This window comes from Cynocephalus volans, chromosome 14 (assembly GCF_027409185.1).
Source record: "Cynocephalus volans isolate mCynVol1 chromosome 14, mCynVol1.pri, whole genome shotgun sequence".
Taxonomy (NCBI): Eukaryota; Metazoa; Chordata; class Mammalia; order Dermoptera; family Cynocephalidae; genus Cynocephalus; species Cynocephalus volans.
The window spans coordinates 45,860,052-46,148,409 of NC_084473.1; the positions used below are offsets into that span (position 1 = coordinate 45,860,052).

The window sequence follows — 288,358 nt, forward strand, 5'->3', positions numbered from 1 at the left end:
AGCTCGTTTTTCTTTTCTGTTTGCATGGTAAATCTTTTTCCATCCTTTCACTCTTAGTCTGTGTGAATCTTTATGGGTGAGGTGGGTCTCTTGTAGGCAGCATATAGTTGGGTCCTGCTTTTTGATCCAGTCAGCCAGTCTGTGTCTTTTAATTGGGGAATTTAAGCCTTTAACATTAAGAGTTGTTATTGAAAGGTGTTGATTTATTCTTAGCATTTTATTGGTTGTTTGGTTGTCTTAGGTGTCTTTTGTTCCTTGCTTTCTGATTTACTGTTTGGTTTCTTTGTTTGTTGGTTCCTTAGGTTGTAGATAGTGTTTTTGTTAGCTTGTTTTCTCTTCATGAATGCCATTTTTATTGTACTAGCGGGTTTAGATTTTTCTTAGGTTTTTATGGCAGTGGTAGTTATTTTTCAGGAACCAAACCCAGTACTCCCTTGAGGATTTCTTGTAAGGGTGGTCTTGTGGTAGTGAACTCCCGCAGTTTTTGTTTGTCTGAGAAATATACTATTTGCCCCTCATTTCGGAAGGATAGCCTTGCAGGGTAGAGTATTCTTGGCTGGCAATCTTTGTCTTTTAGTATTTTGAAAATATCATCCCATTCCTTTCTAGCTTTTAGGGTTTGTGATGAAAAGTCTGATGTTAACCTGATTGGGGCTCCCTTATAGGTGATTTGACGCTTCTCTCTTGCAGCTTTTAAGATTCTCTCTTTGTCTCTGAGTTTTGCCAATTTGACTATGACATGTCTTGGAGAAGGCCTTTTTGGGTTGAATACGTTTGGAGATCGTTGAGCTTCCTGGATCTGAAGATCTGTGATTTTTCCTATACCTGGGAAGTTTTCTGCCACTATTTTGTTGAATATGTTTTCAATGGAATCTCCATTTTCCTCCCCTTCTGGAATACCCATGACTCGGATATTTGAGCGCTTGAGGTTGTCTGATATCTCTCTCAGATTTTCTTCCATGTCCTTGATTCTTTTTTCTTTCTTTTTGTCTGCTTGTGTTATTTCAAACAGCCCATCTTCAAGTTCAGAGGTTCTCTCTTCAACTTCGACAAGCCTGCTGGTTAAACTCTCCGTTGTGTTTTTTATTTCGCTGACTAACTTCTTCAGTTCAGCAAGTTCTGCTACATTTTTTTTCAGGACATTGATTTCCTTGTATATTTCCTCTTTCAGATCCTGTATACTTTTCCTCATTTCATCATGATGTCTAGCTGAGTTTTCTTGTATCTCATTCAGTTTCCTTAGAATTATCACTCGAAATTCCTTGTCAGTTATTTCAAGGGCTTCTTGTTCTATAGGATCTAGAGTATGAGATTTATTAAGTTTTGGTGGTGTACTTTCTTGATTTTTTGTATTTCTGGTGTCTTTTTTTTGGTGTTTATTCATTGTGGCAGGGGGTTTCACAGTCCACCGGTTTAAGACTAATGACTAACTAGGATGTTGCTGTGGTTGCCAATTTGGTATGGCTCCCACCGTGACTGCTCAGTTGGCCTCTAGTGTCGTGTGTGTGTGGTTGCCTCGGGTCTTGGGCTTCTCCGGGGATCCACCTTTCTGGTCAGCTTGTACTTTGCTGGGCTGGTGGATCACGTACCACAGGGTGTGTGATCTCTGTTGAGCTTTCACTTTCTGTACAGGACTTCTCCCCGTTCCGTGTGCTCTGGCCCAGGCTGTTAGATCGTGCAGTGGCGACCCCACCGGGTGTGTGGTTTCTGTCGAGTCTCCGCCTCCCTGGCCGCACGTCTCCCCCCTCTGTGCACACTGTGCTGGGTTGGGGCGTGTCTTCTGCACCCCTCGCCTATCAGCTGGGCCTTCAAGACCCTGCTCAGCACCGCCTCACCCAGGAAGTCTACCAGGTTTCTGCTAGGCACAGACGACCGGTCTCTCTGGGTGCCTTTGTAGCACTGTGTAGATCTTTCTCGGGTCTTGTTCACCTTTGTATCCCCCCGGTATAAACCGAGTCTAGTGCCCGCCTGCAGCCTGCTCTCCGGCAGGTTCAAGCGGACCTGGGAACTCTCCTACCACACTATTCCCAACCAGAAATTCGTTAGGCTTTTTTCCAAACTGGTGGTTGCAGAGATGGTATCTGCCTCCCAGTAACAGGAAGTTTACCGGGGCGGAGTCCAGGGTGTGGTGGAGTGACAGTCGGCCCGCCCGTACTTCCTAGCCCTCCCAAAACTGGTCGGGACGCCCCACACCCCCAGCCCTGCCAGAGAACCGTGGAGGGAGTGGGAGAGGAGGTCGGCCCGCAGGGTCCGGAAAGCCCCGCGCCAGGCCAAGCAAATGGGCTCAGTGATGGCCGAGCAGGGCGGAGCTGCCCGCACCTGGGAAAATGGAGGCAGCACCGGGGTAGTGAGTGGCCTGGTGGTGCAGGCGGGGAGCCGCGTGTGCATCCACCCCCCGAACAGAGCTGTGCCAGGGATCACTCACAGTGCTGTGCCAGGTCGGGCGCTCGCTCTGTCTCTGGTTTGTTGCCTTCCGTGTTCTCGGCGCTGCCGCCTCGGGCTGTTCAGTCGCGGCGCCGCTCGGGCGCTCCCAGGAGTCTTCTTTAATGCCGGCCTGAAACCTCGAATCCTGGATAGGGCAGCTGGCCGCCTTCAGTGCGGCCCCAGCCTCCGGGATCCTGGCTGCATCCACAGCAGCCCTGGCGCCGTGTTCCCTGTTTCAAGACTCACTTTTGCAGCTAAGAATCAGTTCTTTTCCTGCTCCACACTTCAAAGCTGTTGCCTGCAAATGAGGCAGCCTCTCCTGCCGGGGACAAAGTGGCGTTGAGCCCCCACGACCGGCCAGCAGCAGCAGTCCTCCCTTAAGAGATGGCCAGAGGAAGGTCCACAAGTTTCCCGGCTGCCTGAGGCCCAGTGGCCACCTTTTCCACCTCAGCTACTCCGCGCCAGCCGCCGCAGCCGCCGCCATCTTGAAAACCGCCCATTCTCTTTTCTGTCTCCTCCTCCTTTCCTCTTGTCCTTCTCCTGGAGTTAAACCACTGGCCCACTCCACTTCAGGCTTCTTAGAGGTTCAGGGTCAGCTGTGTTGTCTTTTTGTGGGGATGAAGGTTGTGTCAGCTCATCCCATCTCACCTGGCCCTGCTTTGCTGCACCAGATGAGGAACATTAGAGTGGTCTGTAGTTATAGCATGATAGAAAGCTCACCTTTTCAAGCCAATTTAAGGAACCACCTGTGAGGGACAATTCTGTGAGGGTCACATTTGCACTGAGTCTGCCCATAGCACCAACTTCTCACCATGTCCACCTCTTTTTCCTTCTGCTCCAGATGTTACAAACATGTGATATCCCACACCCTGCAGTACCCTCATGGTGATTTTCCCTTCTGTAGCCACTTCTCCCTTGGAGGCCTCCTACTAGCACCCACTGTAGCTCTGCCTAAGCCCGATCTTCCCAGATTATAGCTCAATCTCCAGTCCAACCCCTCAAGTAAAACAAAAGTTAGAGTAAAATCAAAAGCCCCAGAATTCCATTCTCTGGTGATCTTTTTGTAGCTGGTTATCTGATTAGTGAGGGGGACTTCTTGCTTCATAAAAGGAGCTTGGAGTGAGATGCTTTATCTTGAGGGGCTAATACACATTGTGGTTGGCTAATGGGGAGATATTTTGGATAGAAGCTCTTCCCAGAGACCCTGTAGTCTCTCTGTGTTGCTTACTGCAGCCAGGCTAGTCTCTGCACAGGTCACAGTGGTTAAAAGCATGGACGTTGGAATGGAATAGGCTTGGTTTGAATCTGTCTTTGTCAGTTCCTGCCTACGTAACCCTAGATAACTTCTTTTACTTCTCCAAGCCTCTGTTTATGTATTACCAAAATGCTGATGAACCTGTCTCATAAGGCTGATGTGAAGGCTCAAAGGGATAGTACGAATAGCTATTTACCTTTGTATGCTTAGTGCACACCAGGAGCCAGTCTGAGCAGTCTCTACAGGAATTACATCATTTAGTCTTTATGACAACTGTAGTATGCCCATTTGGTAGCTGAGGCTAAAAGGGGTAAATAACTTGCCCAAGCTCACAGTTAGCAAGTGGCAGAGTTGGGTGTGACTCTGACAAGATGAGTCTGCAGCCATGCTCTGAACCAGGTCACCATATTGCCTCCTAGATCATGAGTGTACAGAATCAGCATGTGGTTAGCAATCTGTAATTGTTGACTATTATCTATAAACACCCCACATTAAAGTTTAAATTTACTCAGCACTTTTACTCATTTATTTACTCATTAATTTCTAAAACATAAGCTCCATGAGGGCAGGGATAGGATTTCTGCCTGTTTTGTATACTGTTGCATCCCCAGTGCCTAGTATCATGCTTGGTATAGAATAGGCACTCAATAAATTTGTAAGTGAATGCATCTGCTCACTCATCCATCCATCAACAAAGGCATTGAGCATCTACTATGTGCCAGACTCTGTGCGTGATAAGAGTATCCCTGACCTGGGGAACTCATGATCCCGTGAAGGAAACAGATTTATGAACCAGTAACTCAATTTCAACATGATGTACCTAATGGTGTTGCCAAGTGGTAGGGCAAATGGAGGGGACAGCTCTCTTTTCTTTTGAACTGCTGCCTAATTTTCATATAGTGCTGCCACCTGATGTCCTTTCAGTCAGCAAATTCCTATCTGTAAGGGTTTGCATTCAGCTGAATGAGGGATAATTTCCTGCAAAGAGGAGGAGGAGGGAGGGTGTGACTGAAAGTGTTTGGTTGTGCTGGCTGTGCACTGAACAACTCCAGGGGGTGTGGTTATTGTAACTATGATGGGAATGGTGCCATCATAGTTGTGTAATGTGGTGGTGGTCTTTTGACAGCTGCCTTTAAGGCATCTCTGAAGCATTTAATTCAGGGCTTGGGAGGCCAACCAATGATTTAGATATTGCTTTTGAGGGTAACTCCCAATGCATTTTCTGGGTCTTAGTGACCTGTGTGGAGAACCAGGCATTGTGAACAGGGTGCATTGCTAAAGGGAATGAGCTCTATTGGGGTCTCATTGCTGTTTAAGCCTAGTTGGGTATGGGCCACACTGACATCACCAGTGACATTATTATCACCTCCAGGTTTTTCCTTATGCAAACTTGGGCCTATTTTATTTGCAACATATCCTCCACTCAGCACCATATTGGGTTCTGACAGGGTGGGCTGCAAGTCTTGCCCTTGGCAACCTGTGGAATTGAAATTAGCAGGGTTTCCTTTCTTTTTTAAAACAATTCTTCTCATGCTTTTCCAGGACTTTCCTACTGGATGGGGAGGTAGAGGGTGTGGGAAGCTTCTGAAACTCATAATCCTGAGATGTCAGGGATTCAGTGCCAGGGGGACCCTGTGGTTTTAGCAGAAAACTTTGGAAAACAGTAATGCTTGCCCCCAAAGGTAGGGAGGATGCTTCAATAATAGGATTTAAGTCTTGTTGATTAGGCTATGTCCCTTACATTAGAGCTTATAGACTTGCTCTGTTTCTTGGAATGGGACCTCCTCAGAGGATTCATATATGACCCCTCTTCTCCAGGACCTAATGCTACTGTGAGGAAAATGGAGTCAGTATAGTCAAGCCCCTGCACCTCATATCTTGCTGGGCATGATTCAGCACATCCATTTAAGCAAGTTATATAAGAGTAGTGTAACTGCACATGTATGCCTATACACTCCTTGGCTTGTTGCCACTATTGTGTACTTTTGGTATAAAAGACAACAGCTCTGAACCACCGGCCAGCAGAGCTCATGCTGGAATAAAGCATGTCTACCCTGCCAGCGGCTGCCAGAATCTTTTTTCAACTACCTGATTCGTGACCTGCACAGGATGGGGCAGAGGGGTCTGTGATCCAGCCTGACAGCTACCACACTGGGTTTTGAGGCACATGCAAAGCCCAGCCAATAGTTCTCACTCAGATCACTCTCCTTTCCTCATGTCTGGGTCCTCTCCCATGGCAAATGGGTCTCCAACAAATGGCTCAGAATTTTAGGGTATGATAGAAAGAACACTGCCCTGGAAAATTAGAAAAATTAGAACACTGCCCTAGAAAATTAGTTCTAGACTTTGGCTCTGCCACTTATTGCTCATGCAAGTTTTGGGCAAGTCAGTTTCCTTTGCTGGGCCACAATTTCTCCATCTGTAAATAATATTATCACACCGCACAGGAGGAGGTCCTGCTGCTAGAACTCTTTCTTATGAGGATGCTGTGGTCCTGCGCATCCCCCTCCCCCAAATTTATATGTTGAAACTTAATTCTCCAAAGGGGGGCCTTTAGGAGGTGATTAGGTCATGAGGACTACATCCTCATGAATGGGATTGGTGCCCTTATAAAAGAGTCCCATGTGAGCTTGCTTGCCCCTTTGGTCATGTGAAGATACTGCAAGAAGATGGCTATCTGTGAACCAGAAAGGAAGCCCTTACCAGACACTGATGTTGTTGATGCCTTGCTCTTGGACTTCTCAGCCTCTTGAATTGCAAGAAATAAATTTCCATTGTTTATAAGCCACCCAGTTTATGTTATTTTGTTATAGCAGCCTGAATGGACTAAGAATAAACTAAGATAATGAATGAGAAGGTGTTTGAAGCAGTATTTGTGCTACAGGAATGTGAAGTATGGTTGCTTGTTTGCTGTTTCAGCAAAGTTTGGCTTGATCACATGGACCTCTGGACACAGATGGGTGCCTGTTAGTCTCCAGACATCAAAGGTTGAGTCCCATCTCATGGCAAAGTAGATAGTACCAGCAAAGAGCATCTTGAGTCTTTTTTGGAGTAACAATGAAAACATTTTATTAAGTCTGGATTACTAATGGGAGTTAGAGTTTACTGGCTGATGTAAGAAATAAATTCCCAAAGTATCAGTAGCTTAAAATATTAGAAGTTTATTTCTCATTCATTAACAGTCAAATGCATATGTCCATTGTCAGCAGGTGGATTTTCTCCTTGCATCATTTGGAGGCCCAGTTTTCTTCCATCTTGTGGCTCCGCCATCTGCCTAAGGTAGTGGTTCTCAGTTTTGGACGAAACACCTGTAAAGCTTTAAAAACTGATACCTGGATCCCACCTCAGAGATTCTGATTTAATTGATTTCTGGTGTAGCACTTGTACTGGAATTTTAAAAAGCCTCAGGTGAGTGTAATGTGCAGCCAATGCTGAGAACCATTAGCAGGTCTTGGAGTCCTCTACTTTTGGCTATCAGAAGAGAAAGGCAACAGCGAAGATGGTGCATCTGCTTACAGACACATCAGCCCATGGTTGATGGACATACTATGGCTATGCTAATAGTTGGAATACAATTGCCAATGTAGCCAATTGTATTGCTAGGGCCAGGGCCCACAGATGCTTCAAACCCATTTTACAGACTGGGTCACAGACCCCTCATGTGGCCAGCTGGGTCACCAGCCCCCTCACATACAGGTCCACACTAGGTAATTGGGAAAGATCTCAGGAACCATTGGCAGGTGACAGCTCAGTCCTCAGCAGCAGCAGTAGCTTATAGCAATAGTCTCCAGCAGCAGTAGCAGCAGCAGTGGTGGCTGTGGCCTCTCAGGGCATCCTGGGGGCCCTGGCAGCAACAGCCTCCAGCAGCAGTTGCGGCCTCCGTGGGGCATACTGGGGGGGAGGAGGGGACACCGTGGATCAGAGCCACTGGTCCTTTATACTTAAGTCTGATATCCTAGGACACCTGGTTGCAGATGTGCAATTACATTAGACACTAACCAAGGAACACCTTGGTGCACATGTATATTTACATAAATTGCTCGGCAAGATTCTGAACATCTGAGGGGCCCTGACCATTTTCCTGTATTTTCTGTACAGACATCATTTCTGCTCATATTTGATTGGCAAGGGTCACCAAATAGCTATTCTGGGTGCAAGGTCCCAGGTTGGGTGGTTTCCCAGCAATGGTTCTATACTATGGAAGGGAAACATGCATTTCGGTTAGTTATTCATCTGTGTCTCAGGAGCCAAAAGGTTGACTTCTCAAGCCCTATGAGACCTGACCTCTGTGATAGAATCTTGGAACTCTTGTTAATTCAAGTAGCCTTTCCTGGGGGTTGGGAACTTTTGTTAATTCAAATAGCCTTTCCTGGGGGTTGGTATCACCTGATTGCCTTGGATTTGGGAGCCATGGCCACCCCACATTCTTGCCTGCATACTGGCATTCAAGGGCAGTTTGTCGTTTGTTGTAAAAAGAGTGCTGACTTTGATGACAGGTGAACTTGGTTAAAATCCTCACTTACTGCTTACTAAACTTGTGATACTGGGCATGTTAATTAACATCCTTAACCTTCACTTTTCCCAAATGTGAAATATGTATAATTATACTATGTTGAAAGGCTTTAGAATAATAATACAACAATGCTTACCTTGCCTTAAATAAGATAATGTCTGTTATGGTGCTGGAATGACAGGCACAGGGCAGGGGGGATCACTGCAGGATCTTCTCTCCTCACTGAAGGAGGGAGGGGGGAGGGGAGAGCTCTCCGTAGAGGCTGAAAACAGCCTTAGGGGCGCACTTACTCTATCAGATTGGAATGATGGGACCTCCCTGGTAGATGAGGATCAGGCTCCTCTTAGTCTAGGGCTATCAGGTGGTGGGCTGCCACCTCTTTTCTCTGCATCGTCCCAGTCTCAACTCCCCCTAGTAAGGAGGAGTCCCCACTCTTAGGGCCCTCTGCAGCTTGGGTGAGAGACCCCTCTTCAGGAATAGGAATGTTTGAACAGAACAGGGGCTCATTTCGGCCTGGCTAGGGTTGCTGAGGCTGCTGCCTGAGGATGTTGATAAGGGGAGATGGCAGAGATCAGAAGAAGCCTTCCTGTTGGTGCCAGCAAAAGAATAGCTAGGCACAGATAATGCACCCAGTCAGTTCCTAGCCAGGGATGTGACAAGACTGGCTTAAATTAATTCTGTATGTGTCTGGTATGGGGGGGGGGCAGTGGTAACAGGAGGAGGGAGAGGCTGGGACAGGACTGGGAAACTGAGAAAGATGATCTTTGGGGGCTTTCCCAGTTCCTCTCTCCATCACTCTTTCCTCTTGAGCCACCGAGCACCTTTGGATTCCTCACGACCCCTCCCCTTGGTTGACCTGCATGGAGGTGGGGCTGGGGTTACTCCAGGCTCTTCTGAGCAATTATCTCCTAGGATCCCAAGACAGCACAGGTGAAGCAGCATCTGCTCAGGGGCCGCTGCCTGGGACTGATGCTAAGGGTCTCTCCAACACTCTGGGAAGTGGCATCAGGACTACAACGTCATTAATACCCTTTGAGAAAAAGCCTGCTCACATTAGGGTTTATCTTTTGGGGTCCTTAAGCCCTCATCTTTTTGTTTCTCCTGGTATGCAAGAGTTTGCAAAGGAAGCTTCTGTCATACAAATTGCTGACAATGATATCCAGCACCAGGTATATGCAATGCACTGGGCTTGACACATTTCCTAATGATGGTTCAAGCTTCACAGCAGGTGTTCAGGGCAACTATTTTGATTCCATTTAATGGTTGAGGAAAATGGGCTGAGAGAAGATAAGGAACGTGCACAAGGTCATGCAGCTTGTTCAGAAGTGCGAAACTGTCTGGTTTCAGAGTTGCCTCCTGACTGATCTGATTCCCAGCTCGTTTTCTAAAACATCTTTGTAGATGAACAATGAATTGTTGTAGATAGGAAATGGAATGCTACTTTATGAGGCAGAATTTTGAAGTCCTGAATCTAAAGACATCATCCTCTATCCTTTTGGAAAAAAAATTATGGTTCTGTATTAGTAGTTAGAAAATTAAACCCTAAGATCCCAACATGCCTGCTGTGTCTCCTTGGCCTAAGATGACAGTCTGTTATTTTGGTACAGTCTTCAGTAAGCCCGTTCCTTTCCCCTTCTTCTGCCTCTGATCATTCAATACTAGGCAGTTTTACTTTTTTGGTTTTCTAAACTACGCTCTTTGCCAGGTCTAAGATGGTATTTAACCAGGAGGATGGGGTGGTGGGTGTGGGCTCTTGGAGTTGAAAGTGTCAGAATTTCTGGAGACCATGTGTACTTTTAAAAAAGCATATTCAATATTATATTTAAAAAATTTCTTTTTTGTTGTGATAATGTTAAATAACCCTAAAGGAATACACAAAAATCTGTTTATCAGAAAGGAGCATGGGTTAACACTTTTAGAAATATATTTACAATAAGGTGTGAAAGATGACCATAAAATGTCTCATCTTTCTTGCAATGTTTTAGTTTTATCATGTGGCTATGACAAAAGAATGATGGGATTTCTACAGTGGGGCAGGCCGGTGAGCGAGATGCAGGAGAGAAATTTTAGGAGCAGGAGAGTTACTTGTCAGCACCCCCAAATCATACTTCATGGAGCCTGATGAAAGGTTTGAAATCATACTGGGGAGACTTAAGTCCTTTGTGTCCTTTCTAACCCTCCAAGTGGTAACTTTGAACCCATGGATGTTCTTTGCTCCTCAGAAGGCTGCTCTCAGGCTGGTGTTTGTTGTAGGTGTGAAGGACAGAAGACTTTGTTTGGAGTAGAGAGAGAACCACTGGACTACTTTGTTCTAATGTCCAGGAGGGCTGGATCGCAGGTGCAGTCTTTCTAATTATAACCAGTATGTGGAAGAAGCAGGACTTGTGTAGGAAGGACAGCATCACTACATTTAGATGAACTCAGTGGGGGAGGTCTCTCTCTGCCCAGGAGGAAATTGCAGGCAAGCGCCATGGCCTTTATGTTCATTCTTAGGGTCCACCTGACTGTCTGTTTCCTATCATTTACACAGACCCAATTCAGGAATTAGAATAGCCAGTCCAAAATAGATATCACTATTCTGAACATGACCAATGTGAAATAGTCCCCGGTCCCGCCCCCAAGACTGGAGCCGTCTCACTCTGGGAGTCTGAGAGTAAGAATGGCGACCTTGCCTTGCCCTATGCTTCTCCTTCTCTCTGCCCCACAACCTTTGTATGCTGCCATTTGGATCCCCCACTGTTGGTGTGAGAAGAGGGGAGAGGATAGGACAGTTTTGATTGGTTGGGTGTCTGTGCACTTTCTGGGCATGGAGAGTGATTAAAGAAAGGTCTTTCCCTGTTCAGTGCTTGTGTGAGCTCTTTAAAGTTTCCCTGTTGGGTTCCTCTCCCTGTCCTGCTATTTCAGGTGTTCACATAGGATCCCTTCCTCAGCCCATGGACATTAGGTATACCATCAGCTCCTTATAGGTGCCCCTTTCACAGTCCGCAATGACCTCTCATCTGTTTTCTTTCCTGGGTGGCTCACATGAGGTTCATGGAGAGAGCTCCCATGTTCCCTAGGAGCTCAGGCTCACCACTATTCAGCAGCCTCTCTCAGCTGCCACCAACAAGTTGCTCTTTTCTGGCCTTTCGCTCTTCCTGGGTAGTAGTTAGACCTCAGTGTGCAGACCTCGTGATCTTCTGCAGGCATGAGCCAGGCACCAGTCCTCGGCATGTCCCTGTTGAAAAAGTCACGCTGAAGAGTGTCCTGAGTGGCCACCTTGGAGCCCTTCTCTAGGTGAGTTGGTAGAGGGAGCTCATCCCTATCCTCAAAGAGAGAGTTGGGTGGGAAATCACAGCCTGCAACCATTCTCTCCAAGGAAACCTCTCAACTAACTTCTCTTAAAATCCTTCTCTGACCCAGTTTTGTACTCTTAATCTGGTCGGGGGTCCACACATCATGCAACAGGTTTTCCTTCCTTCCCTTTGTGAATTCTTATATGAGCTCGTCTGCTTGGGAAGTCTGCCTCCCACTTCCTCTGATACCCAGATATCTATCATTTTGGTGCCTGTATCAAAACTGAGGCAGAAAGCATTCTGTTCCAGTACGCTGTGCATGCTTCGGCTGGGGCTGGCTGTCATTCTTCAAGTAGCCTATCTCATGGAGTGAAGACGTGGGAGACTTGACAGCAATGTGAGAATACCCACCACACCAACCACAAAGCAGTGGGATTTGGGAGTGGCACAGCTGAAAAGGTCAAAGGGCAGCAGGGGGTGGAGATAAATGGATGGAGGAAAGGGCACCTGACATCTTCCGTGATGGTAGAATCCTTTGGATGAGGTTGTAACCCCATGTGAACTGTTAGCAGTCTCCTAGGGATAGAGTGTGATCCTTGGATCTGTGTCAGCTCAAATTTCCAACCCATGGGCACTTGGCAAGGACAAACTGTCCACCTAGAAGAAGCAGGAGGGGGTTTTCTGTGATGGTAACAGTTTGGCACACACTGAGAAACCTCCACAGCCTGTCCTCCTCCCTGACTCTAATTTGGCTTTTTTTCAGCTCCTTGCTGAGTTATAGCACTGTGTCCTGTTGAAGCTGAATATAAAGATGGACTGAGCTGCCCAGGCTTATGCAGGGCCGAGGGAAGAGTACAGGTGGCTTGACTCCTGATCCTGGAAATCCCAGGGGATGGTCCCATTGCCAAGAAATGCCTCTTGCATCACAGGAATTCTGCCTAGCAGAGAGCTCCACTCTCTGGTTGGAGGGAGGACCTCAGTTAGTGCAGAGCTCCGAGGAGGCTCACAACTCCTTCAGAACCTCAGAGCTTTGGTCTGTTGGCTCCTCGTGGTGGGAAGCAGCACCGTGCAGGGGATAGGAGTGAGGGGACTTGGGTTTGAATCTACTGTTTAGATTGCAAGTTGTATAGCCTTCAGCAGGTGACTTTTTTCCTGGGCTTTAGTTCTCCCGTCTGTAATGTGAGAGAAACAGCAACATGATTTAAGTGAGATAATCCATGTAAACTGTGAGGCACATAATTATCTCTATAAGCATTACTCTTGTTAAATAACTTTGTGGCAGTTCACAGAAGGAAAGTACGTGGCACTCAGTAAACACTCAACTCCTGCTTCTGAACTTGTGTGTAATTGGCCTCCTGTCCTACCTTCTTTCGCCTCCCTTCATCTCTTTTCCCTTGGCATGCAAACCTATTGCCAAAGGAGTTAGTTGAAATGGAACATTGTTATTTAGATACTTAAATTAAAGAAAAAGAATATCTGGTGTTTCTTCCCCCAAACAAACCAAAAAGCACACAAAAACCCCACAAACAGCAACAACAACACACACGCACGTGCGTGCACACGCACACGATACTCCACAAGCAACTCAGGTATTGTAGGAGAATCTGTCTTGGGAATAGACCCTTAATTTGACAACCACAGAATTAAAAATATCACTGCTCAAATGGTTTTAGCACAATGAAATGCTGTCCTGTTCTATCAAAGTACAGATTGTTCTGTCTTTCTTGGAATTGCATTTCCCTAAAAGTAGCCTAGATTTAGCAAGCAAGGGTCAGTGATAAGCAACCCCACTGAACTGGGCAATCCTGTTTGGGAATTCATGTCTGATTCCCAGTTTCACTACCCTCCTGCCCCCTAACCCCATCCACTATCTTGTTAACATTTACAGTCACAGTTTGCTGTTCCAGTAGAAAAAGCCAGAAGCGCTCACGAATTGCCTCATAAAAGAAACTCAATTTAGAAAGTCTTATTCACTAAGGATTTATTAGCTCTTCACACCCTGGAAGCTGGGAATTTTGTTTTGAGTCAGTTAGTTGTGCACCCAAATGGGCTGAATAATTCTACCCTTGAGATGCAGGCCAGTTGGAAGCAAGAGCTTTTCACCTGCCAGCTACTTCCCCTTTGACTTAACACTGGCAGGTGTGTGTGTGCGTGTGCGTGTGCGTGTGCGTGTGTGTATGTGTGTGTGTGTGTGTGTGTGTGTGTGTGTGTGTGTAGGCAAGGTGTAGCCCATCCATACAGGCTGAGCTATAAAGACCTAAGTTTCAACCACTTGAAATAGATGTTGGGGATGGGGTAGGAAGACATTACTACAAATTCATTGCCCAAGATTTACAGTAGATTTGCAGGTAGTGTAAGGTCTGTATGTGGTCAGATGGAAGGTGGAGTAATGAGGAAAGGTCACACTTGAATAATTAAATACCACTAGGAGGCAACCTTGTCAGGGGTGTCTCAAGAGGCTGGATGAGTATCTGTGAGCTGAGTGTGAGAAGGACAGGTCAGGGAAGGGACAGGATTTTAATTGGACCTGCAAGCATGGGTTTTATTTGAGCAAGCAAAGAGGAGGGGGAAACACTTCAGGTGAGGACTGATGGAAAGGCCTCCCTTTACTTTGGATTTCATCCATGACTTGTCTGCCATTGAAAAGGGGAATTGTTAGATGCCAGAGCTGTGCTCAGTTGTGGCTGCATGTGCCCACACCAAGTATTTGGGAACATAAAGGAAAAGGTGAATTATCAGAAAGCTGTCTCTGTCTCCTCCTACTTTTTACCCTCCCATCTAAGTTTTGAGAACTAAGTAGCTAATGCAGGCTCAAGGGAAAATAGAAGTTGCAAGTTATCTATGTATTTAGTAACAACCACTTCAGGTGTCCCCTGAATTTTTTGCAGGGGAGAGGGCATTTCAGCAATCTGGAAAACATCCACGAATATGGCAGCCAGATCCAAAGACCTCTGAGGACAAAGGGCAGGAGCTGCCACAAAGCTGCGAATACCACTCTGTGGGAAACAGCAGCAGAAACAGCTTCTGGCCAGAATCTATTTTGAGTTACAGTTTGGTGAAAATTGAGGTTGCTGATGTGGCAAAGCTCAGGGAGGGAGGGATGGGGATGCAGGGAGGAAGTGCTGCTTGAAGCTGACACTCTGACAAGTTCTGAAAAGAGAGAAGAGATAGCAGAATCATCTGGAGCCACTCAGTGTAGAAGCAAACAGCCTTGCATCTCAACTATGACCATGGGACATCAAGAGAAGGCTAGAAGATGCACATTTTCTTTTGTTCAATAAGTTAGGGAAGAATTTTAAAAAGATTTCTCTAGAAGTTGGTCAACAATGATGGCATGTCAAAGGGTGAGTTTCAGAAGTCCACCTGGGGAAGGTAGCGGTTCTCTCCCGAGGGCACACTCTTAGGTGCTCTCAGTTATTGTATCACATGATCATCGCAGCTCTGGTGAGGTGTTCTTATTCCATTTTTCCTTTGGGGAAACTGAGGCTCAGAGCAATTAGGTAACTTGCTTGTAGTCACCCAGTAGCTGAGGAAGACTTCAAATCCACTTCCACTACTACAGATCACGTCACTATTTATGTAGAAACCTTGTTTTTTTAATAATGTGCACAAGGGAAGTTTTGTTATTCCCTTTAGTGGGTCTTCTGCCGAACTGCCCGAAATAAAACTATCTGAGGATAGGCACTGGTTTAGTTTAATGTGAAGAATCAGTGCCTTGTGCCATCTGGTATTTAATTTCATAAGTGTTTTCTAAGACTAGGAGGATGAGACGTGGTAGTTCATATACAGTGCCTTCACATAGTAAGAATTCAATAAATGTTATCTGTCAGGATGATAATGATGATGATAATGAAGGTGATTAAACAGTCTCTGCCCAGAAGGATTTCCTCTGGTGGATTATTGATTTCTGCAAAAGAATCAGCCTAATAGGATAGAGATTGTCATGTCTGCATCATTGATTATGAAGCACTTATAATGTGAAGATGAGGAAACAGGCTCTGGGGTCCAGAGCTTATCTCCCACTGCCTCCTAACGAAGGGCTCTAGTCCTATGTCATAGAGGACAAGGAGTATTTGGTTTTTGTTTTTTCAGTGCATGAGAAACATCAGAGGTTCCTCTCCTTCTAAAGCTAAGATAACTTGTTGAATGATTTTGCAGAGGTTTTCTCTTTAGGAATAAGCCCAGCCTTCTCTTCTGCTAAATGACAGGTGTTCTCTTAGCCAGTTACTAGCTCTCCTTTTTCATATCCCAGGCCTATCTTCCCTTGACCAACCCCTCCATTCTGTTTGTGAAGACAAGATACTATGCACAGTGAAGACCCCATTTGGGGCTGAGGGAAGATAAGGGGTCGGCATCTTTTAGCCCTGACTTCCATACAAGAGCATGTTAATTACTAAATGAATTGTGCTAAACATAATTGCTAGAGGACCTCAGAGGAGGGACAGAATTTATACTTGGGCTGGGGTGGTCAGGAAGACCTTTTGGAGGACATGACCCTGAACTGGTGGGACCAGAACTGGTCCTCAAGGCAGATAAAAGCCAGACTGTTCAGCTTTGACTCTCAGTCCACTGCGTATTAGCTTTATGACCTCGGTAGGTTTCTTCATCCTTCTGTGTCTCAGTTTTCTCATCTATACTAATAGTATCTACCTCATAGGACTGTTGTGAGGATGAAAGGAGTTGGTACATCTCAAGTGCTGTAAACAGTGCTTGGCATCAAGTAAGAGCTCACTAAGTATCAGCTTTTTTTAGTTGAAGACTGAGAAGATTTGGGTAGTCAGAGAGGAGAAATCAGAGCTCAGAGGCGGTGAAAAGAATTCAGGTCAAATTTATGCTCCCTCCCATCCAAGGCAGGAGGCCTGACTCATCCCATTTCAGGAGTGACACAACCACGGACAAAATGTTTTCCCATTGGCATCCCTGAAGACATAGGTGCATGACCCCTAGGTGGCCACAATCTGGAAAACAGTTTTCTGAAGAGCTTAATTTGCTCTTTGAGGATATATTTGGGCCTGGGTAAATTCTGGTCCTGAAGGGGACATTTTTGGTTTTTTTTAGAATACATGGCTTGTTGCAAATTCAGACTTCCCTGCTTGGCTTCACTAGAAGCCATGCCCAAGACCAGCCATTGGTTTAGGTGTGAGACTTACAGGGAAGACCTGGATCTCACCTGAGCTTGCAGCTGATCTTAAGGCAACATCTGGGTTCTCTTCAACACTCAGACGTTTATTGATCACCTTCAGTGGCCATGTTCCTGCCTTTGCAGAGCTCACAATTTATTTTTTATTTATTTATTTTTTCTCTGACCAGTAAGGGGATCGCAACCCTCGGCACAGTGTCGTCCGCACCACGCTCAGCCAGTGAGCGCACCGGCCATCCCTATATAGGATCCGAACCCGCGGCCTCGGCACTACCAGCGCAGCACTCTCCCGAGTGAGCCACAGGGCCGGCCCAGAGCTCACAATTTATAAGTGACTTTGACAAAGAGGCAATTACATTGTTGTGTGTAAAATGCTATCATGTGGGACGTGTAGGGCATCTTGGAGCAAGTAGGATGGCAACTAATTCAGTCCAGAACAGTGGAAGAAGGGGCATGTTAACTAAGTCCCAGAGGAGGAGGAAGAATTAGCTTAGGGCTGTGGGGTTCAGGTGGGAAATTGAAGGGATGGCTGAGAGGCTGTGTCACTGACCTGCTGACATGGGCCAGGTTAATGCTATGTGTGCACATATGCATGTGTAAGGGAGGGGAAAGATGGGGTAGTCAAGAAAGACCTTATCTGGATTAAGGAGAGGAATCCAGTTCTTGTAATATCTTACTGGTCACTGTTGGACAAATCACTTCACCTGTGAGGAACTTGATTTCTTCATCTGTAAAATGGAGATTATAATAATATAAATTTGGCCTACTTCCCAAGATTATTTTGTGATAGTCGATCTGAAAGGGATTAAAACACACAGTATTACACATATAAGGAACTATCATTGTCATGTTGTAATTTCATTTAGGAAGGCAAACAGTAACTTCTCTCATAAATCCATTGTACGAGGAGTATGTGAAAGTGAGTGATTAGGAATCATCATCATGAACAATATCTTTGATATTTCCAAGGCTACTGTTAGAGACAGAGAAGTGGAGCCTTGGTTTATGGTGGTGGGTAGTGTCAGACTATTAGCAGATGGAACAAATGGTTACCTATGCCGTTCATTCCCCCTTCCTCACAGCTACCCCCTACCTACTTACACACAAAAGGTGGTCATGACAGAACATAGAAAAAGATGGAGTCTGTCCCTCTAAATCCCAGTTACAGAACACCAATTCTTGCAATTTTCCATTACTGGTTTTCAGTAATTACTTGGTCAGATGAGTCAGACAAGGGTGGGAGTGTTGCGGACAATGTGACAATATGATACAGCAGGAGGACTTCTAACTCTAACCAGTGAGATGACTTAACTGGCTTAGAGGAGAATTCAAAGAACCACATGTAATATAGGCAATAGGGAATGCCTAACTGAATTTACAAACAGGTACAAACTGGATCTATTCAAAAGGCAATAATCAGCTGCATTCCACTGAGCACATTTTATTTTCGTTTCAGTGGATAAAAGTTATTTGCATTGTTATCAATTTTCTACATCTTATAGCATTATAAAATAGCTGAAAGAATCATAACCTATATCATGCCTTGTTTTCCATTCAAAACGTCCAGTCATTTTTTGGGTCCATTTCAAAGTCTTTCTTTCAGCTTTCTCTCACTAATTAAATAGAGATAATGCATACAGAGTGTTTGGCAAAGAGTAAGTGTTCAATAAATGCTAGTGTAAGACTTATGCACTGTGCACAAATCCCACATGTCGGGATGGCTCACTTCACAAAGACCACGAGACAGAGACCGATGCAATCAAGCAAGAGGAATTTATTCCAGCATGCTGGGGTCATTCAGTCTCCTAGACAGGAGCGACCCCGAGCTCTTCACACAGGTGCTTTTTATACAGTTTTTTAGACAGACTTTGGCAACAGGATGAGTTGTATATTGCTTACAGGTTATCAGAGGTGACCTTTAGATTTATTGGTGGGCTTTAGCGGGCTGGCACACCGATAAGGAACAGTGTATTTCCCAATTGTTTATCTTCCTTATGGTCTGGCCAGGTGGCCTCTAGATAAGGAACTGGTCAGTTCTGGAACTGGGTGGTGGTCACTCCCTTCCTGGAATTTAGTGTGCCTGGGCCCGCCTGGCCCCTTAGAAGCTGCCTTACTTAAAATGGCATTAGTTATGTTTTCTCGTTTTTAGCAAGCATTAGTACAGAAGCAAACTGCACATGTTAAAGTTATATTTTTCTCTACACTAGCTATTATAAAAACCATTGAAATAATAGTAATAACAAAAATCTTAGCTAAAGTAAAGCTTTGGTCATGATACCTCCTCAAAAACTTTCCGTAGATGTGTCACTGTCTCTTAAATTAATTCCACTACTTAGCTAGATATTTGAGGTTCCCTGATCTGTCCCTGTAGAGGATTCATAAAGAAAATATACCTCACAGGGCCTGGTTTTCCAAAGCCTTTCAGTTTCAAATATTGACCTTGCAAAGGACAGGAAATTTCCCCCAGGGCATTGAGTCTCTGTTGCAAGATAAGAATTGTAACACAGCAAGGCTGCTGGTTCTAAGACAGACAAGTTACTAATTGGTATGTAAAGTTACTAAAAAGCTGCTAGAGGGAAAAGGAATATCGGCTAAATCAAGCCTTTGTTAGTGGATCACTTAATTGCCTAACAGAATGTCATCTGACTTGTTTTTACTGAATGTTACCAGCTTCTATTGTAAAACTTGTTAAACTGTACTTAGCAAAAACCCACCTATGTCTCTTCCTGTAACTTCTTGTTCTGGAGAATAAATGCAGGAAGAGAACCCCAATTCGTGGTTAATTTCCCAAATGGAAGAAATGACTCCTCGTGCTTGAGGGAGTTCTGGGAGATTAACCCCTTTCTGGGGCTTCTCACTGCTCAAAACAGATGGGCTTTGAGTACTCTTTGGCGGCTTCGTCACCCAGGGGAAAAGGGGTGAGAAATCCGTGGGAGGCAAAGCAACATGTCCCCCCTAAACTTGCCAGTCTATTTCCAATATATAACTTCCTGCAAGGTCTGTCATGATGACTGGAAGTTCACCATTAGGGATCAATCATTTTTGGTAGTGAAGAGTTTTGGGTCCCTAAGGGCTCCCTCTGAGAATGCAAATTCCACCAAAGGAGGATTTTGTCCAGAAATGATCTGGCAGCAATATAGTTGTACAGGTTAGCAACTGTATTAGTCTGCTTGGGCTGCCATAACAAAATACCACAGGCTGGGTGGCTTTAGCAACAGACATATATTTTCTCACAGTTCTGGAGGCTGGGAAGTTCATGATCAAGGTGCTGGCTGATTCAGTTTCTGCTACTGGCTTTCTTCCTAGCTTGAAGACATCCATCTTCTTACTATGTCCCTACATGGCCTTTTCTCAGCATTTGGAAGGAGAGAGAGAGATGTCTGATGTTTCTTCTGATTCTTATTGGGACATCAGTCCTATCAGATTTAGGGCCCCACCAACATGACCTCGTTTAACACTCATTACCTCGCTAAAGGCCCTGTCTCCAACTAGAGTTACACTGGGGGTTAGGGTTTCAACATGTAAATTTGGGGGATACAATTCAGTTCATACAGCAAGGTACAAGAAGATACAGGGTAATCAAAAATGGAGACTGGAAGACCGGCTTCACCATGACATTACAAACCTATTCTTCTGAGTTTTCTTTGCAGTGAGATCAGGGCAACTCTCACCTGGAGGACTCTGCACCTGACTCCCGTATCCCAGAACATCAGTCCTTCTGGGGGAAGATAAAGGGTGGGACTGGGTTCTCATCTGTCACTCTCTCAGCCTCCAGTGGGTGTCTCAGTTAAGCTAAAAACCCAGGACGACTACCAGGACTGGCAGTGATTTTCATTGGAAAAGAAACACCCAGAAATGCAACAAGGTTCTCTTAAAAGAGTCTTAGGATCCTTTGGTTTGCTCTTCTGAGTGGCTAAAACATGAAATTTTATTTGTTAATACATTTGATTTTTGTCTAGAAATGTTTATTTTAAAGAATCTTTCCATTCATACCACTTTTTAGGGATATTTCAGAGCATGATTTAGCTTAATCACGATAATCCAGTTCATCTCAGTGCTACTAAGATAAAAGAATTGCAAAATATGTATGTGAGTTTAGGGTAGTCAAGCACGTGGAATTAACTAATAATGTTTTCACCTTGGGAAAAGTATTATTTCTTTTTCAAAGTGTGTTGTGTGCCAAACTCTGTTACCAAGGTTTGCAGAAAGACATTTGGGTAATTTCAGGAGCAATTTTGGGGTAGGTATTATCATGAAATTGTCTGCTGAGTGGGTAGATATCACTTCCTATTATTATGGTTTGTTTATTGGGAGGTAAGTGGGATGAGAGTGTTAAGTAGTGCATATATAAGTTGAGGCAGTGAGACAGGGAGAAAAAGGAAAAAAAGTGACCTGTTGGATTTGGAGCCTAACAGACCAGAGATTGTCACTTACTAGCTCTGTGACATTAGATGAGTACCTTAATTTTCTAGGCCACAGTTCCCCTATCTGTAAAATGAATGTTGATGACCTCTAAAGTTCTGTAATAATATAGTTTCAGCTGTTGTATTAATCACCACAATTTCAGTGGCTTAACACAATAGAAATAAACTTAAAATAAAAATAGCTTGGGCTGGTGAAGTTTTTTCTTTTTCAAATGAACTTTTGAAATTGAATTATAGTATGTATGATGAAAAACGCACAAATCAAAAGCTTGTAATTCAATTAAGTTATAAGTGAATACCCATGTAACCAGCACCCTAGGAAAAACTTTCATAGCTCTCCAATCACTCACTCCCCACCTTCAAAAAAGCAACCACCATTTTGACATCTAAAAACATAACTTAGTTTTGCATGTTTTCATACTTCTGTATTAGAACCACATAGTGTGTATACTTTTGTGTTTGGCTTCCCTAGGAGAGATACAATTGTGAGATTCATACATATTGTTTGTTGCACATAGATAGCAACAATTCACTAGTTTTGATTGCTTTATAGTATTTTATCAGGTTGAGGCAGGAAGCTAGATAGAGACAAGAGTAGGAGAAATAAAAACTGGTTATCTGCAAATGGGACAAACCGGTTCCCTGAGCAGGTATGCGCATACTCAGAAGCGACCACAGGAGACAAAGACGATTCCAGACAGGGAGGCCCCCCCACCACCTTAGGTGCCATTTGGTTAGACCAATAAGTCCCCACCAGCTAGGGTGCCAGTCTCTTTAACCAATACAACAGAAATTACATTCAGGGCTCAGCCACTGACCAAATGGCATGAATCCAGCTAAGAGGACTTAAAACCCCAGGAGTGTAACTACCCGCACTCTTGTGCAGTCTCCTCTCTCGCTTGAGCCTGCTCCATTTTCTCCGGAGTGTACTCTTCCCTCTTCCTTTGCTAAATCAAACTGCCTTTACTTTTCACTTCTGGTGTGTCTTGTCCAATTCTTTGTTCGAGACACTAAGAACCTGGATCTAGCCAGTAGGACGTGGAATTTTCCTATAACAATATGAATATACTGAAATTTGTCAGTCCTTTGTTGATGGATATCTAGGTCATTATGAATAATGCTGCTATGAATATCCTTTTTTCCCCACCATGTGTGTGTGTGTGTATATATATATATATATAAAACATATTTATATATAATGTATGTATATATGTATCTGTTTTAGCCTGTTTTGTGTTGCTATAACAGAATACCTGAAACTGGGCAATTTATAAATGAGAGAGGTTTATTTGGCTTATGATTCTGGGACAGCTGCATCTGGCATGGGCCTCAGGCTGCTTCTACTCATGGCGGAAAAGTGGCAGAAGCCACTGGGCACAAGCAGATCACATGGTGAGAGGAAGCAAAAGAGAGAGAGAGAGAGAAGGTGCCAGGGTCTTTTTAAGCAACGAGCTCTCACAGGAACTAATAGAGCGAGAACTCACTCATTAATCCCCCCTCCCCCAGGGAGAGCATTAATCCATTCATGAGGGATCCTCCCCCATGACTCAATCAGTTTCCAACACTGCCACATTGGGGATCAAATTTCCACATGAGTTTTGGAGGGGACAGCACATCCAAACTCCATCAGTGTCTATCCATTTATATTGATATATATTTAGGAATTGCATTGTTGATGTGGGAAAGCAAAACGTTTTACCCCTCCAAATAACACTTTTTTTTGACGTATTTCAAGATGGCTAATTCAGAGCGACTGGAAAAACATGATTGACAAGAAGGTTTTTTTCTTTGTGGAAAAAGTTTACATTTGTGAATGCAAACAGCCAGGCATTCTCTGTGGTACCCCTCCTTTGGCTACAATCTATTCTTTAAGGGCAGCTGTGAGATTATGTGAAGTATTTTTATTTGCATACTAGATATCTCTACTTAATTTTAAATCTGACTTCCTTCTTTCACCTGTGACAACACCTCTTCCCAGAACTTCAGAGAAACCTGGTTTCAGGCCACCGTTCTGGGGCTTGTGCCTTTCCCAACCTTCTCTATCATCAAACATTGGTATATAAGCTTTGTACTCCCACTGGAAATTGGGACATTTGGGACATTACTCTTTTAAGATTTCCCTATCTTTGGCCTTCTCCCAGCATGTTAAATGATAAAATTTGTTCTGCCTTTTCTTCATATTGATCTAAATTTGTCAGTGATTTTTATTAATGAAACTTCAGGGGTGAAGTTTTCCTTTGGCCCCTACATTGAAAAATATTAACACTTTTTCAAAGTAGTTGTACGATTGTATGCTTCCACCAGCAGGATGTGAATGTTCCTATTCCTCTTCACTCTTACTTTTACTTGTGCTGTGGATTGGATGTCCTCCCACCCCCCAAACTCACTGAAACATGACCCCCCCCCGTAACAGTTCTAAGAAGGTGGAAAATATATGGCACTTGAAAGGTGGGGTCTTTCAGAGGTGATTAGATTCTGAGGACTGTTCTCTCATGAATGGTTGATCCATTCATGGAATAATGGGCGTGGTTCTGATGGCTTTATAAGGAGGTCAAATGAGAAGGTTAGCTCTCTCTTGCTCATGCCATTTCTCATCATGTGATAACTTCTGTCACTGTAGACAGTCATCACCCAGAATAAGGCCCTCACCAGATGTGTTTCCTGGAACTTGAATTTTCCAGCCTCCAAACTGTAAGAAATAAATTTCATTTCTTTATAAATTACCCAGTTTCAGGTATTCTTTTATAAGCAACTGAAATTGATTACTACAGGAAATTGGTACCAGAAGTGGGGTGTTGCTTATAATGAATACCTGAAAATGGGGAAGTGGCTTTGTGTAACTCAGGAGCCCCAAATCTGAGAGGGCACTCATGTAGTGTTTGCCAATTCTGAAGAAATTACCTGGAGGTCCAGCAGATAGAGACACTGGTTTATTAGACTTAAAAGAGGCATTGATGGTGGCTGGTCAGTAAGAAATCCACACTGCCATGGAGTACATACAGCAGTTATATAATTAACAGATCAAAATAGGGATGTAAACCACTTTCAGGCTCATGTACAGACCCTCACCAAGCTCACATAGTGCACCAAGCTCACCAAGTGCACCTGAGACATGGCTTGATAGATAAGATAATCTACTGGCTAATCTCCTGGCATCAGAGTGCTTGCTCACTTATGTAATATTCTGTTTCTTCCAGCATTATGTTTGTCTAAAGGGGATGTACTTTGGCCAGGGGCAGCCTCCCAGGGACAAGGGAGAAGGGAGGGGGAACTCTGGTATGCAAGGGAGGAGGAAATAGGGTTAGTCCAGCATCTACCCTACACTTTAGAACTGGGTGATGGGCAGAGGCTGGAATAATTTGGAGGAGCAGACCTAGATTCTGGTGAGGGCTTAGAAGACAAGAAGTCTAGGGAGAGTTGGGCTCTTCTTAGAGACTAAGTGATGGTGACCAGAATGTTGATAGAAATATGGACAGTAAAGGCCATTCTGAGGCAGTCGCAGATAGAAGTGAGGAAGAGTTTATTGGAAACTGGAGCAGAAGTCACCCTTGTTATACAATTGCAAAGAACTAGAGGGCATTCTGTTCATGCCCAAGAGCTTTATGGAACTTAAAAGTGATGAACCCCAGAGTATTTGCTTTTTTTTTTTTTTTTGCTTAAGGAATATTATTTATTTATTTATTCATATTATTATTATTATTTACATTCTATGATGTTGTTGCAGAGCAGTTGGGGGTGAAGGGGAGAGGAAAAAGTGGAAAGAAATAGGGTAGGAGAAGGAAGAAGGAAGAGGGACAAGGTTGAAGGCTGTGGCAGCACCCCCCATTCCTGTAGGGAAGACCAGGGGACTTTCAGCAGTGGCTTGATTATTGCTGGGCTGGGTACAGATGTCACGGGGGTGTGGCTGAAGCCCTCGACCCCCATGACTCTGGCTTAGGAGAGCCCAGGGAGCTCCTGCAATGGCTGGTGATCATTGCTGGGCTGGTTGCAGGTGTCAGGGTGGGGGTGAAGCTCTCAGGCTCCCACCCTCAGGACTGATTAAGGTGTCAGGGGTCAGACTGAGAGCCCCAGACCTCCCCACTCCCTGGCTTGGTAGCCCAGGGGACTTCCAGTTCTTCTAGGTTTTATAGGTTTTCTTTGGTGTTATGAGACCTTTACTAGTTAATATCGAATTTTGTCTCTGGTCTTTGGGTATTTTTTTTTCTTCTTTCAGCTCTGTGTTGGATTATTTGCTCTTCCCACCACTTAAACTCTGCACTGGAACTAATTTTTTGTCCTTTTCTTACATATAAAATGGGGGAACTTCCTGTGAGGACCAGTACTTGAACTCTGTGGTTGAGCTAAATTGTTGTTTTGCTGCTGATTCCCTGGTGAAGGCTTTTTGTGCAGCTCAGGATTTGATGGTTGACTTTGTAAGTACTTCTGGGTCTCATGAGATCTGGTACACATGAGTTGTGAAGAAACTCTGGTCTGGACCTGAGTCTTTTCAGCAAATTGCACCTCCTGCAGTTCTGTACTCATGACCAGTCTCCACTGAGTGGTCCTGGGCTGATTGGGGGGCAGATCAGCTGTCCATTCTGTGCCCCAGTATTCTCCTGGTGGGCCTGTCTCCCCAACTGCTTGTGCTCCAAATACTTCCCATGGGACAGGCCATGCACTGGTCCATTGCAATGACTCACTGGCCTCTGAGTGGCTCCTTTTATTCAGTTGTTGTGGCTCCTTGCTCCTTTGTGGAACCCTGAGAACCCTATTAGTAGTCTTTCTGGCCTGGGGGCGACCAAGGCCCTCATCTCCCCTGAAGACTCCAAGCAACTTCATCTGAATGGCACAGCTGCGACTTTTGCCAACTCTTAGTCCATATGCCCACCAGGGCCAGCCTGGATGCAGCCAGGGCTCAAAATGGTCCAAGCAGTTCTTTCTCTCATCGTGGCATCTCCTCCCTTCGTGTACTCCATAGGTCTCTCCTCCTCTTCACCTGAGCTCTAGTGGCCCCAGCTTGGCTGTTGTTGCTTTTTAATAGTTGTAAATTGGTTGATTTGTGGGGGAAAATGATGCTAGGGACCATCTATTCCACCATCTTGACTGGAAGCCCAACCCGGAGTATTTGGTGGAAGAAATTTCTAAGCAGCAAAGCATTCAGGCAGCTGCATGGCTACTTTTAATGGCCCATGCTGAGTTATGGCAGCAAAGGCATGATGTAAAGCTAAAATCTATAATTTAAAAAGGAAGCAGAGGGTAAAAAATTTGAATACTCTCAGCTTGGCCATGTAAAGAGTGAAAAGGTATCTTTGGGAGAGGAAACCAAGGGCATAGCCTGAAGACCATTTGCTAAGGAGATCAGGACAGAAAGAAGGGATCATCAAGAGAATGGAAAAAAGACCTTGAAGGCATTTCAGAGATCTTTGAAGTTGTCTCTCCCATCACAGACCTAGAGGCCTAGGAAGACAAGAATGGTTTCAGGGAGCAGGCTTGGTGTGCTCTTTATGGGCTTGCTGCCCAAGGCCAACTTGGGATTCAGTTCCCTGTATCCTAACCACTCCAGCTGCTCCAGCCATGGCTAAATAGGCCCCAGGTGCTACTGGACCTGTAGCTTTGGAAGATACAAGCCAGAAGCCTTGGCAGGGTCCATGTGGTGTCAAATCTGTAGGCTCACAGAATGTCAGAGCTACAGTGCCTCCACCCCTATTTCAAAGGATATATGGAAAAGCCTGGGGACCCAGGAAGAGATCTGTTGCAGGTCTGGAGTCACCATGGAGAGCCTTCACTAGAGCAATGCTGAACAGATATGTAGGGTTGAAGTTGCAGCAGAGAAGTCCCACCAGGGCCAGGCCTAGTGGAGCCATGGGAGTGGGACCATCACTGAGACCCCAGAATTGTAGAGCTATCAGCATGCAGTGCCAGCCTGGGAGAGCTGAAGCATGGCCTGAGACCAGGAAAGCCATAGAAGTGCCCAAGGACTTGGAGGCCCAATCCCCATACAAGTGTGCAGATTATGCCAGGCATGTAGTCATGGGAGATTATTCTCCAGCTTTAAGATTTAACGCCTTCCCTGCTGAGTTTTGGACATGTGTAGGACTTGTTATCCTTTTTGTTTGGCCTATTTCTCCCTTTTTGAACAGGAATATGTACCCTATGCTTGTCCTACCATTGTATATTGGAAGTAGATAACTTGTTTTAATTTTACAGGTGAGATTTTGGACTTTTTGAGTTGGTACTGAGACAAGTTAAGACTTTGGGGACCATGGGGATAGAATGTATGTATATAAAAAGGGCATGAGTTTTGGGAGACTAGGGGCAGAATGCTGTGGATTAAATGCCCCTCCCCCAAAACTCACTGAAGCTTGGAACTCCCCAATACTAGAAGAGTGAGAAATATGATTATGCTGTTATAGGTGAATAGATTGTGAGGTCTGTGTTCTTGTAGATGGATTGGTCCATTCATGGAGTAATAGGCATGGTTCTGATGGCTTTACATGGAGGGCAGCTAAGAAGATTAGCTTTCTCCTGCTCATGCATACACATACATATGTACATATATATGTCAAATTTACTTTATTATGTTATTTAAGTCTTTTATAACCTTATTTTTCATTGCCTTTTTTGAGATTAAGAGTCTCCTAAGACTGATGTGCTTTTCTCTACTTCACTTTGTATCTCGTAAACATTTTGTTTTGTAAGAATTACTCTAGAGCTCATAGATGTTACCACTGTTTTATCTTCATTGAAATTTGCTTTCTTTCGTATTAAAAAAATATCCTTCCTTGACTTGTTAAATACTTTTTAGCCTGAATTCAACTTTGCATAGTATTCAGATTGTGATTTTTTTCTTTTTGTACGTATTTGCCTAATATGTTTTTTACCATTCTATTGTTTTCAACTTTTTTGCAATCAGTATTCAGCATAGACTTGAATTTTATGTTGTGACCCAATCTGAATATGTTTTTCTTTAAAGAGGTGGGATGAGCCCTTTCACATTTATTGATATGTGAATTGTATCTTATAATATGGTAGGAACAAACTAGGACTGCCCAAATGAGAATAAGCAAAGCCTATTTATTCAGAGCTTGCTGTAAAAGGGAGTCAGTAACCATTATTTGTGTTTGTCAGAGACCTAACAGCAGGCAGAGGAGTGGGAAAGCTTCATAGTGGGCAAAAAAAGGGAAGGCTTCAGGTATGCCTTGAATAGAGGAAGCTTTTGGCATGGGGAAGCTGTAGGTGAGTGCTCTGGCCTGAATGTTTATGTCCCCCCCAAAATCCATATGTTGAAACCTGGTCCTCAGTGTGATAGTATTAAGAGATGAGGCTTTTGGGACACAATTACATCATGAGGGCAGAGCCTTACAAGAAAGATGAAGAGATGAACAGAAAGATAAAAGTAATCTCTGGGATGTGATTTTTGGGAGGCTCTGGAAAGTCCCCCTGTCCAAAAATGTGTCCTCCATGGGCTTTTCTTCCTACTTGACTTTAAACTCCTTTGAGCCTGCCTCTGAAGTTCTCTTCCAAAATGCAGATTTCCACAGCTGAGGCAATGCACCAAGTTTTAACCAATACTGAGCTGATTATGAGCCATTCTTCTCATCAGATTCTCACAGCAGTCCTTTGAGCAAGACCTCCCTGAGAATTATCCGGCTCTTCCCCCAAGGGTAACAGACAGATTCATGATGGATATTAGACTAGGCCATCAATCCAATGGGTTAAGCTATAACTCAAAGTATGGCAATGAAGGTGGAGCTGGATATTTCTGCCTCTCTCTCCTTCTCAGGCCTGGGATTCTAAGCACAGCCCCTTCTGCTAAAAGTGATTGGTCAGAGCCTAAGTCTTTGATTAGGCCTCAAAGGAGGCATGGGGTTAATTATGCTTAAAAAGATCAAAACCCAGTTTTTACTTTCTCTTTTGTGTGCTCAGCTATTTCTCTCATTCCCAGTTGACATTTGTAGTGGATTGAATTATGTCCCCCCAAACTTCACTGAAGCTTGAATTATGTCCCCCAAGTTTTATGTATTAGAAGTTTGGCCCCTAGTGTGACTGTTAAGAGGGTGGGAAATCCTATTACGGTAATTGAAAGGTGGAGCCTTGAAGCGGTGATCAGATTGTAGGACCATGCCATAGTGAATGTATTAAAAATGGTGTTTGGGGCGTGGTTTTGAGGGCTTTAAAAGAAGAGAGAAGAGAGTTCATCTCTTTCTCTCTGCTTTGCCATTTCACCGTGTGATATCTGGCATCACTGTCGCCACCACCAAGAACCTCACCAGATGTATTCCCTGGACTTTGGACTTCCTAGCCTCTGAAACTGTAAGGAATAAATTTCATTTTCTTTATAAGTCACTCAGTTTTAGGCATTTTGTTATAAGCAACAGAAATGGAGTAACACAGTAGTCATGAGTATCTTTGCTGCAACTTTTGGAATTGGGAGGGAGGGAGTAAATAGGGAACCCCACTCTGACCTTGAAACTTGATCCAACTCAGCCTTTTATCAGCGCTACGCACAGGAGTAAAGCATGCTTGTGCAGCTGGGAATAGAATAGTACTCTGATGTGTTCTCTGTGAATATCTCCCTAGCATTTTGCTGGGAAGGGAGAAGGTAATTAACTGGGCAAGATTAGGTCGTTCTGATTCCTGACCATAATGCCATTGTAATGCTACATGGCACTCTCATCTTCACTTTTAAAAGAACCTCATTGGGATGTTGTGAAGACCAGGGTCAGAGAGGAAAAGCCTCCCAGCTAAGAGAAAGGAAGAAGTCCTGGAACATGGGATATTGGACTAGAGCCTCTGAAGGAGATGAATATGTGTGAGGATGTAGGTTGGGGGGTTGGTGGCAGCAGAGAATAAACTTTTTAAAATCAGTGAATGACCCTGTGAAAGCATAAATCTGATGGTAAAATTAGCTTTTTATTTATTTATTTATTTATTTAATTTATTTTTTTTAAAATAATTTCCTAAGTGGTTTATTTGTTTGACTCTAAAGTTCCATTACTTTTTACATCCATTTTTTTTTTTTTTTTTAAATTTTATTTTGTCCATATACTTTGTGGCTGATTATTGCTCCCCATCACCAAAACCTCCCTCCCTTCTCCCTCCCCCCCTCCCCCCAACAATGTCCTTTCTGTTTGCTTGTCGTATCAACTTCAAATAATTGTGGTTGGTTCCTCAAACAATTGCAGATAGATCTACCATACGACCCAGCTATCCCACTGTTGGGAATATACCCAGAGGAATGGAAATCATCAAGTCGAAGGTATACCTGTTTCCCAATGTTTATCGCAGCACTCTTTACAATAGCCAAGAGTTGGAACCAGCCCAAATGCCCATCATCGGATGAGTGGATACGGAAAATGTGGTACATCTACACAATGGAATACTACTCAGCTATAAAAACGAATGAAATACTGCCATTTGCAACAACATGGATGGACCTTGAGAGAATTATATTAAGTGAAACAAGTCAGGCACAGAAAGAGAAATACCACATGTTCTCACTTATTGGTGGGAGCTAAAAATTAATATATAAATTCACACACACACACACACACACAAACCGGGGGGGGGGGAGAAGATATAAAATTAGCTTTTTAAAAAACCCTTTAGTGCCTCCCCACTGCTTGCTCTAAGGATAAAGTTCAAACTCTTTAGCTAGAGCCTCTGCTTGACATGGACCTTGTCTCATGTCATGTCACACCTTACTCTGTTCCAGGCACACTGACCTTTAATTCCTTAAGCTAAGAAATGCTGTATTGATGCAAGGCCTCTGTATCATATGTGCTGTTCCCTCTCAGAACGTTTGACTCATCTGGCAAATCACCTTGGTATCCAATAAGTCCCCACTTAAAACTGTCACTTCAAGCCTATGTGCAACAGAATATGGAATATATTCTATATTTCAACTGTCTTACTATGAAGCCCTGTATTGTCTAATGGCAGGAAAAAACCTGCAATCTTGTTAATCCATTAAACCCAGTTACTTCCAAGATTTTCTCTGGAATTCCAGAATTAAACTTAGTCAGTTCAGGTATTTACCCCACGTTTGTGTTACCATGGGAATTTATCTAATTTATAGTGTTGCTTAAAAGTTGTCAAGGCATTTGGGAGGGTGTCAAGTTCTTGGTCTCTAGCCACACAATGCAATGTCTGTTTCTGTTACTGCTTTTTGTCTCATTTCTGGTCATGGGGTCTGTCCTTATGGCTTTTATCAAGGTGTGCATCTTGTCTGGCCATGGTGGGTGGTCATTATCAATAGAGAACTAAGTACGTCCTGGTCAATCCTGGAAGAGCAATTTACCACCCAATCTTTGCTAATGTGGGATTTTCCCACTCATAAGTATTCTGACTTTCTCCCTTATAGCTAACACCTGTGGGCTATGTAAATACATAAATTGACTTTTCAATTATCCTTATTTTGAAGAATTGTCATGGCATAATCTGATATTCTTATTCCTTCAATATTTTGTGATTGATACTCAAGTCTAGGCTTTTAGAACTCAAAAAGCTCTTATTTCTTAAGAAGCCCAGCACTTGCCAATGAAGGCTTTGGCTTTCACCACTTTGCTCTGATAACAGATTTAAAACCCTATTTTGAAACTCAAGAGGTGTGAATGCACTGTTTCTTTGTCTTTGTATTCTTGCCATAAAAATTCTGTTCCTTTTTTTAGAGCATCAAATGCCTCTGACTGTATAGGGGAGAGTGACAACAAGAAATTGTGGGAGATCGAGGGATGAACTTGGATTATCCAAGAAATTAATCCACCACAGAAGCCTTCTTTAATGTCAGGACCAGACCAGGTCCCACTGTTTCAGTCTGAAATTATGTGCTGAAGTGACTTGCATCTCTATTGACGTAAAGTCTGTGTGTCCCACCAAACTCAGAACTTCATGAGAGATCTGGGACTGTGTCTGTCTTGCTTACCACCAAAGCCTGAACTCTAAGCACAGGACAGAGAGTAGGCATTCCACAAATTCTCACCAAATGGTTGCATAATCTGGGGAGAGGGAGGGGATCAATCTGGCAGCAGGAAGCTTCTGGTACCCAGGGGCAGAGGTGGGGAGCTGAAGAGACAAAGGTGGAAATTGCTGCAAACTAGTTCCTCTTAATTCGTGCGGTGATGCTTGTAGGTACAGTAAGGGATTGCAAATTGCTATGGAACTCATCTGTCCAGAATCTTTGTGTCCTACATAGATTTCAAGTAGACATTGAGTTTGGTTAGGAATGAATTCTAGAATAGTAGCAATGAGCATGTAATAAAGGACAGTGGGGGAAAAACACCTCATCTGCATGTAGGTAGCACTATTTGCATCTAAACATGGAAGGCTCCTTTCAGGATTCTCTCCCTGGTTCACCCCTCCTCCTAAACATGGACCGAGTGTAGTTCTGACTCACTAAAGACAGGCTCTATGTTGCCATGGTGAGGACAGGGCTTTGTAAAGTTTTGTGCTCTTCTGCACGGTGCTGGGGTCAGAGCCTGCAGAACAAAGAGGCTCGCTCAAAGAAAACGAGTAAGTTAAAAATAGCAAGCTGGTCATTCGCTTTCTCATTTATCAGGTCATCAGGAAATTTGTGTGCATTGTGTGTTTTTATAATTTGAAAAGCATGTCTGAATCTTTCTTGTCAGAATTGATTATTTGGGGACTTTAAAGGCAATAAACTCAATCAGGGAGCAAAACTGTGGAAATTCCTGACTTGTAAGCAGATGGTGAGATTTCTTACTCATTTGGTACTCAGGGAATCATGGCACATTGTTGGTGCTCCAGAAAGAGGGATAATGTCATTAGGGTCACTTTATCAATTTATTTTCCCAAGAGAAGGACACAGGAGGAAAACGTAAAGAAAGCTTAGCTAAATCTCTGCATGACCCATGCTCCAGAAGTTGGCAACATGACACTGTCTTTGGACATCAGAGAGAGAATCCTTGAAAAATGGATTCAGAAACCAGAAGGGGATCTCCAAGACCAGTGACCAGCTTCTTCTTTTACAAATGAGGAAACTGGGGCTCAGAGAGATGAATTGACTTGCTCAGGGTGATATGGTTAGTTGGCTAGTGGCAGTGCTGTGATATGATTATTTAAACCAGTGCTTCTCAGATATTTATTTTCATGCAAATCATGTGGGGATCATGTTAAAAACAAAGATTCTAATTCAGGAGGTCAGGGATATGGCCTGAGAGTCTGCATTTCTAACGTGCTCCCATGTTGTACTGATGTTGCTGCTCCCTAGGCAACACTGTGATTTTTTTTTTTTAATTAGTTAGCAGGTACTTAGTCCTAAACCATTTCTGAGTATCTGCTTCAGAGAGGATTCCGTGTTAAGGCATGGGAAAGATGCTCAGGAGTACTTGCCCAGTGTGATTCTCGTTGGGGTGTGCCGAGGTAAGCTTGCTAAACAGAGGATGCCCAGGTCAGGGACACTAGGTCAGGGACACTAGGTCTGGCTTATGGGGCCTTGACTTTTCCCTCTTTCATCATCGACTCTGTCAATTTTTTCTTGCTTTTCCCGTGGGATACTATCTTAGAAAGATGGAGTACCTGTTAATCATGTAAGGAAAAATTGTGAAAGACTTTGCAATGGCCAAAACAAACGAACAAACCAACCAAAAAAACACATTACTGATTATCCTATGGAATTCTATGTGTTGTCTAACATGTTTATCTGGATTACTGATGCCATAGTGGTCTACTCCTCTCATTGTCTTTGAGCTGTTTTTTGTTTTTATTTTTATTTTTTGAGCATTTAAAAAAAAATCTCTGTAAGTTGTAGAACTCTTGTGTTACAAGTGTAACACAAATGATACTTGTCTATAGAAATGCAAATAAAATAATTCCCTCAAAATGCAATTGATTATTACCTTGTGGATATTGGCCACATCTATTTGTAAATTCATTTGAGCATTTCTGCTTGTCCATATGTGTATGTGTTCTTTGAGTTCTCCTTTGAACTCATTTTAACGTCTTACTGGTTTCCTCATTAATGGGTTATATAGAATACAGCATCCCTCAGTATCCACAGGGGATTGTTTCCAGGACTGCCTTCATGTACCAAAATCCATGAATACTTAAGTCCCATAGTTGGCCCCAGGAACCTGTATAAATGAAAAGTCAGGCCTCCATATATATGGGTTCCACAACCCTCAAATATTGTATTTTTGATTAGTGGTGGGTTGAAAAAAATCCATGTGTAAGTGGACCCATGCGGTTCCAACCCATAGTGTGAAAATGTCATCTGTATTTGACAAAGGTTCATTTTAGATTTGTGCAAGAGTTAGGATTTTCTTCTTTTTTTAAAAAATTGTTCTTTAAAACTTAATTTGGCTGAGTAGCTTCTCTGAAAGAGGTAAAATTAAATTTATTTGTTAATGTGAAAATTAGGATCTTAATTTTCAATGGTTATATAACATTTAGCGTCACACTGTTTTGTGGAACGTTAAAGGAGGATGAGGCAACTAAAGCTCAGGGAAGTGAAGAGACTTACCCAGGGACATATGGCTAGGATAGGATGGAGAAAGGACTCTTCCATTTCCTCATACAACCTTTTGGTTATTGTGTATTTGAATGACCCAGGTCTTTCTTCACCATTGCCCCAGTCAGTGAGTTGGTGAAAGGTAGGAGAAGAGTTCACATGTAGGAGGGAGCCTGGTGAAACCGGTGCTCTTGCCTGATTGATGGACTCTTCTGAAGAGGGATCAAGGAAAATATGAAGGCTTCTGCCTTGCCATGGACAGATTTGTGTCTCCTGTTGTCTACCTCAGGCCTGTAACAGCATGAAAAGATAAAGAGAGTGACCATGAAAAGGCTCCCAGCAGCTAAATGGCTTAAAGCTACTGCAGGTGAGCATGGTATGGTGCCAGTGATGATGAAAATTCTCAGAGTGAGCACATGCTTTGCAGTCAGATTGACCTGAGTTTGAATTTTGCTCTGTCATTAACTAATTGTGTGCCCTTGGTAGAGTTGCTTAACATCCTTTGAACTTTGTTTTTTAGTCAGTAAAATGGGATAGAACAATCTCATAGATTTATTGCAAAGAATTCATAACATGAAAAGCCCAGTGTGGTTTCTAGTCAGTATTCATCAAACATTAGAGCTTTTCCCATTTTCCTTGACTTTTGCGAGGAAATATATTCATTTGCATTCAACTCTGTTTACCCAGAAGAGAATTAACTGCTCAATGATATTTATTGAACGCTTATTATGAATCTAGTCTTGTGGTAGGAACTATGGTGTATACAGGAATATAAATGTTCCCATCCCTTCTTTCAATGAATGCACAGTCTAATTAAGGAGAGGGTGTTAATAGCCATGGAACAAGTAATGACATCAGTGCAATAATAGTTTGGAGCAGTGAGGTATCAGTGAGGTTTGAAAAGGTGGTTGTGGGCACAGCATGGACAAAGGAGAGGCAGTGGGAAGGAGCATGTTGTGGGGAAGGAATTGGCTTAGCCCTCAGGGAGCGTGGTGCTGGGAGCAGTGGAGCACAGATGTAGACAGCAGGCTGGTGCTGTCCTGGAGAGAACCTTAGATACCGAGGTGAGTACTTAGGTCTTGATACCATAGGTGGCAGCAACCCCTGGTGGGTTTTGAGCAGAGGTAAGTGACATGTTGTGCAAGCCTGGATGTTGTCCTCTGGAGTTTCTTTCACAGGGCTCTATTTGTTGCTCTATTCATCTCTCCTGGAGCTCAGAGATGACACATGCTGCTCAGAGGTTGACTCTGAGGAGTGGTGAGGAGGAGGCTGAAGCTGTGGGAAGAGATGACAATTTAAATGCTCCAAGGAAGCAGCCCCTCCAGATTCCTGCATGCCATGCTTTCTTCTCTGAGTGTCTGCACTTCTGGTTACTTTGAACAGGAAGATAGTACCTGTAATTTTTCATCACAAGTCTGTTTCATTATCTTTCCCCCCCCCATTCTCTGGGGTCTCAATTTAATGAAAAGGTATAATTTTGACTTCAAAAATATTGAGCTTTGATACTCTAGTCAATATTTTTCATTACCATTGTAATTTCTAGACAAGCCTCTTGACAATGGGATTGCATATGAGCCCTTTATGAGGATTTTGATAAACCTCCATTCAAAACCAAGGCAATTTCAGTGGTTTAGGAACCAGATGCTGTGAGTTTTGGGCAAAAGGGATGGGGGCAACCTCTTTTTAGCATCAGTGCAGGTATAGGGAATAGATCATCATGACCATGTACACATATTCATCAGTGATTGAAGCAGGATGAGCCCCGGAGCAAGGGGAGATAAGAAACATATACATGAGCCACGTGGGAGAGGAGATGAGAGGCAGTTGATGGAGATGAGATGCAGCACACATATGATAAATGATATTGATTGGAGCAAAGCCAGGATGGCTACCCAGCCCCAAGAGTGACCAAGATTATAATGAAAAATAAAAATAACAGATACCCCTGCTGAGTATTTTACATAGTCTATTTCATTTTTATCCTCACAACAACCCTGAAAGGTCGATATTATTGATCTGATTTTATAGATAATGACAGATCTTGGATTAAAATCCTGGTCTTTCTGAGGCTGAAGGCTGAGCTCTGCATAGCACTGCACTGCCTCTGGGGGACGTCTTATAAGTAGAAGGGATCTTGGCTGTTCTTACCCTAGGATTCAGATGAGTCCCATGGAATGGTGGGACTTACCAATAATCTATATGCCCCGGGGGAAAGAACTTCTTCTCAGTGAGTGAGGGAGAGAGAACGAACATTTAGTCCTGTTAGCCAGGGTCAGAGTCTTCCAGCTGAAATGAAGGGCTGAGCTAGTGGCAGTCACTCAGGCCATCCCATGGTCCAGTCTCTGTGGAATGATACCTGGATGTTAGGAATACTGGGTGAAAATTAAGCCTGGGTGAGATGTGGTGTTAGAGGTAAAAGGCGTCCTTTCTTGGGGACTTATTGAGCAAAATATACATACATTTCAGGGAGTGGGATTCTTTCTGCTTTTTTTTTTTTTTTTTTTTTTTGATAGCGCGGTAGGACTGCACAGTATTCAGGGTGTCACTGAATTCTGCCAAGATGAGAGACAGCTTTTTCCAGATTGTGACTGGCCATTTTGGCACAGAAATCAGGCAAAGACCAGCAGGGACAGCAGGGCCCTTGTCAATGCAGAAATGCTAGATCTTGTCAGTAAAATATGAGAACAACTTTGAAATAGGCAAAAACAGATGGCAGGGCCCCTTCAATGGATTACTAGGTGTTGGAGAATGCCCCCTTCTGGGTTATCTGATCTTATAGGGGTGTGAGTCTTTCATTGTCTTTAAATTTGCATCATTTCAGCATTTCTGATTGCCTATATATGAGTCTGTTCTTTGGATTCTCCTTTGAACTTGTAACTTCCTACTGGTTTCGTTAATTAATAAATTTGATAAAAATTTTTACATATGTTCACTTTATATTTGTACAAAGCCATGATTCCCCATTAAAAAATTGTCCCATAACAGCTTATTTTAAATGTTTAGCAAACGTAGCCATATCTCACCCATGCTGGGTCAAACTTATTCATAAATGAGATTCCCAGGCTTTTCTTCATCTGTCTAAAGGCAGGGTGGGGTCTGGATTTGCTTATTCAATTTCTTCTCCTCTGCCTTTTTCCAAACTGGGTTCTGCCACTGCTGGGTAAGTTCTGTAGTCTTTTGTGATGTGGTTGGGTGGAGGGTAAAGTGCTGACAGAAATAAGAGACTTGGATGAAGCTGGGGAGAGTGTTGTGAACGGATGGGATTAGAGAGGCACTCCATGAACTGCTGGTGTGGGAAAAGTGGATGGACAAGGACAGGGGACTTCATGAGCTGTGTCCCCATTCATAGTGTTAAAAAACACAAGCAAAGTCATATTGGAAATACATTTTGGTTTACTAGACTATGGCTCTTTAACTGTGGCCTCTGGAGTTGGCTGGGAGAGTCCTGGTCTTACAGTTTTTACACCAATAGTCTTGCTACAGGCCATGGTCACTCTTTGGATGATATGTCCACAGGGCATATTAGTATAAAGAAGCATTTTTAATCAGAAAAATGGGCCTGGTTCTTGGTTCAAAGAGTTATAGGTGTGAAGTCTCAGCAAAATCCAGAAATAGAACCCTGTTGTTTTCCCTCTTAGTTTTCTATTACTAGTTTCCCATTTTCCTTTCATTTCTGGTGGTGATGCTGATGATGTTGCAATGCAGCAGCACATTGCAAATATTCCCTGTTGGTTGAAGTCAATCTAATTGCTGATTTTACTGGCTAGATCTTACCTGCTATGCATAAGAGGAATAATTTTTCCCTTTTCTTGGACTAACCAAGAATAAGTGACCATGGCCAATTTTTTTCCCCTGGAAGTCTTCCAGCAGAAAGTGTAACCTTGACACAAATAGAAAAATTTCTGAGAGATACTGGAATGAGTGACCAGTACCCATAGGTCATGTCTCCATCTGAGTACCAGTGTGTGGACTTCCCTTCTTGACTGCATACTGGGGACCTTTGACAAATAACTGTGCATCGAAGGCAAGAAGGGACCCTAACAGTTGTCAGAAGCAGTTCAGGCTGGGACCCATCTCTTCCAGTGTGGCATTCCGATTGTAACAAATATCTTTTCGTTGTAAGAAATTATGTGATTTGGGTAACAATTTCCCTAGACCTCAGTTTCTTTCCCTGTAAAATGAATGGGCCAGGGTAGTTGACTTGCAAACTATTTTTGAGCTTGACTGTTCTAACAGGCCATGGATTCCAGGCACACACAATAGGCAATGAAAGTCTCCCTCACATATTCCCTTTATGCTATAGCTCACTGCGATTCTGGCCCTGGTCTTGAATCTTCTGTTGAATGGAGAATCACATTAACTGGACTGAACAGTTCTCCCTTCTTGAGTATTGTGGTTAATTAAAATTCCTCTGTAAGGACACCCAACTGCCCAAATCTCTCCTGGGCCCTTAATGGAAATGTGGGTGACCATGAAGGCAGACAGGTCAAGGTCAGTAGAATTTAGCAGAGTGATGGCAATGGGTGGGACCAGCTGTCAGTCAGCACTGGTCACTTTCCTGGTGATTCTGGAGGTAGCTCCACAGAACCAAAATAGTAGAATACACTAGGAACCGGGGAAGGGAGAGGACGGGCCACACAGGGTTCAGCAAGAAAGCAAACGGAAGAGCTAAAGGCGAGCGTTCTGGCCCCTTGTCTTGCTGAGGGACAGAGTTGGCAGGAACTGATTATCCAGGGCAATCCTGGGCACCTCCAGGGTCCTATCTCAGTCTCTTCAGGTCAGCTCTGCCCACATGTACCTGGGGATAAGACCAGCTCTCGGTCACCTTGAACAAGCTGGCACATTTATCCTAGGCCGTATGATGGCCAATGAAAAATATCACCCAGGCACTGAGACACATAAATGTTGTTTGAAAACTAACACTTATTTTCTGGTGATAAAAGAATTGTCTTTCTTTCATTACTGTTCCATCAACTCCAACTCACAAAAGGGCTTAGGTTTTGAAGAACACTCACATAATTTCCTGCCCCAGTAATAAGGAGGTTATATTCTCTCCTGTTGTGATGGCAACAGAACACTTTAGGAATTTCAGCTCCCTTCTGGCCTCTCCACCAGCAATGTGTTTGTTGGGAGATGGATTCTGGATTTGACTCTCTGCCCATTTTTTAAAGAAATTAAATTCCCCTGTAAGTTTGCTCCAACTTACCAGTACTAACTGGTTGATAGTTGTAAAGTTTCTCTCTGGTTTTGTCTGGAGACACATTTAAACTACCTTCTGGGAGAATCAGAGGTTTAACTGTTCCACTCAGTTCAGGCTTTCAGAAACACTTACCTCTCCCCTCAGTCCTACTTTTCCTGTTTGTTTTCCTGTACTGGCAAGAACCACCCTTAATTTGGCTTGCGACTCTCTATTTTGGCTGTTCTATCCTTCCAGAACACACTGCACCATTGCCAAGTCCTGGGGATTCAGCATAGTTTCCTTTTGTTGCAGAAAGCAGGTGGTTAGCAGGATGTAGTCACTGTCTTGATCTCTTTAGGTTCCTTTTTCTTCCACATTCTGCTGGAGAATAGAGAGACTACATAGCTTATCCAAAATGGGAACATTTTTTGAGGGTGTCTATTAATAGTTAGGTGTTGGTAATTACACCTGGACAACAAGAACAACCAGGACCATCCCAGGTGAACAGGGATGTGTGGCTCCCACACCAATGGATGGATATTGTTTGGCCCTAGGCCTTTGTATATTTCCTTCTGGCTGTCTGGAATGTTCTTCCCCTGTTACCCTGGTTAGCTCCTGTTCACTTACTCTTCAGGTTTTGGTCTAGATATTTCCTCTAAGAAGACTTCCCTGACCCACCAGGGCTGGGTTAGATGCCCTTTTTCAAAACCTCCCCTTCCCCATCAGGGCTGTAACACCAGATGGTAATTTCCTGTTTATAGCGTGCTCTCTCTCTCATGAGTATATACATGGGTATATGGGGCTCAGGTGCTGAGTACTAAACCCCATCTGCAGCACAGCACCAAGCTTGGTGATTGCAGCTCCGATTTGCCTCTGTCCTTGCTCTGGTCTTTAATTTCTCTCCCTCCCTGCTCTTGGGTCTTTAATGTCTTCTGTAATATTTTCCTGTGTTTAGTTTAGTTTTGGCTTCTCACTTCTGGTACTCCCTGCCCCTTGGTTTTCCTCTTCGCTCTTTTCTCCTCCATCAAGCTCACCCTTCTCTTTCCCCCTCCCTGCTTCCCAGCTGTCACTGTGTTCTGTGCTGGACAACTCAAATTCTATTCTCACTCTTACCCCATCTGAAAATAGTGCCTACAGTGAGTGGGCACTCCCCCTATGAAAATGTACCCCAAGAATAAAAGTCTCTGTGCTACATAAGTTTGGAATATGAGAAATGGGAGTCCAGGCCTTGCCAGCCTGCGAGATCTCTGCTTCTACTCTGAGCTGGTGACAGATTACTTCTAGCAGGTAGACATGCTTGTAAGTCTTTACCTCTTCTAGTCTTTCTTTGCAGTTTGGCACTTTTAATGGCAGTAGGCTCGAAGCAGGATGACTACTGGAATAACTTCTCTTACTAATCCTAAATTTCTTTTGAATCTTTAAGCCTTCCATATTTGAGGACTGGGTGACATTGTTGGTGCCCAAGAAGACCAAGAATAAACAATCCTGGACTAGGAAAGATACCTTGCTGGACACAGATATTCCTCAGAAAAGATGAAGCTAAGTTTGAAGGAGATTATTCCGTAAAAATGGAGCATTCTTCCTTGTGCTGCCCTTCGAGGTTTCACTTTCTTCCTTAATTCTCACCATGTTTGGGGAAATTTTGTTCTTGGTACTTGTTCTCACAAATGAATCCTGTATCTCTGTTCACCTCTGGCTTGTCTGAGCTTCTTTGCCACTTCATATATTTTACCATTTTATTTCTGGAACTTCTCGTCCAGAAACGGAAGGCTTATCATTGGTTTGCTGGAACCAGACGGCATTAGCTAGCCCGTGAGAGCCAACCCTGCGCATCTCTTCTTGGCTCTGCATTTAGTAGTTTGAAATCTACCATAGTGGGAATATGTACACCATGGAAATTGACAAGGGCAGCAAATGCTACACATCAAGGGTTTGGGTGTGTGTGTGTGTGCGTGTGCATATGCCCACCTTGTAATTAAACATTTACCAGCACTCCACTGGCTAAGGCATCAAACTTCTAGCTCTATGCTGTCTGATATGGTAGTCACTAGCCATATGTGCTACTTACATTTACATCAATTAAACTTAAATGAAATTAAAAACTTAGTTCTTCAGCCACCCTAGCCATATTTTAAATGCTCAGTAGTCACATGTGGTTAGTGGATACAATATAGGCCAGAGCAGACATAGAACATTTCTGTCATCATAGAAAGTTCTATTGAATAGCCCTAACCAGCTGTTTTGTTCCTGTTGGAATTTGATCATGGTCTGGTTTAAGACATTAGGGATAGAATGGGGTATTTCTAGTCTCCACGATACACACATGCCAAAGGTATATTAAACTATAATCTGTAGATCAGGGATCAGCACACATTTTCTGTAACGGCTTTGTAGTACATTTTTGGCTGTTACAACTACTCTGCTATCATAGCACAAAACCACCCATAGGCAATACATATACATATAAAAAAAATGAGCATATCTGTGTTTCAATAAAATTTTGTTTACAAAAACAGGTAGTATGCCAACTTTGACCCATGGGCCATATTTTGCCAATCGCTGACTTGTGCAGTCAACTAGTTTTTTTGTGGAACTTAGAAATATATTTGAAAAATCCAATTTGGGTATATTTCAGAATGACCAAATTAATCTATTTTTGAAACTTCAATATGCAAAATTTCAAACAGGATGAAAGTAAAGAGAATAGTATAGTGAATCCCCATGTACCCCTCACCCAGTTTCAACAGTTATCAATACAAAGCAAATCTCATTTTGACCACCCCCCTCTTTATACTTTTTTAAATGTATGAGAACATTATGTGTCAAAATGCAATTCCATTTCAAAAATCATTTAATAAAATAGATCCTTTAATCTATATAAGTCAGACGTTGGATATTTTCAAAAGCAAGCTTATATTATCCTACTGGAGTATCATTCTAAACTCACCCTCTAAAAGCATCTCTGCCTCCCAAGGCATGTGGCTCTCCCCACCTTGGTAGCATGAGGTGGAATTGCATGTTATGGATTTGCTTGGAGGATTAAAAATGAAACAGACTGTGCGGAGCATGCGGCAGAATGCTTCTGCTTCTTGGTGTTCTCACAGCCCCTGGGCTGTTCTTATCAAGCCCAGCCCTTGTCTCCAGGGAGTGACACAGGCAGGTTGCAAGGCTGGTGTGAACTCAGTGTTCAAATGTAGAACCCCTCACTTTCACTCTCCCTTGCCCCCCACCCCCACTTCTGCTGTGAGAGGTCTCAAGACGGGCTTTCTTTTAGTAAAGAGAATCGTAGAATCAAAGAAAGTTAGGATGGAAAAGGGACTTCATGAGCATAGAGTTCAGCTGGTACAGTTTACATGTGATGAAGAAAAGGGCTCAGAGAAGTGATTGATCCAAGGCCGCACAGCTAGATTGCGACAGAGCCGGGTCAAGGACTGAATCTTCTTATTCCTAGCTCAGCAATGGCAAGAGAAAGATGTGGAGGGGAGGGTCCCAAATTACCAGCTGTGACTTTCTTCTGTCCAAGTTCCACTCACTTAGGTCTTGCTGGCCTCTCATGCTTTCAGCTATTAACTAACCCCTGTCTAAAGCATGTCACCAACTTGAACAGCCGCGTATGGTCTTACTTCTCTCAGAGGAAACTGTTAAGGTCGTGGAGTCTTGGGCATGGAAACTACACACTGATGCTGAGGAGGGAGTGGGGCCTTTGTCCTTCCTTTTCACAGCATCTTTCTTTCCTGCTGGCTCAAAGCAAGCTCTGTGAGTGGAAAATCTACACCCTTTCCCCCTACCACATGCACTCACAGATGCTGCCCCACTCATAGAAGGTTAGGAAGCTTCTCGTAACTGTAGGATAGGCTCTGTCCCCTAATGAATGCCTATTTCCCTTTCTCTCCCCCTCATAGCTGGAGCTTTTGGCTGATGTCACATTTAAACTTCAACCCAAGCGGCTTCCTCCTTCTGAGGACCTCCATTTCACTAGAGAGCGGATCAGCGACTGAATCACCAAATGTGGTAACCGAGCGATTCCCAGCTTCCTGTACAGTTAAAGCATGAAGCAGATTATGGCACTTCTCTGCTTAAAACCCTTCAGAGGCTTCCCATTTCCACTGGAATAAAAGGCCACCTCCTTCACCTGTCCTCCAGGCCCTGCATGCTGGCCCTGCCCACCTCTCTACTCTCCTCTCAGCACCCTCCTCCTTGCTATGTGGCTTTTCAGGAACCGGAAGCTGTTTCCCACCTCAGGGACTTTGCACATACTGTTCCTTTGCCTAGAACACTGTTCCCCTGATTTTCAATGCATTAACGTCACTTCCTCAGAAAAGCCTTCTGTACCAGATCCAAAATTAAGCTACTTTAGTTAGGGACATAACACATGTTCCCTTTTGTGGCACTTACCACACACAAATATATGCTTGTTTGTGTGTTTTGCTGATTTAATGTTTTTCTCCCCACCCTGACTGTCAGTTCCATGAGGAGAAGAACCACAATTGATTACTAAACTCCTAAGCCTAACATTGTGCCTGGCACATAGGGTGTAACCCAATAAATATTAGCTAAATACATTTTTTAATTGTGTCATGCATATCTATCTACCTATCTAGATTTTTTTTCTCTTATGCTTTGATTCCTGCTCAGACAGTGAGTCTGTTACATTATCTTTAATTCTTCTGGTGGAGATAGTACCAGAAAGTACCCTGTAAAGCAATATTTTAGCATACCACATGTTCTATGCCAAATTTATCTGTCCAAATGTTGCTGTGGTAACAACATGAACAGTCAAACACTAGATAACACAAACTGGCAGGCAGAATGAAAGTTTCTTTTAATAAATTTATGGCTGCATTGGAAAAACTGAGCACATTCTTGGTATGTTAATTTAATGTCTTGGAGGAATCGTGAAATAGTTAAAAGCAGGGTCAGTAGCATGAAAGTTTACCAGAGATTTATGCTTTTGGAGTAGATTCATGTGTATGTCTATCCCTATGGTGTGGTTGTTGGTCATTTGAGTACATGTCAAACAAGCTTACCTTGGAAACTGGCCAGAATCTGCTCATTTTGTGCAAGTATGACACTGTATTGATATTTCTGTTCAAGTCTGATAACTGGTTCGTTCCCCCTCTGTTATCCAAAGCAGGGATTCTTATGTCATGTATTGGCAGTTGTCCCAATAGATAATGTCCTGCTGTGTCACGGTCTGAGCACACCTTTTTCCTTCTGTCTGCAATATTCTTTATTTTGACTGAAAAACACTTATCTTTCAAGACCCAATCTACACGTCTCTTTCTGGTGAAGCTTTGCCTGACTCCTACCCACCCTCTTCCACAGAACCTTCCACATGGAGCCTGGTCTGAGTTTCTATTCATAGCTGCCATCTCTCTCACTGTTTCACAATTCCTTGCTATGCTAAAATGCAAATTTCTTAAGGATATTTTGACATCATATTTCTCTACCCCAGAAAGCAAGCCCCATGCCTGGCACACAGTAGACATTCTATAAATGTTTGTTCAATGAATGAGTGAAAGAAAGAATGGATAAATTAATCACTCAGGTATATAAGGCCTTAAAAATCAACAATTTATATTGGAAATGTGAACAAACACAAGTTTTGTTGATTGCTGTCCAGGCTCAGTAAGCATCAATTTGATGAGCTAATTCTTCCTGGTATAATAAGCATAATTTAGATTTTTAGGTTTCTGAAGAAATCAAAACAGGCACACACTACTAATTTGCTTCCTTGTACAAAAAGCTGGTTGTCTCACAGTTTTAGCCATGGCAAGGCACATGTTCAATGTTTTGCCTAATTAACTCCATCTACCCTCAAAAGTTTAAAGTTGTTTCTTAATTTATAAAAATGACTTTATAAAGTTAAGCAAGAGTTGAGGTTTAGGAAAACAATCAAGGCATTTGCTTTTCCTCCTTTTGCTATCATCTATGTAAAACTTCTCAGTTTCTGAGTTGCTTTGCAATTCACTCAATGAGTAGCACAGAATAAGGTATGAGATGGTGATAGAGCATCTTCTTCTGTTGAATAAAGACAAGGGTGAGAAGGTTGAGAATATTTTTCTTATGCCTTCCTTTCTCATATTTGTGTGTTCTCTTTCCCTACAATAACATTTAAGCCCCATCAGAGCAAGGCTGCTGTCTTGTTTGGTCTCTGCTATATTCCCAGTGCCCAGTAAGCACCTGGCACATGATAGGTTCTCAGTAAATGTATTTCGAACAAATATTAGCTGAAAGGTGTTGTCAGAGTGGCAGAGAATAAGGGCCTAATTTAGGATAGTGACCTGGAGAAAGATGGAAAATTGGGATGATGAGAGATCACTGCAGATGCAGAGCTGACTGCCCTCGGAGCTGATGAGATCAAGGGCTTTGGGAAAGGAAGGAGTTAAAGCGGCAGCAAAGTGTGGAGCCTGATGGATTGAAATGATGAACAGAGAAGTGCAGTTTGGAGGCGAAGTTGCTGATCTCTGATTAAGGAATGCTGAGTCGGAAGTTTCAGTGGGAGAAATTCCAGTAGGCAGTTAAAAATTGGAAACTAGAACTTAGAAGAGAAGTCAGGGATGGAGATATAGATATAAGAGCTGAAACCACAAATGTCATAGATTGTCAAAATAAAGCAAGAAGAATGAAAAGAGACAGGCCCGACGCTAGATCTTCGAGAGAGAAATACCTTGGGTGGTATGCAGAGACTAAAACTAGAGGTATGATCAGAGAGGCAGACATACAACCATGAGTGTACAGGTCAAAGAATTAAAAATAGAAGATTTAGGAATAGTGCTTGGTCAACAGTGTTAAAGGCTGCAGGCAAGCTCATAATGTTTAGGGCTGAAAATGATTAAAGAATTTTGTGTTTAAAATATATTTGTTTAACATCATGATAGTTTCCATAGGAGAGTGACTACTGTGCAAAAACAGATTGCTAGAGGACTGTCGAATGCTTATCTAAGATACCTCATTTTATTATTATTTTTAACGTATACTAGGTGTTCAATAAGTACATGTTGTTTGAGAGTGGAATTAGAATTCACGTCTTTAGAAGCAGCTCCTTTTGCTTGAGGAGTACTTGCTTGAGACCCAGGAAGTTGCTGAAATTGACTCTAGAGCAACTTTAATGAAAGAAGAATCTAGCACTTAGCTCGAGTTGTGATTGTCGGCAATTATCTGCAATGTGGTTTATATCTAGTGTTCACTTGGAGCTGCTTTGGATATCAAGCTCTAGGCTGCTAAGAGCAGTCTGCTGGCAGGGTAGAAAATTACATATGAGTCTAAGTATATTGATTTGGTAGATGCTTAATCTCAAAATAATTTTAAAATTACTTTATGTTTTATATAATGGGCAATTCTTGATTTCCTTTGTAAATTATTTCTGGAAGTATGCTGAAAATAACTTGGTGTGGGTAGGAGGCTTGGAGATGGAACTGGGGGGTGGGTGCGGAAGAGAATCTGACGTGCTATGTAGCTTGAAGTTACTTGTTTTCAACACTAGATGGCGATCTTGCATTGGCCTGGTGAGCTGCCCATTAACAAAGGGGGGCATAAAGTCAGCTGAAGGTGGTTGAAATCCACTACAATGGAATAGAAAAGCTTTTTTAATGTTGTGAAATAAAATGTTGATGAGATTTGAAGTAATAAAATCTGAGGAATGTTAGTGTCCTTCTGGGTCTGTTTGCACAGACTATGATGATTTCAGAATACTTGACCATCTGGTTAAAACCTACAGCGTGGGGAAAAGGGAGAGTGCTGCTGTAGGAAGCACTCAACCCACATTCTGGCTCACCTGTTGCCACTTGCTTGTGGTCTATTTGGCAAGTCAGTCATCTGACTTTAAGAGCTGTAGTTGCTTCATCTGTAAAATGGGAGATGATAATGTCTAACTTGTCAGGAGCTGGGCTATTTTTCCCCAAGACCTTCTCCTGTTCTATCAGTGGTAGGAAAAAGAGGTGGAGGTTTAATGTTTCTTTAGAAGGAGAAGAAAGAAGATGCTAAAGATTCTTGGTTGGTCATTTTCTACTCTTTTATATTTTAAACTATCTTGGTCCGATGGATAGAGTTTTAGTAGAAGATGTTTGTCTCCTTGGGAGAACCGTATGAGTCTTTGCTACAGACTGAGAATAGAGAAGGGGACAGAAGTGAAAGCTAAGAGGGGAGAATTTCTATAATGGTATCATGCGTGTGTTTACTTAGGTCTAGAACCATAGAAAGTTGGAGAAATGGGAAATGGTCATTGTGGCTGGGAATGTTGTCATTTATTATTATTGTTATTTTTATCGGTCAGGACACCCTTTGTTGTCACTGAATCCTCACAACAACCCATGATGATGGTCTTGTGTCCCAATTTTACAGTTGAGGGACTTAAGAAGGTCTTGCGATACACCTTTATTCAATGTTAAGGGCTTATTTTCAATCTTGTCATCAGTATAATTAATAATAGCAGTGTTTTTATTTCATGCTTAACCAAAGGGCCCTGTACGAAGAACACCTTAGCCATTTACTCAGAAATAATTTGGATTATAAATTGATACTATTTCACTAGGAGAAAATAATGTCTCTAGTGGGGTACATTTCCAGGAGGTGCATGTCATGACTGTTTTTCTTAGTTTTTCACAAGGTACAATGCAAATGCTAAGTTGCCTTTGGCAGAGAAAAGGATGTTGAGTCTGTCCTTTGTAATCCAGAATTTTCCCAATGGAATCACAGGAAGGTCAGCTCAATTTTGGAGTAATTAGTGATTACCCAGAATTTATTGAAGGAATTGGACCTTTCTGATGTGGAAACCCACGAAAGACTCTTTATCCTCAGCATTGTCTGTATCTTCTTACTGGAACAGAATAAATCCAATTAGAGTGGATGGAGATTTATATTTCAGGGAAGGAAGGGAACCCATAGAGAGCGATGGAAGTTTGTAAAGATTTGCTGAGAGAAAAAATGAATTAGAAGCGGGCAGGGACCGTGTCTTACGTATTTCTGTGACTGTCCGTTCAGTCCCCTCAGGAGTTACTGCCTTTGAGCAACTGTTAAAAGTAGTCAGATATTCTGTCTCTAGTGCCCCTGGTGAGCGTTGATCAAATTAAATTGATTCTGAAATTGTCTTTTTGGTTTGAGGATGGTCAGGAAAGCTGTGTAGCCTGAGTTCAGAGCTAGCACATAAGCTAGCTGTCTGTTTCCATGATAACATGCCTGGAGGTGAGGTGGTGGGAGGCCGGGGGGATGCTTTGGGTGGTGGTGGTGAGGGTTGGGGAAAGGCTGAGTTCAGATTGCACCCTTTGAGCCTTTCTGCCTTGGAGACCATCCTCCTTCACTCACCTGGAGAACAAGCAAGGCCTAAGTTTTTACCCCTTTCCCAGGTAGACATTATTCCCTTAGGACTATCACTTGCTTTTGCAAATAAAAGATGAACTTACCAGGAAAAATGGTAAGATATGAAAAGAACAACTCGTATGAAAGAAATTTAACAAAAGAAATAAGGTAAACCAGAGAAAACAGAATGAACAATAATTTAAAAAATAAGTATAGTAATTATTCTTAGGGAGATAAAGTAGAATATTGAAACAATAAGGCAAGGAGAAGCAAATATGAAGAGGAACCAATGGGAGATACTGGGGGTCTAAATATACTTGCTGAAATAAAGAAATCAGTGGATGGCCACATATCCGAATGGAAAGAGCCAAGGAACATATTAGTAGTCTGAAATATTGGAACAAGAAACATTCTCCAGAGGCATGGGAAAAGGTTAAAGAGATGTGAAGAATGCAAGTTATCAGATATGGAGGATTGAAGTGGAATTGTAAATATCCCTCTAACAGGAAGGATCATGGAAGGAAAAAAATGACCCTCAATTGAAAGGGACACAGAGTGTTGAATGGGAGAGGTGACCTCACACAGAGACATTCTACAGTAACATTAATGAGTATCAAAGAAAGAGAAAATTCTAAAAGCTTTCAAAGATAAAAAAGTACATTACCCAAAAGCAGCAAGAAAATCAGATTACAATCATACTTTTCAACAGCTACACTAGATACGGGAAAGCCGTGAATTAATATCCTCAAAGTGTTAAAGAAGAAGACAGTAAAACTAGAATTTCCTAACAGGCAAAATTATTACATAAATGTGAGGCTGAAATACAGACATTTTGGGGCATACAATGTCTCATAGTAATTACTACCAAGAGTTCATTTGGAAGGAACTGTCGAAGGATATATTCCAGCTAAAAAGCAAAACGATTCTAGGGGGAAGCAATTAAATTCAAGAGGATGCAGTGACTAGGAGGAAGGGTGAATAAATAACGATTATTTTGAATGCACAAAGATTACTTTTTAAAAATTGACCATGAAATTAGCCCACAAAAGATTTATCATTAAATTCCAAAGAATCAACCTCATCCAGGCCAGTTCTCCAATTATAAAGGAACAGTTCAGCAATCAGAAATAATTAAAAGTAATGTATTTATTGGTGTTTCTTGAAGAATGGTGCAATGGTCATTCTTGTGCATAAGAGTAAGACTTTTCCTTGAGGGATATTTCTAGAATAGGGAATTCTAAATCTTATGATATGTGCATCTTTACTTGATATAAACAAATTGATCTCTAAAGTTCCATGACTCCCTACCATGAATTAAATTTGGGAATTTCGTTGGAATTGCATTGAATTTATACATCTCATTGGTGGTGAACTGATATCTTTACAGTATTGAAAATTCACATTGATTAACATTTTATCTCTTCACTTACTTAGGTCTTCTTGATAAGTTTTATAATTTTTTTTTGTGAAAGTCTCGTACTTCCTTTGTTGTATTTACTCCTGTGTATCATGTTGTTTTCATTACTGTTGTGAGGGTCTTTTGCCTCTTCCACTATATTTTCTCATTGTTACTAACGGAACACAATTAAATCTCTTTTGTGTTTTTTTTAAAAAATTGAGGTATAATTTACATACAACAAAATGCATATAACTTAAGTGTTCAGTTTGATAGTTTGATAGTTGTTTATATCTGTGTTACCACCACACAAAACATAGTCTACTTCTATTACCATAGAAAGTTCCCCTTTCCAGTCAAGCCCCCACCCTGAAACAACCAGTTTTGGACTTATATCACTATATATTAGTTTTTTCTGTCCTTGAGCTTTACATAAATGGAATCACAGTGTTTACTGTTTTCTGGCTTCATTTACTTTAATGTAATATTTTTGAGATTCATTCATCATTGTTGTGGTGTGTATCAGTAATTAATACATTTTTTTTATGTATGAGTAGTATTCCATTATATAAATATACCACCATGTATTTATCCATTCACCTTTTTATGGACATTTGGATTGTTTTCAGTGTTTTGTTTTTTATGAATATACATATCTTTTTGTGATATATTTTAAAAATTTCTTTTGTGTCACTAGAAGTGGAGTTGCTAGGTCATATGGTAGATATGTTTTCCCTCCCTTATTTGTGTGTTGAATTGTTTATCTTCTTATTCATTTGCAGGAGTTCTTTATGTATTCTGGATATGAGTCCTTTGTCAGGCATATGGCTTGAAAATAAATTTTTCCAGGCTTTGGCTTGCTTTTTCCTTTTCTTAATGGGATTTTTGATGAGCAGAAATGTTTAATTTTGATGAAGTCGAATTAGCCAATTTTTTTTTTTTTTTTTTTTTATGATTAGTGCTTTTGGATCCATACTTGGAAATCTTAACCTACCATAAGGCCATGAAGACAATTTTCTATGTTTCACCTAAAAGTTCTATAGTGTTCCCTCTTAGAAGCTAAAAGTGACATTCACATTTTTATTCTGTTGTTTCCATTCAGTGATTGCTGTTTCATTTTTAGCATATATTCGTAACTAAAATTTTTTTTCTACATCTAAAGTTATTTTATCTCATGGGGTCCTGAGGCATGGATCTGGGGACCGACCCCCACCTCCCGCAATTAGGCATGGAGCGTGCCCAAAACACCACTTCCATGTGGGTGGCCCACCACAGCCACGGCTTCTGAGAAAGTGGCTACACGGCACAACCATCACACAGATGGTCTGCCAGCCACTGGAGTACATTGACACAAGGACAGTCACCAGCGGAGACCAAAGAGGATGTCTCTCTCCACAAAGCCCATTCCAGAGTGATGGAACAAGCACCTGCTCTGTGATAATAGTGGGGGAACTGAACGCACCTCTCAGCATTGGACAGATCATCCAGGCAACAAATCAACAGAGTAGCCATTACTCTTTCAGAAGAAGAGAAGAAATCTAGGGTATTAGAGGGGGGAGGGGGGAGAAGAGGGGGATGGAGAGAGATTGGACAAGGGGATAAAGAATAAGTATGATTTGTAATAATATATATTCTAGTAATATTGATTTGATCAACATATGTCAACATCGAACCCCAAAACTATGTATAATCACTTATGATTCAATAAAAATTAAAAAAAATTATGTTATCTCTATTTCCTTATTCAAAACACCACAAGGACTTAATTTTCTGTACACTTTGACCATCTTGGTATTGCTTTTTAAGCAATTAAAAATAGTTATTTTTAAAAGAGTCAATGGTTGATTACATTTACTTACATATGTTGTTGTTTCTGTGCTTGATGTTGTTTCTGATATCCCCTGTTTTCTCATAGGACTTACTTCTCTTTGAAGGTCTGGGGTAGACAGCCCTCACAGTCACTGTATTCTGGAAAGTCTGCTCTGTCTTCACATTTGAACACTGTTGGCAAATGGGATTCACGGTTGTTCATTCTGGGGTTACAGCTGAGTTTTCTAAGTTGACTTTTGTTGATAATCATGCCTTGCTGGTGGATCTTCCGTTACTGACTATTAGACAAGGGTCACACTGGGCTCTGGCTTTCTTCTGGGCTGTGCCCTAGCCCTGGAGGAGCCTGAGTTTTGTGACATGGCTGGGTGGCTCTTCATTGCTCTGTCTTTTCCTTCTGGCTGTTTCTCCTCAAGCACCCATGTCCCCAGAGCTCTAATGCTGCCCATCTGGCTGCCCAGTAAGCTCTAACTCCACATGGGTCCACCCTGGCTCCCCAGTACCCTGACTTTCCTTCCTCATTACATAATCCCTTGTGTGCCCCATTCCCTAAGGGAAAAGGCATAGGGGGTGGCAGGAGCTCAGCTAATTAAATCATGTTAGTTAGGAATCTTTTCTAAGCAACCTTTGCATTTTAACCAGCCCAATGTTCAGGATGTTTAGGAAGTTTTTCACACTTTCATATGATCCAACTCACATATCCTTTCTCAAAAAGGGTATTTTCCCTAATTTTCATTTGTAGAACTCGCACATCCTAGACATTAAGTGATCTCTTCAAGGTCACAAGACTAATGAAGGGTGAAGTTTAAACTTCAAACTAGACTTTTGGACATGTTTTGTGCTCTTCCAACAATAATACATTTGATTAATAGGGTGGGTATTTCAGTCATAAGTCATTGATAGAGAGGAGATTCTGAATTTTGTGTGAGGGAGGCATGAGGGAGAGAGAGGAAAGCAGGAGAGAGAATGAGCTTTAACCTCCTTCAAATCACATCATGTGGGGGTCACTCCTGAACACACATGCAGCCTGCAGATCACAGCGACCTAACTAATTTATCCACAGTTGGCAAAGCATACACTAATTATGAATTTCCTTACCATCCCTCCTCTTTGGTCATGCATCAGTACAAGCACAAATCTCCTTTGTATTCTGTCGAGGGCGAAAAGCATTGTGTGAATTCTGCAGCATCATAGGCAAAGAATCTGAGTCGTTGGCAGTGGCAAGCTTTGTAAACGTTTGCTAAACTTGCAGTAAGTGGTAGAAAACATGGAAGCAGAATTGGTCGCCACACAAACTGAAGAGGCACATTGGAGGGACAGAAGGGATTGTAAGAAGAGCTGTGCTTTGCAACGAGATAGACCCTTACCTATCCTGTCTCAGCATCCACTGCCTTCCAGATCCTCCTGATTGTATCCCTCTATTCACTTATTTATAGAACTGTCCCAATCTGTTACGTTCCTTCTTTCTGGACTTAGTTATTTCTTATCTGTCTTCCCCACCAGAATGCAAGCTCCATCTGGGCAGTGGCCACCTTGTCTATTGCGTACATGTCTGTATCCATGGAGTCTGGCATAACACTTAACACATATTATGAGCTCAGTAATTGTTGAATGAATGAATGAATGAGGGAATCCTGTTTTGGCCACTTGCCAGCCACGTAAAGCTGGCCAATTTTTTTAACTTCAGGTTGTGCATCTGTAAAATTGGGAAACACATGTATACTGCCTTGTAGCATTGTTGGAATAATGACTTGAAATCATGATGTAAAGTCGTAGCATGGCATTAGGTATGCTGGGACTCAGAACATGATACCGCAAAGTATGGTGCCTGGGCATGCTGTGTACTTTGAACTGAAGGAAATCGAAAGGGCCTCAGAGGTGAGATCTTCCTGCTCTTCTCTGCTCTCCTTTCTCCTGCGTCTTTTTCTCCCCTAAGGCAGGCCATAGAAACTAGAACTTCTCTTCCCCAAAGCAAGCCATAAAACCTAGAAATATTACTTTAACCTTCACGTGCCTTTCTGTATAACAGACAGTCATAAAAAAAATTCTCTAACTTACCTTGTCTGGCTGTAGACCCTCATTCCAGAGGGGACCTGCCCCATTCCCTGGAGGAAGAAATGCTACACAGAGAGGCCAGGAAGAATCTGGAGAGACAGGCTTTGCTGGGTTTCCCCCTCAGTCTGTTACCATTAGATCGTACCCTTTTGTACAAACACATTTCTACACAGCTGTCCATTCTTCATTGAATCTAAGCATACAAATGCACAGTTTTTTCCGGGGTCTTTGAGTCTTCATTTCTGAAGTTTCCTGTGTCACGTAAAACTTTAAATAAATTTGTCTGAGGGCATTTCAAAACTTTAGTAGAAAATAGAATTAAAAGATAATAAGGATCATTTCATGAACTTTGTGAGGTAGCCGTGTGTGATTTCTTCTGCTAATCTGTCTTTTGTCAGTTTTATTTCAGACCTGGTCAGGAACTCTAGGAGGGTTGAGGAAACTTTTGCCTCCCCACCAGGCACATGGCAGGGCTGAACTAATCATATAGCTCCTTTGTTTCCTGAGATGAACCTCTGTTCAAGTGGATGATAACCCAGTAGAAGAAATCAGGTGGAGATGGTCCTGTTTTGCCTACAATGTGTATGTTTTATGAGGAAGGTAAATGAATGTGTAAAACTCCAGGCAGGGCATCTTTCTTTCTTACTGGGTACAGAGCCTGGTAAAATTGAATCTGGTAAAAACCTATGTGCTCCCACAGTGACTTTTCTAAATGACCACACGGATGGAACTACATGCTTGCTTGTCTATTTCCTGAGCTAGTCTCTATGGAAGAAGGAAGACATTCTACTAATTTTTGTAATCTTGCCATTTAGCACAGTGTCTGCTTCCTAGCAGGTGCTTAATCAATGCACTTTGATTGAAATGTGATGTTTGAGCTGAGTTTTTATATTTGAGGGAGGCATACCCAGCAGATAAATGCAGGGAGGGCCTTCCAGGCAGGGGTGAGGCATGTGCAAGGGCATAGCAGCCCGAGAGACAAGGTGTGCTCCAGGAGGAAAGGCTCGAGAAAGGTGGTGGAATAGAGAGGGAATCAGGGTGGGCTTCTGAAGGTGAAGACTTCAGAGGGGAGGGGGCTGTTTCTGGGAGTTACACAATCAAGATCGTGGCTACAAGTTATCAAAGTCCATGAAAGGGTAAGGCCCTGGGAATGGGTAAGTCAAAACATTATGAGGCTGAGGTCCAGGCTGGGTGACCCATGAGGATGCTGAAGTCACCAGGAAGGTGCAGGACAGGGCAAAGAGGTGGAGATTGAATTAGGTGCTAAGGGTTCTGATAAATATGGAGCAGGGTAGGGTCTTAAGAGCAATGTAGGGTCAACGCAGATGTGTCCCAAGTAGAAGTGACAACACAGGCCTGCCAGCTGTGCATTGAATGGTTTTTTAGTAGTGGGGATGAGTGGGCACTGATTCATCTCCACCCTTCATGAGGACAACCACTAACATCTTCAGGACTCAGGCAAGGGTACAAACAGAAGTGCTGACCTGCAGCATGCTCTTTCTTTTCCCACCTGTAGGGAAAGTGAAGGAAAATGGTCAGGATCCCTCAGGTGTTCAGAATCTTGTTGAGCATTTGATGTAATTGCGCACGTGTGCCCGGGTGTTCTTTGGTGGTCTGACTCCACCCAGGTGTTCCTGGGTTATGGGACTTAAGTATAAAGGACAAATGGCTCTGATCCACAGTGCAGCCCTGCTCCCAGGATGCCACTACTGCTGCTGGAGGCTGTTGCTGCCAGGGCCCCTGGGATGCTCTGGGAGGCCACCGCTGCTACAGCTGCTGCTGAGGAAGCTGAGGACTGAGATCGTATCATCTGCCAATGGCTCCCAGGACCTTTCCTAGTTACCTAGCTTGTGACCTGCATGTGAGGGGTCTGTGACCCAGCCTGGCATGTGAGGGGTCTGTGACCCAATCCGTTCAACGGGTTTGAAGGGTCTGAGCCCAAGCCTGACACCACCCTAATTCCACTCAGCATTCATGGGGCCACCCCAGCCTGCACCTCTGAGGTCCATCAACACCCTGCAAACAGCCATCCTCAGCACTGTGTTATGTACACTGGGGGTGCAGTCTACCCTGGGTATTTAGGCAGGGGATTTTGGGGCTTCAAATATTAAAGCATGTTCAGTGCAGGGCTGGGTGGTCATGTCCCCTTGACCTCGTGGGCTTCCAGTCTCCCTGCCAGTGGGTGGAGCATGGCCAGAGCAGGGCCCTGTAAAGCATGGTGTCTGGGGCAGGGGCCTGGCTGCCCTCATATTGCTTCTCTACTAACCAGCACCCATGTGTGAAATGACTGACTACAGCAGAGAAAATAGCACCATGCAAAGGGCTTATTCTCTTCCAATGAACAAGATCTTTTAGGAATGAAGAAAGATACACTAAAATTAAAGGTTATTGTCCTCTTGAGGAAACATTTTAGAGTTTTCAAACTCCTCCTTAACCACGTAGCCCACTCCATGGGCTTTATTTTTCTCTCTCCCTGGCTTTTGCTGCATTCACCTGCATGCTGGTAAGGAGGGCCCTGTGCTTAGTATCCAGAGGACAAATAGTGTCATAGTCAATTAGTAAAAATCCTGCTCACCTGAACACTGGGCTTTGCTTTGTGACTATTTTCCTTGCTCCATTCGATTAGATTGACACCATGACTAATGAACATCAGCTGTGTGAGAATGTAGTAGCTGGTCAACTGCTGGCCCAGTGTTGCTGCCAGAGGTGCCCAGTTTAGGTCACTGCCCTTAATCCATGCTAAACCTGGCGTTTCCGCTAGCTCTACTTTTTTGTAACTTTAGGAAGTGTACACACTTGGTTGTGGCCTTCATTAAAGGGACATTCCAGACTGGAACTAGGGGACTTGAGTTCTACTCTTATTCTGCCATTGGTTAGCTGTGTGACCCTAGAAAGGTCACTTAACCTCTGAATGGTGATTTCTTCTCTTATAACAAGAGAACCCTATCCTTCCTATCTCACAGGAATGTTTTGAGGATCTAATGAACCAACATGAGCCAAAGTCTTCTGAAATGTGGAAAGCCCACTGAAATGCAAGAGACTGTTATTACTGTGGTGTGAACTGTTGTCATATCCTTTCCAAGGTGGCAGCTCCACAGGAGGGCAGCTTTGCTTTTTAGTGGTGGGGGGTGAGGGGAGGTGGGGGGTAGGGGGTGTGGAGAGATAATGGTGGAGAAGGATTAGAGTGGGGACTGGGAAACCAGGAGGATGGAGGAAGGGGAAGAATGAGGTCGAGCAAGTTGTTGAAGGGAATGAAAAGTGAGTGGAATTCACAATCTCCTAGTGTTAAATACTAAGCTAGGCAATCACACACACAAGCTCAATTAATACCACTGTCTTCCAGGTAATTTTTTAAAACCATCTTGCTTCCATCTTTTTAGAAGTAAGGAAACTGAAATGATCTGGCTTCCTCTCTTACTGTGTTGTCCCCCACCCCCTTTTCTCAGCTCCAGCCGCACTGATCTTGTTTTTCTGAACTATACCAGACTCACATGAGCCCGAGGGCTTTTTTACTTGCTCTTCCCTTGCCTGGGACCCCTTCCCTCAATATCTACACATCTCACTTTCCCCTTCCTTCTGGTCTTTAGACAAAAGTCACCTCAGGGAGGCCTTTAATTACCCCCTGATGTTTCATATCATATCTCTTTTCCCTAATTTTTTTTTGTCATCTGTGCTCGTCACTTTGTAGCATCAGTGCATTTTACTTATTTAGCCTGTGTGTCATTTGCCACCTCTGCTAGAATGTCAAGTCTGCCAGGGCAGAAGTTTTCATCTATTTACTACTATATTTCTAGTGACAGGAATAGTGTGTGATTTATAGCAGGCATTTGATAAATATTTGTTGAATGAGTGAATAAATGAATGGAAAACAGCTGTGTGGGCTTCTCAGCATTTTGATTTCTGGAGGTGGCCACCCATGATATAATTTATTCCAACGCTAAATATATGCTCAATTTCAAATGCTAACCTTTATGTCTTTTGATTAGACTCCTTCCCACATATGAGTTGGTTCTTGAATTTTGATCTAAAGTTGTTCACTAAAATACATAGAAAACAAAGCTAACTTATGCATTCCAGACATCCTAAGGTGGAGGGCTTGGCACACCAGCCTGATTGATCCACAGGCAGTACTTCAATAGCTCATGTTGGATGGAAGTCTTCCTGGGTCATTTCCTGCAGAAGCATTGAGTGGGCTTGTGGTATTGGGGAGTAGGCTGGAAGCAGCTCATGTTGCATGGGGAATCGGTGGGGAGGGGAACCTTGCTGAGGTCTCTTTAGCGATGTGGCCTATGAAGAATTCTCATCACTTTATGGACAGGAGCAGTCTATTTATCATGGTATTTTTTTTTCACCTGTAGAATCATTTATTTATCGAAACATAATTGATTATACATATTTGTGGGGTGCAGAGTTGAATATCAATACCTGTGGACAATGTGTGATGATCAAATCAGGATAATTTACTCATTCATCATTACAAAATGTAATAATTTCTTTGTGTTGAGGGCATTTGTAATATTTTGTATGTGTTCTTTCATTCTCACCTCCCTTCCCTCCTTTCCTCCTTCCTTCCTTCTCTTTTTCTCTCCCTCCCGTCATTCTTTCTTTCTTCCCTTCCTTTCCCTTTCTGTGCAGAGGGAATGACCTAAATCTGTTTTGGAGGCAGAAGGTTTGCAGTTGTCTCAGGGATGTTTAGAAGAGCATGTGAGGGTGGAGAGGAAAGCCTGAGTTCTGCACTTTCTATGCAGGTCCCCCAAAGTCAGTGCACCCAACTTTCCCCTCCCAGTGGAGCATTTTGAAAGAACAGAGGCTGGAAATCAGTATGAACTGAAGGGGAAGAACGTGAATTCTTACAGCTCTCTTAAAGTCTTAAAAAAAAAAACACCCCTGTTATTTAATTACCCAGAATGGATGGTCTTTGAGGCTGACTTCTCAATTCAAGGAGGCTGGCTCTGTTTAAGTGTGGGGTGTACGTGTGTTTGTGCATGTGCAGATGAGAGCACTTCAAAAAGCTCGTGGAAAAATAGAATTAAAAGATAGGACAAACCTTTCCATGAACTTTTTGAAGTACCTTGTATATGTGCTACCAAGCCACTTGATTTAAGGAGGGAATTATAAGGAAGAGATCTGGCTGGAAGTCACAGTTGAATTCTAGTTCCAACTTGGTCACTATTAGCCATATAACCTTGAGCCCTTTTTTTCTCATCCTTGAAGGAGGGCCTTGGATAAATAAATCTCTGATTTCTTTCAGACTTGAGAGTCCATGGCACACAGAGCTAAGTCCGACTGTCCTGGGTAGTGGCTGTTGCAGGACACAGTTGTCACATGTCCCATGCTCATCCTCCACCCTGACTTGTAGGGACAGTTGAGAATAATTCTTCCAACTCCACAATGACTTCTAACTTGTCCAATTTCAGGAAGCAGGGGGTTATTTGGGTGGCCAAGACTCACCAGGTGACCTTCATCTTCACCGTCCACTGACACCTGATTTCCACATTGGGAACACAAAATTGTTTGGTGGATTTGTTCTTTGGAGACAGGAACCCTGTGGTACAGCTTCTGCTGTTTGCAAAACAACTTAAAACCTTTCCTGGCCAACCTACCTCTTTATGCAACTCATTAATACCTGGCAGTTTAAATGACCCTAACTAATGATACATGGGGGGAAAATTGCCTGAAAGTTCTCTAAATACAGAGCTAAAAATGTAGTTTGCATCTTGTCATGTGGAGAATATCATTAACAATGATTTTTTATGATACTCTTCTCCTTTTTGTGTGTGTAAGGAATGTGTCAGGATTTAAGGAATCCTGTGTTGTAAAGAAACCAGAAGAAAAGGAAGCAAGAGCACAATAAATAGAGTGCTCTTACAAACTTTGGGATTTAGTGCATTTCTGAGGCTCATCTGTCTCAGAACAGAATACTCAGAGCCTGTGGCTAATGCTATTATAGGGCACAGATGATGATGAAGACCTTGGGTCATGAAAAGAATCAAGCTGCCCTTACATTGTCTGATGTCTGAGGTGAGGAGGCTTTGAAGATCTTCAGAAATATTTTTCCATTACTCATCCTTTAAATTAGATCTGGGGACCCAGACCATGATATATGGAGCCCTGGGAAACCTAGAACATCATGGTATGACCAGTGGACCTCTCTACTGAGATCTAAGACTGAGCTCATTCAGTTTTGAGTTGAAATCTTTGCAATGAGTTGAAAGGGTCTTCTTAAAGCAGAAATGGGCAAGGACCAGCATGGAGGGACACAGTCAGGGCCTGGCTTTCTTCCACATTGCCATTTTCTTTTATTTGTCTTGCCCTTGTCTGTTTTCTCCTCATGTTTTCCCTCCTCTTATTTTAGCCCATTTCTTTTACTCGCTACTTCTTTTTTGTCTCTTTTCTTTCTCCTTTTCCTTTTTCGCACCTTGCCTCAAACAGGTAATTTCTTGGGCAATGCTGACTCTAGTGGTTGCCTTCAGATCTAAGTAGCTTCTAGGGTTTGCTTCAGGGAGAGGTGGAACAGACCAGCATGAAGAGGAGGAGCAGGACTGCAGGTTATAGGTAGAGGGAGAGGTGAAAGAGGGACAAGGACATGAAATGTGACATGTGAAGGTGCCATATGCATCCTGACCTTGAACCCCACTCGCTTCATCCCCTGGGAGAGGATTTGGGTAGACTCAGGTTGGAGGATGAAGTTGCCTACCCAACCATTCCCCCTATTCCAGCTCTTCTTTCCACCTTTCTGGCTGGCAGAGCTGCCTCTCACTATAGAGGCTGAACGTGGCGGAGGCTCGTTTTGCCACCTCCCTTGCAGCCGGGCCAGCAATATTGGATAATGTGTAGGAAGGAATGTTTTCTTAGGGTCTTTGTGGAAAACTTTTCTTCCTTTTGAAAAGAGAGATGCATGTAAAGAAAGACCTCTCTTCTTTGTTCCTGGATTTGGTCGTGTGTGCATGTGGTATCTGGAGTTGCTGCAGCAACCTTGCTACCACAAGGGAACACAGGTCTGAAACACTCTAAGGATGGCAGAGCAAAAAGGTGGAAAGGTCTTGGGTCCTTGCGATCATTAAGCTTCCAATCCAAGCCCGGGCTGTCTTATATAAACAGCTTTCTTGTTTAAGCTATTTGTAGTTGGAGTTTCTGCTTCTTGTAGCTGACAGCATTTTGATGGGAACCAGTGAGCACAACCTTAATGTTGGAATTTATTTTGTGCTGACTTTTATTTAGTTTCTTTAATGTCCTAGGTTATATTTTAAACAAACAAAACATCCTATATATTTGTCTTCTCTCTCTAATGTCCCTTACTATGCAGAAGCCGGAAGTTCATTCCTTGCTTGTGCTTTTATAAACTTTCCTAATAAAATAAAATGTTTTATCAACCCAAAGCTTGCAGCCATTGATTTCAATGATCTTTTAAAAAATTTCCAAATGCATGCTATATGATGCTGGTTTCACCTATCTTTTTCTGGTTTTCTAATGAATGCTCTATGATGCTGGCCTTATTAAGGCATAGTACCACTTGGGGTAAGAGCTGCAGCATCTTGGTAAAGCAAGTGCAGAGGGGTCTTTCCTCTGGTTTTCTCTCTCCCTCCCAGAAACAAGGTCTGATGGGTTTCCCATGTTTAATTCATGGGGCCCCAGAGTGAAAAAGCACTCTCCAGGGCCATCTCCCAAACCCCATTACTGCATCTGTATGTGGCAAGATAGAATTGGCTTATCAATGTATGTACTCAGTTCATCTCTTCACCCTGCCCCCTAAAAGCTTCTGGATTTACACCTTCAGTCTCTTTTCTCTGGCTCCTCCAAGGAGCATCCACTTCTTAGGATTCAGTAAAGGGGAACGGAGGAAGGCAAGATGAGAGGCTGGCCAGGAGGGGGCGGGAGGAATCTATGGTGAGTGAAAGTTTGAGGAAAGAGACATGGGAGCAGGCCCAGGGTGAGATGCAGGGCTGGCATTCACCCAGTTTGTACCAGGATGGCCAAATGGAATATTCACAGCCAGTATTCATCCTGAGAAATCAAGGCCTGGGCTGTGCCAGTTATTAATATTTTGAATATCACCCCTGGAGATATGGGGACTTTAAGAAATCTCTGGGAGCTATTACTCTTCTGCATGGTATTTGAGATTTTAAATAAGAGCTTAAAAAAAAAAATCCAGAAAAAACAAACTTGAATTTTTTGAAACTTCTTTTAATTTACTGTGTGTATGTGTTTGTCCATGTCCATCTAGGTCACCATCCTGGGATTAACCCACCACTGGAGGAGGCACAGCTTTAGAGATGTTACCTGTAAAGTTACTCTTTAGGAGGAAGAGTGATTGATATATTGAATTCCAATAGTTTTTATTACAATACAGGAATAACGTGTAGGAAGTGTTTCTTTCCCTTGAGACTTGTCTAAGGAGTTTAGAAGCACTGAATTTAGTTACCCATGAATCTGTTAGCTTATTTGAGAAAAGTCTCATCTTTCCCCAGGAAGAATTGTAGTGATGGAGAGACAGGAGGAAGGTCTTTGAGCTTCTCTTGGTGTATATTTGTTTCTGAACTTACTCTTGCCTCTCAGAGCCTCAATCTCTTAAACCAATGTGCCATCAGCAGCTATGCTGTGAAATAATTAATACTCTATTGTATTTTTAATTTAGCTGCTACTTGTGTTTGAGTCCAAATTCAGAAATACATTGCCTCTGGCCACAAATAAGGAAGAAGAATGACTGCAGATGGAGCTGGGACAGCCCAACAATGCAGCACACTGGTGTGTCAGGACTGGGGAGGAAAATTAAATGGTAAATGGAAACCCTTTATTTTTGTATAGCTCTACACTGGTGCTCTCCAACAATGTAAGCCACAAACACAAGTCACATATGTAATTTTAAATTTTCTGTAGCCACATTAAAAAAATGTAACAAGAAATAGATGAAACTAATTTTTAAATGTATTATATTTTTTCTATTATATCTAAAATAGTATTCTAGTATGTAATCAATATAAGAATTATTGAACTGTAACCTTCCTTTCTTTGTACTAAGTATTTGAAATCCAGTGTGTATTTTATATTTAAAGCACATCTCATTTCAGGCTAGCCACATCTCAAGTACTCAATAGCCACATGTGGCTAGTGGCTACTGCACTAGACGAAGCTCTAGATTATTTAAAAGGATAATTTATTTTTTTACGTGATGATCACAATATATTGAGATGGTGCCAGATGAGGTGGGCAGAGATAATTGCTTTTTCTTCTGTCTCTAAAAGGACTTGTTAATTCCTTGTTAATGAAGTTGGGATTACCTTTTGAAATGTTTGCCAAAGGGTAAGAGAAGGAAGGATTGGCTTTGACATTGAAAGAGAAAACTCAGAGGAGATGCAGAGATTTGTGGGCTGGCCAAGGTACACTGCACTGCTTGCTGAAATTTATCTTTAATATTTTTGATCCAGATTATCCAGATGGGGACTTTATGAAAATAGTTGTGAGTGGTATGGTTATTTGTCAGGAGCAATGTGCTATAATGAAATGAGTTCTAGACTGAGGGTCAGGACAGCTGGGCACTGGTCTAGGCACTGGTCTAGGAGGAGAAAAGTAAATTAATGTTTACCAATTCTGTTACAGCACTAGGCACTTTACACCATTTGCTTATCCACTCCTTTCAATAAGCCCCAAATTTAGGTATATAACCAACTCTAGTTTACAGAGGAAAAAGCTGAGTCTAGTTTGATTCCTGGCTTATCCTGGAGTCTGAATAAAATCTTAGCACTCATTCCAAAGCTTCTGTGTTCTTAACGGTATAATCTGTATGCATGTCATATAATAGGTGTGTCTTCAATTATTTAGGGTTCAACAAGAGAAGCAGAACCAGGCAAGCATATGTGTGTATGTACATGTAGGTGGTAAATACTCGTTCAGGAAATTGGCTTACACAATTGTGGGGGCTGGTTAAGCAGTCTCTGAAGGGATGTTGTCACCACATCCAGTGCTGGAACTTGGATTCCTCAGGGCAGGTGGTCATAAAGGGAAGATCATGAGCATGCTAGAAGCAATAAGCCCAAGGCGGAACCCCACGAGGGCAAATTGAGCCCTGTTTCCATTCTTGTTCCCTCTGACTTTGGTGAGGAAAGTATCCTGAAGAAGCGGGGCCCTTCATCATGGCGCTAGGCACATATGCCTGGCCCAGGAGTCAGAGAACCTGAAGGAGAACCCAGGGGAAGGTGAAACAATTGCAGACCCAGTTGACGCTTCACATCAATGAGCTGAATCAGCATCAGCGACGAAGTGCGTTGAGCTACAAAGTGGCTGCTCCTTCCCTCTGCCCTTCTATTTTCCCAAGAATCTTCCCTGTGGCCCCCTATGCCCCCCTTACTTGGATACAAGAGACAGGGAATTCTGGGAAATGTAGTTCAGCCTATCCAAGCTGACACATTACAAAGCTGTCACATGGGTGCTCAACGCATATTTATTGAATGAATGAATGAACAAATACTGTGGTGCTTCTCTTGGAAGTTCTCTGGGAGTCAGAACACCTAATCCCGGCTCTGTCTCTTACAAGCCAAGCAATTTGGAACAAGTCACTTAACTCTTTGCATCTTGGTTTTCTCGTTTGTAAAACTCCAAGAATAATCCTTGTCCTGCCTATTTAGTAGGACTTTTACAGGGATCAATTGAGATAATCTGAATAAAAGCACGTTGAACATTATAAAGCATAAAACAAATGTGATGTAGTATTGTATTTTAATTATTCTTTTTATTAATAAGTCAGCTTCCTAATCTATCACATGGGATTAATAGTTTGTGGCCCATTTACATTACAGGTATGCCAGGAAGGATAAAGTAGATGGAATACGTAGATGCATTCTAGCAGCTGTCCCGTGACATATTCTTCAAAGTCAAGGAAATTGTCATTCAGCACTCAGATACATTTTCACATTGTGTTTTAGTTCTTGGCTAAATGGCTTAGAGGGACAAGTGTGTAACTGGAACCGTTGGTGGCTCTGGGAGATGAAGAGCAGTGGCCATTCCTTGGATGGGAGTTGTGGACAGTGGATAAGGTTTCTGTCCTATAAATCTGGGCTTGCATTTCATAGCAGCCAAACTTGCTCAGCAGAGTGAAGAAATCCCTGCGAAAGTTCTTGGTGAAGATGGCATAAAGGAAGGGGTTGGCACAGGAGTTGATGGGGTAGAACAGAACCAGGAGGATCTTTGCCTTGGATACAGTGATGAGAGGCACCTTGAGGGAGGCAGAAATGGCAAAGAAAGAAATGGGCGCCATGCAGAGGAAATCAGTGAAGATAAGCATAGCCATGCGCTTGGCAATCTTGGTGTCACTAGAGGAGGACATGATGTTAGGATTCCTCACTGTGAGGTAGATGTGAGTGTAGCAGCCACAGATGACCACAAAGGCCAAGACATTGAGCACAAGGAGGGACATGACATACAGCTGTGACAAAGGGCTATCAATATCCATGGGCAGGCAGATGCTCACCTTCATGTAGCTGCTGACGCCAAAGATGGGAAAGAGGGCGGCTATAAAAGCAAAGATCCAGCCCATCACCATGACACTGGCAGCATGGCGGAGTTGCACCTTGCAGTCCAGCTGCATGGCGTGGGTGATGGTATGCCATCTTTCTAAGGTGATGGCTGTCAGAGTGTAGACTGAGAGCTCACTGGCAAAGACAGTGAAAAAGCCAGCAGCATCACAACCTGCTCCAGTTTGCCAGTCAATGGCATAGTTGTGGTATTGGCTCTTGGTGTGGATATCAACTGATGCTATGAGCAGTAGGTAGATTCCAATGCAGAGATCGGCAAAGGCTAGGTTGCACATAAGGAACCGGGGGACTGTGAGTTTGTACTGGCTGGAAATCAGGATCACCAGCACTATGATGTTCCCAGTGATGGCCAGGATGCTAATAAACCATATCAAAACCCTGAGGATGTTGTACCCCATGATATCTTCACATGGGTTGAATGCATCTGGCTTAGGAGAGCAGGTTACATCAGCCACTTCATTGCATATGTCATAGTCAAATTCACTGTACATCATATCAAATCCTCTGCTGTAGCTGGACTCCTTGTCATCTGCCAAAGAGACTCTCTGATCCCTAACTCGAGTTATATCATCAGCTTCTTGCCTTAAAATAGATTCGTTGCAAATTGGATGAAGCCCAGAGCTGAAAACAATACAAAAAGAAAAAGAATAAACATCCTGGATCCAGAATGGCAAATACGTCACTGTCTTTGCCCATGGTAGAAACAGTGGGGTTTCTTCCTGAGATTTTTTTTCCTTCTAACATCTCATCTGCCCTTGAGGTTAAGCTCAAGGGTTAATGCTGCTTACTGTAAATGAACAGAACAATGTGTGTATGTATCCTAGAGTTGGATGGCGCACTGGAGAAACCATCTGGCCACAACCTGAATGTGGGGAGGAAGGCGCCTGGGACTAGCTGAGCCTTGTTGGTAAGTGTGAATAATTTACAGACCTGGTATCAGCTCTACCCTTTCCCTTCCCCCATGTCCATACAGCCATCTCTTAATATGCCTAGTTAGGACATACCCTTATTCCTCTACTCTATACTCCAATCACTGCAAGATCCAGACTGTTTTCTGACTCAAATGAGAATGTATTTGCTCCTTTTATGTACATAAATTAGCAGTTCAAGGTCTGTAGTTAGTTACCAGCCACCCCTGTTCCTTGGCTCTTTGGTACTCAGGCTATTGGGGAGCCAGCTAATTTTCCTGAAATGTTACCAGGGTCCTCCCGTTCTTTATTATCTCACTCCCCAGTGACAACAGTACGAGTAGGCCTCAGGCATGTATTTGTCTGCAAGGTAAGCCCAGTTCTCTCATAGTAAATAGTTCCCTAGTGGGTGCCGCAAAGAGCAAATGCAGGTTGTAAAGAGGACTAATTCATACTAAGGTGGTAACTCATCCCCTGGGAAGACTGGCTCTTCTTGGGCTCACTTTACTGTCTCGGTTTTCCCTTTAAAACCAAATGTACAAGAAGCCTTTCCAACAGGATAGAAGTACTTAGAGGGATTTGAATAAAATCCAAAAGATAAATATTTAACCCAGGAGTATGTCCATAAATATTCTACCCAGAGTATCCCAGCAATATGCTGTATGTAGAGAGACTGAAGGTCTTCTGTTTTCTTGCAAAGGCTTAAGAAATGGGAATGTTTTACATTGGGACTCTTTCTGGGTGGAAGAAAATTACATATACACACCCCTTCCTCTCCCTCCTTTTCCAAAGGAGCAAGTTTACAGCAATGTTAAGTCACTGTATTTTTCTCAAACTTTAACATAATCTCTGATGTATGTAGGGAAGTATTAAAACCCTTTGAAAACCCTCATTAGGAGAGAGGTGGCTGGGGGAGTGGAGGAGAGGTAGAGATGCCACTTGATACTGAGTGTGAGTGCTTGATAAATGTCCCAACATACGTGGCCTGAACTTTTCCCCATCAACTGCAATGAGAAGGGGCTCTGATGGAGGGCCCTCCCCTCCCTTCTCTTATCTCTGGGAAGTGGACTGAATTGCCAGGATGTCATTTTTCCTTGGCCCAAGGTTTTTTTTTTTTTTCCTGGAGAATGTACCATCTTTCGTTTTAGAGACTGATAGGCTTTTCAAATCATTCACAGGTTGCACTAAAGACGCTAAATGATTAACATACGCATTAATTGAAAGTGAATGCAACCAGAGCCCAGAAAATCTTATGGTTTAGTCAGTGATCTCATAAGAAAGGTGAGGCCAGCTCATAAAATGGAGGAGACAAGAGGGCCACTCTCTGATCCTTACTCTAACTCCCGACTCCTAAGTCCTGTCCCTGGATTAGCAGCATCCCAATTCTAGGAACTGAAAGTTAAGTAACCTGGTATGTGCTGACTGCAGTTTGGTTCATTAGAATAAGATCTGACAACCATCTGGAGACTTTACTTCCTGGGGCTTAATAGTTGGCTTCTGTGAAGACCCTTTTTGTTGGTACTGCTACCAACATATTTTAAATATTGATGCTTCCCTTTCCTGAAACAGAAGTGACCCAACGATATGAGGTTGAGGGAAAGGTAAACAATGTATGTCTCTGAGATAAGAACAAAAACGAAAGTGGAAACTGAGGGAAATTAAGTCTTGCTTCTGCCATACCCTGGAAAATCCTAAGTATCACAAACAGTTGTGAATTCAGTTTAGGGTCAGTTTAAAAAGTAGTACTCTTGGACCCCAAGCAGTCAATGAACAGATACTTAGATGGTGGCATGGAAGAGTGTCCCAGAGCCTGAGCTTTGGAGACAGAAAGGCCTGAGGGTTTGGATCTGAGTTTGGTCAGTATTGTTCAAGTTATTTAGTACCTTTGAGCCTCAGTTTCTGCCTCTGTGAGAAGGAAATAATAATTATATTCCCTTTGTGAGAATTAAATGAGATGAAGGTCTAAAGTATTACAGTGCCTGGCAGTGAGTACTCAGCAAGTACAAGCATATGAAGACAGATGGTGGTGGTCACTGAGTCCTTGGTGGGTCTAGACCCTCAGCAGGTACTCAGAAGCATACCCCACAGTGCATCAATTTAAAATCTAGCTGTGAAGAAATAGCCTAAAGACAAGAAAAATTAAAGAATAAAATGAGAGCAAAATAACATGAGCTGAGTACAGAACAATGACAAGGAAATATCTGGTTCAATGACAAATGACAAATGACACAGCTTTTCAGCTCTAGGAGGGCCATTGGCCAAAACCACACAGTCACAAGGGCCTCACATAATAATTTGGGCCTTATTTCCAAATGAGACTTAGAAGAACAATTTCACCATACAACTTTAAACTCGGATCCCATTACCAAACCACACCTACTATGGTGTACAATGAAATGACACTATTTTAGGAAAAAAATCCTGAGATTATCTTCTGAACAGCATAATTATTTGGATTGTGTTTGTGTGTGCAAATTTATTAAATGTAAAAACCAAACACCCACTGCAATTGTTGTTATTCTGTTTGGCATGTTGTGCAAGTGGCATGGGCTTCTCTGTCCCTTGCTGTACCCCGATAGGCCCTGATGGTAAGTTACAACAGGCACACACATGAGAGCTGGGTGGTCTGGAGGGATCAGAGAAGGTGTCATGTCATGTAACAGTGTAAGGCAGACCTGGAGATTTCTGTTTGGGTGAGCCCAGAGGCTCTGTCTATACTACCAGGAGCTGGCAAGACCAGAGGAGTCTGAGCTGCACAGAAAGAAAATAAATTCCCGTGGCATGTTGGCATTGGGTCAGACCACGTACTGCTAGCTGCTTTTACAGTGATCTTAACATATTTTGGGATTTCTCCTGAGGGGTATTCAGTTCCAGGAACTTGGTAGTGAATTGGTGTCTTTCTCACCCCAGCTAGAAATTCCTGTCTAGAATATAAAAGAGGTGAGCCTTCTGTCTTAGCCCAGGCCCTTAAGAACTCTGCTGTTCTGGGAGAAATTCCCTGGCCCTCGAGCTAATGTGTGAGGCATGCCTGATTCTGGATAGTTTCACAATGATGTGTGCTAATTCTGAAAAGCAGCCCTTTTTTTCTGCAAATCCTTCAAATGGGTCTGGGTGTAGATACCCAGTTACTTTGAACACACTTTAGAGTGTACTGTTTTGTTGTTTTTGTTGTTTGCTCTTAAGCAAGGGATATGTCCACATGGCAGGTCAATGCAAAAGGTTGAATAACAGAGGAGACTGTTAAGGAGTGAAGTACTATCACAGGGAAGCTTGTTAGTGCTAGGCTGCTAGGTGTGAGTAGTCAAAAGGCATCACTTGATTGAGTGCAACTATGTGGGGTGTGTTCTTTCAGTTCAGGGGAAGCTGAGAGTTTTGAGAACTGCTGCCATTCAGTAAGTTCTTACCTCCAGAGAATCCTTTAAACATCTGGAACATGTGCAATCTCCAAAGCTCTCCCTTTCTACTCTCTCCAGATCCTGTCTATGATTACCTCAACTTTTTATTCGGTTAGCTACTGGGACTTGGCTCTGTGTAGATTATTCTCTTTAAATCTGAGCTTCCTTGAACCTGGCCTTCCTTAAAAGCTGAAGCAAAGAGATGTCTCAATCTCTGTCTTTTCTGTGAGGTGCTGAGATTTGAAGGTGGATTAGATAGGCTCAGAGTGGTTGGGGTTGTGTTGTAAATATGTACATCAGCCTCTGATTTGGTGTTAATGTTTCTTCCCTCCTAGGTTGACTTTGATAGTAGTAGGCTGGGATGTTTATAGGGTGCAGAGTTTGGAACTTGAAGAATAAATCCATATTGGTACAAAGGAAAGAGGGAACAAATATTAAGCACCAACTATGAGTCAGGCACCATGCTTGGTGTTTTTTATGCCTCTCATTTAATATTTGGTAGATACTCCACCATGTGGGGAGCCCATTTTCCTGTGAGCCCATTTTCAGAGAAATTAGAAGAGCCCAACCATCCCACATGCTCCACAAAATTGCATCTTTGATTCAGAATGTGCCTGAGGGCTTCAGTTATGGAGATCTCTCTGCAAGTGGATTCTCATGTCACAGATATGTAGAAATTGTAGACTAAGCTCTACATGGGGGGAATGTCCAAGCCAAGCTTCAAGGGGTGAACACAGGAAGACTCACATTTGCCGTCTCCAGTTTGCAAAGGCACAGCAGTGACTGGGGTAGGTGAGGCTGGCCTCCATGAGGGTGACAAACTTTTCCAGACTAGGAAGCTTTTTTAGGTTGTAAGTCGACCTGGCCCTCAACTTCTTAAGATTTTCTAAGCCATAGCTAGGCAGGGAGTGGATCCTTGTTCTTGAAATATCTCTACAAGAAAAAAAAAAAAAAAAAAAAAAAGTAAATATAATAAGATTACCAAGGGTCTAAAATTTTCTTCTCCTGGTTTGCAGGCAAAATAGCAGACACTCTAGTGACATTCTTACATGGATGAAAAGGGAGACTTCAGTTCATCCAACACAACTTGGTCAGATCAATATTCGTCTAATGGGCTGTTTGGTTTGGGTAGGGGCCCTGGCCCTTGTGTTCCAGTAGGAGGAGCTTGATAACAGACCACCCTGATTCCTGGATGTACTTGCATCTTGGCTGATTTGGGGCTTAACTGCCTCTGGTGAGTAGAATTAACCACCTCCCTTCTACAGTCTATCTATTTGTACCCACTAACTTACATAGGGCCGAGAGATTGAGACCATTTGCCTCCACCATAAAACTAGTTATACAAATATTTCTGATGAGCTGAGGTGGCATCTGTGGCCCAATTTCAGAAAAGGGTGAGAAGAGAACTCATCCTATGTTCTCCAGTCTCCTAAGAGGAGCCAGGCAGCCTCAGCACAAAGTCCGAGTGGCAGCAGAGTGGTGGTATGAACTTGGTGTTGACAGTGAACTTGTCTGCATGTATACCCCACCTCTCTACCTGTTAGATTTGTGACCTTGGTCGTTATGTCACTTCTCCGTGTTTCAGTTTCCTCAGATGTAAAATGGGAAGATAAAAATCATATCTACCTCCAATGGTTATTGTGAGCATGAAATGAGTTAAAAGTACATAAAGAACTTCCTGGCCAACAGATAGCACTTAATGACTGGTAGCTGTTGTGAGTAAACATTTATATATAGAGAAAGGCAGTTGTTCTTGCTTTGTAGCAGGGTCTCTGCCTGGGTAAACCAGCAGAAGTCTAACAGGAGCTAGCACAAATGGATGGTCTCACCAGGTCCCTGTCCCTGAGGGCTCCGAGTCCCTTGCTTTCTGGCAGCAATACCAGGGATGTGAGTACTTTTGTGGAAGCACCACTGGCAGCTATAACCCTGGAAACCAAGACCAGCTGGTGGGGGGGGGGGCTGTTGTGTGGAATTTAAATGGCACCTGCATAGACCTGTTGGGGCCAGCAGCTTGGCTGTGAGTGGGTGCTTCTGATGGGGGTGGTAGCAAGTGATGACCAGGATGAGTTCATTTCAGCACCGTGGGGACTCTTGGATATGCTTGAGGAGGAAGAATCTTTTAATGTTGGCATTCCTTGTAAGTCAAAGCAGTAGGCACTCAGAGCAATGAAACTTGAGGGTGTGAATATATATTTGCTACCCCATATGTTGTTGCAGTCTGGTGAAAATTACACTGTCAAAGGCTTGTTTCCATTACATCATTCTCTTGCTCAGAAACTTATAATGGCTTCTTATTGTTCAATGAAGTTTGCCTGTAATTGCTGCCCTACTGTCACTTTTCTTTCCCATCCAAACTTATACCAGGTGTCCGCATCTCATAATCCAATTGAATTTTTCCCCAGCCCTTAGAGAAACAATACTCATGAAGGCCACGTCTTAGTTCTTACCTTATGATTTCTCAATTATAATCGCACATGTAAAACACTCCTTCCTGGGATACTCTCTTTCTTGGATTCACATTCTCTTTGATTTCTGCTGACATTTCCTTTGACTTCTTTCTGATTGTATTTTGTTTTCTCTTCTATCTGTCCCTTAAATATTGTTTCTCCAAACTTAGGCCCCTTCTGACTGTATAAGATCTTTCCAGGTGATCTTACCCACTCCTTCAGTCTCAGATACCACGCTTATGCTGACGGCTTCTGAATGTACATTCCCGTTCAGATCCTCCTCCTGAACTCCAGGCCCAGATAATCTGTTGTCCACTGGACCTCACCATTTTGATGACTTGCAGGCATCACAATTGAACTTACAATCTTTCTTGTAAATATATTTCTCTTTTTGTATTTTCTCATCTCAGCAAATGACTCCTCCTGTGTTGACCAAAACAGAAATCTGGGAGCCATCCTTGATTCCCTCCTCTTCCTCACTTGGTGTCAGTCTCTTGTCCTCTCAAGCCTACCTTTTAAATCTGTTTCAAACTGGTCTACTTCCCTCCTCTCCGTCATTTTAGTCTAGGACACCATAACCTCCGCCCAGACAAATGCGATTGTCTCATAACTGTTCTCCTTCTGACCATCTATTTCTCTCTCCAGGGCAATCTTTACACTGTGGATTGGGTGATATTTTTAAAATGCCAATCACATTGTGACTTCCTCCTTAAAACCCTTCAGTGATTTTGTATTGCTCTTAGCGTGGAGGAGAAATCACTGGATACAACATGGCCTGTCATCTGCCTGGTTTCTCTGGTGTCCATTCCATGCCCTTCTCTGTGCTCTGCTTTATATTGCAGGAGTGATGACCCTTCCAGGGTCCATTTCCTGTGTACCTCCTTGCCAATCAGATTCCGGTTGGGGAATTGCCATTCAGCAAATGGCACTGGTGGGGGATTGGATGGGGTTAAAACTTAGGACATTTCTCATCTCTCCTCTGTCTCAGGCAGCAGCTTAATCTCCTCCATGACTCCATATCTCATTGGACAGATCTACCAAGGTTCCAGCTTCTACCAGTTGCCCCAGTTCCTGAATTCCAATAAGACCACTTCCTCACTTGCTCCTCAGGTTAGCAGTGGTTACTTGCCATCGCTGATCTCCGGACTGTTGATTGCCTGTTTTATATTCAGGCAGACTTACATTTTCAGAACTAATGATTACCTGTATGTAGAGAGTGTGTGTGTGTGTGTGTGTGTGTGTGTGTGTGTGTGTGCGTGTGTGTGTGTGTGCGTGTGTGTGTGTGTGTGAGAGAGAGAGAGAGAGAGAGAGAGAGAGATTTTGGATTTGTATACTTCTAATTTTGTTAATTTTTGCTTTATATATTTTTGATGACTTTTTTTAGGTCCACACAAATTTAGAATTTTTATACTTGCCTGGTGACTTATTTTTATGTCTAGTAATTTTGTCTCCTTTTTGGAAATTCCTTCTTATTTGCTGGTTCCTCCCTAACCACCTACTGTTGGAGTACCCATGGGCCCAGTGCCTAGAATTCTTTTCTCTACCTTCATTTATTCTGTAGGTGAGTGCAACCAGTCTTATAACTTAAAACACCGTTTATATGCTGATGGCTCTGAAATGTTTATTTCTGGGTTGCTTCTTTCTCCTGAACTCCAAACTCTTACATTCAACCACCTCCTTATAATCTCCACTTAGATGTCTAATAGGCAGCTCAAGCTTTGGATATTAAAAATTGAGCTCCTGATCCTCCCCGAAAACCTGCACCACCTATAGTCTTTCCAGTTTTTCATGCAAAAACTTTGAAGTCATCCTTTACTTCTCTCTTCCTCTCACATCCCATATCCAAACTCTCAGTGAAACTTCTTGGCTTCACATACCACATGTATCCAGAATCTAACTACTTTTCACAGTGTTCACTGCTATCACCACAGCGTAAAATTTCTGGTATTTCAAAGTATCTTTGCTAGTTCCCTTTTCTGTAATATAATCCTTCAGATCTGGGGTCCCTGAGATTAAGAGTTTGGTCCATAAACCCTTGTCCCTATGATGAATCTTCACTCTCTGCTGACAAATGAATCAGCTGTCCTGGCCTGCTATCTATTTATATTTCCCATTGTTCCAGAGTTTTCCAACTTTCCTCTCTGCTAGAGGAGATCTTTCTGGTTTCTGTCTTCCAGGAAATCCCCATTCTGACCAGCTCTGCCATTGACACTTGCTCTGTTCTCTGTGACAAACTTCTCATCTAATCTGGCATTTGATCTCTTTTTTCTCAGATGTGGAAGAAAGCAAAGGCTGAGACCCAATTCCCTGTTTTGTCTACAGTAGTTTAAGGATCCCTCCAAGGGATGTGATAAAAGCATTAAAAAAGTCCTTCAGGAACAATTTTAACCGAGGCAATCATTACCTGTCATGAGCATTTTTCATATTTTTCAAGGCAAGCAATACAAAACAGAAGACTGTTTTTTCTTAATTATGCCTTCCCTCTTGAGTTTAGAATATTAAAAAAATCACATTAATTGAAGATTTCCAAAGAGAAACAAATTTGTATATTCCATGGAATGCAATCCTATTATCTCATACACTCTAGTGGATTAAAGATGACTACAAATTATTTGACACTCTTCCCATCAAAAATCTATTTGCCCTCCCCTTGAATCTGGGCTGAACAGTGATGTCTTTGGACTACAAAGTATGATGGAAGTGTCGCTATTTGAGTTCCTTAGACCTTACGGACATCAATACTTCTATATTGGTCTCATAGAGTCCTGAGCTGCCATGAAAGAACTCTGAATACCTTGAGGTCAACATATTAGTAAAAACCTACTCCACGCAGAATGGCCATGGAAGATGAGATGGCATGTGGTCAGAGAGAGAGAGAGAGGACACACACACCCAAGAGCACAGATGCACCAGGCATGTGAGTGAGGGGGACAACTTGGAATGAGATCCCCCATACCAAATCACCTGAGCTGACATCACATGGATCAGAGACAAGCCATCCAGACATCTGACACAGAAAATGTGAGCAAAATGGAGTGGTAGTTTAAGCCACTAAATTTTTGTGTAGCAATAGAGAACCAAAACATACTCCATTATGGTCTCTGTGACTTTACCATCTCCATCCTTTTTGACAGTTATAGAGGTGTTTTTTTCCCCTGAAAGCTAGGAAGCACCAGAAAATTGTGGCTTTGTTTGAAGGTAAACTGGGGAGTGATACTGGAGCAAGATTGGGAAAGAGGATAAATAGATCACCTCAGTCAACTGTGATGTCCTTTGACCTCCAGCAATTGTGAAGGATCTTGTACCTTGTGTTATCTTTTCTGTTGCTTCATATTGTTTGACTTTTCATGTTTGTTTGTGTGTCTTATTGGCCAGATTTTAGATACCCCAAGAACAGATTATTAAGAAACTTTTGTGTTCTGCATCATGTCTAGTACAGAGCTGGGCTCATGAAATCTAATGAGTAGGTAATTTGGTTAATAGAGGTGCCTCAGCAGTGTAATAGAAATGATAGGCTGGAGTAAGTCTTACAGGAGAGCTGATTCTAAAGGGAGAGGGATGCAAGGCAGACAAAAAGAGGAAATCTGGGTTTAAAGTGAGCTCAGCAAAATGGTGCTTCTACAGCAGGAAATTATATGTGACTGAGAGTATATATTTTACCAAGGAAGGGAGCGACCCTGTGCTAAGTTTATAAGGAGATAGAAATGCATTAGGGAATACACAGAATGTATTGTATGTGTTGGGTGGATTGACTTGAATGCAATCAAATGTCTAGATTTTAGGTTGGGAAGCCTCCTTGAGAAACTATAGTGCCTTTCTGTTGCTCAGCATTCTGAAGCTAGCTTGTTATTTTGAATTGCTCCTTATCATAACTACAAAATATATGTGCTGCTGCCATTTGCACAAGGTGGCTTTGCTGCAGTGAGACCAAGGCATCTTATCAGTGTCCTGGGATTCAGATCTTCTGCTGGTGGATGTTGAAGGTGGGAGCAGTTGGTAGAAGAGTGACGTGAAGTCACTTAAAGTTCAGTAAAGCAAATTCTTTAGCAAAAATGAACCACTGGATGATAGAGAAATAAAGTCTTTGTAGAGGCGCTTACTTGATACTGGCTGGAGGGACCAAACATAGAACCTGTCAAGACTTCCAAATTTTGGACTGGCAGAAAAATAACATTTTTCTGGTATCTCCATGGATTAAGAAAAAATCCAGAGAAATATGTCAATAAACAGGGACAAAGATGAGATAGATCTTTTCCAGTTTGGTTTGAGACTTAACCACACTAATATTGAGGTGAGGAAGATCTTTTTCAGTGTGGTTTAAGACTTAACTACACATGGCCCAGAAATCTGAAGTTTAATTTTAATTCCCTTAAAAAAATACTCTCCCCTCTTAGGATGCAAATATCCTGAGGGTGGGGGAGTAGCAAAAACACATTATCAGTTATTCACATCATTATGGAAGTAAGTTATTGTGACTGTGATGGTTAATTTTATGTGTTAACTTGATTGAATTAAGGGATACCCAGATAGCTGGTAAAGTGTTATTTATGGGTGCCTGTGAGGGAGCTTCCAGAAAAGATTGGTATTTGAGTCAGTGAACTGAAGAAGAACTGTGCTCATGCATTGTGAGCACTATGCTGAGCTGAGGCCCAGATATAACACAAGGCAGTGGAAAGGCAAATTTGTGCTCCCTCTCTCTGGAGCTGAGACACCCTTTCTCTTCTGCCTTTGGACATCAGAACTCCAGGTTCTCTGGCCTTTGGAATTAGGGACTTCCACCAGCCACCTCCCAGTTTCTCTGGCCTTCAGCCTCAGACTGAGAGTTACACCAGCAGGTTCCCTGGTTCTGAGGCCTTTGGACTAGACTGAGCCACACTACTGGCTTCCCTGGTTCTCCAGCTTGCGGGTGGCCTGTCATGGGACTTCTCAGTCTCCATAATTTTGTGAGCCAATCTCCTAATCCCCTCTCATCTCTCTCTCTCTCTCTCTCTCTCTCTCCATCCATTCATCTCTTATTCATTCTGTCTCTCTGGAGAACCCTGATTAATGCAGTGAGTATTGGCTAAAGATGGGCTTGAAGAGAGAGCCCAGAACACAAAGCATGGTCCAGTGAGGGGTGTTCAGAAGAGTTATTCTGGGCAACCATATTTTGTGAAATAAAAAGAACCACAAAGTGGGATTAGATCTCTTAGCCTTGAAAGCCAGAGAGAAGAGTTTGGAATTTACATGAGCAGAAAAATGACTAATTGAAGGCTGTATTTTTATGAGATTAGTCTTGAGAACTTTGAGACTGGCATATAGTAGGTAGTCAAAAAATACTTGTTAAATGAATTAAAAGGAAAGGATTGAAGGGAGGGAGGGGGATGAAGTGACTATTGCAGAAATTAAGGCCTAGGATGATAGAGACTCTCTCCCTTCCACACTGTCACTTTGTCTCTTAAAAGCTGTCATGTCCCATGATGACATGGATTTATTGGGCATCTGCTCTGTGTTAGTATAGCCTCTTGTGAGGATTTTTGCAGTGCTTATACTGGAAAGAAACATTTATCCCTCTAATAGAGGTACTATGGGGCAAGGACTGTTTTGTTTTTACATCTCTTCATCTCTTACACCTTGCAGAGTGCCAGACACATGGCAGGTGCTCAATCAACATTTACTAAATGCATGCCATGTAACACCTGATATCCTTAGTGAGTAGTTGAGAATGTTTACTTTATTTCTGCCCTTGTTCTCGGAGCTGGTAGGCTGGACATGGGGGATTGGATAGTTGTAGTCTGGTGTTTTTAATCTTTGTATTTCAGGCTGGTCTAACGACTGTGGTCTTTTTAAAAAAAATATCGCTTAGGTTAACATTTCAACACATGCTATATTATGGCAGTTCTGAGAATTTAGATCCTGAAAAGTACCAACAGAGACACCATTGGATGATGGCTGGCACTGAATAGATTTAGTAATCCTAAATTGCTTCAATATTGTTAGGATTTTTGGTATTGAGATAGAGTGGCAAGAGATATAGCAGTTGGTAATATGTCGCTGAGTCAGGAGAGGCAGGAGTTAAATAGTAATCCGTGCCCCATTTAATAAAGTGTGTTATAGCCAGTGCCACAAATTTGATTTGAACAATTTCTATTTTTCCCAGCATAGATGTTATTACAGGTCAATCATTTCCATAAGTGAGAGCACATTTCTGGTGTATACTACACTGACAGATGGCTAGAAGACCTCTCTTTCATGATCCCAGGCGGGATAAAAAGGCAATTTACTATCTATAGGACTGTGGGTACACTGGTAATGGAAGAGAATCATTCTTATACAAATAACTCAGTGTTTGAATCTGAACTATCAAATGAATCTGAGGTATAGCCAAATCAATTTGATAAACCATCAGAATATGATTGTACTGGCTCCAGCCTGCAAAGGCAATGCATTAAATTTTCCCCACAGGAAACTGTTTCCCAAGGAAACAGCAATTGCTCGATTACTTAAAAAAAAAAAAAAAGAAGAACTTGAATGAGTTCAGAATATCAGGTGAAAACTCAGATGGCTGCTGATGTTCAAGATCAAGACTCATGAGGGGGAAATAAGGATGCTAGGCTTCTCTTCTGGAACTTGATGATCTATGTGCCCCTGCATCTGTTTCTCTTGCAATGGAACAGCTCACCCTTGAACCTCTGGTGTTCAGAGATTCCCTGTTATTCAATCAATGAGAAATTTTGCCTTCAGGAAAGGAGCTATCATCTCTTTGGGTGCACTCCTTTTAACTCCCTTAGAATCCCTTGCATATACCTACTGGGGACCAGGACAGCCTGTGGGGGAGGAAGACTTACCACAGCGAGCTTGTGGAGTAGATAGAAGGAGGAGACTGGGCAAGGCTTCCCAATTCTCGACATTGGTTCTCAGGAGTATCAGCTTCACTGCGAGTTGTTAGAGATGCAAGTTCTCAGGCCCCAGCCCTGACTTGCTGAGTCAAAAATTCTGGGGGTGGGGATCAGCAGTCTAAGGTTTTACAAGCCCTCCCCAGGTGACTTTGAAGTACAAGTAAACTTGGAACCATTGCTCTAGGGTAGTTGAGAATCACTGAGGTGGTTCATACCTGAGTTCTGCTCTGGGAATTCCCTCTGCTGACTTACCCAAGATTTGGCTCCTCCCCAGGGACAGCCTGTACTCAATGACTGTTGATGTAGAGGCCTGACCCCTTGCCTTAATTCAGTACAATTTTGGAGGCCCGCTTTAACTACAGAGCTCTCCATGGGATCAGCTGAGCCTTCTGTTGCAAAAGCATCACAGTTCAATTTCCCTCTTGGCCTGATTTTGCTTCCATCAAGCATTCCCCATATACTCCAAGAGCACCCTTAAACCTCCCACATGCAAGTATCTGTATCACAGTCTTATTTTTTTTGGAGGAGGGAGTGGGAGGGCAATCTGACCTAAGGCACAGTCACAGCCTTAGCATGAGCAGCATCTACTGTGGGCTGAGCAGTCTGCACATGCTCCTACTTCTGCCCATCAACTTGTAGCACCTCAGTTGGCTGCTCCTCTGCACATCTGCACAAGCCGCTCTCAGGCCAGGGTTTAGCTGGGTTGGTGCATCAGGTTGCACAAGTGGGAAATGGGATAAGTCATTCATCTGCTTGCATCACAGGTCAGCAGGCAGAGAGGCTTGAAGACATCTTTGGACTAACCTGAAAGCTTCAGAAAGGGAGGCTCAATGTTAAGGTGATCAATCCTTTTGCCCCTGGAGGAGAAGGAAACTAGCAATTTCAGGCTGAGCTTTCAGCCAGGATATTGCACATAGATCCTCATGCATTCAGATGAAAAGATGTGGGAATGTGTTATCACTCTCTACTCCTTTTAAGTTATGGCAAGTGCTTCATAATTCCATTGGATTTTCTGTAAATTTTATTTACTTAATTCTGGCCAGATATGTTCCTGTGGTAAAAGAGATGAAACAATGGGGCTGTACCTTGAAGGCCCTGTAGAACAGCTTCTGATGGGGACATTCCTCTTCTTGCCTGCATTCTCAGCAGGGGTGTCTGGGGGATTCGAGGTTTGTGCTCTCTGTTAAACATTCTTATGAGGTTCATTGTACAGTGCCTCAGCCTGGAACCTTCTTATGCAACCTCAGGAGATGTTATTCTGTGCTGTGTTTACATATCACTGACTGGTGTTCTTAGGCTGAAGAGCTTATGTTAAGAATTATTTTCCCCTTTATTTCACTTCACAACCAGTTGCAGGGGGCCTCATGAATAACTTTTAGATGCTTGATTAAATGTATTTATGGCAACAAGACTTGGTGGGAGCACATGGAATGTGAGGCAGAAGACCTAGTTTGTGGTCCAAGCTCTGATGCTTACAGAGGTAGTGTGATCTTTAACGGGTTGCTTCCCTTTTCTGACTTTCGTTTCCTCAGCTGAATGATGAATTAGTTGGAGATCCTGTCCAGCTTAAATATTCTCAGGAATGAGTAGTGGATTGAGGTGCTGTAGATTCAATAGGTCACACTTGAAAACATACCTCATCACTGGCATATTCTACCATGAATGATAGAAGTGCCTGTTTAGGGACATTCAAAACTTAGGATTTTTTTAGTGAAATAGATAAACTGCTGTCCTGGGGGTCAAAGACTTCAAAAGTGCTTTGTCTAAGTCCACTTATCTCTCAAGTATTCTAAGAACATTCATTAAGTACTACAAATTCTAAGTACTTTTCTGTGCTTGAGCACTTGGACTATATGCCTGGCACTCTCCATTTGTTAGGCCTGTGTCCTACCTTGTACTTCACAGTTCATATCATGACCTGTTATATTAAGCTGTATATTTAATGATGGTCTGACCTCCACTCCTCCCCCCCGCCCCCAGAATATGTGCTTTCCATGAGGAGGAACTTTCTTTTGTTCCCTGCACTATACATAGGGCATGGCACAGGGCTGCTGTTTAAAATCTATTTCAAGAGTGAAAACATGTACATATATTTATATGTATATATTTTAAGCTTTGAACAATACTAGGACGTAGGTATTATTGTTTTTGCCATTTCTAGGTGAGGAAACCAAGGCTTAGAGAGGTAAGGGGACTGGTTTTAAGCCAAGGCAGACTGCTCTGGCACCTCTGCTTGAATTATGCCCGTACTAACTCCTTTTGCTTATGTTTCCTGTCTCAAGCCAGGCATTCTGGCATAATCTTTGGATTTGGTCAGGATGACCAATGTACTTTAAAGCATACATTTCTTTCTTTAAAGGGGCAGAGTCCCATGTATGGGACAGCACACCCTTTATTATCAATGATAAACATTTATGGAGCTCCTGCTGTACTATACAGGGTCTAACCCTAGAGACACATAGGTTCCAGCTTGAGGGAGAATATAAGCTATTTGGTGAAAACAAAAGGGACGTTGATAGTTGGTAGGTAGGTAGACAGATAACCACAGGTAGTAACCTATGCTGACTGCCAATAAGTGGTGCCGGTGAGTGGCTCCCAAATGCCTGAATTGACCTGCAGGCTGCATGAGGATCATCTAGTAAAGCTTTAGATTTATTCACATGCTTATCTATTTCTTTGCTCACAATTCCTTCTTTCATCTCATTTCTTTCTTCTGGGTTCCTTTCTTCTTCCTAAAGTACATTCTTCAGTAGGTCTTGCTTAGTGCTCACGAACACACATTTAAAAAAAGCCCTTTGGGAATCATGATGCAGATTGCCCCCCTCCCCCACCAAGCCATAAAGGCTATTGCAGTCCCAGGAAGGAGTCACTGATGGCTGAGGCTGTCAGAGAGACTTGAAGAGGAGGTGGGACTTGGGATGATCCTTGATAAGAGGGGCAGCAAAGATGAGAAGAGGGGAAAGTCACTTTGGAGGGAAAGACGAGGTGAAGAAGTGACACAGGAGGAGAAGTGCTGATGCAGGGCTACGAGGCACTGAACGCATCCCAAGGAATCTGCAAAGAGGATCCAAAAATAATGTGTGTGTGGGTTTCACTGGGTTGAAGGAAACCCCTGGGTGTTGAGGGTGAGGAAAGAGAATTGTGCTTTTCCTTCTGGGGAAGAGACATAGAGCAGAGTGGTCATGAGTCTGTACCATGAGGCAGACCAGCCTGGCTTTAAATCCCTGCTGTGAAACTTGCACGACCTTTGGTGAGTTAATTAATCCCTCCAGGGAAGTCAGTTTTTCCTTCTCTAAAATGGGAATAACAATAGCTCCTATCACCATTACATGCCATTATTATTGTTGGAATTTTATTGAAAGTTAGAATGTGGATCGGCCTTAAATTATCCCTATAAATCTTTGCAGATGACATGAATAAAAGTCAATCTTGATTGCTGGCCCTGTCTTGGAAGCTTCTCATAGCTGGAGAGAGTTGACTTCTAACTTACACAAAGTGAGCTCTTATATGCAGAAATGGGGAAACTACTCACAGGATGACTGGTCCAGAGGCTCCCTGGAAAACATCATTAGGCAATTCTTCCAAATTATTGTTATCACTTAGATTCCTGGGGATGGAGTTGAGGAAAGAAGAAGGGAAACACAAAGCCACATGAATATTGCCGCTGTAAGAGCTATTTCCCTCTAAATGGCCTGGAAGAATAGTCAGGGCTACTTACAGCTCATCTAGTTGGGTTCCATTGAATGCACAGTTGTGCACTTCTTGAATCCCATTCTTATTCAACCATCTGAAATAAAAGGCCCATTAAAAAACCAATAATGTCAGATGCAAACAATACAGGAGTTTCATAATTGGAAACACCAAGGCAAGGTCAGACAGTGTGGGTTAGTGGCATAAAGAAAATGACACTCTTAAAGCTCAGGGACAGGGGTGGGAGGGAGACTGATTTATCACCGAGTAACCTTTCGTAACTTCTGAAGTTTGCATTATGTGCATGTATTACTTAATCAAAAGAATAAATGAAATTTAATTTTGAAAAGGCACACAGGCACAGCAGCCTGGATCCTGTAACTATAAGGTCTTTGCACATATCATCGGTGTGCAGAGAAGATGCCACTGGGAGAGAAGACGAAGATCTTTCCCATCCTGAAGGACAGAAATTGTGCAGTTATCAAACAAGTGTTTATAAGGCAGAGAAAGAACATTTTGTGTCACCTTTCTCTAAGGCCTTAAGCCTTTCGCCCTTGCTCACCCACAGCAGCAGGTCTGGCTGTCATCAGAAAGTGATCTAATTAAGTTGTCAGACAACCTGAACATCTCCTGTGACCCATAGGGACCTGGTTATTGGAGGTTTGTGGAGGTGGCTCTGGGTTAAACCAGAGAGGAAGAGAAATCAATTACAGAGACTGTGGGCTGTGGTAGGGTGAGGTGGTGTGAGTGGGCACTGGAGGAGGCTCTGGGGGAGCTGGGGGGTGGATGTGGAACAGTTGTCTTGATTGGGCTGAAAAGGTCAGTGAGCAAGTTTGCCTGGACAGGGGAGCTCAAGGACACCTTGGGCCGACAGCCCTGCCTTGCTTTGCTCCTGAATGGATCTGAAAAGGAAAGCAGATACGCGAGGTCGGGAGAGCTTAGCCTGAAGAGCCTCTGACCACCTGCTCTCGTTTTGTTGTCAGGTTCTTTTCCCTGTCAAGCTCAGTGTGTTTACAAGTAATGCTGTTCCCAAAGCTGGCCCAAAGAAGCTCCTGTGTGTTCAGGACTCCGATATTCATGAGCTTCAGTGGATAGTTAGAAAATGCTTAAAATCACAGAACGACTGTATATCTTTTTTCTCTTGAGAGCTAGTCAGCTAAAAAATCCAGGAGGAGTAAGGAAAGTCTTCCCAAATGTTAGCAACCAGTTTGTGGATTCTATGGCAAAAAAGTGGCTATGCAGCCCCATCCTGCCCACCCCCACCCCTCATCCATGAGAAAGTCTCTCCCAGGGACGTCCAGATGCCTGACATTCGTCAGCCTGTCTCAGAGTGATGAGAGCTGCCTGGGCAGCTGCCTCTAACCTGTGAGATGAGGATCCCTGGGGGTTTTGGACCAAACACAGGGGTCAGCGAACTTTTTCTGTGAAGGGCCAGATAATAAAATTTAGGGTTTAGGGGCTAACAAGCAAAATTGAAGATATTCTAGATACTTCCTGTAGGTACTTATAAAATAATTTCCACAAATTTTTATTGACTGAATTTAAAGTATAAGAATAGAGTACAATTTTTTTGTAGTATTGGTCTACTACTGAAAAAAAACAACAACAATTCTTCTTTGGAGAAGGGCATAACATTTTGCTTAATTTAGGTTCAAAGTTAGCGTTTCCTATCACCACAATGTTCAAATGTAAAAACCAGTCTTAGCTCATGGGCTGGATGTGGCCTGTGGGCTGCAGTTGGCTGACCCTTATTTAACTTAACACAAGCATGTGCAAATCCACATGGGCTTCACCTGTTTTTTTAAAGACTAGATAATTTCTGCACATATGTCCTGCAAATAGATGTTGCTGTGATTAAATGAAATATGGACTAATTTAAAAGAATTATTGTACTCAAAGTAGCCCTTTGTCTTCATGGATTTTCTCAATCAACAGATACCATATGTGGGGAGGGGGATGTTATTTTTTGATTCGACAATGGATCATCACACAAAACAGGAATTATGTTCAGAACTCCTGCCTTTGGGTTTGTGTTAGACTGCAGGACTCTCAAACTAGTAACACAGGGGAGCCAACATTTATGACGTGCACTTCTACTCTCTTGGGAGAGGTAGTGTCTCTTTTAAAACCAGGTGATGTGTTTCCCACTGTTTATCGCAGCACTCTTTACAATAGCCAAGAGTTGGAACCAGCCCAAATGCCCATCATCAGATGAGTGGATACGGAAAATGTGGTACATCTACACAATGGGATACTACTCAGCTATAAAAACGAATGAAATACTGCCATTTGCAACAACATGGATGGACCTTGAGAGAATTATATTAAGTGAAACAAGTCAGGCACAGAAAGAGAAATACCACATGTTCTCACTGATTGGTGGGAGCTAAAAATTAATATATAAATTCACACACACACACACACACACACACACAAACTGGGGGGGGGAAGAAGATATAACAACCACAATTATTTGAAGTTGATACGACAAGCAAACAGAAAGGACATTGTTGGGGGGGAGGGGGGGAGGGAGAAGGGAGGGAGGTTTTGGTGATGGGGAGCAATAATCAGCCACAATGTATATCGACAAAATAAAAAAAAACAAACAAACAAACAAAAAATAAAACCAGGTGATGATGATGATGCTGACAACCTGGGTAGAGTATCAGGTAAGGAATAAGAACATCATGGCTTACCTTAACCCTTTTGTGTCACTGGGGCAAGGCCACTGTGCTCACTCAACAGAGTCTGCCTTCATCCTAAAGAATGAAGGGCTGCAGGACATGGCCCATTAAAACTCAGTGAGAGGTGAGGGGCAGGTGTGGGAGGAGACTCACGCAGCAAGCCTCTCCAGAGGCCAGAGCATGCTGGGGGCTGTCCTGTGTGCAACCTGATTTTATTTCTTCTGAATTAGACTATTTTCCTGGCTGGCCATAGCTAGGTGCTTTCCCCATGCAGATCCTCTGCTTGCAGGGGCAGAGTGGGGGTGGGGAATTGCTCAGAAGCCCCCATGTGATGGGCTTTTATTGCTCATTTGCCTGAGTCACTAGCCAAGTGTCTGATAATCCTTCATTGTTGAGCTGTATTGTTTTTTTCTTTAATTTATGTTTATATTTAAAATAGAGCCTCAGAAGTTTGAAAAATGCTGCTGGAAGAAGGCTTTTCCAGTCATCAGTGCCATTTAACCATGCTTTCTTTCCCCCTGAGTACACTTGGATGTCCCTACTGAGAGAAAATGCATCAGATAAACCCCCCAAACTAAGAACAATTGGAGACTTAAGCTGTGTTGAGTATGAATCCTTCTGATTCTATTATCTATGGATTAAGGGACAACTGAGGTAAGAAAAATAGATGTTGTTCTCACAAACGTGAATTTACCCTTTAGAGACATGTCTGGGAAGCGTTGACTCAAAAGAAAGCTATTCTTTCTTGAAAAGTGTGTTCCTAAATTCTGGGGAATCACGCAGCGTTCATTTACAGTGGTTAGTGAAGAGCAGGCAGTGGCTATACATTTCTCGTGTAGCTTTGGGTCAGAAGTTCTTATTTCCTCGGTTCTTAGCCTCCGTTTTGGGAGGGTTGAGACTAGGTAGCTTAAGATGCCTTGTCTTCAGGGTTAGGGTCTGGACAAAAGGATGTGTGCCGTTGTGCAATACTGTGAAATGATATCAGCACATTCCCACTTAATTCTATATTTTCTATAAAATAAGTATTTTATTACTAATAAGCTGGCCACATTATAACATTAATTTTAAGTCACTATATTTTAAAATGATACAGGTTTTGAGCAAGATTTAAAGAAACATGAACATCCAGGGACAATGGATTACATTTATCATTAATCTCCTCCCTCCATGATATAGTCGGGGAATCCTTTTACTGTGTGTTTCAACCAGCAGGCCAGTATTACTCAGATACCCACCATTTTCCAAAAACTCCTTGTATTATTGCTGTTACTTTTTTAACCTTCATGGCCTTGATTGTTGTGCTTCCTCTGCTTGCCCTTTGCCTCTCTAGCTAAATACCTCTCATCTATTGTCTTTTAAAGCTCATCTTAAACACAACCTCTCTTTCTCAGCTTTCTTTCCTTTGTTTAACTCTTCCTTTAGCCCTCACAACCCAGGCTAGTCAGAATAAATTGTCCTTTTTTATCCAGAGAATAGTTGCTTATCCTTTAATTCTGCATACATTTCATTCTGCTTGTATTTGAGTTTATTTATTTTTGCTTTCCTTTTCTTTCACCATTTCCACACTCCCATCGCCTGATCTCAACACACACACACACATAAACACACCTAAAGGATTAGGTATTAATCACCTATAATTTTTGTCCTAATACTATGTACTCTGAATACATGCTTTTGATTTAATTTTTTTTTCCTTCACACATTCAACTCCTGTGCTAATCTTTTCTCAAAGCTTTTCCATTGTTCTCAATGATTAATTTACACAAATATATGCTTAGCTTTACTTATCAACGTGTCAAATCATCTTTGTGTACTGTTTCTCTCTTCACTCATTTTAACAACTGGGTCTCTGAATCATAATTGCTTTAAAAAGGACTAAAATTCTCTCTGGACTGGGATTTAACTTTTGTACCTATTGGCATATTTAAAAAGTACATGGTGGTATAATTTTTAAAAACACAACAAGTTGTACAATAGATAAAATGCTTTTCTTACAGAGGTAACTGCAGTTACTTGTTCCCCAAATATTTTGTGCATCCAACTTTCATGGGTCCCATGAACACCAGGGTAACCCATCATACCCTGTTACTTGGCATCCTGGGAAGTGGGTAAATGGCCATGCTGCCTACTGACACAAAAGATTAGAGGGCATTCATTATTGATGCAGAGTGTATTTAAAAACTTTCCCAAAAGTCAGAGGGAGTAACTGAAGCTCACTAAAAAATGTGATTGTTCTAAGAAAATGAGAAGTCGTCTTATACTCAGCATGGGCCTAAACAGGAGCTGCTTGGCATGGTTATGAGAAAATGGCGTTATCTTCCCAATTCAGCCTTCTTCCTGGTCTTGTTCTTTGGGCAACAGAAGCCTTGCCAGGCAATAACTAGCTTTATTGATGCATGAGTTATTCTGTCCTTTGGAACAGATGTTGCATCACAGGAGATCATCATTCAAAGAGCAATTTTAAATACTTGAATCACACCACAGAATCATAAATTATTAACATGACTCCATGTTGTGATTTTGAAATGTAAAGATGAGAAAAAACACAGAACCAGAAAGTGATTTAAGTGGTGAAATGCCAGAGTTACCCAAACATAAAAGGAGCATCCTATTATGAGAAAGAGATCGTTAAGTGAAAAATCAAATGTTGCTCTGTTGGATATTTTTTTCTTACTTACAGAATAACACTTTCAAAACTTAGCCCCACGAAAGAATTTCTTTCAACTGTGTGGATATTTATATTATCTTGAATGTCTCTAGAAGAAAATACAGAAAAATTAGATATTTATGTCAGCGCAATCCATGTAACCTTTCCATATTTAGTTTACTCGGCATGATGTGTTCTTTAGCTGAGGCAGTGTTTTACTAGATATTGTTCAGAGGACCGTGAGCTCAAAGTTTGGGAAATAAATGGCTTCCAATTTATCTTTGGTATGTCAGTTCTTCTTAAAAATGAAATTGCAGACATGCAGTGTCTTCTCTCACTGAAGGTTTTTTTAAAGCTAATTTCACTGTGTAAGTTTCTCTCTAACAAACTTGTTTATGAGTCTGATCTCCACAGTAGGTCTCTACTCAATATGCCAAAGGTGCTTAAGCTGACCTTTCACCTCCATATGGGCCTCCTTCTTCCTCCCATTTCAATCCCCTTCGTACAGCCAGTTTCCTTCCTTTTATTCCCCTTGGGTCACAGAACAATTTTATTATTGATTTTTCTCTTTCTGAATGAAAGGATGAAGACTCATTTTTCATTGTGTATTCCCTCATCCTTCCACCAAACTTCCTTTTTAGTCCGATCTAATGTATAAATGTAGAATTAATGACTCTAGAAGTAATGTAGTACCTGGCTTAGAACAATTTGAGAAATTCTGGAAAATTCTCTATCTTTCTCTCTCTCTCTTCCCTCTCTCCCTTAGCTCCTACACCCCTACCCACCTCTTCCTTTTGGGTCTGGTCATATTCTCATAAATTTCACTATTGGAAACAAAGTTGCCATTATATATTGCCTTTTCTACTGTTTGAGAATACAAATACCTTGGGAAAAGACAAACACATCATGTCACTAACACTTTAGTACAAATTTGTTTGACAGTTATCTTTATGCTTAGGGCAGCATAGGTATTCTTGAAGGAGCAGAAGAGGATGTGGAATACAGGGGGAGTTGAAGGTGGTGGTAAAATACACACTAAATAGTGAAGAAAAGGAGTGACTTCCTGACTTTTCTACGAGCTGGCTCTGTGGATAATACTCTTATTGAGGAGCCTGTTGGTGTCCCCCAAAGTGAGATTGGCTGGTCTGCAGGCAAAACCAAGGACCTTACCGCCTGCCTTCCTATCTCTACTCACCCAGAGCAACACATTTGGAGAACGTAGACTACACAATGCATGTAAAGGCTCAGAAGGCTGTTGAGCAAGACAGCTACTGAGTAAAGAGTTGGTAACCATTCAGGGAAAAACTTACAGTAAAACCTTTTGGAGAGACTGAATCTTGTGAACAGCTGGCAAGTGCTTAATACCTGTGTTGGATATTAACCTAGAAAGAGACAAAATGAGAGTAAGGAAAAATGAAGCTGGCTATTTAAACAACTGTTAGAGTATGAACTTACCAAAGTAAAATATCAATTTTAAACCACTAGAAAAATCTATGAGAAAACCCCATAATATACCTGAATTATGCTTTTTTTTTTTTTTCTATTTTAAGGTTCTAACCATGGTCTAGTAAGCCATTGATTCTTTAGAGGAAAGAAACTTACAGTTTAGGCACAAGTGGGGGGGGGGGGAGAATGCCATGATGCATATTTTAAAAAAAGATTAAGTTCATATGATTCAAAAGCAACTTCCAACTGGATAACAAAAATTTCCTAAATTATCTGCTATTTCCATTATCTGCTTGTCATACTCATTGGAGAACTGCCCTTTCCCTGCTCCAAGTGATTCTCTTGGGATTAGAACATGAGATCCCATGTCCTTTGATCCCAGGATGACCTAAGCTGGGCCAATGGTACTCTCCTGGGAAGAGGTTGTTTAGAACCAAGTTGTCTGCTGCCATCACCTTCATGAGATGGTCATAAATTCGTACAGCTGAAAATTCCAGACCTACCCTGGATTCTTTCCAAGGCCTGGTTGTCTTGGCCTGGCTTCTGCAGGGAGCAGAGCCTGAGATGAAGGCTGGCTGTGGGTAATATATTTGATAACATGAGTTCACAGTATTCAGGACAGAGGAAGTAAAACAGGGAAGGAGGAAAGCTAATCAATACAAGGATGAATTATTGAGTTGGCAACCACTACTGGCGATTGGTCCTTAATCCCAACTACTTGATTTAGGAGATTTCAAAATGGGTGTCAGAGCTATTGATTTGAGTGGGGGAGAGTATCGAGGGGAAGGATTTATCCCTAGGCTGTTATTTCCTATTGGTCAAAAGTGACACCATGAGATTAACTTCCCACTTCTGGCTTGCGCATTTGTGAGTACACAGTGAGGTCCTGATGGGCACCTCTGACAGTGGTGAAGAAGAAGCAGGGATTGAAAGGTATATAAGGCCAGGCTGGGTGCTGTTCAGTTGCACTTGCACTAAATTGGATGAAACTTGTGTGGAACTGGCTGCCACAGCAGTGGTGAAGGTTTTCAAATGACACCTGAGAACTGTCTGACACATCCTTAGTATTTCTCTCGCTGTTGTTGAGTTATTTGAAATCCTCCAGTATCTTTCCACTCCCATTTCCCTTTACTGTGTGTGGTTTATCTAACTAGTTTGGTCGTGGTTGCTTGCAACCTAAAGGATCCTCATCGATAGAATCATCGTTTTGAAAGATCATGTCTTTCTGAGTTTATAATCCTGAAGATTTTGTGTATTGATCTCTGCTTTTATATTCAGAGAGTTGGTGAATCCTGCCTATCGGTTCTCTGCAATGGTTCTCAGGTGTTTTGTGCCCTCTTGGTTCCCTATGATCCACACAGAAACCATCTTGATCAACTCTTCTTCTGATTACTTCAACAGCTCTTTAGGTGGTCTCTTTTTGCTTTTTATTTGGAGAAAAGCATTACTAATATGCTTTTTTGGAGGAGTTGTGGTGTTAATTCACTTTTTAAAATTTACATACAGAAAAATCTACTTTTTGGTGTAGAGGTCTATGAGTTAAGACAAATGTGTAACTACTAGCACAACGCAGATACGGAATAGTGCCACCCCCCTCCAGATTTCCTGTGTTCCCCCTTCGTAGTTAACTTCTCCATCTACCTCCCATCTCTAGCAGCCACTGATCAGTCTCCTGTTCCTATAATTTTGCCTTTTAAAAAATATCATACCAGTGAAATCATCTAGAATGCAACTTTTGAATCTGACTTCTTTCACTTAGCATAATTCCCTATTTCTCTTCCTTCTTTCATAGCAGTTTCTAGAAAGAGTTGTCTGCAAATGCTATTTTCATTTTTTTCCCATCCCATTCATCTTTAATCTGCTCCAATCTGTTTTAATCCTACATCTCTTCACTGACTGTCATGCCCCAAATCCATCAAACTAACCACCAAATCTTATGAGTATTTAAAATTCTCATTTTATTAGACATTTCTGGATCATTCATTACTCTTTGCCAGTTTCTCTATTCTATTGGTTTCTGTCATCTACACTCTTCCATTTCTCCTCCTTCTCCTGCATTCTTTGTTGATACCCCTTCCTCTATTTGCCTTTTTTCTCGGTAGCCTCAGTAGGCAGATCTCATTTTTCATGCCTTTAAGTAGCAGCAATATGGTGACTCCTAGATTAATACTTGTTTTCTGAGCTCTCTTGTCTATTGCTAATTAAAGCTTACTGTACATATCCTTCTGAGTGTCTTATTGACATAGCCAACTAAACTTGTTCCCCCCATATCACCTCCACCAAACCACTCTTCCTCAATTCTCCATAAATAGCATTGCTGCCCATCAGTTGTTCATTGGAAATGTGATAGTCAAACTTGGCTTCCTCATCTTTACTCTCCAACATCCAGTCCATCTCAAAGTCCTCTTAGATTTCATTTCCAAAATATCTCTTGATTCTGTGCAGTTTTGTTCATCTCCCCCACCACCATTCTAAAACAAGCTGCTATCATCCTTCCTCTGAATTTCTGTAATAGTCTCCTGCTTTCCACATGTTTAATCTTGTCCTTTCCTGATCCATTCTCCATATAGCACACAGAGAATTCTTTTAAAAAATATAAATTGGATAGCTTTACTCCTCTGCTGTTAAGGCTTTAGTTCTTTCCCGTAATACTAAGAGTATATTTTATACTCCTGATTGCCTACTTTTTCACCCTCATCTCATGCCATTCCCCTGATGCACTGTAGCCCCAGTGGCTTTCTCCCTGTTCCTTACATACACTAAGTCCCTCCCTATCTCTGGGTATTTGCATGAGCTTTATCTGGAAGGCTTACCACCCATTCATGACCTGGTTTCACCCTTCAGAGTTCAGTTACAAATGTCATTTCTTCAGAGAGGAGCTTCCTGGCTGCTTTTCTAAATCAGGGCCGCTGATTTATTCCCAGTATAACCATATCCTTTACGTCACTTATCAAAATTCTGAACTATATGTTATTTTGTGTTTATTTGTCCAAACTGTCTCTGCATCCAAATTGTGAATGGTATGAGGGCAGGATTCATGATCATGTTTTTCTTGAAAACCCAATTTTGGCACAGTGGTTGGCATATATAATGCGCCAGATGTTTACTAAGCTCTTTATGCCAGGTAATGTGATATGTGTTATCAAGAGATGAGCACACAAGGAATTATTCACTACCTGTGTTCACCACACCTAGCTGACTTGACATTGTATGGGTAGCAACTTGCCCATTTCTCTTAGTGAATGATGAGGTTTATATAATTGAAGAATGAAGAATTCATAACTTCCCAGTGAGAATGGTACAAGTGCATCACTGACATCAACAGCAAGACCTTCCATAGCCATATACTTATGAAATAGCTATACGTATCTGTAGATGCACATTGAATCTTTAGTCTTTATAGAAAAGAAAACACACTGTAAAAATTGCTAAAATTATTACTGCAGTGCTGAGTTTAAGATACTTAAAAAGATCTAGTGACCATCTAGTGAGATGGATTATTGGTGATAATTCTGTAGCTGAGATTTTCTATAACCCCAAGATAACACAGGAAATGGAGTTTGGATGAACACTTAGTTTTCAATTCATTTTTCCCCTCTGTTCAATAAGTTCATGTCTGATGGAGGCTGGAAGTGGGTAATCAGCTAGAAGCTCTATGTCTCAATGGGTTTGCTTTGGTCAAATGACTGTTGCAAAATTATTTTGATTCACTCAACCATGGTTTATCTTTAAAATCAGTTAAAGGCCTAAGGGTAAAATGTCAGCAAATTTAAGTTCTGAAACTGGGTCTTTTAGAGAAAGGTAACTGGCTCAGAGTTCACCCTCTCAACATGCTAAGCTGGTGTTAGCACTTTTCATGCCTGAATGTTCCTAATCTTTAGGTAGCAATAATGAAAGGGAGCACATCTGCTGTCAAGATGAACTTAGTGGGGGTCCTTGCAATTGCTGGGAACCATTCCCACCTCTCCTGCTACAGGATAATGCACTTTGCCTTTCACAAACAGATGACCCTGCAGCTCTAAAGCTCATTGTCCTAAACATCATTAGTGCTTTTGTTAAGCTTCAACAGTGTTGGTGGGTTTTTGTTTTTTTCTTAAATTAACAGGGTCTGCTAGCTTGTGTTGCACTGGACTATGTGCCATCCTTCTAACAAAACCTCTATCCCATCCAAGAGAGGAAGCCAGAGACAGTGCCTGGCTTCAGGAAGCTTGTAAGTGAATTGAGTTAAGACTAGCACAGTTGAAACACTCAGAATAGTCTACTGCTAAATGGTATGCTCTTGATTGTGGGTGACTTAAGAATTCAGAGAAGGAGAGAGCAATGTGGGCTAGACTGACAGGAAGGACTGCTTGTAGGAAGAGGAACAAACCCAATATCTTACAGTGGTTAGAGCCTCCTGGACTGAACTAAGAGTAGTAAGTATGCATTGCCGGACCACAGGAGGAGTGTGGGAGGTGAGAAGCAGAGGAAGATAGAAATGAAAGGGAGGGAGGAGGCAGTATTTCAAGAAACTGTAAAGATAGGCAGAGAAGTGTGTGATTGATGAACAAGCATTGGAAGCCACTTTAGGGTGCTGAAAGGGGAAGCAAGAAGACCTGGGGGTTCCCTGAGCAGAGGTGGCCCATGTTCTTACTGGCTCATCACCTCAGGACTTCATAGTAGTGATCAGGTCAAACCAGTCTGGTGCTTATTGAAAACCTACTATGGTGGTAAATACTTAACCTACTGGACTGAGAAAAGTCAGGCAAAAGGACAAGATATCCCTTCGCATCATACATGCCAACTAAGAGTACAATTCTTCATTTCTATTCCACCCCAAATCCACCATGGCATGGAATGATCAATTCTGAGATGGTGTGAACTAGTTCTCTCCTAGTCTGGGACTTGAGGCAGACACAGAGTTCCTGACATGGCTTGAGCAGACCACTGAGATGCTTTGGGCAAATTTTCTTAAGTGAGGGGATGCTGCCAGTTGTGTGTCTAATTTATCATTTTGCCAAAGCACATTTCCTAGTAGCCAAGATTGAAGGTTTGAACTTGAACTCCTTTCTCTACCTTGTAATTGGTTTCCTATGATATATGATTTGTTTGCATTTAAGCCATTTGAATCTTTTATTTTTTTTTTTACATCTTTAATTACATTTTTTAAGTCTCCTATATTAAGTTGAAGTTGACTCCTTTCTCCTGATCATTCTGGGAGAAGTTAGGCCAGTGATGGATAAGAATAGGGAGACAGGCTGAGCTTAATTATATACTCATACAATTGAATCTCATTATTCACAGTAGTTACGTTCTATGATGTCACCTCAAACACCGAATTAGTGAATCATTGCCCATAGGGGAAATTCCTATAAGCCTTTGGTCAGAGCAGTTTTGTTATGGTTTGATTAATACATGACCTTGTTTTAGGTATTTATGTATTTCTGTTTAAAGACACCTTATTTAATATATATTGTTGATTCATTCACACTGAGCTCATGGCCCATAGCACTATAACTCAAGTCTGAAGGAAACTTATCTAACACAACTATTTTCTCCCCAAGGCACATCATGGCCTTCTTGAGCTTAGGAACACTAGACAGCAGCACTTCAGCACTACGCTTTGGGGCCATGTTAAACAGCAAAATCACCAACAAAAAGCACAAACCTGGGAAAACACAGACCATACAAAGGACACTTGTTTACAGTATGAGAGCTGAAACAAGAAGGCAGAGCGTTGCCTTGTTCACCTCAGTTGGGAACATATGTCAGGTGACAAATTTTTCACCTCTCTGCACATGCCCACTTCTGAGAATAATGCAAAAGAGCCTCAGTATTGATTTTGGTTTGCAAATACATTTTAGCAAGTAGGCAAATTAGTGAATACAGAATTTAGAAATAATGAGAATCAACTGTGTGTGAAAAGACTCCTTACTTTATGAGGCTTGCTGATGTTGAGATTTCTATTCACTACAGGTCCTCATTAACTGGGAATTTGCATATCTATATTCAACATGATAAAAGATGCTAACATATGCTTTCTGACTCATTAAATAAAGATTTGGCCCTGTGTAATATCACAGAACGTTGGAGTCAGATGGCAGAATATGCAAGTGTCTGTGTTGTAACGAAAAGAGCCTTAGACTGAAGGTTAGAGACCCTGGAATCTAGTTCCCTCCCTCTAGCTAGCTGAATAACACAGAGCAGTTCACTTGCCTTTTTTTTTTTTTTTTTTAATTTTATTTTGTCGATATACATTGTGGCTGATTATTGCTCCCCATCACCAAAACCTCCCTCCCTTCTCCCTCCCCCCCTCCCCCCCAACAATGTCCTTTCTGTTTGCTTGTCGTATCAACTTCAAATAATTGTGGTTGTTATATCTTCTTCCCCCCCCCCGCCGGTTTGTGTGTGTGTGTGTGTGTGTGTGTGTGTGTGTGTGTGTGTGTGAATTTATATATTAATTTTTAGCTCCCACCAATAAGTGAGAACATGTGGTATTTCTCTTTCTGTGCCTGGCTTGTTTCACTTAATATAATTCTCTCAAGGTCCATCCATGTTGTTGCAAATGGCAGTATTTCATTCGTTTTTATAGCTGAGTAGTATTCCATTGTGTAGATGTACCACATTTTCCGTATCCACTCATCTGATGATGGGCATTTGGGCTGGTTCCAACTCTTGGCTATTGTAAAGAGTGCTGCGATGAACATTGGGGAACAGGTATACCTTCGACTTGATGATTTCCATTCCTCTGGGTTTATTCCCAACAGTGGGATAGCTGGGTCGTATGGTAGATCTATCTGCAATTGTTTGAGGAACCTCCATACCATTTTCCATAGAGGCTGCACCATTTTGCAGTCCCACCAACAATGTATGAGAGTTCCTTTTTCTCCGCAGCCTCGCCAGCATTTATCGTTCATAGTCTTTTGGATTTTAGCCATCCTAACTGGGGTTAGATGGTATCTCAATGTGGTTTTGATTTGCATTTCCCGGATGCTGAGTGATGTTGAGCATTTTTTCATATGTCTGTTGGCCATTTGGATATCTTCCTTAGAGAAATGCCTATTTAGCTCTTTTGCCCATTTTTTAATTGGGTTGCTTGTTTTCTTCTTGTACAGTTGTTTGAGTTCCTTATATATTCTGGATATTAATCCTTTGTCAGATATATATTTTGCAAATATTTTCTCCCACTCTGTTGGTTGTCTTTTAACTCTTTTAATTGTTTCTTTTGCCATGCAGAAGCTTTTTAGTTTGATATAATCACTTGCCTTTTCAGTCTCAGTTTCTCTTCCTGTAAAATGGTTTTGTGTGAAGAATTAAATGAGATGGCAGGAGAGCCTGGTTTCCTGCCTTCTCAATTGCATGTCTTCCAAACTGGGACTATTTCACTCTCATGTTTAACTAGGACTTTTTGTCTTGGTCTCCATGGAAGCCAGATTCCTTAGCAATGGGGGGAATTTAATAAGCCCAAGGGCAGCTCCTAGAGGTCAGCCCTATAGACCTGGCTGCAGATTTTGTTTTGATCTAATATCCGAATTTAGCAGTCAGCCTCTGTTTTGGGGATAGGACATGTAGCATAGCTTCAAGTATAGTGGTTCTGGTGCCAGATAATCTGGGTTCAAGTCCTGACTGTATCACTTTTTTAGATGTGTGGATTTAGGGGTTAAAGTCTCTAGGACTCATATCCTTCATCTTTTACTCAGGGAAATGATAAGATTTACCTTTTAGAAAAACTTAGCACCATGTCCAGGCACTGCTGCTGCTGTGGTCATGCTCCAGCCTCATATTCCAGTTGCCATATCTGAGACCCTGTCTGAATTCCTAGTTCTACTAGGATATGGGTCATGTCTCAGGTTTCCCCAGTTCTCCTGGGTGCTAAAATGCTATCTCCATGTCTGAACCCCTGTTGTCCCTATGGGACCTCCATGATGCCTGAGTAAGCTGGTCTGTTATTTCCTACCTGAGGATCCTTGAGCCCTACTGCAACCACTGGAAGCCACAGCTGAATTTCCCAGATTCCTCCTGCCCACTTGCTCTAATTGTCCCCTGCTGCCTTCTGACAAACCTGCCTGGATCAACCTAAATACCCGTCTGACTCTGTTTATTCTCTGGGTCCTGGCTTTCTCTAGTCAGGATCATACTATCACTTAGAGGTTTGTTGGTCATTTCAAATAAATTACTACAAAGAGCTGACAAAATTAAAGATGACTTACACATTTATTACAAAAAGACAGGTGATCCAAATTTGTTGACTTGATGACAAATGACTGTCAGAAGTAATTCTACGAAGCAGATATTTTCAAATTAGACACATTTGATTTGTCTCTTGAAGGGAAAGAAGATGTATTAATAATGAGGAGAAATACAACAGCATTTGAAAGAAATCTATGCTGTAGAGAGAGCATTCAGAAAAGAAAACATGTATGGAATGGTTACTTTATTGCTGAAAATGATGTAAGTATGCCACCATGTATGAAAACTCTCATATTGCATATTTTAAAAATAAGGAAATACAATTTTCTAACCAGTTTAAGTTTGTTCACAATGTTTGAATGCTTTAATTAAAAATATAAAAATGCGACATCTTCCAAGTAGTTTGTAAGAACATCTGATTGACATTAGGGAAGAAAATTTACTAGCCGAATTTCCTAAAAATATTTGCATAAAAGGAGTACAGGTTTAAACACTAAGTATGATGACTCAGGGAGTGTATGGGGCTCTTCTTCCACGGAATCTGCCAATTATAATGAAATTTTGTTCTCAGCTTTGGCAGCCATTAGAATCCAGTATTGCTATGACCTAGGAATTATTTTTCTCAGTGTTAAACTAAGGATTAAAGAATAATAAAGCACATCCTAAGACATTGCCTTCTCCAAATATTATTATTATGATATATTTAGTGAGAGCAAAATGGGCTTTTTGTATCATGTAAAATGATTATAAGAGAACATGAAAACATAGAAGCATATTATTTATTCATCTTTATTTCATCCTTTAAAATATTATTTTTGTATATGTTTTGTAGTGCACACAGTATGGCCGTGATATGTGTATCTACTTTGTAAATAAACTTATTTTTGGACATATGCTCAATTTGTGTGTATGTGTATTTTTTTTGTTCACAGGGTGAGGAAACAAGACCGTAGTGTCTAATGCATAGGATATTTTGCTTGGGAAGAGAAGACTGTGACACTGAAGAGCTGCCAGGTAGAAACGGAAACAGATTTGTGCTGTTCTGGAAAGTAGATATAGGATTGTATAGGATTCATAATAATAATGGTCAACATTTATTGAACACTTCCTTTGTACCAGGTACCACACTGAACACTTACCATTGATCATTTTATTTATTTCTCTCCACTACCTTAGGAGACAGGTATCATTACCATCCTTACATGAAAGTTGAGGATGCTTGGCTGAGAGAGGTCCAGTCACTTTCTCAAAGCCACATAAGGAGAAGCAAAGCTGGATAATGAACCCAGATCTTCTGAATCTAAAGCTTGTGTTTTTACCATTATCTGGCTCACCATAATGACACATCCTAATCCATTATGAGAGTTGCCAACAGAAGAATGGATTGTACTGCTAAGCACTTGGCTCCCTACCTCTGGAAATGTGCCCAGGTAACTGTGTGGAAGTGTTTATCCATGACGAGGGACATGGACTCTGTGACCTCTAAGATGCTTTCCAACTTAGAAACTGAGCATTTCTCTAGAAACCCTATTTCCAGAGGATATAAATGCTTTGTTTACAAATGAAGGGCTACAATGGTCAAGTAAGTTTGAGAAATGCTGGATTAATAAGGGTAAGCAGTTTCTTTTCTGGAGGATTCTCAGTCTTTACCATGATATTATTCAATATAGATGTCCAAGAGAAGGAAGTAGTATGCTGGCTTTCCCCAAACATATTGATCTTGGACACCCCCTATATTTGTAGAATAACTTCTGGGTTTAATGTTTCCTAGTTCAACCATGGAAGCCCTGCTGGAAACTAGTTTCTTTTACTGTAGACTGATTCTCTAAAAACGTTATTGCTTTTAGGACATGGTTGGCAAACTCTCTCTTAGGCAGGGTGTTCCATGAGTCAGCACCCTCCATTCCTCTACCATGATGTAAATCACAAAGTTCATAGTACAGAAAACCAGAACTGCATTGGTGAAAGGGCAGACTGCATCAAGTGAGTTTTGATTCACTTTCTACTGGCAATTTTGGACATTTTAGGATGGACCCATCTAGATTGTGACCAGGAATGGTAAGGGAAGAGGCTGCATAACCCACCTGGAATTGTGTACAAGCTCAGTCACAGGATCAGATTCCTATTCCTGGCCCAACAATTAACCTCTACTTATGTGCTTGTTGGGGTAAAAAAGAAATCACAGCAAACTGAGTCAAAAGGGAAATTAACTGAGAAGTCTTTGATAAAACAGGCCTGACCTGAATGAAATAAGTGACTTAATTAAAGTAACTTTGTGACTGGCTAACATGCCTCTCTCACTATGGGTGTTATTTGTCCTTTAAATGTGGAGCATGCTATAGGGCTCCTTTGTGGCTGGGGCAGAGCTAGTGTAACAGAATGTCACAGCTGGAGTTTCCCCTGAGACACTAAGGTATGCGAGATGCTACATACCAGGTTTCTGGAAACCAGTTTTATAATTCTTAACCTCTCATGTTAGGCATGAAAATAGAATGAAGAATTAAATTTGGGGAGAGGCCTTGTGAGAAGGGATTCTGGAGATATCTGTGAATTTGCCCTTCCTGTCCCCTCACCATGGAAAGGGTGGGGGCTGCTTGCTGCTTTCCTTAGGTTGAAAGAAGGACTTTGAAAAGACCATATGGCAAGTTTCATAGCTGTCACCTCCAGCTTGGGGACACAGTGACCAATGTCTTACTTTGGCCTAAGTGAGAAGCTGGGTAAAGTGGCAATAGACCAGATGACTGCTATTTGGGAAGTAACTGAACTCCCAGGAACTGGTTACACAGGTCACAATTTTGACCCAGATTTCTTTCCTAAGAAGAAAAGATGTGAAAACAACCTTGCCTGATTATTTGTGTGGCTTGTAGGACTGACAGAGTTATTTCGTGTTATCTCATTCGACTTTACAGTGAGCTTCTCAGGTGAGTATAATCATGATTCCCACTTTACAGATAAGTGATGCAAGGCTCACAGAGGGAAAATGACTTGCCCAGATTTCTAGACTTGAATCAGAAAGAATAATAATTAATACTTGTCTATTATATTACCACATGCACCATCATAAATGCCTTATGTGTATTAAAGTCATTAATCCTTCCACCTATTAGGAAGGTACTATTATTAGCTCTATTTTGTAGACAAGGAGACTGAAGCTTAGAGAGTTTAAGTTAACTTGTCTGATAGGAAGTGGAAGAAATGGAATCTGAACGCAGGCACTCTGGCTGCTGTGGCTCTCAGTGATGTTCCTGCCATAACACCACACTGACTGCATTAAGAACTTTTAAAACCTAAAGATTTGTCCAGATTAGCCTCACAGCTAACAGTATTGCCAAGTGGCAACCTTTTGGGACCTTCCTGGATGCCTATGTAAGAATAACTTTAATCAAACTACCAATTTGTGGCAAGCAGTTACTTTTAAATTACATAAGGGAGTCACAAAAGAGTTAATATTTTAAACAGTTTGCACATCCTTCTGCATAACTCATTTCTAATATCAATTATTTAGAAAGCTGTTTCTCAGGTACACTTCAGCTTAGCTCAAGTAGATGATCACAAATTCCAAGTGGCAAACACATTAATAAGGTATCAATACTGTTCTGAGAACACTGGGCATATGTATGTTGGCTTCATGCACATCCTATGCCTCCCTAGCTGTGGCGTGCTGGAAGGCAGCGTGAACTGGGTTCAGGTCAGACATTCCTGGCTTCAGTTCTCAATTCTATCTATTAGATAATCTCTAAGTTTCAAAATTCTCCTAATCCTCCTCTGTAGATTGAGAAGAAGACCTACCTCTCTGTTTTGGATTATTGGAAGATGAGGTAAGTTGTATGAACAGAATGCCTATCTCAGACGGCCATGTGGTAGATGCTCAATAAGTATCAGTTTCCCTGGGTCTCCCACCCCAAAATGATTTCTTAATTCTGTTATGTGAACTTGGGCAATTCAGTCAGCAGGTCTGAACCTCAAGTTTCCCACCTGTAAATGAAGCCATCAGTAAATGTTTCCCATGGCTTTTGTAAGACTGATTGAATTAATACAAAATGAAAGTGCTTTCTAAGTTATAATTCCTGTTACCCACTCCCGAATCACCCAGCAAGGGCTCATACAACTAGCAGTGCTCATGCTTGTTCATGGCTTTTATCTTTCAAAGGGCTCCTGTGCCCTGTCTCATCTTGTCCTTCCCTTCCCTTCTTTACCACCACCTTTTGCAGTTATTTTTCTCCCCATTTTTCTTGAGGTCCAGGGAGGTCTTGCTACTTGCTGACAAGTTCTCACAAGCAGGACCAGGGCTGGAACCTGGGTCTTCGGCGCTTCTGTGAAGAGGAGAGCTTTTCTTGGTGTTTTACTGAGTGCACCTGAATCCATGTGCTCTCATAGTTGGTCCCTTGTCTAGAGAGACCATGAAGGTTAACTTCGTGAGGGACGTTGCCTAGTTGCTTCCCTCATGTGTCCTCTAAACATCTCACTCTCTCTTCCTAATACTGCTATTTCTGAATCCCAAAGAGATGAGGGAAGAACTCACCGCCTCTTGAACTAGTCATTATTTGTTGGTTGTTCTCTGTGGGTGAGCTCATGATTAATCTGCAACAGAACATTTTTTGTGATGTCTGCTGAAGATGAAAATATTCTTCTTTAGAGCATTTGTCACTTTGGTGTTCATACTCGGTAACACCCCAAGAATTTCTCTAAAAGCAACAGCTGCACTTCTCTCACTACCCAGACAGAAACGTTCCAACCCAGGCACACTTTCTTATTATGGGCCTACTGTGTGCAGACCCTGCACTCTGTGGGGGCTCAGAGAGGAAATGGACACAACCCTTGCTCTGGATTAGATGTCGATGGAATCTAGTGGTGACATCTCTATCACTTCAGTGCTCCCTGGTCCTGAGCCAGCTGATCTGGCTGATTGATGGGTCCCCTACATGCATTCCTCTTGCAGCTGTGCCCTTGGGAGGACAGCATCCTTCCCAGAAGGACAAGTCAGGACTTTGGGAGCAGCTGGGACATTTGGCTAAAACACACCTGTTCCAGGAGCTTACAGCCTAAGGATGCATGTTATGAAAGATGGAATAGGTGAGCTGACTGAAGGTGTGGAAGCAGGGACTAGATGGATCTCCCTCTGTAATAAGTGTTACAGACCGAGGAGAGAACTTGCTGCCAGAAGTCTGGATCACAGCCAGATTTCTCCAAAAGAAAAAACGAATAGTCTTTTCTCCTCTCCCCTCTTCTTTTCTCTTCTTCTCTTCAATGGGGCTATAGTGATGAAGAGAATCTGGCTCCCACCCTGGAGTCATACAGAATCTGGTTGAGTTTACCCCTGCTGCCCACTGCCCTGCCCAGCCTCTCTGCCCTATCCCTACGGAGATGGTAGCTCTTAACGTGTGGCCTCTCCCAGGGATAATTGCAAATCTGAAAGGATCTGTAAGGACAAAAATACCCTTTAAACTTTCCAACACCTCCCACCACCAGCAGATTTGGAATGAGAGGCAGCAGTTTATTTTCCATGGGATTGGGGCTTTGCTTGGTGCCCCTTCAGATTCCACTTTTCAAGCTGTCTGTCATTCTGTCTGTGTCTGAGGCAAGCTCCGCCAAGGATTTGTCCCTCCCAGGTCAGCATCGATGGCTGCTGGGTGCTATCTGCCTCTTAAACCCTATGCCCCCATCCAGTGCCTCTTAGGCTTTGCTGAGGTGGTTAGCAGGGATATGTTCTGTGACTGTCTTTTAGCTCCAGGAGTTAAGCTTTAGCTGTACTTAATTCACGAGTAATTTAAAGCTGGTCTGAATTTCTTAATGCACCTGAAGGATCTCAGTATTTAAAGGGTCTGCTTGAATCCTGGGGAAGAGGAGCCAGGTCTGGTAAGTGAAGTGATCTGCAAGATGTGGGATTTTCTCATCTTGCAGAGGGACTTCCCCTTTCTACACAAAGCCCTTCGCACTGGGCCTGAATATGCTGAACTCAGGACAGGCAGTGACAGTGGGAGCCCCAGATTCTTGAATGTCACAGCTCAGAAACCAAGCACTTGAGGGCTAGAAGAGACCTTAGAGGATGCAGAGTTCATTCTCCTCATTTGACTAGCCTCTTGATGCTTATTTTGTTATTTCCACTTTGCTGAAGGAGAAAGTGAGAGCTAGAGGGATAAATATATCACTGTCTGATGAGAAAGAAATCAGGGCTGAGCTTCACTCAGCTGATCTGAGACTTGTTTCTCATTGAATTCTCTCTAGACTTGTCCTTCTCTCTGGTTTCTGGTGATGAGAGACAGGTCTTATTTCATAATTAATGAGTTGAGGATACATAGGAAGATGTATCCTGCGAAAATAAAATTGCACAGAATCTGCAAGCAGGTGGAGGAGATGGTCACCTCTGTGCTGTTTGAGTGGATCTTATAGAACGTTTCTCTCCCTCTTGGGAGCCCCATGTCTGGGAGTCCATCGTTATCACCTCTGAAGTTTAGCTTTACCTTTTCCAGGTTCCTTTTTAAAAAAGGCAAATTCTCCTAAAAAGAAGATTATCAGGACCTGAACATACTTGTGTGAATTGATGGGTCAAATGATTTCCTTGCTGACAAAAAGGACTAGGGCTTCTTGCAGGAGAAAGTATACTGAATAGATTACAGGGGCAGAAAAGGAAGGAAAGGTCAGAGCCTGAAAATGTCACCATCTTTACAACCAAGAAGAGGTCCTTGCCCTTCTGGAACTGACATGCTCAGGCTGAAATCTCCTTTTGAACATCAATATTCCCGAAAGAAAACCTGGCCACATTTTCCTAGAATTGTAGGCAAAGTTGGCTCTGCCAGATAGATTTCTGATTAAAAAAAAAGCAACCGTGTAATCTCCATTGTGCCCCCAAATCCTCGTAGTCATGGCAACATCCTTACATACTCACAGCACTGACAGCCAGGGAGAGGAGGCTAATAATTTCTTCCAAATAATCACAGACCCTATGTAGGAAGACTGGATTCTTGATGAATGCTGTCTGCAGGATAAACCTGCCTGGCAGGAGCTTAGGGGAGGCATTGGGAACAAAGAGACTTTGGGGGTTACTGGAGGTGAGTGGGCAAAAATCACTACAGTCACTTGACTCCATTTCTGACCTAGAGGTAATCATGTGCCACTGATTCTCTTTTAGTATTGTGTCCCCTATTGAATCATGTCTTCCTATTCTTCCAGGTGCCACCATTACTGTGCACCTGGATTAGGGCAACTGCTTCTTAGCAGATCTCCCTTGAGTATGGTCTGCACCCTGCTGGTCAATCTATAGTCCAAATCATCATCGTTATGTCACTCTGCTGCTAAGAATCTCTTACAGCTTATTCTTTCCTAAACTTTCCTTATTAGGCCTAAACTCCCCTGCCTTAATTTCCCCCCGAATCTTACCCAACCCGATCCATCTAAATCTAGTCATACTCCTCCCAGTGTATGCCCTCTTTTTAGTTGGGACTCAGTTTCTCCCCATCCTCTGCCTACTCTATGGTCCCTTCACATTCTATGCATTTAACTCACTTCTCTTTTCCACAGGAAATTTCTTTCTGTCTTTCTGAATCATATTTATTCCTCAAATTCCAGCTATGTTTCCCCTCCCCCTAAGAAGCTTTCCCTGACTCGTCTGGTCGAGTGCTGGTCTGGGTTAGTGCTCTCATCCAGACCAGTGCCACAGAGCTGTACAGATGTTATTTTCAGTGTTAAAGATGAGAGTCTTTTCTCCCCAAAGGGCTAAGCTCTTTGAAGTAGGAATTGTTCATAGACGTCTCCCATATTTTGGACAACACAGTCCCCTCTATCTGTTCTCAACCAAACTTTCTAAAACATTACTCTCTACTTTCCCTGCTTTATTTTTCTTTGTAGCACTATCACCACCTGACATTGTCCAATGTCTTCTCAGCTGCAATGTAAGCTCAATGAGGGCAGAGGTTTCATCTGTCCTGTCATCTTTTGTACACCCAATTTCACAACAAAGTCTGGGATGTAGTGTGCTCTCAAAAAATCATTGTTGAATAATTGACTGACTGACTTCTTACTGACTGGCCAGTTGACATCCAAAATGATGGAAAAGAAATGGGGAGGCACCAATCCTCTCTGCCATGTACGTGGCTGCCATAACTTCTAAAAGTGAACCCTAGTATGGCTCTTTTTCCAGCCACCATGGAGAGGTGAGCATGGCTTGGCACCAAAGTATCAGAGTGATCCATTCTGTAGGGGCGTTTCATGTTCCTATCACAAGAGCCCTATAACCAGAGACTAAAGAAAAGTTAGCTTCCTTCTCCTGTGAAAGGTACTTACTTTTCATGCCCTGCCTACTGCATGAGTGACTGTGAGGTTCGAATGCAATAAAGTATGATAAAAAAGTGTTAAATTATAAATCAACATAAAAATGGGAAGCGTATCTCAACTGCTGTTTATGTGAAGACCCGGAACTAATTTGAATAGGAATGGAAGAGGAGCTTGTGAACCACTCATGCCGAACATAAACATTAAAAGATAGGGTTGAGAGCCTTCTATTAGAATTCTGCAGGATAATGTAGTTTCGCTTGTTGGAAGGATTCTGGATATGTCAGAGGTTCTGGAAGAAGGATGCCTTTGTGCTTTGAGAAACACAAATGATCTATTTCCATATCTGAATGCTGATCGGTGGGTTCTACTCAAAAGAAGCAGTTAAAGAAATCTTTCAAACCACCACCACCACTGTGATCATCATCAAATCAGAAACATTTATTGTGCCCTGGTGATAGACCAGAGTCTTTATAATCAGTCTCTCACTTAATCCTACACCAGTCTTAGAAGGTTGCTATTGTTACTATTTTTCTTTTTTAAGCAGAGGATAGAACTGGGGTACAAAGAGATGAAGTCCCTTGGGGTACAAAGACATGGGCACCTTTAGCTAGAAAATGACAGGGTCAAGAATCTAATAAGGATTGCTGACATTTATTGAGAATTTTCTAAATGTCATTCTTCTAAAGACTTTGTTTTAACTCATTTAATGCAATTCAATGATGCAGGCAATGTTAACACTTCTATTTCACACAAAGGAAAACAGACTTAGAAAAGTTAAGCCAATGACATGAGGTTACGTGATAACAAGGGAGGGAGCTGAGCCCTGAGCCCAGACAGGCAGCACAGGAGCCCATATGCTTCCTGGTACTGGGAGCTGCCTCTTGAGTCCCTGCTCCCTGTGCCTTTGCCATGCGACCTCCAACAAATGGTTTAGCTTTTATAATCAGAGAAGCTACTTTCATTACTCTCACCAAACCAAATGAAAGACAGGAACACAGAGAAAGAGAGCAACTAAGCGGAGGGCTGGGGAAGGAACATCCTGAATTGCTGAAGGGAGTTCCAGTGAAAAATGTCCTGGAATTGTCCCCAACCGGAGAAAGCAGATGGTATTGCAGCCATTAACAGACATCCTAAGGAGGTCCAACAGGCATGCATCTGAGGGGAAGACGGTTGTCAGTGAGGGTTGGGGCTGGGGCCTGCACAGCTGTGTGAAAGGTTTACTAAAACGGAATTATGATTTATTGAGAGCAAAGAGCAACATCCAGCTGCCTGAGCATTACATTGACAGGATGCAAAGGCAGGACAATATTGTGTAAACCTTATTTACAGATCAATAGATAATCTTTCAGACACAAAAGGTCAGCCTCAGGAAGGGAGAGCAGTAAAGAAAGAAATATTGCCTGTAAATACAATATTGACTTAAAAAGAAATCCACCGTGATGAATCCTTTGATGCATATTCTTCTAGTTAAAGAACATTTCTTTATTCATGAGTTTTTTTCCTAACCACTTCAAGTTCCCCAGTGAAGCACGAAGGCATTGATGAAGAAGGGCTGATTTCTAGTTGTCTTGGATTCTGTGCCATCAAATGAGCAGCATGAAATGGCACTAACAGGGAGAACTTCAGAACATTATTTCTAAGTATGTGCTGCAGCAATCAGAATGCTCACATCAAATAGCAACTCACCCCTACCCCTTGTAATCTCCTGCTTTGGTGGCTGTGATGATAAACATTTATTCTGGCTTAAGAAAATAAAAACTCAACCACTCAATCCTAATGGTCTCCACTGGGTACCTTCATCCATTTTGTTTTTTCTTTGCCTTGAAGTAAGTAGTTCATTGTCCCAAAGAATATCTGAAATCGTTGCTATCTACTTCTACCTGGTTGCTGGATCGTGAGACTGTTTTGATTGCTGTTCAGAGACAAATAAGCATGGAAGGAGATGTGCTGTGGACTGAACTGAACTGTGTCCTTCCCCCACACCCCAAATTCATATGTTGAAGCCCTAAACCCTATTGTAACAACTATATTTGAAGATAGGACTTTTAGGAGGTAATTAAATTTAAATGAGGTCTTAAGAGTGGGGCTCTAATCCAATAGGATTAGTGTCCTTGTAAGAAGAGACACCAGAGATGAGATCTTGCTGGCTCCTGTTCTCTCTCTCTTTCTCTTTCTTTCTCTCTCTCTCTTTCTCTTTCTTTCTCTCTCTCTCTCTCTCTTCAGACACAGGGAGAAGGCAGCCTATCTGCAAGCCAAGAAGAGAGATCTCACCAGGAACCAAATTGTCCAGTATCTTGATTTGGACTTCCCAGCCTCCAGAACTGTCAGAAATAAATTTCCATTGTTTAAACCATCTGGTCTATGGTATTTTGTTATGGCAACCCATGCTGACTAATACAAGATGGAAGCTTAACTGGGTTTTATTCTCCTGATATAATCTTTCAGATTAGAGGGCAAACTGTGAATTTAGGTGATTCCTCTTAGCCGTTTGAGAAATGTTTCCAAGGGCAACAGTCCAAGCACTGAATAGATGTATTGCTGGTAAAAGTACTTTTGAAGGGCAGAGTTGCTCCCATTCCCAGGGTCACCTTGCACCACATGCTAGGGAGGAGTGCACAGCTTGGAAAGCTCCTCTCTAAGCAAGAGGTCAAAAGACTTAAGACAAATAACTCTTAGTCTCAACTTCCTGATCAGGGATCTATCTACATGTCACTGGAGGTGATGAGATTTTGTACTGTGTAAAATTATATAACTGGCATAGACTGAATGTTTGTGTCCCCCATACCCCCAGATTCATATGTTAAAATTCTAATGTCCAGTGTGATGGTATTTAGAGGCAGGGCCTTCAGGAGGTAATTAGAGTTAGACGAGGTCTTGAAGGTAGAATCTCATGATGGGATGAATGCCCTTATAAAGAGAGGAGGAGATATGGGCTCTTTCTCTCTCTGTAAGTACATACACCAAGGCAAGGCCATGTGAGCATATAGGGAGGATACAATGACTGTCTGCAAACCAGGAACAGGGTCCTCTCCAAGAACCAACCATGCTGGTACCCTGATCTTAGACTTTCAGTCTCCAGAACCATGAGAAATACATCTTTGTTGTTCCCAAGTTATGGTATTCTTGTACAGAAGCCTGAACTAAGACGATAACTTTTATCTTTTTTCAGAGCAATTAAGGAGAATCCTTTGGCAGTGACACAATCCCTCCCAACCTTTACTAGTTCTTTTCTTTCCCTAGGTAGAGAGCAGGTTTAAAATGCTCTGAGAACAATAACCTTCTTTGAGAAAAGGACGTGGCTGGAATTGGCTACTTCCAGCTTTGTGCAAACTTGATACAGGAGCCAGGTGGAACTGAGGACTATTCAACACTTCAGTGAGACAGGACACAAAGCAGAGGCTGGACTTAATGACAGATGACACAGAGTTCAGCCTTTTCCACGGCCAAAAGCATAGCTTTGTTTCCTCTGTTCTGCCAAAGACTCTCTCTCCCCTTCCTCCTGGGTGTGTCTGGGGCTGTGCTTTCCATGCCCACATCCTTAAGAGCTCCTCCCCTGCCTCATCCTCGAGAGGGAGGGCTGAGGGTCCTCGTTAATAGTAATGAATGGTGCTGGCTACAAAGCGTGGGCCAGTAACAGGGTCAAATTCTGGATTCTTTGGTTTCAAACTTTGTAATGATTCCTCATTCCTCATTTACCCGCTCCCAGTCCACCATTCTCAAACACACTATTATTGTCATGGGCTATGAAACATGTATGTGAGGGGTTGGTTTTCTTCTTGGGCCTATCCTCTGCGATGGTTCTTTGCATGAGCCATATGTGATACTTTGTGAGTGAGGGTGCCCTTGGGGGTTCTTTTCCATGTCCTAGGGTGCTTTAGTCTGTTACTGAAGGCTCTGTGGCCCCTATATTCCACTCAGGCATTTTCTAAGAGGGGAAGGAGAGGAGGAAGGGAGGGATGGGAGTTGGAAAGAAGAGAGGAAGAGAAGAAGGAATGAAGAAAACCAACTGGGTAACAGCACTAATTTTATATTTGTATAGTTTTTTGTAATTTTTATACTAAAAAACAATTTGAAAAGTGTTTTTCACAGGCATAATCTTATTTGGTTTTTACAACCACCCAATTTACAGATAAGGAAACTGAGGTTTAGAGAAAGTAATTGTCTATCTAGCTAATAAATGTCAGTGTCCTATCTGGATTCCAGTACTTCTGACTTTACATATAGTTTTTTTCTTTTCTATATTGTTCTATTAAATGCAGAGGCATGTTCCAACCTCCTCTTTTTGAGCCCATGCCAAAATCTCTAGGGAAAAGCCAGAAGTCTTAGTGGTCACCATAACTCTCTATTCACCAGTTATTGGAATTTTCCTGAGGATAGACTGGTACACTTTGATTAGTTGACCAAAAACAATCATTCTACATTACGTATATTAATGTTTTTTAGAACTTGGTAGTTTATAAAATATTTTCATATATAAATCTTACTTGAGGCTCATATAAGCCATGTGCATCTCAGAAGTCTGGTGATTGGCCCAAGATTTCTCAACTAGTAAATGATGGAGTCAGGATGAAGCCCTAGATTTTCCTATTCTAAGCCTCATGCTGTTTCTTTTACCACATATTTCCTCCACTGTTATGAACCTAGACAGGTTAGCTTCTGCAGAGAGCATAGCAAAGACACTCGGACTCAGAAAGTTTAACTGCAGAGTCCAAATTCTTATCTGTTATCTTGTGGGGCCCCACCATAACACTCTGGGCTCTGTCAAATCTTCAGCTAATTCAAAAGCCATTTGAGTGAAAGAAGCAGTGTTTTTGCTGATAGGGACAGGCCCAAAGGAGGGAGCTCAAAGACTGTGAATCTCTTTGCTGATTAAAAATACTATATCTGTGATCATATACATAGTAAACCCTAAAGACTGTACCAAAAAATTACTAGAATAAATCAATTCAGTATAGTAGCAGAATACAAAATCAAGACACAAAAATCAATATCCTTCCCATAGTCTAATAATTAACTAGCTGAAGAAGAAATAAGAAAGTAATCCCATTCACAATAGCTACCAAAAAATGAAATACCTAGGAATAAATTAACTAAGGAGGTGAAAGACCTGTACAATGAAAACTATAAATCACTGGTGGAAAAAGAAATGAAGAGGACACAAATAAGTGGAAAGATATACCATGTTCACAGATTGGAAGAATTAACATCATCAAAATGTCCACATTATCTAAAGCAATCTACACATCCAATGCAATTCCTATAAAAATACCAATGACATTCTTCACAGAAATAAAGATTTTGAAATTTGTATGGAATCACAAAAGACCCCATATAACTAAAGGAATCTTGCAAAGTTGGAGGCATCACACTTCCTGACTTAAAAATATACTATGAAGCTATAGTAACCAAAACAACATGGCACTCACATAAAAAAAGACAAATAGACCAATGAAACAGAATAGAGAGCCCAGAGATAAACCCATACACTTACAGCCAACTGATTTTCAACAAAAGTGCCAAGAATATACAGTGGAGAAGGGACAACCTCTTCAATAAATGGTACTGGGAAAATTGGATATCCACATGCAAAAGGTTGAAACTAAACCCCCATGTCTCATCATACACAAAAATCAACTCAAAATGGATTAAAGATCTAAATTTAAGACCAGAAACCATGAAACTACCAGAAAAAAAATAGGAGAAACACTACATGAAATGGGAGTGGGCAGTGCTTTTTTGAGCAAGACTACAAAGGCACAGGCAACTAAAACAAAAAATACACAAACTGGATTACATAAAACTAAAAAGCTTCTGTACACCACCACCCTCCCACCAAAGTGAAGGAAAACTTACAGAATGGGAGAAAGTGTTTGCAAACTACACATTAGACAAGGAACCAGAATATATAAGGAACTCAAACAACTCAACAGCAAAAAAACAACCCAATTAAAAAATGGGCATATGACCTGTACAGACATTTCTCAAAAGAAGACATATAAATGGCCAACAGGCACATGAAAAAATGCTGAACATCACTAATCATCAGGGAAACAAAAATTAAAACCACAGTAAGATATCATCTCATCCAGGTTAGAATGGCCCTTATCAACAAGACAGAAAATAAATGCTGGTGAGGATGCAGAGAAACAGGAACACTCCTACATTGTTGGTGGGAATCTAAATCAGTACAGCCATTGTGGAAAGTAGGATGAAGCTTCCTTAAAGAACTAAAAATAGATCTAGTTTATGACCCAGCTATCCCAATATTGGGTATATATCCAGAGGAAATGAAATCAATATATCAAAAAAACACCTGCACTCCCATGTTCATTGCAACACTATTCACATATAGCCAGGAGATGGAGTCAACCTAAATGCCTGTGGGATGAATGGATAAAAAAACTGGTATATAAACACAATAGAATACTATTCAACTATGAAAAAAGATGGTATCCTATTATTTGCAACAATGTGGATGGAACTAGAAACCATTATGTTAAGTGAAATAAGTCAGGCACAGAGACAAATACCTCATGATATATCACTCATCTCTTCAGTCTAAAAACAAAGAAGAAAAAAGGGGTTCTCATAGAAGTATAGAGTAGAATAATGGTTACCAGAGGTGGGGAGGGGAGGCAGTGGGGAGGAAAAGTGGTGGACTAAGGGGTACAAAGCTATGCTATCTACCCTAAGTGAATCATTGTGCAGTATATGCACGTACTGAAACAAAACAGCATACAATACAAATATGTACAAGTAAATGTTAAAATTAAAGAAAAAAACAAACAAACCATGTCTGTTGTTACCCAACACTTACAAATAAAATCCTATAATCTATGAAAGGAAAAATGCCTATATGCAGAACAACAGAGACAATGTCTTTGAGGTCAAGGTCACAAGCTAAATGCTACCAGAGATTGGCTGCAGCTCATTAACACTCAATTATGACTGAATTCTGTAAGAGGTCCATGCGACAGTCCCATTAATGCAAATGGCATTCCTTATGTCTGTTTTTGCTAATGAAAACAAAAAGTAATTATAATAGTGGAATTTGTTCATTAAACTGAACTAAAATCCACTATCAAGTATCTTTCCACCTCCACTTCTGCCCTGCCACTCCTATCCTTGATGAAAAGCAATTGCTCCCCAGGATAGCACGTAGGCATTTCACTAAAATAGAAATGTACAATTTGATCATAGAGGGGGTGCCAGAAAACATGAGTTCTTACAGATATCGGAGGTTAGGAAGGTTCTGGAAGGCCTCTGGGTTGATGTACAGCAGGTTGTTGGCCTTTTCGATTCTACTGTAAAAGAGGAAAGAATATGCACGTGAACTGAACAGTGGGGAATGCTGTAGCAGTTTTCACATTGTGCAGAGTACACCAATAAGTCACAACCAGTCATCCATCACCCATTCACTCGCCCATTCATCCATCCATCTTTTCAACAAATATTGAGGAAGCACGCAGTGCCTTTGAGTATACCAAACTATGCAAACTAAATATTAACTGTGTCCCATTTAAGTCTTACCACCTGGGACCTGTACATCAGAGGCAAACAAAGCATTGGCTGGGTGAGTCATTTTCACCCTGAGCAGAGCTGGGTTTTTCACCAGTGAGGATCTCCCGGTGTCTGAGGAGGCTAAGAGGGTATGAATGAGGTTAATTTGGGAAAATGAGCTTTTGTCTGGTCTGGGGACAAGAGAGAAAGGGATGAAAAGCAAGAGAGAATAGAAAGAAGATGAGAGGGAAAGAAAAAGAGTGAGGGGGCAAAAGGAGATTAGAGAAAAAGAGAGTGAAATGGCAAAGAAGAACAAAGATTTGGAGAAAAACAATCTCTATCTTTGGTTTTAATCACAAAATCAGCAGACAGTAGCTGGGAACAGGCTGGGATTCACTTCTTGCTATAAAGAGGCTGCTCCCTCAGAGCTCATGGGAAGTGATGACTTCTGTCCCGTGTTGGCCCACTCTGTCTCCTGATCAAGAGACTGGAGGTGAGCATGTTCACATTTAGATTCCAACAGAGAGAGCCCACTCTTTCTTCATCTTGCTGGATCAATGTATATTTGCAGAGATGCTCTCTGTTAATTACTTCCTCCCTGTTTCATTAGCTTTTATGTTGCAGTAACCTGTAGCTACCCAGATCCAAGTACCAGGCAATTAATCGCTTTAAGTACAGCCAGTGCTGCATGGGGGTGAGCACCTCTCCATGCAAGAAAGAGATGAAAGAGCCACCCCATTAGTGCCACTGCCCACTGAACTGCTCTGAGGGATGCCTGCTTGACCCTGCCCATGGGGCTGGCTGCTCTTTGGTTCATTTCTCTGATAACCTCTGTGGGTTCTGAGACCCTGGCCAGGTCTTTTTAAAATTAGGGTAAAAAGAGGCCAAGCAGAGAGAGAAGAAAGGAAGGAGCATGAGGGTAATGGGGAGATGGAGAGAAAGCGTCAGTTGCAGAGGTTTAATGATAAGGAGAAAGAATGAGGATGGGAGGCAGAGTGAGTGAAAGAAGGAATGGGGCAGGGTAGGTCTGCCAAAATGGACAGACTGAGTGTCATTCCAAAACAAATTCCCATGCATACAAGGGGTCTTCAAAAAGCTCATGGAAAGATTCACATTACCTTTGAATTCTATTTTTCCATGATTTTTAAAAAATACTTTTATTACGTATCTACTTTTAAAATATTCACATATTTGTATTCATCCCCTACTGATACTTGGAAAATGCAAAAACCAAAATCCTTACTTTTTAAAAAGATACAAAAGAGTTAGGAGACTTATGTTCATGTCTTTTTCCTGATATGGATTTAGCTGGGTGACTTTAGATAAACCTCATAACTTCTTTCTGCCTTTCTTTTCTCATCTGTAAAATTAGGAAGTGATTCATTGGCTTTCCTAAATGTGTTCCATGCAAATTTTGTGAGATGTTGATAAATGTTCCACAAAAGAAACATTTCCAGTGACATGAGTTGAGAAACCCTTAATACAATATTCTTTTTGGAGATTCTAAATGGATGTTAGCATATTAAAGGTTCTGAGAAGTTTTCCTGTAATAAGTGAATCTGTCTAACTTTATTTGCCAAATCTTATTTGACCATAGAATCTTTTTCCTTTTTTAAAAAACTCTAAGTAATTTTCTGAGTTCTTGATGATATACAAAATACGCTTTGGAAAAATTTTGACAAGACAGTTTCTAAAGTATCTTTTGGCCTTAATAGTCTTTGATTCTATGAATTAATTTATGGTAATTATAGACTGGTAGGAAACAGAAATGGATCTGTGTGTACTGAAATGCATATGAAACTGGAACGTTAACAAGAGAATGTAAATTTGATTGTTGGAGTAGAGGAACCAAGGACTGTTGTAACATAGTTACTACATGCCCGTTGATAGCACTAGATCTAATTTACATTTATCGTTTCCTTTATTCATCACAGTAATCTTATGAGATGTGTAATTTTATTATTCCAGTTTTACAGATGAGAAAACTAAGTCTCAATGGTTCTGTGTACTGGCCAAGGTTTCATGGTGAGTATATGGCACAGGCTGGTACCCAGACTAGTATTACCCAAGTCCAACTGCACCATGTGGGACTTATCTGAGATTCTGACTGTGGAATGACTTTGAATGGGAGGATGAGACAGAGATACTTGCTCATAGTCACTGGGCAACATTCTTGGGTCTTTAATACAAAAAACTCTGGGAGTCAGAGAACAGGGTGAGACTAGGTTCCAGGCTGGTGTCTGGATTACCAGACAGAGATAAATGACAGTACCATTTAGGCTGACTTTGACATCTTACAATGACAGTCCAGGGATCTGGGGACAGAGCAGAGCCAGGACCTTGCAGGAATATAAGAGAACTTTAAGACTATTGTCAAGAACAGCCATGAGGAACCCCCCAGATTTCTTGCTTACATTTCATGTAACTTGGGAAGGTTGGAGAACACATCTGCTTCTATCACTTCCAAGACATCATTCTGAGAGATCTCTCTGTGGAGGAAGAAACATAAATCAGTTCAGTTATACTCCATAAACATTTTTAGGACTCAGTGTAGAACCTTGTGTCTAGGAGTGTTCAAGAGATATACAAAAACTCCTTTCCTGCCCTCAAAGAAGTCAGTTGTAGTAATGAGACAAAACTAACATATTAGATGTCAATACTTACAGAACAATGGGAGAATATGCCCAGGACTGGCCAGTTAGCTCAGTTGTGGTGCTGATAACAACCAAGGTCCAGAGTTTGATCCTGCACTGACCAGCCATTAAAAAAAAAAAAAAATTGCCCAGGGTAATGGTTCACTTTAGGGATTATCCTACAGGATGAGAACAGCCTTTAAGTTCTCTAGACCAGGGATCAGCAAACATTTTTCTACAGGGCTAGACAATAAACATTTTTTGGCTTTGCCGGTCATTTGATCTCTGTTGCAACTATTCAATTTTAGCCATAGATAACACATATAAATGAACCTGACTGTGTTCCAATAAAACTTTATTTATAAAAACTGGTGGCAGGCTGGATTTGGCTCATAGACTGTAGTTCGGTGACCCTGCCCCAGAACAGAGTCGAGTTCTCGCTAGTAATCTGGCTTTGATGAGGTTCTCACCTCCTAAAGCCAGATTAAAATAAACATGCATCCCCTCCTTCTCCATGACATTACCAAGTAGAGGTTGTTATCGTAAGGCCTTTGTCATTAATGGTGTATGGCCTAAAACACCTAGAAAAGATCCTCTAGGTTCCAGCTTTTTTTCTCCTGGAGGAATTTGAGGGCAGTGGAGAATGAAGTCCACTATGCAGAAACCCAGAGCTTGTGAGGAAAGAGGGTGGCTTAATCAGTTAATATTTATAAAGTGGCTCACAGATGAAACCTGCTATTATTAGGCCTCCTTAGGAAGACTCTCATACAGTTTTAATGCAGCAGCCAAGAGTGTCTCAGGAAATCTCACAGGCAGCAGGCATTCAAATTGACTGAGGTAGAAGCATGGTCTGCTAGCCTGAGATTTAGCTGAAGAGTTCTAGAAAGGCTCTTGATAAAGGGAAAGGCCTGGAGCACAGAGAAGGGAGGAGGCCTGGGTCGGGGGAGGGGAGGAGTGATTGTGAGCAGCAGCTGTCTCTGAGGGGGCTGATGACATCTGGGGCTTGTCAACTGGGGTGTCAGGGCCACTTCTCACACACCTCCATGCATGAGGAGACATTTTGTGAGAGAAAAGCTCCTCTTATTCTATGATAGCATCTTTCATGATTTATTTGATAAATTTGTCTTCACAGATGAACATGGGTAAAAGTGGTATGTCTTCCCTCCTTCCTTCCTTCCTGTTAGAACATGTTGGCTATTGGCCATTTATTTTGCTCTCTGTCTTGCAAGTGAAGGGAGTTCTGGGAGGTACAGGATCCAGGAGGAGGGGAAGGGGATGGTAGATGAGGAAGAAGAAGGCATTTATTATAACATTTAAAGGAGTCAAGTGAAAGAGTCACATGGGTGAAGAATGAGGCATGGAGGGAAGGACTAGGTTACAGGGAGGGTTTAAACATAAATGAGGTTATATTCTTCAAAAGCTATTTCAGGTTCACTAACAGTTAGCAGCAGGCTTGATCACCACTCATAGTAATAGCTTAATATTGCCAGAAAGTAGACATATCTCCCTGCCTGAATTCATGTATTGAGAATTGCCTTATCTGGATTTTTCTTTTTTTTTTTTGACAAAAAGAAATTAGAACAAACAAGCCAAGAAGCACTTCTGAGTTAATTATTTTTGAAGGTAGTTCATATTTTATGGCCTCAATTTCAAAAATGGAAGAGGGTGTTGGAGTTGGGTGGGGGGTGGGTGAGCCCTTGGCAAGATGAGGGTTGGGAGAAGGTGAACAGGGTACAGCAGCAGGAAAGTGCTTTACTAAGAAACTCAGAGACCTTGTTCCGGGCTAACCCAGTTCTGTCTCCAGTTATTTCTGTTATCATTTGTTGGGTGTCTACTATTTACCAGCCACTTTATATACATTCTCTGTGATTTTTTTGACATGCCTGTGAAGTTGGCGTTTTTGGTCTCCATGTTAGTAAATGTCCCTGCCAGTATGCAAAACCATCTCTAGCAGGATTTACTTTCTTCTACAAGCCCAGGCCACACTGGACACTCTGGACCCTGGATTCTTCACTGTTAAATGAGGGTGTTGATGAGATGGTTTGTTAAGTCCTTTCCAAGAGAACAGTGCAATGGGCCTTTGTCTTCAAGCACAGATGTTCTGTAGAAGGCTTATTTCTAGAGATGAGGCTGTCCTCACCTACTAGGACTGTGCTTCTTGAATGTTAACTCACATTAATCACCTGGGGGATCTGTGAACATGCAGATTCTCATTGAGAAGTTCTCAAATGGGGCCTGAGGTTCTGCATTTCTGATAGCTCAGGTGCTGGAGCTGGTCTCAAAACCTTACTTTTGATTGCAAAGTTCTCTAGGGAAATTGTACTAATACCCTACCAGACGTTTCTCCCCAACACACATCCATACACATGAGTGGGATGAGTAAACCACTTGATTTTAAAAAATCTATACTCCTTTCGAAAAGTCTTCCTTTACTCTATCATCACTGAATTTCTCCTGTCCTCCAGGTTCTCACCAGACTTTTCTCATTTCTCAGTGAAAGCAAATACCACAGCGTTCTGTAATTACTTTCTTTTTCTTTTTCTTTTGTCATTGTCTAATTCCCAATGTGACTTTGGATTCCTGGATGGTATCTTATTCATCTATCTTTGTATCTCCAGCATCTAGTGATGAGTTAGTATGTAGTTAGTGCTCAATAAATGATTAGTGGGATGGATGAATGGATGGATGGGTAGATGAAGGAAAAGAATCTTCAGGACTATGAATGGTGCCTGCTAAACTGCAAAGGAGAAGTTCATCTACTACTGTATTCATTCATCCTTTCTCTGTAGACAAAGTGCCCAAGTCCAGCAGATGACTGACAAGCCTAGCTTGTCTATGATCGAAGCTTTTTTCCTGGGGATTTTTACCAGCATACAGCATGTAAGAGACACATGCATGTATTTGGTATGCTATATTAATGCCTTTATCCTTGCTTTTCTGGGTCACAGTTTTTCCCAGCCCTTCTCTAGCTACCAGATGAGATCCTTAAATTGACAAAACACCCATAGAGGAGAAAATAAAGGAGAGAACTGGTGACTGTAGGGGTTCATAAGGCATCTGATTGGGGATTAGAGAAGATAACTTTTAAGGTCCCTTCTGTGCATGATTCCACATTTGTATGAAGGGAGGGGAAATGTACTTGCATGGGGTACTGAGGGTTATCAGGGCATTTTCTCTGGAGTGGGTTTCAGAGCCACTATCGAATTCTCCAGATTTGCATTCTTCTTGTCAATGGAGTGGTATTCATTTACAAGTATGTTTGATGGAGGGGTGGAACGTTTTCTTGTAGGTGGGACTTTAGGGAGTGAATGATCATCTAGAATTCAGTTAGGTTCAGCATAAAGTTTCAAACTATCACAGAGCAATACTAACATGCCCACTATTACAGCTGATCATCATTTGCGAAATGTGGGGACTGTTTCATTCCAGGCATAGTAGCTACAAGTTTATAGGATAAAGAAGAGCTGAAGAGCTGTGACCAGTGGTTAAAGGCCTCATAGCATTTCAATGACCTGAATTGTAGAACGGGATTTGATAAGAAATCAAATACTCACAGAAACTACTTCTTTGCTTTCTTCCTGATATTCTTGAACTGGTTCTTCCCCATTTTTTCCCTCCTCCCCTGCCTCTCTCTTCCCAGGGCATTTTCCTACAATATATCCAGTATATTCCTCCCTAACTGGGTACATTAGAGATTTAATTGCATGAAAATATTTGTAATACTCACTGAATCAAATTTCTTTCTTTTGTTTTTAATAACCTCAGACTAAACCAAGTTGAACGTTTTCCTCCCTGAGTCCCCTACACCTTCCGTCTTTGGTCCTCACACACTGCATTGGGTTTGCATTCTAGTTTGTCTCACTCACCAGGCAAAGAACTCCTGGAGGACAGCAACATTACCTTTTATCTTAGTATTCCTCCTTCCAGCCAAGTGTTTGATGAATGAATGAATTATCTTTGAAAGATTCTAAAAGATTTTTCACCTTTGCTTTTGCACAGTAAAGCTGTGTTCTTAAAAACTTGCAGTAAACAGAGTATTTGCAAAGCAAATTGTGTATACACACAGGAGGGAAACTTCTTGTTTAGCAGAAACTTGGAGTGTATCTTTAAAGAGTGGAAAAATAATTCAACAAATGTTCAACAAATTTTGATTAAGTAGCTTCTGTGTTGCAGGCACTGAGACTGGTGCTGGGAATTTAGAGATGAATAAAGTGGGTCCTGAGTTTTATCGATCATCTCTAACTCAGCGAGGCTTTCCTTAACAGCATGCTATTTTTATTTGATGGGCTACATTTGAGTTAAAAAAAATAAAATGAATTCTTGGTATATTGCATTCCACTATAATGAGATATGCGTGTATTTATGTATAGTATATATTATATGTATGATATATAAATTATATATTATAATTATATATGTAATACACATTTATATATCTCATTATATTGGAATGCAATATACACAATGCAACTATATGTGTAACACCTATATATATTTATATATAGTACATATGTATATATATACACATATATAGTATAATATGTGTAATACATATATGTAATACAATGTATGTATAATATATATGATATATATATAATTCATATATTAGACAAACATATTTTGTGTGTGTGTGTGTGTATCAAACATGTAGTTTTCTGTATTCCTACCACATCTACTCCCTCAATTCTTCTGGAAATATGCTCTATAGTTTAAATGAATACAGATGAGGGTGGGTGAAAATTTCCATGAAAATGTGTTCCAGAAAAGTTTATCAAGCTTTCAAAATATACACTCCCATCCTAATTTAGAATTCACTTAAAGTTAGATCCAGAGACTTTACAATGAAGTGGAGACCTGAGTTTGAATTTCTTCCTAGCCTCCATTTCTTACTAGCTCTATAATTGTGGGCAACTTACAGAGTCTCTCTGAGCTTCAGTTCCTTGTCTATAAAACGGGAAGAATAACTACTTCACAGCATTGTCAAAGGGATTGAATGAAATGGTATGTATGAAAGCACAATGCTTGTCACATGTAACTCAGATATTATTTGAGTTACATGTGAGTTATCCCTAATAGCCTGCCTTCCACTCTTTGTGGAGTTTAGGACTGAATTCATCTGCAGCTGGGAGATAGTGGGCTAGTCAACCTCTGTGCTGGGGGAAATCTCTGCTAGCAAATGTCCTAGGAATACTTCTTTATGCTTTGAATATAGAAATCCTGGTTTCCTCATTAAGCCCATCACTTAAGTTCTTAAACAAGGCTATGGCATTGTCACAAACTCCAGCCACATTCTGAGTCTTACAGTGAGACTGGCCATCTGGTCTATTGGTCACGTAAAGGAGATTAGGCAGAGGATGTAGGTTCTCCAAGATGGATTATCTCCTTCACTGAAATTATAACCTAAAAAACATGCTGTTCCCCTAGGGAGAGGGTCAGTATGTGGTGGGAAATGTTGGCAGATGTGCTAAGGACATTGCCAAAGGGCTCTTTTTACCTCCTCAGGTGCAGCAGGTAGATGCCTTCCTTCCGACTTATCTGCTACTGTCCTACCTTCCCAGATCAGCTTCCTTCTCATGGTCAAGGGAGTCTTTGCTAAAGACATTCTAAAGATATCCCCCAAATGAGATGGAGATAAAAGTGCCTTCAGTGGCTCAGCCTAATTCAGAAATTTCAATTCAACTCACTTTCAGATACATCAACGACAAACTATTGTGTCCACTCTTAGTTTTATCTTAAATACTAAGTAGTTGACATTTTGGTATATTTCTCTTGTTTCCCTCAGAAGATGAGGGAAGGGGTCTAAAATGCACAGTCATAATTTAAGATTCAACATTTATAATAATAATAATTCAACATTTATTAAGCACTTACATGTCAGGGAATTTTTCTGTGCTTCACATTTATTAAGTTGCTTAATCTTCATAACAACCCTGTGAATTAGGGCCACCTTTGCCCCTTTGACGGAAGAGGAAAAAGAGGCACACAGGGGTTTAGTAACTTCCCTGATATCACACATAAATCAAAGTTACAAGCAGCAACTCATATGATAAGTGCCTTTTTAGTATATGTCTATGCAAGTATAAAGCACATAAGACAGTGAAAAGTAGCGCCCTTGCCTTCCAAGAATCTGCAGTTTGGTTGGATAAAAGTCATGTGCATGAAAAGCCAAAAGCAAAATCAGTAGAACAGCAGTGAAGGGATGTGTGGGAAGGATGCCAGTTCCCAGCTCAGAGCCGGGTTAACAGCAGAGGTTCAATACATTTCATTATTTTTCCCATACACCATATTTTCCCAATCATACCCTCTCTAAGTGTCAAATTTCTCAAGCCCTGCCTTGGCATCCCTCAAGCTTTCCCTGTTGAAGCCCCCTTGGGCCACCTCAGCCCCCACACCCCCTTAGTTAGGATCTCTCTGTTGATGATCACATGTCATTGAAATAAGCTTCCCTCTTGGACCAATGTCCTATGTATGCAACTACCTGTGGCATAATTCACCACATTTTCTGTGAACCTGTCACAGACAACTAGACTAGATCAGGCTGATTGTTTTCATCTCCCAACTCTCTCCCCCTCCCCAAGTACAACTCCAAGCCAACAGCTCTGTCTGACATCCCTACCTGTCCATTGGACCCACCCAAGTTTTTAGTCCTGGGGTCATCTCTGACTTCTCTTCACCATTTAATGCCCAAACAGGCTCTGAACCCTCTCAATGCCTTTTTTCAGTATTTCTTGCAAACCTCCCTTCATTTTTCACCACATTGTTATAATTATGGCTCTTTGCAATTTCTGCTGGACCAGCAGTTCTTAACAGTCATGTGATGACTCAGGAATGGTTTGATGTGGGTCATGGGTCTTCTTTTTGCAAACAAATTAAGTATTCCAATGATTCACTTAAAATTTTGGAGTAAATTCAAGGTTATATATATAATATGTGTGACAGTGAGAATGGAGTGGCAAGTGGAGAGAAGAGTGGAGTGGATCCTGGGGGCCTATGAGTCCATCTCTCCCTGGATATGGAAGTCTGGCTGGTACTTGTGCTTGGGAGCTATGCATAGGGACTGTTTGGGAAAACAAATGGAATTAAAAGAGGATGATAAAAAGTGAAGGAGGGAAGAAAGAGATTTTCTGGAGGTAGAACCAGATTAGAGTTGGAAGCTACAAAAAGTAGTCGATTCCTTTATTACTCCGTGTATACCAGCCAGAAATTGTCTAAACAGGAATTTATTGAGTTTTTAGTGATGAAAGACAAAGGGTTTGGAATAGTAAGGGTGTGGACATTGTGTGTAGAGGAGAAAGGAAAGGAACGTTGATTGTGTCATTTGGCTTCAGTGTTACCTGCCAGCTTTGGTCAAACAAAAAGAGGTGGGAGGCTGTAGCAGCCTCTGACACACAAGGGGCAGCAAACTGTTTATAGGTTTGGGACACTTGTAAGTCTGAGCTGTGTAACTGAAGGCGGCAGGAATAATGATGATGGTGATAATAATTAACCTTTATTAGACATTTGCTGTGTAGCAGGCACAGCCGTAAATGCTCTACACGAGTAATCTCCCTAATGGCCTTGTCTTACCGGGGCCCTGCTGACTCATATTTGTCTTTGTTCACGTACGCATGTGAGTGGTAACATGAATCTGGAAGCCAGTCAGGCCTGGATTCAAACTCTAGCTTTATCGTTGCCTACTTGTGTGACCTTGGACAAGTCAATGAACACCCATGGCACTTATTTATTTCAAAGGGGACAATAATATCTACCTTTTAGGGTTTTTGTGAGATTTATGGAGATAATGTATGGCAATGGAATAGATTTCTAGCTATCTTCCAAAATCTATTTTCCCCCTTTTATTGCTGGGTGCGCAGCTAGACTATACTCCCCAGTCAATCTTTCTGTTAGTTGCAGTGTTGTGAGAAGAAAGGAATGAGCATGGAATGTGAGCAGAAGTGATGTGAGCTGCTCCAGGCCTGGCCCTTAACCCCCCTGTGTGCTCCTCTGCACTCTGTCTGCCTTCCAGCTGTTGGCTGGAGGTGCCCATGACAACCCTGAAAGCCACAGTCAAAGACAGCAAAGCTGCTGTTGCCCTGGGATCCTTCTGGACTACTAGATGAGAAAGAAATAGACTTGTTCTTAAACCCTCTGACATTTTGGAGTTTGTTGTTGTCATCTCTGCTACTTTAATATCTAAGGTAAAAGTCTAGCACCTTGCATGCTACTTAGTGCTATTTATTGCTCAATAAATGCTCTTCCCATCAGGGCAGGGTAAGAGTTTTACACCTACCATCTGAAGAAAAGTGGGTACATACAGTAGGTGTTCAGTAAATTTTTATTGGCTGATTAATTAGGAGTCATGAGGAGCATTGCTTGGTCAATGAGAAAAAAAAAAAAAAATCCTCCTCCTAAATCTATATTTGACCTCATTCAGCCAGTGACCATTTTTCCATAAGTGACACAGTATTTACTATGTCTTGCTGAGTTGTATTGCCTCTTGTGGTGAGCACACCAGTTGGCTGCTGTTTACTGAATTATGAGAGGTTATTCCATGCAGATCTAAGGTGTTACTATCTCTGAGCTCTTGAAGATATTTTGTTCATCTTGGCTTCTTTTCTCCCTTTTTCAATTATTTTGTGAAAAGAACTCACCATGCCTGAGAGAACAACTGTTTAACAATGGGTGCTACTAAATCCATTAGCAAACACAGCCTGGCAGGGTGTTCAGGTTAAGAAATTTGAACCCCCGTCTTTCTAAACTCCAGAAATGCAGAGCTGCATAAGGCAAGTCTCTTGACTGAACAAGAGGAAGCCCTTCATCGCTTTGGCAAATCACTGGAGCTCTCTGAGATCCATTTTCCTCTGTAAGATGCTGCTGAGGTCCTCTGTCCCTCAGTACATTTTATACTCAGTCTTTGTAGTTGGCCAGGCTGTTGAAGATCTCATGAATAATACATGCTATGGACTAAGAAAAAAGCACATGGTGTTATGCAAAGATCATGCTGCTTACTATTATTTTTATTATTTCACTGGAGTCAGGAGACCTAGGTTCTAGTCTGAACTCTGCCACTAATTAATCACTCTCGTTGAGCCAAGTCAGTTACCTTCTCTGGTCTTTGTTCCTCATCTATAAAACAACACTGTTAATCCAAATGATCTCCAGGGTCCCTTCTAGCCCTAGAATTTTGTGATTTTAATTATTTCTGGGATTCTGTTATTAAAAGGCAGCCGGCCACATCGTCAGCAGTCCTCCATGCCAGCCGCTTCCATTTCTAATGAGCTGGGGCGAGGTGGGGCTCCATGAAGTATCCTTCTAGAGGCACCACCTCTGTTCCCCTGGGAGCGGCTCTGCAGCAGACCCACGAGAGAGCAGCAGCAGGGCAGCCAGCAAGGGCTGTTCTTTCTAAGCCCTGGACAAAGTGAGAAAAAATCTCCTAACCTGAGCCATCATTTTCTTGAAGACAGCATATGTTCTACTGTTAGCTTAAAGGGGGCTCCATTGATACCCCTTGTAAGCCAGTGTTAATTTCCTTCTTGGCATATATCCTGATCCTCTTTACCAAAAAAACAGCAAGTGTGCATGTGCATGTGTGTGTCAGTGATTGCAGGCTGTTCTGTCCACCCACAGCTGTCACCCCACAGAACCTCAGGAGCTTCCTCAGTAATTCTCTCTGGGTTCTACTGTGATTTTTTCCTACCCTTTCCACACCTGAAACGTAATCCCCCCTTTCCCAACTGGCTTTCCTCCTCCTTCCAGCCTCTGTTTTCACTCTGTAATTCATAATTACTCTATTTTTTATGCCCCTCCATTTTCTACCTCATTAACTCTTATTCTTGGCACAGAAGTGCTTCCTTTATGAGCCGCAGTGAAGGAAGAACAAGGAGCTCACATCTGGCCCCTTCTGAATGTGAGTTACATCGATGGTCTTATTTTCCTCTTTGCAATGCTTGAGTGTGGCACCCTTATAAACACCCAGAGTGCAAAGCTGTTATCCATCCTACCTTTTGTGACCATTCAGAAATTCAGGGGACTATGTTCGCTGGTTCCATATATAATCGGTTTTATATCCATTTCTGTGCCGTGGATTTCCCCATTCCACTCCCAAATGGTAGTCAAAAGCCCTACTCCTGCACATCCTTTGCCTCATGTTGGTCCTGAGAGTGTTCATATTTTATAGTGCAGGGACCCTCATGGTCAGGAAAAAGGAATGAAGGTTTTTAAAAGCTATCTATTTTATGAGACTTTGCCAAAGCCTGGAGAAAAATGCCATCATTCTAGAGAAGGATGAGATGAATGGATTGGGCATTTTAACATGAGTTTTTGCATTCAGCCACTTAGGGCCACCTAAGAAACTGGGAACCATCAACCTAGTTCAGTACATGCTCAGGCTTTTTCTGTGCCTTAGAACCCTTTGTTTAAAGGGAACCTGGTAGCAAAACAAACAATGGAATGTTTCCTGTGGAGGATAGAGGGCCTTGGCTGTGTGGGACAGGAGAAGAGCACTCAGATCCCCTTTCTCATGTAGCAGCTTCTGAGGGGCTCTTCCTTACTCTATGGATGTGTGTAACTTAATTGTAAAATACTAGTACACGTTTGGTCTTTACTAAAATAATTTTAGGTAATGGAGATCCTGTTAGGAAGATATCTTTTAGAAATTTCGTTTTGTTTTGTTTTTCAATGTTCCTGAAATTAGAATTTCAGGGTCATCAGCAAAGGAAGGAAGGAACTTTATCTAGATTTATTTTCCTACACATGCCCCCCGTCCCCACACACTTTTCAAACAGCTAAAGTAGCAAAGGCACAAGAAGTGACAATTACATGGCTAATTAATAACCAAGCAGGTCTGGGTTAACATGTTCTTTACCTATGATGATAGGAATGCATTTTCATTAATCCGCTCAAGTTTCCTTATGTGGGTCTTCTTGCTGGAGCTGTTGGACCAATGGGTCAAGGCTGTCGCTTCCAGAGGAGGGGGTACTTAGGTCATGAGACAGGCAGCAGAGGTAGCACTGCAGACCTATGTAAGTACTCACTAGCTGTGTGAAGCTGACAAAGTTACTTGGCCTCTTTGAGCCTCAGTTTCCTCATCTTTAAAATAGAGATAATGGTATTTATCGTGTAAAACTTTGTAAGGATTAAACATGAGACAGTTACATGTTAAGTATCTGAAACTTAGTATGTGCTATAGAAATGGTATTTTGTTGTTGTTATTTTCTATTGGAGTCTAGTCCAGTGACTACAAATCCCTTAGGGTCAAGAACTTTGTTGTATTCATAGTTTGTAACTGTGAACCCAGCAGGCACTCTGTAAGTCCATAAGTTTGTGTTGAATGGACAGATGACATCTGCAGGGCTTGAAGTCCTTTGTCAGGACACCTGAGCTGTGGAGCAGGAAGGAAATCTCATTCCAATTAAAGCCCAACCTTTAAAGTTTTCTTCAAGGAAGCCTTCTCTATTTCCCCAGAATTAAGACATTTTTCCTTCCCTGAGCTTCTCCAGCACATTGCTTGTGCTCTTACCAGAGTATCTTATCAAAGTCAGACTAACAGTCACACCAGCTATACTTCTGTTTGTAGGCCCCTGAATGCTAGAGCTGCAGCCCCTCAAATAACACTTGGCTGGTGCTCAACTTTCATTGAATTGAAAAGAACAGGTGTTAACAATGCATCTTTGACACCAAATACCAAATTCTTTTGCGGACCTCTTCTGCAGACATATTCAAGAGTTTCTGCCTTCGAGGAGCTTCTCGTCTGTAGGAAACTGCACTCTCTTCCTCTGCAGTGCATGGTGACCAGAGACAGATTTTCAAGGCTTCCTGCAATCTGCCCAGAACATAGCAGGTGCTCAATAAGTGATTGTTGATAGACTAAATGAATGAAAAAGGCGAAAGCTGTTATCTCATTTACCACTGAAGAATGATAAAGCAAAGAAAGGTTAGATGATTTACTGGAGGCCACACAACAAGTTAAAGACAGAAAGAGGAGCAGAATCTGGGTCTGCTAGCTCCCATGCTGGTGTTCTTTCAAGCACACAGTGTAGCATCGAGGTGTTACGAATCCCACACCTAATTTTCAGCTATAAATAGCCACCCTCTTCCTGCTTGTCCATGATACATTTTCTTTTTTTCTTACTTCTTTTCTAAAAATATAAGTTTCTGGAGGAAAAGAAGTACATTCTGACCAAATGTGCCTTTGGTAGAAATTCCAGGACCAATTTATTACATCAAATCCTGATTTAGATTTCAGAATTCATTTGAATACATTAGTTTTACAATTTGCATATCTAATTATGTTTTCCTCTGTCACAAACCACAAGCAATTTTCCCCCTTTTAGGATCATTGTGTCTTTAAACGTAAGACATAGAGACAGGAATTACCATAGCAACTTGCTTTCCAATTAAATTGCAATTGCTGACAATCAATATGATTAGACAAGGTCAGTGACTGAGTAAGCCGCATAGTATTTAAAGAGAGCTAGGGATGTGCAGGGACAATGAGGAAATGAAAAAACTATTAGAAATCTCTCCCTGGAATTGAGTGTGATTTCTTTATTGCTCGCTTCTTGTGCAACCTAGAGATGTGTCTTATAGTAGCAACAGTTTATAACCTGCCAACAAGAACCTGGGAATGGAAGCTGAAAGATGTTGGCTGAGGTTGGTTTTTCCTTCTTCTAGTCCCCAAACACTTCACGAAACCACAGATGGAAAATCACCAATTTGAAAGTGAGAATAAATAGTAGCTTCTTCTTAATGAAGAAGCAAACACAGGAGGTGTGTCTTCAGCTTAGATGGGGAAGGAGGATATTGATTTGAGAGGCAATGGGATGGTCCACAACCAGGCTTGCCTGGACTGGGAGCTGTGTGCAAGCTGGAGCCTGGCTCAAGGCATCCGGGGAAGCACAGTGGTCTTACACCCTGCATCACCTGGGCCCCTTTTAGTGTCCTCCTTGCCCCTCTTTTCCTCTCCTAGTCTCTGCTCTAAAGAAGAAAAATTCATTCACATCAAAGTGTCGGTATCTAAGGACTGACTAAAGTCTGGTTGGAGGGGAGGAGGATTGCATTTTCATAGAGAGCAAGGCTTTAATAAAAGAGTTGTTGTGAATACTGGGCACTACGGAGCAGGTAGGGAAGGTATCTTTGGAGCCTTCCGGCCTTTCTGGAGCCCATTATATCACATCTGTGACCTACTGTGATTCCATAGCAGGCTAGATATAAGTAAACTTCAGGTCCTCACTCACTGAAGGAAAAGATGAAGTGAGGTAGTTATTCTGGTGGCTGAATTGTAGATGCCTCCCAGGCACTGTGCAGTACCGTGGAAAGGAAGCACAAAACCACACTGTCTGGAAAATTTGTATTGAGGAGAGAAGACCCAGAGTGGAAGGCTCAAGGGTTTAATGTCCAGTAGGAGAACTTAGGGTGATTGACTTTCTGCCCGTTGCTCACTATCTTGCTCCCTCCTTTTGCCCTTCTCCCCTTCCCCAGTTATTCTCAATCTGAGGGCTGAGTGGGAAGCCGGTTTTAACATGGGAGAGGATGGGGGCTGGAGCTCATGGAAGCTGGTGAGATAGAGCCTTGGGTTATCAGAGTAGCACCTGGTGCCCTCACAAGATGCAGAGTAGTCAAGCAAGTCTATTTGCCAAGCCTGTGGTTACCTTCCCCAAATCTCTCTCCTCTATCAGAGTCTCTGTGGCCCTCCGGACACCTTTATTTTTTATTTTTGTGATTAAAATTTCTCACTTTTGCACATTAAAAAAAATCAATTATTATTATTATTATTTTTATTCAAACATTGATTGTACATATCAGTGGGGTACAGCATGGAGTATCCATACCTGTGTGCAATATGTGATGCTCAAATCAGGATAACTAGTATATTCAATATTACACAACGTAATCATTTTTTGTGGCCTTTTACCAATTTCTCACTAACCCTCCCTCCCCCTCCCCCTTTCCCACCTCTGGTGGCCTCAGTTCCAGACACCTTTAGTATGTGCAGAGTCAACAGCTGGCATCTAGTTTTAGTTTCCCACTTGCTTATCTGTGGTGTGGCCTGGGACAAGACACTTTAGTTCTTCTCATCTCATGTACAAAGTGAATAAACAGCTCTCTCTTACCTACTTCATATGATCAAAATAAAAATTAAATGTCTGTGAAAACATTTGGAAAACTGTAAGCATTAGACCCATAAACAAATTTTTGGAAAGATTAGAATGATTACTATCACTGCAGTTATTACTGTTACTTTTCTTTGATGAGACACCCATTTCCTGCCCCATTCTGTACTCCTCTTCCTCCCTTCTATAAACTTTTTCTCCAGACACCCATTTTTGGAATGAAAGTCATGCAGAACTTGATAAATTCACCCCCAGTGTTAGTTCTGTTGACCTAGCATTTCTCCCCGCTGGAGACAGAGAGAGGTTAGATAAAGGGTGGCATTTAACACATAAAATGTTGCTGGGAGGTAGAATTTAGGCATTAGGGATAAACCAGAGAAAGCCTTTTAGTTTAAAATTCTGTTTTGTGACAATGACCCCTTCCAGTGCTCCTTGCATAATGCTGCAGATGGGGCTGCTTCCCCGACTTACACAGATGGCTACCCACTGTCACATTGGACATGTTTCAATGTCTTTAAGCATCAAGGTTGGTCTTTATAGGCTTTATACTTTATACAAAGCTTTGCTCTCTTAGAACTTGGGATAACTGTGTTAAAGATAAACTGTATTCTTCAATGCTGCTGAAAAGACAAATCATTGAGAATTATAGGAGAGGGAGGGGGGCAGAAAAACTAACAATACCCTAAGGAGGCGCTTGTATGCAACTTGCTCCTGTTGGCATGGTTTTCTCAAGTGCTTTACTTGATTTCACACTGCCTTTATTTTCAAAGCGTCTTTGCCAGTGACAGAAACAACCAAGGACAATGAGCATTTTATATACATTAACATCATGCCCATCCAAGGGACAACACTTTGTAGCATAGCTCCTCAGCAGTATCCTCTTTTCTGCCTCGCACCAGGGCAGTGTTTTGGATCGAGAGTCTTTCATGGCTATGCCTATCTTGGCTCTAACCTGTCCTCCACCTCAACTACCCCAAGCAACATTTAATGCTCTGGATCCACCCAGATTCCCGGTCCTCTATCAAAACTTATCTGCCTATGAGATCATCATATTACAGAATTACAGAAGTATAGAACAACTCCTACTGAGAGGAGATACCTAAGACATCATTTATTTTTACTCTCTAAAGAATCTAAAGCCAAAAGAAGGTGACTGGCTTCTCACTGCTCAAGACATTCACAGTGCTGGTGGTTTATATATTACTATCTCCAGGCAATAGCTTTGCATTTTAATAAAGGACTGTAATCCCTAAACCATGAGTAATATGAAAATTTCAAGCACTCTGGAAGGCAAGTAGGAGGAGAGATCTTTGAGCAAATAGGGGTTTAGGTATGTCTTCCTTAGATTACAAGATGTAGATCTTGATACCTTTTACTTAAAGGGAATATCACTGGCAAGTTCAAACATGTAGATTTTATTTGAAAAGTTGAATAACACTTCTTTTACTCCCTCTCTTTCTCTCTCCCCATCTCTATGATCAATATGTGGATAGGTAGATATACTCGGAGATGCTATATATGCTAGATTCTAACAAAAAGAAAGGTAGATATAAGTACCATACACTTTAGATACTCTGCTATGGACATTAACCAAGATTTGTAGCCATGATTATTTATACTGCACGGACACCCAACAAGGTTAATTATTGTTCTATTTCCCACCAGAACCATGTCCAGAAACTGTGAGGAGAGAAACAGTGGCTGATATTTTGCTGCTAAAGGAAATTATTTTCTTCCTTTTTGGGGGTCTAAAATGTATTATTATCAAGGAAGGATCAGACCTATTATCTTTGATCTCTGTTTCATCATCTCCAGTCACTCTTTCTTTATGTTGTTAAATAAAAATTATAGGAGGCCATTATTTTGGACTAAGTTCCTTCACTATGTCCCAAAAGACCAGACTGAAATGAAAATGGAGTCACCCTGCTAAGTTCCATGTCACTTAGGCTGTGTTCTGACCTTCTGAGAAGTCAGGAGAAAGATGACAGCAATTACACAACAGGCTGGTTTAAATCATCAGTAGGTATGATAATGAAGATCCGTCTGTTTTAGTCCTTACACAAAAGAGATAGCCTGAAGTAACTTGATTTTATTTCTATTGTTCTGTCTTCCTGTTTCTACCTTACAAGGAAAGTAACTTTAAAATGACCAATCGCTTTTTGTTCTTTGGTTCTGCTTTCTTCAACCTTTTTCTATTGGTAAAACCAAGCTCCTCTGCTTTGTTCATTGGAACACTTATTCTAGTTTATGGAATAATGTGCTGCCTGGTTCTAGAACTGTAATAGAGCCAATTGAGATCTTTAACTAAATTTGTTGTAATTTTGATCTTTGACAATGTCCATTTTTTTCTTTGTTTTTTTACTCTCCTCCCTATACTTAAACATTGTACCATGTTGAAGATTTAAATGTCTTCCAAAGCTTCATTCAAAGAAGCTTGTATAGACTCTTCCTAAGGATTGTTGATACCAGCTATCAGTTCAACATTATTTTACTTTGAAACCTCGGCTTCTCAAAAGCTGATTGAACACTGGAACTTTATATTCTATTATGGTTCTGGGAGTCCAAAATATGATTCTTGCTTCTGTCACCAAAACACAAAGGTCTCATAAATGTAACACACTTGGAGGCAGTGGGAGGGAAAAGCTGGAACAAGGTTGATGTTGGGGAAGTGTATAAATCTGTTTTCTGTTGTTTATAACAGAACACCTGAAAGTGGGTAATTTATAAAGAAATTTATTTGTTACAATTTTGGAGGCTGGGAAGTCCAAAGTCTAGGGGACACATCTGGTGAGGGCCTTCCTCCTGGTGGGTTGATTGTCTACAACAATTTAGGCTTTCACTGATGAGAATGAGCTAAGCAAGAATGATCTAACCTTCTCACTTGCTCTCCTTGTAAAGCCATCAGAACCATGCCCATTACTCCATGAATGGATCAATCCATTCACAAGGATGCAGTCCTTGCAATCTAATCACCTCTTAAAGGCCCCACCTTTTGGATACCATAATTGGATTACCCACCATCTTAACACTGTTACAATGGAGATCAAGTTTCCAATACATGAACTCGTGGCGAACACATTGGACCTATAGCAGGAGGGATGGCACCAGCCTGAAGGTCAAGCTTAGAAGGGGAACAACCACATGCCAGATATGCCCCTGTCCAATCTTTGAATCAACTTTTCTTCAATGATGCCTGTCTGTAAACTGATAAAGACAGTTTAACGTTATGTGCTAGATAGAGAAAAGGGTCAGAAGTCAGGAGAACCATGTTCTAATTCTGCCTGTTAAGAAACTAGCTGTTTACCCATGAGATATTATGTTAAATGGGGTCTAAGTGGTCTCATGGTTTATGTAAAGATAATAATAACCATTGTATCACTTTTCTAGGATGATGTGAGGATCAACTTAGCAACATGTGCTGAATACAAAAATAAATAGTAGGAAAGAAAGTGCTGTGAAAAGTTAGTTATTATTTTTACAAAGGCAAAGTATATTCATTCAGGTATGGTGATTGAGCTGATATAGTAAAGTGAATTGCTTGATTTGTGGTCAGACTTACTTAGTTCTCATTCTTAGATCAATTATCCTAACTCCATGGTTTGAAGATATTTCTTTGTTCTGTGGTTTAGATTCCCAACCATTCTCACATGTGAATGAAAGAATTCAGCGTGTTTAGTTTCTGTTGCTGGGTACATCCTTTGATGTTTAGATATTATTTGTATGTGAGCTTTGTCTTTTTATATTTTTATATATTTTAGATATTTATACTATATTATTTTCTATATATTAACCATATATTATCTATATTACATATATCTATATATATTATCTATATCTACATCTATATTTATGTTAGATATATTTTCATATATAAGTATATTTATGTTATATATGATAAAATATATAATTATATATAATATATTGTTATATGTTATATATATTATATATCTCTATGTATTTATCTATATATACATGTTTCTATCTATATATAAATACACAGGGTACAGTCAGGGCTAGAACTTTAAACAAGTTGGCTTTTGATGCACTCAGCATCTTGTTTCTATAAGTTCTTCCCTCTTTCTATCACTTTTTCTTTGTATAGATTCTCAGTACTATCAGGAAGTCCCAGTTTGTCAAGGTAGAAGATATGTCTTCTATTAAGGTATTGGTGATCTCTCTGTAGCATTTTCCTATCTTCAAAAAAGAGACAGGAGGTGATACACTGTTACGAAGAATGAATCAATGTTGTTGGGAATTCTAGATGATGTGGTAGTCTGAGATGAGGGACTTTCCACTTCCAGACACATAGCAATACAGGGTAAAATATGTCCAACATTAAAAAAGTATTTAACCAATTTAGAAACCATGAAGTAACCCCAGCCCCAACATGGTCAGAAAAGTGAGTGTCCACTGAAGCCAAAAGACCAAGGAAAAATTTTGATTAGGATGATGGGTTTGGAACTTCAAAACCCACATGGGAAGATGAGCCCAAGTTTCAGACCCCTTTTTCTGGGAGGAGCTGGGCTACCTGCATTAAGTCAGGAACCAGGAAATACTTCCCATTAGTAAAATGGGGAACTCTAAGCCAGGGAAGACGTCAAATGATCAGCTTGAGGCCCTGGGTGAAAACAGTTACCTGCAAGTCTTTATAATATCAGGCCAGTAACACTTGATTATGTTGGGAAAGAATTCACAGAATCAACTGGTTACAGTGAACACAAGCCAAGAAATTAATAGAAAGATCTTCACAGAATTTGGAAAGGTAAAAATGCGTGATAGCAGCAAAGGAGAAACGGTTAGGATGTTTCCATTCCTAGAGCGTGGGACTCCCACTGAACACACCCCATGCTTCCTAAGATGGAATGAGGATAAATGTGACAAAAATTATACAGGGAAATACCATGCTAGAGAGTATTTGCACCTAAATAAATGGAGATTAAAACAAGACTGAAGAAGATTTTAAAATAAGTATTTTTAAGTGCTCAAAGATGTAAAGAAAGTTATAGAAATCATAAGAAAAAAGGGGAAAGTATAAAAAAAGACAGATTTGAAAAAAGAATTAATAAGAAATATTAAAATAAAAATACATAGTCAAGGTAATTAAAAACAATAAATAAATTGAATAATGAAATAAAAAGTTTGGAAAACAGATGAGGCAATCATTCATAATTCAGCTCATGGACAAAATGGTGGAGAAATAGGAAAGACAAGTGAAGAGACATAGAGGATAGTATAGAAAGTTCCAACATACGTCTAATAGGAGATCCAGAAGGAGAGAAGAAAGAGTGAGGAAAAGGATAAAGATGATAAAAACTTTTTCAGAATCAAAGCAAGACTACTCAATTTGAGAAAATCACTAAGCCACAAGGATAAAAAATAAAAAACAAATACACACACAATAGTGAAACTACACACAAAGAAAAAAATTCTGAAAACCTACAAGAGAGAAAAGACAGATTACTAAAAGTTGGACTGGCAGCTGACTTCACATAAACAACAATAGGTACCAGAAGATAATTGTTATCTGCTCAATGGAAATTAGTCAACCCAGATTTATTACTTGACCTAGTCAATTATTAATAGTTCAAGAGAAGCAGGGAAGACATTTTCAGACACATAAAGACTAAAGAGAGTTTACCACTTATAAATCTTAATTGAAAGGACAATTAAGAAATTCTCTTTTGGGGCCAGCCCTGTGGCTCATTCGGGTGAGTGTGGTGCTGATAGTGCCAAGGCCGTGGGTTCGGATCTTATACAGGGATGGCCACTGCACTCACTGGCTGAGTGTGGTGCAGACCACACCGTGCCGAGGGTTGTGATCCCCTTACTGGTCAAAAAAAATTTTTCTTTAACAAGAAGAAAATTGGACCCAGAAGAAACAAGTAGAGTTTAAGAAGCAAAATCTCTGGTGAATAATAGTAGTCCTAAATAATTACTTAATTAAAAGTAATACTAATCTGGGGGAAATTAATAATAAGATAGATCTAAAGTACTATATAAAAATGACATGAAAATTGCAAGGGGGAGTTAAAGCAGAGTTAAAGCATTCTAAGATTCTCATGTTATTCAGATAGAGCAAAGTGATGCTGATTAACTTGGATGTTTGATAAACATGTTTTTAAGAATTATAAAGTAACTATGAAATAATATAATAGAACACTTAACTTTTAGAACAGTAGAAAGAGAAAAAGGGGGACTAAAAAATTGTAGTGATAACATTGCAAGCACTGACGAGACACATTTTGTTATTGCATGTGGATGTGAGAACATATGTGTATATGTGCTGAATACCAGATGTCTTCTGATAGCTCAGAAATCAAATTTACTTCAATAAGGCCCTGTACATGCCCAAACTGTAAATCTAAAGCAAAGTTTTAACACATCTACAGACACAGAATAGAAAATTTCTGGGTTACTCTTTTGCAGCAGATATAATTGTACATGTTGCTGCAGTCAACACAATCTTTATCTCTGGGAAACCAGACTGCAGGTGCATTTGGGGCCCTTTTGTACCCTTGTTTTCTGATCAAGGGGCCCAAGATCTTTTTCTTTCAAGGCACCCAAGATCTTTTCCTGTGTGTTTTCAGGCTTGTATTCTGGAGACCTGACATCTTTTACATAGATTTCATATCACAGATCCTCTTTGAGAGAGACGTCTATCCACAGCACTGTCCAGACTCAGTCCTCATAGAGGAGAGCATAGAGCAGTGCAAAAAGGAAAATGATATGCTACTTTTTTGTCATCCTTCCAAAAATGATTAACACAAATTTGTTTTCCGCATAAAAGTGTCTCCTCTGTGGTTTTTTGTTTCTTTTGTTTTTGCTTTCTGCAAGGCTTTCAGTTTGTACTAGATGTGACATGTTTCAGACTCCTACTTCTTCCAAAACTGGGATCTGATCTCTTCCACTTATCACGGTCATGGAAGAGTTCTAGTTTTCTTGAACTAGGGATTCTTGCTCATCACTTTTAACACTTTAATGGCTATAAGTTTCCCCTAAAGTATTTTGTCAGCATATAATTAAGTGAAAAATGTAGGTTACAATTGAGAGTGCATAATATAATCCCACTTTTATTTTTTTTAAAATGTATGTGTTAGCAGAGAAAAAATTCTGGAAGACTTCATCAAAATATTAACTATGGATATCTCATTGTGGGATTATTTAAAATTATTGTTTTTTTAATAACTATCTGCATTGTTTGACTTTTTTTCAACAGTGAGCATGTATCACTTTCATAATCATAAAAAGTCCTATTTTAATTGTAGAAAACAAAAATCTGAAGCTTGTCCATCAGGGACAACACCTGGTGCCACAGCTTGGGAGGTCTACGGGTTGTCAAAGGAAGTCTTACAGTAAGTATATAGATGGTGTTCTGTTAAACAATATACACTGTAGTTTGGAGAGCTACTTGAAAAACAAAGTTGCAGCCTACTTTGTTTTTCCTATTCAACTGTAGGTAAGTTTATTTTAGAAAAAGGCCCAGTGATGTGCTGTAGAGGTGGACATGGGGGTATTATGACCTGGTAAGACCATCGTGGAGTTTAAGTATCTTGTGGCCTGTGTACCTTAGACCATGGAAGTAAGCCTTCCTAGAAAAGGCATTCCCTATCCTCATTACCCTCCTCGAATTTTTCTCTCCTGCCACCTCCAGAACTTATCATCTGTATGTTACTTGAGTTTTAAAAAGGTTTATTGTTCATTGTCTGTCACCTGCTCTAAGAATCTAAACCCCATGAGAGCAAGGATCTCTGTTTTGGTCAATGTTGTCTCTGCAGCATCTAGCACAGAGTAGGTGCTCTGTAAATATGTGTTGAAGGAAGCAATAACTGTGAAATAATTACATCTATGTGGAGAGAGGTGTGGTGCACTGCAGACAGGGGAACAGCATGAGTTGAGTTGAGAATGTAAGAAAGTGAACAGCATGGATGTGGGGCCATGAGAAGTCTGACCTGGCTGGCAGGGAGGGTCCTTGTAGATGGGTAGTAACAAACAAAGTTAGATGGCTGGACAGGGAAAAGATAATAAAGGGGCTTAGAAATATAACAGGGGAGAATCAAAATAAGGGGTGAGCATGCTCAGGGGATGTGCTGAGAGCAATGTAGGATTTCCTGGCATGGTCTTAAGTCTGGGCTCCAGTGCTGATACACAGGGGATAGTCTCACTCTGATTTACTGCAAGGGAAAGGTGGACACTGGCATAAAATTCAAAATACAAATGGGCTTCTTGGTTTCTCTCATTGTCTCTCTGTGATAATAATTACCTGAGTCAAACATTTAGAGTTTAAAGACTTTGCATTTGGAATCATTTTCAATTCAAACCACCTGACAGTGCAAGACAGTTATACTCATGCAGAAACAGAACACTTAAGGAGATACAGACCTTTTTCTTTAGGCTTCTCTGAAACTCTAATTAAATGAAATGGATCTGTGCCTCATGCTTAGCTCTGAGTTTTTTCATACAGTGCATTTGGGAAGCACACCATGAATATGTAGTTGAGCACTTTGGGGGTACTCATTTGTGATGAGTATGGATAGAAATGGAACTCACTCAGTATAAAATGCTTACATGCTACAATAAGCACGCCTTTGCTCTTTCTAAAAAGAGACAGCATGCCTCTTTGCTTAGCCCAGCTTTTGAGGGTAACATGTCAGGGAGCTTCTCCTACCATGCAGAAATCATGAATTATACTAGAAAATGGAAATTTTAATTAGGATGAACAGAACTGAGACCCTGTCTTCTTTCCAGATGTGTGCATATCTGTTACAATATTCCCAAGCTGCATGAAGATTTCAGTCCTCCTGTTTTAATCGATGACCTGGAGTATTTAATTTAATATTTCTAGATTATTCTGAGGCAGACCCATGATGGGGGTAACTGGGAAACATTGCAATGGAATATTCTAGAATCCAAAGGGAGTCTGAGGAAGTTTAGACCAGGCAATGCATTGTTTCTTTGAGAGTATCCCCTTGACATCTTTGCCTGAACAGACTCTTTCAGCCTCACAGGAAGCTTCCTTTCTGTCTCTGTGTGAGACATTCACCTTTAAGAGGTGGAGAAGAAGAAAACACCCTGGAGAAATGGTGCAGTGATTGTAGCTTAAAGTACCTTAACCACCCTTCCATCATGTATGTAGCAATTCACTTTGGAAATATCTCAGGGGGCATGGGTGAGACAAGTGCACATTCTTCCACATCATACCTTACACTGTAAAATCTAGAGATGGATGGTGCTTTTGAAACTTTACCTTCCCAATTTTTGCCCAGTGGCCTGCTTCTGGGGCATTTAACCTGTGGCTCATAGGTGGTCAGCTACCCCTGTCTTTAAGGATTACTTGGAGTAAGAACCAGGCCAGACTGGATGACAATGGGAGAATGAGATTTTGGATGCTGAAGAAGGGATGATAGAACAAGAGCAGAGAAACAGAACGGCCTGGAAATGGGACCATCAGAGCAATGTAATAGGTCTCACGAAGGGGCAGGGGAAATTTGACACAGGTAGAAGTCAAAATCCATCAATGCCTGTGATAAAGAGCTGAAAAATCCATTGCCATTAACATTTTGTCCTTTATATAGAATGACCACAGAACCTTCACATGCGTTTGTATTACTGTATCTTTTGAAGTCTTTCAAAGGACATAGTTTTGCTTTTAATCATGCATTAGTGAACACTGGAGCAGTAATTTCCTTTTTTTATGGCATTAAATGTAGCAAAATAAGCTCTAAGGAACCAAATGTATTTATAAGGTTGGTCATTCCTAGACTCCAGGGACAGGAGCAGGTTAGTGCCAAAGAGGCGAGGTTAATGAGGAAGGCCTGAGGATGTAGCATATTTAGTACAGTCAAATCCTGCCATTTGCATTATTCAAATTGAGAATTGCTAAGAGGCAGAGACCAGCTATAATGTTGTGTCACCTGAAAATTCACTGACTAGACACGGCTTGTTTTATCATGCTTGAGATTGACAACAGTTTATTTAAAAAAAAAAAAAAAAGGAAAAATATAACAGTTTGTAGAGTATTTAAAGAAACACGCCAAGACCTTCCCAACAACTGAGAAAACTAGTCTTGAGATTAGCTAATATTCGCTTGACTTTCTCTAGAGGAGATCAGGAAAACACTATTGTTGTTCTTTGGATAGAAGAGGAATATTTCCCCTTCTGATGTCATTCCTCCCCAAGTTTAGGGGAGGGTTGAGGAATTTTACTGTCTGCAGGGAGAAGAGGTGCTTCCTAGAGCCAAGAGCTCTGGTTGCACCATGCTACCTCAGGTGTGGTTTGCCTCTTCTCCTATGCGTGCTTCTGACTGGGTGGTCAGGGTCGGCAACGGTGGGAGGGATAGTGGTTTGCATGTTTATTATTTACTCAGTGAATGCAACCTATGAAAACAGAGAAACTGGAAAATTAAGGCTCCAAAGTACATTTTACATGTGTTCTGATGCAACTATGTAATGAGGCTGAGATAAGTGGACACACATAAATCTCCTATTTTCTTCGGTTCTGTATGAGCCTGGCTGAAGGGACATCTATGCTATGGAGAGCTGCTGACCTTCTTAACACCAGCTCCCCTAAATCAGTGACACTTTTAGATGTAATTTGAGTCTATCTACTTTACACAGACTACTCCACTATTGAGCCATCGATGGACAAGTTCCTCATATCTTGCTTTACATAATCATGGGTGGAGCATAAAAGGAGTCAATATTCTTTGGAATTCAGGTACAGTTATCTGAGTGCATGGATCCTCTTTTTGAAAAATTCTGTTTGAACTGTCAGTGCTCAGTGGGGGCCTGTTATGCACAATGCGATCAAATGGCAAGGACTGTGGGAGCCTGCAAACTCTTTAAGGAGATCTCAGAACCCCATTATGACTTTGAATTTGTTTTATTGTTTGCCACTCAGAACACTCAGCAACATTTAGGGATTGCTTACATTCTGGTTTGCATCATGTTTCACATGAATTTCTATTTCTATAACTACGTTGTAAACTTCTTGGGGCTAGAACCAAATCCTATCTTTCCCCTTAGCTCCTACTGTGCAAGACTGATTGAGAGATGAATGGATAAATAGATTGATAAAAGCACTTCAGGAGCTACTAATGAGAGTGAATCTGAGAGTTTAAGTAATGTGCTGATCTTTCTGGTTATACAAAGTCATAAACAGGTGGAGGAGTCTCACATTTTCAGTTGGTGAGGAGCACCTATTCTGTTTATTACTGTTCCCTCCAGGAACCCTCTCACTCTCCCACCTTTCCTCATTCCTTTTATACACGATACTTAAAACTGGAGGCATAACCTCATTCAAGACTGTGCAAAACAGGAACATGGTAATGAACTCTTGTTGCTGCCATAAACTTGATGAATGGCTTGTGGAGGAAGGGCATTAAATGGCAATCTCAGTCCGGTGGTTAGCTCTGTGGCATTCCTCCCTTGGAACTCATGCAGACCAGTGTAGATTTCATTCTGCTCTAGGTTTCCTGTGGGCTCCATCAGGTGTGCAGGAATGTTACTGAGCCTTGGCTGGAGGGGAAAGAAACAAAGAAGTTCTCTTTGTTTTTTTCCAGCATTCCCACTGCCTTCCTCAATCTCACCTTTCCCAACCAACATCACTCACAATTCTAGCTACGTTTGATCTGGGAGAAATCTTATGAGCCACTTTGACCTGCACTTTCCTTCTGACCTTTGCCAACCTCAGATTGCCAGGACATAAATGCCTGAATTCAATCTCCTGCTTCTTGCCTGAGATACAGATTTCCTGCCAAAAGAGGGAGTACTTGGGATCAATTTGCCCAGATGAACCATACAATGGGTATGCTCCTGAGAGAGTTGTACATGAATAGCATTTTTCTGCGTCCAGCTATGTTTCCAGAACATCAACAGAGCGGCTTTCAGAAACTGCGACAGTACTTTCATAAGCAACTAGTTATACTAAAAACTGAGGGCTATTCTAACTATTCAAATGTGACAATGACAAAGAAAATAAGAAAACTGTTTTCCCATTATCTACCACTTGGCTAATAGCAATGAAGCATGTGTTCATGTGTTTGTTCTGTGCTTTTCTCAATTGTTTTATGTGTATTTTATCAACAACTACACTGGAGCAGAGGTCGTGTGCCATTTCTTTTGGATCCTCTATGGCATAGCCCCTAACACAGGACTAGTATTTTGTAGACTTATTACTCAGTATGGATCATGGACCAGCAGCACTGGCTTCATCTGGGAGCTGATTAGTATTGCAGAATCTCTGGTCCCACCCAGACCTACTCAGTCAGACTCTTCATAGTGGTTAGATCCCCAGGTGGTCTGTATGCACATTAAGATTTGAGATGCTTGATGGAGGAGACACTGCGCAGGAACTCATGAAAAGTCCACTGAGTTTAACTAAAAGAAAAATCTTCTCTTGCAGAGCTGAAATCCTATATCTTTGCTAAAAGGTTGTGGTTAAATCTACATGTCACTACAATGTTGATTTCAGAAGGAGGCAGAAAGAAGTAGGCAAAAACAGGAACAAAGAAATTCAATAAATCTAGTTGACTTAGGAAATTACCTTTAAAAAATGTTTTGCTAGGACAGGTTGGGCCAATTTTTAATAATGGATGTACTCTATTGAAGCATTTACCCTTTAGCATGGAAAAGGCTAGCTTTGCACTGGGATTTTCATTGCTTGGATTAGACACTCATCTACTTCTAGGGCATTCTTATTTCTAGCTGCCAAGTGCTCAAGACTATGTGACAAGTATGGGAAATGCTGAGCAAAAATACCTGCATGTGAATGTTACATACTTGGCAAAAATATAAGGGTTACTTTTTTCTTCTGACTTGGACACACTCTATCATGTAGTGGTGTGACTGTAAGACTCTCAAGATCTAATTTTTTTTTTTTTAATAGATGAGAAGCTACATGGAAAAAAGCAAAGCATTGTACACAGAAAGTGTACAGAATGTGATATCAGAGGAAACCCACCTCCATAACTTCCTAGCTGTTGATTTTAGGCAAGTTATCAAATTTCTCTGAGTTTCATTTCCTCACCTGTGAGATGGGCACAAATACCAGGGCACTTCAAAAAGTTCATGGAAAAATTGAATTAAAAGATAATATGAGTCTTTCCATAGACTTTTTGAACACCCCTCATACTTGCCCCAGCTGCCACTAAAGGGTTGGTGTGGAAGATTAATGAGCTAATAGGTATATGTTGCATTTTGAAATCATAAAATATGATACCAACACAAAGACATTCAAGCTACTGCTACAAACAAAATGAATGAGAACTCTGTGAATTTGTGTTTATGTATGTCTTACTCCTCTGCATTAGAGAACAAGATTCTCATCCTCCTATATCATATATTATCTGGGCTACAATTTTTGCATTCATAGATATCACAGAATGGCAGATTACTGCAGGAGCTTTGGAGTAAGAATGCCTGGGTTCAAATCCTGGCTCCACCCCTTATTAAATGTGTGATGTTGGGCAAGCCACATCACCCCTTTGGATTCAACCTCCTTATTGTAAAACTTAAATGATAATAAGATTTTTATGATAATTAAATAAGATAATGTATATAAAGTGGCTTATCAGTTTCTGGCAAAATAATCACTCAACAAATGGCAGCTGTGATTGTTGCTGTTGTTAAGCAAGGCAGGAACTCCTTGAGAACAGGGACTGTGTATCTTCATCTTTTAGCCCATAACATCTAGCAGTGACTGGCACATAAGCTTCATCAAATCATTTCTTCGTCTAATTAACACACATTTTGTGGCTTGGGAAAAACTTATTAAATTATCGATGGATGGATGGATTATGCTTCTCTTAGTTTGCTTGGTCTCTCTTAGAGCTGCTCACAAGTAGAACAGAACAAACATAACAGCATATATACTAGTCAGAAGGAGTGTCCCCAGCTTGAGGAAGCTCATTAGCTCCACAAGCCTCATTCTTTCAGATGTACAGGGAGTGATGGAAGCTGCAATCATTTACTCTGTGAACCCTGATAAATCACTTGATGGATTAGCTGGTGTCATCCATCAGCTCGCACTTGTCTTGAGTATTTGACTGAAGTCTATATATCTGCTCCCTTTACAAAGCCTCAACCAGTGATCTCTGATTTGGCATCACCACCTTGAAGCCAGTGTGGAACTTACTCTCCAGGCAGGGTGTTTTTTGGGGGGGCAGGGGGGACTTGGATGTGCAGTAAACCACCATCGTTTTACCCCCAGAGTAAATGTCTGGTTTATCTAACTGTCTTACCTGATTGGACTCAGAAGTTATATGTACGTGTAAAGAGAAGCATGGAAGGAAATTTAAGGGATGATATAAGAGAAGTGCATTTTGAACAAATAGGTAAAGACTGGCACCTCAATTTTTAACATTCAGTAAAGAAAAAGAAGAAGAAGAAGAAAAAAGCCTGAGTTTTTCACCTGCTCAGTCAGGCAGTAAAAAGCTCATCCTCAATAGATGGGATCTCTAAAGCACTAATGTCAGTGTGATTACAGGAAGATTATCCTTCTCTCAAATTTAAGTTCAAGTATGCATGGACTTTGCAATCCAAACAAATAGTCAGTCAAGATATGGTTTTTCACGTATTAAAGCAAATCTCCTTAAGCACATGTTCCACATTGACTAAAATCCCACCATTAGCAATTCAATCCTTTGGATTGGACATTACCTACTTCCTTTTTTTTTTTTTTAAACAAATTGTCTTGGAGGAGCCAGTTCATGAACTCCTTAGATTTTCAGTCTCAATGAATTCCTCAAATGCTTTTATCCTTTCTAGAAAAGAATTAAGAACAGGATAAAAAAAAAAAAATTCAGAGTCTGATTTAAGAAAGGTGAAGTGGGGCCGAGCCCGTGGCGCACTCGGTAGAGTGCTGCGCTTGGGAGTGCGGCGACGCTCCCGCCGCGGGTTCGGATCCTACATAGGAATGACCGGTGCACTCACTGGCTGAGTGCCGGTCACGAAAAAGACAAAAAAAAAAAAAAAAAAAAAAGAAAGGTGAAGTGATGGATGTGTTAATTAGCTTGATGGAGGTGATCATTTCACAATGTATATGTATATCAAAATCATGTTGTATACCTTAAGTATATGCACTTTTTATACATCAATCATACTTCCCAAAGGCCGGAAAAATAAGTTTGGGATGATAACAGTAAAAATTAAAAAGTGATTTTCCTGTAGGAAAAAAAAGAGGGGTGGTTCTGAAAGGTTGGGAAAGGAACCAAGAGGTAGCATTGACAAATTCACAAGCTCTGCCTGTTGTTATCATTCTGACGTGCCCAGCCCTGTGCTGGGTGCTTTGGAGGAATATGAGAAGAGAGAAAAGCAAGACAAGGAGTCAGTGTGTGGTTGAGCTGAGACACCATGAATGGGAGGAAACAGAGCAAAAATGCTTTCTTTATTCTTCACATCTTACATTTGTATGCACTTTTAACTTTCCAAAGCATGCCCACATCCAAGTGCAAATTACATGTTTATAAAACATTTGGCATCAACAATTGTTATCTCTATGCTCAGACTCTCAGAATCTCAGACCCACTGTGAAGGTTAACTTCCATTTTATTCATTTAGGCTTTTTTGGCATTTATTCCTCACTCTCATCCTTTCCTCTTTGCCTATTCAGCTTGTGGAATGGTCAGAACTATAAAAACACATCTCTGGTCATCTGATTTCTGTGTAGGGTGACCAGCGTGGAGCTGAGCATTGCAAGAGAAGTTTATGAAGTGTAAGATTCACGTAGTTTATTTGCTGAGGGGTGGACATGCAAATGGGTCCATATTCTATTTGAGTCTTTAACTGTTTAAAGCATCTTATTAAGTCATAAATGGCCCAGATGGATGTGGTTGTGCTGGGCATGGGCTAAATGAGGAAATAAAAATAAATAGTTTGTGTATCGATTAGAACTCGCCTTTAGATCACATCTTTTTTTATTTTAACACCATTCTATTAAAAAATTAAAAAACCCAATAACCTAGACAGAGTCCCCAGAGCAGAGCCACAAGGATATTTTTAACTTGAGTATTATGCTGCCTTAATTATATCTTCTCTGGAAAGACACAAACGTTGAGTAACTGGCAGGGAGGAAAAAAAGGCCAGTTTATTTTCTGGTATATCTGTGAATGCTGACAAACATAACACATTGCAAAGTCTCTCCCGCAGCTTGCTTTGTCAAGAAAGGTCAGGAGGGCAAGCATGGCTGAAGCAGAAATCTTAAAGGATAGAGAAGATGACCTCGCTCGAGTGCTGTTTAGAAAATGGAAGAAGATTGTGTTTGATTGCAAGCCAGAAAAACTTTGCGTAGCCTCTGTCAAGTCCTGCCACCCGGAAGTCTTAGTTGCTAATGAAAGGCACCAGTAGAAGTTACCATGACCATGAATACCTTGGAGCACCAAAGGGCCAAGAGAGTGGAGAGTCTTGGAGATGGAAGATGTAAAAGAGAGCATATCTGTGCTTTTCCAAGCAAGGGAGCATCTACAACATACATCTGTATTACTATAAGCATGCTAGTTCACAGGGACTCTCACCTGTGTTCTTCCTGTATTCCCTTCCTTGTAATCTCTTTCAGCCAAGGAAACCCCACTCTACTCTCACAGATAAAGCATAAGGGACTGAAGTGTGGAGAGTTATAATGAGAATAGGGTTGGGGACATCCGTAAAATTACAGATCTCAGAAACTCTTTTTCCCTTCTCAGACTCACACCTCTCCTACCTTTATAAAAAGAAATCAAAGCAAAAACAAAACAGAATAAACCAGCAGAAAACCCAAGCATATAAACACAAAGTTAATAAATTATTCCCTTTCTGAGCTGGGCAGCTCTTAGATATTATAGAGTTTATTTTAAGGACCGACCTAGAAACAGTTGAAAATAAGAAGACCTAATGGAAACACTAAAACCACATCAACCCAAAAAATGACAAGTAAAGAACTTGTGTTCTTGATTGAAGCAATTATTACAACAAAAATACTTATTTCAGAATATTTATGGAGAACAGGAAATGAGATAAGGACTTTCACCTTCTAGACACTAACTCATATTTGACCTGGGTCAATAGTGACACCATAATTGATCTCTTACATTTCCCAACTGCTGACTAAGTTAATTTGCAACTTAACAGGCAGCTCAGTTTGCAAGCCCTTGGAATAAAGCTACCCATAGCAGGAGCTTTACCCAGAAATGCTTCGGCACGTTGGAACATGAAGGAAGAAAGCTCCAAGAAGAGGTTTCCTTTCCTCTAAGACTGTCTCAGTAGAAAATGATTGATGGGGGTTTTGATTTATGGAGGTTCCAAGAGCTTAGTCAAAGAAATCCTCTCCTCTAATGACAAATGACACCAAAGGAAGCTTTAACAGCCTTAATCCTCCCCTTAGTCCCTCTTTTACTCTAGTAGAATAATTCTGGAAAATGGGAGATACCAACAAAAAGGAAGCCTTGTGTAGCAGAAATGACCTGACTACCTTGGTTCAAATCGTAGTTTCACCACATAGAGATCTTCTGATATTGGTTGCTTACTCTTCCTGAATATTATTATCCCTGTTTGTAAGGTGTAGATCAAGATATAGAATATCTCCAACACCCTAAAAAGTTCCCTTGTAAATCCTTTCCAGTCAATCCCCATCATCACCCTGGGACTCACATCAACTACTAATCTGCTTTCTGATTAGATTAGATTTTCTCTTTTTTTTTTTTTTTGAGTTTCATATAAATAGAATTGTATGGTATATATTCTTTTTTTGTCTGGCTTCTTCACTTAGTATAATGCTTTAGAGAGAAATGTATGTTGTGTGTATTAGCAGTGTATTCCTTTTTACTACTGATTAGTATTCTATTGTATGAATACAACATAATTTATTTATCTATTGACCTGCTCATGGGTATTTGGGTTATGTTCAGTTTTGGGCTATTATGAATAAATCTGTTATAAAATTCTTGAACAAGTTTTTGTGTGGACATATGTTTTTATTTCCCTCTGATAAATACTGGATAAGAAACTGATGAAGTTTTCCAGAGGGGTTGTACCATTTTACATTCTAACCAGAAATGTATGAGAGCTCCAGTTGCTCCACTGCCTCACAAATACCCAGTACTATTAGTTTTTATTTTTATTTTTTTATTTATTTAAATGTTTTCAACTTTATTTGGTAACAGCTCCATGTATTGATATCTAGTTCACATGATTGTCACTTTAATTTTTAAATTTTTTATTAGCATATTCATTGTTACAAATCATACTTATTCTTTATGCCCCATATCCAATCTCTCCCCTGTCCCCTCTCCCTCCTTCCTCCCCCAGGCTTCCTTCCTCATCCTCTTCCCCCCTCTAATATCCATAGATTTGTTCTCTCCATCTGATAGATTAACTGTTCCTCTGTTGATTTGTTACCTAGATGATCTGTCCAGTACTGAGACAGGTGTGATCAAGACAGGTGTGATCTATTATTGTAAATCAGATGATTCTTCTATTACTCTGGAGTCAGTTTTTAATTTTGGTCATTTTGGTGAGTATGTAATAGTTTTCATTATGGTTTTAAATTGTGTTTCTCCAGTGATCAGTGATGAGCACTAATAACCAGTGATTATTGCTGGTTTGTATATCTTTTTTTTTTAGATAATTTATTTTACATATAAGTGGAGAACAAAGTTGACTTTCAATAGTTGTGTACAATGTGTCATGGTCAGATGAGGAAAGTTAGCTTATTCATCATTACTGTATGTAATCCTTCTTTGTGTCTGTTTGTGAAGTATCTGTTCAGATATTTTGCCAATTTTTAATTGGATTGTTTCTCTACTTATTTTTTATTGCTAAGACTTCCCTGTATAGTCTTAATACAAGTCCTATTTGAGATACATGTGTTGCAAATATTCTCTCTCAGTCTGTGGCTTGGTTTTTCATTTTCTTGATGGTGTCTTTTGAAGAGCAGAAGTTTTTTATTTTCATGAAGTCCAAAGTACCTTTTTAATTTTATTCATATCATATCCTATTTAAGAAACCTTTGCCTATCCAGAGATTGTGAAAATATTCTCCTCTGTCTTTTCTAAAAGTTTTAAAGTTATAGTGTTTACATTTAAGCCTATGATTCATTTAGAGTTAAATTTTGTGTATCACATGAGGTAAGGGTTGAGGTTTACTTTTTCCCATATGGATACCAAGTTGATTCAGCACTGTTTGTGAAAACAAAAACCAAAAAACCCCCATATTTATTCCCTACTGAATTCTATAAAACAAACTCTTTTAGGATATAGCGATGAGGAACATATCCCAACTCATTTTGTAACACAAGTAGAACAAAACCAAACAAAGAAATTACAAGATAAGAGGCTAAAACCTCTATGAATATGGACACAAAATTCTTAACAAAATATTAGCAAATCAAAATCTGTGTGTAAGCAATCTCTAACAAATGCAAATCAGATCACTTCACTCAGTTGCTCAAAACATCCCATTTAATTCCCATCACACCAGCGTTGACACCCAAACTTGTTCCCATGGCTTGTAAGATGCTATATGGCCTCACCACCAGCGTCGTCTTTGACCTTTCATCCTACCGACCCCCTGTTTGTGTATTCTGCTCCAGCCACACCATGTAGACACACTGTACATGTTCATCAATGTTCTCTGTACAGATTGGATTCAGACTTAACTGTCATCTACCTCAGTGGCTTTCAACTCGAGATGTATATTAGAATCATCAAGGGAGCTTTAAAATACGATTAATGCTTGAGCCCCTCCCTGGACAAATGGAATAAAAATCTCTGGAAATGTTATTCAGGCCTGTAAGTCATTTTAATAAGCTCCCCAGGGAAGCTCCCCAGTGGATTCTAAAGTGTACCCTGAAATGAGAACCACTGGACCTCATATCCTGGTTATTTCCAGGGACTCAAATCTAATCTGTTCAACATTGACCTCCCATTTTTTACTAAGAGCCTATGGAATCATCAGCTTCTCTTTCTTGCTTTATTTCAGTAAGTGGAATTCAAGGTTCCTTTGCTCCTTAATTCTCAGAATTGCAGAAGGTTGGGGTAGAAAGGGATTTAAGTCATCTAACAAGGAAGTGCTCAGGGAGGCAAAGCTGATTGGAACCCAGATTTTCTAGCACGGTTTCGATTACAGTTGGAGTTACCTGATTTACTTCCTTCCCTTTTATCTGTGCTGAGTGGGTCTGAACAAGTGAGAACTGGGAGAATCTTCAACTTTTTTAGTGTGCTTGCAACAGTTCTCATTTAATAAATCTCTTCTTCTAATAGTCCCTCTGTTAACTTTTCTTTTTCCAGTGATCTGGGGATGGAGGCTGGAATATCAGACTAGTGTTCTCATTTTTATATGCAAATAAATCACTTGATTATATTTTTTGTCCTTATGTTATCATGAATATTTCAAATGAATTTTATATGGTTCATGTTTATGGTTTGGGAGCTATTTCACGTTTTGGCTCATTGCCGCCTCATCTGCATATACCATATCTCAGCTGATGTTGATTGGTCTCATTTACATATTCATCATGTTCCTATTTTCAAAGATATTTTGTTATAGACTGGTTTTTCTTCCTCCTCCAGTGTTATAATAGCACTTAGATGTGTTTTTAAATTGCACTCATTTCCATACGTAATTTTTCTGGTTAGCATAAATCACCACATTGTCACCTACTCCCCCCACTCTATTCAGTGTAATCTTCACACTTTATACCAAGCTGACATATGGCTCCAAAGTAATTAAAGACAATGTAAACAGTTTACAGTGCACTTTGCAAAGCCACTTCACATTGCAGAGAGTTTGATTTCCCTTTCCCCCCAGCAAGTCTCAAAGCAATGAAGATTCGGGAGGCTTGAGGTAGTGATGCTGATAAAAGCTAAGGAATGAGCACTGGCCATTGAATTTCTAATGGGGAAGCTCCTGTTCCATGTTCTACCAAAAAGACTCCTTTCCCTATTGACTTGTGATAAAAGTAGAGGTGCTGGATTAAGCCGGGTTAATGCACAAGGAGGAATCAGCAAGAGATGGATGTGCTCTTTCACCACTCTAACAGAAGGAACTGGGGAAGAGCCAGACTCATCAAATGCCCTTGTGTTCTAGACATAGAAATTTGGTTTTAAAGGGCTTTGAGAACCCTATGAAATAGGCCTTATTATTAACATTTTACAGATGAGGGAGATTGAGGCTCAGAAAGGCAAAATGCTTATACAAGATGGGGGCAGATCTAAAAGGAGAAAGAAATAAAGATGTGTGAACTCAGAATCTCTACAAACTAGTGTAATTCCCATGCAGATAAGGTACACTCTGTTCTGGAAAATCTTTTACTATTGCTTATCCACTGTGTTACCTTGGACAGGTAATCTGATCTCTTTTAGCCTATTTCCTCATCTGTAGAGTTGCACTAAAGATGGTACCTACGTCCTATGTGTCTGTGAAGATTAGGCTTCAATCAGTAACAGGCTTCAATCAGTGCCTGGCACACAGTAAATCCTCAATAAATGTTAATCTCAATGATAATACAGGTTGAGCATCCTTAATGTGAAAATCCAAAATGCTCCAATGAGCGTTTCCTTTTAGCGTAATGTTGGTGCTCAAAAAATTTTGGATTTTGGAGCATTTTGGATTTTGGATTTTTGGATTAGGGATGTTTCACTTGTAATTGTAATGAGGATAGTAATAATAATAAAACTCCTACCGGTACAAATTTGATTCATCCTTTAAGTCTCAGTTGAATTCCACAGACCTTCCCCAACCACCCAGGCCACAGAGATGTTTCTGTTCTGGATGACAACAGGACTAAATTTCTTTTTAGACATTATTTTGCTCACCTGACTACCAGCATCTAGCGTCCATTTATTTTTTCTCTAGCAATGTCCTCAGCTTTTATTTGTGGATCTCTTTTCTCTCACTCCATGCCCATGTGATTGAAGTAGGTGTTTCCAGCTCTAAGAATGGAGCCCATTACCCAGGCCAAAGCCAATCTGAGCATCACATTCTCTTAGCTACAGTGGTTGTTCCAAGGATGGTTGTGTGATCTAAGCAAGTCAGACCAAATCTTAGGACTTTTGTGGGATTGAGCAGGAAGGTCAGTTCTTTCCTTCTGAATGGAAACGTGAGAAAATGTGAAGCCAGGACTGCTACTGCCATTTGCCACCAGGGTTGGGGCTAAGGGATGAAACTAACATAATGGAAGGGAAATCTGAGAGGGAGAGAGCCCAAGTCTAAAAACAAAGATCTGAACAGAGCTGTTTCTAAAGCCATTCTTCCTCTCTGACATCAAGTTAAACGAGCCATTAAATTCCCTTTTTTCCCCTGAAGCCTGTTTGAAGTTGTTTTTTGGTCTTTTTGCCTTTACACAGAATCTTAAAATATACAATGTTCATATTACTTATTTTGCACATACTCTCTTGTGCATTTTTGTCTTGGGTTACATTTTAAATTGTAACTATCTGACTGCCTACAACATAGATTCTCAGCCAGTGTTGGTGTGCCTATCAACTGCTACATTATTTATCATGATCATTCGTATTATTTAGTATTTTCTTTTCATTTTTGGATGTCTTGTCTCCCCTGTTAATTATACTTATTCATTCATTCTTTTTTTTGTTTTTTTCGTGACCAGTACTCAGCCAGTGAGTGCACCGGCCATTCCTATATAGGATCTGAACCTGCAGCAGGAGTGTCGCTGCGCTCCCAGCGCCGCACTCTCCCGAGTGTGCCACAGGCTCGGCCCCATTCATTCTTTTCTATTCATGCATTTATTGGATATTTATTGTATGAACCTGACTCTGTGTGAGGCACCATGGATTCAATGCTGACTAAAAACAAACATGCCTCTGTGCTCGTAGAATTTATAGTCCAATAGCGTTGTTAGAAATTAATTAAATTATCATGTAAATAAATGTAAAATTGTTAAATGATAGTCATCACAGAGACTAGTGGTGACCCAAGAGTGTATATAGCAGGGATTTTGCTATATTTAGAGAGGTTGGGGAGGGCTTTTCTGGGGAAGTGACATTGGCACGGGAATCCGAGTAAAGGAAAGTGGCAGAGTAGAAAGAGCATTCTCATCAGAAGGAACAGCATGCGCCAAGGCCAGGGGTGGGCTGTAAAACACAGTGCACTTTATGACTCGAAGAGGGCTAGAGGAGGAGAGAACACAAGAGGTCCGGTGGTGCAGTACAGCACTCCTAGCTGTGGTAAGGAGTCTCCTTTTTATGTTCAGAGCAGAGGTGAGGCACACAGTGTTTTTTCATGTGCGTATGTGTGTGTGGTGGGGCCAGTGTGGAAGGTGACCTAACCAGATATGAATTTAGAAAATATCACTCTGGTTGCTAGGTGGGAAAGGGATGGGGTGAGGGGAGGGCATGCTGGTGGGTGGGGCAGCTCAAGTAGATGACTGTCACAGCTATCCAAGTGCTATGGTGTGCCATTTCAAATCAGAAATTATGACCTCAGAAGAGAAGTGGAGGTTGCAGATGAAGGTTTAGGAGCCCTGGTAGCAAGACATTATTTGGTGAATAATGAATGGTTCTGGGGTGGGGCTATAAAAAGAGAAAATGACCAAAAGTGGAGCCCTGCAATATCTGAGCTTTTGAGGGGCAGCTGAGGAACAAGAAAGATGGAGAGGACTAGATATGGAGCAGCCTGGGAGGTTAATGAGGAGGCAGGAGAATGAGATGTTCCTGACAGTAAAAGGGGGAAAGGATGTCAGGAAGAATGGCCCTAATGTTCAATGACATTGAAAGCTACATACAGGGTAAGTTCTAAGAGGACAGAGTAGAAGCCATTAGATCTGGCAGTTATGGTATTGTTTGGGCATTTGATAGAATAATTCAATAGTGCTGAAAAATTTGTGGACAGACAGCAAGTGGGCAGGCTGAAGAGTGATTGAAAGGAAAGGACAGGAAGGTGGGGAATGCCAGCTGCTCTTGCAAAAGAGTGGTTGTGATGGAAAAGAGAGAAACGGGTAGCACGGAAGGAAGGTGTCATTTATACAGAACGCTAGCTTTTTTTTTTTCTTCTTTTTAACAAGGATAGGTGAAACTTGATTGCAGATATAGAAGAAATGAAAGGGACTTCGTGATTTGTGGCGAGGGAGACATTGAAGAGGAAGCCAATATTTGTTAAGTCTAAGAAGCTGGTTAAAGACTGGAGGAAGAATGTAGGAGAAGGACGTAGGCCTGGAAAGGAGATGAGAACTCTTCAGTGACCAAGAACAGAAGGTGAGAGACAATGGAAGAAGGAGAGTGTGCAGACCGAGAGGTGCACACAGTCTCCTCGGAGTTCAGTTCAGTGCTGGATGCTCTGCTAGGGAATGCTTTTGGAGCCTTAGAGCATAAAAAGTGTTAAAAAATAAGTTTACTCTAATTTTATTTTTGGCATATTGCTGTGTCAGTACAGGCTGATTAATAAAGACATGAGAAATAGATGACCTATATCTGAGGAAGATGAGTTACTGAGCCAGCTGCTCTGTCTCTCGGATTATTGCTGCGTGAGCTCAGCTCAACCACTCACATCACCACGGGAAGATCTCATCTGATGCTGACCACCCACTGAGGGGTCTGTCACACTTGCTGGATTGAATTTGATTAAGTAGATTATTTGTGATATCTGATATTCCTGCTTTAGAGTATATTTCTATGAAATTATAGGGATGTCCAGAAGCACACAGGTATCCAGTAATCATCTCGTCTGTGTTAGGTCCAGGCAGAGCAATGGCTATTCCATCCATGAGTACACCTTGAGCCCAAAGCTCTCCAACTCTATTGTTTTCCTGGTTTCTCTGGTGAGCTCTGTTTGGGTGAGTGTCCCTGTTTTCTAATCTGTGTAAATATGAATGTCCTAATAATGTAAACCCTGAAAGACTGCAGGTCTTAAAGTGAACTGTCCTCTAACTTTGGAATAGAAATTCGAGATCACATAGGCTCCCCTTTAAAACTCTTCTCTTAATATACAGATTAGGAAACCAAGGACCTCAAAGATAAGATGATCTAATCAAAGTTACACAGTAAGTTTATATTAAAACTAACACTGAAACCTGGGATTCTGCTCACCCTTCTCTAATTGCTGAAACACATTTCCACCTTCTCTACCTTGCATTCCTTTTGTTGATAGATTCCTTTCTCGCTTCCTCAGACCTCAACAAGTAATTTTCTTGGCGGGGGGCGGGGGAGGGAGGCATGTAAAAGAACCAAGAGGAAAAATGGTATGACTTCAAGGAGAAACACATGTAAACCAGAGGGTTGCTTTCTTATAAAGAAAAAAGCATTCCCAGGCAGGCCAGTTAGCTCAGTTGGCTAGAGTGTGGTGTTGATAACACCAGGGTCAAGGATTCAGATCCCCCTCCAACCAGCCACCACACACACACACACACACACACACACACACACACACACACACACACACACACACACACACACACACACACACACACACACGAGTATTCCCTTCTATCTTTTGCAGTACTTACTGGCATTTAAGTCCTGAATGCTGGCTGTGCCACTGAGGAAAATAACATATTTCCCTGACCTGGAAAGTGGGACCAAAAACCTTTAAAGGCAGGAAGGTTACTTTAAGTGTTAGAGGATTCGCTCTGTTTTTTAATACTTTGAGAAAGTCTTATTTGAGGAAAACCCCAAATTAAATCAGCCCAATAAAAAGTGAATGTTTTCAGTAACAAAGGAATCTTCTTTTTTTGAAGAGAAATCTCAGTCAGTGCTGTAAATTTTCCTAATCCTTTTAAATGTTTATATATCAATCACTACTTGTCTGCATGCATGCTTGGAAACAAGAAGTCTAGAGAATCTGTTAAGCACAAATGTTAGGCCCTGCTGTCCATTAAAAATTAATCAGAAATAGTAAAAAGTTTCTCTGAAAGAGAATGAATATCAGCAGAGAAAACAGGCTTTGGTTTGTAGAAATTCCACTCACAGGTACTTTGGGAGCAACGCTTTTACAAAAAAATTTAAAAAAAAAAAAGAAAAACGAAAAGAAAAGCAAAAAAAAGTGAGGATTGCTTGGATTGCTCCTTTGCTCATTACAATGGCCACACTCGGAAAGATTCCACACTATGGTTTAGGAACCATGGTAAAGAAATAAAATGTGAGAAGATGTGAAGGTTTGTTTGGCATGTCAGTCTGGCTCCTAATGACAAAGTGTCACACAAGATGAGATCTGAGGTTGCCCTCAGATTGCCCATGAGAAATTCACGTATATAGGTGCCAGGTACGTACATTTTCTCCAGGTCTTCAAATCCCGAAAACGCTCCCTTTGGGATGACTCGAAGCTTAGTGAGGACAAATCTCCTGAAAAGACAGTGGACATAAAATATCTCAACCTATGCAATAATAAGTAATTGAGTGCCTAATACATAATATCAGCTAACAGCCATAATAGTAATGGTTGACGTTGCTTTTACACTCTGTCATCATTCTCACCACAAGGCAGTGATATTGGCACTATTAATTCCCCCATTTTGCATGAAGAAGCTGGAGTTTAGGGAAGATAAAAACATATCTAGAGTCACACGGCTGATCTGGTGGAGACGGGATATGTATCCTGCTTGTCACCACTAATCTATGTTGCCTCCTGGAACCCTGTGTGAGGCCCCTTCTGTTTCTCTATTTCAACCCGCAATACCTCTTTCTTTATTGTTGCTCTCAGCTGTCCTTGCTTTCTACTCCAAAGGGGAAATCAAACCAATAGAAGAAAACGCCCTCAAGCTCTCACAGGGTTCACTGCAGGCAACGCCCCGCCCGCAGTACTTTATCCAGGGGCCTTCCCTCCTGTTACTGCAGGTGAACTGTCCATGGTCCTGTCTGAGAACGGCCCCTGCAACATGCACTAGCTCCCTTCCCCTCTCTTCTAGCCCAGGTAACCACTACAGCAGCTTTTGCCTTTCGTACATTTCATGTACCTATTTTCCCTTCTCTGCTGGATTATGCTCATCGATGACATCAAAAACAGGTCATGTATTCTCCCATCTAAATAAAGTCCTCTCAACCTCAACCACCTCCAGCTTTTGACGTTTTCTTTTGCTTGAGATTATTTGTCTCACATCTGCCTCAAAATTCCTTCCAATGGCTCCTCATTTCACTCAGGAAAATATCCAAATTGTTTACAATAGCCTTTCGTACCCTACAGGAACTTCCTGCTGTCTATTTTCATAGACCCTCTAACCTCAATTTTGACAGCTCTCCCCTCTTCTCATCCCACTCCTGTCACAATGCTCTCTTACTGTTCCCTGAACATCACAGGCTCCTTTCTGTCTAATGTTTCTGCATTTGCAGTTCTCTCTGTCTGGAACATTCTGCTCGCAGACATCTTCATGGCTTGCTCCCTCAGCCCCTTTTTTGTTCAAATGTCACTTTCTCAGTGAGGCTTTCCCTAACCAATGTATTTTAAATGACAATCTGCCCAACTTAACTCCTGGCCTTCTTCCCTACTTAAATTTTTCTTCATATCACTTCTGACATGTTCTACATTCTATTTATTTGTATATTCAAGTATTTATCTATCTCTTCCTTATAACTAGAATGCAAGCTCCATGTGGGCAGGAATTTTTGTCTGATTTTTTACTCTGTATATCAGATGCCAAGAACAGTGGCTGGTACATGACAGGTAGTCAATAAACATTTGTCAGATGACTCAGGATCCCTATTGAACAGTCTAAAAATTCTAGACTAAAAGGTGAAATTACAAGTGGCCCTTTGGGAATCTCTACAGTAGGAATACTATTCTTTCCCTTGGCTTTCCTCCCTCTGGCTTTATCTTGCTTTGTAACTGATTAATGGGGAGTTAGGTTTTCTTTCCACTTTAACCCTTCCTTCCACAAGGAAGTCTATTATGAGTAGGAATTATGATTAAACACCAGGGACTTGGATAGTTTCATAAACATTTTATTGCCTTAGTCTCTTATCATTTATTGGTATGTGAAATTTCTGTTTCAGATACAGCTGTTACTCAGGCAAACATGTCTTTTCTTTTACTTTATTTATTTGTATTTGGCAACAAAGTGCACCAGCTCTATGGTGAGGAATCATGAGGGAGAATTCTGGCTGTTGTTCTTGCTCTGAAGGACTTTATATATTTGTTGGGAAGGCGAAAACAAAAAACTTGGGACTACCAGGAAACAATTGTGGGCTACAGTTGCTGTAATAACTAGTATCAATGTTATATATGCATTAAAATGAGAAAGACCCAAAGTACACAAATACATAAAAGGAAGGTTGGCAGGAGTGGTGAATTTTGAAACTGGGCTTCAAAACTATCAGATCATACTAAAAGCACAGTTTTTATAAAACCACTTAAATAAAAGCTGATCTAATTTAGGATCAGATATAATGGATCTGAAAGAGTATTTGCTTCCAGAATGCCTATCTGAAAAGATTTAAGGTTTGTTCACACCACCTTAACTGTACTTGCTTAGCCTTAGTTAACTTATACAAGTTTCTTTTGTTCCTATTTATCACAAGACAGGAGAATGATAAAAATAAACCAGAAAAAGCAAAGAATAAAATTGCTTTAAACTACTCAAACAGTTCAAAAGTTTCAAGAGAGTTGAAATATTAAAGTAAAATGTTAATTAATGAGATGTACAGAGAGTGGGTCTTGAATAATTGACTCTTCTATTTAATAACAAGTCAAATAAATAGCAGTATTTGATTCAGCCCTAGTAGCATACATATTTCTAAAAATTACAAGAACTGTGCCTGTGGTTCAAACTTATTAATATAATTAAATCTTTTTTGAAGAATAAAGTCTCTATTTCCATTTCTTGAAATATTACAAACTAGATAATCTGAAGATATTTACACTAAAAATCACCCAGAAGTCTTCTATAAAACATGACAAATATTATTTTAAATGCATAGCTGAGCTTGTAAGAAAGTATGAGAAATCCCCAGGGGCCCAGAGTAAAGCAACTGAATACCAGATGAAACTCTGAGCAGTGGTGATTGCAAACCAGAATTCTAAGAGGATGAAATGAAGCGAAGGTATGCTGGGGGCAGTTTCCGGACTTAGTAGCCAAGAGATTTGTATTTTGATGCCAAATTGGTATATGAGATGACACATGGAGGATGAAATGCAAAAATGTATGCTTCCTTTTTTCTTTATCTATCTATAAATCATCTCATATGCATTCTAGAATGAAAGGTATAGAAAATGGAGGACAGGCAACTTTTGACAAAATAACATCCAAAAATTTTTCATAACTTATAAAAGATAAAAGTCCTCAGATTCAGAAATCTCAGCAAGTCCCCAGGAAGGAAACAAAAATAAATCCACTGCCAGATACATGTGAATTAACGCTGCAGAGCCATTAAAAATTTTTTTTAAATGTAAGCAGAGATAAAAAGGCAGATTATTTCCAAAGAAAAATAAATAGAAAACTTTGTAAAAATGTCTTCAAAAGTACTAGAGAAAATAAATTCCAATTTAGAATTTATACTTAGAAAATTATCATTTAAAAGTGAGGGTAAAATAAAGATAATTCAGAACAAATTTAATTTACCACTTATAAACTTCTAACAATAAAATTCCTTTAGAGGACAAGAAAATTTAATTCAGCAGGGAGGCACACACACACACACACAAAAATAAGAGAATAGTGAACAAAGAAATTAGTGTTTCCTATTGAGTAGGTCTGTTTTCATAATGGCTTGAAAACTGACCAAGTCAATAAGGAACACTAAAAAAATATTGACCAAGAATTAGGTCACAAAGCAATTAGTACAAAAACAAATTATTTTCTTTGACAATTATGCAATTAAATTACTTAGAAATCAGTAATAAATTAACCTCTCTCCCCCATTTGGAAAACCAAAAGCAAGAAGCAAAGTAAAGCAAACCAAACCAGAACAAAACCACCCTTTTAAATCATACATGGGTCAAAGAAAACCTCACAATTATAATTAAGAATTATTTGAAGTGAACTGTAGTAAAAATACAACATATCAAACTTATATGATATAACTAAATGGCTATTTATAGAGAAATTTATCATTTTAAATTATACCATAAAAGAAAACAAAAATGATAGAAAATTAATGAGCTAAGCTTCTAACACAAGAAACTAGTAAAAGAACAATGGAATTGTGGAAAAAGAAAGTTATAATGCCAATTTTACTTTACTCCATTTCTGGCTAGAATTTAAACTAAAACAAAACCTGTTTAATAAGAAACATTAGTAAAATGAGAGACTGTTGATAGCGATGTTTTGAGAAGATAAACTCTCAGGTAGACATTACAATTTGATATATAGATAAGGTTTAATTTTAATCTATACTAACTTGTTATTTCACAATCATTAAGTTAAGTTTCTGCGTAAGTTTATTCAAAGGTGGACAAAATGTTTTCTTGTAATACTGAAAGGTTTCAAGGACTCTTATAACTAACACTAAAATTGACTGATATAGAAAACTACATTTATTTGAATGTTTATTGAAGAAAACCGGATTTACCATTTAACTTTGTAGACTCTATCATACAGGGTTTATTTTAACCAGCAACCTTCTGATAATTCATTATGACCCTGCTGATCTAGTTCTAATTAACTTATTCAAAAGGTGTGTGTAGATTTCCTTTAAATCAGAACCATAGGTAAAGGCATTATTCCTGTTGTATTTTCATTTTAGAAATAAAGTAAAGGAGAGTCCAACAGATTAATTTAAAACACATTGCAAAATTTAAGTTTGTCTGGAGAAAGGAAACCTAAAAGGAATAGAAAGAAACAATAAAGATAAGAGTAGAAATAAAAAGAACAATACAGAGGATCAACAAATTCAAAAGCTAATTTTTTGGAAAGACTAATAGAATAGAAAAAAAAAAAAAAACCACAACTGTCCATATTGAGCAAGGGAAAAGAGAGAGAGAGAGAGAAAATGAGAGGCACATGACTACAAAAACAACAGGTTTTAAATTACAGAACTCTTAGAAAATTTTGTAACATTAAATTTGAAAATTCAGACATAGGATAATTTTCATAGAAATATATAATTATAAAAACTGAGTCATGAAGATATACAAAACTGAATAGATCTATAACTATTAACAAATTGGGTTGGCAGTTTAAAATTTATCGACCAAAAGAACAGCACCATATAATTTTAGAAGTAAATTCTACCTTTTTTAAGGAATAGAAAAGTCCAGTTTCATACAAACTATTTCAGAGACTCGTAAAAGAGGGAATACTCTCCAACCCATTGTATGTGGATATTGTAACATTGATAACAAAACCAGACAAGGACAATAAAAGAACAGAAATAATTACTGACAATGTGCATCCGGTAGAGTCTAAACAAACAATACATCATTAGCAGTTTGGGTTTGCCCCAAAATTCAAGGGTTGCTAAATATTAGAAAACTCAATCAAAAAAAAATTTCTATATAAAGAAATTAAAAGAGAAAAACCACATGATTTTCTTAATAGGCGTAGAAAATATATTTAATAAAAACCCATTCATGATTAAACTTTCTGACAAATAAGAAAAAGGAGGAATATTCTTAATGTGATAAGGGCTAAGATCTATCAAACACTAAAATAAATATCATACTCAATGGTGAGATATTAGACACATTTCATTTAAAATTAGCCTGGCATTACCCCTTCTGTTCAATATTGTGCTTCATGTCCTAGCCTACACAGTAAGAGAATAAAAAGATATATCAGGATTACTGATGAAGAACTGTCATTATCCTTTAAAAACATAATTGTCAACAGACATAAAGAAACTATTCTGTAACCAATCTAAGAGATGACCATTAGAACTAATGAGAAAGACTAGTCAGGTAGCTGAGTATATGATTAGTGCACAATAATAATTTGCATTCTTATACAATAATCCTCCATATTATTTTAAAGTATATCAATTATGATGGCCACAAAACTGATCCAATATGAAGATATTAATGGAGAAAAAAGACCCAAGGATTTACAGAGAATAATCAAATACTTAACTGAAATTAAAAAAAAAAAACCCTCAACAAACAGAAATAGCACATTTATAAATGGGAAATCTCAATATTCAGAAGATACCAGCTTTAATTCACATTAATGTACAAATTTAACGCAAGACCCATCTAAGGCACAACAGTTCTTTTTATTTTGCTATGTGTGTGTAGAAATTAACTAGCTGATTAATATTCAATAAAAGAGCAATTTTCAAAGGATAGCCAAAACAATTTTAAAGTAGAACAAGATTGGGAAAATTGGCATATCAGGTAATACAATTTTCATAAAGTTATACTGATTAAAATGCTCTGGTATTGATAGGGATTAAAAAATAGACTGATGGAAGAGAATAAAGAACACAGAAATAGAGCAAAAACAAAAGAAAATGACAAATGACAGGGTAACATTAAAAATCAATGGAGAAAGGGATGAACTAATCAATAAGGAATGCTGAAACTATTGATTATTCTTGTGGAAAAAAAATAACATAAGATCTTTGCTTATTCCCACATTAGAATCTAAAATCCAGGTTTACTAAAAATTGAAATGGGAAAAATAAAGACTTTAAAGCTTTTAAATTAAATTTAATATTCTGTTCAGAAAACTTTCTTTAAAAAGGACACAAAAACTGTGCACCAAAATTGAAAACATTTAACTATATTAAACTTAAAATATCTGGAAAACAAAGATACCTATACTGAGAAGATAAGCTATGGACTGGGGAAAAATATTTGCAACAGATACAAATAAAGCATATAAAGAACTTTACAAAATAATAGAATACAAACAACCCCGTAGAAAAATTGGCAACATATCTGAACAGGCAACTCACAGAAGAGAAAATGCAAATGGACAATAAACATATGAAAAGATGCTCAATTTTACAAGGAATCAAGAAACTGTAAATTTAAACAATACCTGAATGCCATTACACATCATCATATTGGCAAACATTAAAAGTGCAAGTTCACAATATCAGTGCTGGCCAGGCAGTGGAACAATAGAACATTTTCTACACTTTTGATGGAAGGGTAATTTGCTACAAATGCTTTTGAGAGCCCTTTGGCAATGTTTATTAAATCAAAGATACAGATGCTCTTGGACCCAGCTATTTCATGTCTCCCTTCCACATGTTCACCTGGAGGCATGTAAAAGATTAATCACCACAGCATCATTAGTAAAATGGCAAAAAACTTAAATGTGCCTAAAAAAGAGCATAAATAAGTATTAATATACTGTGGTATATTGATACAATACCAAATTATAAAGCAGTGGAAAGGAGTGAACTGAGTACAGCTGCATGCAACAATCTGGATAAATCCCCAAAGCATAACGTTGAGAGAGAAAAAAAAAAAAAAAAAAAGGAAAGAAAAAAAAGTTGGTGAGGTTTACAAGTATGTACAACATGAAGAGTATGATATGATTTTTATAAAGATTAGCAACATGCCAAAGAACACAGTGTATTGTTTTGTACTATTCATGTCTTCTTATTCTATATTTTGGATGCTTTGACATTTTTGGTGACCCTGGAGCACTTCCCCTCCCAAGGCTATCTAATTCCTTGACACAGCAAACCACTGGCCTGTGAGTGAGCCTTTATGTACAAACCAACCAAGCCAGAGTTCATACCCTGAACCACTTCCTTTACAGAGATCCTACACTCTGGCCCACTATTCCCCTGACCTAACCACTCCTAGGTCGGGTATCAGAGACAACTGGGGACAGCCCTACACCCCAGAATCTGCTGAAGTTATGAAAGCCAGGCAATCGTAACCTGTTTACCCTGTCTCCCCTATTCCTTCTGGTGGAAACCATGATAAAGTTTCTTCCCCACATTTCTCCCTCGCTTCCTCTGCCTTCCTCTGTGGCCCCCCCCCACCCCTACCCCTTCTCATGATGGGATCCCCTTCTCTTGGGATCTGTGAGTATAACAAACTGGCTTTTCAATGGCAACTGTCTCCTGATCTGTTGGTCTCACTCACCATACCTGAATAATAATAAAGCCTATATTTTAAAACAAGTTTAGGGCTGTATATATATTTATTCAAAGGAAAATAAATTCTGGGAATGATCAACACTAAAGTCAGCATAATATTTACCTCTGTCACAGAGGAAAAGGAGTGGTACACCACTGTATCTAAAATATTCTATATTAAAAAAAAAAAAAACTGAACAAGCACGACCAAATGTTTAAAGTTTGGCAAAGCTGAGTGGTGTTTTTTGGGTGTTTATTATTCTCTACACTTTATGCTTGAAGTATTTCATACTTAATTTTTCAAGATAGAATAGAAATTCTCACCAGGCCATATCCCAAGCACCATTTATTTATTTATTTATTTGGAAGGGAGGGGTGGGGGCTGGCTAGTACAGGGATCCGAACCCTTGACCTTGGCATAACAAGGCTGCACTCTAACCAGCTGAGCCAACCAGCCAGCCGATATTTATTTATTTATTTTTAAACAGAGCTGTTTGGAAGTATCATGGCACCATTCTTGTCCAATGGCACCTTTACCCCTCTGTGAGGGGCATGAAGTGCCTGAATAATTTTTATAAAGATGCACAATTCACAAAGATGGCTCTGAAAAAAAATTTCTTCTTTATATTGCAAGTGACTTAATGTGTCTTCCATGATAAATGGGGTGGGTGAGATTTACTTTTTTCTTCCCTGAAATTGGGAAGCTTTAGGATTCCCTTGAACTCTGTCTCTATTAGAAGCAATTCATATCTTGGGAAGTCCATTCACCCTTGGCCAATTTTAATGTCGCCTTCTGGCATAAAGGAGAATGGTTTAAAAGATTCCATAAAAAGCTTTCTAGCAGCCTGGAAAATAGCCAATATTCTTTTTGAGAAAGCTGCCTTTTTATGATGGCCCAAGTATAAATGACACTGGGTTCTGTGTTCTTTGAATTTCACACAAGTTTAAAAATTAAAGTGAGAACAGCTTGGCAAAGCATATTTAGAAAGGAAATTGATCATCTTCCTGACCTCGAAATGCCAAGAGTTTTTGTGCTTCACACTTGTTAGGTCATACTCTTACCCTCATTAACTTTCTGGGAATATGTTTAGGAAAACTATCCAAAGAGATGGATTAAATTAAATAAGCTAATCATCCAGAAAAAAATAGAGTCTAAATAACTAGAATTAGCTATTTACGATGACCCAGCGGAGGGCTACCTGGTTTTCAAAGTTATTGGCATCTAATTGGTTACAGTTCATATGTTATTACACATGGGTCTTGGAGTCATGTGAGACGGGGAAAAGTGGTTGTTAGGGAGGAAGAGGTGGCTTCTACTTCCAAAAGTTCATGGAAAGATTCACATTATCTTTTAATTCTATTATTTTCTATGAACTTTTTGAAGTACCCTTGTATAACTTGACCTTAAAATAAACATTTTTTTTTAAACTGGCACTTAACAGCCAAGAACAATAAAATAAATGCAAGTGTCCCAAGCCTTAATGTGCAGTGCTGAGTCAGTGTAAACGGAATACAGAGAAGCTGGTTCAGCCAGCATTAGACCATCACACATGTTCAGGCTCTGAAAGTAAATGCAGAGGATTCACTGGGGGCCACAAAGTCTCCCAGTGAAGACTTCCTGGGTGAGAAGTGTCTGTTCTTTGCATTGCTCTTTCATGGTATGGAAGAGGTGCTTGTCCTTAAGCCAAATGTGGGAGATATTGGGAGACTAATTAAAGAGGTTGACACGCATTTTCTGCAATTTGGGGGATGCAGGGACTAGAACATGACTCAGGTCTGACCTCTAAAGGTGAAAAGTAGTTAGCTGCTTTGGGAGAGAGTCGCTGGTCTATAGACAACGGGGTGAAGGTGTGGATTTTCTCCTGAGCAGAAGGGAGGGGACTGCTCAACCTGAGAAACACTGGACTTGCCTGTATAGTGAACTGACACCAAAAAAAGGGCTGTGCTGGGTGGACTGCTGGCAGCCAATGAGAGCGGGTATTGCTCTTCTGGGAATTACAGATGGAGGGAAGTCACCAGAGCAAGGGATCATGTGGAGCCCACAGGAGCTTCCACAAGAATAAGAAATAGCATTTGGATATCTGCCACATCCAGAGGGTCCCAAAGCCAGGCAGCCACTGCACTGTTAGTGCTAGATTTAGCTCCTTTCCTTCCAATCTCTCTCCCTCCTGGGCTTGACCCCGGTGGGGCTAGAAACAACAGCAACTGGAGGAGGTGGAATAAGGAAGAGAGAATAAAACCCCTCCTTTCTCAACAGTTGTGGAAGCAGGCTTGCCCATGGAATAGAGAAATTTTAAATTGGATGAAAGAGTGAAGCTTTTTTATTAGGTGGCACTGGACTTTCGTTACATTTATGAGACTGGAACAGCTATGGCGGCTGCCCATAGTTTCATCTGGGGTGTGGAAAAACGAATTAACAGAGTGGGTTTCTTCCATCTTGATCAATATATTATGATTTCTGAGTCGGTGAAAACCTTCTCCAGATCATTCTTTGTAAGGCTTAATCAGTGAGAGAAAAAAGTATTAAGAACTTAAAGGGGAAAAGAAATGAAAAATCATGGAGAGCATTCCCTCCTGCTTATTTAGCTCTGATTACATGGGCTGTTGATGAGCAATTTAGGAGAGAGGGCGATTTGGCTTTATCTCTTGGAAGGGTTAAGATAGCCAAGAAATTTGCACTTCAAAGCCCCAGCCACATGGATTGGATTGTCTAGAAAATGCTAGACAATGGTTGGCCGAGGGAGGGGAGATCCAGTTGTCTAGATGTTCAGTCTCCAACAGATCACTTATTCAGCTAAACTTCCAGATAATCTGTCTCACATAGACACTGCCACAGGCCTTTGTGTCACTCCATTCACGATGCCAGGTTGTTTGGATTTGGAGGGAAAGTTTATGCTTACAAGACAGAAGCTGGCAAGGCAGGCACCACGCTCAGCTCCTGTCACACTGCAGTGTCCCCTGAGTCTCTGTGACTTTCCCTTGACAACCTTTCCCAAGTGGTGATTCTTCACTTTTATCACCTCCCGGTGAGCAAATGCTTTCTAATAGCTGTTTTGAATCTGCTTTCCTTTTATTTCCATTTGTGTCCCCTTATCTCAGCATCTGTGCTAGGCTGATAAAAGGGATGTCAGCACTCCTGCCTGCTGTATGTCACTCCTAACTTCATCTCCTTCTGTGCACAACCTTTACATCAAGGTTGCGGGGGCTCTTCTTCCTGGCTCCCCTTCCCTTGTTTTCACTGACTAGTTATGGAATTGCTCTCTTCAGCACATTTTATCACCTGTTCACTTTCGTCTTCTTACCTGAATCTGATACCTAATTTATAACCCATTTATGTATAAAAGCTCTGGATGAAGAAGCAACATGGTGAAGAGAAAATATCACTATTCTGAAGAGGAAAGAGCTCTATTCTGGCTCTGTTACAAGGTATGTAAGTAACTGGACAAAGTCAAGTTCCATCTGGAAACTGCAGGGGTTGGGCCAGATGATCTTTAAGGCCCTATAGGACAAATTTTACAATGTGGTTATATATTGGAATCCTCTTCAAGTGCTCTCTCATTGAAGTCTTATTCTGTCTGAAGTAAACGAGATAATTCTATGTTAAGTGCTCAGCACAGAATGAAGCCCATCCCAGGGCATTACTGAGAAATAGTGAGCCCTTTTTTTCTCTAGTCAGGGTCAACATCTCTTGAACCTGCTCCTTACTTACCATGTCTCTTCCACCACTCAGGACAGACTCTCATACCCTTGTGTATGCAGCCTTGGCTGTGACCTACTAACAGGTCTGCGTCCTCTGATCTCTTGTGTCCAATCTGTCTCACCTACCATGATCAGAGTGCTCCTCCCAAACACAGCTTGCCAGGACACTCTCCTACTCAAAGGCAAGATAAAACAAAAGCCAACAAAAATTAAAAACATACAATGCCCTTCAATTGCTCACCATTGCCTCTAGGAATCATTTGTCATCCATTTGAGGCACTCTGCAATCTGCCTCTGCTATCTATTCAGCTGAAAGTTTTACTGCTTCCTGCATGTCAGGTCAGCTCTAGACAGGCTCTTACCATTTATTGACTTGTGCTGCATTTGAACTAAAATCTCTGGATCTAGATCCTATCTCCCTAAGTATGTGGGATAGCCCCGTAGAGCAGGATCTTGTCTGGATTCCAAAATGCCTCATCAGTGCTTTGTGTATTTCAGGTATTAATAAATATTAGTAGATAGGGGATGATGTTGATACTGGCAATTTCTCTAAGTTTAAGGCGTTTGAGACTCTTATACTCTAAATCACATAACTTTTTAGACTCTTTAAAATTATTCCAGCCATACCAGTCAATTTTGTTCAAACAGCACCTAGAGCACAGATGAATTATGAAAAAGGAATCCAGCTTTCTAAGAATTTAATACAGACTGGTGAAAAATATAGAAAGGATTTTTTAGGATATGGGAGAGCAGTTGGTATAAAGTAAAAACTGCAAATTATTGGCCCATGATGGACTCCAGCCCAAGACATGTTTTGTTCAGCCTGTACAGTACTTTAGAGAAAATTGAATTGGGTGCCAGCACTTCAGATTGTGAGAATTCATCTAAAACTGCAGATTTATGGCTTCTCTTGAAGATAGAGAAGATGTAGCAGCACCAGGTTGCATTCCACATAATCACAATCGACTACAAGTTGAGTGATGGGTGAGGCCTTAGGGCATAAGCTGTCCGTTGAACAGAGTCCTTGCTGGCCTGTTCTTCTCTCTTGTGTCTTAAGACTTTGAGTTTGGGATTTCTGGTACCTGAAAAGTTACACTCTAAATGAACCTGAACCCTTCAGAACTCAGTGATTCTTGATGCTGGCTGCATTTTATAATCACCTGGGGGAGTTTGTACATACTATAAATGCCTATTCCTCTCCCCTAGAGGGAGGTGTGTAGTCAGGCATCCTTATTTTAAAAGCTCCTCAGGTGATTTCTATGCATAGTCAATGTTGAAAACACCTCCTTTAGAGAGAGGGAACAAAGAACCAGCAGGAAGCTGCTCTTATCAGGAGATGGGGTCTTGGTAACCACCTGTGGGCATGATGGAACATGCTTCTATCCTAAATCTCTCTCCTTTCAGTATGCAGTTAAGGCATAACCTAAGCAGTTCTTTATAACCTGGGAGGGGTGGGAAGCCCTAGGTGAACACATTGCTGTGATTCATTGGAATAACAACACAAAGATTAGGACACATACAACATTCCGTTGGAGATCCCCTTCTTTGTTCAACGGAGGTTGAGTTTTTGGATAACCGGGGCTGGATCAGGGTGCAGAGGACTCCCTCTGTGAATAAGAGTAATGTATATAATAATAAAGGAGGGCATTGAATGGAAGTGATACAAGTGAGTCAGAGAGTGCAGTCCAAGATAAAGAACCAGGGCGGATATTGAAAGCATAGAAGAGCATTCATTTGTTCTTTTGACAAATATTTACTGTGTTTCTATTCATTTGTCTGTCACTGTTCTAGGTCCTGATAACACAACGGTAAAAAAGAAAAAGTGTCTGCCTTAATGAGTTACGTTCTAGCCAGGGAAATAAGCGATGAGAAATAGTTTGAAAGAAAAAAAGCAGGTGTAGTTATGGGGCAATTACTTAGAGTGAAAAGAGAGTCAATCATGCATAAGGGAACAGGGATAAAGAAAAACCATTTCTTTAAAAATTACATGCATACATATGTATAGATAGATGGAGGGAGAGAGGGAGGTTGGGAAGGAAGAAGGTGGAGGGAGACTAACATGTGTAGTTATTCACTTACAAATTATTTATTGAGCATCTACTATATGACACACATTATCTAAGTTTCTAGGGAAAACAATGGTGAGCAAGATATTTCCTTCCCTGCCATTTTTAATTCTATTGTGAGATATATATGCAATCTGACAATTATAATACAGTGTGTGGTGATGATGACAGCGGTGATATTTAGTGCTTGCTATGTCAAGCATTGTGCTAAATATTTCACTTGAATTTTCTAACTTAGTCCTCAAAATAATGTTATGAAGTAGGTTGGTATATTTGTGTCCTCTTACGGATGAGGGCATTAAATTAAGAATGGTTTTGTAGCTTGATAAGGACACAGCTAGAATGTGGAAGATTGGGTTTTCAAATCTAAGTCTGGTCCCAACGCCCATGCTCACAAGTCTATATATACATAAGATGTAGAGGGATAAGAGAATGGGGCCCAGGGCTGGTAAAGATTTAATGAGGGCAAGTGGGATGAATGATAACAAAACAGTTCTGGAGCTTAGATTTTTTTTTTTTTTAAGTAGGACTAGGTAAGCTAATTCAAAAGGGAGACAGCAGTCATTGGAGGCGGTGCTGGGAATTTCACCAAGAAGGTGAAAGGAGACATTTTACCAGCAATTCATCTGATGGACAGTCTGTTATTAAGTTCATTCATAACTACGTTTTTGTTACTCTAGATTCTGGGTTTCGGTCTTGATAGAATTCAGGGTTGCCTTTACTCTTACTCTGTCAGAGTGAATAAACAGAACTCCATTTTAATGACTCACCATCATTTCAGACAGAATGTGATAAAATGGCAAATATATTATACCTCTAAAGCAGTTCTTTTGGTCCCCTTGGTTGATGTCAACCTGCTTTAACTGTGATTATATATTGACAACATTTAGCTCAAGATGCAATAATGAAAGGCAACTGTCACATAAAGGTCAGTTTGGGGCTACTTCTGCTCAGATGCAGGAGGATTAACTAGAATTCTAGATACTTTCTAGAATCTATAAGCTCCAGCTGACTGACAATCATTGAAACTGAAACCACAAGAAAAGCTGATCTCTGCTCCATGAACCAAAGAAAAATCTAGGTCTTTCATAATGCACTTATAACTAATTTCTGTTTTCTATTTAGAAGTTTTAGACATTTAATCAGAAAGCATATGTGTTGAATAATTATCTTTCATTGACTGTGTAAAATGCAAATGTTGAATGTTCAAATGAACTCTGTTAGAGACAAGAACGAATGCATAAAGCTATTTAAAATAAGTTCAGAGAAAAGCGAACATGACTCAGTACTTAGAAAGCAACCCTGTATCCAAACTCACCTCTAAGATAATAAATATTTATTATAGGAGTTTGAAGAATGACTTATTTAATTATTTGATCTTTGTGGCGATAACTTGAGGATATCTATACCTAATCTTTAAGAGCAGCATGTATTTTGACAGAGGGAAAGATTCTCCAAAAAATGGAATTTCCTATGTGGGAACGGAAAGAGAGCAGTTTTTAGTATTGCTTCTTTTGAATATGGAATTTTACCAGACATTTTACCAGAAATCAAGATAAATAACTCTGCCTTGCATCAGAAGAATATAAAATAATACCAAGCACTCATTGCTGTCCTCTTGACACTAGCTACTAGCACAGAAGTTAGTCCTGAGTAAGTAGCATATATGTTGGAATAGAGGAAAAGCAGTGTTTGTCTTTTAAAATACTTAATTGGTAGAAACAAATAGCAGTGGTCAACAGAAATACAAGAACTCTTCATTAAAAAATACTGAAATCTATAAATGGTCATCTCTAGAGTAACTGCATGACAAAGCAACAGCTCATTCCAGCTGCCGTGCAACAATGATATAATAGTATCAACACATTGATTTAACACACAGAACATGCCTCCAGTTTCCAGAAAACAAGGATATATTTCATGTTACTCTAAAAATGAGCTCTGTATCTTGGTTTTTGACATTTTCTATTTTGACAGCACCCATTGATCTAACAAATTGGTGGTGAAATGCTGAGTCACTGTTGGTGAGGATTCAGATCTACATAGTCTCCACCAGGCATTTCTAATTATGAACTGTGCAAAGCACACAGATTCTAGCTAATGGGGATACTGACCACTTGAAAGGGGCTTAGCCTTTGCTAATGGGAAGAAAGAGCAGTGAAAATGAACGAACATTTATTCAAGACCTACTAGGTACGGCCATTGTTCAAAGCTGTTTACCACATGATCTTGCTTTCAGTTCTCATTGCAGTGCAACAAAGCAAGTCAGTTTTTTAAAAACTAACATACAGTATTGAGTGTGTATACAGTTCTATGAGTTTAAACACATGCATAGATTCATGTAACACAGCTACCACAATCAGGATGCCCGACAGTTCCATCCCCACAAAACTCCCTTGTGACTTCTTTTGAAGATACACTGTCCCACTACTTTTAACCCCTGGCAACCACTGGTCTGTTCTCTGTTGCTACACTTTTGCCTTTTCTAAAATGTTATGTTAATGGTATTATGCAGTATAAAACTTTTGAGACTGGCCTCTTTCAGTCAATACAGTTCATTTAAGATTCATCTATTTTGTTGTGTGGTCAATAAATAGTTTGCTCCTTTTTGTTGCTGAGTAATATTCCATTGCACAGGTAGACTACAGTTTGTTTACCCATTCACCTGTTTAAGTACATTTGGGTTGTTCCTGTTTTGGAGTGATTTTACATAGAGCTGTTATAAACAGTCATGTGCAGGTTTTTGTATGAATATAATTTTTCATTTTTCAGGATAAATACCTAGGAGTGAAATTACTGGGTCATATGGTAAATGTAAGTTTAACAGTATAAGAAAGTGCTGAATTGTTTTTTTTTTTGTCTTTTTCGTGACTGGCACTCAGCCAGTGAATGCACCGGCCATTCCTATATAGGATCCGAACCCATGGCGGGAGCGTCGCCATGCTCCCAGCACCGCACTCTCCTGAGTGCGCCACGGGCTCGGCCCCTGAATTGTTTTTAAGAGCAGCTGTACCATGAGTTCTCACTGGTTATGTATTACATGAGAATTCCAGGTGCTCTACATTCTACATGAAGTGTCAGCTTTTTGTTTTTAGCTGATTTAATAGCTATGCAGTTTTATCACATTGTGGTATTAGTTAATTCCTTAATGGCTACTGATGTTGAGCCTCTTTATGTACTTGTCATTCTTATATCTTCTTTGGTGAAGTATCTGTTCAAAGTCTTTTCTCTGATTTTTAAAAAGCTTCCTTGTTTTCTTTCTGTTGAATTTTGAGAGTCCTCATATGTAGGATACAAGCCCTTTCTTAGATACAGGGTTTATGAATATTTTCTATCAGTATTTAGTTTGTCTTTCACTCTCCTAACAGTATCTTACACAAAGTTTTTAATTGTGATGAGGCCCAATTTATCAATTTTTTTTCTTTTATACATTGTGATTTGATGTGCTATATAAAAAGTCTTTACCTAACTCCAGGTCATGGAAATTTTCTTCAGTGTTTTCTTCTAAAAGGTTTATAGCTTTATGTTTTTCATTTAGATTTATGGCCCATTTTAATTATGGTTAATTTTTGTAGAAGGCATGAGGTTTAGGTCACGGTTTATTTATTTATTTGTTTGCATATGCTTCAACAGCATTGTTTCAAAAGACTGTCCTTTGCCATTGAATTGCATTATACTTTTGTCAAAAATCAATTAGCCATAATTGTGTAGATTATGACCTATTTCTGACCTCTCTATTCCATTACATTAATATATGTGTCTATCTCTTTGCTAATGCCATACTTTCTTAATTATTGTAGTTTTATAGTAAGTCTTAAAATGGACTAATGTAAATTATCTGACTTTTTCCTTCTTTGTCAAAATTGTTTTGGCTATCTTAATCCCTTTGCCTTTCCACATAAATTTTATTATCAGCTAAACCATATGTACAAAAAATCCTGCTGGAATTTTTATTAGAATTGTATTAACCTACAGGTCAAACTGGGGAGAATTGACATCTTAACTGTAGTGAATTTTCTAATTATGAACACAACACAGTATGACTCTCCATTTCTTTAGGGTTTTTTTTTAAATCAGCATTTTGTAGCTTTCAGGATACAGATCCTGCATCTATTTTATTAGGTTATATCTAAGTATTTCAATTTTTTGAGCAACTCTAAATTGTATTAAATTTTATTTTTGGGTTTCTAACTGTTCATTGTTAATTTAGAACTAAAAATGATTTTTACATGTCGACTTTGCATCCTGCAACTTTGCTAAACTTGCTTATTAGTTCTAGGAGCATTTTTTTGGAGATTGTATGGATCTTTTACGTAGACAATCATGTTATCTATAAATAGAGAAAACTTTATTTCTTCTTTTCTAATCTGAGCACCTTTTATTTTTCTTTCTGGCTTTATTGCACTAGTTATGGCTTCCAGTTCAAATCTGAATAGAAGTGGTGAAAGTGGGCATTCTTGCTTTATTACTGATCTGAGGGGAAAAGCTTTCTATCTTTCATGATGATGGTGATAGTGGTAGGTATTTTTGTACATGCCCTTTATCAGGTTAAGAAAGTTTCCTTTTATTCCTAGTTTGTGGAGTGTTTTACTATGAACGAACAGTGAATTATTTTCAAATGTTTTTTTCTACATTAATTTAATCTTGTTTTATTCCCCTCTTTAGATTTTTAATTCCATTCTGTGGATTGCATCATTTGATTTGCAGATGTTAAAGCAGTCTTACATTTCTGGGACAAACCTCATTTGGTCATTGTGTATAGTTCTTATTATATATTGCTGGACTTGATTTTCTAGTATGTCATCAATGATTTTTCTTCTGTGTTTACGAGGGCTATTCATCCATGGTTTTCTTCTGTTGTATTATCTCTGTCTGGTTTTGATATCAGAGTAATGCTGGCTTCATAAAGTGAGTTCAGAAATGTCAATTAGATCCAGCTGGCTAATAGTGCTGTACATTCAAAAGAACAGTAGATAGAAAATCAGTAAGAATATAGAAGAATGAACAACATATTCTTACTGATTTTCTGTCTCCTTGTTCTTTTGATTGCTTAGAGAGGAATGTTAAAACCTCAGAATAAAGGTGTAGATTTGTCAATTTTTCATTTCAGTTGTATCAGTTTGTGCTTCATGTTTGTTAAAGCAATGTTGTTAGGTATATACACATTCATAATTCTTAAGTCTTCTTGACTCTTTTGTCATTATGCAATGTCCCTCTTTATTCCTGGTAATTTTCCTTGCTCTGAAGTCTACTTTATCTGATATTAATATAGCCATTCCGGCTTTCTTTTGATTACTGTTTACATGATCTATCTTTTATTACCCTTTCATTTTCAACTTTTTATAACATTATATTTAAAGTGGATTTATTTCATGTAGCACATAGTTTAATATCCTTGTTTTAACTGGTGTGTGTAGAATAGATCATTTACACATATGTTTAGATTTAGGTCTACCACTTTATAATTTTTTTCTATTTGTTTCCTCTATTTTTCATTTCTTTGTTCCCCTTTTTCTTCCTTCTTTTGGGTTAAATATTTGTTTCGAATTGTATTTGACTACATATCTTCGTATCAATTTTTAATTGATTGCTCTAGGGATTAAAATATATATGCTTAAAATTTCAGAATCTACTAAGAATTAATATTTTATGATTTCAATTAGCAATGCAGAAAACATGACAATCATGTTGTGATTGTCATATGCATTTTATCTACAAACTGAAAATTCCATCAGATAAAGTTATAATTTTTGCTTTACAGGGGTGACAATTAGCTTTGTATCTCATGAATATTCATTAAAAAATAAATAAATAAAAATAAACTGCCAAAGGTATATTTAAAGAATTTAAGAGGGAAGAAGAGTCATCTATTATATTTAGCCAGGTATTTTGGACATTTAACCATTTCTGTTTCTCTTTCTTTATTGTTAATGCTCTAAGTTTTCTTTCAGTTGGATTTTCCTCCCACAGGATAAATTTTCTTCAGGATTTTTCTGGCAACAAATTTTTAATTTTCTTTCTTCTGAAAATATCTTATTTCACTTCTAGTTTTGAAAGCTACAGGGCATAGAATTCTGTGTTGAAAGATCTTTTCTTTTGGAACTTTAAAATATTGTTCTGTGAACTCAAACAAAACTCAACATACTAAAACTTATGGAATGCAATGAAAGTAGTACTTAGAGGGAAATTTATACCTATAAATGCCTATATTAAAAAAGAAGAGAGATCTGTCAATAACCTAAACTTTCACCTTAAAAAATTAGGGGGGAAAAATAAATAATAGTAAATAATAAAGATGGGAGCAAAAATAAATGAAATAGAGAATTGAAAAACAGTAGGAAAAAATCAACAAAACTAAAAGGTAGTTATCTTGAGTTGAATGTCCACCCAAAACTCAATACCCACTGTAACTGTTGAGGGTGTTAAATCCTATTATGCTAATTAAAAGGTGGGGCCTTGAAGAGGTGATTAGATCATAGGACCATGCTGTAGTCAATGGATTAATAATGGTGATCAGGGGTGTGGTTCTGAGGACTATAGAAGGAGAGCGTGAAAGGTTAATCTCTCTCTGCTCTGCCATTTTCTGCTATGTGAGACCCTAGGACACTGTTGCCACCACCAAGACCCTCACCACATGTCTTCCCTGGACTTTGGACTTTCCAGTCTCCGAAACTTTGAATAATAAATTTCATTTTGTTTATAAATTATCCGGTTTCAAGTATTTTGTTATAAGCAACAGAAATGGACTAATACAGTAGCTCTTTGAAAAAAAATCAGTAAATTTTGCAGTTTGATAAGACTTTAGCTAGAATGACTAAAAACAAAAGAAAACTCAAATTACTAAAACCAGGAATAAAAGATCGAACTTTATCTCTTATAGAACAAAAAGGATTATAAGTGAATACTGTGTAATATTGTATGCCAACAAATTAGATAACCTAGGTTAAATGGACAAATTCCTAGAAAGACACAAACAGAAGAAATAGGAAATCTTAATAGACTTATGATAAATAAAGAAACTGAATTATTAATCAAAACACTTCTCATGACGAAAAGCCCAGAACCAAATGACTTCATCAAGGAATTCTACCAAATGTTTAAGGAAGAATTAACACCAATACTTCATAAAGTCTTCTCAAATATAGAAGATAAGTGAATAGTTCCCAACTCATTCTATGAGACAAGTATTATTGTGCTACCAAAACCAGACATAGATTTTGGAAACTACAGTAAAGGAAGCTATAGAGCAATAACCCCAATGAATACAAATGCAAAAATTCTCAGCAAAACACTAGAAAACCAAATTCAGCAACATTTTAAAAAGATTATATACCATGATTCATGGGATTTTATTTATTTTTGGCTTAACATGTCAATATCAATCAGTGTGCTACACCATATTAATAGCATAGAGGACAAAAATAGTATTATCTCAACAGATGCTGAGAAAGAATTTGAAAAAATTTAAGTTTCGTGATAAAAAATGCTCAACAAATTAGAAATAAAAGCACACTTCTTCAGCTAGTAAAAGGCATCCACAAAAACCCCACAGCTAAGAGCATACTTAATGGTGTAAGACTGAAAGCTTTTCGCCCGGGATCAGGAACAAGACTAGGATGCATTTTCACCATTTCAATTAAACACTGTACAGTTCTAGAACAATTAGGCAAGAAAGATAAATAAAAGACATTCAAATTGGAAAAAAAAAAAAGAAGTAACGCTCTCTATTTGCAGATAAAATAATCTTGAATATAGAAAATTCAAAAGAATCTACAAGAAAACTATTAAAGATAATAAACAAATTTTGCAAGTTTGCAAAATACAAAACCAATACACAAAAATCAATTGTATTTCTATACACTTGCAATAAGCAATTCAAAAATTAAAACAAGACAACAGATTCATTTATAATAGAATAAAAAATAATAAAACACGAACAAATTTAGCAAAATTGGTATTAAACTTATACTCCAAAAAACTGTAAAGGATTGTTAAAAAAAATTAAAAATTGAAGAAGATGGAAAGATACCACATTTTTTTGAAGTGAAAGACTTAATGTTTAAGATGGCAGTACCCTCCAGATGAATATATAGTCTCAATTCTTATCAAAATCCCACCTGCCTTTTGTATAGAAATTGACAAGTTCATCCTAAAGTTCATACAGAAAAGCAAGGGGCCCATAATAGCCAAAATAATCTTGAAAAAGAAAAACAAAGTTGGAAGACTCACGCTTCCTGATTTCAAAACTCGCTGCAGAGTTACAGTAATGAAGCTCATTGGTCCATGCACAAAGATAAACATATAGATCAATGGAATAGAATTGAGGCCAGAAATAAGCCCATACATTTATGGGCAATTGCATTTTGACAAGGGTGTCAAGACATTTCAGTTGGGGAAAGAATAGTCTTTTTAACAAATGACACTGGGACAACTGGATGGGCACATTCAAAAGAAGGAAATTGGACCCCTACCTCACATTATTTGTAAAATTAACTCAAAATGGATCAAAGATTTAAATATAAGAACTAAATCTGTAAAATCTTAGAAGAAAACATAGAAGTAAATCTCTGTAACTTTGGATTAATCAATTGTTTCTTAAATATGACACCAAAAGACAAGAAAAGAAAAAGAAGGCAAATTGGAATTCATCAAAATTAAAAACATCTGTGCTTCAAAGGACACTATCAAGAAAGTGAAAAAACAACCCAAAGAATTGGAGAAAATATTTGCAAATCCTATATCTGATAAGGGTCTTCTATCAAAAACATAGAAAGAACTTGTACAACTCAACAATAAAAAGACAACCCAATTTAAAAAGGGGCAAAGGATTTGAAAATATATTTCTTCAGTAAAGATATACTAATGACCAAAAGGCATATGAAAAGATGCCCAACATCATTAGTTATTAGGGAAATGCAAATCAAAACCACAATGAGATGCCAATTCACATTCACTGGGATGACTATAATAAAAAAGACAGACAATAACAAGCGTTGATGAGTATGAGGAGAAATCAGAATACTCTTACTTTGCTAGTGGGAATGTAAAATGAGGTAGCCACTTTGGAAAAGTTTGACAGTTCCTCAAAAGTTAAACTCTGAGTTCCCATATAACCCAGAAATTTCATTCTTAGGTATATACTCAAGAAGACGGAAAACATATGTCCACACAGAAATGTGTACATGGATGTTAAAAGCACCATTATTCATATTAATCAAAAGTAGAAAAAAACCCCAAATATCCATCAAAAAATGAATGCGGAAACAAGATGTGGTATACCTATACAATGGAATACACTTTGCCCATAAAAAGGGATGATATAGGGATAATGATACAACATAAATGAACATTGAAGACATTATGTTAAAGGAAAGAAAACAGACATACTAGGTCACATATTGTGTGGTTATTTCTACATGAAATGCCCAGAATAAGCAAATATATAGTAGTTGCCAGAGGAGGGAAAAGAAAGGAAACTAGAAAAGAAATTAAGTTCTGCCTTGCATTTTAAATTTTAATTGATAAATTGCTGGATTGGGCTAAGTTAGCTTTTTGCTATTAGATAAAAGTAGGAATTCATAACAGAGAATAAATTTAGTTTTATGAATAGCAGGAATTCTTTTTATTTGCACACAAGGATTTTTTAAGTGCTTATAAATATGCATTTATACCCTCTACCTAAATTTTTCTTACTTAAGATTTTACTATTTGGTGTATACTATCACCTATATTTTATCATTAATTCATCCAATAAACATTGATAGAATTGTACATCTTGACAAATATATTGCTAATATGATTACTAAACAGAATACATATTTGCACAAAATTAAAAAATTTTTAAAATTTTAAGTATGCCCAAATATTTCATGGAGCATACTTACATTAAATGATTTCTTGTTTTTCTGAAATTCAAATTTTTAACTGGGTATACTCTATTTTTATTTGCTAAATCTGACAAGTACTAAAATACAAAGAAAAAGAAGATGTATTCTCTGTCCCTAAGGAACTCTCAGGTAAGTGAAGGGAATATGCATAAAAAGAAAGGAATGTGATAAATGCAGTGATAAAAATGAGTTCAGGATGTTGTATAAAAAATGATCAGACACCTTATTCAATTTTAGAGGCTAGGGTGGGGAGAGAGATAGGTGGTTTCCCAGAGGAAGTGGTACTTAAGTTGGGTCATAAAGGGTGAGTAGGATTTGACTAGGTGAAAGTAAGAGATGAAGAAAGACATTTCAGACTGAGGGAACCATTTGGGGGAGGTGAGAACTAATATATTGTCTTCTGGTAAAAACAGGTATCAGATTTGGAGGACCTATATGCTAGGTTACAGAGACTGGATCTTGCCTTTTGAAATGTGAAGAGAGCCCAAGATAGAATAGAGCAGACATAGAAGGGATTAAGAGGAGGGGAAAATGTGAAGGATGTTGGAAGAGAGGCTGATCTTCAACAGGACCCTTGTCCATTGAGAAAAGAGAAAATTAGAGAAGGGTCAGAATGTAGTTAATTCGTAGTTAATTCTAATGATAAGAGAGCAGGAAATTGAGAGAAAGAGATTATACCAAATGCACTCAATTTTCTAAATTACATGGGAAGGACGTCCATTTGCTTCAAGTGTGGGGGTGGGGTTAAGAAGGGCATGTGCAGAGAGTAGCAGGATTTGGCTTCTGGATGAAAGGAAAGGAGAAAGAAGTTAACCAAAGACAACTAAGCGTGACGGGCAGTGTGGAGGGACACCTACAGTCCAGGACTATATTTTTTTGTACTGCTGGCCATTTGCCCAGGTGTGTGCATTTCTATCAGCAATGCACAGTCATCTGGGCACTGGGGAAAAGTCAAGTTGTGGCAATGATCTGCAGTCGTCATCCTTCATGGGCTCTCCTACTTTTGGTCCTTTGTTGGGAAGGCATGGGAGCAGCACAGGATTACAAAGAACCAAGAATGCTGATGACAGAATACAGCAGGGAAGTCCAGGTCTGGATATAAAAGGAAAGAGATCAAGAGGCAAGCGACAGCCTAGAAGAAAATTAACGGACTGTGGGGTGGGAGCTTGGCCAGGAGGCCACAATCAAGAAGAGTGGTGGTAACAAAGATATGAGAGCTGGTAGGAGAGGAGGTTGTGAGTCATGAAATGACAAGGGGGATTAAAGGCCCACTATGGTGAGCCAGTACTGGGCAATAAACAGAATGAAGATGTGCCCTGAAAACGGGTGCTGAAGTTCAATAGAAGGAAAGTCTGTCTTTAGAGTTATCATAGTTCAGCAAATAGGAAGTCAGTCATGAGAGGGTCAGCTACTTGGACAGTGAAATCTAGGATGACATTCAATCTAGTATAGCACATAATCTTATGTCAAGTTGTATCTGAAGTAATAGAATATTATAGATTTATTACTTTAATTCCAACATGTAAACATTTCTACAAAAATCCGCATGATTTTCAGGATCTCTGCCACCTAAGCAGTTTATTAGTCTCTGACATTCCTTCCGTAGTGAAAGGATGGAAGGCGTATTGAGATTAGATCATAAAAGCTTTCATTCTATGTCAGTGTTTCTTGCCTTTTTTTCATTATGGCTTCCCTAAGGAGCCTTTTTAGAGAGACATTTTCCCTCTAATCTTTCCTCTCCCTGGTCCCATAAAATTTTAATACCACAGGTATACTGTGTATTTGTTTATGTACTTTATGTATATCTGTTCTTTATACACAAAACGAGTAAGAACCGTCTCCCCTCCTCTCCATGAACCAATTTTTGCCTCCTTGAGGGCAATATTGTTTCATTGAGAAGAAATGTTCTAAGTAAACGACTTTGGGTTTTACTTGGAAGGAAATAGAGCCCCCTGGAGGTATTTAGGAAAGGGCTCATGTTGAAATGTCAGTTTGGCTCCTCTAATTATTTGTCAGATCCACTCTTCTGCAGAAAGAATCATAAATAAACTCAGGCTCACATCAAAAGTAGCATTGGTAAATCTCTCACAGATCACAAAACAAGACTTAGAAACAAAGGTAAGGCCAGCTTCGGGTAGGACCATACAGGCCCCCTTCTGCTCATCTTCTCCCAAGCTGAGAACTCAGAATTTGCTTTGTAGAGCCCCTTGTGAATAGAAGTGGACCTCAGCACAGATCCAGGGTCAGGAGTCAGCCAGTACCTGCCATCTCAGGACAAAAGGGCACATTCTGAGGTGGCAACCCCACAAAACTGGTGCCTGCCTCTAATGGCTGGCTCATCAGTAGAGTGAGGCCCTGCCCCTGTCTTGTTAAATGAGGATGAAAGTGGGGGGGGGGGGCAGTGGCCGAAGTCTCTTAGCAATTGTGTCTGACTCATCTGGTCTTACTGAAATAATAACCTACATGAGGGTCAGGGTTTCCCTCTCATGATGTCACAGACTAGGCACTAGAAAGCCCACACTCATCACTCAATTCCTAGGATAAAATTTGGAAGAAAGACAAATCAGTTTATTGTAAGGTGGGTAGGAGACAACAGCTGCTTGGTGTTTTTTTAGTGTGACTGAGTACCTATGGGTTTTTCCCGAAGCCCAAATGCCATGGATTATTGTGACTAGGTGGGCTATGCTTTTTTTTTTTTTCTGTTCCCTAAAAAGACATTGAAGGAACTCACAATTATCATTGCAATTTCAGTTTGTAAAAGCTTGGGGGAGGTGATAGTATCAGTAATCATGCCAGAGAGGAGAATAGAAAAGGTCATTATCCAGCAAACCTTTACCTGGCAGAAGATTAGAGCAGATTTAATCTTTGCAAAATGCTGACCCTGGGCCCAATGACCCCCTCAGAGAAAGGAGTGGTGCTTGCAGCTGGCAAGTTGCTTTTCTGCAGCCTCGCAGCAGGCTGATCAGATTAACAGGCACACCTTGACTTTCTGGTTAGCCATCACCATTTCCTTATGGCACAGGCAGAGAATTGCTCTGTGTTGGTTAGGATCGGGGAGTGCTGTCGAGAGACCACGGAACCAGAACACTTCATGAAAAAGGGAAAGGTGCCTTTGTTTGGTCAGAGTTCAAAACAATTCACTATGGAAAGTTGTTCTGAGAGCCATTCTGCTTCTTTTCTCTTTCACATCCACCAAACTTTTCATTTACATAGAAAAAAGAAAAAGTTTAAGAAAGAGAAAATGTTTTTGTTCCATCTTTTCTTTGCATTCTAGTCAAGCTGTAATCTTGAAGCAGATTAATTTGAAAAGTCATTAAGGGAAAAACGATTTGCAGAATGATTTGTTCCAAAGGGCATGTGGCGTGACATGAGAAAGAGACTGGGAGATGCCAAGAATGTAAAGAGAACCCAAGTTGCTTCATTTGGGTCTTTCTTTTAGTCTTATCTACCTCTGGCTGTCATCCTCAATGGATGTAGAGAGAGAATGGGGTAGAGAGAGAAGGGAGCTGGGTAGTTCTGCCAGCCCAGCTCTGCCTGGCCCAGAGGTGCCCTCTGAGTATGAGGTGGTTGGGGTGGGGGGCAGCACACATCTGTGGCAGAGGGGAGACCAACCTTCCCAAATCTACCTGAGACATATGGAAAGTGAGAAGGGCTTGACAACAGAGACTCATGAATTGAAGCTAAGAAAATCCAGGTAACAGATAGAAATATCTGTTCTGAGTTGGGAAATCCATAGGCATGAAAACGTTGAGGTAAGGAGCTCAAGCCATCAGTCTTGACAGGGGGAGGACAGGGGGTGACTATTTGGGGCCAATCACACTTTGCACATTTCAAAGAAGCATAACACAAAGCACAAAGATGGAGTGTATTTTCACAAATGTAATTTGGTTTATCTGAATATTAGGAATAGCCTTGAAAAGCAAAAAAGGCAGCCCGTGGTGAAAGCGGGGGCAGTTTCCTCCTCTGCCTTGGTGTGCTGGGCCAGCACTGCCTGGATTTGTGCATCTCAGTCTCCCTGTGTTGGCCGGCTGTCCTCCTCTGCTCTCTCCACCCTCCACCACCGCCACAGCTGTGCCTGAGACTGGATGGCCAATTTCTAGAGTTCGACGAAAAGGCGAAGGTTCCAGGAAAGCTGACTTTAAGTCACTTCATGCATTAGAAAGCCAGACACCTCCTCTTTTGTGCTTTAAAATAAACCAAACAAATCAGAATTTGGCAATTAAACTTCAAAAGCCAGGAGGCTGTGGAAAAATAAATGAAAAAGATTAAATGAGAAAAACAACCCAAAGTTTCTGCTTTCTCAGGAAGATCACGCTCTGTGGGCTTACTCTCATCAACGTGCCTGCTGGTTTCCATTCCCCAAGCAGTCTCAACACTGATACACTGGGTCTTTCAGGATGAAGCACTGCTGTCCTTGTGAGCTGTGCTCCCCTGCCAGCCAGCTGGGAGCTGCCTGACTCAAGGCCATCGGGCAGACAAACAGCTCCGGGGGGAGGTACGTCTGGGTGTGCTGACCTCGTCTCACCTAGTGGGATCATCTCAGTGCCGTGGAAGTTGAGGAACACTGACTCAGACAGAGGAGTAGCGTGGAAAGCTGAGGGTACTCCCTGCCCCCCAGTCAGCAAGCTGGATCTTACCCCACACGTAAAGTTTGTGATCTTAAGCAAATCATTAACTCCTCTGGACTCAGTTTTCTCCTCTATAAAATGGGCATATAACCATATGCTCTGCCTTCTGACCAGGTTATCAGGAAGGCCAAAGGAGGCAAGATTTGCCCACCTCTCCTTGCTAAGCCCTGAGGCCTGAAATACTTTTAGAGGGAGGCAAGCCTTAATGTTAAACAAGGGGATGCCACCTGAAGAGCAAATACTCCAGAGAGAAAATGAGCAATGATAGATTTACACCTAGAGGTGAGTGACTGTATCAGTGATGTTTCTGGGAGCCAGGTTAACTAGGGAGGAGACAGAGAGAGAGAGCTCCTGCAGTTGGCCCACACACGGGGGGTGCATGGAGAGGGTGAAAATGGGGGAAGACAGGATTCCCAGGATAAACTTCACGATACAGTTCGGCTGAGGACTTACCCTGCCATTCAGGGATTTTCTTCAGAGGTACAGATTGAAATCAATTAAGGAAGAGGAAGAATGGATTATACCCTATACTGCTCTTTGGGCGGTTTTAAGAGAAATCTTATTAAATTCTGCTATACTCCAGGCCCATGCACACAGAGCAACATTCTTGACACCTAAATCGATGTCACTGGTTGTTACCCACATTTTGCTCATTAGGACTCTCCCAGAAAAATAAGTTCGGGGTAGTTAATTCTTCAAGACATTTTTTGCCTGATGCTCTTGGCTCCTTTGAATGCAGATCTTCCCTACCCATATGCTACCTCACCCTGGTGGGCTATGAGCAGGCTACCTTTGTGCAAAATGGTGACCCCCTTGGTCCTCTGGGCAGCCCTCTGGTGCCTGAGGAAGCCTTGCCTTAAACAGTCCTGTCATGACCACAATAAGCCATACCTTTCCTGTCTTAGTCTGCATTGTCACGATGTGAAAAAAATCGGAAAGCATTATTCTAATCAATTTTCTATAACATCTAGAGTAAACTTCCTAATGCAAATCCTATCTCATCATTGTCTTCCAATGACTCCTTATTACCTGTAGAATAAAGTTCAGATTCCTCAACACGGCAGTTGTGAACAAGTCCTGTAGGAACTGGCTCCTGCTTTAACTTCCAATCCTGTCTTCTGGTCACCTCAAGCTTGCTGTTTCTGGAGTGCACCAGGCTGTTCCTATCTCTGCTTTTTGCATATGCTGGTTTCTTTATTGAAATGGGCTTCCTTCTTACTTCTCAGGGTTTTTTTCTCCTTTCTTTTAAAATTCATCTTCAATATGATCTCCTTTGGGTAAATGTCTCTGAACTTCTTAGGCGCTGCTAAGTTTTCTTCTCCTGGAGCATGGAGCTAGCATTAACCATCTTACAGCAGTCATCTTACTGCTATGATAATCGGCTGACCTGGTTGTTATACTCTGTGATAATTAGCCTCAGGAAAGCAGGCTCTGTGTTTCACTTATCTTGCGTCTTGAAAATTATAGGTGTTTAGTAAGTGCTTATTGGAGAATAATTGATCCACCTATGATGGTAAAAGAGAAACTATTTGGTAACGAAGTGAAAACCGATTGACAATGGTTAATCACAAAATTATTATTAACAATTACTACCCTTTATTGGGAATCTACTGTATGGCAAGAACTATTGAGGGGCTTTATGTGCCTGCTTTGCTCTTGATAACCCTGCAGTGTAAGAACTAATATCCCCAATTTTATAGGCGAGGAAAATAAAGTTGAGAGAGGCCAGGTGACTTTCCCATGTTCACACAATTCTTAATAGCAGAGATGAGTTTCAGGCAAGGTATTTCCAACCCTGGAGCTTTCTTCTCCCCCACCGTGGGTTTCAAATGCATATGGACATATATTTTGAGTATATTTGGGTATACATTCTTTACCCGGACTCATCAATACTGTGATGGTTATTTTTGTGTCAACTTGATTGTGTTAAGAGGTGTCCAGGTTAAACATTATTCCTGAAAGTGTCAGAGAGGGTGTTTCTGGATAATATTAGCATTGGAGTCAGTGGACTTAGTAAAGCAGATTACCCTCCCTAACGTGGGTGGGCATCATCCAATTTGTCGAGGACCTGGATAGAACAAAAAGGTGGAGGAATGAAGAACTCACACCTTTTGCTTCCTGCCTGCCTGCTGGAGCTAGGACATAGGTTTTCTCTTAACCTTGGACTGGGATTTATACCATCAGCTCCTCTGGTTCTTAGATCTTTGGATTCAGACTGGAATCACATCACTGGCTTTCCTGGGTATCCAGTTTGCAGATGACAGATTGGTGAGACTTCTCATCCTCCATAATCACGTGAGCTAATTCCTCATGATAGATCTCTTCCTTTACATATTCTATTGGTTTGGTTTCTTTGGAGAACCCTGACTAATACAAATACATATCCACACCTGGCTGCATTTGCCCTTTGAGTCTTACGTGTCTTTTGCCTCCCTTGCTCCTTGCTTTGCCCTACTTTGGACAACCAAGCTCAGCTTAGAGCTTTGGCATTTTGGGATCTGGTTATAAAGCAGGCAGAGGGCTGGGGGCTCACTGAGTATTGACTATGTTCCATCTATAGTTCTCCTGCCAAGAACCTCTCATGGAAAAGCTGAGTATGGAGGTTTTCAGATACGGAAGCAAAACAGAGCAAGGTACACTGTAAAAGGAGAGGGAAGAGCCCTGCACTAGCGCAGGGTAAGTTTTGAGTTGGAACGGAGGGGTGAATTATGGCCTGAAGGTGAAGGAACTGCGATGGTGAGAATGGGGATGAGAGGACACACTCCGGGGATAGTTAAAGGAGTCAAGGGTTTTGATGCCTAATTAGATCTGGGGCATTGGAGAGTCCTTCTTGCATTTATTGTGTAACTATATATAACTTAATGTGTCAGGAGGAAAACAAAGGGACATTAGGACCAAATTCCTGCCTTGTGGTGCTCATGGCCCAGCAGAGCAGATGGCATTAAACATACCTGCTGGGTTTAAAATGTCAGAGGAGACATCTTTACCAAGGGAGAAGAGGGCAGAGGAAGCAAATCTGTCTGGTATTCTGGGGACAAAGGTGAATACATTTAGTTGTGTGTAAAAGAACGAACAGAAATTCTCTATCTGAAAGGATGGGCAGTGTGTTGTAGGCCAAAGGCAAAGGTGAGAGCTTTGATGGGGCTGGGGAGAGTGTGCAGCTTGTGTTGTGGGAGCAGAGCGTGCACAGGGTGGAAGATGGAGTAGAGAGAGGCCTGAGGGCAGCTAGTATGAAGGGCCTTTTGTGCCCATCTGAAAAATGTGAACTTCATCCTGTGAGAGATGAGGCCTCATGTAAGGATTTTAGGGGGTGCAGGGGAGGTGCCATGACCAGATGTATGCTCTTTCAGAAAAAGAACTCTGAGCACAGTGTAGGAAGAGATTGGAGGGGGCAGATGCTGGGTCGTGAGAGAATATCCCTGAGGTCACACACATGGAAGACCTGGTGGTTGTTCTCATCATAAAAAGGGGTGGGCTGGGGGGAAGGATTGTGGTGAAACAGGGTAAATCTAGCTTTAGCTGTGTGGACCAGACACACTGAGAGCTAGTTAAATAAAGAGACAACCATCTGCCATGGAAAGCTTGCACCTATTACAGTCCTGCACAGCTTAATGTCACTTCTTCCACGAACCCTCACGATCCCTCAGAAATTGCCTTCTTCACACCACCAGGATGGGAGATGGGAAGCAACTCTGCCACATTAGGAAAATGAAAAAAAATTTCAGATTGGGGAAGTGATAAGATATCCTGTAGTAAAAAAATATTAAACTATTCCCACTTCTCCTAGGAAATCAAGACACATCCATCTAGGTGGGAGACCAGAGTTAAACAGTGAAAAAAACAAACGTCTAGGATGAGAGTACAGACCATTGGGCTATACAGGTGGCAGATCCCTTGAGAGCACCCATGAGGCACGGTCAGGGCAATTCCAAGAGGGAGCCAAAAGGAGTGCATTGGGAGCAGGGTTTGCATGTCAATATTTTACAAACTGAGTCATGCAAGAAATCTCATGTTTACAGGTTGTTTATACCTTTTATATTTAATATGTCATTACCCAGTAACAAAAGCCAACATAAACTTAGTGCTTACTTCATGCCAAGCATGGTTCTAAGTGCTTTATCTTTATTAACTTATTTAATCCTCTCAATAACCCATCAGGTAGGAACAATCTCCATCCTCATTTTATAGGTGAGAAAACAGATACACAGAAAAATCCCAGGAAATGGCATTTTTCAGGATTCGAACACAGGTAGTCTGGCCCTAACGCCAGCTCTCTTAACCACTTAATATACTGCCACTGCACATTAAATTCCTCAGGAAAATGTTCTGTGAAGAGTAGTTGTATTGTAAATCATTTATTTCTAGGTGGGGATATGACATTTATCAATATTCCGTAAAAGTAAATTGGCTAGCACAATTCAAGGAAAATGGAATGAATGGAGGTTCAACATCTAGTTAGTTGTTAGTTAACTACAAAATTGTCACCCTCACTAGGTTTTCAGCCTCTTGAGGATCGAGGTTCCTATTTTCTCTATCTCCCTTACAACAGCTGGTACAGGTCTGTGTATAAAGCAGGTGCTCATAAATGCCTATCAGCCAGTTCCCCACAACACTCTCCCCCAAACTCCCCACCCCATGGAACCATCCTAAACACAGTTTCTTAACACGCCCAGGGGTGGTCAGAGTTAGCAAGGCTGCTTCTTGTGCAACCCTCCCAAGGTGTGGAGTCGCTGCTGGGAACTGGCTGCCAGCCAAGGACAACATGTCCTGCCCCCTTGCATCCTCGTGGGGCTGTTTGGAACTCTGGCAATGGAACTGTGTGAAAGAGCCACCCAGACAAACAGAGACTTAGCTGGAAAGAAAATTGTCATGTTAAGCCACAATGATTTGGAGAGGTTGCGTGTTATAGCAGTTAGCTTACCCTTACGAATAACCACAGTTTCTTTACATTAACAACGACAGCAAAAAAATGGAATCCTGCTTCACATGTGGACTGAGGCCACGTAGCTTGACTGGAGGCAGAAACCCCTGTGGGGGCTTGTCTTTGTCCTGATTAGTTCCATTGTCTGCATCTCTTCCTTGTCCAGGACATGTGCAAGCCCATGTTCTGAATGTCGGGGACAATGCACGCCCAGCGCTTCTCTGACAAAGCGCCATCGTGTGACCTACCACTATTGTATTCCTTCCCAGGGATCAACCTGCCCCCTCTCCTTTCCTGGCTGTCCCTATGAGGGACACAGGTGAGGGGAATTTTTGTTTTAATCCACTGTCCATTCTTTTCCCCAGGTGTTTTTGCCTTTAAAATGCTTTTGGTCTTTGAATGCAGACCGATTATTGTTTTTGCTGAAAGAATAATCATCTACCTGCAGCTCAGCTGGTCACTTCATTTCTCCGGCTGGCCGAGGAAAGTATCATTATTATTAGACAATTTTTCTTCTCTCTGAGGGGAAAGAGCAGCGATTTGTTCCTCTGTTCAGATCTCAAAAGAAGGTGAAAAATAGACTTGTGGTGGCTTTGTGTCTTAACATCCTGCTCGGTGGAGGAGGAAGCAGCTGCTGCCTGGGGTGGCAGGTTTATTGATTGAGATCATATATGATGAGGCCTCTCCTGACATGGCTCTGCAGCTGGCACTCGCCACAGCTCTCAGCAAGTGTCCATTATGAGCTTTCACAGAAGGCTCCAGCAACCATAACGGCAGAGTTGGCAGGGAAAATCTCCATATACTTTATACACTCCTGCTGAGCTCCGCTTCTGCCATGTGTCTTTTTTTTTTCTCCTCAGTAATTATTTCTTACACTTGAGCAGTAGATTGTCTTTACAAAGTGATGCCACGTGCATCATCCCAAGGGATTCTCACAAAATCTTGGTGAAGCAAATAGGGCACCCAAGGTTATCCCCAATTTATAGAAGAGGAAGCTGAGGAAAGATAAAGTATAATTTACTCAAGGTAACACAGCTTCCAAGGGGCAGTGTCGCAACTAGAATCTGACACATTCTTTTCTCTTCATGATACCACTTCTCATAGAAATTGAGGTTAGTATTTTGGTTATGTGTGTGAACTTCCTTTAATTAGAGTCCTCAAGTTCAGCAAAGAGAAAAATCCCATTCTAATTGTTACATTTCCAATCACAAAACTGCAATGAGGTATGTCCACGGTGCTTCAGGATAATGTGTATGTACTGCAATAAGAAGGTCAAGTTGGGCAAGGGAAATATCATTTTTTTCCTAATAGAATACACACAAAAATATTTATGAATGAAATCCTAATGTCTGGGACTTGCTTTAAAATAATACAATAGAGGAGGTTTTAGGAGAAGGTAGCAGACATAGATGAAACAAGATTGGCCATTTATTGATAATTATTGGAGCTGGGTCTTAGGTACATTAAGGTTAGTATGTTACTTTCTGCACATTTTTAAATATTGAAAAACTTTTCAAGACAAAATGTTAAACATAGAAAGATGCATTGATAGTTAGAGAAGTCTCTGTCTTTGGAATCTTCAGGCAGAAGTAGCTGACCACTTGGTGAGCATAGTAAAAAGGGCACTGGATGAGAGGATTTCCGCACCCACCAGAAATAAAGGCTGACCACCATTTTATTTTTATTTAGGGGAGAAAAACTTCCCAATGGTAAGTCCTTCTTACCCTTATAAGCTTTTGGTGTTGTGAACAGTCATTTAAGTTTTTAAGTTGCACCAAGATATTTTGACGAGCTGGTCATGCTGCACTTGTGACAGGTGCATTAATGCAAAATGGGCCATTAGAGATCTAGCCCTGAGAACTTTTACTCCTTAAACAAGTCTCAAATGCCCTATTGGGAGAAAGCAATTGGAAGGAAAAGAAAAGCCTACAGGAATGTGAAAGGGAAAGAAAAGGGGCCAGTTAGTAGACCATGTCTGAGCAGTAGGAAAGGTGGGAGCCAAGGCAGGGCTCTGAACATTAAGACCAAAGAGGTGAGACTGAAGATACTGTGGGAAAGGTGCCCTTCACCACCAGGGTGACCTTGAGCAGATGCCAGTGCCTCCAGGGGTGTGAGGCTCGAAGCTCCCAGAGTCAGTTCTGCCAGATAGGGCTCAGCCTTTTTTTAACACATTGCTTATCCTGCTGGCAAAGCACGAGTTGGGGATTTCTATGCAGATGGCCTTATGTGGCTCCATGCAAGTCTGGTAGGCACTGCGGGTGAGAGGCTGAGCCCTGAAAAAGCTAAATTGTGAACCCCTATGAGTTCTTGTCTCCTCAGTGCTGAAATTTAAAAGGATGATTATTTATGAAAACAGTTCATCCAGCAACATCCCTACCTTATGTTCTGGGAAGCTGTGGATTTACATAGACAAGGAGAGAGCTGATGTTAGCTCAGCAGGTTAGGAAATGAGATTTAAATTGAAAACCAGTCAAGCCTTTTTTTTTTTTTTGGTTTTCCTTTTACCCAAATGCATTTTTCTGCTTTAACTTTAATCTGTGAGAATATGATTTTGTTCATTTGTTTTCGCCCCAAACAACTAGTTTTAATTGAATTGAATAGTTCCATTACAGACAGAGCTTCTGGTTTCCTAGTTTGACAGTGACATTTTGTGGGAGATAGTTTCTGAAGTAAAACTGTGCAGAAAATGCCCTGAGGACACTCTGAGGGAGGTCTCAGTGCCTAGGTATATAGGCCCGGGCAGATGCCAGACATGTTGGCAGTACAGTCTGCCTCTCTATTGATTACATACAAGCAACTTAAATGTTTTCAGGCCCATTATCTTCTGTCATCCTCAAGTGACCTGAAAGTTGTGAGCCTTATTACCCCCATTTAGGAGATGGAATATTTAAGGCTCAGGAGATGGCAGTTAGTCAAGCGCTCATTTCTCCAGCTCCCAGGTCACACCAGCAAATCATGCTGCTATTCCAACCGGCAGGATGGTTCTGCTCTCGTGCCTCTCTTGCTGCAGATTTGCTCTCAAGCAAATCCGTTTTCTCACTCCCCTCCTTGGATACCAGAGGATGACACAGAGACCACTGTGCAAATGGATAACTTTGGAGACCCAGCGTCCCCACATAGCCGGTACAACTACCTGCACTTATGGAAGCTTTGCTGAGTTTCACATCACAGTAGAAGGTGTTATCTAAATGCTAAATGTGATTGGGGAGCAACCAACTCTGCATCCTGAGGAGCCTCTGTGGATTCATATTAATTACAGATGGAGACAATATTATCCTAATGCATTGTTTCAACATAGCATGTCAGAACCAACCTGTATATTTCCCTTTGTTCATAAACCACACTCTTCCTTTTGGGGAAGTGCTTCAGAGATAAAAAGAATGAATGAGAAGGTCTGCACATTAACTTGGAGTCCCATGTTCAAATTTTGGCTCTAATACTTAACAGCTGAGTGACCTTGGATAAGTGAGTTGCTCTTTCTGAGTCTCAGTTGCCACAATTTTAAAAAAGAAAGAGAGTGAGAACTCTCATAGGGTTACTGTGGTACTCAAGAGGGACAATACATGTAGAAATACCTTGGAAATTATAATAAAGACAATAGCAGCAACCACACTACTTATATATTATTGAAGATGTCAGAAGTTGAGACGGCTTCTGCTATGCATCACATGTGTCCTCCAAAAGCTCATATATTAGAAACTTAATCTCCGTTGTAACAGTGTTAAGAGGGTAGGAAATCCAATTATGGTAATTGAAAGGTGGGGCCTTTTGAGAGGTGACTGGATTGTAAGGACTACACCCTAGTCAATGGACTGATACATTCATGGAGTAATGGGTTGATGGATTAACGGGTGGTCATGGACATGGTTCTGATGGCTTTATAAGGAGAGTGAGTGAGCAGGTTAGCTCTCTTGCTTAGGCCATTCACCAAACATTACTCTGTGTCTCTGTAGAGAGTCACCACCCACAAGAAGGCCCTCACCAGATGTACTCCCTCGACTTTGTACCTCCTAGCCTCCAAAACTATTAGAAATAAATTCTTTTCTTTATAAATTACCCAGTTTCAGGTATTATGTTATAAGCAACAGAAACAGACTAACACAGCTTCTTGCTCACTCTACCTTTAGGAAGCTTTTGATTGTGATAGAATCAATGTGACATGAGGGACAACAGATCCTTTGAAAGGTAAGAGGATATATAGAAAAAGCATCACTGGCTAATGCTAAAAAAAGAGGGCTAGAATTTGGCTTAAGTCATTTGGTAAAAAAGTTTGTTTGGCCCCATTCTTGCCCTTACAGAGTAATCCAAGGTAAGCTCAGTCCTGGGGGAAAAGATTTGCATGGAGAAAATCTGCCCCCCTCAAACCCTGGAGCTGCATGTGGAGAAAACTTGGCTACAGGAAGAGGGCTACAAAGAAAGTCTTGGCCATTGTATGATCCTTCATAGGGTCCAACCAGACCACTTGGAGGGATGAGAGAAGAGAGCGATCTTTGCAGCTTATTATATCTAGATGTGTTTCAGATACCAACTCTGAACCCAGTATTTTATACATCTGAAATATGACAGGCCCCTATGATACTTATTATCATCTCACACCAAGGTCAGAAAGAGAAGATTTTTTCTTCTACATACCAGATACTATCCTAACTATGTGGAAAGAGGGGAAAACTGAGCCAGCTTGGTCCTGATTTTTATGGACTATGCAATCTAGTGGATTGATCATTGTAATTTGGGCTAAGTGCTAAGGTGAAAACAAACTTGGGGCTGTTGCTGAGAAGAGAGAATGGTTAAAAAAAAAAAAAAAGCTTCTGAGGTAGCTCACTTGGGAAATTTTCAGTGATGGAGATGGGATTTGAACTGAGGGGCTACATGCTGCTAGAGACACAGTCCCCCTAAATCATGCTGCAGGTACCATGACAAAGGAAAAGAAACCATACTGTCATGATCTATTGGCCTTGTTGCATTATTATTAAGAATCAGATTTAGTGCCAAGGTGTTTTCACTCATTTGGCTGATTTATGGAGGTCCTGGTTTATGCCAGTCATGGCGCTGAGTGCTGGCACTAAAACAATGAATACAATACAATTGTTGCTCTCAAGGATCTTGATCTAGGGGTAAGAGAGAAAACTGCAATTTGGTGCCTTAAATGCAATGACACAGGTGAAGGGTGGCCATAAGAGCCTGGATAAAGGGGCAACTAATGGAGCCTTGAGGGGGCCTTGAAGACTTTTGAGAGGAGGTGAACTTGTGTCAAATCCTGCAGGTGCATTTGTACTAGAAAGAAACAGTCCATCAGGGTACAGATGGAAGGTTCAGAGACTATTATTGGTAAGGGGAGGATCTTGTACCCAAACCTGAAAATAACAGGAATCTTGGTATTTTCCAGTAATTGTAGGAAAATCATCATGGGTAGAGCAGAGGGGTGAGTAGTTTGTGAGAACTGAGTCTGATATATGAGCAGGAGTCAAGTCAGGAAGGCTCTTAGTAAGCCAGATTGGGGGATTTGTCCTGGAGGAAAATAGGAAACACTGGGAAGTTGTAAGGAGGGGAGTGAAATGATCAATTGACTTTAGAAGTTCATTCTGCTGCCATATGAGGATGGGTGATAGGGGTGAGACAGCGACAGATGAAGAGTTGGCAGGCTGACACTCACGTTATGTTGAAGCAGTGTGGTGAGGTGGGGGACGTGGGCTTTAGCATTAGATCAGGGTCTCAGTCTCTATGATGCTACTTATAAGCTATGTGTCCTCCGAACCTCGTTTTTTTTCCCCCTCTGTAAAATGGGGATAAAGATAGTACTTCCTAATAAGGCTATTGTGAGAACTAAATGAGATAATGTAAAGCGTACATGGTTCTCAGCACAGTGCCTAATGCAAAGTTAAGTACTTGATGAATGAGAGTTGAAAAAATCAGTTGGAATTTCTCATAGCCTCCAATTATGTCACAATGGCTTCTTATACACCCACGTTTTGCTACTGTACTTTTTAGAGTAACGCTTTTAGTTCAAGATTCTAGCCTCCTTCCCCAATATCTGCTTTGTTGGCTCAATTAAAAGGCAAAACAAAAACAAGGAAGCAGTCATCCCCACCCTGTTCTATTTCTGTTTGAGACTTAGATAAGGGTGGAAACATTTTCAGTCCAGCTGGCTCTAAGAGGATCAAAAACATGAGAGCGGAGAGTTTGGGAGAGGGGCAGAGATCTTTCTCTTCTTCAACCACCACGGTGTGAATCATGGCCCTGGCATTTTGTGAGCGCCCAGTCGATGTTAGCAAGGACTGTTATGGGTCTGCTTAGAGTTTAGAGGCTGCCAGCCCAAAAGCAGGCCAAGAAAAATGGTTCACAGGAGAGATCTACTTCTGTTTTCACTTTTTAGAAAAAATCACTGAGGGCTCGTGTGGAGTATCCAGCTTTTGTGTTTAATACTCATGCTTCCAGGCTTCCAGGATGGACTTTTGTAGTTAGCTGACACTTTAAAATATGGCAGGGAGGAGTCTAACATTAAATTGTATCAATGCAGTGATATAATACTATGTCCTTAAAAGAGCTAGAACTTATTGGGTAAGTTGCACTGTATGGCATTCTAGCAATCTCCAGAATCAAGAGATACTGCGCTGTGGTTGAAATAGCATGGGCTTGAGCCAGACACACTTTCTGGGGTCAAATCCTGGCTGGGTGACACACTAATTATACCTCGAACATATACATCCTCGCCGAGCCTTGCTCTCTTCTGTACAAAAAGGCTACAATGCCAGTTGTTTTAAAAGGGCTTATCACAGATGCTGACCTATAGTAGGTGCTGAGTACATCTTGGTTTCTTTTCCACTTTGCTTCCTTATTTTAAGTTCTAAATCAATATTATGCTAGTAAAAATGAGAGCAGCAGAGGAAGGGGGATGATTTGTCACTAGGTAGCTACTATATTCCAGATATTCTGTGGGGGCTTTCGTATACCTGGCCGAGGTTCTGGGTATCAGTGGCAGACTTTTGTATAACTTTATAACTTCCTTTTCCTTTAAGATGTCATCCTGGATGCCTTGGTGCATGTGAAGAAAGGGATGCACTACATGCACAGCAACCTTAACTCCAACAGTGGAGTCTGTCCTAGGAAGACTGGTGACCATCACAGAAGAGTCCTCAAATCTTTCATTTTTTAATAGCAAAGATTTTCTTTTCTTAAAAATATCCATATTTCTTCTCTGCCTCATCCTTTCATGATCTGTATCTTCCGGACAAAATAAAACACTCTTTCTCTTGAACATGATGTTATTCCAGTTATCTATTTATTTATTTGAGAAGATTGTCATCCAAAGCACTTCAATCAAATCTCCTTTTGTATTTCCCCTCCCTGATGTCTGCTCAGTCAGGTGACATGCATGCCACCTCAAATTGATCGTAACTAGAGAATCAGAGTCCTTGCTGTAGCTTCTTTTCTTTTATCCACTTTTTGGTGCTTTCAGAATCCTGGCATTGATGGCAAGACAGGTAAACTTTTTTCTATCTTGGCTTTGGGATAAAATCTACTTTGCCTAAAGCATGCTCTGGGTGTCTTTCTTTGTATTGTCAAGATGGAAAGAAAGAGCTGAAACTGACTGACAGACACACATGGGCGTGTTCTTGGCTTACATGGAGCGAGCTGGTGCCTCTCTGATTCTGCTGACACAATTGTCATCCTCTGAATGCATGGATGGGGGGTGGCTCTAGCTTTCTGTAGCAATGGATCCATGGGCTTGCAACAAGCTTGTGATACAGTGAGTCAGCCTCCCTGGTGACAGCAGTCGGGGTCTTCTTTGACGTGTCTTGCTCTCAACCTTATTACCCCAAAGTCTGATTGCTTCTTCCTTGGACATGTGTCTTGCATCCACCCCTTCTTCTTCTTGTCTAGTTTTATTCTGGTCAAAGTCTCAGGCACCTCATGACTGAGTAACTGTAATGGCCGCCATTGCACCAATCTCTCTCTTTTCTAGTTTGTCTTGGACACCTACCCTCAAGAAGACATTGCAAAAACATGATCTCCCACTTTTGCTCCAGGGTACGCAAAGTTTTTCCATTGTTTGTTATGTTGAACATACAATACTCTGCCTTGCTTTTACAGTCCCTCCTGGTGAAGAGGGCTCATGTCTACTAAAGATTAAGGTCCAAAATCTTGGGCTCCATTCTTGGCCTTGGCAAATTCTATCTCTGTGTCACTGGGAAGGTCACCTCACCTCTCTGAGTCTCAACTTCTATGTTTATATTAGCATCTATCTGACTAGTGCGTGATGATCTTCTTCTCCAAGAACTATAGTATTCCTCTCTTCTCACTTCCCCCCTTCTTCTCCCCTTTTTTCTTTCTTTTTCTCCTTCTTTCTTTTGCTTCACATTTTGATTTGAGATAATAAACATGCAGGGCATAAAGAATTTAAGTAACGTACATATTTGAATCATATAGAATCTGTCTTCCCATATTGTATCTGTAAATGCTGTTTTTTAAAAAATCGTGTGTTGTATATTTAGAAATAGCTAAAAGAGAGGATTACATGTTCTCACCACAAAGAAATAATAAATATTTGAGGTGATTGATATGCAAATTAGCCTGATTTGATTATTCCACAATGTATACATTTCTCAAAACATTACATTGTACCCCACAAATATATACAATTATTATTTGTCAATTGAAAATAAAATAAAACTTAAAAAAAAAAAAAGGAATCGTGCCCTCCAAAGCAAAGTTCCTATATCAGAGCCCTCCATCCAGAGTTGCTCCCCAGGGGAGGGAGAGAATTCAGTAGAAGCACTGGGATTATGCCAAAGGTAGAAAAAGCGGGGAAGAAAGGTATAGAATGTTGATGTAAAATAAAAAATTATTATCTGGGAAGGGAGGGTCCTCCCTGAATCATCATTAGGTATACTTGAATATGTGGCCTAGGTTTGTAGGTGTAGGGATCTTGGTTAGCTATTAGGAGGCATGTTTAAAGCTGAAGTATAATGTAATTATTCAGGAGCTCTTGAGTTTTCTTCAAGTGTAAGTTTCTAGTGCAACATTCTAAGGGTAAGAGAGGCACAAAAGTTTAGCCCGGGTGGCATCAGAAAACAAGAATGTAATTAAATATCTAAATCACAAATTTTAGACTATGGCATTATTTTTAAAAGTATAAAGATCCATCTTCTCCAGCGTTAAGTCTGTCTCACCATCTCAATCCTCCCAGGCCTGTTTCTCCTGCATTCCTTCCAATCCTGGGAAATGGCAGCTCCCTTTTTTCAGTGGTTCAGGTTTATATGCCTACAGCCATCTTTGACACTATCTTCCTTCACACCCCACATTCAATTTGTCATTGATCTTGTTTGTCTCTACCTTCAGAACATGTCCAGAATCTGACCCTTCTCCTCCTCTTCACTGTCATCATCTTCATGTGATCTGCCATCTCCTCTCAAATGAATGATTTCAGTAGCCTCTTAAATGGTCTTCCTGCTTTTGTCTCGACCTCCTTCAGTGAACAGTAATCCTGTTAAAGCTTAAATGAGAGCACATCCCTCCAATAGCTTCTCATCTCACCCTGAAGAAAAGCTGGTGTCCTCACAAGAGTCTGCAGGCCCTTCACTACGTGCACCTTCTCTGTTATCCTCTGACCTTATCTTACACTATGCCCTCTCCACCCATCCATTCCACTCATTGACTTCTTTGCTGCTCCTTGTACACACAGACGTGCTCCTGCCTCAGAGTCCCTGCTCTTTCTCCTCCCTCCCCAGAACACTCTTCCCTTGGATGTCCATATGGTCAGTCCAACACCACCCTTAGGTCTTTACTCATTTGGTTCCTTCTCTGACGGGCTTCATGGCCAGTGCATCTACCTTACCTATTCCCTTCCTCTGTTTTTTTTTCTTTTCTTTTTTTGGAGCATAAATCACCAGCTAGCATATTATATATCTCACCTATTTTTCATGTTCATTATCAGTCATCTTCTATGGAATACACGCTCCACGAGAGCTTATCATCTGTTCCCATAGTCTATTTTGTTCTCTGCTGTATCTTCAGGTAGTGTCTGGCACATGGTAGGCAATGAACAAGTATTTGTCGAATGAGAGAACGAATGAATTACTGAATTGTTGATAACCAATCTTTGCTTTCCTCTTTCCTTAGGAAATAACATGTAATTAATTATCCAAGAAATTTTAAGGCCATCACTGCCTCCAATTTGCAGAACTGTTGGTTTTAAACATTGGACTTAGATAAGGAAAGCCAGGACCAATCACACAATTATATCTAAAGTGGTCCAAAGTCCACAATTCTGCCACTAGCTCTAGTTGTCAGATGAAATGTCAGTTGTTAACAGACCTAAAGATTAGAAAACTGTAGATGGCTGATGAGCTCAGTTAACCTCAGCTCTTCCTCTTCCTGGGGCAGAGACTAGAGGGCAAAGTGTCAATAAATAGACATTGGGTCTTCTAGCTTATTCCTTCTGCCACTTAACCATAGCAAGACAGAAAAAAGAGGCTGGTAAGAGAAGCAGGATTTTCACTGCGCACGTGAGATTCCTAGAATCAGAAATGACATTGCTGTAAAGGGGTCTCTAGAAATGGTAAGCTGGGAAGGTGTCTTAGTCTGTTTTGTGCTGCTGCAACAGAAGAACTGAGGCTGAGTTTAGAATCCTAAAGGCTGGGAAGTCCGAGATCAAGGGGCCCACATCTGATGAGGGCCTTTGTGCTTCATCAGCTTATGTTGGAAGGTAGAAGGGCAAGGGGGCTGAACTCACTTATGTAACAAACATGCTCCCATGATAACAATGTCAATTAATTAATTAATCCATTCATTAATCTATTAGCTAGTTTCAATATTAAATGGTTGAATGAATTCAGTCATAGTTCATGCCCAGGTCTCAAATTTTCTTTCTATCTAGTGGGGATGAAAAAGACTTTGGAGATTATTGTGTACAGTTCTGTCAGTTTATAGAGGAATAAACTGTGGCCCAGAAACATTAGGTGATTTTTCTAGGTTATATAATGAGGTACTCTTGGTACTGGAACCACAGCACAGGTCTTTTGCACCCAGTCCTGGGCTCACTCGTTGCTCTAGGATACACCTCTCAGGAGGTGGCATATGAGGGTTACAGACATGGCCTTTAGGTTTCCCTCTCAAGGAAGCATCTATCCAATATCTCTGCTTCCTGAATTCACCAGAAAGAAAGATTACCCACTACAGTTAAGCAGAGAAAGGATGGGCAACCAAGGGTGGGTATGGGAAACTCAGTGGAAGGGAAGCATTTGGGGAAGGCAGACAATAATGGTCTTGAATGAAAAAGAGTCCTGGGGTGGCAAAATAATTGAAATATCTGAGCATATAAAACAGTAGAGATAAGAAATAGCAGGTGTTTTAGTCCATTTTGTGTTGCTATAACAGAAATACCTGAGACTGGGTAATTTATAAAGGAAAGAGGTTTATTTGGCTTACGATTCTGGGACAGCTGCATCTGGCACTGGCCTCAGACTGCTTCTATTCATGGAGGAAAGGCAGCAGGCTGCCAGCTGGTACATGCAGATCACATGGCGAGAGAGGAAGCAAGAGAGAGAGAGAAGGAGCCAGGGTCTTTTTAAGCAACAAGCTCTCGCAGGAACTGATAGAGCGAGAACTCACTCATTAATCCCCCCTCCCCCAGGGAGAGCATTAATCCATTCATGAGGGACCCACCCCCATGACACAATCAGTTCCCAACACTGCCACATTGGAGATCAAATTTCCACATGAGTTTTGGAGGGGACAACACATCCAAACTCCATCAGCAGGAAAAGTGCATTGTGGAGAAGAAGGAATAAGAAATAGAATGGAACAAATATATACAGTTAAGTTCACTGTGCTCAGGAAAAATTAATGTCCTTTCTTTCCTCCTTGTGGAGTACCCTGTTCAGTGACCACCACCACAATATACACGTACACATGCCACAATACACACACAAAAATACATCTTTTCATATTCCCTTATCTAAATTATTCAAGGCACAGATCTACTGACATCCACACTATGAAGCTTTCCTTCTCCGACACACAGTGTCATTTTTCTGATGCTGCCTCTGGTACCTGACTCCTCTGAATCCCCACAAGACTTGTGTGTCTCTTACAGTACTTTTGATTTGTGCATGACTTGTTCCTGAATTCAGATCTGTGTCTAATTAGACTTTCTGTGCTTCACAGTGACTACCTCAGTGCATGCTCAATAGACATTTGTTGGGTGAATAAGTGAATGAATGGGAAGATTTTCTTAAAGTAATAAAGATAAAACTATAAGCATGTGTATTAATACACACACACATGAACGAATGGAGCAATGCTGAGAAGACAGCTTGAAAATTATTGTACTACCTAAGAAAGTTACACTATGCACAAAATAAAGGGACAAAATATCAAGGGTAAAGACAAAGAGTGACAGGATCCTAAAATCTAGAATAAGCTGGGGCATGGGGAGAAATGCTAAGGCCTGCAAAGAAGGTTTTTCATCTACTTTCAGGTCAAGAGGAAAAGCAAGGAATGCTCAGTCTATTGCCACTGTAGCACTCACAGGTGACAAGAGAACACCGAAGTACCAGTCTTCTACTTGACTTCTGCCTTCTCAATCAAGGAGAATTGTCCTGGAAAGTGTTGAATAGTCTTTTTTTCATATTGGAAATGAAGTCCAGTATATGGGAGTAGAGAGGAAGAGAACAGCTAGCTGTTTGCAATGGGTGTCTGCTTCTAGACACAGATGAGCGGCATTTCCAAGCTCTGGAAAAACTTGGAGGATAGGAAACTACTTAATCTTTGAAGAATTATAAAAAATAGATATCAGAAGGCTGGAGAGTAACACATAATGGCCCAATTTTTCAAAAAGGTGGAAAACAGATTCTAGAAACTTTAGCCCAGAAAACTCAACGATCCTATTAATAACTTCCTCATGATCCTAATTTCACATCCTCACCCCAGATGGTAGTTAAAGCATATGAATCATCCAAATCATTTATTCTTTGCCTTAGTCTTTCCAGTTATATGTTTCAAATTCATCTCAAACTTGTGTCCCAAACTGTATGTTTGCTTTCACCTTCCCTCTTTCCTGCCCATCTGCCCCTCGCATGGCCTTGTGAATGACACTGCCTTTCACTGGATTGCTTATGCCAGAGTTGGGCATTTTTCCTGCAATGGGTCCCTTCTTCACGGCACACACCATTTGTGAACAATGCCTGAGGATTCCAAGCCCTTGCTTGCCTCCCTGCCTCCACAGCCAGCCAGACATCCTGATTTCTATCTGATTCCTAGTCAGCAGCAACTGCTAGGTAACCTGCTGGAATGTATGGAATGACTTCTATGTGCTCAGAACTCTAAAGAGTTTGTATCTTCAGAACTAGCATCATGAGTGTAGTCTAATTCTGATAGGATGATTGGAACTCCTGTATATGCAGGCATCAGTGGTGGCACTCAATCAGTCCTCACTGGTGGGGGCAGCACACCCAGAGATGGATGAGCCTCCTGGTGCATAAGGCAGGGAAATAACACCATGTCAGGATCCTTGGTCATTCTGGAGGTGAGAACACAGCATGGTGTCCAGCACTGACTGGGGCCTCCGAGTCTCAAGACAGTAATTCAACATTTTCAACATTGTGGGGCTATGTTTTCAAATGTAAAAGATATATAACTATAAATATGAGATGGTATGTTATTTTAAAAAGCCTCTACTTTATGATATTCCCAGAGATTAGAACCTGACATAACTCCAAGGCTCTGTTCAATATGGTCCAGTAGACCCTACTGAGGGCCAAACTTCAGGAAACTGAGAGATGTAAAATCTGGATATTTAAAAATGTTTAAGTTTAGGAGATTGGAACAGTTTATAATTTCAAGTTCTCAAGAGAGAAAAAAAATTCTTTATTTTATTCCTCCATTTTCTTAAAATTTTATTATTTTCTTTGTTTCAAATTCTTATTTAAACAATGTTATAAGCTCTCTTTCTCAACTGCCCATGATGTCTTGAAACGGTTCTGAGAAATGTCTTGGGGTCTTGCTTCCTGTGTTCAAATCCTGGATGTGTCACTCAGGCAAGTTACTTAATTGCTTCATGCCTCAGTTGCTTTCTCTGAAAATGAGGATAATAGAGTTGCCTGCTCTGAGGGGCTGTTGAGAGTCATAAATGGTGATGATCCAGCGAAGCATTTGGAGCTGTGCCTGACACACAGTACGTGCTCAGTACATGTAAACCCAGTTATCTGTCTGCAATGTTATCATGTCTGGCATCTCAGCTCTGCTCCAATTTTGCTATCTGTCCTGGAGTAAGCCACTTGATCTCAGTTTCCTCAACAGCCAGGAGGAGAGCCTGGACTCTGATCATTCCAAGTTCTGGCCTTGATTATCTGGTGAATAGAACTCCTGGCCTTCCTTGTGCTTTCCTGATAGCCACCCTGTCAGTCCAGAGAAGCTCAATCCAAGTTAGTTCAATCCAATTGAATTCATCAATCCAATTTAGTGAAAGTCATTAATTTTATTTATTCAAAAGTATTTCCTAACACTTGCCAGACCTAAGATAGAAACAAGGCGTGGGGATCCTTAGTTTGGAGGGTCTTAGAAATCTGAATGCATTCTATAGCTTCATGTATCTCTTAAGGGAGAGAAAATGAGAAAGACGCTCTCCTCTTAGAGACATAAAGGACTTTTCCTTTAAACAATCTTGAAGAAAATAGTATCTAGTCAGTTGCTGGGAAAGTACTTCTGATGTCTAAGTGATTCTAATTATTCTCTACTTGAGGGAGAAGTTCCTTCCCCAGAGGCTGCAGCAGACAAGCTACTCAACTTTGGTGAAAACAAGAGGGTGGCGGTCACAAGGTTCAAATGACAGCAAAATAAACAAAGTCCCAATTATGATTCCAGGGAGGTAGATGGGCTTTTCTATTTAGTCAAAAGGAATTGATTTCCCCTGGAGTGTCACACCGTAATGATTATTGGAAGGGAGACAACTTAACAGAGTGATGCAAAAACAAAATTAGATGGGCTGCAGATCAGTAGCTGATCAGCTGCTTGAAGGCAGAGTTAGAAGAATACAGTAAGTGGGGAGATAGAATATTTGAAACATTTTCTTGATTTTTTTATAGTCATTCTTTTATTCATTTATTATTATTTTTTATTTAAAAAGCAGGCAAATTGAGGACCAATAAACAGAATGGTAAATTCAAGTTAATTCTGGGAAAAGTTATCTATATTTAATTAGGGCCTATTTGCTTGTATGTGTAAAAGACTAAATTAATCCAATGTTTAAGTAAATTTCTCTGAAATAATTTTTTATTTCAAAAACATGTGGCTTCAGATCCAAAGACCTTGTAGGTATAGTGTAATCTCAGCCCATCCTTACTCCAGGCAATCGAAACAAATAAATGAATAAAAAAAATAAATTCTATGCTAAAAGGCACGTATTTCTCCAGGTCTAATTTGTTCTACATTTAGCCATAGAGATTTTTAAAGCTATTTATTATACGTCGTTAAGTTTTTCTGAATCACACCTTGGTTCTTTCTACTCAAACTTCCACAAATTATTAAAAGAGAACTGCATTATTTCTTGCTGGATAATTCTGAATTTAAGTATCTGGAATGGGAATGCCTCAACTTCCCCCACCCCCACCCAAGTGCTGTACTTGGCACATTTCTAGAAATGAAAGTGATAATTCAGATGTAATACTATTCCCCTGAGGAGTGAAACTATTTCTTTGATTTGCTGCTGTTTGACTAGCTCTCCAGGTGTTCTTTCTACCTACTATGTAATCTTCCTCACTACCATATATTTAAATCCTTTTTATACCCAGCACATGTCTTACCTTTTTGAGGAAGCGCCCTTTCCTATGTTTATTCTGGTGTAGGTATTTCTCCCTTTAAAGAATTTCTGCAGGACTCAAATATTGTTCTATCCATTCTATCCTTATATTATTACATGATAATGTAAAAGGCTTTGTTTTCTTTTCCTGTGTCTATGCATGTGTATGTGTGTACTCTTTAGCTGCAATATAAAGTTGTATGTGTCAGGGCTGTGTCCTTGGCTTTCATATCCCAGCAAATGGCTGCACACACTATAAGTGTTCAATAAAGATGTGTTGGCGGTAGTTACAGGTTGTGAATGATGTACTGCTTTGTTTGGAGTCTCAGTGATTTGCTGTGAAATGCTGAACTTGGGATTTTGATATAGCTTTTGGCTTATTTTCCATTTGGTACAATTGCATGCTCTCTGTTGCTGAAATTACTTCAGTCAAATGGTCAAGACTGTAAATACACAGGGAGAAGGTCATTTTGTTTCTATCCTGTGCAGGAGAAAATAAATCTGTTCTTTTCCTTTGATCTAACAAACTGAAGCAGCCCTGGAAAGCCTCCTTTCGGTTGTAATTCCATTTCCACGTGTTTTGCTCACCACATCACAGTGTTTAAGAAACTGTTATGCCTGCCAAGAAGAGCAGTTAGTGGCCTTATTTTGTAGATTATAGAGCCATTACCATTCACCAGACCAATATTGAGGACAATGTGTACTGAATTATTTAAAACTAATAATGCACATGGAAAACATTAAAGTAAAAAATGGGTTGAATAACTTCATTGTGATAACATTTATTTCCTCCTGGCTTGTCCAGCTGTTCTTTTTTGTTCAAGGGCACACCAAGAACTTCAGAGATGATAATCCTGGTGCTTGACTGCTTTGCTGCTTTTGGCTACAACCCACACCCTCTCTGCTTTGCTTGGTCAAGAACATAGTGGAGAAACTGACTTTCAGCATGACAGTGTGAGGAGTTCTGCTGAACCTGCTCTGTGGTGAAACTTATGAAAATTATAAAAACAAACTAATAAAATGTAAACTATTCAGAGCCTCTGAAAATGGTCCCAAGGTCAAAGAGCAAAGGAGGAAACATCTATTCAAGGCTGTTTATGAAAATCCAGTAAAAAAATGCAAGATTCTGTGGTATTTCAACCAAGACCACTTTCTCTCTCTTCACTTCAAAGAGGTAGAGACTCCACTCCAGACAGCTACAGTCAAAAAGACAGGGTTCCCTCTCCCCCAGCTCCCAAATGGAGGACTTTACTCCTCCAAATAGCAGGACTTTAGCATTTCTCATCATACCCCCAGCTGCCTGTTGCTGAGGCTAATCCTGGGCAAGTGTGGCTTGAGAGGTGGGGGCTTCTTTCTTCTGCCTAACCCACACTTGTGCAACAGAGGCTGTACCTTGAGCATGGCCCACTGAGAATACTGGAGCCCTAATAGCACTTGCCCTAATTCATGAGGCAGTGGTTCCATGCAGGAGTGTCAAGCCAAGAGGATCTCAGGCTAATACACCCAGTACCTCTCCTCATTATGGAGTTCTCAGCTCCTAGAGTGGTGGTCTCAAAGAGAAGCTTGCCACTGAACCTACCCCCAGTTCTAGAGCTCTGGCTCAGAGATTTTGCCTTGCGGGAGAAGCGAGCTGTACAACAGATATCTGGCACTTTCTTCCCAAAGGAACTGACTTTATTTACAATAGAACATAGAGAAGTTTAAGTCTAAGAGTACTCTCAAGAACAATAGAGGTTGTGGTGAGAGGCAGTTGGGGAGATTCATGGACCTAATGAAGCTTTAATGTAGGCCAGCTAATTTGCAGGAGAGAATTGGAGAAACAGGACAATTGGAAGGAGCCAGCTGGGGGTCAGAACAAATATCAAACACTGACCTTAGAAATGATTTCTTTGAAAGAATCACAATTTTATTAGATTAATTTGTAGAGGCACTTATGCCCCAAGGGATTGTTGAAAACAATAACACAGTCTTCTGCAATTAGTGAAGTTTAACAATGAGTGTGATCAGGGAAAGAGTAGAAGAGAGCCCTGCCAATACCACTGAAATCACAGGGTGACTATGCCTGTATCCAAAGCTGTGCGTCCTTGAGGAGCAGCATCAGAGATTTTCACTAAAATCACCAAGCAGGTCACTAAATAAATACATGAACAAGAATAACAAGCCATGGAGGGGGGAATTGGTGCCCAGAAGGCTACAATATATTATCTAAAATGTCAAGTTTATAGTAAAATATTTCAAGGCATGAAAAAAATAGGAAAGTATAACCCATATACTGGGAAAAAAGCAGGCAACAGAAATTGCCGATGAGATTGACCAGATGTCAAATTTAACACAAAAGATCTCAGAATAGCCATTATATATATGTTCATGGAACTTCATGAAAAATGTATTAGTGTGATTAGCAAGGAAAGCATGATTAAAGAAAAAAAAGGAAGGTAGGATGAAATATTGCCTTAAATAGAAAATATCAATAAAGAGATAAAAATATTTTTTGAAAAAGCAAACATAAATTCTGGAGTTGAATAATACAATGACTGAAATTAATAAACAAAACAAAACACCAGAAAAGCTCAACAGTAGATTTGAACCTACAGAAAAAAGAAATAGCACACTTGAAGATCAAAAAAGATTATGCAAGCCTAAGAACACAGAGAAAAAAGAATGAAGAAAAATGAAGAGAGCCTCAGAGCAATGTGAGACATAATTAAGCACACCAATATATGAATAATGGGAGTAGTAGATGGAGAAGAGAATGAAAAGAAAAAAAAAATTGAAAAAATAATGACTGAAAACTTACCAAATATATATATGTATACACAAACACATATATTTGACCATATATATCTGGTCATATGTGTGCGCGTGTGTGTGTGTAAACACAATACCCTACACACTCAAGAAGCTCAATAAATTTTTGTAGTATATACACACAAAAAACCCATCAACAGATGCATCATAGCAAAAGTGTTGAAAGTCAAAGTAAGGAGAGAATCTTGAAAGCATCATGAGGAAAATGACTCATTACTATAAGAAAACCCAATAAGACTATGAGATTATTTCTCATCAGAAACACTGGAGGTCAGCAGCAGTGGAATAATATATTTAAAGTACTAAAAAAACCCAACAAAAACTCAACCAAGTGTACTATATCCAGAAAAGCTATCTTCCAAAAATAAAGGCAAAATAAAGATTTTCCAAGTTAAACAAAAACTAAGAGAACTTATTGCTAGAAGACTGGCTGCCTAAGAAATGCTAAAGGAAATTCTTCAATCTGAAGCAAATGACCTCTAATGGTAATTTAAATCCACACAAAGAGCACCAGTAAAGACAATCATATAATTTAAAAAGACTCTATAAATGAATATTTTCTCCTTCCTTCTCTTACCTGAAAGAGAACAGAACTATATAGGTATAATGCATATGCTCTCTCTCTCACACAGTAATCTAGCAAAAACACAAAGTTTATTCAAACAAAACCTACAAAAATATAGTAAAAAAGAAATCATCAAATAAATTAAAAAGCAATATTAAAATATTCACTTAATAAAAAAAGGAGTAGGGGAAGAATAGAAAAACAAAAATACATAAGACATAAAGAAAACATTTAGAAAAAAAGTCAAATGACAGATGTAAATTCAACTATATTAATAATAACTTTAAATGTGAAAAGATCACTCAATTATAAGACACAGATAGTCAAACTGGATTTTAAAAAAAACATGACCCAAGTATATGTTTTTTAATGGACACACATTAGATTCAAAGACACATATAAGATTGAAAGTAAAAGGATAGAGAAAGGTATATCATACAAATAACAACTACAGGAAAGCTGGAGTGACTATATTAGTATCAAACAAAACAGACTTTAAAGGAAAAAATGTTACTGGAGATAGAGATGGGCATTCTATAATGATAAAAGGGTCACTCCATCAGGAGGACATAACAATTATAAACATATATGCATCTAATAACAGAGTACCAAAATAAGTAAAGCAAAACTGACAGAAATTAAGGGTGAAACAGATGACAGAATAATAATAGTTAAAGACTTCAATACCCTGCTTTCAATAATACATAGAAAAACTAAACAGAATATCAATAAGGATGTAGAAGACTTAAACAATATTATAAACCATCTAGACCTAACAAACGTATAGAATACTCAATCCTATAGCAACAGATATACATTCTTCTCAAGTTTACATAAAACATTCTCTAGAAGAGACCATAATCTAGACCATTACAAAAATCCTAAATTTGATAGGATAGAAATAAGAAGTGTATTTCCTAAATGCAATGGAATTAAATTAAAAATCAATAATACAAAAAAATTTGGAACTTATAAATATGTCAAAATTAACCAATGAACTGCTAAATAATCAATGGATAATAAATAAAAAGGAAAACAGAAAATACTGTGAGATGAATGAAAATCAAGACATAACATACCAAACTTATGGGATGCAGCTAAGGCAATACTTATAGAGAAATTTATAGCTGTAAATGCCAATGTTAAGAAAGAAGAAAAACCTCAAATTAATAACTCAAGTCTCTACCATAAAGCAGTAGAAAAAGAAGAGAAAACTAATGAAGCCAAAGGAAGAAAATAATGAAGATTACAGCAGAAATTAATTAAATAGAGAATAGAAAAAAATAGAGAAAACAAATAAAACCAAAATCTGGTTCTCTGAAAGACAAAAAAATTGACAAACCTTAGCTAGAATGACTAAGAAGAAAAGGAAGGAGACTCAAATTACTAGAATCAGAAATGAAAGAGAGGATGTTACTACATTATGAATTGATACTACATTCATAATACTGAAAATTATGAATTTACAGAAATAAAAAGAATTATAAAGGAATACTGTGAACAAAAGCACAAGAGCAAATTAGATAAATGAATTTGGAAAATTTCTAGAAAGACAGAAACTACTGAAACCTACTCAAGAACAAATATAAAATTTAAATAGACCTATGTCAAAGAGATTGAGTTAGTAATAATCAGAAAATACAAAGAAAATCTCAGACTCAGATGTCTTTACTGCTGAGTTCTACCAAACATTTAATGAAAAATTAATACCAATTATTCATAAACTTCCAAAAAAAAAAAAAAAAAAAGATGAGAGAATATTTCCCAACTCATTTTATGAAGCCAATGTTACCTGATACCAAAACAAGACAAAGACATCACAGGCAAAGAAAATTACAGACCAGTATCTCACAAATATATATTCAAAAGTCCTCAACAAAATATTAGCAGACTGAGTCCAGCAACATATAGAAATAATTATACATTTTGTTTAAGTGAATTTTATCCCAGGGGTGCAAAGTTGGTTTAGTATTCAAAAATCAATTAATGTAGTACATTATATCAGTAGAATTAAAAACAAAAATCACATAATTATCTCAACTGACACAGAAAAAGCATTTGACAAAATCCAATGTATTTTCTTGATAAAAACACTCAGCAAACTAGAAAGGGAAGGGAACTCCCTTAACCTGATAAAGGGCATCTGTGAAAAATCCATAGCTAACATCATACCTAATGATAAAAGACTAGATGCTTTCTTTTATGATTGGGACCAAGACAAGTATGTGAACTCTTGCCATATCTATTTGACATGTACTGAAAGTTCTAGCTAGATAGTTGGATAAGAAAAAGTAATAAAAGGCATATAGATTATAAAGGAAGAAATAAAGCTACTTCTATTCACAGATGACATGTTCTTATATATAAAAAGTCCTACAGAATCAACAACAACAAAGTAGAATAAATGAGTTCAGCAATGTTGCAGGATACAAGATCAATATACAAAAAAAAAATCAATTGTATTTTTATATACTTGTAATGAACAAACTGAAAATAAAATTAAAAACAATTTATTCACTATAGTCTTAAAAAAATAAAAAAGCTTAGAAATAAATTTAACAAAAGAAATAAAAAACTTATTCCTTGCAAACTTTATAGTTTATATAGTTTTTATATCATTGAGAGAAATTAAAGATCAAAATAAATGAGAAAATATTACATGTTCATGGTTCAGAAGACCTAATGTTGTTAAGCTGTCAATACTCCCCAAACTAACCTATAGTTTCAGTGCAGTTGATATCAGAATCCCAGCTTATTTTTTTGTAGAAATTGACAGGCTGATTTAAAAATTCATAGAGAATTCAAGAGACCCCAAAGAGCCAAACAATCCTATAAAAGAACAAGGTTGGAGGACTCATACCTGCTGACTTTAAAACTTACTAGAAAGAAATAGTAATCAAGACAGCTTGGTGTGATCTTGGATTTGGTAAAGGATTTTTGAAAATTAAACCAAAAGCACAAACAAAATAAAAAATAAATACTTTGAATTTTATCAAAATTAAAAACCTTCTGCTTCGAAGGACACCAATAAGAAAGTGAAAAGACAACCCACAGGATGGGAAAAAATATTTGCAAATCATACATCTGATAAGGGACTTGTATCTAGAATGTACAAAGAATTCTCACAACCCAATAATAAAAAGACAAATAACCCCACTAGAAAAATGGGTAGGGAATCTAAATAGATTTTTGTTTTTTCAGGGAAGAGATACAAGTAGCCAATCAGCACATAAAAAGATGTTTGGCATCATTAGTCATTAGGAAAATGTGAACCAAAACCACAATGAGATAGCACTTCACACTTGATAGGATGGTTAGAATCAAAAACACAGATAGAAAGTATCGGCAAGGACATGAAGAAATAGAAAACCTTATATCCTGTTGATGGGAATGTCAAATGGCTCAGTCACTTTGGAAAACAGTCTAGTGATTCCCTAAAGGGTTAAACATAGAGTTACCATGTGATTCAACTATTATACACTTGGGGTTATATGAAAACATATGTCCACACAAAAGCTTGTACACAAATGTTTAAAACAGCATAATTTATAATAGCCCAAAGGTGGAAATAACTCAAATGTCCATCAACAGATAAATGGATAAAGAAAACAGGGTACATACACACAATGGAATATTTTTTAGCCATTAAAAAAGAATACTAATACATGTTATAGCTGGGAAGGACCTTGAAAATATCACGCTAAGGGAAAGATGCTTATAACAAAAGATCTCATACTGTATGATTACACTCAATTGAAATTCTCGACTAGAGCAATCTGTAGAGACATAAAGTAGGTTAGTGTTTGCTTAGGGATATGTGGAGGATGGGCAGGAAGGGGAAGAGAGCTAAAGTGAATAGGTTTTCCTTACGAGGTGATAAAAATGTTTTAAAATTAACTGTGAAGATGGTTGCACATATCTGTGAATATACTAAACCATTGAAATGTACACTTTAAATGGGTGAATTGTATGGTATGTAAATTATATCTCGGTAAAACTGTTTATTAAAATAGCAAGCAAAAGTAAAACAAAATAGCAGTGGAATTCTAATGCTCATAATATCTGGAGGTGTTCCATTGGGTGTGAAGGGATAAGAGGTGGAGGTCGTAGTGAGGGGTTATCCATGCTTTGTGGGAGGAGAGAGGGATGCCTTGTCACCGAGCCTGCCATAGAAGCTTGTAAATAACAGGCTTCAAGTTTTTGGCTTTGGAAACAGGATAGACAATACCTTTAATTACCTACCTGACTTTAAAACAAGTCATTTTATTTCACTGGGCTTCATTTTTCATTCCTAAAACAAGAGGTGGGGGTGCGGGTAATGTATGAGTATACTGTCTCAAGTTCTTCTAGAAAATAATTCTCTGACTTGAAGAAGAAGGCAGATTTGCACAGGAGAAGACTTGGCCTGCACAGAATTTTAAAATGGGTGTTTGGTGTCTACCACCTATTTTTGATTGCACGTACTATCTTCTCAACCCTTCAGTTCCTCTGGGTGTATATGGAGGCTCATTTGCCAAAGCACATTCTTGGCTAACTACATTTCACAAAATTAAGTTTTCTAGAGTGTGTTCTGTATAACACTTATGGGTTATACAATGTTGGACTGCCTTTGAGAGCCTTTAAAATGTTATTTGCTTGTGAATCTCTAGAATGCCGGTGTATCATGCAGTATTTTCCAAGCCAATTTGACCATGAAAAACCTTTTAAAAATTTGCTTTTTATGGATTGTTTTCTGAAACTAGGGTTGTGAGGAATACACTTTGGAAAATGCTACAGGAAAGGGCTAGCTTTTAAAAGCTTAAGATTTCTATCCTCCAAGAGGATTTTATATTTCAACTGCAGAGTCTCAGAAATTAGGGAAATTTTTAAGGCTGCAAGGGTGATTTATTAATGGTATCGTGATGCATAGCAGAGAAGATTTTTTGGGGCAATTGAGCCAACTTGGTGCCTTTTGAATCATATCACATGGGGAGCTGTGGACTTTTTAGAGCAGCCTTGGCCTAGACACTAAATCACATCCCAAATGAGAAAACAGAGACACAATTTCCCAAATCTAGAAGTAAATCTTAGAAAAGAGTCTATGAAGTCACATTAGATCAATAAAAAGTTTTTCCTGAATTTCATGGCTCTACTTTCATTTTCCTACTTATTCTTGGCCCCACTAATTCATTTTCTCATTGTATCTCTCCTACTTACTGAGTAGTCAGTCACTAAGTACCCAGCCCTGGCTGGGTGTAGGAGTGGGGTGCAGTGCTAGCCCTCAGAGAGTTTGCTATATCTGGAAGACAAGATACTATGCAAGTTTTGTATTACAGATGACTCCAGCATTGAAGAACATATACATGTGCTTAAGAAGAGGAAGGTCATCTGTCTTTTTTCATGGGTAGTACAAAGAATGGGCATTTTACAATCAAGAATATCAGAGATGTCAATTATAACTCTGACATGGAGAAGCTGAGTGACTTTGGGCTAGTTCTTCCTTTGATTTCCAAATGGGAACAGTAATAGCTACAGTGCAAGACTGTTTGGGCAAGATACTATAAGAGGCATACAGCATAGTGACATAGTAGGACTTTATAGATGTTTGTGACATTCAATCTTTCTTTCTAGTTCTTATTTGCTTGAGGGGACCTTTCATGTATTCGTTCAATTCACTTATGTATTGAACATCTACTGTCTGCTGTGGACTATTCATCATGCTGGAATCTTTGCCATCATGAGCTTTAGTTCTAGTTTCTAGTGGTGGGGGAAGGGGAGGAAGGTAAACACATTAAAACATTTAAATAGCAGTAAGTTTGTGAAAGAAATAAAAAAGGGTCATATGCTAGAGCAGTGTGGGATGCTAATACAGTGGAATGGTCAAGGAAGACCCCTCTGAGGAAGTGGTATTGGGTAGAAACCGGAAAGACAAGAAGCGATGTGAAGAGGAGAGAGACAAACACATTGTATGGAGAGAAAAGCAGGTGAAAAGAGCTAAGGTGGGGAAGACCTTGTTTCATCTGAGGAATAGAAAGTGGTCCAGGGTGGCTAGATCACAGTGGTGACAGCAAGTAGGACAGGATGAGCACTGTGCTTACAGAAAGGCAGACAGACTTCAGATCTTGGGGTCTTACAGTCATGGCAAAGCATATAAGCTCCAAAGGGAAGGGATTTTGTCTGCTTTGCTTACTGCTGGATCTCTAGCACTTAGAACAGTGCCTGCCATAGTAGGTAGTCATGAAACAGGGTCGAATACATTTTATTCTAAGTGCAATTCGAAGAAATTGTATGCCATACTCTTTTGAAAGACCTCTCTAATTGCCATGTGGAGAATGGACTGCAGGTTCAAGCAAAACCAGGGAATAGAAGCAGTGGGGGCAATTGCAATGGCCTAGGTGAGATGATGGTGGTTTGAGTTAGGAGGTAGTAGGAGAGTTACGGAGAAGCAGAGACTTTAGAGCTTTATTTTAGGGGTCAAACTCCAGCCCTGGTGATTAATTGGATTTGGGAGTGAAGGTTTAGTGATATATGCATTTATGCAGATGGTTAAGACTGCGAGAAGAGATTCTGTGGGGCCTGGGGGAGGGTGATCCAGTGTACTACTTTCTACTTGTTGGTTTTGAGATGCTTGTAAAGATCCAAGTGGAAGAGTCAAGGTTTCAGTTGGATATTACCTGTCTGGGGCTCCAAGAAGGAGTCAGGCATGCACATACATTCTGGGTGTAGGTTATATTTAAAGCCATGAGCCTGGATGAGATCACTGTAGAGAGTATAGGTGCATGAGAGAAGAGGGTGCAGGATGAAGTCTGTGCACTCTGACATTTAGAAGCTGGTTAGCAATAGAGAACTCAGCAGAGAAGAGCCAGGTTTGGCCTGAGATGCAGGAAGAAAACTAGTGTGGTGTCACAGAAGCTGCAAGTCAGAAGAGAAGTGTTTCAAGCAGGCAGATGGTCAACTGTGTGGAGTGTTCCTGAGAGGTGTGTAACATGTACACAGAGAAGTGACCACTGAATCTGTCATCTGAATTGAGGGCATTTCTCCTATATTCAAATGTTTATTTATTTATTGTATTTAATAACTTTTATTTTTATACTTGTTTTCTATTTTTCAGACAAATTAAAAGTGCTAAAAGGTGATATATGTACTAAGATGGATAGATACAAGTGTTTATTTTTTTATTTAAAAAATGATATAGCCACAATGTAAAAGATACTGAAAATAGAAGTTTGTTGATACCTATGACAGAATTTTCAGTGGAACCATGGAGACAGAGTCAGATTGAGTGGGTTGAATAATGAATGGGGATTCCTGGGTAGAGTTGGCATATTAAACAAACAGCTATTTGTTTCCTCCTGAAACCCCACTTAGAGACCGTAAGGGAATTTCTTAATTAAAGGCATAAAGCCACAAGGGCAGAGGAATAAGAGCAACACAATTTTAAGATAGTAAAGCAGGTGGATGGATGTAGTTTTGGAACTAGCACTGCCAGCATCTCCTGGGAACTGGTTAGGAATGCAAAATCTCAGGCCACACCCTAAACACACTGAATCTGAATCTGAGCTTTCACAATATATTCCTCTGATTTACACACACATTAGAGTTTGAGAAGTGTTAACTTGGCAGACTAGAAAATGGAATCCTCAGCCAAAATGATTAACACTGCACAATCCTTAAAACAGGAATAGGAGGCACTGGGTATCTCTGGGAGTGGGGCAGGGGTGGAAACAGGGTGAGGTGGACAAAATAAAGGGGACACGTGGAAAGTTTGTTTAAGAAGCAGCCAGACTTCTTACTTGGAGCAGTCAGGTGAGTGCCCCAACCCACCTGAGCCAAACACCAAAGATTTATTCTTTAGTGAAAGTAAAATAGAGGGCTTCTGGACTTGAGGGTGCCAAGTACCATTTATGACTGCTGGATGATGAGACCCCTACCCCTACCCCTTTATCCAGCCACCAGAATGCTGGCAGTTAGGGCTTCACCCTCCACATAGGAGTTTGAAAGAGTCTTCTCCAGGGAATTTGACCAGCCCAAGAGGCAAGACATGAAGACATCAATACAGTGATTCCCCAACTTAACAGCCCAGCAATTTCCTTAACTGAGGTTTCTGCAGCTTCTGTTGCTGCTGCTGTCGTGCTTCTTCCTCCACAGTCTGACCGTAGAGATTCACTTCCATGGCCACTTTGTAACTTTCCTATCTGACTGTCATAACTGTTTGTTCTCTTTCCACTTGTCCCTAGTACTTGTTTGGGGTCATTAGATGCCCTTCCAAGACTATGTGTTCTTATTGAAGCAGTTCAGCAGATTTGTCACAGTCAGGGACACGATAAGCAATTTTGCTACTGTATGCAGGATTCCAGACGACCTCTTTGTTGTTCATCAAAATTCTTGTATTCTCTTTCATTGCCGTTCCTGTTTATTTTCTAACTTAAAACAGTGTTTTTTGTTGCATTTTATGCTGTCCTCCCTGCCAATATATTTACTTACAGAAATGCTACACTGCTTGCCCACAAAATAAACACCAATGAAATGAAGATTTTTTTCCCTTCCTGCCTTGACCAGAAATTAGAACTGGTGGGGATATGGCAGTGGCAAGGGTTTGGGGCTGACTGTTGATTCCTGCTCCGGCTGTGATCTGATGACGGAGAGTGATCATTCCTTTGCATTCACTTTGTTTTTCCATCCTAAAACTAATACAGCTACACAAAATGGTTTGGAACTCAGGAGATAAGGGAATTTACTTATAAGTACAAGAGCATTCAATAATTCCTTATTAGTGTCCCCTTTATGATAGAGCAGAAATGTTTAAGGTGTGTCATTTTTGGAGGCCTATGGGCTTTGTGAAGGCTAGCTCTGTGTGATTACCAGATTTCAGGGATCATACGCAGCTGCTTGGGTACCACTGGCATACATAGCCCATTCATTGACAGGTAAACTTTTACCCAACAGGCACAGAGTAGTATTCATGAACACAAGCAGCTTTAGAAAAAATGATGAGGTTGGCAGAGAAAACAGTGCAAACTAAGTTTCCCCCTTTGGTGTTCTTTTTCACTGTCTGTGTCAATGTCTTTTACCTAAACTCAAAGGATTCAGTCCCAAGTATTTTCACAGTTTGAAAACTTATGGTCCAACTTATATTTGATCATCTGTCTGTTAAACTCTATCATTAATTTGCTGATGTTTGTCATTCTATTTTATTTCAGGTCTGTGTTCTCGTAAAATAAAGCAAGGACTTGCTAGCCTTTTAAACAACGGGGTATTTTGGAAATGGCCCTGCACAGCTCCTGAAACCAATGCAAGGGTGGTCAGAAGGGCAGATCGGGATGGGGCAGGCAGATGCCCAGGTTCTCACCAGCTTTCTTCTGGCATCAGGCAGCCAGCAATCTTCTCATTGGATTTCCCTCCTCATCTGTTTCTTCCAGCTCTCACAATGATTTCAGATTGCACAAAGCAACATGCCATTAATCGTCCAATTAGTGGTTTTGACAATGACTATTCTGGGTTCTGAGGGAAATTTTGATTGTTGTGGGTGAGTGAAAAACATTCTTGTCATTACTTGTTTGATGTTTTTCTCTTTTAACCCCTCCGTGTGGCAGGGACCTTGCGTCTCCTAGTGATTGTTTTCTCTCAAGTACCTAGTATAGTGCCCTGTGTATATATAATCGATGTGTTTGTTGTTGAAAAAAAACTATAAAATAATACGCATCTTCACTTTGGTCTCAAAGGTGAATAATATTGGAGTAGGAGAATATATTCAGGTTGGAGAAAAATAATAATACCTGGGAAAGGGAATAGAAGACAAATTTAGGAGCTGGGGAATAGAAAATAGTACATGCAACACAGGATTGAAGGGTTGAAATAGGAGAGAGGAAAGAGAAGAGTTAATCTGAGACCAAATGTGGAGGATCTTCATGCCAAACCTATGACTTTGGACTTTTGTCTTGAATCTGGGCATTGGAAATTTTAACTTGAAGCCACTCCTGGAAGTCTCGAGCTCAGTGTAGTAGCCCTTCCATATGAGAGGCCTTCCTTTTCATGCCCTCCTGATACCAAGAGGATTCTGGAGAGATGCAGCACTTAGTGATCTGTCAGCCTCTGTTTATTTAACTACAAAATCATCTTTGCAGCTGGGATCCCTCCCAAATTCTTTGTTTAAAGCCCCTCAACCAACTGCGAATAACAAGAGAAACAGGACGTTGGTGTGGGGGTTTTCCAGGCTGCATTTCAAAATAACAGAACTGTCAATAAGCCCAAGGGAAACATCCTCACCCCCTAAATCTCACAACTGAGATCAGAGCATTTTAGGAATTACACAGCTGCTGGAATTTGAGAGCTAGAAAAAGCCTATCGGGTTTCGGGAACTTTGGTGCCTGAAGTCATTTGTAAAAACAAAGCCGTTTAGAACTTAAAGAACCTCAGCGTCATTTCACCTCAACCTTTCATCAATCTACTGATGAGCTTTCTCTCTGATATGCTCAATTAGTTGGTCTTTCTGTTTCATTGAAACTTAATCAAACTTTTGGGCTTCCTGTTTCTTAGAGGTTTTCATCAAGCATTGCATTAGGAAGATGTAAAGATAGACCCGTGCTGTATATTTTTCACAATCTGACACAGGATTCTGAGATGAGTCTATGTTGGCTCCTGCTGAAAAAGGGTTGGGAGAAGAGATGAATGAAAGTGGACTCAAACACTCTTGAGACTAAAAATATAATTGAGTTCAAGTCCATGGCAAAGGTTTGGCTGCTTTTTTTTAGATATTTTTTGCATATCCCTTGAAGATTTTCAAATTGGCTGACATATTCCATATGAAAGAACTGGGTAATGGCATGGTCAGGTCAGAGATGCCAAACATGCCCTGAGATACTTCAGGGAGAGGTCAGATTAAGAACAAACATCCAAATCTCATTATAATCAGATTTTAGGCAATTAAAAATAATTACTCTCTTTCCTAGCTGAACTTGTGTGCTATACAAGCTAGAATCTAGTCTAAATAAAGCTAAATTGGAGAATCTAAATGTAACAGTTCTTTTAAAAAGTATAGTCCAATCAACCACAGTCACTAGGTAACCCAATTAGTGGCTTTGGGGAAGGATAATCAAAAGTTAAATTAATTTCCCATTTGCTGCCAAGATGTCCTGCTTTTTTAGTAGAGGACTTGGGTAAAGAAGGATAGCATGCACCTTTAGGTAAACAAGGGGATTTTTATCATCACCAAGTGAGTGCAGTTCTGTGCTATCAAACCCCTATTCTTCAATTGCTGATAATGACTCTGGAAATTATAGCTCTTAGCCAATTCTCAGGGTAGAGTTCATCTTCTACTTTAAAAGGTTCTTTCCCAGCAATGTAATTTGCACTTTTTGTGTTTCATGGTACTGCATACTATGGCTGTTCCTTTAGTCTTTTTTATTTTTTTTCCTGATTCCTCTGTAGGGAGCATAAACCTATCTTTCCTCCAGCCTAATCAAATTCAAAATGTTGGACATAGACATATCATTTCTCACTAAAGTAGGTGCAAGATTTCATGTCGAGAAAGGATTATGTATAGATTAGTGAGAACATTGTGCTGTTTATTTTTTTCAAAGAATTATCTAGATAAAGCAGGAGTCTCCAGACATAGGCACCCAGGACAATCTGCACAGTGGGGTGTTTGGTTTTGATAACCAGACAGAACCACAACAAAGCTGGGGGAACATAGGGAATCTAATATTTAGGGTCTGGGATCTGATGCTAATTGGCAGAAATTATATTTGTTTGAACATTTCTGTCTGTTTTAAAGTGTTTTTGTTTAGGCAATTTCATTTTTCATTAATCTTTTCAATATTCCTTTTAGGTATAGAGAGACATATTATTACTTAAGTCAAGAGAATTGAGTGACGTTCCTGGATTATAGAATATTTAACTTTTAATTTAGGAGACCTTGTTTCTAGTCTATGTATCTCTGTTTCTGAATAAATTAATGGATTCTGGAATGACATAGAAGTGTTTTCTTAAAACGAACACATAAAAAATCAAGGAAAACAAGAAAACTATCAAATCCTAGAGTAGTTCACTGCAGGAGAGAGCAATAATCATCTTTTATAAGAATCTTTTTCTTCAATGCTGAGAAGCAGAGCAAATAAACAGATATAATTCCCCCTGATTTATTGAATCATTTGTTCTACACATAACTGAGGGCCCAGAACATACGTTGCATTGAACTAGGCACAATAAAGAGTAGAAAGGAAATTTTTACTGCAATTGAAGAAATAAGACACACATGAAAAATTAGATGCAAAGCAAGATTAAGTGTGAAATGAACTGCATCAGTGTTCAGATGAAGGCAAGATTAAATAAAGATGGAGTGGTAAGGGTGGACTTCATGAAAGAGGCAATCTTTGAGTGAGATTGTAATAAGCAGGTTGGATTTCAGGAGGAAAAGAAGAAACTGAAGGTAGTAAAAACAAGAGGCATAGCCTGAAGACAGAGAGAGGTAGCAATTCACAAGCTGTGCTTGAGAGCAAGTCTCTACCAGTCTTGTGGAGTTGGCTCCTGTTGGAGCATGGAGAGAGGTAGAGTCAGAAAGGTGAGCTACTGGGTTATTTTGAACTGGGCAATTGTAACATGGTGGCAGTAGTGCTTTATGGAGGAAATGGAATGACAAAAGAGAAAAGAGAGATTTGGAGAAAAGAGAGATTGGTAGGAAGAAGATAAATGAGGAAGTAATTATATAATCCAGGCTTTAGATGGTCAGAGCCCAAGCAAAGATGATGGCAACAAAAAGAATCATTGCTAGTGGCAATATGAAGGGAGTTTGTAAACTGATTAGACATGGGTGATCAGAAGAGTTTGAAACTTACATGATGAAAAGAATTAAGCTGACAACATTTAACAAATGAGGAAGTTAGGAGTGGTTTTAGTTTTGTAATCCCTTGTTTTATCTTCTTTCTTCACCTCATAACAGGGAACACCTAGTTTCCTCATGGCTATAGTCTATACTTCAAGCCATCTCCTTCATGAGAACACAGCACGTTCTTAAATAGCTACTTCTCAGGCACAAAAGAATGAAAACTCACCCAAGGGTCTATCTCTAGCTATTGATGAGCACTGAATGAGGCATCAGGAGGTCTGGGCTGTGGTCCATACTTTAGAAGGGATTAGTTCTGGCTGCTGGGGTTGGATAGACCAGACTTTTCCAAAATGTGTTCTGCAGAATATTAATCCCCAAAGATGAATTAAAAAAAAAAAAACCTAAAATTCAAATGTTTGCAGACATCAAAAACTCTATTTCACTCTTGGAAATCACAGAATTTATTGGCACAGCAAGTCCTTCTCTTTTTGCACACAGCAAGGATACATCACTCAGTTCTAAGGACCTATTAAGGAAAGAATAAACTAGACACACTTTAAATCTCTTAACTGAATAATATTCTATGGTTGTGGGGTATTAAGAATGATCAGCCATAAAGAGAGAAAAAGATAATTAGATAATTAGAAGTATATGCTAGGCAAATGAGATTGCAATGAGATAAGAGAACTTGCTGTGAGGAGAGGGTTGCATATAGGTAGCCTGTAATATAATCCCAGTACAGGTCTCCCTAAGCCAAGAATGACCATCAATGGATCCTTCTGTCCTTTAGTATTGTGGTCATCTGACCCTGCAAAGAAAAACATGATTGTATCTATACTGTTGCTTAAACTTAAAGTTTCAGGTTTGGAATGGGTATTTGCATTCTCCTTAGGAATTTGAACTTTGGGAAAAATAAAGCAAGATCAAAGGGAAATTTCTAGATTCACTGACTGCCTCCAGGTGAACCTGAGTTTTAGGATAAGTCCGAAATCAAAATTCCTTTGACTGTGGTCAGGAAGAACATGCTCCTTGATTTCTTAGCAAATATTGACAGCCTTAAGGAATACATTTTTTTACTCAGAAAGTAATGCATGGAGATTAAGTAAAATAGCTTCTGGGAAGAGATTATTCTTAAACAAGTGGGAGATTGTAAACAATTTCGGAGTAATAAAAATCTTTACATCAATTTTCCAGAGCATTCTTGTACCTCTTGAAAGCTCTCTGTGGTTAAGTGGTTATAGCCTAGTAGTTTCCAGATGAGAACCAAATCATCATTATCAACAATAACAATAGCATGAGAGACATCATGCTAAGTGTTTTGCATGCATTGTCTCATGTAATACCCATAGCAACTCTATGAGTCAGGCACATGCTGTAATTACCATTATATAGCCAAAAGCCCAGACGACAGAGTTGAAATTTAATGGCACAGCCTGGGTTTAAACTTATTTCGACAGTTTAAACTTCAGATTCTAGATGCTATACTCTACCATCCCTGACTTGTCAGGACCAGTTAAAGACTGACCTGTGAATACTTCCTCAGAACTGCCCCAACTCCTGACCCTGCTCACCTAGTTTAACTCTATCTCCATGGTGCCATGTGGTCTCAGGATGCCTAAACCCCACCTTAACCTGTAATAGTTAATCCACTCTCTCAGCTATAGTCTACGGTAGAAGTGGGTAATATCCAGCCTGTGAGCTAAATCTGGCTTGCTCCATGTTTTATAATGACCCAGGAACTAAAGATCTTTCTCACTTTTTTATAAGGTTGAACAAATCAAAAGAGTAATTACTGTGATGTGAAAATTTATGAAATTCAAATTTCAGTTTCCATTAAAGTTTTGTTGGAACACATCCATGCTCATTCATTTCCATGTTGTCTGTGGCTACTTTCCTGCCGCTATGATAGAGCTGAGTACACAGAGTTGCAAAAGAGACTGTATAACCTGTAAGGCTGATCTTTGGCTTAAACTCTAAACTTCTTCTTTTTTTTTTTTTCTTCAGAAGAAGATAGGAAAGGAGTCAGAAGATGTTCATTGGACACACCATACAGACGAGATATAAACACAGACTCAAGTTTGGATCCTGCCAACTAGAAGCTGCGGGGCTGACTCTACCCAAGTTATTCAACTTTGCTGAGCTTTGATTTGCCTCATTTGCAAAATAGAGCAATAATATCAAACTTGCAATTCTGTTGTAAGCTTTAATAAAACAGTATATATAAAGCACAAAGCAAATAATAGGAGCCCCTTACTAAAAAGAAAATTCCTGCCTGTTAATGGTACTTCTCTGTTCTTTGGGGGTGAATACCAGCATGGGCAGATCAGGGGAATTAGCAGTCTTTGGCAATAGCTGGTATAAAATGAAATGAAACTGCTGCAAGGTGGCTGGAATGATAGGATAAAAATGTACATGATAAAAATTAGAAGTTGTTTTCCCCCAGGTAAACCTGAGTAACAACGAAGCTTCCACATGCTGACCGATTAAGCAATTGCAGTCAATGAAGCCCAGCTTTTCCATTTACCTACACCTGATGTGATCATCATTAAAGTCAATACCCAAACTTGGAAGATTGCAAGGTGAATTAGAAATACTTATGAACAGGCCATTTCATCTCTCTCCTGCCAATGTTCCAGATAACCCTGGTCCAATCCTTTTAAGGATGCAAAAATAGAGATAGTTGCTTTTTCACTCCAACAGAACGTCTGAGTTCTAGCTTACTTGGCATTTTATCTGCTCTTCAGTGACTAACACATTTGCCTAAAAATATCCTCAAATAATGTTTCTCTTTTATCTAACAGCCAAAGCAACACTTCTCTCCTTTGCCTCAATACACGTTGCTGTGAAGATTGCAAAGCCAAAGTCTAGGACAGTCTGACTCAAGCCCTACTAATGTGTGCATAGAAAAGAATATTCTCAAGATTAGGCATCTGGGAGAACTTTTTTAGTCACCAAAGCTCTCAAACAACATACTCCTTTCTCAGGTATGGGAAAGTATCAATTACTGGCAAGCAATTTTTCCCCCTTTATAGTTTTTTTGCAAATTTGTTCTCTGTTACATACACTTAAGTAAGGGGTTGACCCAGAGCTAGCCTTGGTCAAGAGTGTGAAATTTGTTTCTGGTGCTCTGGCCATCATACTCTCTCAGTCTCTTCCATAGTATCTCAATAATTTATGCTCTCTTTCTGCTTACTTTAGTTGCAAAATGCTTTGGGGCAGAGGTATGTTTTAGTAATTTATACCTTATTATAATTAAAAAAAAAATCATATTCCTGCTCTTCCCACACTAATTTATGTGTACATGCTCCCCGAGGGTTTGGGCATGGGAGTGGATTTTCTTTTCCTCCCTCCCTCCCTCCTTCCTTCCTTCTCTTTCTTTTTTGTTTTTGCCTATGTATTCTATTCAGAATGAATAATCTCTGTCCTGGTAGAGATTTCAGAAAGCAGACAGCCTAGTGTGGAAGGCAGTTTTGGGGGGTAAAGGAGTACTGCCCTAAAATGAAACCTTGTTAAGGGCTGTCTGCTTTAGCAACTGGATAGCACTGCTTGGCTCACAGGGAAACATTGGAAGGAATGAAGTGGGTCCAGGAGATGTGGAAATTGGGGGCAGGAGGGGGAGAAGGAGTCTATAGCTTTTAGTGTTCATAACAATCCAACTAAGAAGGTGGTATTAAAATCACTTTAGAAATGAGGAAACTAAGGCCCCGAAGAGGTTAAGTAATCGCTCAAAGTCACTTAGGAGTAAGTGACTTCTTGCAGGAGCTTAGTTTCATTGGCCTTCTCATGTGTTTATAATGAGCTAATAAACCAGACTATCATTGTGCATAGGCACATTCTTCAGCATAAACAAGAATAACCAGTTGTCTCATTTGAGGCAGTGTAGCCAAAACACAGAGCTGTCCAGTTATTTTCCCTGCCTCTGTAATGCCTCTGGATAGGAACTGAAGACTTGAGACAACAAGGGGGAAAGTGGCAAGCAGAAACAACCCAGTTTGCAACCAATTTTCCCTAAGCGAAAATCTGAAATGCAACACCAACACGTTTGAGTGTCATTATGACAATTGGTGAACTGAAAACATGACTACCTTTTGCAATAAAATAAAAGTTATCAATAGATTTAGAAGACAAAGTTTGAAATAAGCCTTTATCCAGACTAGCACCTTCTGTTTAAAATCCTTGCAATAAAAACACTGAAGGTAGCTACAATCTCTGAGTCAAAACTTGCCACTTCTCAGCGGCAGTGATAAGTGGACAATTGGACAGCCCTTCCTCATGGTGGCTCTAATGCAGTCAGACCCAGGGGCATGGAGAAAGACTGTGAGCCAAAGGTCTGATTTCCAGCCTTGGCTCTGCCTCAACTGACTGGGAGAGTTTGGTCAATTCTCTTTACTCTTTGGATACCAGAGTCCCGATTTGCAAAATGAAGACATACAGTGAGATGATGTTCAAGTTCCTGTCCCACTGAAGAGTCTATTTCCTGTTAAAATAGTTCAAAAACCTAAACTCAGAATCACATTTTCCCAGCTGTATGAAAGATTGTCCTGAATTTTTCCCTCCCTCTCTGCCCCTCTTCTTTCTTTTTTTTTTCTTTCTTCCTTTTTCTTCAACCCTCTCCCCTCTCCTCCTCCTGCCTTTCTCCCAGGATGCAGAATCTCAGTTCAGGAAATATATGCTGGTGACTTTCAAGCTGCAATGACTCTGGCATTCTTCAATTCCGTGTCCTCAGGAGACACACATTGTATATTTTGCTTTCATCAAAGCTGTCATTCTGCCTCCAATTCTAGGTATTCTAGGTTTCTGCTTTGCCCTGTTTTACTTTTCTCATTCCACTAAAGAGAGTAGGGAACCCAAATATGGGCAAATGTGTTGGAAAGACCAAAAACTCTTTCCTTTGCCTTTGGATTTAGGTTTCCATCCACACTGCCCTTTCTTGATAAATGCTGATACAAACTCTCACAACCCACAGGGCAGGAGTGTTGGCTGAAAAAGTTTATTTTCTTCAACTCTTTAGTCAGGCGGAAATATTTCAGCCCACCAGATATCAGCCTAGTATGAAAATAATAATAGTACGCAATACACACATGCCAGCCATGCAGCTGTTCCCGCTCCCCTGATACTCACAGTTCAACCACATTCCTGGGGAGGTCGGAGGGAATCTCTGTCACCTTGCTCTCCTGGCAGAGGAAAACCCTGTTAGCGCAGTGACAGATCCGATGATGACATCCTGAGCCGAAGCTGAGGAATGCCAGCAAAGAGACCAGGAGCAAGGCCATGCTTATTTATCCATCCACCTGCTTTCTTCCTGCATTTGCAGAAAAAGACCTCCACAGATTTCAGAGGCTGCACACAGCGCCCTTATGAGAAGAGATCTGCCTTGAGAACTGCTAAGGTCATGTGACTTACCAAAGGATGCTTATTATTATTATTATTATTATTATTTTGCTCATTTCCATGTGAAAAGCAAAATTCCTGTGTGCCAGCAGTGATTTCCAGGGCAAGATAAGCTACTCACCTATCCGAGATTGAATTTCTTACACTTTGACCCAAGCAAGACAGCAAATAAAACCTTGCTGCATGTTTGGAGTAGTTTGCATTATTTCAGAGCAGAAGTGTTCCTGCTGGTCACCATTCTCTTCTCAACAGAGTGAACATCAATGACTTTCCCCCCAAAAGACACAACCCAAAATATGACACGTTGCTAGGAGGCATACTGATAAGTGAAGCGCAGGGGATCTATTTTCAGTCTTCAGCTTCAACTTCTTCCTCCAGCCTATATCTGATATGAAGCCAGATCTTCTTGGTTTCAGTCATTGATCCTCTTTCTGTAATTAATAAAAAATGGCATTACTCAGAAACAGACAGGTGGGTTAGCAAGCCCTAGGCAGATCTCCACAGGTGCAAGGCTCTTCTGATAGGGTTATCTGCAGAGATAATTGACTAACCTGAGTGATCCAAGGAATGGGCTATGTTTCCAGTGGGGACTTAGTAAATGCCAGCAGGTCTACCTCCTCATGCATATCCTTGCTGGCTTCTCTCATTTTCAAGCTCTGAAGTTTGCCCTTGCCTTTTGGCAGTTGGCACAAATTAATATATTTAATCTATGCTTTTAACTTAGCTTCAAATGTTCCCAGTGGGTGACAGCCCTGGCACTTTTGTTCGCATTCCCAATCTCCTTGATTGTGAGGGATCTGAGGAACGTTTGGCAACACTCTTAGTAAAGTGGCTTTCAACTTTCAATTCCAGAAACTATGAAGATTAAAGGCAGAATATTTTCTAAGATCCTGCCTACAACTTATTACCTGCTAAAATTTTCAACACCATCTTTAGATAACTAGTTGCATAAAATTGAGTTTTGTGAAAGTGCTGATATATGTGTATCTATCCAACCCCTCCTTCCATCTCCCCTGCCTCACCAAGATAAAATGATAAGTAATGAAAGGATTAAATTACCAAGGGAAAAACAGAACCAAGTGACTTTTGGGGTGCGGTTGTCCCCTAGCTTTTTCTGGGAGCAACTGACTCATTCCGATTTTGAGATTGGAAGATAAGGGCAGTTTCTTTATGGACTCCATACTGTTAACAATTTTGGCTAACATGAGCAGTTAAATTAGTTCATTCAACAATGGGTCCTTGGAATCTTAGTCTTCAGGTGGACAAGGAACTTAATTCAATCAACCAACTAATGCTTAAGTTTTCTTTAAAATATTCACATTAACTTAAAAGGGATTTTCCACCTGTGCTTGAACAACTCCATTGACGGGAAACTCATTATTAGTCGAACCTCCCACCCATCTCTCTGCCCTATAACCCCCCACTTAGATTTTGGAGAATTCCAAGTATAATAAATTAGTCTTTGTATAATGAGAAGAAATATTTTTAAATTTGATATTTTGATTTTAAAAGCTATGTCATATTCACATTAATAGATAATATATGTAACATGAATGTAATTTGTTAAGCATAATAATAAATCAAACAGTTGTAGACTGAAGAAAAAAGGACATAGCCAATGCTGTTGCATCTGCTTGGTAGATCCTTACTTATCCCTACTTTCTTGTGCCCAGAGGTGACTATTAATCTGAATTTTGTGTTTATTATTTGTTTTGTTTTTTAAAATTAATTTTATCATCAGCATACATATCTCCCAACAATATATTGTTTAATTTTTGGTTGTTTTTGGATTTTATACAAATTGTATCACTCTTTAAGTAGTCTTTTGCTATTTGCTCTTTTACACTAACTTGACATTTCTAAAAATCACCATGTTATGTGTAGCTGTAGTTTATTAGTTTTTACTACTGTACTACAATTTATGTTTTCATTTCCCTGTAATCTTTTTTTATTCTGAGATCATAAAAATGTTCTCCTATGTTTTCTTCTAAAAGTTTTATAGTTTTGCTCTGTACATCATAGTCTTTGATCTATTTGGTATTGATATTTATTTATGGTATGAATCAGGGACTCAATTTGTTTTTATCCAGTGGCATAATTGCTTTACCCATTCTGTTGATAAACAGAATTGTTCCAGAACCATTTACTGAATGGACCCTCTTTTCTCCTTTCCTTTGTAGAACTACCTTTCTCATATCTCAAGTAACTATTTTGCATGGCCTTGTGTCTAAATTCTTTTATATTCCACTGTCCTTTTGATCTACACTGCACCAATGCTATACCTTCTTAATTACTAGAACTTTAAAATAAGTCTTGAAATATCGTAAGAAAATACCTCTACCTTATTTCTTACAGGAGTATCTTGCCTATTTTGAACCTTTATGGATAAATTTTAGAATCAGCCTATTAAACTCCTTGAAAAATCCTTGGTATAATTTTGTTTGGAATTGCAATGATTGTTTAGATTAATATTGGGAAAAATTGTCACTTATAAGATATTAAGTCTTCCTACATGTGATTATGGTGTATCACCATGCTTTTAAAGGCTTTCTTTAACGTCTTTCAGTAAAGTTTGATACTTTTCTCCATAAAAGTCTTAATATCTTAAATTTATTTCTAGATAACATGTATATGTTTTTTACTATTGTAAATAATATCAATATTTAAAGTTACATTTTATGTTTGTCATCACATTGTAAAAATGCAGTTAATTTGGGGATATTTATTTGTACTTAACTACTTTATTGCATTTTCTATGTAGACCATCATCTACATCTAATTTTATCCATGTAGATGGATAGACAGGTAGGTAGACAGATAGACAGAGATGGAGTTTATTTCTTCCTTTTCAGTTCTTTTCTCCCTTCCTCCATCTCTTTTTCATTCTCTCTCTCCTCCACCAACCCCTCACTTTCTTTCTGTCTCCCTCCTCCTTTTCTTCTCCTTCTTTCTTTACGATAATTTTATCTTCTTAAACTACTCTTAATCTTGTTAATCTTGTTCCTGAGATTAACAAACTTGGTTATGAGTCATTGTCATTTTACCCACTGAGAGATTTGACTTCCTAATATTTTATTTATGACTTTTACATCTATGTTTATGAATAAGTTGTAATTTAATAATAAGTAATTCTGGGTGATTTTTTATTTTCCTTTCTTGTGTTGTTCTTTTATGGTTTGGTACTAAGGTTGTATTTGCATTATAGACTGAGTCGGAGAGTAAACCTCCTAATTTTGGAATATTCTTGGGAAAAAACTGTTTCAGACTAGAATAATCTATTCCTTGAAAGCATGCCTATGCTTGCCTGTAAAATCATTCAAGTCTGGTTTTATGGGTTTTTTTTGTGTGTGTGTGTACATGTGTGCATGTGAAGATTTAAAAATATTGATTCGACTTCTTTAATTGTTATTGGATTATTCAGGTTTTTTATTTCTTCTTAAATTTGTTAAGTTATAATGTTGTAGAACTTTTCCATTTTATTCAAGTTTTTAACTTTATTGGCATAAAAGCTTTCAGTATTCTCTTCTTAAATCTCTTCTAAACCATTCTAGTATTATTTATGTCTAGTTTCTTTTCATTGATCAGCTTTACCAGAATTTTCTTTATTTGTCCTTTCAAAGAGCCAACTTTTGCCTTTGCTGCTGACTCTGTGTTTTCTTTACACATTTTTTTTCTTATTTTTCCTCTATTTTTTTTTCTTTTTTAACTTATATGGATGTCAACTCATTAGTTTTCAGCCTTTCTTCCTTTCTAACATATACACTTAAGCAGTAAATTTCCCTATAATCTCTACCCTTAGTTCTATTCTACAAATGCTGATAGGTAAATTGTTCCTTACAGCTTAATTCTAAGTATTTCTTAATTTTCCATTACTATTCCTTCTTTAGCACATAGATTTTTGAGATGTGTGCTTTTGAAATTTACAAACTTCAGAGTTATTTAAATTTATCTCTCTGTTATTAGCCTCTAATTTAATTGCATATTGGTCAGAGAATATTGCCTGTATTGATTCTATTCTTTCCTCAAACATTTTGAGACCTGTTTTATGGCTTAGGACATAGTTAATTTTTGCAAATATTCAAATCATCTCTGTAGTCCTGTCAATTTTTCTTTATATATTTAATGGCTATTTTATTTGGGGAATACACATGTAAAATGATATACCTGGTAAATTAAACCTTCTTTTTTTTGTATCATCTTACTTTATCCATAATATTACATTTTATCTTGAAGTCTATTTTACGTGATAGTAATATAGATATTCCACCTTTTCATTTGATAACTATTGGGGCTGGCTGGTTAGCTCAGTTGGTTTGACCACGGTGTTAACGTAACACCAAGGTCGAGGGTTCCGATCCCTGCACTGGACAGCCACCAAAACACATTTGATAAATCTTTTTCTAGTATACTTTTTTCTACCTTTGTGCTTTCAACCTTTCAGTGTCTTTATGGTTTAGGTTTGTCTTTTATAACAACTTAACAACTGGATTTTGTGTTTTAATCCATCCCTACAATCTCATTCTTTTAACAAGTGAGCTTATTTACATTTTATTAAAATTAATGACCCATATGAATTATTTTTTCTTACCATATAACTTGCTTTCTCTTTGTTCTAATTTTACATACTCCATTTGTTTTTCCTTTCTTGCCTTTTATTTGTTAAATTTTTGTGTGTTTGTTTCCTTTATTGCTTTATTGTTTTCTTTTATTTTCTCATTTCATTTTGTTCCATCTACTGTTTTGCACATTATATACTCTCCTTATAAATTGTTTATGGCTACTCTCAATTTTTTACCTTTTACTTTTATTTATACTTTTACCATGTACTTATACCTTTTACTGAATAAAGCTGAATTTAATCAATATTTTAATTTCCTTCTTTAAAAATACATGGACTTTAAGTTTTAAGCCTACTCGCCAGCTAGACAACATGCATTTATTGATGTCCACTGTCTTATTTCTGTCATTATTACATATCCTCATTATTTTATATATTCAGTATTTGCTAAGATTCCCTGCCACTTTGGACCACATCACTAGAACTCCTAGTATATTTTTATACTCCTAGTTTTTTTTTCTCATTTGTTTCTGCAGATACTGTATTGGAAAGCATTTGCTTTGAGAAGCAAACTTGAGAAATATTGCTTATAACCAAATGTAATCTCTTTCCAAAAAAAGAAGCCTTAATTGAAGACAGCTAATTTCAGTAATATTCTGGCAAATGTTTATCTTATTCGTAGCATTTGTTCATTTCTATGGTGTAAATTGTTCCACTATATTTTATATCAAGCTGCCAATGTGATGTCAACCAGCTTGCAAAATTCCTGAACATTTATCAGTCTACTCTTATACGCCGGTAGGAGCAGGTTACAGCACCTCATAGGCTATTTTGAACTTCCTGAATAATCTTTTTACTTGCCTAGGTAATCCCCAATTCCTTCAGCCATTCTTCATCTGAAATAGCTTTGAATGTGCTATGGTTTTTCTAGATCTTTATTTTAGAATAATTTTCAACCTGCACCAGTTTACCTCAGGGGTCGAAGCTTTGCTCTAGATTGTTTAGCTCCATCATGAGTTCTGTGAGATTTATGAGAGTCTATCCAGATAGAAAGTGCTTCAGGGTGTGAATATATATGACCTGCTCTCAGAAGCAGCTATCTGGAGTTGTAATCTTCTCCTAAAGTGAGGAGAAAAACTACTCATGCCATAATCAGAGAACTGGGCACAGCAACTGCAGCAGCAATGTTTTGCACTGGTACTGGATACAGAAGGGGAAAACGTCCTCTCTAATGTAAAAGGCAATCTGATGTAAAAAATGAAGGTCTAACACTTTACCAGGAGATTAGCAGTGATAACCCTGAAATAAGTGCCTTATTACTGAGTTATCAATCTGAAAAATTATGTGTGATATAGATCTCTTCTACCTCTGTATGTCTCCCACCTGACTGTCTTCATCCTTTTTACCCTATAAATAGCTTTCCTTGGCTTTCCTCCCATTTATTCTATTTCATGAAGAACTTTGTTTTGAGGCTGTTTGCCAGTTCTTCCTTATATCAGGGACACCTTATATTTGGCACTGCCTTCAGGTTTCTCAGAAGTCCTAGAAGTAAGAACTATGCAAACATCAGCCGATAATGATTATGATGACTGTGATTGTGATTGTTGTCTTAGGAATCTATCTTAAGAATTCTACTAGAAGGTCAAGGTATATTTTAGCTTCTTGATTTCATAACTTAAAAGCTTCTCAGATCTCAAAGAACTCAAATATCAGCAATGAGGCAGGAACACCTCTTTTCACTGCTGGACTGGAGGACTAAATACGTTTTCTTCAGGCAGCTTTTATTCCTTGGATATTGATGACCTCACAGAGTTGTATATAATTCTTTACCAAGGAAGGTTTTCACAGGTAGAAGTTTGAAATGGCTTATAAATAAATTAGAAAAATTAATTTCCAAGCCAATTCTCTTTTCTTTTTAGGGCAGTCATGTGAAAATAAGGTCTCTGGGGTCAGTGGGGGAACACTTGTGTGTCTATTTAGCAGGTGAGGAAGCTGTCCTAATGGTGGAGAACGTAGCCAAATAAAGAATAAAATCTGACAAGTAGAACTGTAAAATGAGCTGAGATAGAACTTTTTTTTTGGCAACTGGTTCTTACAGGGATCAAACCCCAGACCTTGGTGGTACCAACACCATGCTCTAACCAACTGAGCTAAGTGGCCAGCCCCTAGCTAGAACTTTTATACCAGGGACTCTTCTGCCAAAAGAAAACTAGATCTAAAGAATGCAAGATGATGTTGCTTCCTTTTAGTGTACTGAGACAGATTTTGGTACTTACCAAACAACCCCAAATCATTATGTTTTAAAACAACTGCTATTTATTTCATTCATGATTCTGGGGGTCAGCAGCTTGGTCTAGGTTCAGCAGAGTACTTCTAGACTTGGCTGGGTTCACTCATGCATCTGTGCTCAGCTACTGAGTTAGTTGGCATCTGGCTGGTCCAAGACAACTTCAGTTGGGATGACTTAGTTCTGCTCCACATCCCCCAGCAGGCTAGCTTGGCAGTATTCACATGGTGGCATTCCAAGAGACTCAGAACTTTTACACCATAACTTGCTGTGGTCTACTGGTCAAACCAAGCAACAAGTCCAGACCAGATTCAAGGGCTGGGGAAGCAGGCTCCACCTCTTGATGGAAGAAAATGTTGCATTGTAAGGTGGTGTGCAAATAGTGATAAAAATAATTGTGGTCACTTTTGGCAACAATTTACCACAGGTACCTAAGCATTTAGAAGACATCATTGTGCATGCTAGGTAATTTAAAAAATTTTCTCACTGTTTTTCAAAGTGCAAGGTAGGCCGACTAATACAGATGCTGGTGATAATGTTGAAGATTCATTTTCAGCCCTTAGCAGTCTATTTAATTACTAACTAAGCATGTTCCTATACCAGGAGGGAAAATAGTATAGGTTAGTCTTTCTGAAATTATGACATTGTAAAATGACCACAAACATCCTCTATTCAGAAATTCTTATCTGGTAGGTTTATATTTATTTAAAAAAAAATAAATTCTTTTTTCTCTTTTTACACATTATGGTCCTGCAATTTTAATTTTTCATGTGAATCTACTATAGCCTTGCTCTAATATTACAGACCTTGGTGAAGTATACTGTAAGACTTATGGCAGAAATAAAAATTCCTTGTACTATGACAAGGGCATAAAGGTATAGCTTGTGAATTTTCAGTAAAACATGACGACCTTTAAAAACTATATCTTTCAAGTATCATCTTTGAATCCACGTTATTATCAATATTAGAATATTAATTATAGTTCTTTACATACTTATTTTTTTAAACATTACACTTTATTTCTTGATATTTTATTGCTTTCTTATATAACTTGTTTTAAGAATTAGATGGGATTATGTAAGTGCAGCAGGATGTTACATATGAGCCTAGCACAACAGCTCCACATCCAGCTACAACTTTCCTGATAGGCCATGGCACACCTTTTGCATACTGAGACAGGGCACCCATATAGGCCATAATCTTAATGAACCTTCCTGGGCTGAGCAGTGCATGACCTATACACTTGCACCTGACATTCCTGCACTGGGGGCTCAGGATGGGTGCCAGCGATGAGTGGTGGGACGTGGGGAGGGTAAGTTCACAGGACACTGGCAGCGGAGGCTGAGGAGAGACACTTGACAGAGTACTCAGAGTGTTGGGAGGTGGGCAAGAGGAGCATCCTTTAGGACACCGTGCCACTGATCATCTGCATTACCTGTCCTAAAAGCCAGCAAAGGAAGGAACAGTACGCTGAAGTTGGAAGACCTGGGCTGTGGTCATAGCTCTGTCATTACTGTGGGATCTCGGAAGATTTGTAAACACCTGCATGTCAGTTTCTCTCCTCTTGAATGTGGCTGTAAACACATAACTTATAGGGCTCTTGCAAAGACAGAATGAGATGTGCATGCGAGATCACTGTGACAGTCTTCTCACAGCTGTCATCACTGCAAGAGAGAATCTTGGCCATGGCAGTTTTCCAGCATGTGTATGTGTGAAGGGCTCTGCAAACAGCTTTGGTCACATGATTGTTTGGACCTCCATGCCACTGACCCTGCCTGAGCCAGTCACCACAGTAATGCCATTGACAATGTTTGTCTTTACTGAGCTGTATGCCCTCTTTTGTCCCCATCCTCCCACCAGGACTTGAGGAGGCCAAGGCCAACCTATTGCAGGCAGAAGGAAGATTTGCCTTCCCTGACTTGTCCTTGACCACTTTGGATAACAGATGAAGTGTATGGCCAATTTACACCAACAAAAATTTTACTATGAGACTACTGAGTGTGGAGGAAGGTGTTTTTGTTGGGGAATTTGGTGCTGCTTTTGAGTGAAAAAAGTGGATTTTAAAATTCTCACAGTAGTTTATTTTGTCCTACAGAGACAAAAATAGTCTCAGTCTCCTTTAAAAATGCAATGGAGTGAATCTGAATCACGTTAGTTGTAGCAAACGATCTTTGGGTCAGTATTTTGATCCCCAACATTTCTAGCTTTCAGAGTAAGCAGAAATTGAAAGGGAGTATGCATGAGAATTGGGGTGCACCGATATGAAAGTTCATATGAGGGTACTTCAAAAAGTTCATGGAAAATATTCCTAAACGATAAAACAAATCTTTCCATGAACTTTTTGAAGTACTCCGTATGTTCAGACACCAGGAGCCAAGGGAGAATGGGGGTGGGGTGGGGAGAAGCGGTAGTCTCTGCTTTGATCGTGGAAAATTTCATAAAAACTTCAAGGCAAATGAATGTTCTCAGGAATGCTCGTAGTGAAGCCAGTATTAATGTAAATCTGTACTCCCTATCTACCAAAGAAGTCTGGCCCTAGGAGTCGATGTATATACCAAAGTCTAGGATACTGCCCCACCTTTGAGGAACTCAAACAGCTATACCAACATGACTGAGACACATGACAGTCTTCAGAGGAATATAACCGAATAAATGCATAGCACTATACTTAGTTACAAACCATGCATGCTGTACTACTCAAGGAAACACTGACTTGGAGCTAAGTCTCCACAGCAGTAAAGATAAATAGATTTTCAATTTTCTAACTTATCTGATTCTTGCACTCAGACTTCTCAATCAAAACCCTAGTTAAAAAACATATTTTAAATATGTATATATATGCAGCATATGCACATAGGTAAAACATAACAACCTCTCAGGGTAGGGTCGTTGCTTATGAAAGCATGAGTGGCCATTATCGGCAAACACAGCACCACAACTGAAAATCCAAGGGCTATTTTCTATTTTAAGACTTTGGAATGAAGAAAAAAATATTTCAGATTCGATTTTTTATGAACATGGTTAAAGAAAAGAGAAGCGGTGATATTTCACTGCTTTCAAAGAACAATTTATTTTGATTCCACACAGCACCTTTTTGCCTTTGCTCACAACAATCTCCACTTTCCTATACCCCTGGCAACCCGGGTGCTGTGATATCTTGGCCCCTGCTGGGATGAAGGAAAGAGAGCTGGCAGGCCCTGGCCACTGGTGTTTGCTGGGCTTGGGAAGCAACTAATTCATTGATCAGGAACGTATGGAAGGGTTGCTTTGTGTCTTGCAGTACGCAGCATTAGATGTTGGCAAAACCGAGGTATAAAATGGGGACTTTGTCCCTGTGGGATTTACTGACTCACAGGATATAAAAATAGGGACCCACTTATAAGATACGGAGATATATTAACTGGTTCAGAATTTGGATTTAGGCTATGAAACAGTTTCTACTTATTTTGTACTTTGTGCTAGCCATCAGGCTCAATACTTTACTTACATAATATTGGATTCTTATATGAACCCTACAAGGTAGCTCTGATTATTCTCATTTTGTGGATGGAAAGGTTGAGGCTTAAAGAGGGTAAATAAATTTTCCCTAGGTCACACAGCTGGTAAGTGATAAGCCCAGAATTCAAACACAGGTGTGATGGCTCTAAAGCTAGCATCCCACTACTCAGGGACAGCCCTACTGCAGAGTGTGAGGGCAACCGAGACTGGTTGACTGGCAGCTGACATGTTAACCTCCGCTGGGCCCTGCTCAGCCTCCAGTCCCAGGAAGAGGAGCCCCTTGCTCTGTTGCCATGGTAACCATGGAAGACCATGATTCTTTATTGTTTCTGCCAGATGGTCCTGCTGAATAATTTCAACCTCCCTGTGGTCAAATTACCTGATTTAATGCTACATTTTTATTTTTTGTGGCTCTGACTTAACTGAAAATAGCTCAGCTTTAATGCCAGTTTTTAAAGAAATGATTTAACTTATCACGTAAACCAGGACAATTGTGAGAACAAAAGGGGACTCTTTCAGTAATTATGCCAGGACTATCCTGGGCACCCAAAACTTACAATCACTCTACCAATATAGAATCAAAGGATATAAATAACATGGAAATGAGACCCACATATTCAGACAAGAACATCTTCAGGACAAGGAGCAGCCAGATGGAATTGAGCTTCATCTCCTATAGTAATCATTATCTCCCATCTGATGTCAAGACACAAATTTGGGCAACTTAGTCCCTTAACCTTTACCTACCCCTTACTAAGCCAAGACAGCTCTGACTTACTGTGTCAGGGTGACATTGTTACGTGGAAACCTCTTGCTTGCTGCTGGTTAGTGGATTTGGACTTTCTAATTTATAGGATTTAAAGAATTTCTTGCTCTGGATGATGTTTTAACTCTTCTCCACTTAAAATTTATAAGTTGGACCACAGCCAGAAATGCTAGAGTTTCTCCTAATAGAAAATCTGGCAAGAATCTGAAAATCTACCAATATGGGCTCCAAAACAGGGAAGGGAAATGAGAATGGGAGAAGAGGAAAGGAGAAAGGGGGACAGGCTAGGTGGCTTTAAACCAACATGACCCCAGAGCATCTTCCACTGCGACAGTGGCCTTCTGACACGGGCTTCTCCTCTTTTCAATCCCTGACTCTCTTCTCATTTGTGCATTTTGGGCTGACAAATGGACATTGATGTATGGCAGCATCATTGATCAAATGTCACGTTGTCTTGTGCTATGTCTGGTAATAAAGAAACATCAAAATGCTTCTTGGATTAACTTCATAGTATCAATTAGATAGCAGCTTCCAGTCCTAAATCTCTCTGAGAAGACAACAAATTTCATTTGTCTAAAACCTGAGTGTTTTTCACCACTAATGCCAAAAATAATGCTTGCTCTGAGACAAGGTTCTTCAACAAATTTCATCGAACTCCTCCTGATGAGAAAGGAGTTTTCCAAAGAGATCTCTTATAAGGTCAACATTTCTTTGAGATCTCTTATTTTATATTATAAGTGTACATCCTATTTTACAATATAGTCATGCTTACTTTACTATCAAATTTATCAAACTATTTTTAGTAAGAGTTATGTGCAAAAAAGAAAATAAAAATGTGCCAATTTTTTTTCTGCAGCTTCATGGTTCCTTTTGAGTATGTGGGGATAAAACTACCCAAGAGCAGCTGACAGAAGAAAGTTAATTATTTTCAAAGTTATAGTCATAGAGTTTTGATTATAAAAGAACTAAATATCTGAAAATATTAATTTTATTTCAACACTTTTTTTTTCTTGAATAGTTCATTAAGCCAGAAAAACAGTACTAGATAAAGGAGTTATTCTGGTGATGTTATTGCAAACAATATTGGCCAGCGAGGAAACCAGGGAGAGAATACCAGGAGAGAAAGACTAAAGTCTTTCTATGACCGAATAAAACCTGTAGTGACTATTTTCTCCCCAAATGCTCCATCATCCCTAAATGTCTCATTAATTTTTATCAGAAAGATAATTCACAATTTGGAAGTTCAGGATACAGAATTAGAATGAAGTCACAAAATTTTATGTGAGGTCTTTTAATAACTGTGAATTTGCCCTTCTCTTTTTGTTGATGAGGACTAATTTTTCCTTCTCTGAGGTAAAACAGATGAGTGTGAATTCTGGCATTCTTGGAATAGACTTGAAACAGAAAATGAATGTATTTTCAAACTCATTTTGATTTTCTCATAAGAACAATTAACCTCGGGACAAATCTGTTGACATGATATAATCTTTCATCATATGTTACTGTCAGCCAAATGAATGGCCACCCTAAAACTAAAACAAAACACAATAAAACCGAAGATGTTGAAAATATTAAAAAGGCAGATGTGATTTTAGAAAACATTTCTCTATTTTCTTTAAATTTCGAGTAAACACGTTGAGGTAGATAATTAAATTTACCCTCTGCAGTGGAATTTTTCTACATTCATTTAGTCGCTGGAATCCAGTCTTGACACGAGAGGGTTCGATCCCAAGAATGCACAGCAGCACTTCCACCATATGTCTGAGAATGCTTGCAGATGCAAAGGCCACGTCAGCTAGGTCAATGCTCTTCACTCCTTGCTCAGACCTCTACTGAGTCTCCCTATGTCAGGCACTGTGTTTGATGCTGAATAGTTTAAAATGGATTGGACACACTCCCTGTCTTCTGATCTCAGTCTGGAGTGGAGACAGACAGCTAAGGTGTGCTGGACTGTGTTAGGTCAATTTGGCCAAAGCTGGGAGTTATACTTGCATTTCCCAGGATGACTTTCCCTGACCTGTTTTCCAAAAGAAAAACTTGCTTGAGGTTTGGCTGACAGAAATGAAGCAGAATTTATTGCTCTCAGAAGGTTGCCACCTTCAGAGATTTCTCAGATTTTCCCCCCAAGCTCCCACAGGTCCACCCACATCTTTGCTATGGAGCATCTGGCTTGTGACTATTTTTCTCACCCTCCAGCTCTCCCTTCTAGATCTCCTCTTCCTCATCTCCTCTTATATTTGTTTAAGGTCTAACTCCTACAAGAAATCCCTTATTCTCACAATACTTGTAGTAAATATAGTTTCCTATCTGGATCCTATTCAAACCACCACAAGAGAAGTTATAATGAAGACAAATAGTGGGCACAGAGGAAGATCGGAAAGGAATGGCGTCTCACCCAGACTGGGTGGTCCCATGGGCATGGCCAGGGCTGGCTTCTCAGATGAGGTGAGGCTGACCTCGCAAAGCAGGGAAGGGCATTCCAGAGAGATGGACATTACAACATTGTGGAGCTGCAGATAATTCTGTGTGATCAGATCATAAGACACACGGTGAAAGATGTAATGAGAGATAAGTCTGGAGAGGTTAGGCAGGAGCCAGATCATGAAATTATTTTATGCCTGGTCAAAGTATCTGTGTTTAATGAACAACGGAGAACTTTGGAGTGCTTTAAAGTAAGGAAGAGATTGATGAAATTTAATTTGGAAAATTTCTCCAGCAGCTATGTAGGTGAATTGGACAGAAACATACTAAAGGCAGGGGGACCAGGAAGGAGCCTGTTGCACCAGTTCAAATTGAAACAAAATGCAAACAAGACAATGTGGGCCCACTAACACAGAGGAAGAGCAACCGAGGAGAAAGAAGGACTGTCACCCTACAGAGGGCTGAAGGAAGGAATCTGTGAAAGATGCTTAGAAGGAGGGGTCAGAGGGGTTATAGAATAATCAGAAAAGAGTGGGAAGAAAGGGGAGGGAGAACATTAAAAGCAAAAAGCGGTCAATGGTGTAAGAAAATCAGGACAGAAAACTGAGCATTCTTTTTTTCTAACCATGTAGATATCACTGGTGACTGTAGATGGAGTAGTTCCAGTTGTATTTGTTTTATCTTTCTTTCACTAGCTTTCTGAAAATAGAAACACTTGAGAATATTTTGCTGCATGTGCAGGGAACTTCTGCAGTTAAGGGAACAAAGCAGACTTAGCTCTGGCAATCAGCTAACTTCCCTCATTCACAGACTCCACCTCTTCCAAACAGAATGTGCCGATCAAGGTCTCAGAAGCCTCCATTCCACTCCCCATGCCTGCCCCCACGAAAAGTCACTTCTGACTCATATATGGGGTAAGCCATTTAAAACTTTTCAATATCACGTCAATAAATTGAATGATGATGGGAGAGAGGTGGGAATAAAGATGGCTTTTCCTAAATTGCTTGCTTTGTCTTCAATTCTTCCATCAGAAATCGTGTTTTCTGATTCCCGTGAGTGAGCCGTTGTCATTCTTCACGAGACACAGTGCCTGGGGTGGTTCTCCACTGACCTCTGCTGCAGGAATCCCGGCAGCTGCACCAGCCCAGGGAGCCCTGAGGACGCAGCTGAGGCTACTGATTTACCACCTTGATGGGTCAGACCGCAGAGGCTGAAACCCAGAGAACAGTCTTCCTCTTCCTTTTAGTAGATAAGTTAGTTATATCATACTCTGATCCTTTTTGGCACTCGTTTCACAGAGATTTATTTTTTCATTTGCATTCTCCTATGTTTTAACAAATGTTAATTTCTTAAAAACTTTTGTTTTTTTAATCTATCCATTTGGTTTGTAAAGAGTGGGAAAAACCACAGTTCACACGGAGCGACAATCTCTTCTTCCTAGAAGCCTGTGACGGAGGGAGGAGTGACTTCTGCTCTGCCTCTGTGTGTTGACTTTGCCCATTGCTCTAGCTAAACTAGTGCCTTCTTACAGAGGAGGAGCATTGTTGAGGCAGCAAATACTTTTCTCTTATACAGACAGATTATAAACCTGGAAATGGCCTCTCGTGCTTGGACATCCTACCATCTGTTGAAAGGCAGCCCTCCCAACCTGCCTTCTATCCTCTTACGCTCACAACATACACACACACACACAAATGGCCAGACACTAGATTGTAAGTGCTCTGAGGGCAGGGCCCATGTTTTATCTACCTTTGTATCTCCAGTTCCAGGCACTGTGTCTAGCACATATAAATGGTGAAGGTGACTGGAACATCCCACTTATTTTGTTTCTAAAATGGGTGTAAAATATTTTATGACTGAAATTTTAGGGAAGTCAATCTTCCTCTGGATTTCTCTTTCAAGGAGATCCCCAATGAATGTTTTGATATTCTTTAAATGAATCTTGGAAGTCAGTTGTTACTTTGTCCACTAACTCAGCTCCAAACCATTGCTTCCTCCAAATGCCACAATATCATGTTATCTTATATTTCGTTTCTCCAAACTGCTGGCTCTCCCTGTGCTAAGGGTGGGCATGGTCTTCAAAAGCACAGATAAGGCCAGATTCATTTATGGATTGCTGGTGGAATAATGAAAGAACAACCCCAAGTTTAATGTGCGCTGTCACAGCAGTGGTCACTTCTGGGACCCACAGACACTAATTTCTGAGCTTGGAGAAGGTTTTATCACCCCTCCAATGCCATTTATTTCAAGGGAACTCTAGAAAAGGCAGTTACAATAGTCAACAATATATTTCCCCAAGTCTGAAATATTCTAACTTAAATAATGCCATTTAAAGAGCATAATTTGTTAAACCTACAATGCATAATTATCTAAAATTTTAAGGGCCTTGTCTGGCTTACCATGGGTGCACCTAACTTATCCAACTAAAAAAATAATGTGGACTTCATCCTACACCATCTGCCTTCACATTTGTGGAGAAATCACAGTTTTCTCTGAGAACAATTATTGGCATTTGCATTATCTATGTGTAGCAGTTTCCCCAATTAAAACATTTAAAGTTTGTGTTTATTCGTACTCCATTACATAAGTATTTGTTGATTTAATAAATGGATTTTAGAATCCTGTGATAAGAAAAAAAATTACCCTTGAAATTGCTTCTCAAGCCAGTGGCAAATACAGCAAATGGCAATGGCCAGAGAAGTTGATCTAAATTGTGCATCATTGGCAGTATTATTATTATTTTGTTGTTATTTGTAAAATAGGAGGTGCCAGTATTAAATCTTAGTAGACATGCAAAGTGGTCTTTGATTCTTCCCTTTTCTTGTGTACCTTCTTTCCTCTCTAATTATATTATTCACTTGAGCATCCCCTGCTTGTACATCTGTCACTTACCTGAAGCAGTGTGTTTTAATGAGAAAAGCATGAACTGGGAGATGTATAATTCTTCTCAGTGATTTTGGACACATCAATTCTTTGGGTTACAATTTCGTCACCTATTCATGGAGGGTGAAGAGGCTTGTCTCTTTACAAGGTAAAACAAAACAGGTCAGCGTAGGACTCAGACCCTTTACTTTGCTTACTGATGGACCTCTCGGGGAAGTCTGGGTGCTGGGAAACAGGAGTTTCTATCTCTGTGGATGGGGCACACAGAAACAGGAATGTGGGTCTATGTTTAGGGTCCAGCAGATAGGGGCTAAGAACTGAGCCTCTGCATGTATTTGAGAGATGACACTAGGGCCATGGTTTGCTAATAGTGGAGAACACTTGAAAAAGCTGCGTTACTTCTATTTACTGGATGCTAAGAAATCACCAGACATGTTCCATCTTTCTCAAACTGGAACCACTGGACAAATTTTCAACACTCCAAATATTTCATAAAAGAATTTTTTACAAATTGTGTTGTATTTCAATGATAATCTGATGAGTTACAGGCATATTCTGAGTCTTTCTAAAGAGCATTCATTCCAAGATCTACCACACAATTTCCATGTGAAAATTTGCATTTATTTTCATAAGTGTTATTTTCGCTAAGTGTAAGTCAAGTGACTTCAGGGAGTGATACGTAATAAAAGTGTCACAGGAAGTAACGTGACAGGAAAGCTGAGCCATCAAGGGGTACAAGGACAATTATGCACATCGACGTCAAAACGGTATGCTGCTGGGCAGGTGCTCCCAAATTGCACAGATGCCTCCTCTGAACAAGCCAAATTGTCACCACGCATTCACTGTAATCATGGTTAGACATGTGAAATGAGACCTTCTTCTGGCAATCAGGATTTATTTAATGAAAATTTCAATAATGCTGCAATCATAACTTTCTTTTCAAGTAAACAAGACAGCATTACAGAGTTATCAAATGACATTTAATTAAAATTGACACTTGAAGATTGTTTGTTGGCAGTGTTTTGAACAAAATGTGAGGTCTATTTATTGTGAACCAGCAAGCAAAGCTTTGAAATAATTAATAACACACTTATGCTAACAGGAATTATCTGAATTACTGAAGCCAAAACACACACAAAAATTATTCAATACAGAACTTGACCTGGAGCTCCTCTTCTGTTAAAACCAATACTGATGATCTGGTTTCAGCAGAACAACATCCTTCATCATAGTGAATTAATGTTTTTAATTTGAATTTTATTGGTCGTATAGTTTAATTATTAAATGTATTTAATGTATATGTTTGGTTTTGGTTTAATGATTTTAGAAGGAATTTATAGCTAGTTTTAGTTAGTACTGATGGTCCATAAGAACTTTTTTCTCTTTTAAAGGGATCTGTGTATTATTCAAATTTGGGAGGCACTGCTATAGTGGTTAAGAGCATAGAGTTCAAAATCAGACCTGGGTTCAGGTTTGAGCTCTCACACTGCGTAAACTTGAACGTGTTATTTAACTGAATTGGGCTTCATTTTCCTCATCTGCTAAAATACCAGTTATTGTCATAATCATAATTATAACACCTACCTCATGGGATTATTATAAAGAATAAATAAAGAAATGGTTTCTCAGTATAAGGATCTCCGCCACATGAAAAGTCCTTAGTAAAAGCAAGCCATTATCATCATCATCATTGTTATTTTTTAAACTTTGGTCTGAGGGACCCAAGAGTTGACAGAGACAGATAAGCTGATAAGAGAAGCAGTGGGAGAAGCTGCTAGAAACCACTGCTTTCAACAGAAGAGATTTCTTGTAAAGATTGTTGGACTGCAGCAGCCGCAGGAAATACCACCGTCTCAGGAAGCAACAGAGGGTGTTGGTCTGGTGAGACCTCATTGCCTAGAGGTGCCACCCCTCTCTGACAGCCCTATAGCATGGGTCACCTTTGAGGAGGAAAGTGGTGGCTCAGTCCTTGTCTTTTAGACTGCTGCTTCTAGAACTTTCTCGATGTCCTCAGTATGGTGGCCTGCCCAGTGTTCTCACAGTCACCCCTTGCATTTGACCCTTCATACAGTTTTTCTCTCTTAGCTGTTGATTTTCCTTAGATTGTGTCCATTGTGGCCATTCACAGGCCTTTCCCTGAGGGTTTCCCAAGGTCCCAATAAGGGGAACCAGGGACTTTCTGTGGGAATGAGATGGCTGGTGGGAGGATTTCATAGTGTAAGTTATTTTCTACCATTCTTCTCCTTTTTTAATGCCTGGGGGTTTGCTGAAGTATAGCTCTGAGACATATTTCATGGAACTAACAGAAGTCCTGATCAGGTCGACCAGTTGGGTTCCCTCAACCTTAGCTTCCTCCTGAAGTTATCACGTCTCAGGGCTACTGCCCAGAGAATCAGGGCAGTAAAGTGGGAGTGGGATGGGGAGAGCATCAAAGGGTAAAGCTGACTCTGAGGGAAAGGACACAGAACCTATGAGGATAATGCAGAGAGAGGAAAAAAGGGCAGGCTCTTTCAGCCTTGCAGACCACACAGAATGTTCATTGTGTGGCGATTTTTTAAAAACACGTTTGTGAAGCTGGTTAGGCTCCCACAGAAAGCCAGCCTGATTTCTTTTTTTTTTTTTTGGAATTTTAAAAAAAATTTATTGAATCATAATTGATTATACATATTTTTGGGGTTCAATATTGACATATGTTGATCAAATCCATATTACTAGCATATATATTGCTACAAATCATATTTATTCCTTATGCCCCTTGTCCGATCTCTCCCTCTCCCCCTTCTTCCTGCCCCCTCTCCCCTCTGATAACCCTAGATTTCTTCTGTCCTTCTTGAAAAGTAGTGGTTACTCTGGTGATTTGTTTTCTAGATGACCTGTCCAATTCTGAGAGGTGTGTTCAGGTCCTCCAATATTATCATACAGCAGGTGCTTCTTCTGTCACTTTGTGGAGAAAGACATCCTTTCCTTTTCTTTGGTCTCTGCTGGTGACTCTCCTTGTGTCAATGCACTCCAATGCTTGGCGGACCATCTGTGTGGTGGTTGTGGTGCCTAGCCACTTTTGCAGTAGCTGTGGCTATCATGGTGGCTGTGGTGGGCCACCAACATGGAGGTGATATTTTTGGCATGCTCTTTGGTGCTGGCGGTGTGCCTGGTTGTGGGGGGAGTTCTGGTCCTCAGATCCAGACCTCAGGACCCTGGGCAGAATTTTTTTTTTTTTTCATTTATTTTATTTATTTATTTATTTATTTTTTTAAAAATTTTATTTTGTCGATATACATTGTGGCTGATTACTGCTCCCCACCACCAAAACCTCCCTCCCCTCTCCCTCCCCCCCCTCCCCCCCAACAATGTCCTTTCTGTTTGCCTGTCACATCAACTTCAAATAATTGTGGTTGTTATATCTTCTTCCCCCCCCCCCCGGTTTGTGTGTGTGTGTGTGTGAATCTATATATTAATTTTTAGCTCCCACCAATAAGTGAGAACATGTGGTATTTCTCTTTCTGTGCCTGACTTGTTTCACTTAATATAATTCTCTCAAGGTCCATCCATGTTGTTGCAAATGGCAGTATTTCATTCGTTTTTATAGCTGAGTAGTATTCCATTGTGTAGATGTACCACATTTTCCGTATCCACTCATCCGATGATGGGCATTTGGGCTGGTTCCAACTCTTGGCTATTGTAAAGAGTGCTGCGATAAACATTGGGAAACAGGTATACCTTCGACTTGATGATTTCCATTCCTCTGGGTATATTCCCAACAGTGGGATAGCTGGGTCGTATGGTAGATCTATCTGCAATTGTTTGAGGAACCTCCATACCATTTTCCATAGAGGCTGCACCATTTTGCAGTCCCACCAACAATGTATGAGAGTTCCTTTTTCTCCGCAGCCTCGCCAGCATTTATCTCTCTCAGCCTGATTTCTTATCACGTGGTCTGCGGTGAGATTTGCTGATCAGGATACCTGGTCAGAGTTGCCTTAACATGTGGTACACACACCCTGACTTCCCAAATCCACTAACGCCTCTGCAGACTTTTTCCCTCTTCTTTTTCCTAGAGCATCTCAAAGCCTTTCTGTGATCCCAAAGAGCATGAATTATTCAGTATAGATAGCATCAAGGTTCAAAGTATACTTTTTGAAAAGTAAAACTGCCTAAACCAGCCAATACTTTCCCTCTGCCTTCATTTTCATGAACTGAACAGCATCTTTAGATCATTACCCACCTTCCTTCCTGGCCATCTTTTTGTTGGTTTGGTTCTCCCTCCCACCTCCTCAGTTCCCAATAATGTAAGAGGGGTTTGTTCTGTCTTGACTCAGGCATGTCCATCCCGAGGGTTGGTTTACATATGTAGTCATGTCCATGCAAATATCATTGTTTTCATTTTAAATGCTTTCATGACCACACATGGAAAGATATAGTATCTATCTCACATACACAGTGTCAGCCCAGTTGCAAATTCCACTGACAGAGGTATTGACTGCCTACCTGCATCTTTTTAGCATTTATTCAGATTCAGAAGCACCACAACTTAGGTTTGCATTCCAGCACTGCCATTAACTAAAAGTGTGAACTTAGGCCAGTAGTGAAACCCTTCTGAGCTTCAGTTTTCTCATCTGCAAAAGAGGATAATAGCTATTCAGTAGGAAGGTGAAGATTAGAGACCTGATGTATACCCAGGATCTAGCAGGAAGAAAGTTCTTAATCAGTGGAGTAAATAATTTACTTAATCAGTGTCAGTTGTTATTTATCATCCATCATCCAGGTAAATGACATCTTAGCTCCCGGCTCCAGCAACAGCAGCCCTCCCATATAAAATCCATGGTGTTATCCTTTTGTGTTTGCCACGGTACCCAGCATATGCTAAGTGCATCCTATAAGTAAAGAAATGACCAAGGGACAGCAGCAACTTCAATAGAAACATTACATCTCAGGTGTCAGGAGCTCAAGCTCTGATAGTCATCAGATTTGCATTCAAATCCTGTCTTGCCCGCTTACTTGTCTATGTGACTTTGGACGATTTATTTTGTCTGCGAAATATGCTTATTTCCTCATGTGTAAAATGAGGACCATAAAAATGCCCACCCAGTTGCTTTTTTGTGGTGATTTAGATAAGATGTGGGATCTAAAGTATTTAGTCCAGTGCTTGGCACATGATAAATGTTTGCTTTTAAACTACAATTTACACACAGTAAGTCTGGTCATTCTGTGCTTTCTCCACAGCTGCAAGAAATGTTGAAAACGTGTGAAGGGAAGAAGGAAATAGCCATAGGCAGTGATCTGGTGTCTTCCAGAACAACATCTCTATCTTTTCCTCACTTTATTATGAAGAATTTAATACATAGAAAATAATAAATATAAAACATGTGAACTATTTATAAATCAGAATAATAAAAAATCACCCATGAAAACATTATTAAGAATGAAAAGTTACTTAAACCCTCGAAACTTCTCTAATTTTTCCTGATTCAATTTCCCTGTCTTCCCTCAGAGGTAACCACTGTCTTTGTTTTTATGCCCTTGCTTTTCTTCACAGTGTTTCCACATATATATGCATCCCTAAATGACATATTCTTTGTTTTCTTCCTTTGGGCTTTATGAAAATGATATTGCACTGTATGAGTATACTCGTATATTCCTGTGAAAACTGCTTTTCTCAACATTTGTTTCTCGGATTCATTTGTGCTGTTTGTGGCTGCTGTACTTTCATTTTTATTGTTGCATAGTATTTTATTAGTTGAGCCATCTACAATTAAACTAACCATTCTCCTGTCAGTGTGTATTTAGATTGTTTCCAGGTTTTTTTGTGTTATGAACAATACTGCTGTGAATATAAACATTGCTATACCTGGTTCCTGTGATTCCTTAAATTATGCTGTCCAGTGTGGTATCCATTAGCCACATTTGGCTACTGAGCACTTGAAATGTGGCTAGCTTGAATTGATACGTGCTATAGATATAAAATACACACCAGATTTTAAAGACTTAGAAAAAAATGTCAATATCTAATTAACATTTTTCACATTGGTTACATGTTGAAATGATATTTCAGTTATATTGGGCTAAGTAAACTATATTAAATCTATTATTAAGAGTAATTTCACTTTTTTTTTTTTTTTTTTTTTTACTATTTTGAATGTGGCTATTGGAAACTTTTAAATTACATGTGTGGCTTACATTACATTTCTATTGGACGGTGCTGCTTTAGGGCATAGCTAATGTATTCTTAGGAGTGGAACTTCTTGGTCCTAGGATTAATTCCATCAGCTTTACAGGATAATGTCACTTGTACTTCCACTTGCTTGTATTAATTTGAATCCTAATCACGAGTGTAAAATCCTCATTGCACCACATTCTTATCATACTCAGATTTTGAAATTTTTGTCATATTGGTGATTGTAAATTCTACTTCATTGTCTTATTCTGAAATTCTCTGATTACTATTTGGGGTGAATATTTTTTTCCCATATGTTTATTAGTCCATTTTTTTTTCCTTCTGGGAAATGCTTGTTAATATATTTTGGCCATTTTTATGTGGGGTTGTTTGCCTTTTACTTGTTGAGTTTTTAAAGATATTTTTAAAAGTAATCCCTGTTCTAACGGCTTTCATGGTTTATGGCTTATATTTTCATTTTCTTCCTAGAATATTTTGATGAACAAAAGTTTTTAATGTTAATGCAGTCATTAACGTTTTTTAGTCTAGTAAAATATTTTCCTTTTATGGTCAATCCTTTCTCTATCCCAAAATATATAGTCATAAAGATATATTTCAAAGTTTTGTCTTTACATTTACAGTTTGCAATTCATTAGAAATTTCTTTTGTGTGTGTTGTGTTCTTAAAAGTATAATTTCAGTTTTTCCCATTGGATAACTAATTTTCCTAGCATCGTTTATTAAACAGTCACTCATTTCCTCAAGTGCAATGCTACATCCATTGGTATAGTAAATTACATATCAGTAAGACTTTTTCTCTGGGACCTTTTTTCTGTTCTGGTGCTGCATTTATCTGTCATTGAGCTGATTTTCATTGTTTTACTTATTACAGCTTTATGAGAAATCTTTTTCTCTGGCAGAATAAGACCCCATTTCTTAGGAGTATTGGCTTTTCTTGATCTTTGGTCTATCATGATGTTAGAATCAGCTTGTTGAATTTTTTTAAAGAAATTCTTGAGATTTTGATGAAATTGTATTCAAACTATAGGTCAATTAAGGGATAAATTATGTATCTTTGTGATATTAAGTCTTCTAATCTACGATTATTATATATCACTGACCTCAAAGATCATTTATTTCGCTCTTATTTAATGTTTTAAAATCATTTTTTATGATTTTCTCAACAAATGATTTGCACATCTTTAGTTAATTGTGCTCTTAGATAAAATATGTTTATTACATTACTGTTGTTAATATAAGTCTATCTTTTTAAAATTAGATTTTCTATTTTTGGTATACACAAATGGAGTTACTTTTATGTCAATCTTTTACCTACTTCTATTTCAAAACTCTCACTAATGCTAATATTTTGTCTGTAGACCCTTTTTAGTTTTCTTTTTCTTTATTTGGCAGCTGGCCAGTTTTGGGATCAGAACCCTTGACCTTAGTGTTATAACAACATGCTCTAACCAATTGAGATAACTGGCCAGCCCCTTTTTTGGTTTTAATTGCAGACAATCACATAATTCATTAATAATGAGATTTCGTGTTTTCCATGCCAATCCTTATACATTTTATTAATTTTTTCTTATTTACTAGTATCACTAAGAACTTCAATACAATGCTTAATAGAATATGTTAAGTAATAAGCATCCTTGCCTTCTTTTTTATTTTATGAAGACAGTCCCACTATTTGAATATGCAGTGGATCATGGTTGCAGATTTTTGGGTGGGCACACTTAATCAGGTTAAGAAGAGTTCAGTCTTTTATTAGTTGCTGTAAATTTTTATTATAAATGGATATTGAATTTTATCAAATAGCTTTCTACATTTTAATACGATCATTGGATTTTCCTCTTTTAATGTTAATATTTAATATGGTAAATATCCTAATAGACTTCCTGATGGTATATTAGTCTTGCATCTCTGTGATAAATCCAATGTGCTCATTGTATGATTTTATTTTCAAACACTGCTGAATGTGATTTGCTATTACTTTGTTTGAGATTTTTGCATCTATATCCAGTTATCTTTTATTTTTAATTAAAATATAATTGATGGTGCATGTTTGTGAGATGTGAGTTACGTATCAGTAACTATGTGCACTATGAGCTTCACATAATTATATTCAGTTATCCAGTCCTTATCATTTGCTGCATTTGGACATTCTGGTTTTCTTCCAGCCTGCTGATCACTCCTCAGTCAGTATTGCTACTTCTTCCTTAGCTTCTTAACTAATTCGATCCTTGGACTTCTTCGCTTTTCTATCTACACTCACTCCTTTGATGATTTGACTGGCTCATGGTTTTAAAAACCATCCATATACTGATGATGGCCAAGTGTTTATCTCTAGCCTGTACCACTGCTCTGAACTCCAAGACTCACGTATCCAACTGCCGACGTGATATCTTTCCTGAATGTCTAATTGACATCTAAAGGTTGACATAACTGAGATGCAGCTCTGCTCCCCTCACCACCTCTTCTGTCAGGAAATGGCAATGCCATCCTTCCAGTTACTCAGGCCAAAAATCCTTGGAATCTTGCTTGATTTTAACGTTCTGCATCCAACCTGTCAGCAAATTCCATTGACTCTATTTCACCATACATCTGGAATCTGGCTATTTCTCATCACTTTGGCAGTGTTCCAAGCCACTATCTCACTTAGATTTTGTAGTAGCCCCTCACTTGTCTCCTTGCATGTGTTTTGCTCCTTCAGTGTATTCACAGCTCAAAAGTCGGCATGGTATTATTAAAATATAAATCAGATCAAATCCTCTTCCAACGTTGTCCTTTTTCACTCCTACTAGAAACTAACATTTCTTACAATAGCCTTGAGGCCCAAATGATCTGGCATCCCATATCTCTGGGACCTTATTTCCTTCCAGCCACACTGGTGCACCTTGCTGGAATGATCCAGGCACACATCAACCGCAGGCCCTTGTCATTTCCTGTTCTGTCTGCCTGGAATCCTTTTCCCTCCAGACACTGCTTTGGTCCCTCCATCCCCTCTTCCTGGGCTTGACTCTAACGTTTCTTTCTCCATGAGGTTAGCCACGGCTCACATATCTAAATTCGATACTCTTTCCCATCTTATTCCCTCTCCTCATTTCCAGTTTTATTTTTTTCTTACTTATCATTATCTAATACACGATATGTTATATTTATGTATTTATTGTCTGTCTTCATCCAGGAGAATTTAAAATCCATGAGGAAGTGGTGTCGGTGTCTGTTAATGTTTGTAGATATTCCATGAGTCCTTGAAAACAATGTATTAGATACAACATTCTTCATATTCATATTCTTCATTTTTCATATTCATTAATTAAGCTTATTATTTAAATCTTTTCTATGCTTACAAATTTTTGGTCTACTTAACCTGTAAATCACTAGGAGAGGATGTTAATATCTCCTACAAATTGATAGATTTGTCACTTCTTCCTCATAGTTCTTACAGTTTTTGCTCTACATATTTTGCAGTATCTTAGGGTTATACAAATTTAGAATTATTACATTTCTCAGGAAAACTGAAACTTTTTTCATTATGGCATCATCTTCTTTAACTCCAGTTTTATGTGCATATTCTGGTAAAGCCTATTTTGATGGGTATGATTTAGAATTACCAGATATCTTTGGCTAATATTTGCCTAGTATATTTATTTCATTTCTTTAACCTCACATTTCTGTCTTTATTATAAGGCTTGTTTCATTTAGAGGGCATTTATTCCCTGATTATTTTGTAATCAAATCTGACAGTTTGTCCCATTTTCCCAGAGAGTTCAGTTCATTCTTATTTGTGGTAACATCTGAAATATTTTGACTTATTTTTACCGTCTAATTTTTAAGATTTCTATTTGTCTCCCTCTGTGTCTCTGATTTTCTTTCTATCTTGGTTTCTTTGAACCGAGTGATTTTTCTTCCTCGTTCCATTATCGACTCCTCTTCATGACTGTTTGGAAGATATATACTATACTTCTATTTTTTATTTTTAAAATTTTTGCATCCACACTTTCTATACTTACGTCTAAATTTAATTAAGAGTTTTATTCATCTTCAAAATATAAAAATTCTAGAATATGTTTTAAATTACTATAAGATAAATTTGTAGAAAGAGTGCATGGAAATGTAAGAGAGATATGAAGGAATACGACGATCCCTCAGCTCTTTCTCTCTCTCCTACTTCTACATTTTTCTCCATAGAGTTTATCATTTGACTTAATTCATTTGTTTACTGACTGCCTTCTACCACTAATATACACATTTCACAGGGATAAGAATTTTTAACTGTTTGTTCACTCTTGTTTACCCAGTGTATCAAATAGCTCCTTCTTATGGTAGATGTTCACCAAATATTGTTAAGTGGATGAATGTTTCCATGGCAAACACACACTCCAAACCTACCTGACATTGTTGCTTAGCCTTTTAGCTCTCTTATTTGTTCTTAACGTCACTGATTATTTTTATTATTTTGTACAAGTAATGTTTGTTTAGTTCAAGCCACATGTCTAGCATTTTCTTTACTCACTAGTCATCCTTAGGATAATTTCTCTTTTTTCTTGAATAACATCCTTTAGAAGCTTTATTATATACGTGTAGATGGCAAACTCTTTCATTTTTTGTTGATGTTAATATATTTTTATTTCATTCTTATTCTTAAAAGGTATTTTTTAATGAAATACAAATATAGGTTGACAATTCTCTTACAATTTGAAAATATTTGAAGATACTATTCTTCTACTTTTTGGCTACTCCCCCCCTTCCCCATAAAGTTAGGTATTAATCTAAATATTGCTCTTTGTACATGGTCTGTCTTTTCTCTGTAGTTGCTCTTAATATTGCCTCTTTATTGTTGATGTAATTTGATTGCACTGTATCTAAGAAGGGAGTTTTTAGTGTCAACTCTTCTTGGGGTTTAATGACTTGGTGGGTCTGAGGGTTCATGTCTTTCATCAATTCTGGAAATCTCCTAAGCATTATCTCCTTGAATATTACCCGTCCCGTTTTCTCTTTTATTATCTTCTGCTACAGTGCTTAGGTGGATGCTATCCATTCTCAATGTTCTTAAACTTTCTTTTCCATTTTCAATCTTATCATCTCTCTGTGCTTCGTTTGGTTCAGTTTTTTTCATATCTACTTACAGTTACTTAGTTTCTCTGTAGTTGTGTTTCTTTTAGTGTTTAACCCTTCACTTGCATTTTTTTTTATTTCAGTGATCCTATTTTTTAATTCTAAAAGTTCTACCAGGATCTTTATGAAACCAGTTTGTTCACTTTTTATAATCTCCTGCTACTCATTCTTATTTCCTCTTTTATTTCTTAAATGAGAAGTTTTTGTGTATCTGATTTTTAAAATTTGTGTTTCTGCTGCCTTTCCCTCTCCATAAGAGTGTAAGAGGCTTATGCTGAGGTGTGCTTCTCCTGAGAGATGTGTATTGATTCTGTAGGCATCTGGGGTCCTATTACAGAACCAGGTTTACTTTAAATTAAAATTCTCAGATTGAGCTTTATTTATCTGAGAAAGAAAAAGAAGCATATATTCAGACCAAACCCATTCGAAGTCAGGGGATCCAGAGTGAAGAGCAAGACAGACTGATTGATTGATTGATTGATTGCCTCTACTGGGTGGGTTTTCTTCTGATTTACCACATGTACCCATCCTGAGCTCTGCTTTGTGCAGGGTAATCTAAGATCAGGTGCCCTGTTCTGTGCACATGCCAGGCTTAGTTAACCTTCCCCCTTATCTGCTGAAACTAGGGCACGAGTAGACCCTTAGAGGTGTCTTAGGTTTGCAACAGCTGCAGTTACCTCCCCAGATTTCTCATTCCCATTTTCTTCTGATCTTAGAGGAATTCATTTACTTTATTGCAGGCTTATTCATAAATTTGTAAATGTCCTTTAAAAATATTTTCACTAACATTTTTAGATTTTTGTAACTAGTGTGTTGCAGGATTTCTGATCTGTTATATGGATGAAAACCAAATTGTGGAACAATCTTTCTTTAAATTTTTTCCTGAAAACTTATTGCCATCCACCAAGATAAGGGAAGAGTAGAATAAATAGCCTTGTCCATGTGCTCTGTGATCATGAGCTCATGGAGACCAGATCGACTATTCAGTCTTCTCTGAATTCTGTGACTTGGTCACTACCGTAGCTTCTATCACTGCTCTGTTCACTTTTATGGACCCCAACAAGTTCTGGCCACTGCACAGTGTACCCCTATTGGCTCACCATGGGGTATGATGTGGCATCTGGACTGATGCAATGACTCATGATTCTTGTTGATTTAAAGGTTGTTATGTTATAATGTTACAGCAGCCAACACCATGGAAGACCAACAGAGATGGTTGTCTTCTCTCCTCAGCTCAGGAGCTCTTACTTTGTTGCAACTTATCTGTGTGTGCTTGAGCCCCTGTACCATTCATCCAAACAGAATACAGCCTGGCAGGAAGTGTACAATGAGCATCAAAAGGTTGCTATAAAATTCATATTTTACTGCCCCACAGATAGCTGTTCTGAAGTTCATCTTTTTTGGCCTCTTCATCTATTTAACTATGGGGTTTTAGCAAAGTTTTGGGTATTTCCACCTGTAAGCACTGGCCGTCACATCCTTTCTATCTGGGGTTTAGCTTGTCAAGATGGTTAGAGTGAGGTCAATACTGGACACAGGCCATGATGGTTGATTTAGCCATTTATCATAGTCACAAAAGTAGTCACTAGACCAGAACAATGGCCAGAGAGGCCCCTGAATCTATGTCCATTGATGCAGACAGGGTAAAGGCCATACTCCTATGTCTAGGATATCTGAGGCCTATGTTCAAGAGCAGAGGAAAAGCCAGAATCTTTACAAAATGCATATAAGGAAAAGCAAAGACGTGTTAGTTAGCTTAATTCAGCTATTAGCCTGTATCAGAACACTGAGCTGTGCTTTATTTACTGAGCTCAAAAAATCAGTTCCAGTTTTCCTCATCAAAGACAGTAAAAAAGTTTACAACTGCAATGACCATAGAAGTAAAAGATAAAAGAGTTACTGCATAATCATATAAGTAGTTACCGAATTTAAAGGAACACAGAGAAACTGTAAGGATTCCCTACGCAAGGGAAATTTTAATTTCTGTCACTTCATTTTTAATTTTACTTGGTTCTTTTAATATCTGTCTTATTCTTTTCTCATGTCTTTGGTTCCTTCTTTTATTTCTATAATCACTTGGAAATGCTTATTTTTAGTGTATACTTGATATCTCCATTATTTGAAGTAATGAATGGGATCTGCTGCTGCCCTTTGGCTGACTGCTATTAATGGTAGATTGTTGACTCATTTATTCTGTAATTTGGGATTCTGAGCTCATTCTAGAGGGTGTTCACCTGTAGACATCCTGTGTAACCTGAGTTGAAGATGTATCCCTGTGAGGTAGTTTTGAATGTGTTTGTGTCAGTCACCTGAGAAATTCAATTGGCCTAAGACCAGTTTTATGCTAATTCCTCTGCCTCCGCTGCCAAGTTCTCTGGATTGTGCCTGTTGAAGTGAGGCCAGAACTGGTATGTCTGGCTGGACAGTGTGGGATTCACAAACAAAACAGGAGGTCTGCAGGAGCCAAATACTTCTGTGATGGTGTGCTACCAACTTGACATCCCGTGGAGCAGGTGCCCAACAGAATCCCTGCTATGGTGCATTTCAGACTGTGTCTGTATTTCTGGCCCCACAGATCCTAGGCATCGTTCACAAAGCCTCTGTTCTACCCAGTTGTCAGACAGCCATCCAATACCCATCAGTTTGCTCTGGCAAGAATCCTTAGTATATTCAAATAGCAAAAAAGAAAAGAATATCTTGCTGCTTCCACCTCCTCTTGTTATCTCCATGTGTCTACTTATTTGTTCCTGAAAGGTAGGGAGAGGGGTGGGCTTGCCTTTCTGAGTAGGACTTTGAGGGCCTAAAACCACTCCAAAAGATGTCAAGGGACTAAAAATATTTTCATAATTAACATACAGTTAGGTTTTTGGAAATTGCCGGTTTTTACTCTTCCACTCCCCACTTGTCAGCATGACCCTTGGATGTTTCTTTGTGTCTTACTGTTGAGGAGGTCAGGGTTGCAACTGACCAAGGCAAAGAGACAAAGCTGTGTGACTGCAGCCCTTGGGGATTGTTCTCTCAGAAGTTTCTGCTGTTGCCCAATCCCCAGTGACAATTACACTCAGTGAGAATTATATCCCAGGTCTTAATTGTGAGGGACAAGGAGGTGGCTGAGGTTTTGTAGGCAATCGTCACCCAACTTTATAATTGATGAATTGTTTGTATCTTTAGAACTGCTTTTAAACTTAAGAAAAATACTTATAATTTATATGAGTTATGAGTGAGAGGCTCATTGAATTATGGAATATGTCAACATTCAGATTGATATTTCAGTAGTGATATCCTGGCTCCTGGGGATGGGAGAACAGAAGAGAGAGTGTTCTCCTGTGCTGGCTTCACTGCCTTGCTTTCATGTGTGCCTGTGCAGCTCCTTTTCGAGTCATCCACTGCCAGAATGTTCCAGTAGAGAGAAATATCAGAAGCCATCATGTGTTTAATTTTTCTCTTTTATTTAAGAAAATTTGATTCTGGGCCGGCTCATGGCTCACTTGGGAGAGCGTGGTGCTGACAACACCAAGTCAAGGGTTAAGATCCCCTTACGGGTCATCTTTTGTAAAAAAAAAAAAAAAAATTGAATCTACTACACAGAAAATGAAAGAAATAAATACATGAGGTGAAGACGAGACTAATTATAAAAGTAAGTAAGCAGTAGCTTGGGAATCACAGAAGAAACTCATAAATGTGTTGAGTATGGATAGTAAGTTAGTGACTGTGAGGTACAGTTGACCCAGCTAGAATACAGGGAACTGTTGTGTGCTGAACATGGGTTGAAAGGATGGAGCACACAAGAGTGCAACTTGTTGATAGAAGGTAATGGAAGGCCATGTAAATGTTAAATATCCCCAAAGCACAGCTTATGTCATCTCTAGGCAGCTAGCTATACCATACACCTATCCTGGACCATGTTTTCTCAGTCTTAGAATGTTACTGGCCACTAATTACTATAGCCAAATAGATGCAATCGCCAGGAGCAGGTCTTAGCAAGAAAAGGTCATCACTCCTCATTGCCTCTTTTCTTATTTGCTAGTTCCAAAATGGGGCTAACGTTAACTTTCATTGCTCTTCCTTCTCCATCTTATCAGTAAGAAATTTGGGGCAGGAGTCTGTAGAGTCAAGATAAATAGGAAACCGGGAGTTTTCTAGTCTCATAAGGGTTAGTGCATCAGATGGGAAGGTTTGTGGATGTTAGGTATGTGCTCCCCCAATACAAGCCTGCTCATGCCTGTCCTGTCTGGCTCAGCAAAGAGTTGTGGACCTTTGATGGGGGTGCTGGTCTGTGCTACTGTCCTCTTTTTTGGAGAAAGTTCTCCTTCCCCACTGCATTCTGTGATCCTGGTGGGGCTTTGTATCACAGCACCCAGCCTCACTGGCCATTGTGATGGACATGTGACCAGGATGAGCGATTTCCACATCTATCTTTATAGTATGCATAGTGCTGGTTGAACTAAAGAAAGAGAGACACTGCCTCTGAGTTCATGAAGTAGGAAAAGTATGAGCTGAGGTTTGGCTCTCCTGCCTTAGGGGGAGTCACTGTCTATAGGACGAAGGAATGAAAGCAGAGACAAGTAGATCTGGAAGATATATGTGCAAGGAAATGATTATATCAGTATCCACTCCTTGTTCTAGTTTTCGTTGGTCCCAAGGCTGCCCATTTTTCCTTACCTGTACTTTTGTTTCTGTGAGCCTCTGTAGTTGAATAGAACAATGAGCTCCTTTTAGTGTAAGCCTCTTTGTGTTGTTTCTGTTACATACATAGAGATTCCTAAGAAAAACCAGAAACTAGTCATTAGCAGTGAGGTGTTATCAGGCCCTAGATTTCATAACTGGTTGATTTCAGGCAGAGTGTGGTTGATAAGACTGCCTTCATCTGGGTTGGGAAAATGGGATTACTGCTCCCTAATATTGTGTGAGACATATTGTTATGTCTCACAGCTGGTGGTTGAATGCTTGCCTGCCATCTCTTGATGTCAAAGACTCATTGTACATACCAGGACAGGGCCTTTAAGGACTTGATAGACAACTGTAGGGATAATAGAGGATGTTGGCTGCTTCTTACGGTTATTAGGGGGTTCTGATAAAGGGAAAAGTCTTATTACAGCTGATGTGACTAAAACCATAAAAAGAAGAGTGTTCAGTATTGATACGGTAAGCCCTTTCCACCTGTCACCAGCATCCCTTCCTGGTCCTGATCAAGTCCTACCTCTTGCATGAAATCTTCCTCATTTATTCCAGCCCACTCATCTATTTTTTCATGGGTTCATTCTACAAATACTTATTTAGCACCTACTGTGTGCCAGAAATTGGGCGAGGAGTTCTATTGACTATACTCTTTCCAGGACATAGTATGTTAATAATGCAGTTTATTTATTTACTAAAGTTGCCATTGAAAAACATAATTCAGAATCCTAAACATATGGTGTTAAACAAAGAAGCTCTGGCCATGTGATATTTTTAAAATGAAACCACAAAAAGCAAGATACACATTCAGCAACATAAATTGAGTGCCTACAAAATGCAAATTTGACTAGATTCTGCCCTTGGGGAGTTCATAGATTCCTGGGAGCATTGTTAAAGCTAAACATTGAGATTATGGTGAATTATCAGGAAAAACACCTTGCTGGGTTTTCCTTCACAGGGATTATATTTTCATTCTCTCCTAAAATCAAATCAGGCCAAAAGAAACAATGATATATTCTGAACATCTGGGCAAATGCCAAAGCTACATATGAATAAAATCCCTTGGGAGGGGAGGGTTGGTATTCAAATTTCCCTAATACACATTTTCTGTTTCTCTGTGTTCTTAGAGTAAGATTACCAAGAGTCATCTTCATCAAGTGTCCAGTATTTATTAAACTCATGCTATATAGCAAGTTGTACACCAGGTAAAACCAAGAGCAGCATAGTGCTGAGATGAGGAAACTTGAATTACTGATCCTGTTTTGCAACTGAGTGTGATCCTGAATGAGTCATGAAAATATTCTGAATTTCAATTTATTTGTAAAAGGGGAATTAAAATCTGCAATTCACAATAACAGATAAGTAGGAGCATAAATGAAATAAATATCTGTGAGTCCAAATTATATAAATAAATGGTCAAATAAATAAATGGGGGAAAAGAGCAGATCAGAATTTCAAATAATAAATGTAGAAGAAATCAGAGAAATAAAATCATCATTAATAATAGCTGTAGGCAAGATCCACAAGTAAATGCTAAAACCAGAGGGTAAAACTTTAAACAGCATATTTGCATAACTTCGAAGTATCTCCCTCAAAATATTTATAAAATTAAGTGGTGGTTTTAACATGTTTACAAATTCTTTGATCTTCCTTCTTTTAGGAGGTGGGGCTTAATTGCCCTCTTCTTGAATGTTGGCTGGACTTAGACTATTTCTAACAAATAACATGAAAAGAAAAAAGTAAAACTTTACAATTGAGAAACCTGGAAGATTCCTTAACCAAGTAATCGGAGTTAACATCACCAGTAGTAAGTCATGTTGATATCATGTACCCCCTGACAGGATGCAGTGAAGAGGACGTTTTGCTTCTGTTGTTTTTCCCCCAAATTCATAAAATTTCCAGTGTAATCATTAGAAAACATCAGACAACCCTAACCTGAAGGGCATTCTGCAAATACCTGACCAGTACTCTTCAAAGGTGTCACAATCATGAAAAATAAAAACCAAGAAACTATCGCAGATTGGAAGAGACAAAAGAAACTAAATGCTTTGTGGGACCCTAGATTGAATATGGAAAAGAAAAAGGATTAGAAATTAGAAAATGTGAAATATGAATAAAGTCAGTAGTTTAGTTAATAGTAGGGCATCAATATTAATTTATTAGTTTTGATAAACATTCCTTAGTTATGTAAGGTGTCGACATTTGGAAAAGTGGGGTAAAGGGTTTACATGAATTCTCTGAACTACGCTCACAACTTTTCTTTAAATCTAAAATTAAGTCAAAATAAAATTAAAAAACAAAACCCACAATATCTCCCAAAGTTGTTTAAAGAATCTGTTCGATAGTATATGAAAATGTCTAGAACAGTATCAAGTATCATTTGAGTACTTACATAAAAATATAAATTTTCTTTTTACTATGGGGGAACAGAAATAGAGAGTACAGGTGGGTGCTGGAAATTGTAAGAGATGAAGGAAAATATTTTAAGTGACATTCTGAAAAGGTTCAAAATCATTGTCTAACTCCATAGAACATCAGCTCCAAGGAGGGAGAGGTTTTTGTTACTTTTGTTCGGGACTGTATTCTAAACCCTAGAACAGTACCTGGCATGTAGCAAGTGCTCAATAAACATTGTTGAATGAATGGATGGATGCTGTTCTATATTGGTTACCAGATGAGGCAGGGTTGGAATGTGCTGACGTCAGTGAGAAGAGATTATAAACCCACAAATTATGGTTAGGATTGTAGGAGAATAATCTCAATCTTAGTCTGTTTGGTAGAGGTGAGGGGTGAGGTCAAGATCAGAGCAAAATGAGGGTTATCAAAAGCAGGCAGAGTAAGTGAGGGCAATGTCTTGGGAGAACCAGGATTAAAAGCCTCCAGGAGAGAAAGAGCAGCTAACGTGAAGGACTTGATGTGAATAAGCATCTGGAGTAGCTCTCAGGATCTTTGGTCTTTTCCGAAAGTCTAGAACTGCTCCTTCCCAAGCTCTCAGGTCCTCTGAATAAGTTGGGTAAAGGGCCTGAGAGTCTCTCAAGAATGCTCTCTCCTCCACAGAAGAGCCCACTGACTGGAGGTAAGAAAAGGTGGCTACCTGAATATAAACAAAACCCTCTTGTTACAGCTAGACAGGGATGTGCCTAGGTGCATGACATCCCTCATCCCAGAACAGATAGGACTATGGATTTCTGCCCTGAAATTTGGGTTCCAGCTTCTGAGTGGAAGCAACTTCCAAAGACTTGGTATAGTTGTCTAAGTTGTACAGATCACCATGTTCTTTTAGAGTTGGAGTGTGCGGTTTAGTATAACAAAAGAGTAAAAGCATAGTGCTTAGTCCTAGGAAGGCAATTCCTTAGTTCAAGAGAATTTTTAAACTGTTTTCTAGTTCATGACCGTATTGCTAGGGCTAGAGCTCACAGACCCTACAAAACCATTGTACAGACTGGGTCACAAACCCCTTACCTGCAGGTCCATGAGCTAGGTAATAGGAAAAGATCCTGGGAGCTGTGGGTGTAAAAATTAATTGGCTTTATTCAGATGTGAGCTCAGGTAGCTAGCAGCAGCTGCCCTAGTGGCCTCCTGGGGTGTCCTGAGGGTGTCATGGATCAGAGCTGCTTGTCCTTTATACTGAAGTCAATAACCCAAGACACCTGGGCACACATACACAATTACATTAGACAATAACCAAGGAACACCTGGGCGCACATGCATATTTACATCAAATTCCCAGCAAGAGTCTGAACCTCCAAGGAATCCTGACCATTTACTTTTCATTTCCCAACAATGAGTATTTCCCATGGCTCATTCTGCAGGCCAGCCGTTTGTTAGGTCATGTCGGGAGCCATATTTAACAATAGCCGCCATTTTTAACAAATAACAGCCATTTTATGTAAGCCTTTCTCTTCCTCCTCAGAAAAGCCCGCGCTTGCCAAGCCAACACCCCTCCCACCTCCTCTTCTCATACCACGCCACTATCACCCCCCTGCCTTTCCGCCTATCATAAGCTGCCACACTCCGTCACAGCCCGCCCCTTCTTCACTATGTATATAAGCAATCGCCTAACAATAAAATTTTGAGGCTTGATCAGAATTTTGTCTTGCCTCCATTCTGTGTGTCTCCTGTCCCTCCCCCTTTTCACCAGCTACAGGTAGTCCTCCTCGAGCCCACGTTCTTACCTGTCCCGCAGGACGGGACAAGGTCACTGACTAGAGTGGTTCTTGGTCAAGGAAACTCTGTTCCTCACAGGGTCCATAACAAGGCTATAAGGAGGTTCGGTGTCACTATCTGAGGCCCCACGAGAACTGCATCCCCAGCCTCTCTTTCACCATTTATGTAACACAGAACAATTAGTTCTTTCTTTGCCTTCTTCAGGTTGCTTTAATTTCTCCTAAAGTTTCCAGGCTGAGACTGGAAGTTTCCATAATGTGCGCTAAGGCCGACTTTCAAGCCTATGACCATTACTGTTGAGTTGCAGTTTCCAGCAGAAAGTTAGCTTTTCCCCCGAGTTGGTAGCTCAGCTGTTTCATATCATAATGGGATGGGAAAGTGGCAGGCAGACTGTCAAACCTGATGCAAATGATATTTTATAAAAAGTGGTTTAAATTGGCTGAAGCCGTTTTTAGACTGATCAGTTAGAAAATATGTAGGGCATCTTTCTGACTAGCAGGAACACAGCTCCCGAGAATTGGATTTTTCATCACATACTTTGGGGGAGGTTTGTAGGTGGGCGCAGGCCCCTCAGAAAAAGCTGAGGAGGACTTGTTAATGGGGGAAAATGTAAATTGGGTTCAGGCTGCCTTTGGTTAATTGGAAAGAACAGGTGAGCTAAGTGGGGTGAGAGGGAAAGCCATATTGGAATGACTACACTTGCTCGCCCTGAAGAAATACACCTTGTTCTTTGTTCTCCTGGGGCTATTAGAAGACTTGCAGGAATTCTGCCCCAAGACAAAAGAGGCAGGGCTCCTTGAGTTCCTTGGGAGTACAACTGCTATTATTTTCAGCAGGAACTGAAGTGGTATTTTGACCCTTGATTCTTGATTTCAAGAGTAGTAGCCAGCAACTGGGGAAGGTTAGCTTTCTGAGTTCTGCGAAGACTAGTTTCCTGGAGATCAAACTAGAAACTCAAAATTCCACCAATGAACTTTGAGTATATGATTTATATTAATATCAGGACTACCCCAAAGCCTTTCTTCTCTCCCTTTCTACTCAGATCTTACTCTCAGCCATTTTCCTGGCTCTGGGCCAGTCTAGATGCAGCATGTGCTTTCCTCTGGAAAGTTCTGATGGAATATCGACCCTACCTACTCAGGAGATACACTACTGAACAGAATGGAGTTGCTGCCTTGGCCCTCTCATTAAATCCATGGAGTTAGGCTCTTTGGAGCCCATCTCTGGTATAATTTAGATGAGATGCAAGATAGTAAAGATAACCCTATCACATCTGGCTCAACATAGAGTAGATGTTGGAAGTTGTGTGAAAATGGTTTATATATCTCCCTCCTTCCTGCTCTCAAGAGTTCTGTGTTGGTTTATTCAGTATCTCACTGCTTCCTCCCTGGATTCTTCTTAGGACCTAGGGGATAAAGAATTTGGAGGGTGCTGAGAGGGCCAGAGAGAGACCAGAAAATTTTGCGGGGAGGCTTCAGGAGGTTTTGAGGAGAAGCCTGACAGCAGGTGCAATTTGTATGATTCATGCTTTGAAGAGGAAAGATTTTAACTTTAAAATTTTAGGAAGGGTTGTTGATTAAAGTTCTTTTTATTGTGTTAGGTGTTAGAGGAAAAAAAGCAAGTATTGGAGCTGAATTATTTTTATATTATTTTGGTTATGTGGACCCTATTCTTTTAATTGCTAAGCCATTCTGGTGCCAAGCTAAGCGGATCACAGCATGATAAGCATTACATTTGTTTGAACTAGTTGGCCAATTCATGTGTATCATTGGGTGTCTCCTTTCTGTCTTCTACAAGTGAAAGCAGAAGATAAGTTGCAGTTTGAGCCATGGAGAAATCTATTTGGGAAGATAGGAATAATATATGGAAGTGTTGGGTGTTCACTATGGTAGTAACCATGAGTGCAACAGGAGTTTGGAAAGAACTTCAATAGCTCCAGTCTCCTGCTGTAGCTAATCTCATCTCTGACTTTGCAGTGTGTCCAAATGCTGGCCTCAGCCTTCCAGGCCTGTCTTCATATTACATTTCCACACTTTTATTTGCTTCATGCAGGTTATTCTCTTTTATCCTGTACATCTTCCTCAGTTCTGACTCCCTGCCTTTGCTCAGGCTGTTACCATCACTTGGGAACATCCTCTCATCTTTCCTTTATTTAGTCACCTCCTTCCCATGCTTCCTGAGACAATGCAAGGCTCTAATGACCTATGAAACTTTTTCAGGTTCCCAAGTCCACCAGGATCTTTCTGTGTTTATTGTACTCATTTTGAAAGTACTCATTACTTTATGCAGTGTAGTAATTAGAGTTGGAGGGGTCCTTACAGACTATCTCTAGCCATTTCCTTTCAATTTGTCAGATGAAGAAACTGAGCTTCAGAAACCTGATGTTACTCAATTTACATCAGTGCTTGTAATACATATTAACATGTTTATAAACTGGAAATTGCTATAGAAACAGTAGTTGTTATTCTTGTAGTGGCAGAGTTATGTCTAGAACTCAAGTCCCCTGACTCTTTCCTGCTCTATCCATTACATCAAGCTGCCTCTACTAAATTGCTATCATTCAATGTAAGCCTTGTCTGCCCAGCTTGAGGTGGGAGAACAAGGTTTGCGTGGAAGTATCAGATAACACCTACCATGTAACAGACACATCAGTTTCAAATACCCTGTAGGATGATGTCTCATCCTTACTTTTACAAATGAGGACACTAAGCCTCAGAGAGGTTCAAGCATGTGTCCAAGGTCACATAGAGGCAGTACTCAAATGCAGATCTGCCTGACTCAATAGCTCGAATGTCTTCTTTCTCTTTCCTCTTTACCATGCTTCTTGAGGCAGAAATGGAATCCTTTTCCTTCTGTTTCCCTCAACATCAATCCCATTTCTGGCCATAGCAAATTATCAATCACAACGCTCTGTTTCATGATGCTAAGTCGTCCGTAGGAAGTCTCTATGAATCTTTTCTTTTCTCAGTGAACAAATTCCAAGGATGATTCATCCGCCAAACTATTTTCTAATGGTCTGCAGTCATTATAAAAATCATGATTAGGTTAAAAAGAAATTCACATATGCTGCAGCTCTCTAGAGAAAGATGTGAGAATTTGGTTCATGCTTTGAACTCTTCAGTAGAAAGTTACTCTTGAAATATAAAAGACAATTCATCTTATTTTTTTAATGGGTGAATTCTGCATGATGGTTGCCGAACACAAAAATGGGATCAGGAGACTGCTCAGCTTAAAGTGATGTGAAGATGAATTGCTCCCTGCTCCATCACAAGTGCAGATGCTGATGACTTCCCTCTGGACAATGCACAGATGGCAATTACTGGGTAAGGTGGGCTTTGGTCAGCTCAAGAGGTTCTATGCTTTCCAGTGTCATTTCTCTCTGTCTCCTTTCAGAGGACCATTTTACTGAGCCTAGCCACTTTTTCTCTGGGCCTGCCCAGTCGGTGTCATGAGAAGAAATGCCCCACATGACACCTTATGCTGAGGCAGCCCTAAAAAAGTAGGCATACCTACTCTTTAAGAGGGCTGTCAGAGTTATATGTTTTTAATTCTAAAGAGTGAGTGTAATTTAGGATTTTTGGTGGTATGCAAGACTAGTGAGAAAATTGTTTTTGGTTAAGTGCCTACAGACATTAAATGGGCAAAAATAGGGAATATATTCTTTATTCTTTTTAAGCCTAGCACAGTATCTGTTGAGTACTGTGCATTGAAAATGCACCCTAATTTGTAATGAAGTGGTGGTGGCTGTGAGCTGGGTGAGACAAGGGGAAAAGGTCCAAATTAGGGAGTGTTCACCATGAGATCAAAGTCATTTTGGGTCATGGTCTGCTCTCTGTTGTCCTCCTTGCAGACCTTCCTCTTTGTGGCTCTGGTCTCACTCTGTGGTTGGTCTCATTAGGTGTCACTGCCATGGATTAGCAGCAGCCATACATTCACCTGGCTTCTGCCCAGCATTCCCTCCTTCTCTCTTTTCTTTCTCTGGCTACTACTGTTGATTGATTTAACGTCAAATGGTAATCTACACATTCAGAAATGACCCTCAGGCATTCAATATACATAACAGGGTAGCCTTCATTCAATTTTACTTGTCACTACCTTTTCCATCTAATGGTTTGAGAGTCTATTTGCCAGACAATTACAGTTTAGACTATGGTTTTGGTTTTGAATGATATCACTGGTGGGTGGGTTTATTCAGCCTTTGGGGATAGCATCTCCTAATGGCTCTCTTAATGCCTTAGTGCTTATTCTTTTCACTGCCAAAGTGCTCTGCCATTTATCTGAACTGTCAACTTTCCCAATAATCTGTCTTTTAAAATAGCAACCATTGTCTCCTTGTGTCCCCTGAGGACAGAAAGGTAAAAGGCACATTTCTATAGCATTCATCTGCTGGGTGAGGAGTTCTTAACCAGACCACTTTCCCACCTATGAGGGGGTAGTCTGATGGCCATTGCATTTTCTTCCTGTAAGTTGTAGGGTTTGTCCCTTGACTTTTGCCACAAACCGTTTATTCATGCCTATAGTGTTCTCTTCTCTGTCTTGTATACTGAGAGACTCCAAAGCAACTTAAAACATATCCTTACCCTTAAGGAGGTTACAATCTAACTTATCCATTCAAGGATATGTGTGGGCTACCTATTCTAAATAACACATATTCAGAGGGTATTAAATGAATAAGGTGTGGGCTGTGTCCTTTAGGAATCACAACATAGTAAGATTAGTTTTATACAAAACATAATGAAAGCTTAAAGTCAGGTAGTGTTATGCCTCCAGCTTTATTTTTTTTGCTCAGCATTGCTTTGGCTATGCATGGTCTTTTATTGTTCCATATAAATGTCTGGATAGTTTTTTCCATTTCTGAGAAAAATGTCTTTGGAATTTTGATGGGGATTGCATTGAATTTGTATATCACTTTGGGTAGTATGGACATTTTCACTATGTTGATTCTTCCAATCCAAGAGCATGGGATATCTTTCCATCTTCTTGTATCCTCTCTAATTTCTCTCAGCAGTGGTTTGTAGTTCTCATGATAGAGATTTTTCACCTCCTTGGTTAATTCAATTCCTAAGTATTTTATTTTTTTGGTGGCTATTGTAAATGGGCAGGCTTTCTTCAGCCCAAATGTCCATCATCAGATGAGTGGATACGGAAAATGTGGTACATCTACACAATGGAATACTACTCAGCTATAAAAATGAATGAAATACTGCCATTTGCAACAACATGGATGGACCTTGAGAGAATTATATTAAGTGAAACAAGTCAGGCACAGAAAGAGAAATACCACAAGTTCTCACTTATTGGTGGGAGCTAAAAATTAATATATAAATTCACACATACACACACACACACACACACAAAACCGGGGGGGGGGGAGAAGATATAACAATCACAATTACTTGAAGTTGATACGACAAGCAAACAGAAAGGACATTGTTGGGGGGGAGGGGGGGAGGGAGGAGGGAGGGAGATTTTGGTGATGGGGAGCAATAATCAGCCACAATGTATATCGACAAAATAAAATTAAAAAAAAAAAAAAACATAATGAAAGAAAGTGAGCTGAGATGCTGCATACCATTCAAGTTTTATTATACCATTCAAGTTTTATTAAAGGAAAAGAATCTACCGTGCTGTGCCCAAGGTGGGGGACAGCCCAGGGCTGCCCTCAGAATGAAAGACAGTACCAGGTGTGGGAGTGGTAGAGCTTATATAGGTCCCCAAGGACTGGCTGATACTATCAAGGAGGGAAATTATGCTAATGCAGATCAGGGTGGAGAACTGTGTCCTTGTGGAAGCAAAAGCGTTTCTGTTTAAGTCAGGAGGCTTCTCATAAAGGGAAAGGGGGAGGGGTTTGGTGCTGGAGTGGAAGACAAGGCTGGCGGCTATTTTGTGCTTATTGTGTGCACAATGGCACTGGCCATGTTCATAATCCATCACATAACACAATCTTCTATGCAATAAATGGCACAAAAGTGTGTCATAAATGTTCAGAGGCAAGGTTTACCTGCCGTCTTGCATACATGCCAAATTTTTAAGGTGCAATGCCAAACTCATTTTGCTTTTATTTTCCCTCTCCTACTCCAATTTGCTTCTCCTTTTGTCTTCTTCCGATAATGTCAATCAAGCCAACAGAACTAACATATCAATCTTTTTCTTCACTCTGTATTATTTTCCCTTTCTAAGGAGATTTTGTTAATTCTTTGTAATCAATGTCTCACAAGATATTTCCCTCATTCTCTTCATTGCCCCCTCCCTCTTCTCCAAGTGCATTCTCTATTCATGTGAGATTTGAGTTCTTGCAGTAATTTCTAAATGATTGATCTGTATATAGTTGCTTCTTCATCTAATTTATCCTCTACAGTGCTGTGAGAGTTACACTCCTAATTTCATTTGGCTATTTTATTTCTTTACATGTTCATAGAAAAAAAAAATGTTCTACTGTGTATAAGCATGGCATATGAAGACCTACACTAGCAGTCAGCACTTCTTTTTTTTTTTTGTAAAAAGTTAGTTAGGAAAAGCACAGAGAATTTTTAGGGCAGTAAAACTACACTGAATGATATTGTGATAGTGAATGCATGTCACTATAATTTATTCAAACCCATAGAATGCACAACACCAAGTTGAACCCTAAACTACAGACTGGGTAATAATGATGTGTCAATGTAGGTTCATCAGTTGTAACAAATGTACTACTCTGGTGGGGGATGTTGATGATGAAGGGGGTTATGTGTGTGTTGGGGCAGAGGGTACATTGAAAATTTCCATACCTGCTCAATTTTGCTGAGAACCCAAACTGTTCTAAAAAATAAAATTTATTAAAAAGTTTTTTTAAGTGATCAAATTTCTAAAAAAAGTCAGTCAGTAAATATTTTAGGCATTGTGGGTGAAATAGTCTCTGTCGCAACTGCTCAACTTTGCCATTGAGGTACAAAAGTGAGCACAGATAATACATAAATAGATGGGTATGGCTCTGTTTTAATAAAATATTGCTTACAAACACTGATATTTGAATTTCATATAATTTACATTTGTCATGAAGTATTACTACTCCTTTGAATTTTTTGAAAAGTTAAAAATGTAAAACCCATTCTTTTTTAAAATTTAATTTTTAATTTAATTAATTAATTAATTAATTTATTTATTAGCAAAAGAAAAAATAAACAAATGGGACTATATCAAACTAAAAAGTTTCTGCACAGCAAAAGAAACAATCAACAGAGTGAAAAGACAACCTACAGAGTGGGAGAAAATTTTTGCTAACTATGCATCCGACAAGGGACTAATATCCAGAATATACATAGAACTCAAGCAATTACACAGTAAAAAAATAAATGACCCAATTAAAAAATGGGCAAAGGAGCTGAATAGACATTTTTCAAAGGAAGACATACAAATGGCCAACAGATACATGAAAAAATGCTCAACATCACTAGTCATCAGGGATATGCAAATTTAAACCACACTGAGATACCACCTCACTCCAGTTAGACTGGCTATGATCAAAAGATGGTGAATAACAAATACTGGCGAGGGTGTAGAGAGAAGGGAACACTACTGCACTGTTGGTTGGAATGTAAACTAGTACAACCACTTTGGAAAACAATTTGGAGGTTTCTCAAATAACTACAGATAGATCTTCCATATGATTCAGCAATCTCTCTTCTGGGTAAATATCCAGAGGAATGGAAATCATCATGGTGAAGGGATACCTGCACCCCCATGTTTATTGCAGCTCTGTTTACAATAGCCAAGATATGGAACCAACCTAAATGTCCATTGATGGATGACTGGATAAGGAAACTGTGGAATATGTACACTATGGAATACTACTCTGCCATAAAAAATAATGAAATATTCCCATTTGCAACAACAAGGATGAAACCCAGAGAAACTTATGTTGGGTGAAACAAGCAAAGCACAGAGGGATAAATACTGCATGTGCTCACTCATTTGTGGGCGCTAAGAGAGAAAGGAAGGCAGGAAAGAAAGACCACAGTAGTCCCATGATCCAGCAGAGGGAGAGAACATTCCTAGGGCTACAAATTGAAGTTGAGGAGAGAGGGGGAGGGGGAGGGAGGTTGCGAGATAAATGGAAGGGGACAAAGGGTACAAAAGCAATTTCTGGTAATGGGTATGTCCCCAATATGAATCTGGCCCCCACATCATGGGCAGGAGAGGGGACAATCAGCTTTGTATCTCATGAATATTTGAAATAAATAAATAAATAAACAAACAAATAAACAAACAAATTAAAATCATTCTTAACTCACAGGCTCTATAAAACAAGTGGCAAGTTGGATTTGGTGGCAGATCAACCCCTGGCCTAGAGTCTGAACCCTGCTATCCTCCCTGATACCTCATTACCTCTACTCCTTCACTGTCTCTTCAATGCTTTGTTTCTGCCTCAACAGACTCTTTGCCTATTGCTGTACATGCCATATACTTTTATACTTCCACCCAGTGATTCTTAACCCTGGCTGTCACTTGGGCAAAACTATTCAATACCGGGACCCTCGGGAATCTTCTCATATCCTTGAAACCAACCCATGTAACCCTTGTACTTTCTCATTCAGAAATCCATGTCCCTGTGAACATTCCAATATTACCTCCCAAATTATCAAGAACAGTGAAAGGTCTGAGATTTTACCCTGTTTGTATTCACCCAAGATTAGGAGTTTGCAAAACTCCCTCCAGTTTAGATGTTATTCTTATGATAATCTTCTGAGATTTCTAGTGAGTATCCATGGATTATTTTGAGGCTCTTATGAATCTAGATGTATTAGGAGTTCCTTTTCCTTTCCCTTACTCACTGCTACACAGTACAATATACAGATCTATACAGATACTATCATTAGCAGTTTAAACTTACTAGTATTTTGGGTTATCAGTGATATCTTGTCACCTCATTTTGTAGCAGAGTTTGTGGGTTTTAGTTTTCTAGTTGATCTATTTTTATGGGGGGATTTGAGGAAATTCAACAGCTACGATGCTGTGGTGGCCCTCTTCCTCTGTGTCTTGTCATTTCCTTCTTTCAGTGTTTTAATCTGATCCAATATGACCTTTCATTATTTTTCATTGTCTTCAATGTACATTCAGCCTCGAGACCTTGCTTGAACATATCTTGTTTTCTTTTGTTTCATTTTCTAGTTTCTAATCTGGGCAACTTTTGCAGAACATGATTTTATAGAGTGCTATAAGATTTCATAAACTATAACATCTCAATTAACTGAAATTCAACACCTCATGTTATTATCCATTTTGTACTTAAACCTCCTCTTTTAGAAATGAATTAAGTAATTTCCTATAATGAATTTCACTACCTTTCAATGAATGCTAAAAAGTAGCCTAATAGTAATGACAGAAAAAAATTGTCAAGTTGTACTTTATGGTGTATATTAGTGTCTTTAGCTATTTGTAAAGTTAATGGATAACCAAATCACCTTTGAAAGGCAGTTGACACTGAGAAATATGATGGGGTTTCTGGCTTTTTATCCAGCCAGTGGAACCTAACTTATATGCAGAAGCATGTAGGTTCTGTTAAGCCTCATTGATTTCTTGAAGATGAAAGTACTTAATATTTATATCATAAAGGTCTTTTTTTTTTTTAAATCAAGCTGCTACAATACTATGTTTTTATGTTGTAAAAATCTCTGAAAATGTGCTGAATTCAATGGATCAGACTATCCATTCTGAATCAATTGAGGCTTTACTAGAAGTATGACCTGGTTGAATATTGTACAGTTGTATGCCATGTAACAACATTTTGGTCAATGACAATCTGCATAGACCACGGTGGTCCCATAAGATTATAATGGAGATGAAAAATTCCTATCGCCTAGTAACGTTATAGCTGTCATTACATTGCAGTGCAGTTATTATTTTTTTTCCTAAATTTAATGTAGACTAAGTGTGCAGTGTTTATAAAGTCTACAGAAATGTACGGTAATGTCCTAGCCTTCACATTCACTCACCACTCACTCACTGACTCTCCCAGAGCAACTTCTAGTACCATAAGCTCCATTCATGGTAAGTGCCCTATTCAGGTGTACCATTTTTAATCTTTTTTTACAGTATTTTCTCTGTTCATTTTCTTTATTTAGATATGTTTAGATACACAAAAACTTACCATCATGTTACAATTGTCTACAGGATTCAGTAAGGTAATGTGTTGTACAGGTTTACAGCCTAGGCACCAAAGACTATATCATATAGCCTAGATGTGTAGAAGTCTGTACCATGTAGGTTTGTGTAAGTACATTCTATGATGTTCACACAAAGACAAAATCAATGCATTTCTCATAACATATTCCCATCATTAAGCAATGCATGACAGTATGTTTTCTATAGTGTTATAACAATTTAACACAAATTTAGTAGATTAAAACAACACAAATTCACTGTGTCATAGTTTCTGTTAGTCAGATGTCTGGGTGGGCATGTCTGGATCCTTTGCTAGGGTCTAACAAAGCCAAACTCAATGTGTCGACAGGGCTGCATTTCTTACTGGCACCTCTGAGGAATCATCTGCTTCTAAGCTCATTCAGGTTATTGCCTGAATTCAGTTTCTTGCAGTTGTTGAATTGAGGCCTTTGTTTCTTTGCTGTCTGTTAGCCAATGACTGGTATTTGCTCTCAGAAGCTGCCTACATTCCTTCTCATGCTTTCCAAGGGGCCCCAAACATGGCAGGTTGAATCCCTCTCCTGCTTCTCATGTTTATGACTTTCCCCTTCTTCCATTTCTCTCTTGCCACCAGCAGGAGAAAGTTCTCTGCTTTTAAGAGCTCATGAGATTAGATTTGGCAACCTGGATAATCCAGGAAAATCTCCCTATTTTAAGGTTAGTAACCTTAATTATATTTCCAACTCTTGGCTATTGTAAAGAGTGCTGCGATAAACATTGGGGAACAGGTATATTTGCAAAGTTCCCCTTGCCGTGTAATGTAACATATTCAGATTCCAGGGATTAGGGCATGGACCTCTTTAAAGTATCATCCTTCCTACTACAAATATTGCTACTATTTTTATATCTTTGTGACTGGAAAAGTATCAGGGTAGGAAGAATAATAAATAACATAAAGATAACTTTTTGCTTATTTTAGAACATTATCTCCTTCATCATTCTCATGAGCACTCATTCCAGGCTCTGTCTCTGATGTAGAGAAAATAGTTAGTAGGTGACATAGGTACTAAGAGTCAGTTTAGAGAAACCAGTGGTTGGCTAATGTTTTCTATAAAGGCCAGAAGCAACCCTAGAAATACAGCTTTCTTCCAAAACCTCTTGCATCTCTGTTATCACAAACAATGCTGTAATGAGAGAATCCTCTGGCAAATGACAAAGAAATTTGGTTCTAGTTAACTTAAGGAATAAAAATAAGAGCTAACATGTATTGTGTCCTTAATGTTTACGAGAATGCTTGATTAACTCTTCACATATATTATAATAATTTGACATTCATCACAACTCTGTGAAGTAGATACTATTCCCAGTATACTGATAAAGAGATGTCAAAGAAGTTCAGTAATATGTCCAAAATTTATGAGTGCAGAGGCAGAGCTAAGATTTTAAAGCCAGACGCTAATCCTGTGCTTTTTTTTTTTTTTTTTTTTTAAAAAAAAGGTGTTTATTTTTATTAAAGTTGTACGTGAAAACATTTTATCAGCACCACACTCTCCTGAGTGAGCCACGGGCCGGCCCCTTACATGAAAATATTTTATAGAATTATACAAGACTTGTTACCCAAAACAGCAGTCTTCTGCCCACATGACCTGTTTTCAACTCCCAAAGACAACTGCCTCCAATTATTTTATCTGTTTGATTACCTCCATATCTCTCTATAACATGCTTATACTATATTTCTTGATTTTCTAGTTTTAGTACTTATCTGTTGCCTTCTCCCTATGGAAAATAAGTGTTTAACTCTTTTATCTGCTTCACCTGTCTCCTTATTTAAAAAGCTCCCATTTTCTATCTTGTCATTTTGCACATCTTTTAGGGCAATTCCCTCAACTTTTAAAAAACTTCTATTCTCTCTACTCAGTTTTTAAATGTGTGCTATCATAGTTTTAATTTCTAGGAGTTTTTATTTTTATGGATGTTTCTTTTGCATAGCATATTGTTCTCAATTCTCTGAGAATATTAGGGATGTATTTATATCTTATTATTTTCTTTTTTCCCCAAGCTGCTTTTCTCTGTTTGTTTTGGTCTCTATTTTTCAAGTGGAGTTTTTCTTAGTCTTCGGCTGATTCTTGACTCTCTGCTCATATTTAAGAGAATAGAAGCTCTGTTTGCATGAACTGGTTAATTGTGGGCTTCATTGAAAGGAGTTATAATGGGAAAACATTAATTTTATAGGTTTAGGTCTTTTCTCCAGGACTGGTCAGATTTCCAAAAGTTGAATCTTTCAGTCTCCTTTACGGGAGGATAAGCCTTCCTAATTTTGAGGACTTGGTAAAGAAAGAGAACTGAGAGAGGGGTGGTTAGGGGTATCTCAAGACTCTATATGCAGGCTTTCACATTTTCTCCCTTCTCTTTGTGTCACATTCCTGCTTTTTCTTATTTATTTATGTGTTTGTTTGTTTTATATTCCTACTCCTACCAGTGCTTGCTGTTCTTTAGATCAGAGATTCTCTGTTTTCCTCTCTGGAGAATAAATCTCTGTCTTCTGATGGAGTGGGACATTCACTAAGTCAGAGATAATCCTGGGATCCAACTGCTTTGTAAACAGACTTTGAACTGATTCTTCCATTCGCAGCCCCATCTTTACCCCTTCTTCTGCTGGTGATAGGCGAAGCCGCTTCTGAGCCTCTGTTGAGGTTCTGCAGTATGAAACCAGTTGCTTCTCAGCATTCTCACCTTCATTTAAGATTCAGCTTTTTGGGTTTGCTCTTATACATCTGCTTTTCAACATTTGCAATGTTGTTGCTGTTGCCTCCTTTCCTTGTCTTTGAGTTTATGCCTTCTGAGAATTCCTTTTATGTCATCTCTGTAGGTCTTGAAAGGGAACAGAGGTAAACACTTGCACTCCCTCTGCCATCTGCTATCTTCCACTGGCACCCGAGCCCATTGCATTATTGATCCAGGCGTGTTGTTCTTTTGGGACCATCTCAGTCAACATTGGCAGTTTGAATTGTTCATTCAGATAAACAGATAAGGATCAAGGGTGAGGGCCACAAGAAAGACCCTTACTTACTCCAGGGCCTTATAAAATACACTGGTATAGAGCCAGATTTTCAGATGCAATATCAACACCCACACTTCCTTCCCCAACAACAGCCTTCAGAAGCAGCTGTAATGCTACTTCTCACCTAAGCTTAGCAAAGGCTCATACAAGCAGTGTGGAAATTGTGGTCGAGTGTTCACTAGGTTCTTTAAGGAAGAGGACCAGAGACATGACTTTCTAACTGTGTCTCCTCAAGAAGAAAGAAATCAAATTACCTGTATAAATCCAAGCATTAAAGCAAGACATCCAGGTTTTTCTCCCCTCTGCAGTAACCATGCCATTGAGAAGGTACCAGTGATTCTGAAGGAAGATTAGAAATAAGTGTCACAGTAAAAGGCGGAAGACTGGTTTAATGAAAAACCTTTAGTTCCTTGGAATCTGCACTTTTTCTTGAGCTGATCAGTCACTTGATAACTACTCACTAAGCACTAGCTCCAGGCCAGGCACAGTGTGAGCCTCATGGTGTAAGGACTAAAAAGACATTGGGGTAGTGCCTACCACAGTACTCGGAACATCTTGGCCTTTGCTAAATCTTTATTAAATTGAAAATGTGGGCATTACTGTCAAATAGCATACATGCTAGACAGTGAAGAAAAGGCCTTTTGATAGAGTACACAGACAAAACAAAGATCTAGATACTTGTGAAAACTAAATTAATAGATAAAAATTATTGCTAACCTGACTTTCTTCCTATGCATGCCTGAAAAACTTGCCCAAGTTGAGTAGAGAGTAAACAATTGCCTGTAGAAATGTCGTGCAAAATATTAAAGGCACTGAATATTGTCTGCTTTGGTAGGAGATGACAGAACTACATACTTGGAATCACAAACAATTTTGTGAATGAACAAGGTCAAGGAAAGTATTTGGATCTTAAAGCACTCATGTCTAACTTATGCATTTTTTCTTCTATTTTTCAATGAAATGGGGATATAAATCTGGGCATACCAGGCTTGTAAGAATTGTATATAAGGTATTTCTGAATAAGCTGTTTTGACTAGATTAACTAAATTGTTCAGTCAAAAACCCACAACTATAACAGATTTGAGTGACATTTTAAAATCCTGAATCCCTTAGTTTTATATGTGATAAAACTGATGTATTCATCCAGTTATCTTGTCATCATGTGAATGCAGTGTTAATTTTGGTCTTAATTTGTAAAACTAATGTAAAACAGTCAAGGAATTTTGTAACACGAATTCTCTTATGATAATTTCAGTATTGAAAAATATACACCATTGCTCAAAGGAAAACATTTAATGTGGTTTAATACATGTGGAAGATATTGTTTATTGGCACTTAGCCAAATACCCACCATTCTACTGGTAGTAGATTTCCAGGCCACCTTTTCAGCTGGGCTCAAGGTCGGGTCTGCCAGTGGGGAATCTTCATGGAGTATTAGAAGGCAGGAGGGTGGAAGAAGTCATTCTGCTTCTCCTGCACCTTGGGCAGAAGAAGAAGCAGTGATAGCAGTAGAGTCGTGGCTCCTGCTCAGTACTTTTGGTGGCAGCAGCAGTAAGTGTAGTCCCCTAGGCTCCTGCAAAGGCACTAGCAGCTTCTTGATCTCTGGGCAATACCACCCTCTTTTTTGTGCTCTGCCAGAACTTTCAACATCTTTCTAATTAATTTCTTGCATTAGATCTCTCTCTCTCCATGGGTTATTTAGAGTGTTTTCTGTTTACTTCCCTGGACACTGGGTGATAAAGAACAGAATTGCTCAAAACTAAAATCAGGATTTTCCTATGCCTTTTGGTAAATTGTTCTATAATTTCTGAGTGTTGGCTTAATGCTCAGATTTTTCTACCCCTTGTTCTTCTGAAGATATTTTTTATTTGGAGTTCATATATGTAACTACGTAGATATTATTTCATGTAATCAAGTACTCTTGAACTTCATTCTATTTTATATTGTATAGATATACCTCACTTTATTCCCCTATTCTTCTATGTAAGATGCTATATATTTACATGTTCTTGATTTAGTTATCTATCACAACATAACAAATTACCCCCAAACTTGGTGGCTTAAAACATTTTTTATTTCACAGTCTCTGTGGGCCAGGAATCTGGTGTGGGTTACTCTGTCTCAGGGTCTCTCTCAAGACTGCAATTAAAGTATTGACTGAGGCTGTGATCTCATTTGAAGGCTCAAGTAGAGGATCTTCTTCCAAGCTCATCTGTGTGGTTGTTGGCAGGACTCAATTTCTTATGTCCTGTTGGACTAAGGGCTTTACTTGCTCAGTGGTTATTACCCAGAAGCTGCTCTCAGTTTCTTGCCACATAGGTTTTTCTATAGGGGAGCTCACAAAATGGCAGCTGGCTTTATTGTAAAAAGAAAGAGAAGAGAGAGTGCAAGAGAGAGAGAGATAAATGTCACAGTCTTTTGTAGCCTAATTTTGGAAGTGGCATTCCTTTCTCTATTTTCTGTTTGTTAGAAGCAAGTCATACATGCAGCCCACACCCAAGCAGAGAAGGACTACGTGAGCACGTGAATGCTAACCACATTACTTTCCTAAAACAACGGTCTTTTTCTTGTTTTCTGCTTTAGAGTGTAGCAGAATATTAATGAAAATTGGTCCTGTATGTGATATAGAGATAGCCTAATTATTCAGTTTCAGTGACTAAATATATAAACTTATAAGTAATAACAGACAGCAAAACAAATAAAGCCACCTCTCTTTTCTCCCTGGAATATAAATTGACTTCTAGAGTTTACAATTAAAATATTATGAGTTTTTACTTCTATATTTCATAAAATCACCACATAAATGAATCCCCTAAGCTATTACTAGCTTATCTGAGAGATGTTCTTTAGTTACAAAGGATTTTCAAGTCAACTTCCACCCTGGAAATCATCCTCTAATGACCACAGAAATGAGATAAACCTATCCTTATTTCCACTGGGTGTGGAAATGTCTGCTTTTAAAGAGATCTTTCAAAATTCCATCATGCTTGCACTTTAGTCTCATTCCTAAATCCTGCTAAATAGCAAAGTGCTCTCTTTGGATGGGGACTGGTTTCCACTGTTAAAGATATATGTATGGCAACCCCTGTGCTATCTCTTACAAGTCCTGCCAATGCTTGTATTATTTCAGATCTAAAAATGGCTTAGAGTCGCTTCGTTAAAACTCTCTCTATGAAAAACCAAAATCCTTCAATAAGTCAGAATGAGATGCAGCTATCTAAAGACACAGCAGTTACACCATTTTCCAGGTGGGAAATAGTTTGGCTATGCTTTACCATATTACATTTGAAGAAGAAAGTTTTTATATAAATTTGAGATGTCAGAGACATCAGCACACATGTTTTAATTATACCCACTAAAAAAATTTGGTGTAAGTCTTTGCCTTGCATGCGGGTAGAGACAGCACTACCTAAGCAGTTTAATTTAAAGAGCAATGAGCAGACCATCCCCCTAAGCAACCTGTACTTCCAGTTTCACTATGATGCCTGATATTCTGTCATTTAAGCACCACTCCTATGGATGAATTCATTGTCCCCTTTCCAAAAGCAACCGCCTCTGGAAAGAAAAACATACAAGTAAGTAATTTTCAGGACCCAGTAACTTTGGGTAAATTAATCCAATTATTTGCATAGGGCTGTTCTTAACAGACGGCAGAAGGTGAAGAGAAGGAAGCTGACCACCTTCCCCAGGCAATGGAGAGTGAGAACCACTGTGTAGCTAGGTCATTAGGAGGACACATGGCTCGTTACAGGGGGATAAGAAAACCCCACGAATCAGGCATTTGGATACAGTGTCAGATACAGTGTAGAGTATGATATATACATAGTATAATCCAATCCCCACCTCTCCATTCCATGGCTAGAAGTGGCAGAGCTGGGATTCAGGCTCAACTCTGTCTGATTCTAAAGACAGTGCTCTTTTCACCACACTTTCTCAGAATATTTCTAAAAGTAAAGGTGGGAAGCCCCAAAGACAGAATTAGCATCTTGTTTTTTTAAGTGCACAAACATTGGAAGTGAGAGTGAGAGGGCCATCCCACACTAGAAATGAAGTGTCTGTGTTACTGTCTTTAGAGAAAAAAGAAAAGCTATTTGTGTTGGGATCAGTCTCTCTTTCCCAAGGAAAATTGTTTGTTTGGTTATCTTAGAATTTCTGTCTTGCATGCTGCAGGACATTTGGCATAGATGGTTAAGGGAACTGTAAGGAGCTACATTTGCTTTCATGCCTCCTTTTTCTTCCTTCAAATGTCAGACGAAAGTACATCCTCAGAGGCAGAAGCAAACAATAATTGATGTTCATATTAATAATCCTGAGACATCAAGAAAATGTCAAATTGTGTTCATTGGCCTATATATAAGAAGGCAAACATATGCATCCTATATTTCAAAAAGATTTTTAATATGTTTATTTTTCTAGGCATTAGTGCCTAAATCCATTAATGTCAACTCATGCTTTGACAGGTTGCTTAATCTTAAAAAATGTCTAAGAGGTGTTTGGCATGATTCTCGTCCTCAAGGATTTCTACTTTTAATCATTCAACAAATATTCATCGAACACGTGCTGGATGCTGGGCAGAGGTCTAGAGCCTAGAGATGAAGTGGTGAACAAAACCATGTGGGAGAAGAAGAAAAAAAAACAAAAAATTAAAAGCCTAGATGTAGTGTACAGACTCCTAGTGCCATAAGACTGCAGGGAGAAGGGGAACCAGAGGGCCAAGCACAGTGTTTGGGGAACTTCTCACTTGGCCCAGTAGAGACAGATTTTATTTTCCACAAGGTCTAAACTTTAGCTTTAAAAATCTAATTTGTTCTCTTAAAGTTGATGTCGGGTTCATACACACTTCTCTTCAGGTACACCAGCCTGCTACCATCCATCCATCCTTCCATCCACATATCTATCTATTCATTCATTTAACAAATACATGAGTGCCTACCATATGCAGGGTACTAGATTGGGTTCTTTTAACATAACGACAAACAAAAGGGAAAAACTGCCTCTCGTGGAAAGACTTACATGTTGCAAAGTGGAAAAAACCAAATGTTATTTGACAGAAACCTGTTGGAAGGCCTCTCTCAGGAGGTGGCATTCATGCTTGAATCCTGACACATAAGAAGGGGCAGCAAAGTGAAAAAGTGAAAAAAGAGCATGGAAGGCTTAGCATTCAGGCTTCATAGGGAATGAAGGTGAGGATGAGATTGGTATGTTGAACAGTGGAAACAAGGCCAGTGTGGCAGATGCACTGGGAGTGGGAGTGGCAATCTTATGGGGTTGGAGAAGTGGGCAGGAATCAGACTGTCCGAACCTTGTAGACCGTGGTAAGGGGCTTGAATTTTATTTTAAATGCAAAGAAGGTCACTGAAAAGTTTTAAGCAGTATGTGATCCAATTTATGTTTATAAATATCCAATTTATATTTATAAATATCATTCCAGCTGCTGTGTGGAGAATGGATTGGAAAGGGAAGAAAGTGATAGAGGCTACTTGGAGGCTTTAGCTATAGACCAGGGGGAGACATCATAAACTTTTTTGGCAAAAGTAACATCTTAAAAGTAGAGTCTGTAGTACTAACTTGCCTTCCATTTGTCTGAGGCACTTACTCTTCTTTTGGTTCAGAGATATTCAATCAACCAAACGATGACAGATGACTTCTCTGGGGATCACTCTGACTCAATAAACTCTTAGAGCCAGTCTGAAGTTGAACCCTCATTGGGGTCTTCTTTCCTAACTATTCAATAGCTGCTGCTTCTCTCCTTCTCCCTTTCCTCCTCTTCCTCCTGCTACTTCTCTTTGTTGATGCATTCCCAGTCCTCCTTGATTCTTCCAAGCAATATTTGATATCTCATGCCATACCTACTCCCCCACTCCAGCTCAGACAAGTTGCTTCTCATCCTAATCAAGTCAAAAGGCAAATACTGACCACAGTATGTATTGTGTACAGAGCAGGGGAAGAAATGGTTCTTACATGACCAAAGAGATTATAACATGTTCATCATTTAATAACACACACATGAGAACAGCTAAGTGAAGAGAATTATGGAAAATGAAATCAATGGATAAACTAGGAGATCAGAGGAGGCAATTGCTATAGCCAGGAGGAAAGTCAGCTTTGAACTTGCTCACACCAATCAGGGGCCAATCCCAGGGATTGTGAGTGGCGTGAGCCCCCATCATGAGGGCCTCACCCACATGATCTCATCTAAACCTAATACCTCCCGTGGGTGCCATTTCCAAATACCATTATAATGGGGGTGAAGGCTTCAACATTTTAATTTGGGGGGGACACAATTCAGTTCAGAGCAGACTGTATCCAATACTCTGGGTATATGTTAGCACAGCCTTCTTTTCGTAACACATGTGATATATGCATATGTATTATGTGATTATATATTATGTTACATGAAACACAATATATGTTTATTTATACAATTACTTAATTTATGTTTGTCTCATCTATGAAACTAGGCTCCATAAGCACACTGACTGAATGCTTTGCACATTATTTTATTGCAGTTTAAATGGTAGGTATTCAGCACATATGTGCCTAACAAATATGTTTAAATTTGAAATACAGTATGAATTTATATTAAAAAAATTTTTTGATTTATATATTATGATAATGCATTAATATTTTATTACTTTTTACACATATTGTAATACCTGTATTCCATTGCTAAAAAACATTGAAAATATCAGCCTGTAGAATTATCTAAGTGTTTCTCTCTAAACTCCTCTATCATGCATTATGGGCAAGCTGAAGGAATTTATAGAGTTACACAAAACTGTCAGTGGCTTGTATTTGATGGTTTCTGTTATAAAAATCACTTTCAGTCCTTTGAGCCAGGAAATCCTAGCCAAGAATGCAGGCCTCCCTACCATCTGGTTACAGTCTACCCTCCAGTTTTGTCTCCTATTCTGCTTCAGTCTACTGACTCCACTAAAGACTGTCTGCCAGTTTATCTGTTTCAATAACATGCTCTCCACGTTGTCTTGCTGGCTTCCTTACCCCAGTGATTGCATTACGTGCTGAGCTTTCCCCAAGCTTCACATGTATAATTCTGTGTAATCCTCACAATGATCCTGTGAGGTGAGTATTGTTACACAAATTTTAGCTGAAGACACCATGGGTCAGAGAAGTGAAGTAACTCTCACTTCTTCAAGATGATGACATAGCTAAGTGGTAAACCCAAGTCTGTACCCAAAAGCCTGTACTGTATTTCCCAACACAGTATCTTTGCTTCTGAAAGGTTCCACCCAAGTCTACCTAAATCTTCAAAGCCCAACTTGGATCACATTTCCTCTATAAAGTCTTTGCTAAACACTCTAGTTCAGCGAATCATCCCATTTAAGAACAAGAATAGTTATCATAGGTACCTACTATGTACCGGGACTTCTGTTAAGTTCTTACATATAAATTATCTTATTTAGTGCTCTTGTTGACTTTATATGATTAGTATAACATTTTTACAGATGAGAAGCTAGTTTCAGAGTGATGGAGTAATTTTGTTCAAGGTCACAGAACTATAATATTTTAGAGAAGGGGCTCAAACCCAGGTCTGTCTGGCAATAAACCCAGAACTTTTACCCACTTGTCACAATGTCCACTTCAGAACACCTACCACCTGCCCCACTAGGTATGTCTGGTTGTGGGATTATGTTTGGCATTTAATCAATTAATGTTTCGAATAATTTAAATAAAGTTATCCTGATTATAAATAATGACAAGGAATGGCCAACACAATGCAGATCCATATTAAAGAGTATAAATTGGGTGGCTATATTAGTTTCCTATTGTTGCTGTAACTACCACAAACTTAATAGATTAAAACAACACAAATTCATTATCTCCACACCTGGAGACGAGAAGTCAGTCCTAAAACTCAGGTGTGGCAGGGCTGCGTTCCTTCTGGAGACTCTAGGAGAGAATGTTTCCTTGCCTTATTTAGCTCCTAGAGGCTGTCTGAATTCCTTGGATTACTGTCCTATCCTCCATCTTCAAAGTTCGCAGTGTAACATCTTCCAATCTCTTTCTCTCTGTCTCTAACCCTTATATCTTTCTCTTAAAAGGACCCTTGTATTACTTAGGGTCCACCTGAATAGTCCATGATAATCTCCTTATCTCAAAGTCCTTTGCTTAATCACATTTGCAAAGTTCGTTTTGCCAGATAACGTTAAAATATTCACATTCTGGGAATCAGGACATCTTTGGGGTGGTAGTGGTTAATATTAAGCCTTCCACATTGTTGGTGGTGCACAGGACATTCAGTTATCAAGGGCTGGGAAGAAGGAGTTGAGGGCTAACTGTTTTGATCCATATTATGACTATCTTTATTTTAAGAAAACACAAACAATAATCTTTTTTTAAAAATTTTATTTTATCGATATACATTGTGGTTGATTATTGTTGCTCCTTACCAAAACCTCCCTCCCTCCTCCCTCTCCTCCCTCCCCCACAACAATGTCCTTTCTGTTTGCTTGTCGTATCAACTTCAAGTAATTGTGGTTGTTATATCTTCCTCCCCCCCGCCCCGGTTTTCTGTGTGTGTGTGTGTGTGTGTGTGTGTGTGTGTGTGTGAATTTATATATTAATTTTTAGCTCCCACCAATAAGTGAGAACATGTGGTATTTCCCTTTCTGTGCCTGACTCGTTTCACTTAATATAATTCTCTCAAGGTCCATCCATGTTGTTGCAAATGGCAATATTTCATTCGTTTTTATAGCTGAGTAGTATTCCATTGTGTAGATGTACCACATTTTCTATATCCACTCATCTGATGATGGACATTTGGGCTGGTTCCAACTCTTGGCTATTGTAGAGTGCTGCAATGAACATTGGGGAATAGGTATACCTTCGAATTGATGATTTCCATTCCTCTGGGTATATTCCCAACAGTGGGATAGCTGGGTCATATGGTAGATCTATCTGCAATTCAAACAATAATCTTTAATTCAAAGAAAAAAGCTATAATGGTGAGATTTCAGGCAATGCTACCTGCAGCATTTTTCAAAATTCAATAGTGTAGTGGATTGAATTATGTCCCCCCCAAACTCACTGAAGCTTGAATTGTATCCCCCAAGTTTTATGTATTAGAAACTTAGCCCCGACTGTGACTGTTAAGCAGGTGGGAAATCCTGTTATGGTAATTGAAAGGTGGAGCCTTGAAGAGGTGATTAGATTGTAGGACCATGCCATAGGGAATGGATTAAAATTGGTGGTCAGGGGTGTGGTTCTGAGGGCTCTAAAAGAAGAGAGAGTCTGTCTCTCTCCCTCTCACTCTCTCTGCTCTCACTGCTTCCACCATCTTGCAATGTGAGACCCCTGGGTCACTGTTGCCACCACTAAGACCCTCACCAGCTGTGTTGCCTGGATTTTGGACTTCCTAGCCTCAGAAACAGTAAGCAATAAATTTCATTTTCTTTATAAATCACCCAGTTTCAGGTATTTTGTTATAAGCAACATAAACAGACTAATACAAATTGATAAACAATTTCCTGTTGTACTAACACAGAACACCAACCTAGAAAAAATACCCATAGACATTTCCCAGTAGTTCCTCACTAGGGAAAAAAGTGTGGTGATCAATGATCAAACATCCTGTTTGTGAACCTCTTCAGTCCCACTAGAATGCTATGAATGAGGACATGGCCAGATAGCAGGGCTGGGTGTACTGGAGTCCCTCCAGTTAAAATGGGCACACCTGTTTTCTGGGTGGTAGAGAGATAGCATGCAAGTGACTGATCTACTTGTCCAAGTTTTCACTGCAAAAGGGTTGAAATGTTGAAACTAAGAGTCACTGAAATTAAGGAATGTTTTGAAAGACAATGGAGGGAACAGAGGTGTTGGCTAAGAGAGAAGAGGACAGACTGCAGAAAGGCCAGTGACTTGTGTGGGGAGTTGGTGGAACACCAGATTTCTTTCTATGCTTCACTTCAAAATAGGGCCCCACTTTGCTATTGGTCCCTTTTTGTTCTTCAAGGCAATGTCAGAGTCCACGGTGGTAGCCCATGGTGTGAGTGCTTGGGACAGGAAAGGCTAGAGTTGATGAAGGTATTATAGCAAATGCTTTTTCTCTCACCTCAAGTTCTGTTTGCATCGTGCACATGACTTACAAGTGAAATGGTTAGAGGTGGAAGCACAGAATAGCTATAGACAAAGAAAAGTTTCAGGTTGTTATACAGGATTTATCAAGGTATCCAGTTTCCATGTGAATAAGACCTTTGAAAGTCAGACTCTAAACTTGAAGTTATTCTTCCCCTCCCAATTCAATAGCACAGGCAAAATGCAGAATGCTGAATTTTTTGAGGCTACTATATCAAACACTTGGAACAAAGATATAGATGTAATTCTAGCATCTTGCAAATAGAGATGCAAGTAAGAAATAAGTAAGAGAAATAGACGTGAGGCATTTGCAGAGTAACCTGTAGCAAATAAATATCTTTACTTAGAGAATTTTAAAATGATTAATTTCAACTACAGGGGGTACTTTTTGAGTTGGATATCTGATTATTGTCATTTAAGATATTGATATCTACATTTGGTGAACTAGATAAATGCTGTGAATTGAATGTCCCCCCCAAACTCATTGAAGATTGACCCCCACTGTAACAGTGCTAAGAGGGTAGGGAATCCAGTTATGGTATTTGAATGGTGATGCCTTTAAGAGGTGATTAGATTGTGTGGACTTTGTCCTCGTGAATGGATTGATCCATTCATGGAGTAATGGGAATGATTATGATGGCTTTATAAGGAGAGCAAGTAAGGTGGTTAGCTCTCTCTTGCCCATGCCATATTCTCACCATGTGATACCTGGAGTTGCTGTAGAGAGTCACCCCACAGGAATAAGACCCTCACCCGATGTGTTCCCTGGGCTTTGGACTTCCCAGCCTCCAAAACTGTAAGAAATAAATTTCATTTCTTTATAAATTACCCAGTTTCAAGTATTCTGTTATAAGCAACAGAAATGGGGAAATACAATAAGACCCCACTTCTTGAGGACTATTGGCTTAACAAGATGTATTTAAGTCTCGAGATGCTACATGTTAACACTTTCCACCATGGAAGAAAATCATAGGAACAGCATGAGATTTGCCGCAGCCTGAACAGCCTCTCCTTTGTTTCCTGACCTCATCCACACTGACACAGGCACTCTGGCTCATCCACACTGACATGTTAGGGCTGATGTGCTCTCCATTTCAAGGGAATTTGCTTTTAAAAGGAGTCTGAAGAGAATGATACTTTCTACTACAACTAAAGTAGTAACCGTGGAAACGATATTCAGGAAAAAGAGGATTTCCTTCTGCAGATAACTACCACATTTTATATTCTGGTATTCCATTATCATTTACCAGCAAAAGGAATTAAAATACTTATTTCTCTCAGTGTAAAATCTAAGTATTTTTCCTAATGCCTCAATCTCTGGAATGCATTCAAATCTATTAACAGTTGACTTGGGAATGACTACCAAAGATTGATCAGCTCTCATTTCCCAGTGCTAGACCCAGGGATGAAGCAGCAGCATACTGACCTATGAGCAGCTGGAACATCTGGAACAACATCAGAGGGGGGGAGGAAATAACTTCTCATGGCCAGGTCTCAGACAAAATCAAACACAAACAAATCTAGACTGATGATAAATCGTTTTGGCTCTTTTTCTTGTGTTAGAAGCATCAAGTCCCTGCCAGGACAA

General features: G+C 40.0%; 1 protein-coding gene across 2 annotated transcripts; it reads right to left on the reverse strand.

Annotated features, from left to right (window-relative positions):
- Window positions 1-65,147: 65,147 nt before the first annotated feature.
- Window positions 65,148-226,846, reverse strand: FSHR (follicle stimulating hormone receptor). Of its 2 annotated transcripts, XM_063078635.1 has the most exons (10): window positions 226,695-226,846; window positions 156,707-156,778; window positions 116,210-116,284; window positions 113,525-113,599; window positions 89,720-89,791; window positions 88,441-88,518; window positions 83,107-83,175; window positions 82,921-82,995; window positions 70,811-70,996; window positions 65,148-66,381 (listed from the first exon to the last, which is right to left on the reverse strand). In XM_063078635.1, the coding sequence occupies exons 1-10, from the start codon at window positions 226,844-226,846 to the stop codon at window positions 65,148-65,150; spliced, it is 2,088 nt and encodes a 695-aa protein (XP_062934705.1). The 2 variants fall into 2 exon arrangements, with proteins under 2 accessions (XP_062934705.1, XP_062934706.1); XM_063078636.1 differs by lacking the exon at window positions 88,441-88,518.
- Between the last annotated feature and the right edge of the window lie 61,512 nt (window positions 226,847-288,358).

Excerpts from the sequence above, each read along its gene's own strand:
- FSHR (XM_063078635.1), bottom strand. The coding sequence starts at position 226,846 with ATGGCCTTGCTCCTGGTCTCTTTGCTGGCATTCCTCAGCTTCGGCTCA. Across the intron at positions 116,285-156,706 it reads TTTGAAGACCTGGAGAAAAT|AGAGATCTCTCAGAATGATG; the intron begins GTACGTACCTGG and ends CTTCCTCCACAG. Across the intron at positions 113,600-116,209 it reads CTTCCCAAGTTACATGAAAT|TAGAATCGAAAAGGCCAACA; the intron begins GTAAGCAAGAAA and ends CCTCTTTTACAG.